We start from the raw sequence: 210,259 nt of genomic DNA, 5'->3' as shown, positions 1-210,259 counted from the left end.
CTACGATGACTCTAAAAGTCAGGTCAGCATCTTCGTGCACATTGGTGATCGCCGAAAGCCCCAGCCTCGCATAAAGAACTGAATGTGAACTGGGCGGCAAGGGGTGCAAGTCCCACCCTGCTTCAGGCCAAGGGGTGTACGTGCAGGAGAGCAGCCACCCCGGCAGCATGGACGCTCCCCGTTTCAGGATGTCAGCGGGACCTGAAATCACACACAGGCTTTGCGTTGGCCTCTTACAGGGCGAACCTTTCACTTGCTTTCCATGATTTATTTCCACTTGTACCATAAGGCGCTCGGGTCACTTCGGGCAGCACAGTGACCATCTCCTGCCAAAGGGCCGCAGCGAGACGCTGTGTACCGCACACCCGCACGGACACCCCGGTGACAGCAGAAGCGGGCTCCCGAGCCACCGAGGGCCCGAAGGGGTACGCAGGGACGGCTCCGTGCCCGCCGGGCAGCAAGCTCCGTTCCCCCACGCACACCCCCGGGCCCGTCCCCGCCGGCGGGCGCCGGCCTCCCCTCAGCACGCCCGCAAGGACACCGGGCCCCGCCGCAAGCCCAGCCGGCCCGGTTGGACCCCACACGCCGTGAGAGCGGCGGATGCGCCGCCCGGCCCGCTTCCCGCCGGGCCCCGGCCTCCGCCTCGCCCCGCTCGGAGCCCGCCTCAGCCCGGCGGGGCGCGGGCAGCCGCCAGTGTGGGGCCGGCGGGCGGCCCCTCACGGAGCCGAGCCGGGGGCGGAGCGCGGCGCGGGAGGCGGAAGCGGGTGTGGTCCCGGAAGTGCGCGCGGGCCAGGCTGGGTGGGTGTGGCCGGAAGTGCGCAGCCCGGGCCGGGCCGGGGGGGCCGCCATTACGCGGAGCGGAGCAGGCCTCGCTTCCCGGCCTCTTGCGCCGCCACCGTCAGGCGGGCCCGGGCCTCGCGGGCCCCGAGCGCGGCGGGGCCCTGCCCTGCCCGGCCCCCAGCCCCGCCCCGCCGCCATGGAGGAGAAGGGTTTCGCCAAGGAGCTGGACCAGTGGATCGAGCAGCTGAACGAGTGCCGGCAGCTGAGCGAGAGCCAGGTCCGCAGCCTCTGCGAGAAGGTGAGTGCGGAGCCCGGCAGGGCCGGGCCCGGCCTCCCCTCGGCCCTGGGGCCGGGTGCCGGTAGCAGGGGCTCCCCGGCCGGCTGAGCTGGGCCTTGCGGGACCTCGGCGCCGCTGCGGGGCCGCTGCGGGGCAGCTGCGGGGAGAGCCCGGCCGCAGCGGCCGTGTGAGGGGCTCCCTGAGGGAGGCGGGCTTGCCTCTCCTCATCTGCCTTGCTGGGAGACCGCGGTGCTGCCCCTGGTGTGCTTGAGGTGGGGAGGCCTCTTGCATGCAGCGGCAGTGGCTTCCTGGCTTCAAACCCCCCACAACCGTGGGATATTTTTCCACGTGTGACTGCCGTCCTTAGTGGGTTTTACCTTTTGGCTTTGGGTTCATCCAGGTTTTGGGGCAGGCTCAAGGGTGGTGGTATGTGCAGGGAGAAATGTGTTCTTTTTCAGGGGCCTCACGTTGTGCTTCTCTCGTGACTCATAACGTGGAGTAGCCATGTGCTTTAGCAACCCTAAATCAAAAGTCAACCGTAAATCAGCGAGGCAGCTTTTTGACATCCCGTGCGTAATCTAGGAAAGCAGAGGGGTGTAAGAGATAAGCTGTAGTGCCGACCTAAACAGAGGCTTACAAGCTAAGGCTAAAATAGAATGAGAAACTGTTGAATAAAGGACACAGTCTGCTATCTCAGACTGTAGTTTGGACAGTCCTTTGGCAAATTCCTGTTTGGGCTTGTTTAGTTTAGGTTGTCAGAAGCCTTCCCACTGCGTCCCCCACCCCGCAAAACCCCATCAGGTGACTGTTCGTTAGGCTTGTGTTGGATTTCATCTGAGAAGCTAGATACCTCTGTGAACACTCCTTCAATACTGCAATCTAAGAATGTTAAGATTTTCTTTGGACTTGGCAAGATCTGACAGTTAAAGAATTCAAGTGGTAACAAATGTAGTAACAAAGATTATTTTTTCTATTTGCTTCTTATCTTAGTGACCAGCGGCCACCACTGCTGTGCATCAGGTGGTCCAGAGAAGCTCTCAGCTTCCTTTCCTGGAGGAACCAATAATGATTAGACACAGAGTAGAGTATAGAGTAGTTAGTTTGGTGTTCCGTTCAGTGTCGTGTTGCCGATGGTGAACTTGATATTGTCACGTTGTTACCTGTGTGTCTTGCTCAGTTCTCTCAGAAGTGAAACATTTTTTCTGATGCCTGTTCACGGTAACACATTTTAGCCAGTGACTAAACGTCTCAGTGCCAACTTCAGAAGATTGAGCTGTTTCCTTCTGTCGGATCTTCAGTACAGTACCGCAGTGATAAGATCTGAACAATAGAGAGGGTCTGTGCTGCAACCTCGTAACGTGCCAGGGGCACTCATTGGAAAGGTAGGAGCCATTCGAATGTCACAGACGGAGACTATGTGGGACTCCAGGCTCTGGCTTCCTGGCAGATGCTTTTACCAGTGGTCCTAATGTCTAGTTAGCCTGCGCCCAGCCTCTGTTTCTTTCCCCCTTTTCTTTTTTTATACCATGCTGGGACTGTCTGTTTGGTTTATGACTCTCCAGAGCTCCATCAGTTCCGAGGGAGCATGGTGAGAAGGGCTGGTGCCACAGCAGGGAGCGATAGCAGTAGCTTGAAGAGTAGATATATCTTGAAGAGTGGGTAAGAACTCCTTGTGGCTGTGCTGCATGAGGCCCAGCTAATAAGCCTGAAATAATTTATTGGTGTGATTTGCGCCCCGGTCTAAGCATTTATGGTTGGGAACTGCTGTTCTAACCAGCAAGCTGCTACAGAAAACCATTTCCCTTCTTCTCTGGCTGCGTTGTTAATTAAGGAGCTGTGGCTGCTGTGTTTTGAGAAGCTGGAGGACAATGCCAGCAGATTGTGGCTGTACATCAGGGCTCGCAGACTAAATGGGGAGAGTGGCAGCTCAGCACACCGCATTGTAGCCGGAGGTGGTGAGGGTGTTTGCCATCCAGATGACAGGTAGGAACTCTGAACCAGTAGTGCATGGTGTGAAACAAATGTCATCTATCTCCAAATTATATCATCTATCTTCAACACATTGTTCTTCAAGTGCTGGTAACTGATAAAAACGACTTGGGTGTGAAGTAAATACTCTGTGATGCTCTGACTTGGCTTATTTTAAGTTTTGGGAGAGGGGTTGTATTGTCCAGCCAGTAGTGGAAAGGAGCTTACGCAAAACTTTTGGGGGTGCAGACTTGCTTTTGGTGTCAAGCAGTGCTGCCAGAAAGCTGGTTTAGTTTCTATCCTTGAGATAGTATTTGGAAAAACCCTTACCAGCCTTGTCTCATTTCGTAGCCCTCCCTTTTGTGTGAATAATTTCTAAGAGTCCAAGTGCAACAGTACCTCTTGCCTCAGGTTTAAATTTGTGGAAGAATTCAGTAGCAAAAAAGAAAAAAAAGTTTTAAATCAAAACTAAGGGGATAAAAAAACCCAAAGAAACAAATCCCAGACTGGCCTGTGTGGGTCATTCTTGGTTTTAATTGCTGGCATAATGGACAGAAATGAGGGAAGAATTGGACATAACTAGGGTTGATGAGGGTGTGCCAAATTACTGTGCACTCCGAAAGTTCGTGAAATTTGCACCTGTAAAAGTCACACTCTGTCTTCACCTCTCCAGTTATGACATCATTTTGGCAGCTAATCAGTCTTGTGTTCTTCACCCAGTTAATCAAGATGTCATCTCAAGATGACATGAAAATGCTTGTTTCCTGTTCTGCTGATCTTTAAAATGAAATCTAGCTAAAATCATGCAGACATTTAAAGGATAAGAGAAGGACAAACAATTAAGATCACTGCCGGAGCTTGTAGACACGAGAAATGTTCCAGCATGTTGGGGAACTGTGCATTGGATGCCTTGCATCTTGTACTGCTTCTCTTAATGTCGTGGTCTTAGACTGTCTTTATGGCAGAAGGTTGTTAAAATCTTTTTCCCCTCTCATTAAATTGGCAATGAAAATCTATAGAGTTGTGCCTTGGATTATGTCTGTGCTTCATCGGAGGTGCCACAGCAGCTTTCTTGTGCTGGTGCTATCTTTCAAATGGGTAACTCGGGTACTGATAACAGGCTGCTGCTGGTGTATTGAACTGCCTTTGGACTTGCACAGATTGTGACCTGTATTTTGGACAGCTAAAGGCAGGCTAAAAGGCCAAGAAGTTGGATTCATTTAATAGGAAGCACTCCAGAGTTTGGACACGGTGATCTCTGAGTACTTGTGTTTTAAAGTTCAAGTCAGGTCAGCAGACAAATTCTGGTGCAGGTGAGGGAGTGGAGCCATCCTACTGATCCCAGAGGAAAGATTTTTTTTTTTCCCAGGGTAATAAAATAGGATGTGAGAAAAGGCAAGTACAAGGCTGTCTCAAAATAAACACAGGCAAGCAACCACCCATAACCATCTCCCTCTCCCTGTCTTTTTTCTATCTTGTTCTTTCTTCTGTGCTTGTTCTTTGGGTGTGTAAGAAGGGTTACAGTCTCGTTGCTGTGAGCAGCTTGAGAGCTTTTGTGTTGTGAAGGGGTGGGAGGAGAAGGATTCTAATAGCTATTGAAGACTTGCATTTCTTGTATGGTATTGAATGGTAATTGTAAACTGATTCTTCAGACCAAGCAGCAGGAGCCAGCTGCTGCTGTAGAGAGAATATTGCTGGCACGTACCTATGATGCTTCTGCCTTCCGAGATCATTTCACCTAAGAATAATTTTAGGAGAATGAGTTAGCAAGCTCTTCTGCACTAATTGGTGAAATTAGTGTGAGCGGTAGAGCCAAGTAGCATCCTGGACGTTGTTCAAACCATGAAATTGTGAGTGTCGTGTTGAGTCGTGGCCAGGAATATTTCATCTCTGCAGTGATGACACTCATCCTGGGGTAGGCTGGCCCAGGTACCTCTAGGAACACATGTGCACTTTGACAATCCCTGTAACTTTCTGAGACTCCGGTGTGTCCTCTGCTGCCTTGTTGCTGAAGGGCAGGACAGCTCTGTCCCTCTGGCTTCCATCTCATTTGGGGAGAATCTAGCTGGTTCTTGTCCAGGCCAAGCTTCTTGAGACTACAATATCCTCAGCATGCTTGTTGGCGTGGTAGTTTGGTCTGTTGCAGCTGATGGAATGATGGTTCGGTTGAATTTTGATCAGAAACTTGGTGGCTGGCTTCTCCAGTTCCCAAGGCAAGAGCCTCTCTGGGCCAGACTGAGCTTGTGGTGCAGTAAATGAACCTGCCAGAAGGAGCTGAGTTTCTGTGCTCTCAAAAGGATCTTGTATGTGAAGCAGGTGCTTGGGGTCTTTTGTTTTCTCTACAGAAATTATTACAGTGCTGAAAATCTGCCTCCCGGCTGGATCGTAATCCCCTTGCCCATGGAATCGACCTACATAATTGTCATAGACAAATCTGCACAGCGCAGTAGTAGATGTGGATTTGGTTGTAAAGGCTCTCACGGAGGGCTTAGTCTCCTGGTGATCCCAAGGTAGTCTCAAAGCTGGTGTAGCATCTCACGTTTCAGAGCAGCACATTAATGGGTTGCGTTCATGCCCTGAAACCACTTGGTTTCCTCTTGCAAGGACAACACAGTAAATTATTGGGACATGCATTCTTCAGCCTCCCTCCATATGGATTGAGGACCAGACAGCAGACAAGCTTGTGTTCCAGTCTGCAAAGGTGATCTACAGAACCTAAAGCTGAGAAAGAGTGGGGAGTTGAGATGATGGGCAAGCTCACAGCCAACAAACAGTCTACTCTTCAAAGTTACTTTGAACACAGACATGCTAACTATCAGGCTTAAGGGAGGTTTCCATAAATAAAAATACCTAAAAGCTGCTGCTTTTTATTCTGACCGGAGTGTGGTTTTCATCCAAAACAACTGGGATACATGCTTAGGAAGCTGGTGACATTGGTCACCATTTTCTAAAACAAAGGTAGCTGAGATATGACTTGAAGTCATAGTTATTTAACAGCCTTCTTAGGTAACTAAATGATGATAATGCAGGGCAACTTACTTCCATCAGAGGTTTTTTGTATCCTTGTTCTGTAATGGTGCTTTTATTATTTTAAGTCATTTGACTTTACAGTTAGATCTGCACGGTGAAATGCGCAAGCAGAGTGCGCTGGTTAGCTGCTGCTTTTCTGGGGTGTTTTTAATGGTGCTGAAGATTTTAAAGGTCTTGTTCTGCATTAGGAAGTCACATGAGGGCAGACTTCTGTGGCCAGCTGAGCTCAGCTCCTAATCCTGATTTGAGCCAGCTCTGCAGTGTTAAAACGACAGACTTAATCTATTGGTGTGCGTGTACGTTTGTCTACATAGTAAGCTAAAATAGGCTCCACAGTAACAGCTGGTAGGCAGCTTAAGAAACTGCTGCTCTTCAGCTGTTAGCTTCTCTGTTCTCATGAGGGGAAACTTCTAGATTCTCCTAGTACCAAAATTTCAGTATTTGGGCTGGCCTACCTTCCTAGGATGTGCTTAACGTGACTGTGTTTGCTATGTTACTGTGCAAAAGGAGCTCTTCTCTATTGCCTGTGCTGCTTTACTGTATGGGTATGTGGGTTTTCTGGGCAGATCGGAGAGGTGGAGAGGAATGGTGTGGTTGAGACAGTGGTAAGTGTGTATGGATCTCTACAGCATCCTGCATCTTCTCCCCGGAGGCTTGAAGTCAGCGCATTTCTTCTTACGCGTCTGGGAAGGGAGCAGTATGCATGATAGGAAAAGGCAGAAAATACCTTGCACCTTTTGTGTTAAAGTTGGCTCCAGTTTACAACGAAACCCTGTCTGTCACGTTGTGTGACAGTCAGAACGTGCCAAGCAGCTGTTTTGAGGCTGTGTTTTATGTTTATCCCTCACAGAGGGTAGAAGCTGTCAAAAGGTGTTATAGGTGCTGTAGCATTCCAAGACACAACGTGTTCAGCTATTTCCAGTCAGTTTAGAACTGCAAGGTGGACCTGGTGTCATCAAGTCCATGTGCAAGATGTGTCTTTGAGGATCAAGATCCCATCCCTCTGGTTACATACTGTGCAAGGGGCACGCTGGGTGCTGTCCAAGCCTCTTCACTGCTTGCATTTTAGTTATTCTTTCCAAATAATGCATCTGCCCTAAAAGAGGCGAGGCAACTAACGTTTGAATGTGAACACAACCATCCTCAGTGAGCCCACTGAGGCTGGCCTTGGTAAGAAGCTTCTTTCTGGCAGCAGCAGGTGGAAGCTACATCATCCTGAGTGGAGGGACTTGGCTGCTGGTGACTGTTCAGCACTGGTGATCTTTCATCCCTCTTGTTCAGATCGGACCGAGCTGATCTGTGGATGCTTTCTGTGCCTCAGATGTGCCTGGAGCACTGATCTGCGTCAGGTGATAAGCAGGAGGCAGCAAAACAAGATATTTGACAACCGTAATAAGGCAATGCAGATAGGCTACATTACGTGGCTGTAATTAGCAGAGGAACGGCTGGGTGTAGAGGAAGAGATGACTGACTTAAGTCCAAGGATGTCATCCCTCCATCTGTGGTCATTTTGTTGCCAGCTGGGTACTGTCAGGGAAGCTGGTTGTGGCTCCGTATGTTTAAATTGACTCTGACTTTGCTTTCCTAGTTGTTTGTGACCTGCCTTTAGAAGTTGTTAAACTGTTGTGCTTGGAAGAGGATTGGAAATCTGGCAGGCAAAAAGTGTCCTGGGTGAGAGAAGCGTCTCTTGCATATGCAGTGATGTTCTGTGCTGGGTTAGTAAAGTGAAGCTTTGGACTACTTGTTTTCCTTGGTGGCTTAAGCAAGAAGAAGAAATCTGCCCCTCCTCAAGGGAAATGGATTTGTTAGTTCCCCTGTGTTCTGGGAATGTGCAAAGACTGTTCCCTTTCCTGATACACGGCTGCAGTCGTTTTGTACTCACTGTGATGCAACCTGAAAGCCACAGTATCTCCAGAGAGCTGGGGCAGCCCTGTCAGCCCCCAGCACTGGCACTCACGTTGGTTGCTGTTTGGCAGAGTAACACAGCTCGGCTCATCCAGTGCCATGGTGGTTGCCCAGCTTTTCTGCCGGATGAGCAGTTTTGTCATGTGCGGGCTTTCTTAACATCGTCTCTGCTCAGCGATCGCGCTATGAGCTGGCTTTGTCTATACGGAACACACACAGGTTGTAGCGCTGTTTCCATGACACAGACCTGCGGTTGCAAAATCCTGGTCTTGGGAGAGCACTTGAGGTTTATGGGTGTGCAGTGAGGGGGGGAAGCCTGAGGATTCCCAGAGGAGGAAGGCAGCGAGGAGTAGCTGTCAGTGCTGGCAGAAGAGTTGTTCCAGCCTGCTGCTGTGTTGCCAGCAAATGTGGCAACAGGAATGGTTCCATGTGGGCGCGTAGGATTGAGAGCTATCTGTTGAGCAACCGAGATGGTAGTCAGGCTAAAATGTGGCAGGAGGAGGGAGACTGTGTGTCGGTGCGTGGTTGCAAGCAAGTCAGATGTTTTCTATCAGAAGCCTAGGAGGTCATAGCTTTCCTGCTAGTGTAAGTGTCAAATAAGACCTAGTTTTATGTGTGCTTTTGCAAATACAGTTGTTCAAAAAACCGCATTATTTACCCCAGTGGCTTGCGCTATCTCCACTGGTATTTCTACCCTTACAGCAGACGGCAGCAGTATTGACTAATCTCTGTTTGTACGAGTTCCATGTTGAGCTCTTGCTGACAGGACGTGGGGTGGCCTGCAATACTGAGAGGGGACAGCTGTGGTTCTTGAGGTGAAAGCTTCCAGGTATTGTGAAACTGAATAGCACTTGACTTTGGCACTCAGGTTAGTGCTGCCGTAGTTCACATAGCCGAGGTGAACAGACCCGAGCTGTGTTGAATATGTAGATGGAGAAATAGGTCAGAATCTTTACGTTAGAAAAAATCAGTTTTGCTTAAGAAGATAATGTCTGCCTGTGATACTTGTGAAGCTTACTGGAATAGTACTCTGTCTTGTCTGCACTTGAGGAATGTGTGCAAGAAGGGCAGGATTCATGGGTGAACCCCAACGGTGATTCGAGTCACAGACCCAGTGCAAGCGTTGGAAGTTCACACTGCTTCATTTCAGGGAAGGCTGGGAATCAACTTGTTAAGAACTTTTGAATTTGTCAGTGCTTGTGGTACAATAAGATCTTAAGGACCTGGCCTCACAGTAGACAACCGGCTTTGTCTTTGTGCATGGGGATTTGTGAAATGCACTTTGTCTTTGCTTACCCAGCAAACTTTTTTCCGGTGGTCAGCTTGAGGAGTGTAATCGCGTCTCCAATGTGAATGCAGTAGAATAACATCTGCACTTGCTTCTAAAGGAGCTTCCTACCTTTTTGTCTTAAATGTGTTTGTCTTTCTAGGCTAAAGAAATTCTTACGAAAGAATCAAATGTGCAAGAGGTACGTTGCCCTGTCACCGTCTGCGGGGATGTCCATGGTCAATTCCACGACCTTATGGAACTCTTTAGAATTGGTGGGAAATCGCCAGACACAAATTACCTGTTCATGGGAGACTACGTGGACAGAGGCTATTACTCGGTGGAAACAGTGACTCTTCTAGTAGCATTGAAGGTACGGTTTGACACTATGCTGCAGCAGCCTTGGGCAAAACCTCACTTTTTTTAAAGAATTGCTCCTCCCGTTGATGCTGCCGTTGGCTTGAGCTAGAGGGATGTGAATTGAAATGCATTAACGGACACATGCTACTCTATAGCAGGGCTGAATGCTTGACTGCTGTTTGAAATTTTCTGTTGCTGTTTCTTTCCATATCAGTGGTACAATTCTTGTGTTAAAGGAGAGTTTTCTTTATCAACAGGTGCGTTACCCAGAACGCATTACAATACTGAGGGGCAATCACGAAAGCCGGCAAATTACACAAGTGTACGGCTTTTATGATGAATGTCTGCGAAAGTACGGCAACGCCAACGTCTGGAAGTATTTCACAGATCTATTTGATTATCTTCCACTTACAGCTCTAGTAGACGGCCAGGTAAGCCTTGAACAAGGAAAACGCTCCGTTTCATAGAGTTATGCAGGTTGTATCATCTGACCTCTACATGAACAGTCTCAAACGAACTCCCTTATCTTGTGATCTGAAGTTTTTTAAAGCCCACATACTTATTTCATTAACACCTCGCTAAATTCCTCCCCAAACCCACAAGTTGATGGGGTGGGAAGGCTTTTGATTCTGCTGCCAAAGGAATGGCAGGGTATTGCATGTGTCGTTCATTTTAAACGACTGCTCAATCAATGAGGATCCCCGTGATACATAAGGTGACTTGTGGCCATGAGGCAAGATAGCCTTAATACAGAAGGCATGGTATCTTTGCTGTTGTTCTGATCTCTGTATGCAAGGTGCAGCCTTTTAGTTTCCTTCTGCAGGAATCAAATTTGGGTTCTCTGCTGCGAGGCTGAGACAGCTGTAACTGTTGAATGATAGCAGAGTTAAACCCAGCTATTTCTGAGATCAGTCTTCCCCTAACAATGTGTGCTGAACAGATTGCTTTTTTTTTCTGGAACAGATATTCTGTCTCCACGGTGGCCTCTCTCCATCCATAGATACACTGGATCATATCAGGGCTCTGGACCGCCTGCAGGAAGTACCACATGAGGTAACAGGAAAGGAAATGCATCATAAACTAAAGATATCTGTTGGTGGAAAATGCAAATGTAACCTCATATTGAAATCCATTTAAACAGTGAGACACAGTTACACGGCAGATTATTGCCTTTTTAAGGGCTAGAGCAGACGAACATACATTTGGGTGCAATGCACACCAATCAATATGCTTTGATTGCAGCAATCTACAGAAGTAGATCTATGGGGTTTTCACAGCTGTTTTTCACAGAATTGTGGGTTTTTTGACTGTCATGCTGACTCAAAGAACAGTATTTCACAGGGGAAGATGTTTACTACCTTCAACCTCATCGCAGACTTGCTTGTGAACAGACAGCCACCACATGAAGCCATGTTGTGTCACCCTCCTTCCTCCCCAGCCAATCCTTTCTTCTGTAGTGTTTCATCTTGTTCATCACTTTTTGGGGGCCTAAGAACAGGCCTGAAGAAACCACCTTCTGAGCTCCCAGGGCTCTTCTAATTGCTAATGGCTCTTCTGCCTTGGAGTGTTTGGGGCTTACAAATGTTCCTTAATTAAAATGAACTGCTTGTCCTGCGTGGTATAACAGCAAGAGCAATGCGGCAAAATCTGCCCAAGCTTTCCAAAAACCTGAAATAAGCTGGATAAATTACTCCCAGGATTGGGGCGTGTCTAGCTGGTGGGACATCTACCTGTAGTTAGGTGTAACGATTATACTGTTGCTCTGAGGTTTTCCCGGTCCTGCGCTGCATATCCGTGTGCTGAAATCTGGCTGCCCTGAGGACCTATACATGTAGTCAGTGTGATCCCTACCACAGAGCTCAGGTCGGTGGGTAGGGAACAGCAGCAGTCTTGGATAAATAGTAGGGTGTCTTTACTGCCCCGTAGTAGCTCAGCAAGAAAAGCCACTGAGCTTCATTCGTGACTTAGAAGATGCACACCAGGGTATTTTTGAATATGCCAAGTCCAACAATAGGCTCTTCAGGAGAGGAATATTAAATTAATAATACCCTGCCAGAAGGGCTGCTGAAGGCTTAACATCAATCTCTGGAACAGTTAGTTCATAGCCTCCTACGGGTCGTTTCCCTTTCTTTAATTTATTGCAACTTGGCTGGCACCAGTGAACCTGTTGCATACCCTTGGATGTGCATACCTTTTCACGTGGCCTTTTGTATTGTGCTGTGGAGAGTGAGGGGTAAGAATGTGGATCTGCTCTCGCTGGCTTTGTATGTGATGCGTTGAAGCGAAACGGTAAACAGTGTGCGTGGAAGAAGGGTGGGAGCAGTTTTCTGGTTACGTGGGCTCTTTTCTCAGTCAGCTGTGTACGTATTCTTTGGGAAGGATGCTGACTGATACAGTGAGTGACTAGCTGGTATTATGTGTGTTAAATAAACTAATGTGCCTTGTGTGGAGAAGGACATGCTGGCAGTCTTTTTTTACTGTTAATAAAACATTTTTAAAGTGGCTTTTTATAACGCACTTGCTAGTGATCTAATTAAGAACACTTAATTTCTTTCAAGGGTCCTATGTGTGATCTGTTATGGTCAGATCCGGATGATCGTGGTGGCTGGGGTATATCTCCACGTGGTGCTGGCTACACATTTGGACAAGACATTTCGGAAACATTTAATCATGCCAATGGTCTCACACTGGTCTCCCGTGCTCACCAACTTGTCATGGAGGTAGGGCAAGCACTCTGTTAGATGGGGCTAACAAAACGTGGATGCCAGTTCTTGTCTCCGCTGTGAGAACTTCCCTTGGTGGGTTTGCATAAGCTGACACCTGAACATTACGTGGGTAAATACCAAAGAGGGACTCGAATCGTGTGAAAACTACAAACGTAGAATGATGTGCTTTGACCTGCGATGTAAATAAGGGGATGTTCTGCCCTTTCTTCCCTGTCCCCCTGCTCCGAGTAAATTGCCAGAGGGACCTTGTCACGCCCCATTTGTGGAAGTAATAATCTCCTTACACGCTGACTACTCTACTTAGACTGCTGCTGCATTAAACTGTCTGTCCTGTAATACTCGGCGGTCAGATGTGACAGGGATTAAGCCATAGTTTTGGCTGTTGATAGGCTGCTCTTGTCTGTCTTGCTGGAAAAATGCCAAGTGGGTCAATGGAGCAGATGTATTTTTAAAATCTAGTTCAGGTAGATCCCTTCAGTTGTACTGCGTGTCGGAAGTCACTTTCATCCAGCAGGCAAATCCTTGGTGGTGGTAGATGCAAACTGAAGGCATACCTGAAAATCTCAAGTTTTCTTTGGGGTACAATCCGTGATTTCTATACAAAATGGATAAACGTACGAGTGATGAGTGGCCGATCTCTATAGAGTGGTTGAAGCTGGTTTTGCTAGGTAACTACCGCTTGTTCTTGCAGTAGAGGACTAATAAAATGAAACTAAGTTGGTTGGCAATAACTTACGAGAAATCTACGGTTTCACAAATGCCTGGGATTGCTTCAGGCCTTAAGAGGAACTTCCGATGGGGTGAGGTTTGAGGTTTAACAGAGACTTTTTCCCCTCCCCCCCCCCCTTTTTTTTTCTGCCAGGGTTATAATTGGTGCCATGACCGAAACGTGGTTACCATTTTCAGCGCGCCCAATTACTGTTACCGTTGTGGGAACCAGGCTGCTATCATGGAACTAGACGACACTTTAAAATATTCCTTGTGAGTAACCTGGCTGGGGCTGTGCTTTCTGTTCTGTAATGTGAGGAATGTCTGATCCTTTCCAGAGGGGTTCCTTTGTGAAAAGCCAGCTCAAACCACTCTGGAATTAATGTTGTGTGCTCTTACCTGCGAGAATATCTAAAACTAAGTAGTGAGTTAAGCTCTTCAAAGCTTCTCTTGGGTACCGCATTATCTCCTCTTCCTGCCTCTCTGGAGAGTAGGAGCTTCTGCATTTTCTCAATCCCTCTATTGCCCAAGCTTGATGGAGGGATTAAAGACTGATTGATTTATGTATTTGTTTTTATTTTTGGTAGCTCTGCTAGGCTTTGTAAAGATGGATGAGAGAGTCTGAATTTTGCACTCTGCTGAGCTCGCACGAAAATAGTGACAGGCCGCTGAAGCGCTGGCTGCTGGGTGGTGTTCGCTCCCTAAGCAGCATTTCAGCCAGCTGATGGGCTTGAACTCCCATGGGTGCTTGTTTTGGGGCCTGGAATGTTTTATGTGGAAGCAGCTGGGATGAGTAAAACACTAGCAGCAGGAGAGCGAGTCTAGCATTTATTGTGGCATTGGGAAATACCTTGTGGAGGAGGGAAAATGATCCCTTTTTTCTTTCCTGCAGCCTCCAGTTTGACCCAGCTCCTCGTCGTGGAGAGCCTCATGTTACCCGTCGTACCCCAGACTACTTCCTATAAACCTCTCCTAACCTTTGTAAGGAAGTACACCTGGCATTTTAAAGAGCAACAATATTTACACGTTTCTGTAAGAAATCAGGGTTCGTCTCAATTTAAAAATGCCCATCATGGACCAAAATGTGCCATACAGAGGACGAAGAGTGTTTAGCACAACTTGAGACTGAATTCCTTACAACACTATATATATATATATCCTATGCCCATCAGTCCGACAGTCGGTTTGCCTGCTGTATTTGTAGTCATTGTTTGTTTGGTTTTTTTTTTTCTTCTGGACTGTTCAGAGAGGAAAAGGTAACTAATAACACTTCATCTCCTTTGATGCTTCTTTGTAAATTTTTAGTTCTAGTGTTTAACTGGCATGAGTTAGAGTTTGTTTTTGAGGGAAATGCACACTAACTTCTTCCCCCACCACTCTTATTTTATTAAAAAGACCAATCGACTTAACTGGAGAAAGGAAGCAATTCCTGCTTGGGAGTACGTTGTCATAACACGATAAAAGCGTGCCCTTTTAAGCTCTGTTCCCGTCCTGTGTTTATCCTGCCTCTTCTGTTTTGTTTTGTTTTGTTTTGCTTTCGTTTTCTTTTGTTATTTCCGCTCTCCCCTCTGTATATTTGTCCCCGAAGTGCTTGCGATCCTCCTTGATGTACCCCGAACCAATAAACTTGCCGTTGCCAGCCCCAAGCCGTGGTGCGGTGCTGGGCCGGGGCGGGCCGGGGCGGGCCGGGGGGCGGTGCTGGGCGGGGGCGGGTATCGTGGCTACCGAGCCCGCCCGGCCCCGCCGAGCCATGGCGGCGGCTGCCTACGAGCTGCTGGTGCTGGGCGGCGGGTCGGGGGGGCTGGCCGGGGCGCGCCGGGCGGCGGAGCTGGGGGCCCGCGTCGCGCTGGTGGAGCCGCGCCGCTTCGGGGGCACCTGCGTGAGTCCGGGGCACCCATGGGGGGGGGCGGGGTCGCCAGCCCGGCCTTGGAGCTTCCGCAAGGATAGGCCTGGTCACCTGAGCTGCGTGGAAGCGGGTCCCAGTGCCCACGCGTGGCCGTGGGAGGGTGGCGGTTCTGTGGCCAATTCCCCACGCGTGGCCGTGGGAGGGTGGTGGGTCGGGGTCCGATTCCCCACGCGTGGCCGTGGGTGGGTGGCAGTTGCGGCTGTTCTCGGGGCGATAAGGGGGTGCCGGCCAGCCCCACGGTGGTGCGGCACGGCTGCGCGCTCTGGTACAGCTGCAAGGCAGTGAAGCAGAAAAAAATTTGCTCAGTACCCAAGCCAGGGGCAGGCTCTAGTTTTACATGTTGTGTTCCCCTGGGAGTTGCCGTGCCAGGACCAGAAGGGCAGGAAAGGGATGGTAACACCTTTCTCCTAGTAAATCTGTTTAAAATTATTGATGGAAAAAAGCAAACCCATGTCTTTGCAGACCGCGCGCCTTCCGTGTTCTCATTCAAGGAAATGAAGGAAAACAGACAAACCACAAGCCCTTGAGGCACTGCAGGCGCTTCCAGCCCTCTTTCGCTAGAAACCTGCAGTGCTGCTTGTATTTTCCCGGGCAGAGAGCAGGGATTCACTGGGATGCTCTCCAGTGTCACCTTTGGAAAACTTCAGCCTTAAGACTTGCTCTTATTCCCCCCTTAGGTCAACGTCGGGTGCGTGCCAAAGAAGGTGAGGGTGCTTTCACTGCTGGCTCCCGCGATGCCTTGGCTGTGGTGTGGGTGCTTGCCGAATTGTGGGGAGGTGCTGGCACAGGGCACAGGGGGGAAGCAAAGGCTCAGGGCGTATTGAGCCATCGGGATGTCGTGTGGTGCTCAGACCCCGTGTCCCGTGAGCTGTGCCAGGCAGGGGTGAGGCATCGGGGAGCGTGGTAGGGGTTTTCCCAAAATCAAAGCGATCTTCCTGAGCTGACTTGTGGTTTTGTGCGGGCAGGTGATGTGGAACGCAGCGGTCCACGCGGAATTTGTCCACGATCACACCGATTATGGCTTCGAAACGCCTGGTGTCAAGTTCAACTGGAGGTAAGCACAGAAAGAGCCGGTTGGAAACGAGTGTCTCCCGGCGTGTGTCCTGTGGGGAGCAGCCGCAGGTCAGTGCTGTGGCTCTGTGGCTCACTGTCCACCCAAAGGGGTCCCTGTGTGCTTTGAGGCTTCCCGTGGGTGGATGCTGAGCTGGTTACGTGGCCCAGATTCCTGCTGTATTTCGGGAAAGGAGGGGTGGCAAATGGCTGTGGGAAGAGACTCTGGAAAAGGCGGATGCAGGGAAGGCAGGCGCAAACCGTCATGTCAGCGGGGAAGGCTGCTGCCCGCTGCGTGACTCGGGGCCGCTCTGTTTTGTGGTGTGGGTGCCTTGTACAGAAGGGATGGAGCTGTTTTTCGCTGACCGCTCTGGGTTATTCACTCACGGTGACAGTAAGCCCCATTCTGTTCCAGAACAATGAAAGAGAAACGTGATGCTTATGTGAGGCGCCTGAATGAGATCTATGAGAATAACGTAAAGAAGGTGAGGATGTGTTTATCCTGCGAGCTGAGCGGAGAAGCGGGGTCTGCTGGATTTTTGGCTGCTTTTCCAGCCTTAATAGGTGTCCTCTTAACTGTGGAAGTCCCGGCTCCGTTAGCCAGCTCTCACACCTCCTCCTGCTGTTAATCATGGAACTGTTACTCCCCCCAAGGCTCACATCGACATCATTCGGGGCTATGGCAAGTTCACGGCTGACCCTGAGCCTACCATCGAGGTGGATGGGAAGAAGTACACAGCTCCTCACATCCTTATAGCCACGGGTGGGCACCCGGCTGTTCCTCCCGACAGCAAGATTCCTGGTGAGCCTGATGAATTCCTGGCTGCCTGGAGAGGTCTGCCAAAGCAAAGTGGGATTTGGGAGCTGGAGGCAGGAAGGGAGGCTGGTGCTGGGTGTGAAAGGGGCTCTGCTTTGCAGGCGCCAGCCTGGGAATCACCAGTGACGGCTTCTTCGACCTGGAGGAACTGCCCAGGTAAAGCAGGGCTCAACCCCTGGCCATTGCCGCTGGCTCCACACCCGCACCCAGCATCGCTGCTTCTCTGCAGGCGCAGCGTCATTGTCGGTGCCGGCTACATCGCGGTGGAAATTGCGGGGATCCTTTCCACGCTAGGCTCCAAGTCATCCCTGCTGATCCGCCAGGACAAGGTAGTGCCACCGGCTGTCCCCAGCCACACTTCCCGCCTGGCAGCTGCATTCGAGCCCACTGGGGTTTTTCCAGTCATCAGCTCCCATGAGCTTGGAAAGGAGGGGGAAATGGTGGTGCCGAGGATGGTGGCGTGGTGTCAGGCTGATGGGTGGGGGAGGAGCTGGGGCGGAGGGCAGACGGGGCGAGCAGAATTGTGTAGGTGTGCTGCCATGTGTGTTTTGGCAGCACCAGCCTGCGTGCCCGGCATTTCTGCAGCCATGCATGCCACCGCACCCGTTTCCTTGAGCTTGAGTTCAAGTCGTGACTTGAAAAAAGAAAAAAAATAATATTAAAGGAAAAACAAACAGGAGAATTTATCATTAACCAAAAGTGTCCCAAACCTCTCGGGGGGCCCAGATGGGGCCCAGGTGCTGGGCAGTGCCAGCGGAGGGGGCTGCCAGGTGGTGGCTTCACCTGTGCATCTTCATGTGACGGGGCTGGTGGGTCCCTGTCCAGGTCCTGAGGACCTTCGACTCCATGATCAGCTCAAACTGCACCCAGGAGCTGGAGAACACCGGGGTGGATGTCTGGAAGCACACGCAGGTATGGGCATGCAGAGCAGCCCCGCGGCTTGTCCCATCGCTCCTGGAGCAGCAGGGCTGGGGAAGAGCCGCGGTTTGGGCACCGCTTGCTGGGCCACAGCTTTGGCAGCATCCCTGGTTCTGTGTGGTGCGGGTGCCATCACACCTTGCAAGGCAAAAGCTGTCAGCACCTTCTCCTGCGGGTCCTGTTGTTCCCTGCAGGTCAAGACAGTCACCAAGTCCCCTTGCGGGCTGCTGGATGTGACAGTGACCTCCTCGGTGCCTGGCCACAAGCCAACAGAGGGAGTGATCCAGGACGTGGACTGCCTGCTGTGGGCCGTGGGGCGGGAGCCCAACACCAAGGAGCTGTGCCTGGACCAAGTGGTGAGATGGCAGCACATCCCTTCCACACTGGTGTGAGGATGCCCATGGGTCTCCGGGAATCCCAGGGGCCTCCAGTGTTCCCATGGGTCTCCAGGGATCCCACAGATCTGCAGGGGTTTCACAGGTCTCTGGGGTTCCCATGGATCTCCAGGGTTCCCATGCATCTCCAGGGCTCCCACAGGTCTCTGGGTTTCCCGTTGGTCTCCAGGGTTCCCGCAGGTCTCTGGGGTTCCCATGGGTTTCCAGGGGTCCCATGGGTCTCTGGAGCCTGCCATAGGATGATGTTCCCACCATGCCCCGCCCCAGGCTGGGAACACGGTGGCCACCAGCACAGGTCCTGCATGGGCATTGCTTGTCCCATCCCTCCCTCCTGGGGCACATGCCGAGGTGGCTGCCATTTCCCATGGCAGGGTGTGCAGGTGGACGCCAAGGGCCATGTGGTGGTGGACGAGTACCAGAACACCACCAGGAGAGGGATCTACGCCGTCGGGGACGTCTGTGGGAGAGCCCTCCTCACCCCAGGTATCACAGGGTGCCCCGCTGCCCTCCACAGCCCCTTGGTGCCATGCCGTTCCACAGCTCAGGCTCCCTGTCTCTCCTCGCAGTGGCCATTGCAGCTGGCAGAAAGCTGGCCCACAGGCTCTTTGAGGGCAAGCAGGACTCCCGCTTGGACTACCATGACATCCCCACCGTTGTCTTCAGCCACCCACCCATCGGCACCGTTGGTCTCACCGAAGGTGGGGACAGACAGGGCATGGGGAGGCGGAGAGGCTGGGGACATGGCGGCTCAGAGCTGCTGGTTTGACGCTGGAGGAAATGATCCAGCCGGTGGTCCGAGCCTTGTACGACGTGCTGACTCCCTCTGTAAATGTATATGGTGCATCCCCTTGATGTATGTGCTCTGTCTTATGCTGCAGACGAAGCTGTGGCCACGCACGGGAGGGAGAACGTGAAGATCTACAGCACGTCCTTCACCCCCTTGTACCACGCCATCACCCAGAGGAAGGTTAAGTGCGTCATGAAGCTGGTGTGTGCTGGCAAGGAGGAGAAGGTGAGTGGGGGGGGACAGCTGGGGGCTGCAGGGGGGGGGCGGGGACCACGGCTGGCTGGCCTCTTACCCTGCATGGTGAGCTCTGACCTGCACAGGCCGGGTCTTGCTCTGGGATCCATCTCCCCCAGCACCAAGCCTGGCGTTCAGCCTGGATTTTGCCAGCTCTGGGTCCCATCCAGCCCTTCACTTCTCCCCCAAAGGTGGTGGGATTGCACATGCAGGGGCTGGGCTGTGACGAAATGCTGCAGGGCTTTGCCGTGGCCATCAAAATGGGGGCCACCAAGGCCGACCTGGACAACACTGTCGCCATTCACCCTACTTCTGCCGAAGAGCTGGTGACGATGCGCTGAGGTGGTGGCACAGGCAGCCCCAGGGACAGCGGCTTGCGGTTGGGGAAAATGTTTTATATGCCTTAAAAAAACGCCTTAACAGAAGGTGGTTGCCCAGAGAGCATGTCTGTAAAAGTGGCGTGGCTTGCTTTGGAGTGGAAATAAATGCAGTGATGCTGGCAAGTCTGTGCCATTCGCTTTATGGTGCCTGTCCCCCGCCGTGGCCAGCCGGTCCCTTGGTGCTGTCTGGGGGCAGGCTGCCCTCAGCTGGGCTCTTCCCTGTCACCAGGGCTGTGCGAGTGGCAGTGGGTGCTTGGGGTACCCGTGGGTGCTGGAGCATCCTGGGTGGGCTCTGTCCTCTGCCCCAGGCTCATGAAGGATGTGCTTGTGTGGCTGTTGGACGTGGGTGCGTCGGAGCACTGTTGGACGTGGGTGCATCCACGTTGCTGTGGGATGTGGGATGACAGGGGAGCTGCTGGCCTGATCCTGCTGCATCCCAGGGGCTTCCTGATCCCCTCCGCAGCCCCGTCGCTATCTGCCCGCTATCTGCCCTTCGTGGCTGCGGCTCTGGAGCTCTCAGACCTTGAGGCAGCTGGAAGCGGCTGGGGGCAAAGCCGGCCAGCAGCGGTGGGACACAGTGCTGGGGCTGGTTGAGGAACTGCTTTGCTTTTACTAGAAATGAATAGTTTGCATGAAATCGAAGTGTCTCCAAGATGGAAAACTCCCTGCAAGCTGAGGGAAGGGGACACAGGTGCTGAGCCCGGGCGTGCAGCTCCAGGCCTGGCTGGGGGGTCTCCATCCCAGCTGGCAGCACCGCTGTGGGCAGGAAAATCCTGCCCAGCCTTCCAGACCCCACCAGCCCGTTACGGGAGGAGTCTGTATGGCTCCTAGGGTGCAAGGGCACCCAAAAGCCCCAACGTTATTGGTGTCCTCGATTATCTGGGTGAGTCTTTGGAAGAGTAACGCTTGGCAAGGCTGGGGTGCACAGCGTCTCCTCCGGGCTTGCCACAGGCAGTCCTCAGGCACGTGAGTCAATTCACAGTTGCTCCTTTGGAATGACGGAGGCGTTACCCTCTCAATACGCCGTGATGGCATGTTGCCAGGATTTTTTTTTTTTCCTCCTTTTAAATGACAAGTCCGGTCGCTCGATGTTTAAGGCGTATTTTAGAGCATGTGTGAGGTCTGCCCTGTGCTTTATAGCCGGAGAAATTATCAGAGCGCCCACAAACAGGGAAAGGGCGGGCGGCAGGGGCACGGGCGGGGCAGAGTGCCTCCTTTTTGCAGGAATTCGGGAAAAGAGCGGAGGGATGCTGGGCCCAGTGTCCCGGTGAGAGCGCGTGCCCCCGCCCGGGGGGACCGGGGGGCAGCGGGATGGGGACCAGGGTGAGCCGGGCTTAGCGGAGGGCGGCCGGGGGCCGAGCCCTGGGCGTCCCCCGCCCCCAGGTGGGTCTGGATGCCGGACACGGTGACCCCCCCGGGTGGCCCCCTCCGGGCTCTGCACCCAGCGCCCGGGGCCGCCCGCATGGGGCGGAGCGATCGGCCGGGTAGGTGTCCCACCTCCCTCCACCGGGCGGTGTCCCCGGGGCTGGCGGCGGGCGGGCGCTAGGACCCCACGGCCGATGGGCCACCCCGCTCCTGGCCCCGCCCCCGAGGCCGCCATCTTAACCCCCGGCCCCGTTGCCTCCCCCCAGCGGGACCAGGCCGGGTTGGGCCACGCCCCCCCCCTCCGCTATGAGGCGGCGGCGCTGCAGCCGGGAGCCCCCGGCGCTCGGAGCCGCCACCCGGCCCAGGTGAGGAGGGCAGCGGCCGGGCCGGGGCTCGCAGCCGGGGCCGGGGAGGCCTCTGAGGCGCGGGGGCTCGGGGCGGCGGGGCCGGGCCGGGCCGGGCCCTGCGGGGCGCTGGGGGCTCGGGCCCGTCCGGCCGCCGCTCTGGCTGCGGAGCAGGGCCCGGGCCCGGCGGCTTTGGAGCCGGGCTGCGGCCGGCCGGTCCCGGGGCTCGGGGTGGGGACTCGACCCGCGGGGTGTGCGGGGGGCTGCGGCCGGGCGGTGGGGCCGGGTCAGCCCGGGGCCCGCGGAGCGCAGGGCCCGGCCCGTGCGGGCAGCCCGAGCCCCCGGCCCCGTGTGTGTGTGGGGTGTCTGGGCCCCGGCCCCGTGGGGTGCAGCCCGGCGAGGGCGACTCGTTCGGTCGCTGCTGGGGCCCGGGAGCGATCCCGCGGCCCCGCCGCTGCCCCCGGTGCAGCCCGGACGCCCGTTCCCCGCTCTGGTGGAGGCCGGGCCCGGGGCTGCGGGGGCTCGGGAGCGGCCGGGCGGGTTTCGAGGGTCCCTGGGGGGGTCTCAGCAGCGCGGGCCGGGCCGTGGTTTCTCGAGGCTGAGAACTCAGCCTCTGCGGTGGGCGAGAGGCACTTTTCAGCCCCCCCAGCACCATCTTCCAGCCCTTCCCTGTTGCGTGTCTGGACAATGCCCAGATCAGGTATTATCCAATTAGCAACATTTATTAACTAGTGAGTTAGTAATTATTCAGTATTTGAGCATTATATTAATGTTCAGGTTATGACAGTGAATGATGTACAACCTGCAAGATGCCCAGAGCGTGCTAAGGAGCAGAAGGTGCAATCAAGCTCATGCTGGACCTGCATTGAGCTTCGACACCTTCAATGTCCAACCTTTCTTCAGTGTTTCTACAACACTCGCAGCATTCGCAAGCTGAATAATCAACATTAAATTCTGATACTTGTATTCAAGGAGTGGGAATGATGTACAACCTCACGCAAGGCTCTCTGCAGTGCTGAAACACAAGGCAGTCTGTGATGTCCGATACTCATGCAGTGGTTATACAGTGCTTTGAATATTTAACTCATCAGTTGATGTCTATAAATACATTATTTACTTTTTATACAGTATTAAGGTATGATGTTACTATTCAGGTGAAGGCAGTGACATGACCTGTCAGAAGCCAAGTCTGCTGTAACGCACGGAGGCTGTAACGTGCTGGAGGAAGAGGTACTGTCTAGAGCTGAACCTCGAGCACCTGCTGTCGTAGAGAACTACTGCCTGTTCGCTATTAATACAGTATTTTCTACATTTAATAATTAGTAAATAGAAATTACTAAGTATTCAGTCTTCCACCGTTAAATGACAATATTCACACTCAAATGCTGGCTGGGAGCAGCGCAGGCACCTCCAACTCCAGCTGCCCCAGGCTGGGGTCAAGTGGCAGCTGGGGGGTGGATCTGGCCCAGCTGTGGTGCCACCAGGGTCCACAGCACTTTGCAGCCTCCCCCCAGTGCTCTCCCTGGGAAAGAGACGCACGCACTGGGCCCACGTCCAGCAGGGCAGGTACACAGCCCTGTTAGGATCCAGGGGGTGCAGCCATGGTGCTGGGGGGCTGGCACAGCCCCTCTGGGCACACAGGGGGGAACTGTCCCTTGGCCCTGGGGGAAGGGGAAAGAGACCCTGGGGGTGACCTATTGCAGCATCATCCCAGAGCTGCTTGGGAAACCTCCATCACCAGCCCAGAAGGCTCCCAGGCTGTGCTCTGGCCATGGCCTGGGGCTGCCCCGGGGGCAAAAGCCACAGGGCATCTCCTGCCCTTCCCACCCCAGTGGAGCCTCCCTGCCCCCAGCTGTTTGGTGCCCAGCTTCCTCCCTCAGTCACCCCCCCCCCCCCCAGGCCATCAGCCAGCCCCCACCGTGAGAACACCAAACACCTCCCTGCTCCCTATCGCTGCAGCCCTGAGGGGCTCCTGCCCCACCAGGGAACAGCAGCAGGCTGAAGGAGGGGAGGCACGGGGAAAGGACACCGCAGTCACGCTGTGTATCAGGTTTGTATTCCAACTTTACTCTCCAGTGTGCAGTGAGATGGGACAGTTAGCCCCCGCCATGACAATTCGTGTCCTTGCTGCCCCCTCCCCACAGTCAGCACTGCCCCAAAATGAACCTCCCAACCCCCAAATACCAAGCACCAGGGTTCCAGTTTGCTTTTCTGTAAGGTTTTGCCTCATTTTAAGAAGCAAACAAAGGCTGCTTGCCTTGGGTATTAAACAAGGAGATGTTGCTTCTCTTACATTACTTCCCCAGTGAGGTGGGGAACTGACCCCGAGCCCTGCAGAGGGTCCCTGTGGCTCTTCCCCAGCTGATGTGGAGCCACCTCTCCATGCTGGGGGGTAACAGTGTCCCTGCGATGCCCCACCACAGGCCTGGGCCTCCTCTTTGTGCTACCGAGGGAGGTGCTGGGCTCCCCAGGGAAGTGGCGGCAGTGGAGCCACGGATGGAGAATTCCGTGCTGCCTGGCCTGGCTCCAGTGGTGCAGTGAGGCAGCTCAGCTGGGAACAGAGGTAAGCTAGAGCCGCTCCTTACAAGAGTATAAAAATACCAGCGTAAGTTCTCAGCTTTTTTTTCTTTTTTTTTTCTTTTTTTTTTTTTTTTCTTCAATTTGTAAAAAGCTTTTACCAAACCAAAGTGTATGCTCCATTAAACTTCTGTTCCGTCGTGCAAATTGCTGTGGACTTTGACTTCCAAGTTCACCTGCTTCACCTTCCTGCCTTTCCCCTCACAGATGCCACCAGTTTCCCTCAATATATTAACGTTCCTCACGGTGCAGTACTGGCTGTCTGCAGCTGCCTTGGCGCCCCTGGGCAGCTCCACCTTGGTGTTCAGGGGATGCTGCTCTGGGGCGGCCCGGGCAGCCTTTCGCTTCCTCCACAGCTTTCGGCACTTCCTGGTGAGCAGGCAAAATCCCGAAAGCACCAGAAGCAGCAGGGTAACCGCAGCGAAGGCGCTCCCCAGGGAAGCACCCGTTTGAGATAAGGACGCTGAGACGGCACCTTCTTCCCTCTCCAAGATCAGTGACTTCATGTTGGTGCCGTTCTTGATCTGGTCACCTTCGTTGTCATAGATCAAGGAGTCATCCAGCATCAGCCTCCCGTTGCTATCTATCAGGTCCCTGCGGCTGCGTTTCCAGCGGTGAGTGAGGGATCGCTGAACGCGAGGCCCTGCCATGCTCTCCGGGCCAATTATGTAGATGACTTGAAGGTACCACTGGTGTCCAGCTTCCACCTTTAGGAAAGGGAAGACACACAGAAAATTTTAACTATGGCTTTTAGATCAAGTGATTTTGTAAAATAAAGGTAGAGATGGTTGCATTTTGCATCCCATTTCTTGACTCGTGCAAATATCAAACAAAAAAGTCTGTGTGTTTTTATAAGCACCTACAATAATATTTATCACCAAGTGAGATTTCAGTCTTCTCGTCTGTCTTTGGCAACTGCAATAATTAATGTAGGAACATTAATAATATGTTGTTAAAGAGCTGCTTTCCTGAGTGCCTTGGAAAAAAACAATCACCAGACTGAATTCCTCACCTCCGTTTTCTATTCTGGAGTTTGCTTCTTAACTGGCTCCACAGTTAATTTATGATGTGACCCTTAAGAAGCCCCTTAAGCAAACAGAGGTCACAGAGTTACAAAGAGGGTCTCTCTGGGGAGGGACAAAAAAAGCCCCAGGAATGAGGATATAAAATTCTGCCATCGATCAGGAGCTGCCTCTGTGTCCCTCCTGTTTCTGCCACAATCTGCTTGGCTCCTCCAAGTCTCATACTCTGCGCATGGAGAGGAACCGCAACCCGAGGTCACCTGCCCCTGTGACGGGGAAGGGGTGCAGAGAGCTCTGAGCTGCGGTGACCTTTAGAGGAAGGGCCAGCACCAGCACCGTGTATGTGCTCCATGGCTGAACACGGAGTCTGATCTTGCACCTCTTATTTACCCCCAGGCAAATCAAGGAGAGGCGTGCCACAGTGTCGTCTGCAAATGCAGATGACCACGTGCACGTGAGGCCACCTCTCTTTACAGAGACCATGTTGCGGGTGGGTGTGGAGACCACGCGTCCCACCGCACCATCAGAAAAGTTGGGTGAGAGTTGCCCTTACACCGCAGAAAGCTGCAAGAGCTATCCCTGCACCGGTTTGGCTTCTCTAGGCAGCATCAGGCCCAGAGCTTACCGTTCACAAAGTATTTGGGACACCCTGGCCAGGGAAGTTAGTTTTGGGCTACGGATACCGCTCAGTATGTACCTTGTAGAGAGCATCCACCTTGAGAGTAAATCCATCGACTCCGGGCATGCTGCTTACTGAATGGAACTCGGACAGTTCGGAAGCAAAGTGGGCGTCAAAAGGCACATCGTGGAAATACTTATCTGTCACTTCTGGTTGGTTTCGGTCCTGGAAATGAGAGAGGAGTTACGAAGAGGAGTGCATGCTGTTGTCTTTCCAAAGGGAAGCCAGAAGCCAGGTCACTAAATAACACCCACGTACTGCCACAGGAATCGAATCCAAATGCCTGGTCTCCACAGCTACATATGGCCGTGGACACTTCTTTAAACGCATAGCTTACCACACAGAAAATATTTGTGACCTATATGGTTTGTAGACATTGATACTGTTTTAGTACTGATTGTCTTAATATTAGGTTTGTAGATCTGAAGATCAGGAGAAAAGTTGAGCCAGCCTGCTCAAACATGCATGCCAAATTAACACGATTAACGTTACCCTTATCCCGTGAGCGGTAACGGGGCTGCCAGCAAGGACATTGGCAAATGTTAACTACAAAGCACGTAGTGAGAGGTGAATGCATCTTGGGAACTAATCGGAGATTTATACAAGAAGAATTTCTGAGTAACTGGTAAATAGATCTCTCTTTATATGATGCCAGTCTAGTCAATTCCGAGCCACAGCAGAAGCAAGAGATCAAGGAAAATTTTAAGAGTTTGGTACTTAACTTCTTTTTCTTCCAAATTTCTGGTTTGTTTTTTTTTTTTTCTTTTTTAAGACTAAGAAGCACTCATGGATAAAGAATAAGGAAAAACTGATCTCGTCTTTGTGGTTTGCATCTATCTGCTCAGTACTGCAAAAAATCCACTGCATTTCACTTCCCATCCCTTTGTAGCCAGAATGCATTCCTAGCCAGGGAAAAAAACACCACCAAACAGAAAGCAGAAGCAGAGGACAGTTCTGTGAGCATTTCAGACCCCTCACAGGTGAGGGAGGTGCTTTGCACAGGCACCACGCTTTGTTCTGTGGCTGCACAAAGGCGCAGGGGGCTGAGGGGGTGGCAGGGTCTGCCTGGGGACTCCGCAGGGTGCTGCGGGGTCTGGGGGTGCCTGGGGAAGTGGAACAGAAAAGCAACAATGCTACATCATTTGGGGCAGTCAGGCTAGGGAGAACAGGCAAACTGAAACAGCTGACACGTGCTGAACAGTGTGTGAATAAAAGCGTGATCCCGCCGCACAAGTCAGACGGTCATTTAGTTCCCAGGTCTGTTAGGTCAGCAAGAGGCCGAGTGACCAGATGGTCTGGACATGATCACAAATATTACTCAACATTGCAGTTTTGTCCATAGCAGAAAACTTACCAAGAGGAGAAATCGGTGTTTGAGGTGCTTGTTGGGTTGAATACAGCCATACTGGGGCCCCTCGTTATAGACGGTGCCCGTGGGGTCGAAGAAGGGCACGTAGCCATCCTTGCCTGTACACAGATAGACCTTCTCCAGCTGCAGTTTGTAAGCGGCATTTAGGTTTTGTTCGGGGTTCCAGAGCACGCGGCCATACAGGATTTGCCCTGAGGAGGTCGGGAGGTCAGGTTAAATTCTCCAGTTTGACAAGAGACCCACTGTTGGAGCCAAACGTGCCGGCTCACCTGCCTGTGGGTGTTTTGATTTGCATGTGCAGGTGATAAAATACTGCGCCACAGCACATTCTTGTCATGCTGTTACAGGGCTGTAACGCTTAAAATGCCATTTGTTGCCATAAAAAAGGCAAAGCCAACTCTGAATTTTAGCCTTCTCTTTCAGAAGAACCGAAGTCATGATGACAGAAACATTAGGTATAAGCAGAACAAGCAGGAAAAAGAAAATAAATCCTACCCTTTGAAAAAGCCCCTTTGTAATCCATTTCTGCCAGAGACATTTCAGATTTGGTGGGGTCCATCAGAAACACCTTCTCGTTGTTACAGAGCTGAAACTCTGTATTTAGGGAGTAGACGACGGGAACTGGGCGGTTTGTCTGCTGGAAGGCGATCGGGATCAAAAATCTAAAATGGGGACAGAAAAGGAAAAGGAAAGGTTTAGTTTGGACACACCTGAAGTTACACACTGGGGACCTGCACAGTCCGCGTCACCTTTCTTCCCTCCAGCTTTACTATTTATATATAGCCCAGCAGCCCACACTTCAGCAGTATTCACCCCAAGGCAACTCGCTGCCCCCCACCCTGCCCCAGTTTCCCAGTAAAGATGCAGAGCTCTGTGTAAGCGGCTGCAGCCTCCTCTCGACAGCTTCGATTTTCCTTCTCTCTGGGGACAAGCGAAGGCCATGCGGGCTGGGCTTCTGAAAACCACTGGCTGAGACATACCACAGCTCAGGACAGCCCCTGTCCTGGGAGTCCACGGTCTGGCTAGATGTGATAGAGGAAAGGCAGGCACGCAGATGAAGGCAACTTTTTTTCATAAAGTTTTTTGGGTTTTTTTTGGTTTTGTTTTTGTTTTTGTTTTTTTTTTAAAGAAAGAAAAGCCACCTGCCTTGCGCTCAGGAGTAACAGACCCCACCATACTACAGACTGCCTGGAGCACCCCAACAACCAGCCCAGCTCCTTCTCTCCCCTTTTCCCTTCCCGCTGCCACTGTAGGTGCCACATGCCTGCTGGGACCACACAAACAACCCAAACGTTCTGCTGCTGCCCCGCCGAGGACTCCTCACCGCTCAGGAGCGTGCGCCGTGCAGGGCAGGGGTTTGTCTCCAGGCTCTACCCATGGCTGCGTGGGCTGCACAGTACAGGGGATTAAGAAGATGGTGTACTCTCCAGAGTAGTCCTTCCTGGGAACAGAGAGGAGATGCTGTGGTCACCAAACCAGACTCGAAGCTGTTAACCCAGCTGATGCGTTTGCCTGACATCCACTGTTTTGTAATTAGCGTAAGGAGGCAAGACTAAGTTCATAGCAGGACCTCTCCCTCGCCCCAGAAACATCCATCTCCTCCAGCAGTCAGAGGGGGGGCAAATTTGACCTGCGGTGTTAATCTGACCCTCTGTGCAAGGAGCACAGACTGTAAGAATAAACAGTCACAAATGGAACTAATAACGAAAAGGAATTTTTTATAAAAGTGAACCAACTATTTCTAGATCTTAATATACCTACCTCCACCAAGCAGAGCACTACTGATTAAGTCAGTTGTGGACATGAAATCCTGCTTTTAACTTGCAGACTGCAAAACAACCTTGAATACATCATCACCTCTGCTATCTACCTACCTGCTGGCTTAACTGCTAGAAAAATGCATTTACAAGGACGTGAAATGATTTTTCCCTCTACTTGGACAACCGCTAGAGGAGTGTTTTCAGCCCTGCCAGCAGCTCCTTGCGAGCTCTGCCTCCTGACCGCTCCATGCTGTTGCTGTGGCTGCAGAAAGGACAACAGGGATTCCTCTTTCAGGCCTGGATTTGTTGCACTGCTGCTGCTAACTGCATGCACATTCATTGCCGAAGAAACACATCGTGCTGTGGGAAGCTGCTGAAGGTGGCCGAACCCCCAGTCCTCACCTGTTATAGGAGCTGGTGGCTCTCCAGAGCTGGTAGGGAGAGTCAAAAGTCTGAGCGCTCCACAGCAGCTGCAGGTCAAATTCGATCCCTCCCAGGTGGTCTGGAGTCATTAAAAAAGACTTGATATCTGGCAGGCTGTGGTGCTCCATCACAAAAAGCCCTGGGGTGAGGATGAGGAGGTGACAGGTAAGGCAGAGTACGGGGAGACCCCGTGCCGCACACCTCAACACAGAGGGACTTCTCAAGGGAAGAGGGACTTGTTCAGCTACCTGTGTTTTCAGAACAAATCTGTATTTGTACATTGATTTCTTCCTCTATCAGGACTAACGCTCTCACCTCTGAACTTGGCCTGTGTCTTGAACTCGATAACCAGCCTGCCATCCTCACGGATATAGATCCTGATGATCTGCAGCCGGGCTGAGAGAACGCTGTCCGTCTGAATCCCTGCACAGTGCAGCGAGAAAAAAGCCACACAACACAGTCAGCCCTCAGGTGGGCTCTCTCAGCCCCACGTAGCTCCAGCAGCATTTCAGAGAGCTCCAAAAAGGCATGGTTTAATGTGGATCATTCTCCAGTGAGTCTGCTATACACTTCCTCCGTTATCCACATGTGCCGCCTACGTCTCACTCAAGCATCAAGGAAATAAATATACTGAGCTCTCCCTATGAGTAGCCTGTGAATGTAACTTACTTATTATGTAAAGTTGCAGACAATTGTTTGTAGGTACTCCTGGCCTTAATTCCTGAGGGGCCCTCCATGACCAAAGCTCTGCCAGTCCCCCCTCCACAATACTTAGTGTCACTGCTAGCAGAATAAAACCCAGGGTGAGGCACTGCCTGTTCCTCGTAGCCCTCCGAGCAGCAATATTGCTCAGGGTTGCAGGCACGGGCAGGTTCAGAGCACACACAAAGACTGTGGAAAAGGAAAATTAACAGGCTGGAAATAGAAGACTTGCAGGCACAGGATAATCCACATATAGATGCACGGATGTTAGGTCTATAACCACCAGCAGAGGATAGGAAGGAGTTAGGGCTTGCAGGTGGGAGCACTGCTGATAATATGGGAAAAAGTCCATCCGTGAGAGCCAGGAGGCTGAGGAACATGACTGAGCTCTCACACGAGAATCACTGAAAAGTGTCAGAGAAATCACTCCAAATATCCCACTGAGAGCAACCTGTGCCTGCCTGCGGAGACTGATGAAGCGATAGCTCTTTTCCTGCCGCACTTTCTAAGGCTCAGTGAGAACGGCTCCCATGAACAGAGAGAGGCTGGGGGGAAATGACAGCCCCTTACCAAGCTGACACAGATGCAGGCACAGCTGGACTCAGCCTCCATGCCCTCCACTTCAGTGAGTGCTACCCATCCTCAGGACTGCAGCAGCAGTGCAGAAACCAAGAAAAAGGAAAAAAACCCAAGAACAAACCAATTCTCCCCTACCCCTCCAAATGCCTTGGACCTACCTGTCCTCCAGAGAACAGTATCATAGAAAAAGGAGAACTCCATCTCTGTGTGATGCTCAAGAGAAGCCCAACCTCTTGGCGCTGTCACGTAGATATAGGACACGTAGAGTGGGACGTGGACTGTTAAGAAGGACTGAGCAGAGTCCCGTACCTGTTGATAAAACCCCAAAAAGGTGGTTTGATAAAACCCCCAAAAAGTGGTTATGCACCTTCCAAAGGAGTGACACTGGCCCAGCCTCGCAGCACCCACTGCATCTGTGTTCTGCTCTGCAAATGAAGAAAAAAAAGCCAGAGTACCTGCAAAAGAAGGCTCCTTTTTAGTTCTGGACCATGGATGTCCTAGACACAGGGAGGGTAATGTGGGGACAAAGTATTTCTAAAGCAATATAATGTCATCACTGCAATGAAGACTGAGCATTATTGGCAAACAATTAGCTGATTTGCAAAAAAGTTCTTGGTGGACTGCCATTTGAAAAATAATAATGAATTTCTGGGAAGAAGTATGCAAGCACAGAGGACTCCTCACACACTACAAAACTACGATTAAGTCAGAGGTGACTGCCTGAACTTTCTTTACTTTTACATGTAGGTACTTAAGCAAAACTGCATTTTAATTAAGGGTAAGTGCTAAAGCACACGGGTGTCCTGGTACAAAAGGAGCTGTGGTCACAACTTCAACTCAAACACCCCCCCCCCCCGCCCCCCCCGAGTTTTCAATTCCATGAATTAAAAATAAGCAATTCTGCTTGCTGAGGACTGGCCCTACGAGTATCTGAAATACCACAGCTCTCCGGCTGTACGTACACCAGCTATTATCTGTGGATATTAATATCTATCTGATATATATATATATATCTGTAGATATATTATCTATTATCTGTGGAGCACAGCTGTACTCTGCAAGCCCCTGGAAGAGCTCAGAGAGACATTCCAGACTGCTTGGTGCCAGTCTCTGCATACTAAATTATACAGTTGTTCAGCTCAAGTAGCTCCTCTGGATTTCCACAAGTAATTGGAACTATAAAAGGGAAGTTAACAAAGTATTCCAGACTGGCAGGAATTAAAAGAGATGAGGTTGGCCATAACATTCCGACTGGGAATTTAATACAAGAACCTAAGGAAGATGAGATACTCATTTGAGTGGGATGTACATGTATAATCCATCCATGAGAGGGCAGTGAGACACGTCTAGTAGCGAAAGCCACTATTTTATAGAACATTTTTGGCTTCTGGTCTGCCAGTCAGTTATAAGACATTACTTAAAAATTCCCACGACCTTGCTCCACTGCAGAGTACAAACTGATGTGCCTCTACTCTGTTCTTTGCTCATTTATATTGGCTAACAATACAGTCAAAATTGTAAAAGAACGGAGCACAGCTAAGAATGTTTTGTATTTCCAGCACATCCTTACATTTAAAAAAAATATTTTATGGGTGCTCTGAAGACTGAGAGAATAAAACCTATCTTATTTTTTTATTGTTATTTTATTGTTACCCCAACAAAAATAAATGAATAAAGTGCATTCTGCAAAACACCGCTCTTTTTTAGGTAAAAGTGGGAAAAAGCCATATCCAGTTGTATAAATCAGAACAGCAAATACACACGGACACAAAGTGGAGCTTTGCTTAAGAATTGAGAAGGATCTGTATTACGTGGAAGAGTTTTGGAACTGGCACCTCACCTGGAAGTCAGCGGTGACAGACCCTCCACAAACATCAATTAGTTCAGTCATGTCGTAATAAGCATCAAAAGTCCAGATACAGCTCTTCAGGTTGAGGTGCTTATAGAGCTGGATTGTTTTCGGCTCTCTCACTGTGGGGTCGAACTGGTAAGGGCGGTCATAGCCAGGACCAAGAACGATGCTGTCATAGGTCACTTCATCCAGAAACCCTGCCTCTGGGATTAAGAGACATCAGGACATGGATCACCCCAGATTTTAAAGAGCTTGAGGCCAAGAGGTCCCATTTTCACTCTCAAGTCATGTCACTGTTGTTATACCAGGAACTCAATGGGCTCCTCTCCCTTCATTATCCTAGAGGTCAAACCGAGTACACATGGGGAATGTGTAGGGGAAAACGGGAAATTGTTATAGGAATGGGCTAAGGATCCTAAAACCCACACTTAGCAAGCTATTAATTAAAGGTTGAACTTAAAATTTAAGAAATGCAGAGCAGCGTGAGTATGAAATGAACAGAATGAAGCACAACGATCCCCTGTTCACCACGGAGCCATCACGGGCTGCATTACCCCGAGTGTCACAGACACAAACTGCGTTTTTCCTCTGGCTCTCACATTTACTTCAGCAGTGAATTTGCTTTCACCGCTTCTTGTTGCCATGCAGGAGACTCTGGTGACACGGACCCAATGATCTCCTTCCTGTGGATCCCTCTCTAACCACACGGATACCACAAGACAGATTTGAAAAGCAGAAAATCACCAGCACTCCAGCCTCCTCACACAGAGCAATGCTGCTTAACCCCAGTAAACATCCCCAGGCATCTTATCTCCTCTTCAACTGGGCAACTCTGTTCACTGCTATTAGTAGAGGAAGAGTAATTATTATAAACGTAATATTAAGACAGCCCAGAGGAAGGCAAAGCTGCCTTCTCTCCATTTCTTTACTGGCTTCTCCCTACCATCAAGTTTGGAAAGCAAAGGCCGGCTTTAAAGGTTACCTGAGATGCCCCTGAGGTCTCTGACGGTGACCAGGTTTGAGCAGACATGCTGGTGCCTGTAGATAGACTCCGAGAGAAGGAAATGCAGATTGTGCAGTGGCAGGGTGGAGATGAGGGGCAGCATACCATCCTGATGGGGGATCTGCACTGAGATGTGGATTCTGGAACAAAGAGTGGATGAGACAGTGGAAAAAAAAACCCGCCCCAGCAGCCCCAGCACAGACAGGGTGAGCCTGCTAGTGGCAGCCTTGTATTTAGTCTCAACTACATTCCCCCTTCTACACATTGCTCCTTAAGCTGTCCCACCAACTCCAGTTTCCTGAGGGGAAGGCCAGGGAAGGGTGCAAGGAAGGGTACAGGAGCAGTGCCCTGAGCACCCTGTGCTGTTCAAAAGGTCACGCTGCACGGAGGGATGCGGTTTCAGACCCATCTGAGGTTCTCCTCTCGACCCAAGCCAGCTCCGCAAGTGCCAGGGGCCTGGTGAAGGCCTGCGCTCTCCCCGCTCCAGGCTCCTACCTATTGGGATGCTCCTTGTGCTTAACATCCAAGTACTTCAGTGTGGCGATGAATGACTGTGCCTGGAACCCTCGGGCTGTCCCTGCCACCACAGGGGTGTGACAAATGGCACTGTCCGTGCCTATGGTAACTGCATTGCTTCTCAGGGGGGTCCCCACATGGCCAGCTTTGTCCACAGCCTTGGCCACACAGCGCACGTGGAACCGCCGGCTGAAGTAAATGCTGTCCAGCACCTGCACGGAACGAGGAGGGAGAAACAAGCCTGTGGGTCAAAGACACCAGTGTTGCAACGTCTGGCTGCGTAGCAAAATCATTTTGTCCTGGGGTTTTGAGGCAGCACAGAGGCGAGGCACATGCAAACACTAACCAGGAGCATGCGTGTGCCAACACCTGCTTGGCCACTTGGGCATGTGAGCGCGACTGGCCTCACTACCTACGCCGCAGTAGATGCTCGAGTATGTCGGGTGCTTTACAGCTTCCAAACTCTGCCCACATACTGGGGGGGTGGGGAGGAAGAGGGAGCCTGAGCTGTTATGATCTGCCAGACTCCATCTGTCTCCTGCCACCAGGGATTTACTGAAGTGTCTGAGTGCTTGCAGCTACTTCCCACATCAACAGAAGCTGTGCTTTTAGTAGGCTCAGTGAAGAACAGTGCTAAATTTTCTGAAGCCAAAAGAAAAAAATCCCTAAAGAAGCACCCATGTCTCATGCCAATTCCCAAACCTGAGATTTTAGATATTAATCTCTGTGTAACTGAAAGGCACGCTACCCACTAAAAATATCTCATGCATGAGTAGGCATGGTCTAGAAACACACCTGGATGCCTCAAAAGAGCTGAGACATCACAGCTGGGAGCGCCTGGGAAAAGTCCCCAGAGGAAAACAGTAATTCTGTGGGGCAGGACATGAACAGTCCGGGTAGAGCGAGGTGTCAGGCCACACACAGAGCAGTGCAGCAAAACGAGTGCCTGAAGGAACAGCAGTTCATCCCACGAGCTATGCCCTGCCTGCAGCTTGAGCAGGATGCAGGGCAAGCACATGGTCCCACAGCCAAACCCTGGTAACACAGGTCATGTCAGCGTGCAGAGCTCTTATCCAGGCACAGCCACTTTTCCAGGTGCATGACTATCCAATGGCAGGGATGCAACCAAATTTCACACATGAGTGAGTGATCGATCACACAGACGGACAGAGCTGCTGCAAGCCCTCCCTGCCTTACACCACACGCTCCTGCACCTTCGCCATGCCGGTACCTTGCCACACACCTTATGGTTGACGCTAGTGAATGGTGTGTTGTCACTGATGGTTTCAAAAGGTGACCTGGCTCCGTTCCCATCTGTGGGGGTCGCGACTTCCCAGCTGAACTGTATTGAAGACTGGTTGATCCCAGCTTCGCTGCAGCGTTCCTTCATGGCTGTGTATTTGGGGAAGTGAGGGTCACAGGGAGTGACACAGATGAGCGGATAGCCTGGGGAAGGGGATTTCTTCGCGCCGTCCTTGGTCACTTCTTCCACCCGGTCGTAATCAGCCAGAGTGACAACCTGTATGGATGCAAGATGGCAGCATTTACCTGGGGTAGAGGGAAGGGGCAGAAAAGGCAATCCTTCCCACATGCTCCAAGCCGCTACATTACTGTAGCTCTTAATTTGATTTCAGAAATCCCACTGGGGTTTTCAGTCTGTACTTGAAGGGTACTAAATCACAGCCATTGCAATGGGCAACTCACCACGGGAGGTGCTGGTAGAATCAAGCTCCCTGCTGCCTCCTGATCCAAAATAGTCACTATTGCAGTGCTGGTATCTCCAAGAACAGCTTCCACCGGATCATCAGGACCCAGCACCAGAGAAAAGGACTCGTGCCACTCCCGGTCTTCATTCGACATGATCTCCACCTTAAATATGATGTGGTTCACACCTGTGAGAGGAAAGGCAAGAGAAATAGAGAGAATTCGATTCATCATCAAATATTGCTCTAAAGTTCTCATAAAAAACCTGCACAGCTGGTCTAGGCTAGGACTGCTGAAACTTTATGATAAAATATGCATTATAAATTTTATTTCCGCTCATTGCTACTAATAATTTAGCCCTGTCCACACAGCAGTCTACTCTATACATAAAACTTCAGCTATGACAACTGATCCAATTGATCAGGTGACAGATTTACTAGCAGATGCCACCTGAGGATTAATAATGCCTGTCTAGTAAAAATCTATGATTCAAAGAACATCCCCACCTCTGCTGCGAGCATCTGTGCTCTCCCCTTCACACCAGTATGCAGAACTTTGCTGAGGGTTTCTTGGTCCAGCAACATGGTCTGAGCTGCTGCACTGGATCCTGAAAGATCTCTGCTGAGCCTTACATCCCCTGAAGACCACTTTATGCTCACCTGCCAGATGTCAGTGCTTCTTTCTCAGTTCTGACCACCGTTTAACAGTTCAGCCTTTTTGTGTAACAAAATTACAGCTATAGCAGAGTGCAAGGCTGCAGCCCAGAAGAACCACACTTTAAAAGACCACACAGTGATATGTAGTATATTTAAAAAGTGTTACCAAAAAACCCAGAAAAAAACCCCAAACCAACCAAACTCCAGATCCTTCTTACCCAGCAGGGCATTATGAAGGGATAAAATGTAGTACACAAGAGAAAACATGGGAAGATTTGGGATAGCCTTCCAATTTTTTCAAGTGATGTTAATTCCAGCGAGCAGAAAGTCTCAACCATCTCTGTCTCCTCAGGCACTGACAGTCTGCTCAGCAAAGAGCTCACCACCGCTTTCGTTCCCTCGTTTTTTTTCATGGCCCCCCTGCTCGGGCAGCAGCTTGGCACTTTGCTTGTTGAGCACTGGGCTGGTGCTCAGAACACCGGTGTGCTTGACCTGAGAACGATCAGGCAACCAGAAGGGCAGAGAGGGGAAAGGAAATGTCTAACGCGAGGGAAGGGGGAAAGACTTGCACCCCACTTGTAACACGCTTAAAAGCCGGGTAGGTGTTTCTTCCCACAAAGACTGCGATGAACCCAAGATCAAACCCCACATCAAATCTAAACTCCAAAATCTAAGGGTATATTATGCGTTCTTACAACGAATGCAGTTCACTTCACCAGGAGCAGACAGACCTGTGTGTTGTGTTGTAAACCTTATGCAAACAGTCGCTTTTTCCAAATCCCCTGAAGACTGCCCTTCAATCCTCCTTTCTGACATACCCCAAATGTCCCTGGACATGCCACCACCTCTAACCTTCCCTCCAAGGACCCTTTACCTGGACTGAATTTGAGCATTCGACTCTTGGGATAGTAATCCACTCCCGCCTGAGCTGAGCCATCGCGGGTGCTACAGCGGACTTTTGAGGTCCTGTTCTGATCCCCTCTCCGGACCACCTTGATGTTTAAAACGGCAACACCCTCTGGGCCAGGCGGCTCCCGCACTTGGTACGCAGCTTCTTCAAACTCAATGGTGGGTGCTACAGAAACAGCAGTGAAGAAAAAGCCTCAGGTTTGCACACTGGCTGACTGTTTATAGCTGAAGAGCATTCAGCAACTGAGGTGAGCTAAGCTCAGCTCCTTTTAGATTTTCAGAGCAAGGGCCTCCTCAAAGCCAGGGCCAGCTGCAGCTGGAAGGGTTGGATGTGAACTAGGGCAAGGGTGGGGCAAACCCCAACACATATGGCAAATGATTCTCCCATCCCCTGCCTCCCACTGAACCACATGCCCCCAAACCCATGGCACGTGATGGTGCTACAGCCCCATCAGCAGTGACACCAGAGGGACCTGGCATCCTCCTTCTTCCACATGGATCTCTCCAGGCTGTGACACTGTGGAGGGAAGGCAACATCTCCCAGGGGAAGCACGGCAACTCCCTGTGCAGCTGCAGGGGAATGGGAAATGGGACAAATGGGGGGGTTCGAGCCATTGTTATTCAATCTCTCCCTTAAGACCAGCCCCTTGCACAAAGCCATTGCATCCGAGATCTGCACACAGAGCTGTGACCACACGACTGAAAGCATTCATGTGTACTAAATTAAACTGCTAAGTGTTGATGCAACTGTGCTGACTACCTGGGAACGTGCATCCTACACTACAACCACATCCTCATTGAGCATCCTTGCTTACCATCTTCGTCATTGGTGACAGTTATGGTTGCCACGTCCATCTTCCCAACCCTAGCTCCACTCCAATGGTTTCCAAGTGGACTACCAAGACAGACCAGGAACTGCTCTTCTGGTTCAAAGGCAGAGTCATCACTGATATAAACACTGCAGTTCTTCACCTGAAGCCAAGTAAGCAGGAGAAAACAGGAAACATTTGTAAATCTGATGAAGCCACCTTAAAGGCCACACGGTACTTCACTGTCTAGGGTTTAGTGTCCGAGTACTGTCAATCCTGGAAGAAACTCTTATTTTCAAGGCTGTTGCTTCAGTGTGGACAAACCACACAGTTCTGGGATAAGACACAGCGGTGAAGACACCTGCTTCCACAAACCAGCAGCTACAACAGTCCTGAGTCCTACCGGCGCAGACAATTTGCATATCACATTTTAATCAATTTTATCATGAAATAAACAACCCTTTCAGAGTCGTGTCATATTTCCAGGAGCAGAATTTGTGACTTTAAGCACCTATGAGACGAGTTTGGATAACCTCTGCCAGCTCCCTCTGACAATGCAGAGCTGAGGAAGAGATGTGAACCTCTTCCGTCAATGGTTCTTCATTGTTCCTCTAAGCCAGGTTCAGCTCACCTTCTCCCCTTTCAAGAAAGTGATGCGAGACTCCTCTGCATTTCTTCTCTCTGCAAAGTCCTCCATGACCTCTGCTGTCTGGCTCTGGGTGTAGCACCTGACCGAGGACTCATAGCTCAGGTCCCCAGTGCGGAAGATGGGGATGTGCAGAGTACCCTCCTTCTCCTTCACCGTGTACGTATCCTTGGTGAACTGCATGCTTGGTACTGTAGGAGGTAATAAAAAGGGTCAAGCAGTGCTGAAGATCCAGAAAGACAGGAGCTAATGGAGGCAGATATACCCTGGGAGAACTGCTGCATGGAGCCTGGCAGCCAGGGGATAAAACAGCAGCTTCACTGTGCCTCAGTACAGGATTTGGTTTCAAACAAACAATGACTGAGCCACCTGACTCCAACAGCTGACGATGCTTGTTCCTTCCCTACCATTTTGGCGCGGCTGCAATGTGCTGGAGAACCAGGCAGGGCCGGCGGTACAGGGATGGTATGTTTGCGAGGTGTGTCAGGAGGGGACCGTATCAGGGCTCAGTACTGAAATGGATGCTCAAAGCATTATTCTACTGTCTGCGGGCAGACACGGAACAAACAGCTGGCAGCAAGGAGGGCAGACATCAACAAACGATGCAAAGGCAGAAATTATTATAACTACTACAGAGTTAGATTATACAGTGTGTGCTTTCCTTAGGCAAGCAAACACAAGAGATGTTAAAAGACAAGAGAAAATAAACACGTGGTGAGATTTTCTCTCATAGTGAGGGGGGCTTTAGCTCACAGAAAGCATGGAATGTGGCCAGCTCTGAGCGGAGGAGGCAATGCGTGGCTGAACGTGCGGGGACACTACAGGAAAATTAATTCTGCACTTCCATAGACTCCAAGCTCTTGTGGACAGTGAAGCACAGAAAGAAACAGGGCTGCCAAGTGGAATGGGATGATCAAGGGGCTGGAGCATCTCCCGTATGAGGAAAGGCTGAGAGAGCTGGGCCTGTTTAGCCTGGAGAAGAGACAACTGAGAGGGGACCTTACCAATGTCTGCAAATATCTTAAGGGGGAGTCTCAGGAGGATGGGGCCAGGCTCTTTTCAGTGGTGCCCAGTGACAGGACAAGGGGCAATGGGCACTAACTGCAGCACAGGGAGCTCCAGCTGAATGTGAGGAAAAACTTCTTTACTGTGAGCATGACAGAGCACTGGGACAGGCTGCCCAGAGAGGCTGCGGAGTCTCCTCTGGAGACATTCAAAACCCACTTGGACACAATGCTGTGCAGCCCGCTCTGGAGGAGAACCTGCTTTAACAGGGCGTTGGACTAGATGATCTCCAGAGGTCCCTTCCAACCCTGACCATTCTGCGATTCTGTGATCCCAGGAAAACAGGCTAAATCCAGCCTAGAAATAACCTAACTCGGACTAGCCTCCTGCTGCATGGAGTGTTAAGGAAGAGGCTAGGATGGGCCAGAGAGAGCTGCCATGGATAACTTACCATCTTGGGTGACGTCATTAATAGCCACGATCGCTTGGAACGGCTTTGTCAGCTCAGCTCCATGGGGTGAGCTGAGATAAACAACAAATGTCTCCAGCCCTTCTATCACTGGGTACTGCGCATCATCCAGGATTGTCAGAGTGCAGAACTAGAAGGAAAGCAGAAGTCCTGCTTTTAGAGATGCAAAGCTTTCATCCCTCCTGGCACCTGCATCTGGGTGTCTAATGTAAAGTCATTATGTCAGGCCTCTTCTGAATTCATTAACCAAGGGAAACAATGTTCTAGATAAATCTGGCATATCATTTCAGAGAACAGGCAGCCACCTTTATCCTGGGAGAGGTGGTCTGACCAAGCCTCCTCTGGCTGGAGGGCTGATCAGTTGTGAGCCTGTGCCTAGCAGATTCATTAATAACTCTCAAGAGGCCCTAAGAGGATTTTCAAAACAGGCAAATATAGAGTAGGCAGATAAACAAGAGGGAAGCGTCACCAGACTGAGCAGGCTCATCAGAAGTCAAAGTGGCTCCTCACCTCTTCTGTCTTGCCTGGCCTGAAGTCTATTTTTCTGGAGCTGGGGACATAATCGATTCCTGGGCTGGCAGATGGAGGGTCTGATGTCCGAGTGGCACACCACACTGAGACGGGGGTTGAGAGATCAGGTCCCTGTCGGAGGACTGGAATCTCAATGTTTCCTGCATCACCAGTTGCACATGAGAGAACCAAGATGAGAAAGCAGCCACATACCACAACACCACCCCTTTCCCTTCAGCATGCCCTTTGCCCTTCACAGGCTACTGCAGAGAAACCCCCCCAGCCTTCCCCACAGGGGCAGAGGGAAGAACAGAAACCCTCTGCAGATCTTTCACAGTTCTCCTGCTGTGCCCTGAACTGCTCCTTCTGATACCTCTTGCTGCTGAAAGCACCCCAACGTGCTGCGGAGCAGCCTCGGGGCAGCTCCCTGCCACTCTTCACCTGCAGCCTCGCTGACAGTAAAGGTAGCGTTCCCCAGGAACACTGTGGAGGCATCGTTGGGACCACCAATGAAGACGTTGGCTGAAGCCCGGCTGCCAATGCGTGCGTTATCTGAGGCATTGGCCAATGCGATCTCAAACTCCTCTTCCTCTTCGTATTCACTGTCATCGATCAGCATGACATCACATGTCATCGTGGTGACACCCGGACCAAAGACGATGCGGCTGTCATCCACCATCCCACGGGACTTGAAGTCAGAGCCAGATTCCAGCATATAAAGGCTGCTTCCCTTGGCTGATTTGGGGACAGTGTAGCAGATGGCAGACACAGTGCTGCTGGTATCCCCTAAGATGTAACAGAAAAGTCATAACTTTATGGCAATACTGTTACTCTGTTTGGTGGAGACACTGTTCACTTAAATAATAAAGCAGCATTCAGAAAAGAGGGTGAGGAGTAAAAAAGAACACCGCCCCTTCTCCTAAACTTGCATAGAAGCTGGCTTAGGTCTACCTCCAAATCTGTACTCTTGGTTACTATGATCAGGAAGCGGGTGGCACGTGCCTATTAAAGAATATATAGCCCAATGACAGGGTCCACATCAAACACGGCACCTAGGTCACAGAGAAGCAACAAATAAATCCATGAGTTTACTCCTGATGCTGGAAAGAGAAATTAATCCCAAAGTAAGGAGCTTTAACTACGTTCGTGAATCTTACAGCAGAGCTGGGAAAAATGAAAAGAAAACCCCCATCTGCCCCGTGTTGTTGCATTTCAGTTGTGCCGCAAAGCTCCTTCTAAAAAACCAAAGTATCACCCCAAAATCATAAACAAGCAAACCCCAAAGAACACCACTTGTTTTGGGGGTCACTGTTAATAGCCTGCCAACAGGGAACAGTTGTTTGCCTGTGCCTGGCAAAGTTATATGCCGCAAAGACTCCTCGGCAGCTTTGCAGTAAGCCTAGTCATGTGCTAAAAGACTGCAGGATAACAGGCACTAAACTGCTTCGGTTATCTATAAAAAAAACCAGAATTAAAATCCAAGCTCTAGGCAGCCTTCGCAACCTTTGCTTCACCTCTCTGCCCAGAGGCTAGGCTGACCACTGCCTCCAGGGCTCCCCACCCACCCGCTCTGCCGTGGGGATTCAGGCTCTGCACACCCACCCACAGCAGCGCCCGCAGAGCCGCTTTCCCTCCTGTGCGGCACGGAAAGTCACTCTGTCCGGCTCGACCCACCTTTTCTTTCCACAGGAGCGGAGAGGAATCCAGCGCTCTCGCTGATGTGGTACGTCTTCCTGTCGAACTGCAGGGTGGGCTCGTCCTCCGGGTCCGTGATGGTGACCGTGGCCCGGGTGACATTCCCCAGCAGAGCATAGGCCGGCATGCTGAGCTCCACGGCAAAGCTCTCCGTGTTCTCAAACACCTTGTCATCGTTAACGATAATGGTGCAGGCCTTGATGTCCTCCCGCTCCTCAAACTGCACCTGGAAGGCAGCAAGGGGGCTGCTCTTTTTGGACTGGGGTCTGAAACTTTCCGTCCTCCCTGCCTCACCCTTGCCTGTGTCACAGACCCCGTGCGTGGGCAGCATCAGACACTGACTTCAACCAAGGCCAAATGGCTCGGGAAGGTCAAAGGCAGCAGCAAATGGAGGCTGTGGGCCCCCACCCCTTCTGGTCACGGTTTTAGCCTTTTGCACGATCAGGAGTGACACTCCTGCCGCTCAGGCAAACCTGGAACGTTTGTGGTCTGCCAGAACACTGCTGCAAAGCCTATCTGTCAACATAAAAAAACTGATGAAAGAAAGGGGACCCTCTTCTGAAAGCAAATAACCCACACATTTTTAGAAAGGAAATAGTCTCCCTTGTGTTTTTATCAGTTCTTCCATCTAGGCTTGATGGCATGCGTGGTCAGACCTTCCCCTTCCTGGTGTCCCCCACCCACCTGCCCTGCGTACTCCACGTAGTCTTGCTCTCCCGGCTGCGAAGTGGAGCCAGAGGTGGCCGTTCCCTGCTCTGTGCGGCACAGGACGATCGCGTACTGGTTGAGGTTACCGATCCGCTTCACGGTGACGCTCACGGAGCCTGCGCTCTCTCGGACGGTGTAGCTGGAAATGCATCAAGCAGACACAAATAACAGGTTGGGGAGCAAAACTTGTGTGTTTACGCTGGTACCAAGCACCGCAGATTCAGGCTGACTGTTGTCTACACAGAAAATCCGAGGGACACTAATCACCAGGGACTTGGGCAGATGGCAGCTACTCAGCAACCTGCTCCATGGTTTAACCCTGCAGGTATTTCTCCTCACTGACAAACACATGCCCGGCCCACCTAGAAATTGCCAGCGTTAATTAATCCAACAGGCATGCCACCCGTGAGGCTACAGCACACAGCAGCGAGACCTCGCTCCTGACGGGGTGCCAGTGGAACACAGGCAGAAACATGACAGAAAGTGCCCCAGAATTTAATTTCTGTGCCGTAGGTCCAATAACATATTACAGAGCTCAACCTCCAGGTAAGAGCCCATCTGTCAGAAGAGTGCTGTAAACCCCGTGCCATTTACCTTGTGTATGTAAAGCTGAGGAGAGACCACTGGATATGGAAGATGTTGCCACTGACCACATTGGGTTTGCTGTCCTTCACTAGGAACTGAAAGCTGTCCATGGTCTCCTGAGCCTTCTCCTCATGCATCACGTACCGAATGAGGCCCTGGTTCACATCCTCTGCCGGGGGAGAAGACATCCCATGAGCCAACCCAGACATTCCATGGCAGTTTTATAGACGAGCAGTGTGGAGACGGGCATCCACACGGCTTCAGGGACCAGGATCTCCACGCGCCCCTTATGCTGCAGCAGCTTTTCCAGCTTCCTTGGTCTTACCTGTGGTAGAAGCCAGCCTACAACCCGTGACAAGACATTCCCTTGTCTAGTCTCTATCCGTAACAGCTCACACTTAAAAATCAGGTAAATTGAAAGTAGCTTTGATGAAACGCAAGAAATACCCGTTCACTGTGGCAGCATGTATTTCAGGTCTGTTCTACAAGCTGGCATGTCCTAACGGGGGTCCTTCTCACTGCTGAGATGGTTCAGGCTCTCTGACTTTCTGCAGTATAATACGTTTGCCAAGCTTCAGCCCGAAAATAACACAGGTCTCTTGCTTCTTTTTTCCCCCAATTTTTTTTTACTTCTTTTCCCCCCAGTGCACATGGGGTGCCAGGTGTGGCTGGCAGGGCCTGATGAGAAGGGTCAGGCAGAGCTGCTGCCTGCACCTGCACAGGCCCCAAGGCAGCATGGTGCCAGGCTCTGCAAACCGCAGCAGCAGGAGTGCTGAGAAAGGCTGTGCAGCGAGTTCGCCCTCAGCCTGCCTGGGGGAGTCGGGGGGGGAGCAGCCATCAGAACAAGCACAGCGGTGTGAGAAGTAGTTACTCCCCATCCTCATGGAGAATCCCTCAGTCTTGCATGAGCGAACCTTCCATGTGTGGTTGACTCTGCACTGGTGGCTAAACATAGAATCACAGAATGGTTTGGGTTGGAAGGGACCTTGAAGACCCTCTGGTTCCCAACCCCCTGCCTTGGTCTAGTGGAACACCTTCCACCAGCCCAGGCTGCTCTTGTCCAGCCTTGAGCACTGCCAGGGACGGGGCACCCACAGCTGCCCTGGGCAGCCTGTCCCAGTGCCTCGCCACCCTCACGGTAAACATCTACCAGGCCTTGTGACGACGAGGTGCACATGCAATACCTACAGCTCCTCTTCACTGTCCCAAGTCAAATCTCCAGCTCTAACAAGTCTGGAAAACCTGGATGTGCTACAGGACACAGGTTGGCATCTATAGGAATTTACAGGATTTCTGCAAATGACAGCAAAGTTCAATTCTTATTTTTGACACACCTTTGAGACATTTGTGTCTTCTCCCCTCCCACCTTTTCCTGTCCCTGTCCCCTGCTTCCCCAAGCTGTCTTGACAAACTGAAGCAGCTGAAAGAAAAAAGCAAGAGTATACAGCCCAGCTTCATACCCTGCGTAAAGGTGGTCACAGGCGTCCCTGGTTTCAGCTTGTTCTCCACATAACCATTTCTGGGACCAGTTGTTATCTCATAGATCAGCTGTTTGTCATCTGTGTCAGGATCTGTCGTCAGTAATTCCTTCTTAGTGATTAGATTGGTTGCCTGGATTAAAGCCAAACCAAGGGAGTCAAACTCTGGAGATCCAGCAGTGCAAGTCCGATTGACTGTTCACCCAAAAAGCCCAACCATCCCTCTGTCACACAGTGCTCTGTGAGGGGAAAGCTAGGGGATGTAAAAGCACAGAGGACAAGGCATGGCCTTGAACAGACAGATACCCGATAAGGTGTCTGACAGCACAGGAAGGCTCCAAATCCTGCCTCACGTCTTGCTTGTTTAATAGGAAAACATCATGGCTCAAAGAAAAGCAAATTCAGAGCAAGCTGCCCAGTCCTACCTAGCTGGGGCTAAAAGCTACGACAAATCTTTCCGTTTCACCTGGAAGCCACTGCTCCATCAACTGTGCCAGTGCTCAGGCAAGGCCAGGCTTTGCAAAAAACATTTGCCAACAGCCTCAAGTGGAAGGATTCACTCAGGACAGTTCATGCGGCTTTAGTGAGCTTGCACTAGGTCCTCCTCCAAATGACCTCACATGGATGTGCCTCAGTTCCACCATATTTTGCTTTCTCTTTAAAAAGAAAACACCTTTATCAGCAGGAGAAAAAGAGAACTGAACTGCCTGAGGCTGCAGGAGTGTTTTTTCTGAAAGGCATTTGAGCTGAGACAGCACTTCTTAACACCATTTCTTACTACAGTGACTTCCAACCTTTCTTCCTGGGAAGAATCAAAGTTTTTTTTTTTTGCAGTTAATCCTAGGTCCTCAAACACAAGCACAAGAGGGAGCTTCCTGGGGTTTTGCTTGGACTTCAGCAAAACAAAGGTATGTCACAGCCAGAAATCCCTACGCCACACTCCTCTGAAAGCCATGTCTCTGCTATGGCTGCTGCGGCACACAACACCTTCTCTGCCATTAGCAAAGCTGAAAATGTACCCTGGGGGGGAGGGACAAGGGGCAGGACATGTCTGCCCAGGAAGGTGGGCAGAGCTGTACTGCACTGCACAGCTCGCGCAAGAGCCAGCAAGAGCCAGGCGTGATGGTCCAGGAAGTGATTTAGTGCCCTGGAGCCATGTTGCTTCGCTTAGCAGGCAATCCTGCACACCTCTGCCTTTCCCAAGACACTTCACGGGCACAGAGAGACACCCATTCTCCATCACAAAAATCAAAATGCTGAAGGAACAGGATGTTCTCCTGTGAAGCTCCTCCTTCTGGAACAGCTTGAGAAACAATGTAAGCCGGTGGCAGTTACCTTGCCATCCATGTACTCCAGCCACTGCAAACCCAGGTTGGTGATGATCCTGGGTGTCCCGTCATCCACAGAGAGAATGTCCACTTTGAAGCGCTGTGGTGCTGCTGTCACAACCTGACAAAAGTTCAGAGAGACGGCTGTTACTCTGGGAGTCAGAGCCTCGCCCACCATACTGCCAGCTTTGCTCCCTTCAGCTCTGTTAGGATCAAGGTCCTGGGGTGAGTTTGCGCACACGAAGGCTGGTACACCACGTAAGAAGCAAATGGCATTGTGGAAACAGGCATATTCAGCACTTATCTTCAGTGGAGTGACAGCAGCTAAGTCTCCCCTTCACTGAGTATCACCTATAGAGGGTGTCCCTGACATCCCTTCTCCTCCCTTACCTTCTTCCCTCCGTCCTCCATGATGAAGAAGGGATTGGTCCCATCAGACACAGTGAAAGTGAAGCGATCCTTCAGTGAGTTGCTACCATCGTGACTGTAGCTGATGCGGTTCTGGTAGATGTCGTCCATTGTGAAGGTGCTGGCTTGGTGGTAATGCTGCCCATTGCTGGTGCGTTCGATCAGGCCATGCCGGGGCAGCTGCGTGACTGTGAACGTAATTGACTCAGCCTGCAGCAAGGAGACAGAGCGGCAAAGCTGAAGGCATGAGCCCAGGACCAGGACAGGCATGTCCTTCCAGCTCCAGCTGCCTGGAGAGGGACTCTATGCCCAGACAGCTTTCCTAGCACCAGAGGTGCCAACACAGCACCACACACTGAATTAATTCACCCTGAGCCCTGCCCTCTCTTTATCCCTCTCCCAAGGTGGCTATGTACAAAACAACCCCAGTCAGGGAGCGCTAGGCTACACACATCACACCAAACTATTCGTTTGCCTGGTCTGACACGACTCCTGCCCGTGTGACAACTCCACGAACACAAGAGCAGTCCCCCAGTTCTGCAGCCATTCTAAGCAACGTGCTCCATGTCATCTCTGTCAGGGTGGAAGCAGCGAGAACCTTTGGTGCAGGATCTTTGGCTCTGGGCAGTAACAGGCAGCCAGGAGCTCTCTTGCTGCAGGGAAACTGCAGCGCAGGGAGGCAGAACCAACATGAGGCTAGTGGCTTAGCCTCCAGCCAGCCCCAGGAAGAGGAAGAAATGTCATTTTCATCTGTGCTAGGCACAAACTCAGTGTCAAGGTTAGATATAAACTCTGTTCAAATCCACAGTGTTCAGAGATAAGGTGGGACAGGGCAAGGATTAGCTCTGATCACAACTTCTACGTGTTTTCCACGCAGGTTTGTTGCCGTGTCTGAGGGACATGCCAGATGAAGCCATTTCTCAAGCCAGGGCTTTGCTTTGCTCAAACACTCATTCATCTATTTATATACAAACTGGGCCTTCCACAAGCTGTTTGTTTGATGCTGCGATCAGACGGGGTATGATCACAGGGAGAGATGACACTCGCTATAATCTCTCTCTCTGAACACAAGCCCATTTTTCAGCTGGCGCAGATGAGAGGAGGGAGGCGGCGAGCGGGAGCCCTGCCTTACCTCTGTGTCAGCATCTGTTGCTTTAAGCTCAAACTCTGTGATGGTTTTCCTCACCCCTTCCTGAACCGTCATCCCGAGGCTTTGCACTACGGGTAAGGAGTCATCCACAGGATTTATGGTGATGTCAAATGTCTGCCTCACCTGGAACAGGAGGAAAAGCCTCTCTTGATGAATTCAGTCTACCAGGAGTGCAGCTCCATTGAAACAGTAACGCTTTAAAGAGACCACGGTTATCTAGAATGTGGGTTACTTCATTTTGGCCTTGTGTAGTGAGTCAATGTGACCTTCTGAGCTCAAATCATGTGAAGGTGACCTCTTCTATTCCTCCCCATTAATTTATTCTCCCTCTTTCTGTGATAATTATGGACATCCACTTTTCCTTCCCTCCCTCATTCTACTTTGTCCCTCTGCTGTGATTTTTCTCTTTCAGAAAGTAGGAAGAAGACATTTCTCAAGGGTCTAACTGTGCTTCTGGGTATGTTGTCAGTGCACTGGATCAAAGCTGAGCTCCAGGAGCAATTGGTAAGCAGATGAGAAACAGACACTGAAATCTCGGTAAACCAGTCTCACAAGGCTACATCACAGGTGGCTCCCCCTTACCTACACAGGGATCGCTCCCTTCCTTGTGCTACGTCAGGTCTCTCACAGCAAGGGAAGTAAAAGCGCCCACCATTGCCAAATGACAAGCCCACATGTGGCTTGTTTCATTGCGAGAGATGTGTAACTGTCTCTTGCAAGCACGCAAGAGGAAAATACTCCTGTCACATCCTACAGAATCGATAGCCTGCTCTGACTTGGGCAAAAAACCATGCTGGCACTCACCTCATTTGTTCCGTCAGACACCGAAAAGGTGAATGCATCCGTATGCTTTTCAGCATCACTGGTGTGGACATACCGAATGCTGCGAGACGCCAAATCTGCCTGGCTGAAGGAACTAATCCTTGTCCCTAGAAAAAGAACAATAGAGGAAAATGTTCAATAGAAAGAGTGAGGCAGTGAAAAATATAGTGAGCTGAACATATCTAGCCATAAGCACTCAGCCTTGGCTTGTTCTGCTCCAATTCAGGCTGTATTGTGAACCTCAGCTGAGCCAGGGATTTAGCTCACATGGAGGCTCCTAAAAACTCAGCTGGATAACTTTTACATTAGTGCAATGGCACCCCTTCTGCAAAAAGAAGTACAGACTTCTTCCCAGACATACAATTTCATGATGGCACCTCAAACTGTCAGGACACCCTGTTGGGGATGGGCCAAGACAGAAGCTGTGAGAAAAGTGGCAGATGTAACACTTTTGATTTTCACCACAGTGCAGGACTGATCTGACCAAGGCATTGTTGAGTACGAGCAAAAGGTTTCCTGGCCTCAGCTCTTTTCAAAAATGCCTTAAAAATCTCTGCTCCCTTTCCCTCTCCTTGTGCCCCTGCATTTAGAACAGATTGAGTCCCATTTTCAGCTCTGACTTCCAGTGACATCTTTACAGGTCATTAGGTGTGACGCAGGCACAGAAAGGCACCAACAAGCATTTTAAAAAGCACTTGAGCCTTTAAGTCTCACTGCTGCGCTTGATGGTTTTACTGCTCTTAGCCACAACAAAAACCCTGACAAAAAGTTTTTCACTGATTTATCATGCTAAATGGCTACTGACAAGTATTGGCCACACTACAAACGATACCAGGATCTGATATAAATAAATGAGCCAAAACTGGATGATTATCCAAGGTTTCCTCAGAGCTCATTAGCTTTAAAGGTCTGTGCCCTCTTTTGAACACTCTGGTATTCTCGCCTTAGGTTTCGGTCATTTAAATCATGAGAACAGTTCTTTCACAGTGTTGTGACACTATGTCTTTCTTAGTCCATCACAGACACAAAAAAGCACAGAAATCAGAATCATCACGTTTTAAATAACAGGACGAATAAAATCCTTAATCCAGCTCTTTCAGGTCTCCAAAGTACAGGATTCTCTGTTTAGTTTGCAATTTAGACAAAAATATTGCAAGTTTTCAATTTTCTCTCAGCAGGGGGTTTGCTTATTATAACTTCCATTCATTATTCCTAGCTTTCCAACGTGTTTGCCAGAGGACATCTTAAACTGTGAGAAGATGAGGCAAACCACACACTCAAACTGAGCTGTACAGGGACTGTCTGCATCTTGAAAACACAGAGCAGATATTTCCACTTTAATCCCATGTTAATGAGAAATCTAATTCTGAGAAGAAATATAATCTTAGATGAGTATAATGTAAGTCAGAAGAACATATTATATGACAGCATAGATCTAGATTAATTCATCAGAGAAGGGCAGAATATTCGTACTGTCAGTGGCAACTCTAAAATTCAGATCATGTTTGGAGGTAATTATTTTTGAGTTTCACAGGATTGACCAACTCGCTTCCCCAAACTACCAGAATTTGTTATCCAGCATAATCCATCACACCACAGTGCAGCTTCCTTTGTAAACTAACTCAGCAGTTAGTTCTCTTCCTCTCCAAAGCACAGGTGGGAGAAGAGGCTGGTGTTTTGGGATCAAGGGACACACTGGCCAAGAGGGGGACTGAAAGCAAGTTGTCTGTCCACTGAGGTGGGCTCTATTACCATGGACATTAGGGGATGGATTCTTTTGGGTGTTGTACTGCATGTGGTCACAAAAAAGGCTGAAGGTTTGCAATGGGTCTTCAAAGAAGAGATTCACACAGCGGCAAGCTGGACTGACCTGTGAAGGCCACCAGCCAACATTACCACGGGGCATCAACTCACCCAGAGGCTGAATAAATCCTCACCCAGGATTATTGGGCTGCCTTGCCTCCACTCACCCTATTGTCCAACTCTCTGGGCTAACGACCGTTTGATTTCTAACAGGAAACCTAATTCTGTGCTGCTGCCTCCAAGCACATTTTTCCTGCAGTCAATCTCTAGGGCTCAAAAGCTCTCCCCCAGTGCTTTGCTCCTAGGAGTACCCAACCAAGTAAAATCCCACCCTGCTAACCTGGAGAGGCGGCGTGCTCCAGGTGCCCCAGCTGTGGCTGTCTGGTGATCTCATACCGGAGCTGGCTTGGCTCGCTGTCCTGGTCAGTGGCAGAGAGCTGGAGGGTTGTGATTGTCTTGGCTGAGTTCTCATCCAAGACCAGTCCTTTGTTAGTGATGATGGAGGGGGGTACTCTGTCTTCTGAAAGGGTTAAATATAAAGCTGAGTTAAGATACCTGTCCTCCTTTCCCTGGCGTTATCCAAAGCAGGTACTTGTGCTCAAGCAAAAGACAACAGGCACACAAACACCTCCCAGGCTGGTAATGCCAAAACAGGGTATTAATCGAGGGGACGGTAACATTATAACATCTTAAAGACGATCTAGACAGTATGAAGATATTAAGGGGAATTTTTCTACCTTTTTCAGTGAGTTTGTCAGAAGCCAAAGAACTAATTCTCACATCCGTGAACTCTCCCCATGCCCCAAACTTCAAAAGCCTTTGAATTAACAGCGAATAAAAACTGCATCTGAAGAATTACATCTTAACTTGCAGTTGCATATGGGATGGGAAACTACAAAGGCCTGAGCTCTGCAGCAAAGAAAACATAACTTCAGCACTGTCTTTTACCTAATACGTTAATATAAAAAACCTGGTCCTTCAGTTTGTTGCCGTCTGCGCTCATCACATCAAAGGCGAAGGCGAAATTTCCACCAGGATCCCCTTTCCTGTGACTGTACACCACTTGCCCTGGAGAGAGGGACAGGAGAAAAGAAGTGGTTTTATTACAGGCTTCATCATTTAATTCTTGGTTTGGAACCAGGCTGGCACCATAAGTCTGGGGCTTGACAGAGCTCCTGAATTTGGGTTTAATTACTTTTTCTCTTTATTCTTTTTCTCCTGCTGAGAGCAACTTTTTAACACTTGCTTAACAATACGTGTTTCTGCTCTAACATAACAACCTTATCTTACTTCTTTCCCTCTCCCTTCCCTGCTTCAAGTCATCCCTCCCTCTCATAAAGATTACAGAATCACAGAACATCTCAAGCTGGCAGGGACCCACAAGGATCATCGAGTCCAACTCCCTGCTCCTCGCAGGACTACCTAAACCGGCCACATATTACTTGCTGTGACTACCTAAAACCAACCACTCTCACCTTTATTTATATCAGCCTGGGTGAAACTTTTGACAGGTCCTTTGACAGAGATCTGAACTGGATTATCGATTTTGGTCAACTGCAGACGACCCACACTGGGATCCCTCTTCATGACAAATCTAATTGTTGTGTCATCTGGATAAACAGCTGCTGCTTTCAAGTGCTGATCTGTGAGCTGTGCTGTAGAGCCTGGATCAAAGGGAGAAAATCCACAGTTTCAACCAACCCAGCTAAGTGACAGCTTTAGCCTGGACCACAGAGCAATACCAAGTGATACCATTCTCCTCCCTCTTCCCGTACCAGCTGGGAGCTGCAGGTCCCTGTTGACAGCTAATGTGGGTGGTGGCTTCTTTGGCAGCTCCACGGAGAACTCTAGCCTCCCTGTCTGCGTGTAGAGACCATCCGTGATGGAGAAGCCAAACTCATCTGTTTGTGCTGCTGCACCGCTCTGAGTATAAACGATCAGCTCATCCAAAATGTCCTGGTAGGTGAAGGATGAGCCCATGGACAGCACACGTCCCTGCTCCGGGGACTCCGCAGCAGTCTGCCTCCTGCGGAGATGACCTGGCAAACAACAGATGGATGAAAATGATGTGGAGAAGACAGCCTGCTGGGGACTCTTGCTGTGCCAGCTCTCAGTGGGATGCACAGAGGTGGACCTCGCCTTACCAGCACAACTGAAAGAAGTTATCCGCTTATTGCTAAAACTGGTAAGAATTTGGCTACGTACATGGGATCTGCAAAAGGGTGCACAGCCCTCACTAATATGACACTTAGCCTTCACCTGGCCCCCTGCCTTGCTTTATCACTGCAGATAGATGCTAGTTACACAGCTCTTTGGAACTGAACCCACAATTGGAAATGGGGTAACACAAAAGGGAACTTCCCAGGGGAATGCATGCAGCCCCCCCTTCTCCTCTCCCACAAACAGTGAGGGACAACTCTCAAAGAACAGGTCTGCTCTGAAGCATAGCCCTTCTGTGGCTGCTGGTCCGAACACAGACTAAATGTGCTTTGTACAAGTACACCAGGCTCCTCCCTCACATCGCTGGCTGTTATGTGCATTGATATAAAGACACAGACAGTGACACACGAAGACATATCCCGTCTCTGTCACCCCCTAGCTTGTCAAGACTTACCATGTTCTGGACTTTTGCTGACCACGATGACGAGCTCACTGTTCTGGGTGTCCAAGTCCTGCAGGTTGAGGGAGGCGTTGGTAACGACCACACCTGAGCCCTCGTGCACTCTGACAGGCTCCAGGACCATCTTCGGGGGCTCGTCGTTCTGCCGCTGCACAGGTCCCAAAGGTACAGAGTCAAAAAAAGGGAAATGGCCAAAGGGAAAAGACCGCTGCCCACCTGAATGAAACACAAGCTCCCAAAGGGCAGTACTGGTGCTGATATCCATTAATGGGCTACACCACTTTCTCCAAATCTATCTAGCATCACGGCTGCTTCTAAGAGGGAGAAGACACCAGAGAAATAAGGCCTGGGGAAGAGGTGGCAATGCACAGCTGTTCTCTGGCATCACAGGCGAATTATGTGCCTGTACTAGGGGAAGGCAGCAGACGGGTGGAAGGAAACTCCCTTTAATCCCCTTCCCACACATTACAAAGGAGTGAGCAAAGCTTGTACTTTAAAAGTCATGTATGTGTGTCAAAGGAGAGGGCTCACCTGAATTGTGATGTTAATGCTCTGCACCTCAGACTGGCTGAAGCCATCACTCGTGTAAAAGCTGAAAACGTCACTTGTTGGTTCGATGCTTTCATGGACGCTCTGGAAGTAGTAAATGCTGTTCTCTAGAACATCTTGAAGGGAAAAGGATGCGTCTGTGGTCATAGCAGACTCACTCTGTGGGCCAAAACTCTCACCTGCAAACCAGAAAATCACTAGTGAAAGGGTGTTCAATTCACTGATAAACTAAACCCAAAAGGAGCCAGATTAGAAGAAGATTGTGAAGGGTGCAGAAAGATGTTCATTCCTACAACGTGACTTTCACACACATCTTGTGACCTTTGTAGAAAGCAGCATCTGCTGCATTAGAGTAGGCATTGAGGAAGCTGCAGTTTTATGTGTAGTACAAGCAATCCCACGTCCCAGAATTACTTTGGCTTTCTTCAGAGATGAGATAATGGCTCATGTGCCATCTGGCCTCAACACAACCTCTACATCAAGCTTCACCTTGCAAAACTGTTTAGGACACAATTAGGAGGGATGATGTGTAATGGTTAGCAACCACTGCTCTCCAGAAGAAAGGCAATCACTGCTGCAACAAGTCACTACACTGGCCAACCCACAGCGATATTTTATGAAGTTATGATTTAAGTAAAATGATACATGCCACTCCTGTTACGACCACACAGTATTAAGCAGACAAGTCTCCTGGATGAGCATCTTTGGACAATATGGTGTAAGTCCTACCTTTTCTTGATAATACAGTGAGATAAGAGAACCTTACCAGCCATGCTTTGCCACAGCTCTCACAGCCTTAAAGCTTACTGGGACATTTAGAGGGATTTAGCAAAGTTTGTTCTGTGTAACAAGGGCAGCCGAAATAAAGCATGATGAAAATACAACACATGGGCTTGAAAAGGCTCTTAATGCCCCAGTCTCACAACGTAGACCAGTCTTCAACAAACCAGAATTAGGAGGAAATGCTCCCCAGAGACAGTTTATCTCGTAACGCTGACCTTACAAGCTCTTTATGATCAACTGATGCCAACCAACACTGCACTGAGACAGATTAGAATGTGCTTCAGCATGGCAATTCCCATGTTCCCTTTCATTAGCCAGGAGGAAGAGGAGATAGCCAAGCAGTTTACCTGTCTTAGTGTTTTCAATGTAGCCATACATAGGTAGAGTGATAACTGTGACCCTCAGGTCTTCCCTGGCAGCAGCATCATAATCAGCAGTTAGGTGGTGATGAGCCAGCAGTGGGACCCTGCCCCCCTCATCCACCTGGAAAGCAAAAGCATATGACAAAACTACCACCCAATGCACACAACGCACAGCAACACAGCAATTGTTCCTGAACAAGCCTGCCTTGATGGAAGAGGCTTGCCCGGTCTCCAAAGTCCTGTCCCATCCTCCCCTAGATTTGTTAAGCATGAAATCAGGGCAAGAAGCAAACTGGCAGAGTCATGCTGACCTCTTGGAAGGCGAGAACTGCATTTCTTGTCGAGGAGAGCCTTTTGAAGGCAAGGGAGGGGGAATGCAAAGCTGGAAAGGAGGGAGATGACTTCAAAACGTTTTGATAAGGAGTCTGAAGTGCTGTGTTATCAGTCCACAGCACCAGATGTTTTCAGACTTCTGCTCATCTTTTACACACAAGCTGGTGAAATAAGGGACGAAATATTAAACAGGGGCAAGTCAGTCTTGTTCCACTGATGCCAACAGGACACCCTAGGGAGAACCCAGCTCCTGACTAGAACACATGTAAGCAGATGAGGTTCAGAGCTGTACTGTCAGCCTCCCCTGGCCTCCAAGTAATTTGTTAACCCTTTGCACTCATAAGATTGCATGTGCAACTACATGTTTCTTCAGTGACTTCCTCTCAGTCCAGGAAAACTGTTCAGTTCCTCACATCTAAGACATTCCTCCTGCTGTTCCTAGTATCCTGGGTAGCCACTTACAGTGATATGGTCAGCAAAAGCAATGAGTGACGGCATCGTCTGGGCAGGTGTGATAGTGATGGTGAACATCTGTCTATCAAGCCGGTTGTTATCAGCATCAAAAACAACAAAATGGAAGATGTCCGTAACTGGCTGATTGCTGGTCTCAAACGTGGTGGAGTAGCTGTGGAAGCCAGAACACAATCTGGGTCAGGGAGTCTCACTGATGGTCAGGCAAATACATCTCAACCTGCATTCAGAGGTGAACACACACCTCTTGAAAGAGAGGTGGTATTTCAGCTCCCAGCTCTCCTTCATGTTCATTCCCTGAGTTCTTTTAAACCACTGTTTTAGGTGTTGCCTACCTAAAGCATCACAATGACACCGTGGACACAGAAAAAATTCCCATACTTTGAAGCTACACCAACTACTGGCATTTCAGACATGCATAAACACCTAATTCTGCACAGAGCAAATGCCCTCATTCATAATCTCACAGGACCAAGAAAGGAAAAAATATCTTTTGATACATCGTATTAACATAACATAGCCCAGAGATCCCTGTGGAAAGCCCGTCTAGCTTTTAACTGGCATGGCTTGAAGGAGAATAGCTCTTTGATACCTGATCCTCTGGCTGTTGATGTCTTCCATAGTGAAATTATAAACCCTGGAAAGCTCTTCATCATGAGGGCCTGAAGTCCGTAAGAGGGTGCCATATGCAGGCAGAGAGATTAACTGAATTTGTATCTCCGAGTCAGGAGAATTGTTGTCCTAAACATGAAGCAACAAACCAAATCAGAACAAGACAAGATTAGCTTTTATTTCCCTCCACTAAAAATGGAAGGAGGAATAAAATGTTTTATAGGGAAATGTATCAAGCTAGCCAGGTCAGACCCACAGCTGATGAATATTAAATGAAACTCTACTGATGAGAACAGAGTCAATTGGGGTTGACATTTTCAGAATCTACCACAAAATTTATTTTCATTTTCTCTCCACTCAAGAGAGGTTTTCTTTGTGTCCTTGTATTGCATCAACACAATCTTCCAGATGTAAACTTAGTATTTTTGGTTTCAAATTACTTTATACTCGTAGTGGACTGGAGCACTTATGTTATGCTTTTCCTGACTCCAGATAAAGTGAGCCAAAATTTAGCAGATAGCGGGCACAGGGAGGAACGGCTGCCCACTAGTGCTTCAGACAGAGACACAGAGCTAAGTTCAGTTCACAGTAAAATACAGGCTAATGTACAGCAATGCTGCAAAAGCCAGATTCACATGAAACTAAAAGCCGATTTTGGCTTGTTTTACATACATTACATACAACCATCTCTACGCCATCACAACTCAGATGTCAGTTTTTTTCTAAAAGTTTCTGTTGGCTGCTTGAAAGGTAAGACTTAAAGCAGAAATCATCATAACCTCAGCATATGGGTCAGGAACGAAATCCTCTTTTCCCTAACTGTTCTCTTCCTCGGATTAAACCCGCACAGCTCCCTTGTCAGCCTTCCTCCTTACAAGGAGGCCAGGCCAGGCCCCAGACTTGCATCCAGACTGATCCCTTTGAAAAAACATTCATCTGCCTTCTTATCCTACCTCACCCGCTGCAGTTCCCTGATCATCTCCCTGACAGCCACTACCTCAGGTCTCTCCAGCCTCACACGTGCACTGCAATCTCTCCTCCCTAAGGGGAGCGTACCTGCATGCCTGAAATCCACTACTGGTGCATTTGCTGCTAAACCATCTACAAGGAGTAAAACACCCTCCTTCTGGACTTCACCAGCAGGGTAACTCCTGTACCACATGCAACCCCAGGGACCACCTCCAAGCTACCAAAGAGTGTGATGTCTTGGGTTGCTTAAACCTCCCCCCTTCAAATACGTCCGAAAAAAAAAACCAACCAGGCAATTTTGGACAGGGGGTGAGGTGAAATTTTCAAGGGATTATCTCTTAGCAAATCCATATGCTTTATTAGCAAGTCTGTTTGATACAAAAATCTGGGATTAGCTCAGTTCTCATGTTTAGCATGGCAGTTCACCTCTGTTACAGTCAAACACAGGATAGCCTTAAAACCCCGATGGATGAAAGAGTCGATTATCCCTTTTTTTGGCAGCAGCTTACAGGACACAGTCAAACCCCAAGCTCCCGACCACGGATCCACACCGATGGCAGAGAGGTGTGTGTGGTGAAGGGTCTGGGGGGGGATAAGGAAAGGGAGGCTGGCTGCATTCACTGGGTTTAGAAAAAGAGGAAAGCTTACGATGTAAGCGAGGTGCAACCGAGAGAGGGTCACGGAGCTTTTACTAGCCACGGTGATTGCCAGCAAGCAGCCTGGGGCCAGCTGTGGACCGTTGTTATCCGGCAGGGACACTTCCACCCTCAGCACTGTGGTCACCGTGGTGACACCGTCGGTGACAGAGATTTCCATGCTATCCTCTGCTGCTACTGAACCATCATGCACGTACTGCAGAGCATTTCGAGTGACGTCCTCATAGGTGAAGGTGTCACCTTCCCAAAAAGAAAATGCACACTTCAGAAATACTGCGCTCAGAGCACCGATCCAATTCCAGTGACCTAAGGCCCCAATTTAAGAAAAGACTTAATCATGTACTAAACTGGCATTTAATACCAACCTTACAGGGATGTGAGTTAAGAAGACATTTATTAAGGAGATAGTATATATGCAGGGCAGAGGAAAAGTGGTAACCTTCACGGTTTCAGACACAGTGACTCTTCACGATTTTCAGGGACTGCACAGATCCTCCTTTTTCCCCAGCTGCTTTGCAAGCTTATGCCTGTCACAGCCAGATAAGGCTTCCCTGTCCACAACTTCTGCTTGCACTGCTCTCCTACAGATAATATTTGTTCATCTGATCACACGCTGGAAACCGCTGCCACCAAAATCAACAGTAAAACTCCCCAGGAGCTTTTGACTGCTGGATCACAACAGGTTTACACAGAGTTCAGTAGAAATTGCATGACGTTACTTCAGTAAATTACTTCAGATAATTTTTACTTTAGCACATAAAACATAACATCCCTTTTGATTAGCAGCTGGTTACAGTTATCACAAGAGTGACTGCCAACTAGCTCACATGCAGCTGGTATAGGAAATGTGCTGACTCAGCCAGGAAGTGAACAAATGAACAATGGGAAAAACGTCTTTCATGCACTTTCTCCTGCAATCACACGCTTCCAGACAGCAAATTCACACACTTGGTGGATGCAGCTACATCTGCCAGAGGCACTTCTCTCCTCCTGGTCAACCAAGCCAGCTATGTGGACAGGAATATGTACTGAGGAGGGCTCCTGCGCAACTCACCTGCTCTCATGCGCTCCTGCATGCCTGCGCTGTACTTGAGCACAATGCCATGATGGGGAGGTTTCACCAGCTCAAAGAAAAGACCCTCGGGAGCTGTATCCGTGTCGCTCACGGCTAACTGGATCCCTGTGCCGGGGAAAGACAGCATGGTTTCAGCATCCTCAGGCACTACAGTGGGAATATCCCTTAGGTTTTGTTATGTGCTTTTGTGAACGGAGTCAAAAACCCTGTAATTCAGTCAGTACATGAAAAGTAAAATAATTCCGGAGCTGCCCTAGCCCAAGAGCTTGCTGATTTTGTGAAAATAATTAGTCCCCTGATGATGCTCAGATCAGAGGTTGCATCAGAGAAGTTATTGCTAGTGCGGCTCACAAATGACAGCTATGCAAACCCTCAGCTTATGAGAGATGTGCACATGCTCATATAGCAGGGGCTTATCAACGAAAACCCCAGAGAACCTCCTGGCACAAGCAGAAAGTGGGTTAAACAACCCAGTGTACCTGATCACACCACTAACCGGTAGTTCAGCCACTGCAGAGCAGCTTAAGAGGGGAAAAAGTAAAGGTCCCTGATCCCGCTCTCCCCTGCCTCAGCCAAGCTGCCACACGCTGGAGGAGTGCTGCCATATCCCCAGGCACTCTTCTGACCCACCACTGCGCAGCTTTCTCAGTGGTTGCTGCTACACCTGCACAAGCACAGCTCCTTAGCTAAACGGACAGAGCGAGCGAGTCCAAAACTCTCCTCTGCTCCATCCACGTGGCCTCCTGCCAATAAACACTGTGTCTCAGGCTGAGCTCTGCACCCCATCCCTTGCACCCTACTCACCAATGGTGGCTTTGCCCCCCTGGCTGACTTCCAGGAACGGAGCTGTGATCTGGAAGACTGGAGGCTGCTGCTCCGCAGAGAGCAAATGAATGACAAACATCATCTCTGGGGTTGTGTGTTCTCCATCAGACACTAGAGACAGACAAAATCCACACCTGAGCACAGGGATGTGTTTTCAGGGACTCACCTGGGAAATTAACCTGTCTGTACAAAATCACCACTCCACATCGCTGATGTCTCTCCCAGCTTGTCAATCTACACCTCTGTCTATAGACATACACACACAAATCACCCCTGCTGACAGTATTTTTCTGTGTTCCTAACTCAACTCCCAGCAAGACAAATGTAACATGCAAAAGTCTGTGTGTGTGCATGTGTATCTAGAATCTTCCATGTGTCCATCAGGTGTGCTCATAAGTCAGAACGTGGACTTCTCCTCGCTGGTGGATCACTTTGCATACCTGTGCTAGAAAGCACATGGAAAGGGAAAGATGTGTTAAACAAGCAAGCAGCTTATCAGTAGTAATTTAGTTGTTGAAAAGTTTCCATATTGTATTATAACCCCTACTCCCCAAACCAGTGTTAAACTCTGATGTCCTTGTTCACACTGGGGGAAAACAGCAATGAATGAGGCTTTTAGGACAGACTCCATGCAACTACTGGAAAAAGATGCCTCTACCAAGCTGCAGCTTAGCTTCTATAAAACTCTGTTGGGACACAGATGAATGAATATCCCCCAGGCATGTGCATTTCCAGAAATTCTCACTGAGCACCCACAGGTGTGCTTGCAGCAGAAGAAAGGCCAAGGAGTAACAGGCAACATGAAGGGCACAAGGATAGAAACTGCTTTTGCCAGGAAAGAGCAAATGGTTCACATACCTGTGAACTGGAAGTTCACTGACTCTGGGAGACCTGACGGGACAAAAACAAGCACAGAGTAATTGTGGTCAGGACAGGAAAGCACATACTGATGTGGACTTGAACAACTTTTGGAGAAAGCAAGTACTGTCACTTCATCACACAATCCTGTGCATCAACTGATCAAACATGCTTGAAGTTTTTCCTATTTTTGCACCTCTACCTCCTGCTCCAGATTGTTACTCCGCTGATAGTAGAAATCTTCTAATATCCTGGCTAAACTGCTTCAGTTCATATTCATCAATTCTAGGCTCAATCTCAAGGACTAAACCCTCCATGCAACAAAGATCTCAAGCAAGTGAGGAGCAACAGCCCCTAACCATGCAGCAGATCAGCAGTTTGTCCAGCCCATCCAGCAACAGCGTTGGCAATGCTCAACGCTGCAGTGATCACTGCTGTATCCCCATAATCCACTCAATGCTGCTATAACCCACGGGGCAATATCTTACTGAGGTCACAAAAAACGGGTCAACTCTTGGTACACTCCTCCAAGTCAGAGCCCTACTTTGTATCCCTCAAGCCTCATGCCCTCAGGAGTACGGACACAGCCATGAAGCCATTCCAGGATCAGAGGAAGACCAGCTGTCCAGCTACCTCTACCAGTTGGACAAGGCACTATAAAGCGCATCCAGTTCCTTACCCGCAAAGGAGAACGCAATGATCTCTCTCAAGTGAGGAGCTGCCATCGGCGGACGATAAGCAATCTTGCCATGGTTTATATCTGCTTGGGTGAAATACCTGACTGGGGAGAGAGGCCTGTCTCTATGTTCCACAATACCTACGGAGGCAGAGAGCTCAGTATTAACAGGAGGAAGACATTTTATTTTTAAAACAAGATATGAAAGGCCACAGCTTCTTTTTCTCTCCCCAGGCACTGCTTTTTACATCTTCAGTGGTTCCTGAAAGAGTCACACGGCTGTAACTGCACGGAGGATGGGCTCCTGGGACAGGAGAAATTAAACAGCAATTCCTCCCTCAGCCGTTTCTTTGAAAAACTCTCACTGGGGAGGTGGAAAGCAGAAAGCCACGGGGTACAACAGTCAATATGTTCCAGACAACAGTAAGAAAACTGTCTGAGCTCTGCAGCTGCCTCCTAAACAAGCCAAAGAAATAGAGTTAAGAAACAAGGTGTCTGAAAGCTAATGGAGGCCAAACAGATTAACAGATGCCTCCACAGAATGATACCCTGAGGGAAAAATTAGCTGCACTCCGAAAGCACAGCAATTAATTCAGTGAGCTGCCACGTTCTGAATAGGTACACTTGCCTTGGCCAGGAGGGAGAGGGACGGTCACGTTGAACAGGATTTTCTCGCTGGGAATCTCCGGGTCTACAAAGGAGAGGTGATGGGGCTCAATCACTGTCACACGGTCCTCCAGCACCTCAATAAACACATCAGACCATAAGCATCAAGGCCAGAGACATGGGAAGATTCACTCCAAAATGCAGTGAAAGAGAATTTACTTTGCTGTAGTTAAATATAAGAATTTTGAATTTAAAGACCTAGTTCTTAGGTCTAAAACTGACAAGGGATGGATGGGCTGAACCTTCAGCAAGTCTCTCAAACTTGTACAGAACAGGGACTATTTGGGAGGAGATTACAGAGGACAGGAAAGCTTGATAATAAGTAAAATCTGCCAGAGTCTTACGGGCCACCTAAACTCACTTCCAGCTCATTTGTAAACCAAATCAAACATGGAATGCAGAAACTGGGTACCATCACGCTCAACAGAAGAGAGCTCTATACAGTCTGACCTCTGTTAAGTCCTTTCTGGAGAATCAGAAGGGGCTTATAAACATACGAACATGAGACAAACACCTCCTCCTTCACAAAACTATGAGCTTATCCCCACTTCCAGGCTGTCCAGGAAAGTGGCATTTTTTTAGTGCACTCTGTCCTCTGCAGATGTACAACCTCCACACTCACAGGTGGAGGAGTTTCTTTTTTGACCTACAGCAACTAAGAGGAGATAAAGGAAAATCTGATTTGATCAAAACCTCCCTGAATGAACATATAATTCATTGCCTACATAGTTTTCTGGTAGAGTCTGACGTGGCTGGACTGGATTTGCTTTTAAAGGAAATCTTGCAAGTGACTCAGCCATTTCCACTGGAATACAGACGAACCAAAGATTTTCGTTTTCTTTTAAATCTGTCTAAAAATGTTCTGATCTTTCCATCACAAGATTATCATTAGCCAAACGGGCAGTGCATTACAGGAATTATAGTGCTGCCCAAACAGACTTAAGCACACAAAAGTAGTTAACTAGCATGTGTTCATGAACCTTAATCCTGTGGAATTAACAGCTATGGGAAGTCACTGAATTAAATAATTCAGCTGGGTATATGAAGAGCACCCAGTTCATTTCATAATCACAAACAAAATATGGAGAGAACAAGCTAAATTAAGGATACAGGTAATTAATTCACAATCAAATCTGTGTCCCATTCTGCTGGCCCTGGGTGACAGACTGGACATTGGCTTGGAGACTGGCAAGGTGAGGATTCCTGACAACAGCTTGTGTCACCCCATGCCACCAAAATCCCAGTTCATTCCTCTCCAGTGTTTTTCACCCAAACACATCACAGGAGAAACCACAGCCTATGAATGAATGCTGTGAAGCAGTAAGTAAAAGCTTGCCAGCCCTTCTTAGATGTGACAGTGTCACGTATCTAACTGGAACCAAAAGTGACAAAAGTTTATTTGTGTTATCAGCACTGCTGTACATAGCTCTGTACAAAAATTAACTACATAATCAACTATTAGGCTTAAAATAAACAGTGGTGTATCTATCATATAGCCACTTTGGGAAGGGAAGGGACAAGACTTCTACATGCTTTACAAAATTCTCTCCTACACAAACCCAGTCTCAGTCTGCATCCTGCTAGAGCAAAGCTCAGGCTCCTTTTATCAATATGGGGGAAACGGGTAACCTGAGTGAAGAAGAATCAGTATTGATGTTACGTCCAGTTTAACTGCCAAAGAATCACCAGACTTTCTCTGACCTTTCTCAGCAGGACACTCAGAAGACAAGACCAGAGGTATGGGAAGACTTAACATTTTGTGCTTGCTCTTCAGCCGAGAAGCCAGTCTAATTCTGAAGGAGTTTGAAGACAAATGAACAGAACTCAATCACGTTGATGCAAGGGAGCGCAATTTTATGATGAAAAGATTTAAGGTTATGGTTGCCTCAGAGTTACCTCCAAGGCCTATTTGTCTCTCCCAAAGGTAGGACTTGCAGGTTGCAAGGCACCCCTGAGTAAAACGTATTTTATGGCACTATTGAATTTTGTGGTGTGTAATTAGCTATAAAATCCAGTGCTGCATGGCTCAGCCAGACATCTCTCCCATCAATTTTGTCAATAATGACAACAACAAAAAGTCAAGAGCAGAAAGATACATCACTGACTATTGCTCCAAGTAGCAGTCTGAGCATGTTTTATTATTGCCCATGAAAGGTCACCACTATTTTAGACCCTGACAAGGCCGTTGTGTCATAGACTTTTCACTAATCCCTCTCCCACCACTTTCTTTGGCCTTTCCTGGTCCCACACCTGGCAGGCTGTGCTGGCTTAGACATCCTTTGCCTCCCCTTAGGAGGGTCCTCCTGGGGACCCACTGCCTCTGGGAGGTTTGCCACATCTGCTCTCCTGCACTGCATGAGCCTTTCAGTGTGCTTTTGTCTGTCAGGGAGTGCCCAAGGGCGCAGGATTTCTGGTTGATAATGCTGAGCATACCGCTGGCACCTCACACACTCTAAATAAATCATCAGGAATGAATAATGCCAAAGATGACTAAGTGCCGCGTTCCAAGTTTGTAGACCCAGCTCTCCCTCTCCCTGCAGGTAGCTGCTGCCTCAGTGCTGTTCACGTTTCTTGCAAGTCCTCATCTCTGGTTTCTCATCACCACCTGCCCTGTTTCACTCAGCTCAGGACTGCTGCTCAGCGGATTATGATCCTGCTCCCCCTCTGAAAGCCCCACAGACCACAACAAAGCTATGAAACCAAGGGGATGTCTAAATCAAACACCTTTCCTCTGGGGTCCTGGCTCTCTGTGCGTCCCAACGGATGACCAGGGTGCAGAGCCCTGATGCTGCCCTTTAGCTCATGCACTCGGGATCTCTCCCTACAGAATCAAAGAACAGGAGACAGGAGAAGAAGCAGAGAGGAAAGCTGGACTTGCCCCACGTAGTGATGGGGACACGTGGAGAAGGCATGCACCGAAGTCTGAGAGCTCACAAAGCCAACTTTAAACGTCGAGGTTATTTTTTCAATTAACACAGTCATGAAAAGAACTACATCAGAGACACCACTCTTATCAGTCCCAGAGTCGATACTGCACAAAAAGGTAATTCGGTTCCACAGATGCAGATATAATGGGCTTAGGGCTTATCCGAATGTTTTCCACGTACATTATAGTCTGTGTTCCTGATGTCAGAATGATGGATGAAAACTTTCTAATGTGGGTGGGCTACAGTTCTGATAAAATTTGCAGTGGAAATGACTGGCAACTTCTATTCATTACAGGCTCTCGAATCTGTAGTTTTTCTCTCTAATCCAGTTTTTTGCTCTTGCCTTTCCTAATGGCTTCTTGGGAAAGGGTAAGAATTCCATAAAAAGATGTTAAATGTATTTCTTCTTCTCTCTCCCTCTACTTTCCAGTCTATACATGCATCGTTTTTAATACTGAGTTTTTCAACGTTTTATGGGTATTTCCCCCCCTCCCCATCACTTACTCTTCTGACCTTTTTTCCCTATTTCTACTCCAGCTAGCTATCTGCTGCACATATCCTGTTCCGTAGCTTTAGTTCCATCTTTGACTCGAGCACAAGAGCGTGGACAATAGCAAGTACAGGAATCAGCATGGAGCGGTTAGTGCTCTGGGGGAGGCTCTGGTCGCTGTGCCCTGCTGCAAGGGGAGTGGGAATACAGAACCAGCAGCATCAGTTCACACTTACAGCCATGTGCAGCGAGGAGCCAAGGGAAAGCTGAGGTCCTCTGGGCGTCTGTGGGAGAATTGCAACGTTGAACACGTGGCTTTTCAAGCTGGTTTGTGGACTGGCAGAGCCGGACACCTGGGGAGGAAAGGTCCCATGAGTGGATACTTGACAAAGGACGCTCTCGCATTTCTGGATCAGTTTCATGCCTTTCTCCACTCCTTCTGGTCCGGGAAGGCAAAGACACACCTTTCCAGCAGGTACCAACCCAAAGCACATATGAAAGGCAGCTGATGGGAACTATGGCCTAAATAAGAACCAGTTTCTCCATTATTGCCTGTACAATCTAGAAATAGTTCACTTTATAAATAGTTCACTTTCTAGTTATTTATTTATATATATTTATGATATAGTTTATAAATGGTTCACTTTCACAAAATAGTTTCTTTATTAGGAAGATGTCCGTTTGTCAGTTCCCTACCTGCTATTCGTTTCTGCTTCCCCTCACCACTGTCATAGTTTTGCTATGGAATTTTACTCCAACTGTCCGCACAGCTTACATTACAGGAACAGAAAAAAAACCCGGGTTTTTTAAACCTTCCTCCTACCCTCAAAATGATCACCAGTTGGGCTGACAAGGTGGCAATAACTGGTCTTTCAATAATGGCACTGCCTTGGCAGTGATCCTTGTGATCCCAACATCTGTCAAGACAGGCTGCACTTCTGTGTCAGAGACCCATAAAAATTTTCCATAAGCCACTATAAAAGCAGAATTAAGTCACTGGTATCTAACTCATAATAGCAAACCTGCAGTAATGACATATAAAGCAAATTGTATTAAGTTTGTAAAAATTCACAGGACCAAACCCATCCCCTAGAGATCAGCCTGCAAATGTTCCCAGCAATTCTGAGATAAGACAAACACAGCCCACTTCTCTGTTAGACTCGGTTATGGCTTTATCTTTCAGTAGGGATGGAAGTCCGCACTTGGGTTCAATAGAGCACTTTGTGTGCAAGAACAGCCATCAGCACAAGCTTAATTTCAAGAAAATGCATAAAAATGCAGGCTCTGCTGAAATGAGTGAAATAACTCTAGCCATTTGCTGGACCTGTTCTGCATTGCTGTCACCTGAATGGAAATTGCTAAAATACTGAGGAAAACAACACGTTGGCCCTTTCTGAGACGCTCCAATCCAAGGTTCAGGACCCAGACAGATGTGTTACGGTCTCCTGATGTGACCCAGGCAAGTGCAGCTTCCTCTCTCAGTCGGGCTTTCCATACAATTATTGCTACCGCTCCAAGATACTAAAACCAAACATTTAACTCATGCAAAATGCATACTCTATAAGAGGAATGTAGCAATTAAGCTAAAGATTAGCTTGTTCAACATTGACACTCACAAATTCCTCATTATCACTTATGTTAATTACTTTAGAAATTACCTTAATTGCCTCTCCGGTGCTACAGTAATAGCTTCTGACTTGTAAACCAGATGTAACAAATACTGCATGTAAGTGTTCACGTAGGCTTAGCATTATGGGAGGCTGTTAAACCTTGCAAGCAAACAGCAAGGACCTGTCTGAGGAATTTTATGAATGTTAAACCTGTGGGGATGTAGGATTTATTTTAGTATTACATCTGCTGGGGAGTATTTGTACCTTTTTGTCTGTTTGCATGAAGACATAATCTATAGCAAAAATTAAATTATTAGCTTAGGGACTGCAGAAAGTAGGAGGGTTGCTTGGTTTTGGGGCTCACAAAACAAAACAATTTAAAAAAAGACACTCAGAACACTTTGCACCTGGAGTCAATATCACAGGTTTTATGAGAGGGTGATGGATTTGCCATGCAGTATCATGGAGTCAAACCTCTCTGAACTGCAAATGGGGCACCAAAATAGCCAGGATATGAGCTGCAGTAGCACACCTTGCACTGGGGAGTCCCTTCCCAGAGGTCTGGATCTCAGGGATGCCTTAGGAGGACCTCTTTAAGGGTCTCCTCATGCAGATTCGGCACCCAGCTGGAGGATCTCCAGGACACCCAAACACACGGCTATGTGGACCCACCGCCCTGCTCTTCCCTTGTTCCCTGGGACCAGCCTCATCTCAAAGCGTGGTGGAAGGGAAGCAGCAGGTTACAAGATGGGTGGGAGTTACCCTCTGTTACCTCTTCAAAGGACCACCAGGCAAAAAACATTCCCTGTTCCTATTTCTTCCCCAAAAGCAAGCCCAAGCATATCAGTGGGGTGCCCCTAAGGGACAATCTTAGCCCACAGGAAAAGGCCAGTGGAGACACGATCACTGTCACAGCAAGAATTGAGTCTCGGGACACACTGTGTCACGCTGATGGTATGTTATAAGCCTGCTAGTTTCATCCTGTGGAAGTTGTTAAGTGCAGCCCTGTTTGCCCATTCACCCTGGGGACTCTTGATCTCTGAGAGCTCTCCTGCTTAAATAAGCTAGCAGGCACAAGGGCAACATCACTGCTTTTCTACAAAACCCTCTCCTTCCTGAGATGGGATTGTTCTCCAGAAAATCAGGCCAGCTATTAGTTTAATAGCTTAAATGTTAGATGCTACTCGAAAGACAATTATCTCCAGATCTGTAATACGGCCTCTGATTTGACATCCAGAAGGTTAATGCCATCGCATGCAGCTCAACATTGTGGGTAGCTGGCTGGCTCCACTGCCACAGATTAAAACCTGGGGATCCACAAGCTCCCTTGTGCATGAATAAGTCTCCCACGGATACAATGATGGGTTGCATCCACCCCGATACACAAGCACAGGCACATTCATCTACAGTCAAGCAACACACATGTATACACACATAAGTCTGTATGTAAATGCACATATAAATTTACACACATATTTGTGGGTGCATGCATGTATTTGTGTATCTATAAACCTCTGGGTCACAAGAATGGCAGACTGAGTAATCCGAGAGAAAAATGCCAGCAGAACTGCTGTGTGACCCCCCTGTGAATACCATGAGGAGTACCTGGAATTGGAAGGAGTCACTCTCTACTTCAGATCCAGAGTGCCTGTACCACACAATGCCTTCGTTGATGTCCTGCTGGGTAAAAGAGGTTGTAGGTGAGGCTGCTCTTCCATCAGGCAAAAGCTGCCATGAGTCTGCTGGGCTATCTGCTGGCATCGGGACCAGAAGCACCACTTCACCTGGAAAAAGCAAAGATGAACAGCCACGGCACAACTTGTGAGAAAACAAGGAGGAACAGATGCCTTTTCACCAGCTCATGAGCATCCAAGACACAGGTCCACGCAGTCTTTTTTTTTTTCCATCTCATGTGACTAACACAAATAAGCAGTATTGCCCCCCCAAACCACTAAGGGATCCTGCAACATCCCACTGACAGAGAGAAATTTTATCTCCTGTTTTGGCAAAGGGCAGATCAAGTAACTCATGCAAGTGCACTGAAGAAATACACGGTCAAGCAAAGAACAGCATCTGCAACTTCAAACTCCCAAAATGTCATTCTGCCCACTGACCAGCCCATTTCAACCTTGAAATGTGCCTGTTTGATAAAATGAGCAGAAAAACAGATGCACAGAACATGCCCCACTTTCCAAAGCTCCTGTGAAGGGACAGAAGTGAGACACAAGCAGGGTTAAAAAGCATTGCAGCAGACTACCCATCTTCCCCTCAAGGGTAAAACTGAAGTATCAGAATATAGCATACTAATTTTTTCAAGGTCAGCTCTTTTGGGAACTTATTATGCCAAAAAAGTATACTCAACCGCCTTCTCTGAACAGAAATCTTCAACTGAAAAAGAGCTCTTGAACAGATACAGTAAAGGACCTCGATATCACAGGCTGCATAGGAAGGCTGTACGCCCTGGTTTGTAGCTCTTACTCCAAAGAGTACATAGCTTTTATAACTCTAACATCCAGCTTCTTTCTGATTTTTGTAATAGGAACAGATTGTCAGCTGGACTCAGTGGCTTCACTGCAGCTATGACAGAGAACAGCAGGATGAGGGCATGTCCCACTGGTTATCAGCCTTCCTCACACATGCCTGCAAGGCTTCAATTTTGATATCACTACTAATGCTCAACAGACCTTAATAAAATTACTCAAAGAAAGAGCCAAGTGCTGCCCACCAAGAGAAGGGTATCAAAACCTTGGTCATCACTTTCATTGATGTGAACATTTTTCCTAACCACACACATAAATGAAATTAAAACCTGACAACGAGCTACAGTATCAAAATAAATGGCATATTTTTCTATTTTACGATGTAATTTACTGGTTTGGAGTTAACATATAATCTGTGAAAAAATGGTATGTTTCCCCTATCCTTATTATTCTTGACTATATATAATTCAGCTGCTCTTTAAATAACCTGCTAGTTGTTTATTGTGCTTTTTTACTAGTCTTTGAACGCATCCCTCATGGCTACTAATTCAGAAGCCACATATATTATAAATTACTTCAGCTCCCCTTACAGCATTAATCATTCTGTTATGCAAAATATCCATCATAAGCTCTCCCATTTCATTTCCCAAACCACCCTCATACAGTTAGAGCAATAAAAAAAAAAATAAAATCATTCACCAGGCTGAAACATCACACTTCCATTTTATCATCAAACTCTATGCTAATATTCCCTTATCAGTGCCCTAATTACATTCCCAATCTTACGCTTTTGCTCGTGGTAGTTCACCACCTTAATCTTTCAAGTGATTTCTAAAGATGCTAATCACATACCGAAAGGAGTTAGGGCCTGCAAGTTGTTTATCCCACCCAAAGTAAGAGAAGAAACAATGAGAACATACAGCTGCTTTAAGCAAGATGGGCGTCTACGTGTCTCATAAATTAATATTTAACGCGATCAGAAAGCACAACACTGTGATTACTTATTTTACTTACTTATTTATACATATTTACTTATTTATATATGTGTTTACTTATTCGTTTACAATTACCATTTCATGTGAAACATTTTTTTTAAAGTAGAACAGCACCTGTTGATCGATTATACACATGAACGTACAACTTATGCACACTCGGGCAATTTATTGAAATATATGGGGACTATACAGCTGTAATTTCCAGAGCTGTCCAGAGGATTCAGGCGCTGTGGTCTCATTCATTTTAAAAAGAGTGGACACTTGCATCCCTTTCCACTGGCTTTAGAAATGTCATCCTTTAAGAATGTATGTCATGTGGAGCAGCTTAAAGTACAATACCCGCTCCTATAGAAGTATTTATTTTTCCCACGTAGCATCCTGTGTGCTGGGAGGAGAGCCAGGGAAGACTCTGGTTCTGTTTCTAGGGACAAAACAGGATGCCCAGCATACAGAGATCTTTAGGAAGACCAACCGCTCTCCGGTTCCCAAATCAAAGAATCAAATCCAGCTCTGCAGGAGGAGGGGATCTGGGCAGAGATCTTCCTTCCCTAATTATATCCTTCGTTTGGTTTCAGAATCTTGAAATAAAGGGCAAGAAGCCGCCTTTGTCCACACGCTTGTGCTATAGAAACGTAGTAGCTAATTCTAAATTGTTTTTTTTTCCTATCTAAAAATCAAACTATATATTTTCTATGGGTATGAATATCTTCTCCATTAGTCAAATTAAAATCGGCAGATAAACCCTCCTTGATTCAGGACCCATTTTCTACATTTCTTTCTCTTATTTTTTTTCCTCCCTTTCTGTACAATAGTATTTTAGCTTAAATTTTGAAGATCATTGATTTCTACTGCTTATTCCTCACCTGCAGCTACAAACCCATTTGTGTTATTGCAATTAATTACAGTAGAGATAATTACGGTGCTACAAATACAGGATTATAAATTTTGGTTAGGGTTAGGCAGCAGGAGACAAGCCCCTCAGGGAAAAATTCTTGTTTTCATGTAAATGCTTATTAAAAATGAGAAGACAGTCCTTCATTTGCAGAAAACTGAAGAGGGAATACAAATTAATTACTTCTCTTCTAAATTGCAAAAATAACGTTATCTATGTTTCCATCAGGTACTGGCAGCTGCTACGGAAACCAGCCTGTCCTTACAGCAAAAAGCAAAAAACCAGCACTGATGTTGCTAAAGGGATTCTGTAATTTTATCTGGCTCAGCAAATTAAAAGCAATGACACCATTTTATAGAAGTGCAAAATATACTATTTAAAGACATGGTTCTAGTTTAGAAAATGGTGATGCTGAATGGGAAAACATTTTTATTTTCTGTTCCTATTTCCTTTCCCTCCACATAGGACATCTTAGTTTTTCCATCCAGTTTCTCTCAGTTTGTAGCTCAGCCACAAATACTGGTACTTTCCATGCTCCTCTCCTTGGCGGTCCAGAAGTTAATCTACAAGCTGCAGCCCTACCCGTGGGGTTGCTTTGTGAAAGCCGTTACTCTAAGAGATGGGATCAGAGCCTCTCAAAAGAAATGTGGAGACAAGAATTACACAGGGATGCCAATATCACCAATTTCTGCTTGAGTTAATAACTCCTTCCATCAGTAGAAATGAAATCCAATGTCATGGAATTTAGGGAGGTCTCCAGTTCTTCAAGGTAAAGTTTTGCTCAGCAGTTTCTAGAGGCAGATACTACTCTATGCTCCTCTTAAACCAGACATTCATCTAGAATTTTATCTTTTGGCAGCGAGGTAATATTCTGCTCTCATAAGGCTGTAAATCCACCAGAACTTCACTACTACTAGAGGAACACAGCTGCAGAAGTTCAGACTACCAGGCAGGACAACGGTGCTTCGTTAGCCTGCCTGCCCATCTGGACTGGAAAAAGAAGAGGTTAGCAGCACTTATTGCTGAGTATTATATGGAAATACTCCCTCAAATGCTATTTGTTGTGGGCAAAATACCATGGAAGAATTAAAATCCCACAGGTCTGTGAAGAACATCCTTTTCCCCCAAAGGAACCAGAATCCTACACTTACTTAGCGAATGGACACCTTGGGACATGTGGTGTGAAAAGCAACACGCTACAGCAGCTTTTGGACAACAAAACTCCAAAGATACTTGCCATGTCTTGGCTGGTCCTTGATGATGGTGTAAGTTATCTCGGAGTCGCGGGCACCGGGTAGCCTGGCGTGCAGAATCGTCCTGGAGATCTGCAGCATGCCTCCCTGGGGCACCCACACCAGGGAATTAGTCACCAGCTGAGGGCTGCCGTTGTTCTGCAGGCAGGGGGACAGCAGGAAAAGGCTGAACTGAATGTTGGCAATGCTGCACACACGGAAACAGATTTTCAAGTGCATGGTTGTGCATCCTTCATGTACAGCCCTCAGACCCAGTTCTCTAGAACTGACATTGTCCTCCACTGCTCCTAATCTCCTGCCACTGACCTTAAACCTTCACAACCTCAGACTCCCTCCACAACTGTGTCTTCTACCACCACCCTCATTCTCTGTCCGCTTGACTTGTGACACGTCTTGACAGAATTTATCCCCACAGCACAGTGGAAAATTCACTACTATCAACACCTGACAAAAAAAGTATCCAGCCTACCGCACCAGTTTGATTGGATCCAGATTTTCTCTCTCATGTCTTCATCGTATTGCTAAAAACCCACACCTTTCAAGGGTACTTAGAGAATAACAGCTTCTTACCCATTCAGAAGTATCTCTCTGTGGCACCTCCACTATCTCTACCCACATCTATAACTCTTATCACCTCTCCGTGAGCATGGAGAGGTGGTATCTCCAAGGTTCATGACCAGTCTCGTGCTTTTCTATAAGATGAGGGGAAATTGAACGTAAAGGTATGCAAACGCTCATGGTGAATTTTGGCAGAAACATGAATTATGATAGTTTTCTGTCCTTTGCTTGAATAGAAGCAGTTTAACATTCAGAAAATTAGATACATAAATTTCACTCAGTATCTACTGCAACAAATCTGCATAAATTTTTTGCTAAGTTAGTTTTTTTGGTTTTTTTGTTGTTTGGTTTTGTGGTTTTTTTTGCTAAGAACACACTTGTAGGAAGACTTCTAGATCAAATACCTTCTCTCTGTGTGTGGACTTACGCCCACGGTCAAGTCATTCTTAACTACTTTTGTAAAACTGAAGTCTGCCTGAGCATCCATCAAAGTCTTTTGCTTTGCTGAAAACCACTTGGTGGGTTTTCTAACCTTCAGATTATTTTTGTGGCTTTTTTTCCAAATATCTATCCAATATTAATTCAAGCTTCTTGAAATGTGGATGTTAGGAATGGATGCAGTAATGGGTTCACTACCATTTTCATATACTTCAGTAACACTCCTCTGGCCTTCAAGGATTATATTTGCCCTTTTTGGTTCTAAATTACTTTGTTAGCTCACGCTTTGTCAGACAAGCCACCAAAATCCCCATGACCTCTTCTGTGACATGGTTCTTTCTTGTAAGCCCAATTGCTGTGAATGTGACTTCTTATTTCTGCAGATTTGCCTTGAAACTGGTTGTGGGGAACAGCATAATCAGTCAAAATCCTGACTGCTCCATATAAGTGACCATCTTCCTCCTCATTTACTACTCCACATAATTATGTGTCACCCCAAAACTGATAAATGACTCATTACTATATTCTTCTGAATCTGCAGCAGGGACAGCTGGGAGAGCTAAACAGATATTTGTGAAAAGGAACCACATGAAAGGACGATCTCATATCTCCATTTTTACATGCCTGCTGCTCAACGTTCACCTGCTTAATTTGTACTACATGTATTTTGCACAGTGTTAATTTTTAAAATGCTGCACAATCTTCAGCTATGTTAGATCAAGAGTTTTCCAGTTGGATGCCTTATTTTTTTAAAGAACAGTGAAGAAGAAAACGAGATCCTGTGCCAGCTAAGAGCACCCTGCCAATATATATGAACACTTTCCTCTGACCTTATCAATTCAATCACATCATGATGCATACAGGCCCAGGAAAACAAAACTCTGGAAGAGCAAACAAACGGAAAAGGTCAGAAAGGTCCCTGTATTTATTGTGTAAGGAGAAATAGAGACTAGCCACACTTCAAAGAATGACAGGCAAAAGGCAGTGTTTGAAAATAAAATATTTCTAAGTGAATGTTAATTAAACACAAGGTTGTGGTTTTGCTATAAACATGGGACCCTTTGGCTTTTCAGTAACTAAATGACTGAATGTTCCTTCAATGGCCACATTCAATCAGTCTGACATTTTGTCATACCATTTCCACATGGCTTTGATGCTGCGATCCTGCTTGTTAATAAGAACACATCCATGGGACAGCTCTTTTTGCTTGGTAATATTTTTAAAGGTGTATTTAGTAACAAGCTATTGCCTGGTCTGAGTGCTGACACCGTGTTCAGCAAAACAGCTAGAATCACATTCAATTATTTTTTTTTTTAACTGATACCTGAGCTGTGTGAATGAATTCACAGCACAGGAGAAGTGTTTCCAGAGAGCCCAGGGAAGCTAACATGCTCCCTGGTCCGTGCTTCAGTTACCTGCTCCCAGGTAGGGCAAGATGCAGTGGCTTGCAAATATTTTGGAGATCTCCCTTACTTAGCTGGATCTTCTCTTGGGGTCCAACACCCCCTGAAAATAAACATATGTTTTCTTTTTCCTGCATTCCCCCTAGCTCTCAGAAAAGAAAGGCTTCTGTGTCCCACTGGCAACGGGCAGATCACATGTGGGTAGTTGCGACCTCCTCTGACTTACAGTACATAGCTGGCGATCGTATTTTCTAGGGCATGGGCTCCTTACTTCCCATTGGAGTGCCACTGGTGCCAAAAATGAAGCACCCACAGGTCTCAAATTAACTTCACAGAAGCCGTAATTGTTAGAGAATGTCAATAAAAATATACAGCAGTGCAAATCATTATTAAGAGCTCTCAAAATAGAGGCCAGTTGCTCAGACTGCAGCAGGTCAGAATGAAGCGTGTGGACAGGGACAAATAGGGAAAAGCAGGCTGTTAGCAACCAAAGGGACTAAAAAACAGCACCTTGCAGAGAACAAGGCACACCTGTTGTGAAGAAACAAAACCCTCTAATTCGTAATATTTGGAAGGTTATGTTGTCCTTCTCTTACATTTTCACCCCTTCCCTGCAGTGCTCCTATGGATGAATGTCTGAGAATTATGCTGACTGAGCCCATGGAATAGGGATCCTAGAAATGTCCTTTCATACCAGTATTTACCATATAAACCCATCAGGCGGCACATTATATCAAGCTTTGTGTACTCAGGAAAGTAACACGGTTAAAAATCCACACCCTGAACTCCCACACCTCTGGTCAGGGCCCTACTGGACTCTTCAAGCAATCTGCAGATGTAAACCAAGGAAAAAACGACCAAGGGTCTTTGCCTGTGTCTCAGCGGCACCTTTTCAGAAACAAACCCTGCACGCACTTCAGCACCCAAGGCTACTCCACAAAGATGATAATTAGGATGAGACAGGAGCTGGGTATCTGCCAGCTCTCCCCTCATACTAAAAGCTGCTCCACTCTCACCTCTGTCACCACCTGCATTCTTCTCTGCAACCAAATGCCGCACAAAGAGATTTGGGAAGATAATGAGAGACAAGGGAACGCAAGATCGGCCAATAAAGGGAACTACGCTCAGCAATTCAACCCTCACTAGGCATTTGCAAGAACCTGCTTAATCAATAGCAAAAAAACCCCACTGTTAAAGAGGCTCCAAGCATTTTTACATGCCTTATGGCCACCAAAGTGATCTGGGTAAAGAAACCAGAGGCAGGGGTGCTCTTATCCCAGAGTCTAAGTAACTCAGCACCAGCCCTGAAAGCCACGCCTTTTTCATTCCCAGACTTATACGTGAGTCATGTCACCAATTATCATTAATTACTACCACAGCTTTAGGAGAACCTGCAGGGTCCAAATGGGATGAGTTAACCTAATGCTAATCACACAGGCACATGTACTGCTTGTAAACCTTACTTAAAATTTCCACGCCCAAGTTGCTCTGAAAGTTATCTAATGCAGCAGAGAAGAGGACAAAAGAGGGGTAATTTTACCCCCTAACTCCTTTTTCATGGAGTGGAAGCCCTCAAAGAGTGTGTAATTCTTAGATCCATACACAAAAAGACAGCCAACAGTGGACTTCTCCAGCAGCATTATTTTTCATTACTCTTTCACATTAACTAAGGGATAAGGAAATCGTTGGCTTTTTTTCCTTCTATTACAATACCACGATACCAGAACTGAAATGCTTGCAAGCACTTCAGCAACTTTTGATTTTTTCAAAGCTCCACCACACATGGTGTATCTATTTTGTGCCTTGTTTGGCTGGGGTTTACTTCATAAACAAATGGAAAAGCACCACTGTTTCTAATTTGACTGCTGTAATCTCCATAAAATTTAATACAAAGTGCCACTTCATGTCCAAATATGGAACAGACAAATTATGAACTGCAATAAAAGCAAGAAATAAAAATTAAAATACTTCTTAATAATTTCTGAATTTAGGTATCTGTGCCCTGTCCTGGGGGAAGTTATCATACAGAAAGATGCAGCAGGTGCAAGATTTTAGCAGAGCAATGCCGAGTGAGCATCAGAGTTCCTGACCTTGAGAGACACCACCACCACCGAAGTACCAGTGATACACCTTATTAGCCAAGTTGTTCAATTCACGGTCTTTTGTGTCTCAGTAACTGCTTTGCCTATCTCATCAGCCCGCTCTCCCCACCATAATTTTTTAATTCACTGCCCTCACCAGTGCAAAATTCTCACCTGCATCTCCAGAAAGTTTTTTTATCAAGTAACTATGGATTTGAATTGTCAAAGCTGCACAGCTTGAACTGAACCATTCCTGTTGCAAACCAAGAATTCAGGCGACCTCCAAAACTCAATCAATCCACTACTTTCTCCTGCCTCTGACCACAGCCTGTCGGTAATGTAGGATTAGTGACACCCCAAGGACACAGTGATACTTCTCCAGACTTCAATTTGCCTGTGAGTGTTCATGTCACAGCACATACCTTGGGAGCAATCTTAATGTGGAACAGGATGTTCTGGAAGTGGTGCCCATCATTCACTTGCAAAAGAACTGCATCATCCTGGGTGTCGGAGCCATCATGAGCGTAACGCAGCAGTCCACCAGCAAGGTCATCCAGGTGGAACATGTGGACGGCAGAAGCTGAGTCCCCAGGAGGTCTAATCAGCTGCCCATGACGTGGAGGCTCTAAAACCATCAGCACAACGTCCTGAGGATTGTCACTGTCTCTCACACCAAGCAACCGTTCTGTTATAGTTCCAATTTCCCCTCTGCCGACAAGGAGAGCCTCATTTCTGAACACATATGGGGCCTGAAACATAAAAGCAGCTCTTGGGTGTTTGCTAAACCTTAGCAACTTGATCACGATCAAAGTATGGAATGAAGATCATGGGGTTAAGGAAATTAGCTCACTTCATCCCTGGAAACCTATTTCTAAGCAGCAGAGAATCACTCTCCACACTTTCCCTCCCAGTGGGCAGATCTAAGACTATCTAGCAATTTAGACTGATTTAGTTTATTAAAAGAAGATTCTTACACCACAGCAAGCCTTAGGAAAGGAAAAAAACTTAGGACACGTATATAGAAAGCAATTTAGTTATCAGCTAGAGCCTGTATTCCCTTTGCTGCCTGCACGGCTGAGACAAGGGACACAGCTTTGCCTTATTACCATCCATGGAAATTCAAATGGAAACGCGGACCCCAACTATTTTGGAAGGTTTACACATTGCACACACATCTGCAGGGCCAACGGGAATGTAGGCACCTCAGATGCCTGTGAACAATCAGTTCAGGGTGGGTCGGGATGGAGACGCCCCACGTTGTCCCTGTGTATAACCCACAGCTTCGGTGACACATCTTGCAGAGCACTGATGCTTGAGAGGAAGACCCCACACAGCGCCCAGGCGACCTGTTAAAACGAGTTGCAGAGAGGGGAAAAAAGGAAGCAAGGAAAAATGCCAGGAGATGGAGAATAACCTACACAGGAGACTCATAGCAGTAAGCCACGCTGAGAGGCAGAAGCTTGAATTAATGCTTCTAAGTAGAAATAAGTCAATCAACTAACAGTGAAGGATGTTCTGCTCATCTCAAACTGATAAAGTCCATCTCAAAGACAGCAAAACTGGGTGTCGTCAGCATCATTATTTCTTTATTTTCAAAGACTCCACACAGCTTTACTCAGCTCAGAATGAAGATCAGCTAGAGTCCACATTTCTGTTGGTTTACATTAGTTCTCTAGTTCTTCATCCTCAAGAAAGTTTAAATCTGCAGTCTCTACTGATCCCAGTAAACATCATTTGCCATTGCTAATACCTTGCCTCAGGAGGGAGGTGATCCTGCAGGGACAAAGTCAAAGCCCTGGGAACATTCATCAGGGAGCTAACTGCTGCCATCTCACCCGTGTACAACTTATCAGGGTTATTAAGGATCAGCAGGCAAAATTCCTGTTATTAAACCTCACTCATGTATTCTGGGGCAGTGACTGCAGCTCTTATTTAGGTGAACATCCTACTGAGGTAAACAAGAGATTAGACTGAGCAAAGATTTCAGCACCAGCCAGAATCAATATACACACAACAGGATCACAATCCACAGTTTGTCTTACGCTGAAGGACAAACTAGAACACTTCTAATTTCCAGAAGTTACAGAATGACTAATATGGAATATAATGATTAAAAGCGACAAAAGTGCAATTAAAAAAAAAAAAAAAGTAATTCCTAACTCTGAAGCTACCACCTCTCTAGGATCCCAATCCAGAAAAAAAGCAAGCAGCGCAAAGTCTCAAGAGTGTCAGAGAACCACAGAAATTATGCACCTTAGTTGTTTCCTATAAGGAACACTACATACATTAAACTGGAGACCCCTCCCAGGCCCCCAGCAAGGTATGCAGTGAGCAAGTCAGTAGCTCACCATGTTTTTGAGCTGCTGGCTACATTCCTACTGCACTCAGAGTGCAGCACAGAACAGCACAAGCACCTTTTCAGACACAAACCCATCCACTACTGCAATGATTGAAAGAAATGCAATTCTTAAATGACTCGTTGTGAGGATGGACACTGAGTCAGGTTTGTAGGCAGGAAGGATTCAGCACTAAAAGAGTAAGGATTATCACCAGATTTCCAGTTACAGTTTTATCAAGCTATTTAATGCCCCTCTGAGAACGTATACAGGCATTAAGTGTAGCAGACTCTCATTTGCCGCTTCAAGTCTCTTTATTCTGCTAGCATATGCCAAGTAGCCACAACAAGCTCCGTTCAAGCAAAGCTATCTGACTGAGCTTTCAACTAGACAGTTTGACTATGGAAAAAGTTCAGTGCAAGCTGCAAAGCCTCCCTGGAAACATGGACCCTGTTAAAGTGAGTCCACGGTGAGGTGGCTACCAGCATGACCAGCAGCAACTGGGAAGCTGGGCTGGGCAGCTTCAGCACACCCACTGTGCTGGCAGCTCCATCAGAGGAACACCTGTAGCTGGAGGGGTAACCAAAGCCTGTCTGGAGGGATGTGATGATATGACCTGCTGACAGGCTGACATGACACATACAGCTAGGCTGAGCTTGGACAACTCGCCCTTTCTGTAAGGCTGTGCCCTCTCCCTTAATGCATATCTTGCACATCTCTTCACACCTTGCCTATGAGAGAGCCTACCCTTATGAAAACAGGTCACAAACGTACTGCCTGATACCATCTCTTGGGTGAGCCCCTCCCCAATATCATGCTACAGGCTTTAAACAACAATAATATGAGAGACATGGAGGCTTCACAGCACCATCAACCTGCCTAAAAGTGTTGAGCAGTTTAAGAGACACACTTTAAATAGCTCAAGCTGATTTAATTCCCAACTGTCCTAGAACAGAGCATCTAAGTAAACGCCCTTGACTGCCAAGGCATCCCTACCATAGGGATCAATCACCATTCAAGTGCCCCGCAGTAAGAGACTGAGCTAGACCATCCGCAGATCCAAAGGACAATTGGAACAGCAGGGACTCCTTAGCCCTCAGTGATAATTGTCCTCTGACTGCACAGCTACAGTTCCCCACACAAGCAAAACGACATGGGCCAGCTTCTCCAGTCACTTACCTCAAGTCCAGCTCTTCCAAATGACTTTTTACTAAGTGAGAGTTGAGTCTAATTCGCCTGACCTGAACTCCAGCTCTAGTTCTGCCCAGCTCCTTTGTTATCACTGCAAGAAACCAGGGCTCCAAATGGTACCAAATTTGTGGTTCTTTCCCAGCTTTCTTACATTACCTGTGTTGAAAATGCTTGAATGTTGACCACCTCAGGATGGGAGAAGAACTGTTGATCGCTGACCTTCAAGGAAAACTGTCCTTTCCTAAACAAGTCCCCAACAAGCCAGAATACAGGATAATATAAATTAATGAAGTGCTCTTGCAGGACTCAATAATGATAAAAATATATATTCAGTAAAAATGACTAGCTTAGTGACAGAAGCTTTAGCTCAAGATTTTTCAATTACGTTTTTATGGTATTTTTTTCTGAAGATTCACAACAGTCACAACATGTAATAAAATACCTATAACTGTGTAATAATATACCCTCATTTCCCTTTCACTAATGTTACCCACATAGGATGGAATCTCCAAGACAAAGTACCAATTCTAAATGTCAGCTCTTTGTGGCTGAAGAAAAATGTCACTTATTGGCTTCGGAACAGAAGCTCCCACTTTACAGTATTATTGCTTCCTATTTATTTTTCGATAATGCCACCCAATAACCTTGAACGTAACGTAGCTATGCTTCTCAAGACAAGATCCAGACATTTCATTGTGACTACCGGGCAGATAAAAAAAAATAAAAAATAAAGCATGCTACAGAAACACGTGCCTTAAGTCAAGTAAACATGAGCTAACCCTTGGCATCAGGACACCCTGAGAGTCTTCTTGAAAACAACGTATCAAAGAACACCCTAATATATACAGGCAGAAAGATGAACAATTCCACTGGTATCAGTCTAGTTCCCAAGGCTTTATGGTGATGTAAATCAAGTGTGAAATTTGGCAGGATTATGCCTGGCAGCAGAAAAAACCTGCTTCCTTGCAACACGCTTGCAGTGTGAATGTTGCCAGCTACTAATCACCGCTAATTATCCCAGGACACTAACAGAGCTCACATTGCAGGCAAAGCAGTAATGGCTGAATGCAGATTATGCTGCAGAGCAGAGTGGTGACATCATTTGAGCATCTTCCTGACAGTATCGAGAAACTGTTGTAAGAAACAGATAATACGCCAGTTTTAAACCCATGGCAGAGTATCCTAAAGATGAGACATGCTCCTGCACCCCCAAAGCACAACAGTTTTGCTAGCCGGATCACAGTGACCTCTTAGACCATAACAGAGAAGTTTTGCACCATCATTTATACTATGGTACTGTGTAAGTGCGTTAGTAATTTCTTTAACAGCAGTAAGAAATGTGCTTCACTGTAAGGAGGTTTCCAAGGAACAAGGAAATACCTGCTCTCAAGATAAGTTTTTTTTTTTTTAAGGCAAGAACTCTGAGAAAAGTGTCAACAGAGTCACCTGGATTTCTCTTTGCTGTGCACAAAGTGGACTCTCTTCTCCTTCAAATCCTTGCAGCTGAAGCGGTCACCTTCGCTCAGCTGCACCCCTTCCCCCTTCCCCAGCATCACCAGCCTGCCGTTGGAGGGAGGGCTGTCGATATGGAACAAGAGCCGTCCTGTGTCACCATCCAGATCACACACCCTCAGTAAGGAGAGGTCTAAGGGCTTCATGCCACCGATTCCTACTGTGAGGGTACTGTTCACATGGAAGCTTGGTGGATGCTTGCTGGCTAAAAAGAAAGAAGGGAAAAGTGAATGAATTACAGCCATGGGCTTTGTGAGCTTCCTGCCTGTCACTACCATGTTTTGGATAACAGACCAGATCCTCATAACGCCCTGTTCATTCCTGACCTAGGTGGGCAACCACTACCTCAAGAAGAACTGCAATCCATCTCAATCCCCGCTATGATTTTGAGAGGCTTCGGCAAGTCACTTCCCATCTTGAGTTCCCCATAATAGAACTCAAAGCCAACATACATTGGCCTGCCCTGCAGATGGACTAGTAAAGCTTCATTTAGAACAAAACATAATTACTACAGTTGATTTAGTGAGGGATTTCCCCCAAGATATTTTTAAATTTGGTTTACATTGATGATAAATGACACTGTGATTGGAAAAATGTGCCTCCACACCTAAGTAGGTAACATCACTTAGAAAACCACTTACATGCTTTTTAAAAAAATTTTATAATAAATAAATAAATAAAAAATATTTTTTATTTATTTAAAATTTAAATTTTAATTTACACATACATTTTTTTATGAAACAAAAAAGGTGGTGAAAAATAGCCACCAACTTTCAGCAGTCAACACGAAACTGCACCAAACTGAATTCCAAAAGTGCCACTGAATGAACACTACCTCTGGCCTTAAAATCTGCTGGAAGCCTGCCAGCTTGGGTGCTTTATTGTGAGAGACACTCACCTTCTTCACACTCTCTGGTCCACATATTGCCATAGAAACCTTGGCCACAGGCAGAAACGCAAATCTTATTCTTCAGAAACATGGTGCTGTCACAGAGGTGGCACAGGCTGTCACTGTCACACTCCAAGCATCCAGGAGGACAAGCTGAATTGGATGGAAAGTACAACCTCACTGAGACACTGCAAAACCAATGCAGCCACTGGTGCGCAGAGCTGTCCCCGGGGGTCAGAACAGCAACACCACTCCTCTTTGTGTCCTACCCACCTGACGACAATTATCAAAAAGTTGAGATAAAAGAGTTGTTAAGAAGTTCCTTCCTCATTTGACTGCTGTTTCCATTGGCTACAGAGAACCTGAGATGATCTTCCAAATGGAAGAAACATTTATTTAAGTACCTGTTACACCCATTTGAAAAAAATACACTCCAAATACACATTGAAGTTCTACATGTTAACCCACAAATACACAGACTCACAGAATGGTTGGGGTTGGAAGGGACCTCTGGAGATCATCTAGCCCAACGCCCTGCTAAAGCAGGTTCTCCTCTAGAGCAGGCTGCACAGAATCCACGTCCAGGTGGGTTTTGAATGTCTCCAGAGGAGACCCCGCAGCCTCTCTGGGCAGCCTGTCCCAGTGCTCTGTCACACTCACAGTAAAGAAGTTTTTCCTCACATTCAGCTGGAGCTCCCTGTGCTGCAGTTTGTGCCCCTTGTCCTGTTGCTGGGCATCACTGAAAAGAGCCTGGCCCCATCCTCCTGACACTCGCCCTTAAGATATTTGTAGACATTGATAAGATCCCTGCTCAGTCACCTCCAGGCTAAACAGGCTCAACTATCTCAGCCTTTTCTCATAAAGGAGATGTTCCATACAACGGAAACCTTTCCAAAAATGTGATTCTAATACCTGTTTTTTTTATATACAGTGTGTACACCCATACACACACACCAGCAGCCATCTACGCTGAATCTCGTTCCTTCTGAATTAGGCACATCTAAATGCAGATATAGCCTGTTATCTAATTCTCAGGTAACTGCATCACCTCAATAGCCAGTTTAACACAGCATCTAGGCAATACCTGTTCACCTCAGCAGAGAAAAAGCAGTGTATAGAGCACAGGCTACAACCCTGGTCCCTCTCCACCACACCATGCTCACTTTGCTTACCTGCGCACTTTCGCTGTGCATCGTCTGCATAATATCGCTTCCCACATTTATGAACACAATGAGTGTCCAGGAGGAAAAACGGGGTTTCACAAAGGCTGCACTCGTCTGGCTGGCGACACTGAAGGCAATGTTGCTCACACCCTGAAAGTCATATGTAAAGAGTTCAGCTCAGCACCGCATTCACCTGCTTCCTGCACTGTGTTGTAACACCCCACGAGAAGGAGGGCAGCGAGAGATCTGAAGCTAGAGCGTGCCTTCTAAATGCAAGAAGACGTACACAAATTGGAAACAACAGGGAAACGTGTTGGCAGCAGTGATTAGAAGTAACGCTCAAGAAGAACTCACTCTGGCATGTGTCTGAATCCTTGTAGAAAGCTGCAGGGCACTGTTCCACACAAGCTCCTTCATGGAGAACGTAGCCTTCCATACACTGCAGGCAGTCAGTCCTCTGGGGACCTTTACAAGCGTTACAGCTCCAGTCACACTCTGGAAGAAAAAAGTCAATGCAGGGCAGCCCTTTCTGGGCTTTTCTTGGGGTCTGCAAGCTATCAAGCTATGAAAATATAAGTCCTGGTAGAAAAGTGCACAGTAAAAACTGTTAAAAAGATACAAAGAAAAAAGAAAGCATGATTTGTATTAAGTGACTTACTACAACTCAAGATGGTTGGGTGGCTTTTTTTCCCCTTCTTGGACTTAACATGCTCTAATTATGTCAATTTGAGCAAGCTTGGCTCTCGTTCAGCATTCAGACCTGCTAACGCTAGCAGTTTTGCTGCCCATAAAGTCTTTTACCCGGTAAGTAGCAGCGCTCCTTTTTTGCCAACACCGAGTTTGTTGCTCATTAGCAGCAATTATCCACCCCACTTCATCCATCTCATGCCTTCAAATTGCTTTGACCAAAAGAAAATTAAATTGTTGTTCCTCACAGTCCAAATGCCCCTCTGGCAAGTTCACTGGCCAGAAACACGCCGGGATCAGATCTGCCTTCACTTGCCCTTATGCTATCTCCCCTCTAGAGTCCCAACCACGCACAGGTGCCCAAGGAATACTCAGGCTACTGACACTACTTTTTGTTTCTTGGTGGCACTTAGACAGTCTGGATCAGCAATTAATGACAGGCACACTTGGCTGATGAGACAGAAAACATGGGCAAGAGCGAGAGGGGAAACATGGACCCATTGAGGTGATCTGAACTACTCCAGTCCATGCAGCACGTCCAAGACAAAGCCAGGACAAGAGTCCTGCCTCATTCCAGCACCCTAAAAAGCAGAGTGTCACCTCTCCGAAGCAGCGCAACGTTAAGGAGACAGATGCTACTCAGGTAAGCTAGGTTCAAATGCTGAGGGAGCCAGCTGAACAAGCCATTTCTATTATATCCTGGTCTTAGTGGTGCTAGCCACAATAAAACCATGTTATTCTCACTTCTTTCCATTATGGAACACTGTCCTTGGGAATTCTGGAAATCTTTCAAGTCATGTGTCTTTTAAATCATTCCAAACTGTTGTTTCTGCCGTCACCCAGTGATGCAGTATTTAATAAGACAGAGAGAAGCTGGTAAGTACACAAGGCCCTCTCAGCACTCTAGCAAAGACTTAGCCTGGTAAGCCGACTCGTTATTCAGCTGACCCATGACTAAATGAATTGCTGGACCTGACCCTTGAAGTTTGCTGGCTCACTTACTAAATCATTTACAAGGGAAGGATTTGCCATAATCTTGTTTTACTGAAAGGCTGAAGTATGTGACAGCAGACTGCCAAAAAAAGGGAAAAAACTGTAAAAACCTTACAAGTAATCTGTCACTGAACAACTCCCCCTCCCCATACATGCTTTTTAAAGCAGGCCACCTGCACAGATCATTCTGCAATGTAACGGATTATTAGACAAGGCAATTGCAATTTTTTTTTTTTTTTTTCCTTTAAACCAGCAATGTATTTTTCACCTCTGCAAGTCTTGCTGGAAAAATCCAGATAATACTGCTGAGCACAGCTCTCATACTGGCATTCTCCAAACAACAGGACCTTAGCTGGATCTCTGCAAGACGTACAGCCGGCTGCTGATTCACAGCTCAGGCACTGGCTGTTGCAAGCTGTGGAAACACAAAGACAAAGAAAATAACTGTAATTACTGATGCACCAGCCAACTGTACAAATAAAAACGGTATTATCCCATAGCCTTGCTACTCCTCTTCGAGAGACACCTGTGGTGACTTCAGAGGTTTTGCGTCTTCTGTTTCTTTTCACAGGAAAGGCTGGAAAAAGGCTGGAAAAAGCCTCCTTCCATTTGGAATAGACTGTTATGTCTCCTCACGCTGCTTCTTACTTTCCTCTGGACAAGTTGGGGTAAAACACTGACCTTGAATTCAAATCCCTGCGTAAGAGCTTTCCCTGTCTGTTTTTCTTGTCTTTAAGCAACCTGTCTTTCATATTATTCCAGACTCAACTCATAAATGCACAGATTTGGAGACCATAGCAGACTGCTGCAATCCAGCAACCCTTGCTGGGACCAAAGGCCCCTTTAATTTCACTTAATGCTTCCACCTTTTTATTTGCACACAATGTAAAATCTTAGAGCTGTAGGGAGCAAATAAAGATGCCAGGAAAAAATAATTCAGGAATTTACTGAATCTAGGATCAAAGTCCAGAGGCTCAAAATATTTCAACTCACCTCTTTGATGTCCAGGCTCTGAACTTCTTAGGAGGCTGTACTAACAACCAAGTGTACTCCATGCTGATGTCAGAGCTCTTAGATAATTTACAGCAAAAGATTTAATACCAATGTGCTATGAAAGACCAAAAAATATTTCCTAGTCCTTTGCCTATGCACTGAAAAGCTCGCCCTGATCCTGGTGAGATGAATCGTTACAAAAATACTATGCAGAAAACTTGTGGAGGTTCACATGTCTGCTTTATACAAAGTGTAACTACCCTGCTAGCAGGTACAATGATGGTGTAAGCAAAAGGGACTGCTAAATTCCCGGCCAACTACCCGAGTGTCACTAAATCCATATAGAGTCAGAATCTTTACCTAAGATCAATTCTTATCAATACGTATGATAAATCAGAAAAAAAAAGCTCTGCAAACACAGCCCCAAATGTTTAAATGACATAATAAAGCATAGCTGGCCATTTTTTAATGGAAAAAAGCAAAGAAAACCTGTCATAGGATTTAGTGCAACCACAGTTCACATGCTAAATACCAACATGTTGCTGATATCCCAAATGTGAAATGCTAATTTAGTGATAGGCTAACTATGGAAATCCAGTTCAATTTGCTTTTAATTCAAGGCAGAGTTTTATAACCACAAGAACTCAAACCACTGAAGTAAATTCGAAAATACCCTCACTACTCTCATTGAAGCAACAGCCCCGTGCCCTTCAAAATGCTTACTTGTTTAAGCTCACCTAAAAATAGTCACAGAAATTCCATATTTTATTGAGGTACAAATGATTTCTAACAAAATGTTTATCTAAAGAATCTAGCAGCTGTTTTTAGGTGCTCTGGTGCCAGCCTGATTTCACTTCATCTAAGAACACTACATGGAAAAATTACTATTTGCAAGTGCTACAAAAAGCCAGCTATTAACAGTATGGTGAAACACTCCACATGAGGTCTAAATCTATAGAAACTAGGTTACCCACGGAGGCACACCAGAATAGTAAGCAAAAATGGTATTTGAAAGCAATCCTGTCTGCTTGTTTTATCAGCATGACTCCATATCTGCATTTTTAAACCCATGAAGAACTTGTTAAGCTTTGCATTGTTCCTCGGCCAGTATTTCACTGAGTTTAAAAATATCACTGAGAGTCCATACATGCACTCAGCATCTCTCAGAACTTCATTCCAAACCAGAGTTCCTCAAAAGTGCAACGTGACTAAAATAAATGTTGAAGAGAGCCCAAATTTTCTCAGCCTAACAGCCAACCTCCGTTTAAACAATATTCATTACCTGTAAGCGGTAGTTTTCCAGCAGCCGGGGACAGTTTAAATCTACACAGCTTATCAGCAGTACTTCACTTGAAAAGGCACAAGTGACACTTGGAATGACAAAAATCCAATGCACCAAACACACTTTGCCTTGAGCCTCCTGCCACAAGGATTACATACACTTCTTAAAAAGCCATTTGCAATAAGGAGATTAGAGTAGTTGAATTTGCTTGCAAAAATCTATTTGCGTTTGAGCCACTGAACCAAATTCCGAAAGGGTACAGATCTCAGGAACATTCCACTTCTACCATCATGTCCCGAGGGAAGAGCTATCAATAAGCAAGTTTTCATTAGAAAAGGGCATTTTAATTAGGAAGGTATGTGTAGTTAGCAGTAAGAGAATCCACATTGCAGGACAGAAGAGTGAATACCTTGTAGAGCTTTTAGGAAACTAGCCATGAATCCCATGATTCCTTTTTTTTAATTGATCATTTTTACTACTTTCCTTTATTCATTATTATTGAATAGCCTTTTTTTCTGTCAATGGAAGAATGGTACCTATTTCCTTGAACTTATGCAAGGTGTCTCCAGTTCTGCGACTAAGATGGAAATAATAGTTTCAGGAGAACCATACATTCAACAAAAGGCCGGTAAAGATGACAACCATATCAGTTTCCTCCTATAGGACCTCATCAGTAAAGAAATTGGGTCTAGATAGGATGATAATACCTAATCTCAGTGCAATGCAAGAGTGACTTTATCATAAATCAGGATAATTTAAATCAGGGTAATACAGGACTTAACAAATCTCAGCGTTCAGGTTCACAGCAACCAAATCACTTGAGCACTCATTAAGTTTTAGGTGAGTGTATTAGAGCAGATCAATTCAAGCAGCTTTTTTTCATACTTTTAATGTCTCTGGGCCATAGCATTTTGCATTTTGGAACATCAAGCCCAATAATTACGTGAGGAATAACCCAACTGATGTCACAGCCAGAGTGAACACAGAACAACAAAGGAAAAGAGATTCACAAGGTGTAGCAGGAGTAGGATAAAACATTACTGGACTTAACACCAGATCAACTGCATCAGATCATTAGAAGGTAAAAATACCACAGCCCAAGCCAGCTGGGGCTGTGCCTACCATGCTGTATCTTGTTTCTACCGAGGTTTCACATGTGGGAAAATGTAACGTAAACACTACAGCCTTAATACGGCTTCTATGGCAGGTACTGGCAGGCAGTGCAGTGGGGAGAGGGTTTGCCTTAGTAAGAATTGATTAAAGCTGGTCTAAACTTGTCAAGTTTTCACAAAGCCCAGAATCCACCAGTAGTTTCAGCCATTTCTCTGTGTACCACCTAGACAACTTAAGAAGGAAGACTACATTAACTCTCCTGCAGATTTTTACTATGGGGCCCAAAGCCTCTTGTCTTTGAAGTCGGCAACAAAAATGCAACTGTGTTCAGGCTTAAACCATGCTGTAGGCTCTGTCTCTAAGGTGGCTAATCACCTCTGTCAACTCACATTGATTTTTTAGGCACTTGAAATCTTTCTCTTCCTGGCAAGAGCAACAGTAAGCAAAGGAACAAGAAAAGACATGTCGGTGAATACATTGGGGAAAGCAGAGATGGCTTGGAGACAGACACTCACGTCTGCAGGTCTGCCTGTCATCCCTGTAGTATCCTGGAGAGCAGACGGGCACACACATGCTGGTGTGGGAGAGAACCAGGCTGGTGTTGCAGGAAGAGCAGGAAAAAGCATCCCCGCCGGTGCAGGTTTTACACGAGGGGTGGCACCCTGCAGGGACAGCAAGAACAAGTGTTTCTGTTCAAGCAAAAGCAGATCTTCAAGCAAGTTTCACAAGAGTCAGCAGAAGCACCCTCAGAGACTGAGCATGGTGATATCAAGTACCAAAAGTTCCTACTAAGCCTAAGTCCTTACTGGTGTGCAGCACTCAGGAGCAGAAACACAAGCAACCCACCCTTGACAGATAAATGGCTTTATTTATGCTCTGTGCACCACACACGCTAGCTCGCTCCTCTCCGCTCCTCTCTCTCTTTTTACCCATCCCTCTTCTCTTCAACCTTCCCTTCTCCTTAAGGATAATCCTACAGGATCCAGCCAAGACCTGTCTATTAGAAAAGAGTAAAAAAAGGGCAAGAATGTCTCAGTCCCTCTCATGCTCTTGCTCAACTAGTTTCAGGTCAGATCTTCCTGAGCCTGACATGCTTTGTCTATTTAGGAACCATCTAGTGCTTTTCTGACAGCTCCACATCTCCCTGAAGATTTACATCCATCCCTTTGGCAGGAGTTGCACAGCTGCTACCTATTCCAAGAAGCAACGCTGACAGAGAACAGTCAATCTCTACACACCCCCTCTCTGTTTCACTCATGACTTTGTCATATTTCCTCCCTCCTAAGGTCTCCTGTTTTTCAGGCTGAAGCACTGCAGTTTACTCAGTTGCTCACTGTACAAAAGCCCTTAATTCCCCACATTCTTCTGCCCTTCCCTTTTAGACGGCAGAATGACTCACAGCACGCAGCTCCTTTAGACAGCAGCAGAACAAATTCTTCTGTTCCTCTTTCCTTTTGTACTAGTGCCTAACATTTGATGGGCTTTTTCAGCATTGCTGAACACTGGGATGCCACTTTCACAGACTGACTGATCATTCCTTCAAGCGCACAGCAAGGATGCCATCGTTCTGTACGGGAGGTTGGAACCGTGTATCCCTGTATCTGCCTACACCAAACTTCCACCCCTTGCTTTACTGCCCAGACTCTCAGTCTTACAAGATCCTTCTGCAATTCTTCATAGCCAGCGATCCCACTGACTGCCTCGAGGAAGGAAGCACATCACTGTCTTTTTCTTCCCCTGCATTTTTTAAGAGATATTTTTATGCCACTGTGCTCCTTTTCTTTCCCTGCTGCCTTTCCAGCCCTTTGTCTCTCACTTCTTGGGCTTCTTAGTCTGACTGAAGAGATTTAAAACACCACAGTGGAGGAGGCCCATGCATCCTATTAATTTCTCCAAAGGGGGTACATACTTATAAAATTATTAGTCTGCTTTATTTCTTGATAGGCCTTTACCTAAAGACTGATGCCATCATTACACCTATCGGCCCACATTAATCATGACTGAAAATGAGCAAAGAAATCAGACAAGTGACTGCATTATGCTGTGCTGGAGATCTTGAAAGCTAGCATAAAATGCAATACGAGCTTTGACACATTTGAATAATGCAAAACTTCTTTTAAATGAAACCTTTATACCAAAGGGAAGAAATAGTATCCCTAGGCTTAAATTTCCAGGAAGGCAAAATATCTCTTCTGGGGGTCTTTCCAATTAAATGACACAGAGTATATTTCATATGTCTCTGAGATTTCATTTGTCAAAAACAGGTATATTAATACACAGATCCCTGAGTGCCTGAGAGAAGCTTTGAAGCATTAACCATCAGTTGTTAAGGCTGGATTAGGAAATGCCACTTCCTACAAAGGGAGCACGTACCTCTTAATGTGCAGACTTCCTTGTCTGGATTTCTTTCTCTTAAAATAAACTGCAGTACCCTCTGCTCAGCATAAGATGCATTGGGCTTTAACATGTCTCTGTCAGCCACGTAACAAGGAAAAGCAACCTACTTCCTTCTAAGAGTCCAAGAAATATAAAGCAGCGCAGACAATGACTGGAACATGAAACCACATCAGCAACAAAAACTGGAAGAGATCCAGGGATAGGTGAAGGCACAGAAGGCCGGAGAATAAAACATGCTATCAGTGCAGCTTCACCCCTGCAGCTGGAGGGCTGCATCCATCATGCCAGCCCAAAAGGCTGAATGAACTGGCTTTTTGTTTTAGAAGCTGCTACGAGTGATTGCCTTTTGGACCGTTACTGCAGCAAGACAATTCTCAATGAGAGACCTCAGCTAGGATGGTGTTCCAGCTCAGGTTGCAAAATGTCCTGAGAAGTTGCTACCAGCAGGTGTTCTGCCTTCTGTGAGCAGAAGTAGCACAGCCCTTCACAGCACATATCCAGAAAACATTTTCAAGTGTCAGCATCCCAGAAGTGTGCTGGTAGCACGCAAATTGAAGACTTGGCAATGGGCACACGGAAAGTCTCTGTTTGAAGTTGTCCTTTGCTGTGCTTAAGAAGCCTACCTCTTCCCAGGAGTGATCTCAGAATATCCACCCTACATATGACAGTGTACTGTCACGCTGTTCTCTGTGCCACCACCTTTGAGAGACGGGATTTACCAGAGAGAAAGACAAAAACTCACCTTCACCTCCCCCTCACAAGCAGACTGCTGTCTGTTACTCATTAGACTTACTAATCGTATTGTAACAGTGGGCTAGGTCCCAGTAGCCTCAGCATGTGCTCGGGACAGCACAGCACCGTCTGCCTCAAAGAACTCCCAGTCTGAAAGCAGACACAGACCGGGGGGAGCAAGGAGAGAGTGCTTCCAGCCAGCTGGCAGAGTTAATAGCCAGGAAGGACCTCTCCAGCTCCCAGGGCAGTGTCCTGCCAGCTAGACAAAGCCTCTCTACTAAATAGGAACCATTTCATGGAACATCTTGCAAGGATCCACGTGGTCCCTCGCAGTTACTTGAGGTACATGTAGGGACTACTCACTTTTGCAGGCACCATTCTCTGCATAGTATCCCACTGGACAGTCAGGGATGCAGTGATCCTGCAGGAGCAGGTGACGGGTGTTCTGGCACTTCAGACAGATGCTGCCGGTGTCCTGCAGGTTGGCCACACACTGATGGCACAGGGGGTGGCAGTCTAAAGGAAGCAAGGAATAACGGACACTGTGATCACAGAAGGATAAAACAGGATGGCTAAGGGCAAACACATTGCTGAGAACTCAAGGAAGACATTGGGGATGTAACTTTCAGAGCCCCTTCTTGCTCTCTGGTGCACAAGGGTTGGGATCACTGCACTTCCAGATGTCTGCACGAGACAGAACCAGAAACTGCCACATTCAATGAGCATTCCCTTCGTCTTGCCCTCATCCCCGTCTTGTGCTCTTGCTCAGCATCCCAACATTTTCACTTTTCCTCAGCAACCACATTCCCTGCATCTCTGCTGCCCCATTCAAGCATCCCCTTTCCCATCCCTCGGGGAGTTTGGGAAGGCTTTGTACAAAGCCAGTTCAAAGCTCTTTGCTTTCCCCAAACCCTTCTCTGATTTTAGGTGCTTCTACCTACAGGTTTACCTTTAGCAAACTGTGCTGGAAGCTGTAGGCGGTCACCTCCCTTTGCTCCCCCCACGGAAAAATGAAGAGCACACCCTGTACAGTTGTATGACCTTCTCCTGTGGTTGTTACCGTTCAGATTTTCCCACACAAACGAGACATCCATACCCTGGAGAGGCCACTGCAGACCTCAAAGCCCAGCCAAGAGCGGCATTTAGAGTTGCATGAGAGTGCCTCAGAACCTTCTCCTTGTTTCATTCCTCCCCAGCAGCACACAAGCTTGTGTCTCCTGACCTCTGCCTGAACTGGGGTGCTTTAAAAGGTTTTACAACAAGCCTTTTGTATGTACAACAGTGCAGTGTAAGGCAACCTGGAAGCCAAATTAATCCCCATTATGGTAATTCAGAAAATTATAAAGGAAATGACGACTGTCTTGAAAGAAATGTAATAATGAGGCTTGATTTGAGTACCTGGCCTCTTGTCAGATTTCTACTGAAGGTTCAACTTTCTGTCTTTTGTCTCTTGTGACAGCATTACTACAGATTGTCAGGCAATCTAATTTTACAAGCTGAAGACAGGCTCACATCGGAGTCCGGGGGAATTCTGTATCCATACCTGTAAGAATGTAGTAGTGACTGGAGTCTAACCCTAACCTTATTTTTCCTATATGTTACAAACAGACGATTCTCACTAAACACCGGTGGAAAAGCACAGATGCAGCTCAGAAATGAATGCCATTCTGACTGCATGCAGGCATTCAAGGTCCTTAAAGCAGCTGCCTCTGCCTCTTGACTTTACAGGATATATCATCTATGTAGTTTCTGCCCCCCACTCTCAACCTTGCAGATGGGAAATGAACAGCCAGAGGGGAGGTAAATGTGTGTGAGAAGAAACACTACGCCTAAGACAGTCACCCTGTAGGATCTCAATCCATCGCTGTCAGGACAGTGGCAAGAAGAGCAAAGCAGCACACAAGGTCATGCTCCCAAACTCAGTGACAAACCTCAAAACCTCCTTAGAGGGGTTATAGCTGACAGAAGTTACTGTGCTGCAGCTTCTGACTGCACAGGAGAAGAACTCAATACCAAAGGCATCCCAAGGGATCGTCCCATAAATCCTCACACCCAAAGATCCCAAACCTGCCCTGGCATCAGAGTGGGAAGACCTGCCATCTATCTGTAGCCTCACTGAAGCCAGAAAAGATCACACACAGCCCATCGAGGAGCAAGGAGTAAGATAGCATCCACAAGGCCCTGAGCACCATATGTAATTTGTATGCACAGGGCTGGAGGTGGGATGAAGAGTTTTACACACTTAATATTCAATAAAATGAACATAAATCAAATTAGTTTCTCATGCTTCCACGTCTACCTGGCAATACGTCAACTCCCATTATTGCTAAAATAATACTGCTCCAGTTTAATTTCTTGCTGGAGTCAGTGCTCTCTAATAAAGAGCTCTGGCTAGATAGAATAAGTAATCAAACTCCCTGTTTGATTAGGTTCCATAAACAGAGCACAAAAATGAGACAGAGAAAACTCAGGGTGTCCTAATAACCAGCATCCACTGTAAATAACTAGACTCTCCCAAACTAACATTTAAAAAGCCAAGTATCTACAAAACTAGGTGCTGTTGTAGTACAGTTTTCTCTTTATAGCCTCTATATGTTTTCTCCTGTGTATTGGAAGAGTTCTTTTTCTCAGCTACTGTTTCAGGATAAATCAGCCCCATCGCTCTTTTGTTCCTTTGCAAGCCTGGAGATCAAAGAGCACACACCACCAAATAAAAACCCAGAACTGAGGCTCATGGTGAATTTGAAGATCATTGGAGAACTAGTGAGAGAGTAACGGAAGAACTGAAGCGCTTTGTTTTGGAAAAGATTATTTAAATTTTTCACAGCTGGCTCCCTTTGAAGCGAGGACTAACAGCAGCAGAGTGCTTCCTTTGTGCTCCTCCATGACACCGCGCAGCTGTGTTTGTTTCCTGCTTCTGCCTTCTCCCTGTCCATCCTCACTCCAGCTCAGCTAGCAGGCAAGTCACTGCCTGCAGGCTTTGGGTTCCCAGAGGCTTCACATCTCATCTCTGTGGCAGGTTCAGTGCAGCACAGTTACTTAATTCTGTTAGATTCCTTCACGGATCCAAGCTGGATGCTTCAGGGCAGCATGTCACCACCTTGCTCATAGTCCCAATGCCTCCCTACTCATCTTTTTGAGACTACTGACTTGCCTCCCACTGTCCAAACAAAACTTTTTCCTGCTACTCTTTCAGCTGGCTTTAATTTCCTCCTTGTCAATTCACCTCGATGCAAAACCGCCCCAAACACCTTACCTGTCAGTGATCTTCCCATAAAGCAACTTGCATTGCAAAGTGTAATATAATTACAGATTTCCATTTCCAGAGTTCCCTTACTTCAACATCCTCTTTAGCTTTCACTTAGCAGGCAAAGAAAACAAAGGAAAGAATGCCCTTCCAATGTGGAAAGTATCTGCTATGTATTGTTCTCTTGCCTGTCAAGACAAAGGTGGCTGCTTGGGGAGACAAAATCATCTCTACAGTGTTTGTGAATGCTCATAAAGGAAACCAGAGGCATTTCTACCTCTCAGTTCCACCATGTGCTAAGTAATCAACCACTTGTATTGCTTAAATATACCTCCTCTCTTAAGGGCTCTTTAGAAAAACATTTCCTGATGCAAGTTTCGTACTATAAGGTAAGGTATGAGGTTTACAATAGAGTACTACTCTAAATCAGTACTTTAGACACCACACAATTTACAGGTGTGTCAGCATGCAAACATTCCCTGGTACCTTACAGTAAATCCAGAAAGAAAATCAGTAGGGTTGATTCAGAAGGACACCTAGCACTGACCAGGATTTTTGGTTTGATTTGGTGGTTGGAAGGGGTTTTTTGCCTCTCCTTTAAAAGATCTGAAAGGGAATTTGTCACACCAACAAGCGGGGTGAACTCTTAGCGAAGTGCAACCACGTTTGCAGGGATCCATCTGCATCTTCTGAAAAGGGTGGGAGCTTTTCTAGGCAGCATGAGGTGGGAAAAACAGCTGGACGGTGCCTGGCACAAATGAGCCCAGACCAAGGTAGGAAATGATCTTGCATCTTCCTCCTCTGGCAGCTCAGCTGTTAATTTCTGTAGGAGGTTGAATGTCAGTGACTAAGCGGAGCTAAGCCCCCAACATTCCTCTTGTTCTGCTCAGTGAAACTCCAGCTCTTTGTGATGATATCAACATCTCTTAAAGAGTATGGCAACAGCTCATTAATTTTACAAGGAGCTGAGTGTATTTCTTGTTGTCAGAGTGTCCCTTCTGGAATTTTAAAAGTAAGGCAGAAAGGCTTGTTACAGGCATTCTCCTGAGTGAGCCCTTCTGGTTTATCTTTGAACATTTTTGCAGCTGCACGCAGCCTAAGAAAGCGAGGGCCTGAGCAGCTGAACATGGGGACTGGGAGCTCCCTTCCAAGGAAGCTGCAGCTGGAAGTTAAGATAGGACCTTGGGGGATACTGTACCAGTGGGTGGTTTGAGTTTCATTCATTGCCAGCTGCCCTTGCTCCTAATTCTGATTGGTAGCCCTCTGCATCCTTTTTGGCCCTAGCCAAGCACCCAAGGACGGCTCAGCCTGCAAACTCCTTGCTTCAGCCACCGCACAGTCCCTCTGCTTTTTTCTAATTGCCCTTCCACTGAGTCAGGAAAAGATCAACGAGGAAGCCTCAAGATCAACAAGGAAACCTCAAGACGGGCATATGATTTATTCGAGTCAGAAAAATAAGGGCAGGGTTTTATGAGCAGGACACCAGTTTTAGCAATGGTGCTATTTTTCAGACTGGTCACTGTAAAGTTGTCTTGGGTAAGAGGGAGAGGGAAATCAGAGTGTTTTCAGACTGGGTAAACAAAACACACAGAAGCCCTGAGACTCAACAAGGGATGCTAAAGCCACAAACATATTCCTCTACACGCACTTTAGCTATAAACCAAAATGAATCAATTGAGCACTCTTAAAGAAGACTGGCACAAATTCAACATGCCCGAACCAGAGCTTGGAAACTCATTGATCTTTTGAAACTTGAGGCCATTTTGTCTTGCCTCTGCTTACATTTGAAATGCTTATTTGATAAACTGCTGTAAACAAGATCCTTTTTTCTATTAACAAGGCAAATGTTCCAATCCTCATTCAGGTAACATGTACAACAACAACATTAATTCACAGGCAATGGTTTCAAGTGACAGTTGGTTTTCTCCATCCTGTATGAAAGATTTTCCCCTGCAGGTCCATAAAGTTTGACAGGTGGCTATAATGCACAGCAGTCCCTATAAGTCGTAACACAGTTCTGCCTGGAGGGCCAGGAATTAGAGATAAATGGGAAGATAATTGTGAAAAAATACTGCTTTGGGAAGCAAAGGAAAAAGCTTTGTTAGGTCCTGATGCAAATCATATATTATGCAAGTGTCAGGGGTTTTAATGTTCTTTTTTATGGGACAGCTGCTCTTTAACTGATAATTAATAACTTGCAAGGGCAAATTTAGAATTTCAATCAGTGCTGAATGAGAAGAATGAGTGAAATTTTATAACCTGGATATAGAGCTCTTTATCTTCAGCAGAACTGTCAACACACATCCTTTGCTTAAACATCGAACATAAATTTGGTACAAGGAGCAACACACTTCAGGCTGCAGACTCAAGACCAAAGCACAACTTTTTCTTAAAGGCAACAAATAACTATGTTCCTCTATGAGGATCTTCAAAACTTCAGTTAGACAAAGAAACATCATTGCACCTATGTGCAAGACCACGTGAACGTTAAAGGTTCCTATTTTACAAGGAGTATCTGTACTGGCCTCTTGGAGGCAGGACTGACACAAGCTAATTGCACAGCAAGACTAAGGCCAGAGCTTGGAGGAGGAAACATGTCTCCTTACACTCTTGCTACGTTGCACCCAGAAATTAGTCTCTCCTGTTTTGGGGGCACAGATCCAAACACTCGATACTGACACTCAGTGATGCCAGGCACTGTGAACCAAGCCTTGAAAACATGTTTCTGCTCTGAGAAGACAAGTCTCCAAACAGTGGACCATGTTCATGACCTACAGGACTTCAAAATAAAGCTTGTTAGTTTGCAAGGAAAGGATGCATCACCAGATTGCAATTGCTTTGGAGCCCAGAAAGCCAGGCAAGGTTCTTCACAGATGATTCAACAATCTCTGTGTTTCTGCTCCTCATTACTGCCAGGCACTGTGACATCCACGTAATCACCTGGGATTTGGGGAGCAGGCTTATTGCTCCATGACGCCTTGCCAAAATTACATATAACAGCAGTCTAAAAGGGATGATTAAAGCACATAGCACACAGCAAGCAGTAGAGTAAACCCTCCTCTGAAAGAATCCTAGTTTATGATAAATGGTACTAAGTTTTTCCAATGAAATGTACATTTGGAAGACCACATTTCCACAGGGCTTTTTTTCATAGGAAGCATAATGCCAGTGGGAAAATAAGGTGGAAGAAATAAAGTGCTTACAGCTATGATGTGGACATGACATCAATAAGTATCGTTGTAGCCCCTAAAATTTTACAGGGTAGAGACTGCTCTTTACGCTGAGACCTCAATTATTTTCACATTGCAATTACCTGACTGTACGAAACATCTTGATTCCCCAGCCTGGGTATACCTAAGGAGCTGTAAAATACTTTTACAATTTTTTCCTATTTTCAGATACTTTGTTTCCTCCTCTCTTCGTCTCTGCAGACAAAATAATAACTGTTGTTTAAAAGGAAGAGGAAGCAATGGTTCATAAAACTAATCTGTGGGCAGCAAAGAAACAAGTTCTTCCATAAAAAAACCAACACACATATGTAAACAAACAGAAGTCTCTTTGAAGCAGAATCATCTATATTAAATTGAGAACAATAGCCTCTCAATGGATTTATTAGGTCTAATGCATTTTTCCCTTTTCTCAGGATTCCTTATTTCATTTGGAACTGTTCAGCCTAGATTAAGTCTCACATACTGTATCTTTTTTTGATAAAGAAAAAAAATGGCTTGATAAAGCACAGAAATTGCTGGAGCAGTTCCCAGGATATGTTTATACATGTCTGTGAGACGGATTAAAGGAGATTTTTCTTTTTAAACAGATAAATGCAGTCAGTGGCTTCTGATGATAGGCTTAAGTGCAGGCACCGAGCACCCACAAAGTATAACCCCTACACAGAAATCCCATTACCTCCCAAAAATGCACACAGCAATGCTAGCTGTGCCAATTTTTCTTTAGGCCCCATATGCTGCTTCTCTGAATCACAAATGTTTCCTTAACTCGCTTTACTGAAGCTCTGTGCAGGACCTAAGCAGCCTTCCTGGCTCTGAGTCCCCCAGGCTTGGCTCTACAGTGACAGGCAGTGTGCTGTAAAGCCCAGGCGGGAGTGAGATGCAGATAAGCACTTGGCCTGGCAAAGGCAAGCACAGCTCCACTCAGCAGAGCAGAGCTGCAGCCCATCCTATTGTTAAGCGCATGCTCATTGTGATATTAGTAAGTCTATGTATGCTCTGATGGTTCCCAGACACACTGGTCCATATATGTGATCTCAAGTCTTCACACCAAACCACGCAGCAGCAAGCAAGACAAAGGACAGCTTTGGCTCCCCCTCCCTACCTGCCCTATATCATTTGCAATCAACTTCCCACCACTCTAGAGAAGATACGTACGGCAGTAGCAGCAAGTGGCTTTGCTCTATACCATGCTCACTGGAGACCTTCCTCACGGTATTTTCATCTGTGTGACATTTTACACACCACAGGCGTTTTGATTTCTTCATGGTGTGTGCTCAGGTAGCTGGTTAATACCACGGAAAAATCATCATGCTGTATGACCCACACCATCTCCTCTTACTTACCCACACAATATCCCACCAGGTTGAGATACTGCTCTTCCTTGCAGCTAGTCCTGCACCTTCCCCCAGCTAGAGTCGCATGGGGATGGCAGGTCAAGCACTCCAAATCAGAAGGGCCACGGCATGTCTTGCAGGATGGATGACAGGCTGGATAAGAAAAGCAGCACTTGTTGTTAGGCTCTTGGTATAGTCCACCTTGCACTCTCCCCTCCCCCAAAAGCCAGCCCCTGTTATAAGAATCATTTATTCCTACAAAACATGGACATAAGATTATCTAACAGCATCAGTGACTGCAGAGCTGTGGTCTGGAAGGCTCTTATATCCTCGTTTTGAATAAACGAGATGAGAATTGAGTTGGCAATTCAAAAATGTGATTTGTTCTGTGCATTAATCAAGGTATAGATCTATATAAAATGTAAAGAGATTGTCCCTGTTATTCATCCCTCCAGCATATGCTTGTACACATAAGAAAGAGACTGGGATGCACGGGGAGATAAATTAAACATCTTAGGCTGTATGAACATCATAGTGGCGCTAGTTTGATATTCATCAGTGGAAAATCCAGGAACGATTTCTGCACAAAGCCCTCCCAGACTGAAACCTATAAAACCTGAATGCCGTGCCAGCTCATTAGATATTCTGTCTGCTAAAAGCTCAACAAAAACATTGCAGAGAAAGTGGTTAAGATTGCTCAAAAATATTTCACTCAGACTGCTTTTGTACCTTTCCACCTTTAAAGACAGATGCCGTATTTCCGTACTACAGATCTGAGGAAGACAGGAATACTACAGCTAATGATCTGTAAAAAATTCTTAAAAACTACTTTAACAGCTCTTCTATGAATAAAAGCACAAAACTTCCAAAGTCTCCCGCCTCAGGACTCCCCCAGGCTACGCGCAGTCGCTCACTCCCCATGTGGAAGCTGGGCATTTTGCAGCTGCCATAGCACAGGGCTCCAGTGTTTAAGACCTAACACGTCATGTCCCACCACTTTCTCAGCTCCTCAGAAATCATGCCCGTGAACCCAGTGTTCAAAAGGAAGAACCGATTTTCTAGACGCATCTGTATCAGCTGAGTTTCACAGTTCAAAAACTGCAGGAGATCTAAGCTGGCAGCATACAGCAAGATGCCACTTCCCTGGCACTGAAATTTGGTTTCTAAAACATTTACGTAAGTCTGAAACTGCATAACGCAGCATTCAGCAGCTATCTCAGCTCTAAGGTGGCACTGCACAACCTCAAAACTGATGAATCTTTACAATGGCCTTACTCTAGAATGTATTTATAGGGTTGTTCCTTGGATGAATAAATAGAACAATGGATTTTAGAAGAGGTTTCCCTCTCTGAGCTTCAGGCCTTGCAGGGAAGCGACCTGTAAATTTCTCCTACTGCCAGAACAGATACAGGGATGCCTGACCCAATGAATCGATTATAAAACAGCAGATGACTTTCAGATGACCTTGAGGGGACTAATCATATTTCAAATGCCCGCATTTCCTCACCCATTGTACTTAGCAGCTCATAATGAATGGCATACCCCAAAGGCCACCATTTTCTGCAAGTGGCAAACAGGATTTAATTGTTGCAGTCACTCGGAAGGTCAGCAGTCACAGTCGTCTCCTTAGAGGAGATCAAACAAGCTGAATGAAGGCTACTTGCTGACTGGTGGGCAAGGCTGAGGCACAGATAAGTAATTCTGTCCCCACTACTGACCAGGCATACTCACAGTTGTAATGGCTTTTCTCCTGTATCTCTAGAATTCCTTCCTTCTAAACCCAGCCAGGAGTGGATTAAAAATAAAGCTAATTGAAACTGACAATATGCTTATCTAGCCTAATAAAAGCAGACCACTTTTCAGCATTGTCCAGTAAAGATCTCTTCTGCCACAGCACGCTGGCTACTGAAATGAAACTCGAAATATCTTCAGGGAAACAGTCCAGAGGAGCAAAACTGATTATAATTTATGATTCAATGTGTACGCCTCTCTCCCATTAGGAGGAGATTCCATTTCCTGAAATTGGACTACCCTTTCTCCCCTGAAAATACTTAAATAGCCTCATATAAATCTGACAGCATCTCTAATTACTTTGAGGAATGCATTACAAAACGTGCATGCAATGAAATCCAGCAGTATAAGCTGCAGGTGCCTACACTACGGACTCACAGTGGCAGCGATCATCATGGTTGAACCACCCCTCTGGGCACTCCGAGAGGCATCTGCCTCCAAGCAGGACGTGGGCAGACAAACAAGCCGTACAGTCCTGGGAAGAGTTCCCCACACAGCCTGTGCAGGAGGAGTGGCACTCTGCAGGGAAGGGAAAAACAAGAGCACAGAGAGCATCAAATTAGTTGAAGCTTATCTTGGTTGTTTCTGTCCTAGAGTATGGCTAGATTGCTTTCTCCCCGGTGATGACAGCAAGGGATTTCCTTTACAGGATTCTCAGATTGTGAAAGGCAGAAAGGGCAGGAGTACAAAGGCTGTGTAACACACTTCTTGATAAGGAGCAACCACAGATAGCTGCAGATTTAATCTTTGTTTGCACCCACACATCTCATTACTGAAATGGAGACCTAGCGAAGCGAATGCTCATTACAAGGATGATTCAGCCAGAATGAAAAGAGCACAGTTAAAAAGTTAGACTTCTTCACTTTTACTGCTACTGACTCCAAAACAAGCCAACTTAAATTAAGTAATCTAATTAAATATATAAATTCATTAGTTAAAAACCTAGTATTTATTAGAGCAGTGACTCAAGGCCACAGGTTCCACTGTGTGAGTCTCCACCGGACACAAAGAGAGGCCTCATGCCCTCTACGGAGACAAGACAGACACAGGGCTTGAGAGATGAAATGAAAAGATTTATACAAGTACACTTAGCTGTCTGCCAGAGAGTCAGGAAGAGAAGTCAGGGATCCTCATCACAAATGCAATGTCTCCAGGAATATCTTTGGCTCAAGTGACTCAAATCGTATCAGAGAGAAACTCCTTAGTTTCATTCAGGGAAATCTCAAGCATTAGAAAAATATAGAGATATTTCTGTGGTTTGGTGAGAAATACCCAACCACACAAGGCAAAACCTCCAAACCCAGAATTTTAACCTACATATGCATGTGCTTCTATACTGCACAGATAATGTAGGCATGGTACACATCTTTTGTGGGTTTACCTTTTCAAAAAGGTGCATCTACAAACTGTATTTTACAGTATTTTACAGAGGTAGTTCAAAGTTTGAAATTTTGAATCTTCACATCCTTCTGCAATAGATCAAACTGCTGTTCTAAAGCCATTAGTAATACTGCACAGCTAATAACGTGTGGGGCTGTGCCGGCATTTTTGCCCAATGACATAATTCAAGCACTGTCACCGAACTCTGCTCAGGCCTGTCTGTACAGGTCTGTTCACCCAGCTGAGGCAGTGGTATATGGATTTCTTCACTCAGTTTCTATACCATAACCTGGACTCAGCCCAGAAAACCCATTACCTGCAAAGGAACGGCCACTGCATGGATTGGAGGCTCTACAGTAATGCCTTCAAGAACCAACCCAAAGCACTGGATACCTTACGGCACCGGATACCTTACGGTCTGTGTAGGTCACTGTTAAAGACAGAACCATTCCTCCAAGAAAAAGTGCCACTTCTTCCTTTAAGATCCACTAAGGCAAAAAAAAAAAGAGCTTGAACAGATTCTTTCCATCAAGTTGAGATGAAAAAGGTAAAAGCAAAATAAGTGGATTTAAAATTACATCCACTTTTAGAAAATATTTTTGCAACAGGAAGAAACAGCCATCAGTAGCACTATAGCTACTGTGGTTACTATTACTTTACTTAAGTGTTGTAGAGTCACTGTCTCTATGACTGATCCTTCCACACAGGGAAATCACTGCCATTTCTACAAGTATCATTCCTCCTTGGGCTTCGAGTGGGCTGCGCTGGCACGAGATGTTCAGTCTAACCTCTCACCCTGCCTCCGTCTGCATTATTTTCAAGATATTGCAATATGCTTGCTGTACAGATATCCATACTAGCTGCCACAAGCTCTGTACAGCCAGACTGACCTGCTGATCCACCCAGCAAACATTCTTCGCTGAAGTCCACAACAGTTTTCTCTCACAGTGGTGGGAAGCCTCATATATCCCCCATGTACACTACACTGGCCGCTTTCCAAACTCTGGCCTTCATGGGAATGCTTCCTACTTGGTATTTCAGGAGCAGTGATGGCACATGTGCTGCAGGGCATGTATCAGAAGAGCTTCCTCAAAAGAGAAGACTGCTGTGGGATGTCTTGACCTGCTCCAAGGGCTAAGGCTAATAAGGAGACAGCTCAGCCTTTTCTGAAAAGGATTTAGGGATTGATCCTCCTTCAAAATAAGTCAGTGGTAAAAATCACATACTCCAATGAAAAGAAAGCTAAGCTGTGCAGACTTGAACAGAGTCAGTTTTTAAAAAGTATACCTGAATCCTTTAGTCACAAATTATACGTAGGCATATTTTCCCTCAAAAGTACTAGTATATGCCATTCTGAAGGTTACTGAGTTCAAACATTCACAACTGTCACAAGGCGAACACAGGAGCTCAAAGCATGTAACAATCAAACACCGTACGTCATCACCCTGAAAACCCTAAATCCAGTGCAGCCCCGCACTGAAGGCTTTGAAGAGCTCTTCCCATCCTCGACTCACCTTGACAGACTCCGGTGCTATCCCGGTAGAACTGGGCTTGGCAGTGAGAGAGGCAAAGGCCATGCACCACTCCTTCCATGGGCTGCTGAGGCTGCAGTGCGTGCTCCGGTGCCCTACACCGCAGGCAACGAGAGGCCCCTGGGCCCAGGCAGGTGCGGCAGGACGGGTGGCAACCTGGGCACAGGGCAAGAGAGCAGTCAGAGCCACAGCTCTGAGGACAGCTTTCTCAGAGAGAAGGACAAGGCACAACAACCTGGGCATCTGGTCGTAAACGACAGACGGAAAGGGGAGAAAACACTGCTTTGGACCATCTCATTCACCCCTCTTCTGAGTTTTGTATTGCTATAGACTGTCTGATACTCAAATTGTGAGCAAAGAGCATACGCTCAGCAGCAACTCACCTGTTCCCTAAACCGACAAGGTGCTGTATTTTCTATAATGCAACAGGGATTTTAGAAAAATACTTCGACACCTTTCCCCTCACCCCCATGTAATAGCCCTTCTCTTGAATAAAGCTGATGAACAAATAATGTTGGGAAAAACCTGCAGTACTATGCCACAGGCAGTCAATTTTTCTTTAATTTCTGGAACCGCAATGGTGAAAACGATCTCACTAGGAGAGACAGCAAGAAATGACAGTCTGAAGGGCTCATAGGAAGCATAAATTCATCGTCCGAATTTTCAGGTTTTCCATCATTGCACAAATGACCTGAGTGTTAGCAAACCTACTAGGTGTCTGTAGAATTTCATCCACTTCTTAAATCATGTCAATAAAAACTTGGAAGCAATGTAGGCTTATTTCAACAGCATAGAGGAAAAAAAAAGTCCCCAAGATAACTAAATCCTAAGAGCGTGAACGCAGAAAGCGTTTGAGAAAATTTGTTTTCTGCTTTGAGAAAAAGCAATCAGCAGGCACACACAGGAACTACTCACTGACCTGTTCAGCATAGGATAAAAGATCAGCATCATAGCTGGTACTCCAAGCACAGCCTGACAAAAGCCAATATAGACGCACAGGTATACAGCAGCGGGGAACTTACTCCATGACTGCAGCTTACCCTTGCAGACATTGTGATCCTGGTAAAAACCGTCTCCACAGTCCTGCAGGCACTGGCCCCGGCGCAAGGCCACAGGAAAGGAACACGAGGTGCAGTGAGTGGCCAGAGGTCCCTCACATGTGGAGCATGAGTTGTGACAAGCTGATAAAGAAACAGAGCACAGAGAACTGAAAGGTCCAGGTTTTAATCCTTGGGAGTGGTGTTGCTGACTACAGCCTCCTCCGGCAACAATGAAAACTCCCAGCTGGCATGATATTCAGCTATGTGAACTAATGAGAGCAGAAGTGCATGTGTGAATAACTACTAATAGTAATAACGCTCACTCACACAGTGTTCTGAATATGTATCCCAGAGTGTCTTCATGTGCTTTGCAAGGCAAAGAGGTTATTTAAAACAATCCATCACAAGTGAACCAAAGGGAAAAAGAAAATAATCAAATTCCCTGTCCCCACTCGCACTTCTGTGCTCTTAACATTCCCTCCCCACAAAAAAACATCTGGGGAAAAGAAGACAACATGTGGAGAGTGCCTTGAGAGCCTTAGGAAAGGTCATGCAAAAATGCCTCTTACCTCTGCATCTTCCATTGCTACTTGGGAAATAACTGTCTGGGCACTCTGAAACACACTTTCCATCGTGTAACAACTTATCTGGAGCACAGGTCAAACACCTAGGCTGGTCTGAATAGCATGTTTCACAGAACTCGTCACAAGCTGCCAAAGAGGACAGTTCGTTAATGAAACGCACTCAATAAGCAAAGAACAGAGCCATCAACCTGTCCGTGCAGATAAAATAAAGTAAGCCAAGCCATGCCTTGTCCTTTCTTTGTTGGAAAGGCATCTTTAAACATTCCTCTCCCGTACAAGTAACCTTTCACACTTCCCTGGAATAAGCAGTGATATTCATGGAGGCAGACATGTGAGCGCAGACAGGTGCTCACTGGCCTGTATCCTGTTTAGGACTCTGAGTAAGTATAAATACCAGAAATGGGTCTACACCAGCACTCCCCCCGCTCCTAAGATAACCCCCTCCAGCTAACATAGTACATCTTCCCTGCTCACCAACAGTCTGTGAACAGAGAACACCATTTAAAACAGTTTCATGTATGAAAACCATTTCATGAATCTTCACGTGTCTTTGTACAACAAACATCAGTTATCAGACTGTGCAGGAAGTAAAAGATGGAGGAAAAGTTAAAAAGATTAAAAAACTGTAATTTTCCCCCCTCCCCCTTTTCTTCAAGTCAACATTTTAAGTATGAAAACACACCTAAAATCAAGCATGATAATGTTTCTTATCAGTTTCTGTGGTCTATATTCTCCCGGGCAATCAGCTCTGAAGTTAAATGACCTGTTGCCTAAGAGCACTATGAAACTGTGGTTTCCCTAAGTCAGCAGCACTACTGGCGCTGTATATTCAGAAGGGCCAAGCATTTTACTTAATTTTTATTTCTTCTCACCAGTCACACAGCCTCCCTTTAAAACAACTTACAGCTCTGCAGTTGGGTACTACCACACATGGCTTTGGTAGAAGATGAAAGGCCTGAATCCTGGAGGTTGTGAGCAACAGCTATGCAGTTTTGAGAAATGACTGCCAATAAAAATCGAAATTATGCCCAAGCTGCATCTAAGTTAAATTTCCTTTTGAGCTGAAATGATTTTCAGCTACAGATGTAAGATTTCAAGCCTGCACACTTCAAAACACAGGTGAGTAAAATTCACTGGTATAAACATCAAACAAACTGATGGGGAACCTGGTCAAAGTGAAATTCAGCCAGGAGTGGCCAGAAGAGCAACAATTTTGTCATCACGCTCCATGGTTGAAGCCCTCTCCAGCTAGCTGGGGCTCAGACTGACCTGCATGAAGACAGGTATTTCTACTGACTATGCTGTACAGTCCTTCAAAGCAGCTGGAAGCAGGTGCCAGCAGAAACCCACACTTGACCTGAATGGTTGTGGAAAATTTTAGATTCTTTATTTATCTCAGATTTTTTTCCCCCTTCATCATCTATTTCACTTAGGCCTTTTAATTCCCTCCAGACATCTCTTCCCCTTTTCTCAGCAAACCTTCCCAGCTCCCAGGTCTCATTTGTTGTGCAGGTATTAGTTAATGTGATGCTGCATTATAATCAAACTTAAAGAAACCTGCTGGCAAAGGCCATCTTTCTTTCTGCAGACAAATGGATTTGTCAAACCCTCAGAAACAATTCAGGCCGACTTTCAAACTGTTCAGTGAGGGAGAGAAACCTTAAAACTTTCAGCATCTGATTAGCTTAAATCAATTAATAATCTTACAAACAAACAGCAGCTTTCCTCATCCAATATTTATGCACAAGGTACATCTGGCTTCTTAGACATGAATAAAATCACAGCTTCTGCATGGCTAAATGAAATATTGATTCCTTTTTTGCAGAACATTTCTCAAACTTCTTGCAACTGGAGGAAGAAAGCAGGTTATTTACCACTGCAAGTTCCATCCTTTGTATAAAATCCCTGTCCACAGCTGGCCACGCAGAGCCCGGCTTTTAGCACGTGTGATGGGTCTTTGCAGGACAAACAATTGCTCTCAGCAGCACCCCAGCATGAGGAACAAGACTCATGACAAGCTGTAGGGAAAAAAAGGTGCAGGATTAACGAAAAATCAACTTCCAATCCTCTCTTGAAAATGAAGAGTTTGCAGTAATTCACTTTTTTGCAGTTTTATTCCTTAAATTTGCAGGCATTCACTGCTTCAGAAAAGGAAAAGAAAACCCCACTGATCTTCCCATGTCAGTAACTTTCACCCAAGCTGTCTCAGGGGTACAATTTACAGATTCATTTTGTACGTGCAATATGACATATGCAGTATACATCAGAACGGTTTCTGTAGCTGTAATCAGATTAGAGGCAGTGTTAGTAACACTCTTAAGTCTTGTTCATCCTGGTGCTAGGGGCTGTACAGGCACAAAGGGAAACGGGAAGAGATCCCATCATACCCTACTTGAAAAACAGACATGTAATCAGATCCTTGCAGTGACTACTGACATTAACCCAGCTCCATGTATGAACACAGAATTCGACTGCAGGGCTGCAATCAAGACGCTGCAAAATTAAAAACAAGACAGCCTACTTCTAGAAACAACTCCTCCTGCCCTTCCAGAACTCCGTGCCAGCACAGAAGGAACTGACTTCTGGCTGTTGGGTGATCTGGTTGGGCAGGGCAGAAATCCTCACGTGCTCAGTTTGAGTAATTCTTGGGGAAAAGTGGACAGTGGGTCCCAGGTCCAGTACAGCGGGCACTGCGTATCTTTCCCTTGACATTTCCAGAAGAGAAGGGGCATTCCCTCACCGAGTTGAGATACCAGCTACGTTTCTCTCTGGGCGAGACATATATCATAGTTGGGACACAGTAATGTTTCAGATATTCCTGAAGAGCATCACGTTCCTGCAATGCAAGCCGTATAAATGCCCTCTCTGTGGCACCTGGGTACAGGACCACACAGGCAGAACAGTGATACTCAAGCAAGATCACATCTTACAATTAAACTAATAACTGTACGGAGCTCCATTTTGCCTCCCAAAACAGCTGTTGAATGAGCTATCTTATTAGAAACTGTACAAGTTCAGCTGTGAGGGAAATTCAGCCCACTGTGGTTACTGTTTATGGAATCTGTGACACTGACTCACATTAAATCATGTGCTACCAGTGCTTGCAGGAACTGTGCAAATTATAGTTCTTTCAGCTATTAGAATTGTTTTTCTTGATTACACCCAGGTATGTTCCAAAGTTATTCTTAATTTTATTATTTCACAATAAGGCAGGTACGTGCTTGTGCTCCCAGACCACAGCAGGTGGGAGAAACCAGAACTTTGACATTTGCCCTGTATCTGCAAACCTGAAGTCTGAAGTTGCAACCACACAAGTAAAACGCATCTGTGAGTAGTCTCAGCGTAACACAGGAACCAGCGGACACAGCAGCAGCTCACCCACATAACTGCGAGCACATTTACATACAGAGCAGTGGCAAAAGCAAACACCTTCCCGCCAAAGTAACCCCCCTAAGTGAGAGGCAATTCATCCTCTCCCCAATAACAGGTGAGAGTGAAAGTGTTTGCAGTCCAGGTAGCGGTAAGTTCACAGCAAACCAGTGATCACCACTCCCATCTCACTCTTGTTTTGCATGGTTTCTGTGCTGCTTCTCTCTGCTTGAGGCCATAGTTTTTGTTTGTCTCATGTTCGTTAAATTAATGAGACGGAGCACCTCTTTATGTTTATACGTGAGTCACACTGCACAGCACAAGATAAACACCACATCTTAGTGGATCTCACTGCTCCTCAAGGCAGGGAAGGGTTATCATCTCCATCTCGTATGCAGGGAACTGAAACACAAGAGATGTGATGTGACATGCATGGGGTTAGAACAAGGAGTGTTTAGGAGGCCAAGACACAGGACATTTGAGTTCATGCCCAGCACATGGTCTTTGATATTCTGGATGCTCTTTCTCCACACTTTCACCTTTGTTTATTTTCCCTTTTCTCATCTTCTCCTATTGCCTTGCTCTTGCTTTCCCCTTTCTCACCTTCCTGTACCTTTTTTCCTGACCTCTCCCGAATGCTGTGGCTCTTCTAGTTCCTGAACTATGTGAGGAGAGTATCGTAAGAATGCTGGGCATCCTGTACCCAAAAGGATATTCCCCCTGACTTCTACAGCAAGTGTGGTCATTGCTATCAAGTGCATCTAATTATGGCTGAGTCACAGCACAATGAATACGAAACAGCCCATCCCAAGGTAAAGACTGTGCATGCTTTTTCTTTCCAGTTGATAATTTCCCTTGCTGATAAAAAGCTGCATCTCATTCCAGCTTGGATGACTCCTGGGGCACGTCTACACTTGAAAGTTAACTGCAGAGTATGAGTTCACGCTGTAAATGTCCTCACTTCACCTTCCAGACGTGAATGCTTTGCTCCTCTCTGAGCTCAGACTTTCAATTTCTTTTTGAAAGAGTGGGCACCAGGACTCGGATGCTCTAATTATAGACTTCCCACTGCACAGCTTGACCTGCCTCGCTGTTAACTTGCCTCAATATGTTGACACATCTGAACATACCCAGTTATTTGCAGAGTTCTCAAGTCCTCTCTGGAGATGCTGCTCCTTTCCAAGAGATACTTTTCTCTCCTAGCAGCCTGGCCTCCAGACTCTGTTGTTAAACAGGCAACCTTGCATCCAGCTGTATTAAAAATGCACTTTTGACGAAAGCCAGGTCAGTTGGGCAAATGTTCTTTGATTCCCACCGCGCACTGTTTGCTGCCGGCACTACACCAAGCTCTCCAGAGCACATCCACACCTCAATCTCTTCACTCCAGCAGCTGCCTCAAGCTGTCCCTCTGTGTATGTCAGAATAATGTCTTCACCTCGCTCCAGTGCCACACATTTTGCTGGATGTGAGTCTGCCATAAACAACACCCAGGCTCAAAAGGTCTTTGGAATGGCTGGACCCACATCTCAGGCTCTTCTTTGGAGATGGTGCCCAGCAGTATTGGCACCTCCACCTAAGTCTGCACACGGCCATTCTGCTGAGCTTTTGTCACCACCACTACTGTCCTTGGCTACAGCTAACTGCAGTTCGAATAACCTAACTCCCAGCTTGCCTTCCCTTCTGGCTCTCTGGCCTTTCTATGGACACATGCCCATAGGGCTAACAGAGCAGCGGATAGGCAGCCCAGCCCACTCCCCCATAGATAGGACAAGGAAGAATGGTTTTAAGATGAAAGAGGATAAATTTAGATCAGATATTAGGAAGAAGTTCTTTACCGTGAGGGCGGTGAGGCGCTGGCCCAGGCTGCCCAGAGCAGCTGTGGGTGCCCCATCCCTGGCAGTGCTCAAGGCCAGGCTGGACGGGGCTGGCAGCAGCCTGGGCTGGTGGGAGGTGTCCCTGCCTGTGGCAGGGGGTTGGAACTGGAGGGTCTTCAAGGTCTCTTCCAGCCCAAACCATTCTGTGGTTCTACGTTTCTCTGTTGCCAAAAGAAACTCAACACAAGTGCTACTCTACACACAGCTACCAAGAAAGGGAGTGAGACAAGAAGGAAGGGTGTTTTAGACAAAGTGGGCTAAGAGCACTCCCAGTGTCACACTTCTGCTGGGGAAATATGTAATGTCTTGACTCAAGCCAGGTAATGATACAAACCAGCTCAGTCTGCAGGCTGAAGGATTTTAAGATCTTACTTCCACTCCCTCTCTCCAGTTACCAGTTGGCTCTCACTAGCCCTTGGCAAAGATCCTGCAAATCCACTCTTGGGTATCACAGCAGCTTTCAAGTCTTCTAGTGAAGCAGCTGTTGTGTTAAAATTGCATGTCTTCCTAGATGACTCCAAGCTACCAGACCAGGCCCAAATGGCTTCTTTGAGACAGAAAGGGACAGAAACAGGAGGGATCTAAGTAGCAGAGTTTGGAAGAAAGGAAGGAAAGGAGAAAGAATGCAACCTGATTTTTAGCAAGACAGCCAGATTTAGCATTTGGAAGCAGTGCAAACAACTCAAAGTACAGGATTTAAACAATTTCCTAGGTGGGCCAACCAAAAAGAATTCTTGCAGCAAGAGACTCAGCTCTGATGCGCTGCTCCAGTCACTAGCTCTGCCATGTGAGCCCTCCCTGGGAAGCGGCTCCACTGACTCCTCTGATGCAGCCATTTCTGTATGAGGTGGCCTGTGCCTCCAGGAGTTACCAGCTGCCAGTCTCCAGATGACAAACACGCACAACCTGATTCATGCTCCTACAGATCCAATCCTTCACTTCTCGTGCTGGCAGCAACAGGCACCAGGCAATTTATTTTCACATGTCTTGAGGACTTTTTTTTTTGTCACAAGTCCAGCAGCTACTAAGTTTCAGCCAGTATCTCCACTCTGTTTGCCATCAGATGGTACAACTGCAGCTGGAGTTGTAAGCTATGGATCCCAAATGTGTAGGACCTGGGCTCATGCAGTTGGAACAGCAGTCCCAACCTATTCCTGCCCTGTGCTTATGCACACTCATGCACACCCTGCCTGCAGAAACTTTGGTTCTTTCAGCACTGGATCACTGCCAGACTCAACAGCTGCTCCTTGCCCAAACAGCCGGTCACCACCTCTGCTGAAAAAGCAGGGGAAAAAATGGAAGCATTCAATGGAGCCACTGTCAGCTAAAACATCTTTGCCTACAGCAACTAAGCGGCTATGTGAAAATAAATCAACAGAAGTGACTGCATCGCCAGGAAACTGTTTTCCCCCTTCCTGGCTATTTTCAGTTCACATTTGTAGGGGCCGTTTCGCATTGCCTCCTCCCTTCAGTGAGGATCCTGGACTTTACAGACAAGACCCTGCAGCTAAACCAGACACTGCTGCTGAAGGAAAGATGTTCAAGAGAAGATAGCTGACCTTCCAGTTGCAATAAGGTGTGCAATTACTCTGCCTCAGCTGACACAATGGTATTCGTTAAGCTGCAGTAACATGTCTTTCCCGAAAATCAATGTTAAACAGACAAAACTTCCTGGGTCTCGCTTTGTGGTTCACAAAAGAACATTCCAGTGGCTCCTGAGCCAACGGGTCTTTTTCTCTTCTCTGTTACTCAGGTGTTGTGGGGTCAGTTCTAGGAGTCACAGAGAAGTGACACAAGCCCAGGCTTTTAGAAGATGAGAGGTCCTGCAAAGCGATGTTTCTGTTCTTTCATGATTGACCACAAGTCAGAGGATCAATTAAAGATCCGCTCACCAAACTCTCTCTTATCTGCACCAGGGCAGGTATAACATTCCCAGGTTTGAAGACAGCAGGAGGGCTAACGCAAACGGTGTCCCAGCAAGAACACAACAAGATGTCACTGCTTGGCTTTGGGAAAGCACAGATGGGGTCCCACCACTCTATGCCACAGGGTACCGCTAATCACCTCTAATCTGCCCTCCTCACCATGAGCTGGGCAAGCTCAGCTTAGTCATGTTCAGCCATTTATCCTCAAGGTGAGCCTCTGCAGCCAGATAGGGCACAACAAAACAACAGGTCATGAATAAAAATTCAAGTGTTTTGCTACGGTAAGCTGGGTCTCTTAGCGTCAGCTTTCACATTTCTACATTCGCGCTTTGGGAGATGAAAGCAGAAATACTTGAGTTCTGCCTAGGCTTTTGAATAATCTGGAAAACATAAATAATTAAGTTAGAAAAATGCAGTGAGAGCACTGAACACTGCAAGTCCGTCGAGCCCTTCTATTCTACCAGGCAGGCATCTTTTATTTTCACTTCCCTTTGCTTTGCCTTCGGCAGGCGGGTTCTTAACCGTTTCCACAGCCTGTTCCCGAGAAGGAAGACTTCATCTACCACTCCACCCTAAGCCTGATACAAACTGATCCGTGATCTTTAAATACACTGCTACATAACTGAACCTATTACCTTTTATTCTCAACTTTACCTTCTCTTAATGGATTTAATACTTTACAGAAGCAGGTAGAGGGACAGGGGCAGAAAACAACCCTGGTGTAAGATTAAAATAGGGCAGAAATCAAACAACTGTATTCCAAAATTCAAACCAGATTCAATCATACCAGATATTATAAAACACAAACAAAAGGAACGGTTAATTCATTGTGTTTTGTTACAATGCAGACAACAGCATTTCAATGACAGGATGGAATAAGAAACCTGGTCTTACAGGTCTTTTTCATCTCCAGACTAAATTCCTCAAGAAGGATATTACTGGAACTACAGCAATTAACACAGTCTAGTTCATTCTTTTTGTGATTTTGAAACATGTTTATTGTAGATGTTAAAACCACTGTAAGAAAAGTATTTCTGAATAGTCTAATGCTTGCTGTATGATCAGATTACAGATTTGTAAAAATAAAGAGGATACAACGAAAGAGCAAATGGCAATGAATTATGGACCGTGTCTGAAATTTAAGACTTTCTCCACTGGTTTGACTTTATGCAGAAAATGCAGCCAGGCAGAACTAAAGCAAATTGGTTTAATTCCCTTAAGGAAACAGGAACAAATTTTCCCAGCAACTTTCAGCTACAAGCATGCGTGACTGCAAATTTGGATGGAAAGTGCAATCAGTATTCTACAAACCAGTAATAAAATGAAACATTAGCCCTTCCCTACCACTTCAGCAGTACATGGGCACTGCCAATTAAAACACTAGGAGCAGGTGGAAAGGAAATGGTAAAATAAAACCAAGTGAAGTACAAGATTATTTGATACTTAAGTCTATAAATTCTTTTGGACTGGGTCACTCTTTTCTCTTTATACATGCACAATGGGGCTCTAGTCTATAGTCACTGCTGGAGGACAGAGGCTTACCAGACTTTCAAAACCTGAAACAAATGGTCAGCTCTTTGAGGAAAACCACTTCAGAAAAGGAAACTGGACTTACAATATAAAGTGTCTTCCCCTGAAATCTGCCAAAAGCCCTAAGCCTGAATTTAATTTTAAGCAGGAGAGCTAGTTCCAAAGAAATTAAAGTGATGCCTCAAGAAGTTAAGCATGTGCTCCACCCCTTTGCTGAATTAGAGCTGCAGAAATAATTAGACGCCTTTTAAAAAGGCCAACATCAAGAGGAGAAAAGTGTTAACTTTGGAGAAAACAATTAAACTGTCATGATGAAAAAGCAGCTGCCTTACAGTTTGTGAAAAGTACAAGTATTTCAAAGAAGCAAGGGAAGCTCATAAATGCACTATTATAGTTCATCAAAGATAAAAAATTTAACTTTCCAGTCTTATTCTCAGTCTTTCCAATTGCTAAGATATAGGATTTAGACACATCTCAGTGTTTTATAGAATTACTAATTTACTTTGTAAATATGCTTCCTGAGAACAGTTAGTCCAATCAACTCTCAGGAAGAACACACCATGTGAAACAAATGAATGGCAAAACAAAGCAAAACCTTTTCCAGAAAGTATTTTCTGTGAGCTTTTCTGAGTCCTGTCAATCCCTCACCCCTTCAAGCAATTTTCTATACACCTCAAAGTACCATCTCCTGAAAGGTCTGGCATTAGCAGATGCAGTTAAGTCTGCACTGGACTTGAAGAAAAGCCCTGTGGATCAGATTGGCCGGCATGGCTCAGGGTGTTACATTCTTAGTAAAATCAGTGCATACATCCTGCTCTGTACCCTTAACACCACAAAAACCACAGTCACATTTCCAAAAGGGCATTCTGAATTGAAAAAGGACAGTGGTGACAAACCTCAGCATTCAAAAACAGAGTTTTAGGCCAACAGAACTGATCCACTGAGGAATTTGAATGACTATTTCTCCAACCAGTAATCAATTTTACACCATATGACTTAGTTCCTCTGTTCCCTCCTTCCTTTACTCTAGGGTAAACATTAACACCTATGTCAACAGCAGATCCCCCAACAGAAAGTATATCTAATAGCTCGGGTACAGCTTTTGTCTGTTGTTTTGCTATCAAAAGCACTTTTTTGCTCTGAATTACCTATGCAGAGGAGCTGATCCTGGAAGTATCCCTTCCCACACGAAGCCACACACTGCCCGTTCTTCAGTAGCAGGGATGTCTGGCACGAGGAGCACTCAAATCCATTGGTACAGGCTGAGCACGTTTCATTGCAGGCTTCCAACAGAAACAATAGAGGAGAAAGATGTATTAATCCCAAATGTCTTGATGCAGCAAGACTCCCCTGCTCTGATAAAATGAGACCATTTTGCCTCATTTTGGCAAAAGTTTGAGAATTTGCATTTTTCAGGGGCTTCCACCGGAAACCTTCTGAAGTCTCAAGTCCATGGTTACTACTCAGTATGTGCCCGAATGCTTTTCCAAACAAAGCCTGGCAATCTCTTTATAATAAGCCTGTGAGATCCTACTAACAAAAGCACAGCATGCAACAGAGGAGATAAGTCATCTGACAGATGCAGAAATTACCTAAGCAAGTCCCCCCATCCTGGTAGAAGCCCAGCTCACACATCTCCACACAGCGCCCATTCTGCAGCTGCCTCCTTGGGTCGCGGCAGGCGCTACAGTGATCAAAGGCCTCAGAGCAGGTCAGACAGTCTGGGTGGCATTCAACTGGCACAAAGAAAAGCCACAAAGGTAAAAACCGTCAGCAGTGTTTTCAACCAGGAAGGCACAAAACAATTCATACTTCAAAATCAAAGCCAAATTCATTACTTGGTTCTGTTGGTGGTTCAAGGTGTGTTAGTTTGAGAGTGGGTTTTTTTCCAAGATTGCATGAAAGGGGCTAAATATTATATTGCTGTATTCTGGTGTGTGAGAAGTTATTACACAGACTCAGATTTTCTAGACTATTGATAAAAAGGATATTCATCATTCACAGGGTTTCTCAGCACTAAAAATCATAAGTCATCAGGAACTAACAATCCAGAACAACCTGGATTTAAGTTTCCTTCAGTCAGACCCTGCAAGAAGACAAAACTGTGCTCATGCCAGGTTGGAGTACAGGCGGCACACAACTCCCCCTCCAGCCAAAAGCTTTATGCTGCAGCACCGCAGCAAGCATTTCCTGACCACAGATGTTTTCTCAAATGGCGTGGCTGCGCTCTCTGCAGAGCCAAGAGAAGGACTACTTTTGCTTTACTACTGAGCTGCTTTTGATTGCTGGAAGAAAAGGTGCCTGTTCCTTCCTGACAAGTCAGCAAAAAGGATCCCAGTGCTAAACCTCTCCTTCATTTACACTAAACAACCTGCAATTTTCCAGGCAGATGTATCTAAGGAAAGAATGTGGAATCAAAAGCTACAGAAGACACACAGTTGAAGATAACAATGAATAAACAGGAGGATAATGTGATAAACAGGGAGAATGACTAGAAAACTCTGTCTCTATCTATTTCTTTGCAATAACTTTCCACAGGTATATGCAGCCACAACCTTCCAGTCTGACAATGAACTGGAGACTTCTTGGAGAGGTGCAGAATGGGCAATTTTTCTCTAGGTACAAAAAAATTCCCTCCGCTCCAACCCAAATGTTCCTAGTGAGAGGGCATATTTGCTGGTTTTAACATAAACACAGCTATGCTTAGGGCTATATGCTTTACACTGGTTGAGAATGAATGGGTTCTCTCTGCCTGCTTCCCCCAGCACATCTGTGAGAAGCAGCAATAAATTTTTACTGGCTTTAACGAAGCAGATGCGTTAGGGGCCGATGCTCTGGGCTCACAGATTGAACTGCTGCAGGCTGGATTTTGCATTTGTTTCTCATCCCCTCCAATGCAAACCAGAAAAAGACAGAGACAAAACAGCAGGTTTCAGTAAAGGAAATTTCCGTTTACCATTTAGGACACAAATTGCAAGTTTGGCTCTATGTCCAATACTATGACTTTAAAGCCTGGGTCTTCCAAAATGCTACCATTACAGCAGCTACACTAAGAGGTCAGATTTTCATGGGTACCCAGTACACAGTGGGACCACTTGATAAGGAGCACAGAGGGCAACTGAGAGCACTTTATAAACTGCCCCCTCCTTAGAAGCTGTGCAGATGCTGTTCCCTTTGGAAAATCCAGGACAATTTTACCTGAACTGTCCAAAACCCATTTTTCTCACGTCTCAATTAATAGTGCTTTGCCTTTTTATTAGCATGCAGTAAATAACAAACTTTAAAACACTAATACGGCAAATATGCCAAGGCATTCCTGCAAATGACAGCATAATTAAACTGTGAAACTGTTTTCTTTTTACTGAGATAAAACATTAACTGGAGCACTCTGATAAAACCAAAGTTATATGAATGCAACAAGAGAGCTACCAACATGAAAAATTAGCAAACCACAGCTAAAGCCTACCAACTATGAAATGTAAATCAAGGAGAATGCCAATATCCTGGAGAAAAACAAATTTATATGCAAAATTAATATCTAAGCTATGGCTATCCTAATCTTTCCACACAATTATTAACCAACAGCCATTCAGCCCCAGGTGAGCTTGTGGTGTAACAGTGTAAGCAGGCTCTAACTTCTTTCCACTCCCAAGAAATAATCAAGAGCCCATAAACTCCAAAACCCATGTTAGGATTCAGAAAGGAACAGTCCTCTACTTTATGAAATTCATGTTGAAGAAAAAAGACAAAACATTGCCCAAAACCAACCCCAAGGAGAAACTCTTTTGCTAAAAGAAAGCTATAATTTAAACCAAGGGAAGTCAGTGGGAGCTTTTGGATGGAGCCCTCAACCTCTCTGAGAACCTTAATACAATGATATGGAAACCAGTTAATTAGCAACTGAAAACCAAAGACAAGTTAACATTCAACACAGGTGTCAGACCTGGGGAAGCGAGGGCGCAGGGATGCCGGAACAACCCCTTGTGCCAGAGGTGCACTGACGCACATGCTCCCAGCCAACACGAGGGACGTTAAGAAATGACGGACCCTGCGTCTGTACCTGGTGCGCAGTGCAGGCAGCAGTCACCCTTCACCTCAAAAGCCACGCTGCCCAGCGGGCAGGGTGGGCAGGAGCGCTGGAAGCACGTCACCACTGCGTCCCGGCACTCGCACTCTCCGCACGGCCCTTCCTCCCACGTCTCTCCGTTCTGCACAAGAAAAACCAAACGGCCAGCATCAGCAGCGAAGGAGAGCTTCTGCACAACGTAGTTTTGCTGTGCATGGAAACCGCAAGGCTACATCAGTACTACAGTAAATTAAACATTTCTGGGAGCGTTTCAGCACCGCCGCCTGCCAAGACGGGACTGCATGCCTCTCTACCATCACCCTCTTGCCCTCTTTGCCTTTCCGGAATCAGACAGCCTGCAAAGCGCCTACTGAGAAAAATCCTTGGCCTGGAACACCTGAACACGTTCCCTCTCAGCACTCCCTCCAAAGCAGCGTGTTTTTTCAGTTAGCAGTAAGGCTTTTCTACTTCTTCACCTCCCTTTGTCTTCTCTCACTCAAAGCATCTTCTGTCTCCAAATTTTGCTGCCTCACTTGTCTGCTTCTTTTTCACAACCTGGTACCAAGTGCTTGAATCTGCTCCGTATCTGAACAGATACCTGTCATCTGTCCACTGTCTGAATCTATGTCTTTGCATAATGACCTTTTTGTCACACTTTAAATCTCTTTCTAACCATCACCACGTTTTATGTCCTCTTCTCCTCTCTTCAATTGCTTGGCTTTCCACCACTGAGTACGGGCCGAAACGCCACATAGGTGAAGAGGTACTGCCGGCTCTCTCCAGAACCACCCATGGCACCTGACACCTGCCTACTTTTACTAGTCAGTGGAGGGAAGAGATGTTGCACCCATGGTTCCTCTCCCGCGATGTGCATCCTTAGGCCTGCCCTTGGTGGCCGAGGTTCTGCTGGCAACATGTGAGGAAGTCAAAAGACAGAAAAGAGACAGCGAGCATTTTAAACGCCCACGAAGCTTTTGTGACAGTGCCTCTCTTAAAAGGAATAAAGCACAAACTGGAATAAACCTGACACCTTAATATATTTTACCTCACTTGGGTCAGAAAAAGAGAGTTGAGGAAAGAAAAGTATTAGCATTAGAAAAAAAACCCCACAGAACAGTATTAAACTTCCCATTTCTCACATCTGTTGGCAAACAGCAGCTATTAGCTCCAGTCCTCATCTGTCAGAGCAATGAAAAGTCCATTACTGGTACATTAAAACCAAGATACTTCATGTTTCCTTTTTATTTAACTTCAGAAGGAAAGTTCCTTGAAAATATTCATGAAGTAATGGACTCCTGTTAGAGTAAAAATTATAATCGGTGGGATACATAGGCGGAAAGCTATACATTGCCCCAGCTCTGTAGCTTCTACTTTATAGGATTCAAGTCAGGAATCTTTAAGTCCATGAGATGTGCAGGAAACCTATGAGTATCTATATTAAATATTAAAGGGAAACGATTGATTATGCCGCAGAAAGGAAAGCAAGGCAAACTTAAACTCTGCAGCAGATACACGCAGTATAAACAAGTGCATTCTGTAAGTTGTAAAAGCAACCTGCAAACAATATTAAGGGATTATTTTTCTGCTACACTTGCAAATAAGATTCTTCTCAGAACTGGAGAGGAGAGCCAATTTCCCCAAATCTTTATGAGCAGAACTTACTACTATGTGCTCCGAAGTACCAGGATACTCACAGCTTTGGTATGTTCTTTGTAAACACAGTAATTATTACTCAAGATACACTCAGGACAGCACTTCCCATCTAAGTGAATTAATTCTTCACTCTGTGAAGAGAAAGGTTGCAGTAATTCAAATGGAACCAACATCACCAAAAATACTGTGGAATGCAGAGACAGAGCAGCTCCTGCCCTGGAATGCAATCTCCGATATCTAATTTCACCTTATCTTCTCTCTAGCCTACTCCATCTCTGTAGGTACAGTTTGAAAAATCTGCTTGGTGCAGTTGCAGAACAAATCTCAGAAAAGGCCAGGGAATTCAGTGATAAGGCCATTACCTCATTCCTAAATCCTGCAGAGAAAGACCCAGTATAATCCACTGCAAGTACAGAGAATATTTTTACTGTTCCACATATTTTTACCATGGATCACTAGGATCTTACTGGACCACTGTCACGATTTCAATGCATAGAAGCTTACCTTCATTTTGAACGTTCTACTTTTTTTTTTCCCCAAGAGAATTTCAAAGCACATGCTCTGTTTATCCAGGACGGAAGAAGACTGTTCTTTGTTACAATGGTACAATTCCATAGAATGCACTTAAATAACTTCAGTTTGAAGGTAAGAATTTAGCAGCAGGAGACAGGAATAAAGTGTCCTAATTCATCACAACTTTTTGTGCCCAAGTGGAAGCTGAGTACTTAGAAAAGAGGGAGACACTGTCCTAGGGAGCCAGGACACAACTCAAAAGAAACAGCTTCAATTTCCTGACCTTAGTAGCTTTTCTGGGCCAGATTCTCACACACTGTAAACATAGGTAAGGTAATCCATACTAGTCAGAAAACAGGCATATGTATACAAACCCACTACCATTAAGTAGTTACAAATAAATGACTAAATTAGACTTGGTGCCAACCTCCACTAAGCACTTGTTTAATCTACACCCATTAAATGTCAGTCTTAATACCCCTCCCCAAATCTTAGCAGGCATAATCCTCCTCCTTTTGCAACCAGGTTGCTTCCTTACCTACCACAACAGAGAAGTCACAACCGTTCATTAAATGCCTGCAAGGGGCTCACACACCCACTGAAACCCCACAGCTCACACTGGTTTCCATTTCAGCGTGTAGCTGTTTTCTTCTGATGGCTCACAAAATTCAGCTGAGCGCCAAGTTTACCAAATGGCTTTGCTGATTTACACCAACTGGGCATCTGCTCCATATTTTCCACTGTGCCACATTGGCACTCTCACCAATTTTTGTATGCAAATTACTTTAGACATAGATAGGGCAGTAACATCACTGGTCACTCTTAGTTTCAACAAAGTAGAACAACTAAGTCAGGCCACCCTCTCACAACCCTGGTGTGTTTCTGAGAATGGGTAAGACAGGAGGAACCATATGGCTCTTAGTCATCAAGGACCACACACAGCCTAAATCTCTCTCTGCTGGTTCTATACATTTTTGCTCTTAAATCATTACTTCAAAATGCCATTGGCAGTGGTTGGATCTCATGTCACTACTATATACCGTAAACTCTCCTATCCACACCTCTGCCTACATCCCCACCCACATACATAAACACACGCTACAGGTAAACTGAGAACAGCTAGCCAGGGAACATGGCTTGCCTAGCCAAAAAAAAATGCAACCACACTGCTCTGCCAAGACTCAGAAAAGGGAGAGGCTATGTCAGATAACTTGTGGCTTTGCTGAAGAGAGATTCATCGTATTCCAGCTTGAGAATATTGAAAGGCAGTGATGGGCTGGAGGCAGAAAAGATAAGAAATATTTTATGTAATCCCTCTCAAACACGTACACACCTACATCTACATGCACCATTCGTAACTCTCAACCCCCCAGCTCCATTTCTTCTAAGTATCAGAAAGACTTGTGCAGCTTGCTGGCTATACAGCACCCTGCAAGCTCCATGTTACTGATCCTGTAGTTTCTGGGGCTGCAGGACTGCTAGCAGAAATACTCCATCGCCAGCCTACTCAGGTAGGCTGCAGCATCCCTTGGTAGCACCCATAACTCATCCTCCTCTGAACATTGCCACGAGTGTGCTCACTTAGCTGGGATGCTGGCAAGTGCTCCAGCAGGATTACTTCATGCTCTGACAGCTTGAGCAGTTTTGGCTGAGTGTATCCACTTCAACATCCACAGCTAACCCTGCCTGCCACGTAACTTGTATTCCTAGCTCATCAGTAACCCGCTGAAAATGTTTTTTTGAAGATTAGGTCAGAATCACCACAGACACTTTCATCTGGCAGTTGCTGGACAGGTTTGCTTGAAAGGGTTTATAAACTAAACCTCTACCCTACCCTCAGGTAATGCTGCTATACTACGTCGAGCTGTCTAGGATTTGCAGTTCATATCTGTGGCCTCATTACACTTTAAACAGGATGATGTGACCAGGAAATTAATAGTGCCTTAATGAAGGGATGAATCCAAATGCTCCTAGCTTCACATCAGCTCCGATTTATTGATGCAGGTGCCTAAAAAACAGACCTGCAACTCAAAAAGGAAAAAGCAAAGGAAAAAGAAAATACTCCATCTGCTTTTTGAGTAAATACTTTATTGTAGTAACTTCACCTTGTACTATTAAGGTAAACTATGGCTGAACACGACTTGAGGAAGCTGGGTTATCTTAAGGGAAGTCATGCAGAATTATAAAACCTTGGGCAAATATCTTTTATCAAGTGGGACCATAACTCTTGTCTGCAACACTGATGCAGTCTTCCTCCTTCTGTCTCACTAGCAATCCCGTTTCATTCAATTCAAAATTGCAGCAGTTCATACTCTGACAAACACCACCACTTTTTTAGATGCTCGGGCTTTTAGAGGGGTGCTTACCTTTGAGTGCCCGAGTTTGAAAAATTGCTACGTGAGTGATAATGCTACACACTTTTGAAACCCCTAGTTTTGAACCCTACATGTTAACGTCTCCAGCTATTGTTCTGTAAAATATCCTTGGCTTTTCTGAATAATGGATTCTTTGTCAGTACCCAAGATATGAGCATGAATATTAAATAATTCTCCCTACTGAGCCATGACAGCATGCCATCATCATTAGTGTAAATGATCCAATTTACAGCCATAAGCACGCAGGAAGCTGACTGAAACAGATGCAAGTGCACAAGATTTTATGACAACCACGACTTTCCACCCAGCAAATTCTCTGCATGCAGTTTAAGGTCAGATGATCACCAGCAGTACTACGCCAGTGACAAGAGTTTGGGTCCCACACTCCATGTATTTTGCTGTTTAAAAGGCACAAAATCAGATGAACAAGCATACACTTTTATTCCTAGATGCATCCTCTCTGCATGATCATCATTTGTGATCCCATGGGCAGATTCACACTTTTTTGAACACTCATTAAAACAATAAAATCTAGTGAATCTATTATGCCCAGATTTTGGCTGGATTTCAGACACAACACAAAGCTGCTGCTACTCAAGATTTAGCATACAGGCAGAGTCACCAGAAAAGCATTGCTACTGAGAGAGAAAACTCAGAAAGCTACAATTCCTTCCCTTCTCTTCACTGACACCGTGGAGTAGTAGGTATAAAGTAGATCTGAGCCCACCAATTAAAACAGGTGTAGTGACAAACAACACAGAAGTCTTACTCCACTGCAAAAAGGCAATTCAAAACGTATTTGTGTATGTCTGTGTGTGAAGCATTCAACCCTATCTAATGCATTTTGCACATCCTCTAGAGAACAAACATAACTGGGGGACGAGGGGGGATTAGTTTTGGAATAAACAGCACTGGGAATAAAATACCTTACCAGCTTCACTTCCATGCCAAGAACGGCACGGAAAAAATGGAGAGAAGTGGAACATCAACTTCCATATCCAACTACTTTACTGAAGCCCACTGTAGCATACAGAATGAAGATAAAAGGAACATTTCTTAAGCTTTTAACTGTCTCTGACCTGTATGCCTCTCCCTATGTTCAGCTCTTGGTAAAGCCAGTGGTCACTGAAACATCTGAGTGTCTGACCCTCCATTGTAGCAGACAAGACAACAGCCTGGGAGGGAATCCAAGCTAAATTAGTCACCGATTCACACTGGCTTGCTTCACAATGCAAGCCCACTGAGCAGTCAAACTTGCAAGGAAAATCCAAAGTTTACTCTGCTTTCCTGTGAAGTGTTTTCAACGTAAATGCACAGAACAAGCCCTGAGAGAAGGTCTGTTTTTTTGAGTGTCTCAAGATGTCAGTCGAGAAAAAAAAGAGGAGGAAAAAATATCACAAGACTTGACTGATATATCCTGAAAGAAAAAAAACATTCTTACCTTGGCACACTCCACTTTGGCACACTCTGCTTCCTGGCAAGTGACGTGCCCTTCATCACACATGCAGAAGTCACACTGAGTGCTATTCCACATCTCACTGTGGTACCTGATAGTGCCATCATACAAGCAGTTTCTCTTGGAAGACACACACTCCTCACAGCACTTCCCAGGACGCTGCACTTTCTTCTCCCCCTACAAAACATCAGCAACCATTGAGCAGGACTGTCTGAACCTTATGGCATGGGCACGGCGATGTGTACAGCCAGGGTATCAGAGGTGAATGATTTTTAACTACCTTCTCACAGGTAATAGCATCACAGGTCTCTCTCAGACATCTGACTTCTCCTCTGTGACACACACATGCAGTGCAGGCATTTTTTTTCCACTGCTCACCATGCTGTTCAAAAAGAACACGTATACAATCGTTAAATACTCTTTGTAAATAACCAAATCCTTCCCAGAAATCTGTGCTGCTTATGGAATATGATGGCTCCTTCTGCATGTCTGTATCTAATAATAAACTTCTTAAAAACCGCTCACCTGTAGGTGATCAGCAAACAGGAAGAAAAGGTAGGAGGTCTAGACACTATAGTGTGTATTCCTCATTACTTGCAAGCTGTGACATTAGCGAGGCCTTAACAACTATTATTAGCAAAAAATAATCATTAACAGAAAAACCCGCAGACATACATTCATTAAATAATGCATTAAATTAATTTCAGGTGATACAATAAAAGCTATAAACACTTTGACCTTCACCAATGCTTTCTGCTTTCCTCCTTCCAAAAAGTGTGAAAAGAAAGTGCCTGATCTGCTTCACCGTGCAAACTTCCTTTCTGCTTGCCAGCAAATTCTTACCTAGTCCTAATTTCTTTCAACTCTTCTGGCTTTCCAGGAAGAAAAAAAGCAACAGTTGTACTAAACTAACAGTGCTGGCAGAAAGTCAGATGTCAGGGAGTAGGGAGAGCAATGTGTGCCAGAATTTGTGAACAACTGCCTTTTGGTGTGGCTTGTCAAAGGTTACCTGGTACACTCTTCCTGACACTGAGCAGGGCTTCGGGACACATTCCGGGCAGCATTTTCCAGGAGACATAACCATAACTTCATCCTAAAGAGAAACCGGGAGAGACAAGTAAAATAAGAGCATTAACAGTTAACACGGGGCTCAGCATCACTGCCTGGAATGCCAGGCATTTAGTATCTGTGTGATAACCTGGGGTCAATCAAGGCTTCATTTTGGCTCCAGTATCTGGGGGCAGTCTTCACAGCATGAGATTAGTGTAGAAAGCTAGCAAGAAAAGTATTTCCTTCATCTCACTTTCTGGACTTCTTTGGATGGCAACTGAGGTCCAAATATACAGATAGATACATACATGCAGATAAAGACACACACACACACACACACACGAGATAAAGTACATATATTCAGGTATACAGATATACAGAGGAAAACAGAGTATATCTCAAGCTATGTAGAAAAGCACACTAAAGCATGAGATGGAGGAGAGAAGAGGTTTTATTCCTGGTACTGCCACATTTTGAGTCTCTGAATGTGTGATTTACACTCGCCATCTCTCAGGCATTTGCACTATTTTAGTTAAATCCTTTCAGCACAACTGTCTGTACAGGTGTTAAATTATGCTTAAAACTGGATTATCCCATTTTAAACCTTTTCATGACTGATTTAAATCACATTGAAATAGGTTGGCACTTCACATCAATGTAACAGTTCCTGCATGCCTCAACTTCATCCATCCAAAATCATGTCTGCGATTCCCCTGCTATAATTTTGCATACATCCAGTGATTTGGGAAAGTGTTATTCACCTGCACCTCCCTCCGGCCACATCAGGATGACTGAAGACTGATTTGTGGACTGAAAGTAGTGTTGAAATGCCAAGCACTATTATTTCAGCTGCTTTGTTAGTCAAATCACTAGCTTTCAAAGAAAGAGTGGAAGACTTTACAAGTATAAAACTTATCAATGATAGGTTTCCCAGCAGAGTTAAAAGAACTTTCGTGGATTTTGGTGGGATATGTGGCAGAACATCCAGGTGCACTCCTTCATGCAACCAGCATTTGTGAAGTTCCTCTCCCTTAGCACCCAGGGAAGGGCATAGTTATCTGGAAGATGGAAAATGAGAATTTAATACTGGGAGAGTTTATGTATTTGCTTTTGACAGGAAGTGGAGAATGAAGAAAGTGACAGAGATAAAGGCACATGAAAGAAAAAGTCAGGTATGACTGACAGCAGAACAGGATCCTTGCACATCCTACCAACATCCCTTCTACTGGGCACCTTGGTAGGAAATACCTGAAACATCACCAGCATTAGCTTTCTGCTGTGTTAACTTGGATGCTCTCAGTTGATTATTCTCACATATGTCACAGCAACAACACAGTTGTTTCTGTTTCCATAAATTAAATCCAATTAAACATTAGAACAATCAGCCAGCAGGTAACCTCAGTCCATTTGGAGTGGGAAAGGAGGAATCTAAAGTAGGCATGAATTTATTTTAATGCACAATACTTAGTCAGTGAATACTAACTGATTATCTAAACACGAAGCAAAACACCATTAGCATGCACAGAAACAGGTGGGCTTTCCTTCTACCAAAAAAAAAAAAAAAGCGTTAATTGCACAAACATCTGATCCAGTAATAGAAAGCTGGGTAAGCATCAACAGGAAAAAAAAAAAAAGTTTATGACTACTGCTTTTGTTTTTCTCAGTGCTACAGGGAGGAGTGTTCAGCCGGAGCAGACATTTCAAGGGAGCTTCCGGATTCATCCTTGGAACATAGTAATAGATTAACAAATATTTGGCAAATGGCAGCCCCTAAAACATAAAGTCAAGGTCAGAAAGAGATTTCCAGAGAGCCAGTTCCTTCATTTCCTTAGCACGGCATGCTGCTGTAAAGGAGTGCCCAAGAAAACTTGTACAATGGGCCCAATGAAAAAAATCCAAAGAGCACAGTCACACCCTTAAGCACTTCCAATATAATAACAGGAATTCAAAAAATTAAGTCACTTGTATAGAATGTGGAGTACTGTGTATAGCCTCCTGCCTTTACTAACCCCTGTGTTAATACTGCATACTAACTTGTAGTGTTTTGCTTGGGTTGATCACTGCATAAGTGCTAAGAACTCATCATTTGTCCACATCATACACCTTGGAGACAGAAATGTCCCAGTTCCCTCAACTCGACTAAAACTGTAAGCCACTACTTGAGCTTGCCTGACTTACCTTATTGGTTTTGTTGATTTCTAAACACAAGCACACTTAAGGAATAGTGCTCTGAGACTTTACTTTCAGCTGAAGAGATCTTCTGTTTCTAAACTAAAGTCAAAAGGGGAATTTCATCTGCATTTGACTACTTTCAACTGTGTTTCTAGAGTTCTTGTAAAAAAAAAAATTAACAAGACCTGCAAACCAATCTTTTCAGCTGCAAATTAAACACTGAAATTTGTGAAGATAAAGCCCCATTAAAAATCTTGTGTTATTCCTTCCCTCACAGAAATAAAAATATTTCCTGATCAACCCTAAAATTTTTTTTTAGTACAAAACAAAAAGTAGGTTTTTTAGACAGTATTTGTGCTTAATTAGCTACCAAAGGCATGATAAGAGTAAAATGGTGGGGAAAGAAGGTATTAGGGAAGAGACAGGACAGCACATGTATACTGACAGACTTAACCATCACTCCACACCATTTTCACACATCAAAAATCCCTTTTCCAAATCACCCACTTGTCACGCAGAAGATTTGCCTGCCCGCTTTTACATCTAGTCAAGAAACGGCCCTTGCCAAGGAAAAGGTGACAGTGATGAGTAATGACCCCAGGAGGCCAATGGGTCCTGACCTGGCTGCACAGAAGAGGCTGGCAGGAAGCTGTGAAGCACTGAGTCACACCGTCCCTGCAGACACATTTGGAGCACCGACCAAGGCGCCAGTCCTCACCATCCTGGAACAAGTGTCCATCAAAGAGGCAAGGCTCTAAGAGATATGAAAACAACGGATAATTTTCTTTCCTAATGCCCTTTCATCCCTTTCCATCAGCCAGAATTAAAACACAGATTCTTTTTGTGCATCTCAGGTTTCAAAATCCTGGTTTGTGAAAGCAGGTAATGACAGTAACAATTCCACCAGTTTTCAAGGGATTTAGACTCGTGAATTAAGAGCTCTGGATGCACCTCTCCCACTAGACTTCTATGAGAAAAGGTACCCAATAGCTCAGGCATTTTTGGAGCTCACAGCCTGAGTCCGCAAAGTGCCAAAGGTCCCCTCAGTACATCAGAAATACCTGCATCTTTTTTTCCAGATTTTAATCTCCAAAATAAGAACATATTAGGCACATTTGCTCACTGCTTAAAGCTTATAGTTTCCTCCTGGCCTATGGGTCAAACCATTAATGATGTAAATATGGTAGCAGGACAGAAAGAGAATTAAGAGACACACTTGAGACCAGTGTCTTCCCAACAGAACTGAACAAGAGAAGAAAAGCTTTCCAGATTTGGGACTACAAGGAGATGTCCACTGACCGACTACTTGGACCAATGAAGCCAGTTCAGATGCAATACTCACTGCCATGGCCCACACATTTGGGACAGCAGGATCCCTGCGCGGTGTATTGCAGCTCCCCTCGTCCACAGGCAAGGGCTGGGCAGGCCCTGGGGGCACAGTTCACCTTCCCGTGGGCACAGGAGCACCAGCCACATCCAGAGCTGGCCCACTGCGTGCCGTGCTGCATGCAGAACACAACCAAAGGCACAGAAAACACATGCATGAATCCAGCTGCCAATGAGAGTGCTGTAAATATCTCTTCTCCCTTTTAAGCCCCCCCACATTAGCATCAGTTTTACTCTTTTGCAGGCCCAGGCAATCTTTGTACATTGTAGCCCTTACTTCTGGCTGCACTGTTGGGGCAAAAAGCTAATCCTGGTAAAGTAGCAAAGTTGGAGATCAGCCTGATTTTCCTTCCTGTTGCAGAGTGGCATTCAGCAGCAACCCACTGCAAAGACCCAGGCTACTGGATACACCCCCTCTCCACTACAGTTTCTGTAAGGCGAACTCTAAATTTAGAGACCGTTTTCTTTAGAGAAATATTTAACATGGGCCTCAACATGCACTTGGCCACAAGGTGGTCAGGTGAACATCATCTGCCCCATCACTATGAGTAAAATCTCATTAGGTTTGCGTATTTGTTAATGGCAGAAACAAGTATCTCTACCCTGAGGCATGGCAAGGAAAAATTGGCCCCAAGAAGAAACACGTTGGTATATTGCAATGCTCTCCAACAAACAGAGAATGTTAATTTTTACAAAACATGGAATTTTGACTTAGGCAGGGACTGAAAAAAGCTCTGGCCAGATAGAGGGTACAGATTTTCTTCAATGGAGCTATCACATAGGCCAGTGCTGCTAGGTAGATACTTGCCGAATGAAGGTCAAGTCGTAAAGCATTACAGTGGCTTAATGACAAAAGAGAAAACTTTTCCCTTCAGGGAATCTGTGCCAACCATCAGGATGAGACTTTGCACTGCCAAAAAAAAATTGTTTCATGACCGCCTTACAGTGGAATTGGGGTGTGACATATGACTATAGACAAATACGTCTGTAATCCCTGCGGGGATGCCTACTTATTCATCTGACTTGCATTCCAAAGAACAGGCTTACAGAGAGCCAAAAGACAGAAGCTGCAGCAAGAGTACAACACAGCAAAATGCAGCAACAGCAACAAGAAGAAATATAATGTAATATGATCTAATACAGTATCACCCAAATCACAGGCACAAAGAAATATGAGAAGAGGCTAGACGTGCTATCCCTTCTATCCCAGTCTTCGTCTAGCTCGTAACAGGATGCTTGCTGGTCATGCCCATGCTGAAACAGAGGGTTAGAACATCCATCTCAGGTATAGAATATAAGGTCCAAATATTCAAATGTATCTGGGCGTTTTACCATATTTCTTAAGATTTGGACCTGACTTGCCTCTTGTCAAACAGAAAAGTCTGTAAGAGACCAGACATAGGACTTGGGTTCACTGTTAAGCCATTTTTCTACGTTTGCCTATTGTTCAACATGATTCATTAACTACTAGCCATAAATCTTTTTTTTTTTTCTTATCTGTAGACACTTACTCTTATTGTTTTGGCCTTTCAGCCCTCCTAGGTGAAACCACATCCTGGAACCTGCTTCTTGAATAATTCAGGATTACAAAATACATAACCTGGGTCGCACAACAGCAATCAATCTCTACCAGCATAGATGGCTGCTGAGAGAAAAGCCTTCTTTCCAGATAGCTAATATGTCAAGTTTGCCGTGCTTTGCTCCCCTCCTAACATTACTATATTGTCTCAATCATCCACAGAAACAGCAAAGTGAATGAATGAGTGGGAAACTTTCTGCCCTTAAGCCAAGCAGGACACATGATTGCTCAGCAACACATTCCCTTTTTGCAAACCATGCTGACCAAAGTCAGGTTATATTAAATTATCTGACAGTGGCAGAATATAAGCCCAATGAACTATCCTTCTCCTGTACGTCAGCTAAGCATCCTTCACTGACGTGAAACAGAGAGCTAAAAAACAGAAAGGATTGTCCCTGCCAAGGAATATGACATAGCACTCACGCTGTGGATCTGCCCTTCATGCTGGCAAAATCCTTCAGCTCGGGAGGCACACTCAGGGCAGCACTTCTTGGAGACTATTTGGAGCACTTCTCCCTAAAAAGATACAAGAATCCAATAAGCAGTTCACGTGAAATAGAGACTTCAACATGATGGTAAAGACAAGGAGTCTTACTGGGCCAGGTGCTCTCAGTTTGGAGAGCAAATGTATTATGTTAAACATATAATGCTGCTACACCAGATCCCTTTGTTGAGAGGTGGTACATCAGTTTGCTGTATTTGACATTTTACCATCAAAACAACAGTAGGAGAATTCACCCCCCTAACAACACAATTAGGAAGTCTCCAGTTGCACTAGTTTTCAAACAAGAATGAAGAATAGAAAGCGATTATTCAAGACCAAAAAAACCCCCAAGATTACTCACTGAAGGCCCTCTGAGAAACATGGTCCAGATGTAATTTTTTCCGTAGTTTTCTACATGTACAGGATTGATCTCAGTCTAACATTTCACCACACCAGAAGTGCAACTGGCAGGCAGAATGAATGTGCATCCATTAACTGTACTTCTTTGGCTTAATAACCACCACTTTTTTTTAAATAACTCTACTTTCAAATTAACTGAAAACTACCGACCACTTCAAACCACAGCACAGTCAGACGATGCTGCTACCACTTTGCTTTGTGTGTCCCAAGGGCTTAGCAAGCCAACAACTTGCTATGTCCTCTTTGGCAGCAGAGAGAAAGATGATGCTGATGGAAACAACTCATCAGACGAAAGGCGAAACACATCAGTAAAGGCATCAGCCAACACTGGGAAGGATAATGGACTCCCGTGACCGAAAACGGCTCCACAGCCATGCTTTCACGCTCCTCCCAGCTGCACATTAAACACCCCAGGCCTGGCACAGCACCCCACAGACAGGACAGCGATAGCTGCGGGAGGACTTTATTTTGTAAGGGTGTCTGTCACTGGTGGCAAGTGCAGATGAGGGCCCCTGGCACCACCCGAGGCACCGCAGATCTCAGCATTTGCCTCCTACAGCCTATAACAAAAAAAGGCCAAAAAATTTTACTGATGTGAGCAGGTTATCTGGAGAGGGAGAAAACAGAAAACATGTCAGGTTTGGGAAATGAAATGTAGAAAAATTTTATCCATGAGTCACCTTCCTCAAACTATTGCAAAGGTGTTTCTCAGGAGGCATACTCTATCCTTTCCACTTTTAAAGGGTACGACCAACATCTAAGGGATTCCTGCTCAAAAGGGAGTTATTATTTGTTTTGCTATAATAAAAAATGAAGACACTGTGATGCCAAAAAATTCTCTTCCCTTTCACCTTCTATTTGTATGATAAAAGTGACTAGAATAATTTGAAATGTCACAAGTTTTCTTTCTGTTTTCTAAAAAGAAACATTTTGATTTTTCAGACCGAAAAAAAGTTTCTCACTTCCAAGGTTTCCTTCAATGTCCTGTTTTTTTAGAAGGTGGGAAACAAAATTAGTATTCCATTTACCTTAAACCATGAAACCCTATTCAACTGTGAACCTGCTGTGGAGAAACTGGTTTTGGTTGTTGGTTTGTTTTGGTTCACACACAGAAATAACATTTCCCGATTTTCTACCTACTCAAAACATTTGGGATGTACAGCAGTAGGTTTTACATACAAACGTTTAGAATACCACTGGGAATGTTTTTTGCAAAGACTGCCTGGCTTTGTTTATGCCTTGTTGTTGTAAACAAGATCAGCAATATTAGCATAAATCTCATAATATGCAAATAAGGAATAAACCATGGAGAGGGATGGCGATTTCTGACCTTGTTCATCAGTGGTTGGTTTATGCTTGAAGCATGACAGCATTTTTTACTTCTGAGATCCTTGATGATCCTTTGCAACATTTAAATGGCCAGACCTTTATGGAACACTTAAACTCTTTGTCTTGAAGATTACTCATGTCAAGGAGTCACACGTTCATTTCATGCTATAAATCTATTTACCTTTATGAGCTTTAAAGTTGTCACCTTTTCATTTATCCAATTTTTTAAAATTAACATCTTACCTAGCCCACTCATTATGGGGTGTGCCATGACAGCACTCCTTTTTCTTTTTTTTTTTTAATTTCTCTCCTCTTTTGCCAAAGAATCCTAACATTTGAGTCTTGCTTTCATCAATACACAGAAATAATGGGGAAAACCGGTAAGAAACAAAATTATTGCCTTGTTAATACTGTCATATTGGAAAACACTTTAACCTCCTTCATAAAGCCATATAATTATATTGGCAGTGCCTCTTTAAAAACACTAATTTACATTGCCATTCACACATACTACCCCAGTAATCCAGATGCTAATGCAAGAGCAATTCCATGGCCAATTAGCTGTAACCATTAATGAGGGCTCAGATAGAAAAAGATAAACAGGAGACAAGGAAAGCTCAACAACCCTCACAAGGCAAAAGAAACTGAAAGACAATCTTAGCTCTGTTATTGTTCGTCAGAGCGGAAAGCGTCTATCTGCATGTTCGGGGGAGACCCAGCCCCAGGTCCAAATGGAGTATGACTGGAAGCTGGGCTCATGCTGGGAGGTCTGAACCCAGTTCAGGCGCTTCCTTTGGGGACCAGACTGCCCCGGGAGCACAGACAGCCTGCAAGCTGTTCCAACACCAAGCCTCTGGCTGTAGTGTGGCGAAGGAGACAACAGTTTCACACACTGGGTTTTGCTTTCGTGTTTCTTGCACAGGCTTGCATCAATGAGAAGTGAAAGGGCGCAGAGGCTGTGCCTGACCCTGGGCAGTCACGCACACCCTGGGAAGAGAAATGGGATTTCACTGCTTCCCACAAATCCTGCTGTGGATCAGACCAGGAGGTTGACAGGGCAGCTGTCATCACAGTGTACAAAGATAACCAACCAGCGCACCTCTGCCAGTCCCTCCAGGGAAACACCTCATGCTGCATCCTCTGTTTGTGTCTCTCCTAATACAAGGGGAGCTTTGCTTCAACAGGGACTGTTACCTCAACTGCTCCCACCATACCTTTATGTGCAACACAGCGTGGCGGACCCCAATGAGCATTTTGACATGTAACTATTCCAGGGGTTTACAGCTGGGGAAGGGTAGGAACTCCAGAGTGACCTGGCATTTCTACCACCACACAGAATGGGTCAGCTGGCACCTGGAGAGCTGCAGCCCCTTACCTTCGGAAAGTCACACTGAGGGTGTTTGCAGACAGTATGTTCACAGGTGACAATATTGCTATGGCAACGGCAGTCTTGGCAAGAATCTGGCTTCCAAATTGTGTTATTCTGCAAAAAACCATAAGTTTTAAATTAGACCCATACAGCACAAAGCATGTGCTATTTTACCCAACAGCAAATGGCTCAAATAGATCAATAGAGACAAAATGGAAGAGTAAAGTCTGCAACAGACAACCCCTCCCTCCCACACACTTATCAGGCACAACTTCGGTACTGTTCACTCAGTAACTTCAAACACGCAGTTGAAAGACAAGGCCTTGCACAACAAATAATCAACTCCAACGGTACGATAGTCGATAGGACATAACCTCTGATAATCTCAATTGGTGTCAAAATTAAAATGTGATTACAGCATCTCTGGGAAACCCCTCCATAATCAAGTTCCGACTGTGCAAACTGCGGCTACTGCTACGGTCACAGCTTAGTAGCTAAGCCAGCTCTGAGGCTAACCTGCCCCTGGCCAGGCAGCTGTGGCCCCACTCAGCACCCATGAGCTGATGGAGAATGCAGGTGAACATGGACACGCTTGAATCCAAATGAGCTGTTGAACGTAACCTTCAAAAATTTGTGAGTCTGTAGGTTCACAGTAAGAAAACGTTCTCATGTCAAAACCATGATGTAAACTGTGCTCATCACATTAGGCTATAAGATGGAAGGAAAGGTCTGAAGAGCCTAAGATGCAATTAAACTGATTTAGTCAAAAATGCTAAATGCATGGCCAGGTATGAACAGGCTCCACCTGCTCACATTGATTCCAAAATGTCATGAAGGGGACTCTGATGGAGCAGACAGTCCAACAGAATTGGAAGTAGCTGTCGCCACCACTCGATCAGTGCACCCGACTGGAACACCCACAGCTAATTAGCAAGGGTTTTCACCACCCCTACTTGACCCCCTTCCATTCCCTCCACACCGAGGTCATGATCCCACGCCACCACCATGCTTTCATAAGGCAGCTCAGGCCCTCATCCAGTTGCTTGGACGCTTGCCAGACTTCTCCCTCCCTCCCACCAGCATCTCCAACGTCTGAGCCACCACTTGGGACTCATTACTTTCAGTAGGATGCTTGGGAAACAAAGCCGCCTTTCTCTTTACTCCTGAACACTAACTTCCAGCCATCCTGGTATCAAACAGCATCAGCAGCATCCCAGGGAAGCAGCCAAGCCTGCCTGTCACCACCCTCCCTATGAAAACATCTTGTCTGCACTCATCTCCTCTGCAGTGCCACTCCACCCGTGCCAAGCATCCTTTCTCCGGCCATTTAAAAAAAGCAACCAGTAACTACATACTGAGCTCATCCAAATTATACAATTGCTGCGTTCATATTTATCTGTTTTTCAAAGCCTTCAGTTAAAGTCACCAAAAGAAAATGGAAAGAGGAAGATCAATTTCTGACCTGAAAAACTCTTTTCCATTAGACAACCGCTGTGCGTACTACTAGGCTAAATTTATGCCACACAGGAAATTTTCCTATGTAGTACAGCCAGCCGCTATTCAAGTCATTAAACTTCATTTCTAATTGATTTGAAAGACAACCAGACTTTGCTACTCATTTACACAATATAGTGATTTACTCCAACAAGTCAATTTACTCACGGTGTAAAGTACGAGTTAGGGAAATGAAGACATGAAAAGATGATTAACAGTTTATTACTACGAACACATTTAGGGCTAACTACTCAAACTGGTAAGCATAACGATAAAACACTGCAATGTGCCTTAAAGGCCCATTAGACTGCTTAATGAGAGCAAAAAAAAATCTTGAAAAATCTGGCCACTTGCTCAGGAGCTGTCGGGTGCTGTGCTCTTTGAGAAGTCAATGTGATGTACTACAAGCCAGCTCGTGCAAGCCACGGGAAGAGGCGACTCAGAGGTTTCACCACAGCTGCGTGACTGCAAGAGGTGGTAGAGGCTCTCTCCTCTTTACCCATCCTGCATTCAGGGCCAACTGCCGAGCAGAAAAGGCCGGTTGTGTCCCCTCTGAAACAGTGCTCTTTGTCAAAACAAACCGGCTTACTCTACAATGCTGGATAAAGAACGCAAACCTGCAAACAGTGGGATAACCAGAAATACTGCGAACAAATCCTTGTGTCTCTTCGCTGATTTACAAAAGCGTTTCGTTCATATCAAACCGTGCTCTTCTCTGGCGGCAAAGCTTATGCAAGGGGAACAAACACCCCGGCAGCAGCAGAGATTTAGGGAGATTCTCTGTTAATGGAACGATGGTGGCAACACAAAGCTTAATAACAGCAAGAGGTGGCAGTAAGCGTGCAGCCCCTTGGGGTAAGGTATCAACAAGTCAAAGAAAGATGGTAATTTCTGCTTGGGTTGTAACAGTTGGTTCTCCTCTCACATCCACGTGGCTGTGGCCGTGGAACAGAAACCTTGACTCCATCTCTGCCAGCAGATTTACAGTACAGTTACAGAATAAATTCAGCTTAAGTTATGTTTCTGCCAAGCTTTAGCTAACACACATCCGAGTTAACTCATTCTGCTCTCTTTCACAAAGCTTTATCACACTTAGATCCACCCTAAGATTCCTAAACCCACAACAACACCAAGAACTCCAAACACCTTTTCCACTGGCAAAAAGTGCCGTTGAATCTGTTTACGACACCATTTGTTAGATATATCTATTGATTTATTCCTTCACTTGTTTGTTCCCAGCTGGAAGGAGAATCCCAAAGCAGTGGGTGGCAAAGGAGAAAATGTGCACGACAACGATGTCAGCAGTGAAAAGCAATCTGCATTTTAGAACAGGCAGCTCACTGCAGGGTGAGGCTGCTGCCTCAGAAGCAGCCACGGGGGAAGCACTGGGCACAGGGAGCAGGAAGGGAGACAGCAGATTACCTGCCTCACCACTTGGCTCTCCTAAACCTTTACCTGCAGCCCCTCTCCTTTATATATATATAAAAAATAATTAAATTTCCATGGTGGAATAACAGCCAAAGCACTCACATGGCAAGAGGTCAGCACAGAGCCACTCTCACTCACATTTTGAGACTTAAAAGCCCACGTTTCTGATAAGAAAACCTTCTCTTTGGCCTTCACCCTCCCCTATTTCTTATTATAGTCTAAGCAGGCTGGACTCAAATCAGCTTTTTCTAAATCCACACAGAAGACGCTTGGAAGCATCGGCATGCATCAGTGATTTACATTTGCCAGGTATCAGATCAAAACCGACACGTGTCTGCAGAGGTTTTAAGAATTCAGAACCTAGTTAATAGTCAAGAAACTACTACCTGATTTTTTGGATGCGAAAGTCTTCCATGCAGTTCAGAGCGTTCAGCTCTTTTGACAGTTGAACATTTAGCTTAAGATTCCTGGCTAGAGAGCAACAGACCTAAACTCAAATTTGAAAAGTCTGGTGACAATTATGTTTACTGATTTCTCCATACAAAGGTGGAGGTTTTATTCTCTGTAATGCTACCAAATGTCTAAATATTACAGTCACAGTAAACTGAGCACAGCACAATGCTCTAGCTATGAGTCATTTGAAGTGCAAGGCCATTTAATTCCTTTGAGATGGGAGAGAAAAGCTGCACGTGTACTTCATATACATGGTGGAAATACATAAAAGAACGGGGAAGTTACTGCAGAATTACTTTTGGTTGTATTCCTGGGTGCTGACTATTTCAGGATCACATTTCAAACTAATTTTAATGTGTTCCCTGTTTACATGGAAGTGTGTAGCTGACAGCTGCTAATACAGGAAAGCATAGAAAGATTTGTTGCTGTGTTATTTAGAGCTCTTATGACCTGGAGAATGCAGACTGCTAGTCATTTTAATTATTCTTAATTATTCTTTTTGTTTCTTTTCATTTCAAATGTGACTATTGCTAAGGCAACCAAACATGGGACAACAGCTTAAGACTGTTCTTCCCAGTTTTGCCCCTAGCTAACCGTGAGATCTTGGTCCACCCAAGCTAGGAGAACATGTTCACAAGTAACGCGGAAGCCCCGGTATTACAAGAAAGGCTCCCAAATCAGTCTGCAGATAGGAACTGAGATACTGACCACCCAGCTGCAAAACGAGGATCCCACCTACCTGTCCTGCATGCTGTAAGGATTAGTTAGTATTCATCCAACATTTGCAAGAACACTTTGAAGCTCCTAGGTGTTCCTGTTTTAACCACAAAGCTAGACTTTTCCATAGACACTTAAAGAACTGCTGTAAGTCCACCTTACATCTTCTCCAAGGCACTGTACCTCAGTGGACAAATTATCTCCTACAATTTAAGCACTGAATTCCTATCCTGTTAAGTACACTTTTATCAATGACAATTTAAGGAACTTTTTCCTTACAAGTACTAATATAATTAACAGTATAAATAAAGAAATAATGTGCACAGAGCACTTTGAAGAGGGAAAGCACTCCTTAAGCACCAAGTAGTGCCATTATAATTTATTTGTTCTTTGGATTTCCCTACATCAAAAGAAGAAATGATACCTAATCCAACTGAATTTTAAAATGCCACACTGCAAAAAGAGATATCTACATTACACCTTGGTATGAGGAACAGGGGCCAAAAAAGCAAGATACGCTCGCAAACCTTTAAAGCTTGCAGGCACCCAGACACATGACAAAATAAAATAAAACCCAAGACACAGAGGCACAGTGCAAGCACATACTGGGTTTGGAGAATACTGATGAGGACTTAGAAAAAGGCAGGACAGAGAGCAAAAGAGCTGCACATTAAGAAAAGGCTAAGAATAGGAGGTGGCAAGAAAGCAACCAGCAGTAAAAGCAAAGGAGGGTTGAAGCAAAGAATAAGCTAAAGAGACAAAGAGCAGACACAGTGCTCAAGTGGGAGCCCAGAGCAGCTGTGAGCACTCATGGTTTGATGTTGCCAGGCTGCCATATTAACCAGAGCACAGAAAGACTTAAATCTCTTTGACCATGGCTTTTTTGACTGGCTATTATAACTTCAGATGGCTGCACCTGTTCCTCCTCTACCTCAGCAAAAAAACACACACCAAACAAATCAAAAATAATCGGAGTCTACTATTAATACGTAAAAAGCCTCAGAAATTTAATCAGATGCTGCTTAACATGTGATATCATCACACTAGATAACAGTCTGCACTCTATTCTGGTGCAGTGACTGTGGAAACCAGAGGCGTACAGCAGCTGGTTTGTGTCCCCCCCTCAGCCTCCTTTCCATTTCTTATGGCTTCATGAAAATATTCAGTCCATCCATAAAATGTCACTGGCTGCTGGATCATCCTTCATAGCATGCCAGACTTGTAAAGCCGATCACCTGGTTGCTAGTATTGCTGCAATTACTAAGCAGGGTGAAACCAGCAGTCTACAGCTGAAGCCTTAATGTTAGCCAGGAAGCAAGCTTGAAATTTTTACTGTCGTGCGGAAAAGAAGGCGGTGCTTATTGCTTCTCATGTACCCTACTACAAGAAAAGCAGCTTTCTTGCTTTTACGAGAAAGCAGTAAAACTCATGCAATTAACTTTCAAAGGGGCTGCTCTGTCCCCTGGCCACCAGACACACGTGACGGTGGCACTGGCTTTGGGGAGCAGGAGGCCACCCCACGGGGTGATGCTACAAGAGAGCACCCAGGCCACGTGTTCCCCAACCTCAGCACCGGGTTGGATTTACTTCATAAGTTGTCTTCCGCCAGAGACATCCGAGGAAAGGCAAGTATCAGATGTCTCGGAGGAGGAATACCAGGCTGCTTTGTTGAAATGGGAGGCAGAGCCCAGAGCAATTACACTTTTGGTAACAATTACCAGCAGCACCCACCAGCTGCCAAGTGAGGAGACTTGGCAGCTCAGTAACACCACTTTCATTTATCATTTCCACTCCAATTATCTGACAATACCAGGCAATTGGCAGAACAAACCCAAACGTAAGGGAAGCTGAGAGAGCGCTACATGGTCTGTGGGGATATCAATTAATGGAGCGATGAAGAGATGAAAGTAATTCAGAGACACATAAAGGATTCCTAGTGTCCATTTGGGTTTAGACTTTATGTTTTATCTTTTGCAATAGGGAGCTGTTGCTGCTGCTATGTTTTCAAAGCTGGTATGTGCTTGCATATAAAAAAAACCTCTTGAAAACGGGCTTTTAACGGGCTTAGTCCAGCATGCCCACGGGCAGAACAACATGGGAATGGCGCAGTCCCTGAAACCAAACAAATTCAGCTCATCTCAGTGGAAACAGCTTTAGTCCTGCACTCCTAAGAGAAAACAGAGCAGTTAAGGTAGAGTGTACAGCTTGATTAACAACACGTAAACATGAACACGCTTTTTCAGGAATGGGGAACTATTCTTCCCCTTCTTCCAACTACGGAATTAAAAAGTTAACACAAATTAAAGCAAAGTACTGTTTTCATGGTTCATTAGTCTCCTGCTTTTCTACATTTTCTAACTGTTAAGTCTTTCACCAGTTGTACCAGCCTTGTTAAAACTAAGAGCCTACAAATGACATTTCCCAGTAGTCCTAAGCTATTTCAGGGATGGAAAGACCATGATATTCAGAGATATTCTTTAGTTAGGTGATGTTGTAAACTTTATCCTGTCTTTCATACAGACACAAAAGCAGTCACTAGGAAACGGCTCAAATGAATCGAATGCACAGAGCAAACAGGGTAGATGAATTAAAACAATGTTTTAAAAATCATTAGTCCTAATCATGATTCAAATCAGCATAGCGAAATCTTTATTTAGACCAACAGGTCAATTGTTTTCCTGCAGCAGTGTTCTTTTGCAAAGGTTAATAACTTTAGGTTGGTCACTGTTAAAGCAGATTTGTCTGTAGTCCAATATATCCTTTATATAAACACTGCACTCTGGTTTGGCCCTGACTGCCAGAAAACACTGTTACCAATAATTGCTACCTATAATTACTTTAAGGACTGTAGTTTACCACATTTTTATTCTGATTCTTATGCATTCCTCCCCCTTTCTAATCAATTCATATCAGCACTTCTATAATGAAAAATTAACAGCAATACTATCTCTGAAGTAACCTTTAATTAGTTAAATAACTTTCCCTGTGATGAGTATGTAAGAAAAGAACATTTTGCATTTAAAAGCAATAATTAAAGGTAACATAGTTGCATCACACTAAGATGTAGACCTAGTTGATCTCACCCAGTTCTTATTGAAAGAAGTTTTTTCCCCATGCTCATTAACCTGTAGCTTTAAATGAAGAAGAAACTGCTTGAATACACTTACATTTATAATTATTTCCTTGGTCCCTGCACAGAGGGCTGCCATTGCCAGAAATGGATTTAGCACTGTACTCATTCTATGTGTTTATTGAAAAAAATCCAGAAGCTCAACAGAGTGACTTTTAAAAATGGTTGTAAATACACCCTGCATGTTTTTCCTCATTAACATTCATGATTTTAAAAAATTACAATACCCTTAAGCCCTCCTGTTGGTTGTCAAAATCCATTTTTTCAAAACAAACTGGATTTGAATAGAGCTGTTCCAATGTTGTATCTTTGAAGCATCTTACGAGCTTTCTGCTTCTGTTCCGTTTTAAATTCCTTTTACACTTATATATGCAGATATGTGACATAAGCTTGAAAAATGTCAGACAGTATGTGTTCAATACTAGCACCAATAAATAACGGGTACCACAGTAAGACTTGCTCCCACTCACTCTCTTCCACACATTTCCTTCTCCTGCACTTATATTCAAAACCTAACCAACATCCAAGGATGTAACTTTTCCAGCTATCATATTTTGTATTTCATTTCTTCCATGGGAGAAGTAATTTTACATTATGTTTATGGTTATGTTGTAAAAATCAGGAACTTTTAACCCATTTATAAAATCAGCACCAGAAGTGGAGGAGAAAAGAGGAGGGAGGATAAAAACTTTTGAGTTTCTCTCTCAGCGCTGCGTTCATTTTTATTATCTGGGAACACAGGCAACTTGAAAACATTACCCCAAGCATGGAGAGACTAACGACTGTATTTCCTTCCACATAATCAAGCCCTCTTTCCCTCTTGAATGAAAGTATAACTTGTCTTCAACATCCCTCTGTAAACCAATAGAGAGTTTTAAAAGATTTTTTAAAAAAAAAATACCCCCCACAATTTTGACAACGTGCCCCAAGCTAGAAGATTGGCTCTCTCCTGAGACGTGGAGGGTACAAAGCTGGTTCCATTACCTACCACCAACACAAGCAGGAACTTGGTTTGCTTTTCTTTTTCTTTTTCTTTTCTTTTGAACTGAAATCAGAAATTATTTCCTCTTTCCAGGACAGTAGTAAGGCGGCACCTCTTATCTGATCCAACACAGGAGACCTCCCAGAAAACAGTGGTATCTTGGCAATACACCACTGTCTCACACTGTGGTATCATGAAGCCTCAGGTAAGAATACCCACACCCAAACCATACAGCACTGCTGGAGGAAAACACCCAGTGGCTCTGGCCACCTCACTGTGGACAACACATCCTGCTCTTAATTATGGGCGTTAAGAATGAAAGGTGTGAATGCTTATGGCCAGTCACTTCTGTACAGCACCATTTGTTATCAACTTGACGTGTTTTAAAAACATTTTCTTAAGCCCCAACAATGTCGCAGGAGCAAGAAAACCTCACCCAAAACAGCCTGCAGCTTTGCAAATTTTCTTCACACTTTTAAGTCCATCTATAAAAGGACGCAGTGAACACCTAATAGTAAAACCAATTACTAGAAGGGAAGGGGTTGCAATTTTAACATCACTGCATGCAGCGAGAGCAAAGATCCATCTCGCTCAGGAGCTTGCTTCAACAGCTTCAGACACCTGAGAATACAAATACAGAAAATGATACTTCTTCCAACAACACCCTCCATGCAGTTCATAGTTCAGTGACTTCCCAAGTCAGAAGCTGTGTTTCTGCATTTAATAATTCTCATGGCTCTTCTCTGTGAATTTGTCCAGTGTCCCCTTGGAGTCATGTAAACTTTGAGCATCAACATCTTAGAGCAAAGTTTTAGCACTCAATCACACAGAGAGAAAAAAAAAAAAAAAAAAAAAGTAACTCCCTTGTGAAGAACTAAGGCTTGCATCGTACTGTACGAGAAAGGGACAAAACCAAGGGCCAGGGAAATAAATGGTATGATACCACACTGGATCCTTGTAGAGAGCTGGAATTTTCCTTGGTTGGCAACTTAAGGCAGGAGGGGAGCAAAAAAATGAGAAGAAAGAGACAAACCTAGAAGACCTACATGCAATTCCTGTTTGTGCAGACAACTACTGATATCACAGCCATGAAGCTTCTCTTCCCTGTGCTTGCACTGCCCTTCCTGTCCTGTGTCTGTCCAGACAGCAAATTTCCTGACATTGGGACCCACCTTTCTTACACCCTTCTTCAGCATTTGACGTGCTCTGTTAAGTCCTGAAAAGGAGTCGATGCTGTGGTGGCTCAGCTGAGCTAGCCAAGAAATGCCAACGCTGCTGATCCATGCCTGACCCCGCTGACGCCATCGGGCCATGAACTAACCCCTCACGCACGTGCCTTTGCTGCAGTAATCGTGGAAAGGGCACACAGGGGACATGAGTGTTACATGAGAAAGGGGGGGGGGTGTCCCCTTTTCTTTTTCCATTTTCTGGTACTGCAGATTTTTTCCATGCCAAATTGTGTGTTAAGGTCAATTTAACGCACACACTAGCAATTCTCCTTAGCATCCAGAAAAACATGTGGGGTCCTCCTGCTGCTTTTTTTCCCCTTTACTCCAATAGCTCCTAACCTGCCAACTGGCAAATTTCGAACATTCTCCCCCCAAAATGACTTCTGAATGGCTATCAAACCCAGACTGTTTGACTGAACAGGTGTTGAAAAGAAGGGAGGTAAGGGATTAATTAACCGAAACTTGATCACGGCTTTAATTATAACATTTATTACAATATAATGGCTATCTCTGGAGCAGCAGGAGTCACAATCTCCACTTCTCCACTCTGCAATGCTCCGGTGTACGTGCAAAGCATGCAGGTGTACCTAAGCTTTACACGTCCAAGAGCACCAAGGAGGTTATGTGCTACCCCCTAAAAACAATGCTGCTTGTTTGCAAATTTGACTTGTGAAAGCTGCCAGGACTTTAGCAGTCAACATGCAACACTGAAGGCTGCAGAACTGCAGGCAACCACTGTCAACTAGCGTGCACAGAACCACAGCCTAAAAAAAAATAATAAAAAAATTAAAACACAGATTTGAAATTGGTCACTAAACCAATTTAATCCAGTGCATATATTACAAGGGATTCCCTGCAGAGCACAGCCTGACTATACCCTCTAGGAAACACTGCTGGCCTTTTGAGGGTTTTTTTATGTTTTCAAAAGGAGGAGGGAACATCCTCTGTAGTCCCAACACAGATATGTCAAATGATGAAGTAATATTGCCAGCAGGATGCATAATTTCAAATTCATCCCGTTGTGCTGCTGAAATGCAGGCTGTGTTGGGCCAAATGCTTCAATGTTAACTGCATCTAGCTAGGGCAGAATGAAAAAACCAGGCTAAGCTTTTTATCCCATTTCTAACAAAAAAACCTCCAAACATCAGGCCGTGAAAATCACTGCGGCTAGCCAGCTGATTCAGCAGAGAAGGAAAATATCCTTCAGTAAAAGTCATTTGCAATAGGCCCTCAGAAGTACAGTATTGGGTGAAACATAACTTTTCTATTTCTTGAAGGCAACAATACACTCTAGAGCAATTTTGCAAGCCACTTTAGCAAATATATAGGTATCTCCAATTCCGAGCTGGATATTTAGGAGGTATCCCCTCAAAAGTGCAAAGCAAGGAATTACTCGCCTCAGATCCTACTATTGTTACTGTGGATCCAAGCCCAGTAATCTCTCATATAGCTCCCAGAAAATACTATCCTTTATGTCCTTATCTTCAATCTCAGCTCCCCATGCAGCAGATTAATAAACTGGTTTTCTCCTTCCTTCAAAGGGGGAAGGGGACCCCTGCAAAACTCCTGCAGAGTCATTAATCTTTGTGAACAAAGACTTCATTACAGAACAAAAATGATGAGGAAAAGCCTGTAGAAAAAGGAATTTTGTAGGCTCTCTTCATGTCCTCCAGTATTGTTTTCAAGAGTCACTGGCTCACTGGCAGCTGTCAAAATTAAACAAGGTGGTAACTTTACGACCAAACAAGTTGAAATTAGTGGCAGCAAAAGGTATGTAACAGCTCAGTATTTTACTCAAACACACAGGCTCCGTGTTGCCTTCTGTTACAAATGAATAAATTAGTTGACTTTGGCACATAGAAACTACAGTCTCAAAAACATAATTAGGCTTAAAATATCCTGTAAAGGTCAAAAATAATGTATTTGTGTGCTTCTTTTAAAGAAAAGAGGTATTTGTGCCCTTTTTTGATAGATAAGGTGTAATAAAAGACATTGGTTTTTAAATGCTCCATACTACCCATCTTTTGCCTTACTTCCTATTTCATAACAATCTGTCTGTAGAGCAGTGTTTAGCATTCCTCCTCCCCACGGATTAATCAGGTAACACAGGCAGGCTTTTCCCCCCTCTGCCTCACAGAGGGAAGGAGCCTCTTGAGGAACTCACCTTTGGTGAACCAAAATACGGTAACTGGATTCACAACAGCAACAGGACAGCCATGTAAAGAACACAGAGATCAATCAATTAAATACAACTGCCCAACTCCTAAAGGACAGGTGGAAAAAATCTGTTTGCAGAATAGCATAGACACTTGAACACTATCAGCATGTGTGGCAAGAAAGAGGGAATTTCAACCAGACAGTCTGTTCAACAACAATATTTGCATTGAAGGGCAGTATCAGTAGGTGGCTGCAGCAGCAGGTATAGCAGCAGAACAGATGTCAAGGCCCTGGCAACTGGAGAAACACAGTTTTCCCAAATTATCAGTTTAAGCATCCTACAATGAAAGAAGTTCGTCTATTAAGTGATCAGAAGGAAAGGGAACAGATGGTGAAGGAAATATCAGGGTGGCTGGGGCTACTACCTTGTGGCAGGTTGGTACCACACCTGAAAAACAGCAACTCCTCCAGCAATACATTTTTTTCTTATTACTGTTTCATTTAGGGATTACATCTGTCCAGTCATTATCTGCACTATCAGCATGTTTGACTGTCCGGACAGTGTGCAGAAAAACATTACACGCAACCATTTCACCTTGAGATATGCCAGAACTGGCTTTCTTTTCTGGTTGACTTAAAAAAACCCTAACCACAATGATCCAGGTAGTGACAAATACTTTCAAAAAAAAAACCCTCCCACTGTAATTTCAGATTGTAACACCCTGCAAGATTACTGCTGGACGAGAAGGGAAGTCACGAAGACAGACTGTCCTGTCCTCATCCCTCCATCTGCGTACACCACAATGAAAGCAATAATCTCTTGCAGCGCGCTCACTACCTAAAGAAGAAATTACATGTGCCTGTAATTGTAGTTCAATTGTAGTTCAGTTTCCAGGATGCACTGGGCCAGCGATCGATTATCAGGACAGATCAAGACTGACAGCACAGGAGGAAGAAGAGAAGAAGCAGCTGAAATTAAGCAACATGGTCCTTACTATTCACTGGGTCGCGCATGTTCTAAAGATGATGGTTTTATTTACAGCGACAACAAACTGTACCCCACACAAAACAAGTAGAGGAGAATTACAGCTAATTATCTCTTGCTCTATGAAAGAAGGAATTCCATGGGTATAAGGTTACCCTGTCTGTTTTGCTGTCTTCATTGCTTCCACGTGCATCTCCGTTAAGTTTCTGCTACTGAACTGTAATGAGACGAGACCGGGCCCCGCCTGGGGAACGGTTTAAAGCATTTCTTTATACTCTGTAGATGCTTTCCCTCCTCTTCATTAATTATTCAGTCTTTACAAAGTTTTCTTTCTTTATTGCACTATTAAATAACAAGAGCACAGCCTTGCACACACAGCTGGCTGGAGCTAGAAAGAACAGTGAACGCCACCTGGTACACTGCCTTGCTCAGTGACAACCCAACTAATAAGCAAGATGTCACTTGCCCTGAGAAAAAACACTGCACCAAGCATCCACAATGAAATCACAGAATCTTGGAACAGTTTGGGTTGGAAGGGAGCGTTAAAGCCCATCCAGCCCACCCCCCTGCAGTCAGCAGGGACATCTTCCAATAGATCAGGTTGCCCAGAGCCCCCTCCAACCTGGCCTTGAATGTCTCCAAGGATGGGGCATCTCCCACCTCTCTGGGCAGCCTCTGCCAGTGTTTCACACTCTCACTGTAAAAAAATTCTTCCTCATACCTCGTCTAATTCTACCCTCTTCTAATTTAAAACCATTACACCTTGTCATTATTTTGTCATCATTCTATTCCTCTAATCCTTTAAAGGCTAAACATCAACAGATTTTTAGAAGATTATGCAAGTAGTATCTAACCAAAAGCAAACTACCTTGTTTTGGAGGGCATATTCAGCAGCAGAGTGTGCAACTGCATCACAACAGTGTATGACAGGCTCAGAAGTCAGCAAGAACAGAGCTGAAATGGGAGATGGTAAGGCAATAAAGGGAGATGGGGAATGACAAACACATCCTTGAAGAAACAAGAAACAGAACTAACACTACTGGTAATTTTTACATGCTTTTAAGACTACTAAGGAGGACAAGATTAGGCCCAATTCTCCTTATGGTCTCTGAGTCGTGTGAGATGGACAAAAAGTCTAGCTGACCCCAAGCATTAACGCTACCATTTCCAATTACCCACAGGGCAATTGCTCCTGTGAGCAACCAGTCACTAACAGTGACAGGGGTTCTTAGCAAGAAACATGCAAACTTTGCTGTGATGCAAGGAAATAGGTCCACTCTGCTGCAGCTACACCCCGAAATGATGATTTCTCAACAGGACAAGAACAACCTTTCCATGCCTCAGCTGGGCACTCAGCACTGCTGTACTCTAGTCCAACAGGCTCCTGATGGCAAGCCCAGTATTGTCCTTTATTAAGGTTATGAACCCATCCACATCTGATGCCAGGTACTTGTTTTTTACAACAAACCTGTAAGCAATGCAATGCCAAAATCACCATCCATGAGGATTTTCCTTAAAATAAATCAAGGGAGACTGACTCATGATACTGAAAACACTGACAAGATCAGCCAGATCTGGTCTACACCCCCAACAGCAGGCTGGCACCGAGTAGTTAGCATCAGAAAACACAACGGAGGTTCAAGAGCAGCAAGCAGGTTAAGGGAGCAGAGGCAAAACCAGCTGAAGAACGCCCATGGAGGAGCTGCCTTTGCCAGCAGGTGCAGTGCAGGCAAAAAACAACTACAGGGCTGGAAAGGTTGGTCAGATGAATCATGAAGCATTGCTTTTCAGGGAGGCGGGGATAATACACAGTTGTGTAAGGCATTTACACGCCCTCTCATGAGACAGGTAAGAAAACAAAAAAAACAGGGTACGGTTGCTCTCAGCAGGAGAAGTGCCATTGTATTAATTAGTGTGATTGGCCATCAGTCAGAAAGAAATCATATTACCCATGGATAAGTGGCAGTATTCAACAGGAAATAAATTGCAGACATCTTCGGGCTCATGCTGGAACAGTTAATTTTGCTTTCGTTATTCAGAAGCACTGCATAAAAGGTCACAGCAAAAAAAATCCCAACATTTAAAATGAAAGCCCTATAATTCTATTAAAGTATATTTATTTTTTCAGTGCATAAGAATGTGTAGTGCCATGACTCTAGGAACTGCTTTTCCAATATAATGCCAGAAAGATGTTGGGAGTTGCTCTGAAAATAAATACACTGTGTACTTTGCACATCTCCCCAATTCACTCCTGTTACTACAGTTTTTCTTCTATAGAAAAACCAATTTTACAAAATGCACCTGTCCAGAACAGAAGCAAGCTAAGGGACAAAGACTACCATAACCTCTACAGCTCATACACATGAATTTTTTTCTCTCTCATCCCCTTCCCAGTACTTAACATCTTGCCCAGAATAAATCTGTGGTAAAAGCCTGGGAACAGTTTATATGGCAAGCCTGTAACGGTGACTGGAGCAGTAAGGGTAAGAAAGAGAACATGCATAAGCACTTATTTAGACTCTTGAAAACAGACTGGGTGGTCCTTAAATCTCTCCAATGCTCACCGTTTAAAAAAGGGACAGTTTTATATCAAAGCACTTTATTCCTTCACTGTAGTGCTGTCTTAATCTACAGAAGCTACTCTATGAAATATTTAGCAGAGGCAAAACATATGCATCCTTTAAGTTCAGGTTGAACAAGAAAATGCATCTTCCCTTCATCCTCAGGCATGCAAGAATGGGCTAAATATTATTGAAAATAACACCTAAGAATTTGCTTTTGTTAGCTGTTTTAATTCTGTTTCTTAATAAGCTTAAATGAAGGCTTGCTAATGTCTTTTTCAAAGCACACCTCTTGGGTATATAAAGCCTCAGGCATCAATGTCCACACGCATTCAGAGACAAGAGACCAAGAGAGAGCTTTCACCACATCGCTCTCACTGCTGCCATGGATATTTGCCAGTCTGAAGATTGCTCACTTGACATGGTGTGAGCTAATTCTCGTCGTGCTACTTCACCACGCTTGGCTAGAAATAACTGCTACCTCATTACAAATTTAATAATGACACTGTGATATGGTATAACTCTTCTTTGCAATTTTCTCCACTTCCTTTTTTTTTTTTTTTTTCTCCGTCCCCCCCCCCCCCCCCCCCCCCCCCCCCCCCCCCCCCCCCCTTCTTAAAGCAGAATATGAAACAGATAACTATTACAGAGGCCAGGTGTTTTTTTTAATTCATTTTTTCCCTCAAAGAAGAGGAAATCCCATTTTCCAAGACTTTGCCTCAGGAAGTTTTTAACAGGGCTTAAGAAAAAACACCTCCACAATGCTCTTAAGTCCGGGTTCCTACAGGATCCTAAAAAGGCTTTAGTAAGACTTTTAAGGCTTTTTACTAAGGCATCCTACTTTGATAAAGTCCAGGAACAATCCCACGCTTGACGGCAGCCTATACCCGATGATTCACAGCTTCCCTGAAGAATGAAGAGATTTAGGACAAGTGACCAAGAAACCCTCTTTGGGGAACTGTCTTCTCTACCAGATGGTTAGGAAATGAAGAGCCCAGCATGGAGAGCGCATCTCCCATTCCTCTCGCACCCATCCACCTGCTCTCCCAGTAGGAGTACAGCTCAGAGTCACAATGAAGACAGCTGTAGGGAGAGCAGGGTATTAAATCTACCTTGCCCCTCCACCACAGCCAGACCTGGGCTGTGAGAGGGTCACAAGCAGAACAGGTACCACGTGTAGCCTCTGCTCAGTGTGGGGAAGATACAATCCTGCAGGTGAACGCACATGTTGCCAAAGGCAACAACCGTCTGGAAAAAGGTATGGTGGGTGGATGCTTCATGGCTGTCTTTCCAAATGCTTGAACGGGTAATGCCATTTCAAGGGTCACGACAAAACTGGGCTTACCCGCCTGCTGCACAGATGACTGCCCCGCATTTTGTTCACCTTGCCATTACTCAGATACTCAGAATAAGAAATTGGGAAGTATCACCCCAATACACATTAAAAAAAAAAAAACCACAACACTTTTTTTTTCTCTCTCTCAAGCGTAAGCCTGTTTCTTCCTGATGCAGTTTCTGCTAACTGATAACCGCAGAGCAGCCAAGCAAGTAACACTATAACAGGGCACACATAATCTATTCCTAGGCATGCTGTCAGGCATCTTCAGGAGGCAAAAACTACTGTCCTTACTAAACAGGTGAAATGGCTTGGCTGGCTGACGGGTGCACAATGTCGTCTGGAAAACAGTAAGATTTTAGGGAGGCTTAGTCATCCGACATCATCAGCTGCAGATGACATAGAGAGAACCAAACCAAACCAGAGATTAGCCCACTCAGTGATGCTGAACAGCACAAATGGTCCAAAGGTAAGTACCAGCAGCCCTGCACAAAGCCCCACTTGGGTGTCCAGTAGCCCAAGGTGGCATCAAGTACGAGATTTCACAGCCCTGATGAAGTCTGATCAGCACTAGCTGCAGTAGCTCATGAGCCACAGAAAATGCCTGACCCTCTTCTGGAATCCCAGCACATGGTCAGCTTCAGAGACTTCCTATGGCAACGACTTCTGTACAGCGGGGTGAATGCGGCACTGTTCCTTTGTAATCTCTAAAGGTAATCTGTGAATAAGTGTACCTTGGAAAAACATTCTAGGTTTAATCGTTGTCCTGGCCAGTCTGAGCTACCGTGGGATGGAGGAGAGGTTCCCCAGTCACACAGCTGTAAGTTTTGAGAGATTATTTCACACTTTCATTTCCCCACCTTCATCTTGCTCGATTCACACTGTGCTATAAACACAGCTGATGTAACTGGCAGCCTGGAGACTTCCAAGAGTTATAGGAATCCCACAAAAGGTATAAATGTGACCTATCTGATTGCTTGGATGAACTCAGTTATAAAACAGAAGACCTCCAAAGGAAAAGTAGGTTAAATCTATTGCTGCACAAGACCTTTTTCTAAGAACACCGCACCAAAGCACAAAGGAACACTCCAGAACTACAAGACCTGACAAGTATTTTCAGCAATGCGAATCACAAGCCTTGTTTCAGTGCAGCTGTCTCTCCTGAAGACCTTGGTGATGGCAGTTCCCACCGCTAAAGGCCTCGGTGCTTCTCATACTTTGATGTGTGTGTCTACATGTTACTTCCCATGCTTTTCAAATCAGCATGTAAATAAAGCACAACCTGACAACAGAAAAAATTTAGAAAAAAAAAGATTTAGAAAAATATTCCATTATACTTTCCTTCCTCTTCCCCCTTTTTTTCCCCTCAACAAAGAAATAAAACTGAACTGGGAGATGCAAGACTACTGAATTCACTTTCTTTTCTGCAGGATATTTACCTGTAGCCACTTAATAATCTGGAAGGGGAGAAATAAAACCTCAACACAAAAATACTGATTCAAACTCAAAGACACTGCATATTCACAAGCCTGTTAGTCTGAATGATGTTAAAATACAACATGCTCCAGGTTTCACTAAGGTGTACTATAAAGACAGCACAACAAATTACTTGTTGAGAATGCAAGGAATTTTGAGATAGAAAGAAACTTATAATCAACCAGCCCCACTACGATGAGACACCTGGAAGTATCTGCCATGGACTGTAATTAAGACAGGTGACAGGCTGCGGAGACGATGCAGGGCATGTGCAAATGCAACGTTGTTCAAGTATGCAGTACTGTGAAAGGAATAGATGATACAACTCCAGGGAGGAATCTACGCTATATTAACGATGATAGGGTTAGCTCAAGAGAAATAACTCTATTTTACTGCCAACACCGGAGACAAGCAAGAAGGCAAAATATCCTCTCCAGCACTGCTCTTTCACTCCTCTGCAGTGCAATACTGCAAGAGGGTCTACACCACAACAGCATGACAGTTTTTCCAAACATCTGTTCATCATTTGATTTGACCTCCATAGGCCAAGTTTTTCCCTGCAACTTTAGTTAAGTTTTATCTTAAAAAGAAAAAACAAAAGTAATGTGGGTCATCAGAGTGAAGCTCGCAGCCAGGCTTACTCCTTCCCTGCGTGCAGGGAAACAGCCGTGACTCTCTGGTTCAGCAGTGCCTGGATGTGCCACAGCTCTCGCACTGCGCTAGCACACATCAGGTGCTCCCCATCTTACCTCAGCGCCAGAGCCAGCCCACCCCACTGTCCAGCTGCAGGAGGAGACAGCTATGGTGGCATTAGCTGTCCTCATAAACAGTGGGCCACTCTTGTCTCCAAGTCACATTCTCCAGATGGCCGGTTTTCATCTGAACACAGGAAACTTCGCTTCCTGTGAGATGCCCAGTATAAATGAAGTAACAGTGGAAAGCACTGCCCAAATCACAGCCTTGAGCTTGTGCCTAATGCTTCCTACTCAGCACCACGAGAAATGTTGTTTAAGGCTCTGGAATCAAACTGCCATAATGTACAGCCATGGTGAGACAGCCTGTTTTTCAGTGCCTTGGGAACATTAAGTATTTCAGTGCTCTTTTCTATACTGCAGTAAATATTGCACTTTAAATCCACCCAACAGGTGTTTAAATCCTGCTATTAATCTTACTTTCAAGTTCTGGGACCTGAAGTACAGGCTTATGGGTTTATTCTGCAAGCTGAGAAAGCCTGAAAGAAGCCATCGTAAATGTAGCCCTTACCAATTCCCGGGCCACAGCCTAAACAAGAACATTTTTGTTCAGGGCAGTGTCCCTACCATCATTCCTTTGCCAAAGAGTTCAAGCAATCTTCTCTGTCTAGTCAAAAAACCTAAGATCACCATGTAATACCCTAGAGCTGGATTTACATTAAGTTTCTGTGCCTCCATCTAAGTTTAGAATCAGCTGTGATGACACAGCACAGTTTGGCCTTAGCAGTACAAAAGGTTGTAACATACACATCTGGCAGGGTTGACTCACCAGTTTCATTTTATGATTGTCCCATGGGATATACATAGGAATATATGACCATTCTTGCACAAGCACTGAAGTGTTTAAACAGAGGTACTGCAGTGACAGATGAGTGGGAAGCAGTCGCATTATCACCTTCCAGCACAAACGTGTTAAAATAGCAGCTAGACCAAGCGGGAATTGCACCTTTAAAGCTCAACCGCAGCCATCTAGCATCTTCCGCTCAAAAACACACTCTGGGCAGCTCCAGATTGAGGAGAAACTCCTAAAAACACAGACAGTTACCGAAAGCAAACCTGCAACTCTTCTCAACACAGCACACTAAAAATTCTTCAGCCTCCTCCCACCTTCAAAGGGGCGTCAGTCTTTTTGAAGCCTACAAAGCGTGGGAGGATGCCTGCATGCAATACCACTTCTTTCAGCCGATGAAAGATGCTTGATGAAAGCCTCGAGAAAGCTGGGGCTCTCCCTGCAAAAGCACATTGCTCAAGGGAAATCCCCAGTTCCCTATCCCATACCAGCCCCCACAGGGCTGAGACATTAAGACAGCCAAGACACACTGTGCTTGGAAATGGGGATCTACCGAGGGATAAAAAATTGCTTCCTATCCCATTAGTAATCTGCAGAGCTTTCCCATCCCCTGAAGAGGAACAGAGAGATACAGAATTTCAGAGTTTAGCTCGGAGCATACTTGGCTTGAAAGCAAGCCAACACACAGATTTTTTTACTACTCTTACCTGTATGATTAATCTGGGTACCACTCCCATGTCTGCAGACACAGTATACCAAAATTAAAGCGGCCATGAGCTACATGCACAAGTTGTATCGCATCCACCCCACCCCACCCCACCCCACAACTTGCACTGTGAAAATACAGTTTTGTGAAATAAGAGTCTCCCCTCTAGGAAGATGGTTAGCTACCCCACTCTAACTTTTGTAGCAGTCATCCGTACGCTATTATACAGCTGCATTTACACATTGGGTCTGCAAACATAATGAAAATGTGTCATCCAGGATGGCAGGAACAGATGGGGTTTTACACATGTTGCCATGCTAAAGTGAACTTACCTGCCTCAAAGAGCAAAAAAAAGAAAAACCAGGGGCAGAAGGACAACAGACAGGCCCCCAGGCTCCTTGCTGGCTCTCCAAGCCATGGCCAGGGTAAAGCAAAGGGACTGGCACTTCCGATAATCTCCTGCAGCTACATCACCTGGGAGGAATCATCAGCACATGGCTCCCACCACACAGGAGGGGATAAGGAAAGATCGTACAGACTATCAAAAAATGAAAGCCTGCTAAAAACATTAATCCAGCCTTACACTATGATCATAATAAGCCCTGCTACATGCACTCAAGGAACCAAACTGAAATTCAGATGCCTGGCAAGATGCTGGTTTGGAAAAAGGCAAAGTATCTTCAGAAAATCAATACTGTCAGAAGTTAACTTCAACTGCTTTGAATACAGTGGGAGAAAAGCGTTTTCCACATCTTCCTATAACATCCTTTTTCTTATCATTTCTCTTTTCTTCACCCTGCTATTTTTCCACTTCTTATTGTCACCATGCATTAAATTCTTAATATTCAGGCCATTTTACTTCATCTACCCTTTCCCACTTGCCCCTGCACTCATTCTGTTTTGTTGGTCGGCTCTGCTACTTTCTGTAACTTTTCAAAACTTTTCTGGCTGTGGAAAGCCACATTGTGACAAAAGGAGAATCCAAATTTTGCCATCTCTGTGCCATCTCATTATTCAAATGTCTTCAAATTTTTCAGATTACAAAGTCTCTGAGTCTTTACATTTTTAAGTTTTTAAACTTTCCCCGAATGTAAAAACACTGTGAGAGGAGATGATATTTTAGTGCTGATTTGAAGAGGAAAAAGCACAGCAAAGCACTGCAGAGAACCATCTTGTCTCATGAAAACATTTGTTTCCAAAACCTAGCTGTTCAAAGGAAAATCATTTTGGGCAGCGTCGTATGCAACTTAGTTAACACCTAACAACAACACAGTGGTAAAACCCTCAGTTCCTAGACTGAAATCATGCCACAATTTTGTTGCAGCCAATTAGTCATTCAAACAACACAAGAAAAAAATGCAAGCAGCCTGAAGGCAACCACTACTACCACACTACCTGTCAAACTGCCAGCCAGGGACACTTTCCTAATGGACCAGAAGGTAAGGCAGACCCAAGCCTGTCAGCTTTGCCAACCCAAAACCCAAGGACTGCAAGCAGTCACTGCTCTCAGCAAAGAGTCACAGCAGCCAGCGTAACACCAGAAGAAAATCTAAAGCTCAAACACGCTTAGGGTGAAAAACAGTATTACCTTTTCTCTCCAGAATGTCTCCTGCGAATGCTGTGCCCTAATTTTTAGCTGGTCACACGTCCCATCCCAAGAGCTGAGATTTTGATTTAAGCAATGACAATGTAATGTAAAACAACTTTAATATTTCAGATGGATGGGTCTGGCAAGTCCCTTTCTTCCAGATGTCATTTAAATTTTATAGAGAGGCATGAGAAAAGTGATTTATGCAAGATGGAAGTCCTAGGAGGAGCAGCCTGTCACACACAATACTCGTACTTTGTCCATTGCTCCAACGTAATGGCAAATTGCACAAATTCAAAGGAAGGAGGCAGCAGGGAACCATACCTCTTAGGAAACTGTCAGAAAAGCAGAGCTTTCCACTTTTGTTTCAGCAAGCTGGTAATGAATGATGGTCACTCCTGTTCGGTGGCCTTCGTAAGTGGTAGTAGTAGTAGTAAAGCTGGTAGCGTCAGCTTTACTCCCACACACGTGGTCATGTCTAAATAACATCTGGAAATAAATGTCCCCTTAAAAGACAATTTCAACAAAATAGACAAAACCAAATGAAATCTGAAGATGATGAACTGATGTTTGATCCCCACAAACCACTTGCATCAGAACAGACAGGAGCAGCCACAACTAAGCTATCTATGGAAGGTTTGGCTGCAATATGCACCTGGATATAATTTTTAAAAACAAAAACATTAGGCATCGATGGTTTACTAGCATACTGTTACACAACTTGCTTCATCTCTCCAAAATGTCCAAACTATGTCTCTAGGAGCAAATATACCATATTTGCTGGTAACTCAGGGGGAACACTGGCTGTTCAGTACACTTAAGTACAAACAGGGTGCCACTCTGAAATACATCAAAGTGCTAATATATAGGAGGTAATTTGTAACAGTGAGCAAAAACATCTTCCTTATAAGGGGTTCTCCATTATGCCAGTTCAGAAAAAAATTTTTGAGCAAGACTGTAAAAAGGAACAAGAGAAGGCATTCCCCAAGAAATTCTTTAAAAGGGACCAGGTAATGGCAGACAGCTGCCCTTCTCGAGGCCATTTTAGCATCTGTCAATGACCAATCCAGAAATAAAGCCATCATTCTTCACTTCCTAAATACCAGAATCCAACAAAGTCAGCAGAAACACACCCTTTACTGTTAGATCTTCTTCTCACAACACAGAATTATTCCTGCTGGTGTTCATCTGGGTAAGCTCTCCTCCTTCTACTTCCAACTAATGAATCAAAATCAAAAGCTGCACTTAACAAAACCCATGTTTGACCCTGAATCAAAGCTGTACCGTGCCCTGCTTTGATTCTCCCACAGATAAACAAAATAAAACAAGTGTCTGCTCTACAGTCATCTCATTTCATCCTGCCCTCCAGGCAAACTGAACTTCAGTCCTACTAAGGATGGGGGCACTAGAAATGCCCTTGTATAAACATTTGGCTTGTCTCAATTACTTGATCTTTGTCTGTTCAGCATTTTACAAACACACAAGCAAGTACAGGCTTCCTCTCTCTCTCATTCCCTCTTCATATCTGGTTAAATTCAGGACAACTAATCCTTCAGTTACAAGCAGAGGTAAAGCACAGTTCCAGGGAAAATGGTGTGTGAAGTGCCTGCTTATATCTCCAGCGACTCAGGGAACCATTATCATCCATCCAGTTGTCACAGGTCTTTGTATCATATGGTCAGGCCATTAGGATTTAATTCTTTTACATGATATTTAAAAGTCATTTACCTGCAGGAACTTGCAATTGAATGCATCACATCAACCACAGCTGTATGAGTTGTAGCATTCATTATCATACTTGTTTGTCAGTGCTGAAACCGGTACCCATAATTTCATTTGAGTAAGTGCTCAGCAATTTATTCTAAAGGCAGGCACAGGTCAAGTTGATGTGCGGCTGGTCAAACAAACAGTGCAGATGTGATCAATAAGACTTTGCAATACCATCTCCTACTGATTGCAGACTACTGAACACTTACACCCACCCTCTCCACAAAACACCTTTCTATGCTGCCTGCAAAATCCCTAAATAATCTGGCTCCCCTTCTCCCAATAAAGCCCATGGTTATGGGTGAGGAGTTATCTAAAGCGAGACTCCAGTGAAGTGGCTTTCTCTGCAGCCGGTGCTTTATTCTAAGCCAAGCAGCAATTCTCAGGACTCAGAGGCTGCTTTCCTCTCCATTCGTGTGCAGCAGATATGGCTTGTTACCTCCCACCATGCAGAGCCATGAAAAAATAAGATAGAGCAAACAGTAATTTCACTGTTGCCCAAAGCAGCACAACGTGTTCCAGCGGCTAACCAGATCCATCAAACACTTCCAGTTCTCCAGCTCCGCAAAGCACACATACAGTACCCTCCTCCTTGAAGTTCACACTCCCAGCACAAGCGGTAGTGTCAAAACCTCATGAGAAACAACCCTTTTTAAATTGCTTTTCATTTAAATGTTTCCCCTAATTAGAGACATTTTGAAGCTTTCCATAGTCAAAGGCAAGTAAAAGGGATGCTAATTAAGGCAAGGTTTACCCCAAAAGCCAGAAACCCTAGTTTAGTCTTCTTAAAGCAAGAAAAAGAGAACTGACTCCAAAGTACCAAATGTTCCTGACAAAGATGTTTTGGAAACCCTCCCAAAAAAAGAATCCCTGTTTTACAGTTTTCCAGGGGCAATGAAATGGGGAGCATTTTGTCCTGGCTGGGATCTCAATTTCAGGTGGGAATTTGCCCAGCACCTGCCTCCCCACCAATATATTAACATCTGCTCAGTTGCGCTCTACCTTTCTCTGTATCTAAGAAATTATAATCTACATTCACTGCAGTCCTCTTTCAAACTTCAGCATATTTTTCAGACAGATAGGAAAACAAAGACAAGTGCTCACAAATAACACATGCAACACCACGTTGCATTCCCTTTATATTCTCCACAATCAAAATACAGGGCACAGCCTTAAGCCTGACAGTAGGCTTCCCTCTGGCAAGGACTCACAGGATGTTTTTAACAGACAAAACCACTGAAAATTGCTGAAGTCAGAGGTATGGTCTTTACAGACCTGCTTCTGGCAGGATTATAGATTTGAAGGTTCTTTGGCATTCATCCAGTTGAAAAGCATCATGCAAGAATATGACGCTTCTACATCTAGGAGATTTCAGTACTATGCAGTATCTGCCTGTGCATGGTACCAACAGCTATTCCGTGGGATAAACTGTCCCAGAACAAGAACATCTGCAGGAAAATATGAAGTGGAAACACCAGATATAGATGCAGAGACATCAAAGTCACAGCTGGTTGTCAAGCATAACCTCTGTTAACATCTATCTCTTGCTACAGAACCCTCTCCTCTCACACAGATTCTTTTTCCAGACAAAGAGGAGCCAAAAGTAAGTGATGGGGGAACTTCTGCTGCTGAAACCTAACCCTGCACATTCCAGCCTGCATCAACTCCCATCCCACTCGTGACAGCCTATTCTCATTTTACAGCACCACTTCAGCAGCAAAGCTTCTAAAATAGAGGCTGAATTGGGTATTTGGGTTCGGAGCCTGCATGCACACGGTCTCACTTCTCCAAAGAGAATCCAAAGGAACTCCAGGGAAAAATACAGTCCCCAGCAGTGCACCACAACAGAACCATCTGCTCTAAAAAGACTCGAAAAATAAAACAAACACAAACCCAAAATAAGACATTTCACAGACACCGCAAGAAAAAACACATTAGAAACATATTTTTTAAAATCCCAATGAAAAAGGTACCTCCCAAGAAGCACGTGTAGGGTCTACTAACAAAACAACAAGCTGAGGAACGAAGGCGAATGACAACAAAAGTAGAGTTTATTACTACCAGCTGCTAATGCCTAGATGATCTTTCAGCACAAGCTTTGCCAAAGAACAAGTTCTACACCGAAGGACCCACATAAACAAAAACGGATGTCCAACAGGCAAAATGAACCAAAGCTTCCTAGAGCTTACGCAGCTTACCCCTAGAGATGATGGCCATGAAATACAGAAGCTCTCTCAGATGCTTTCTTGCTTTATGTCCAGTCACAGCTATGAGGAGGCAAAGGTTTCTGAATCTTACCCATAGCCAGGAGTAGTCTCAAAATGCAGAGTAGGACAATTTGACTCAATGCAAAAGGATTATCCCGATTCCAATAAGTCTGACCTATTCTGCAGTCACCAAAAATTTCCTTTATGATAAAAAGAAGACTACTAGATTTCACATTTCACATTCAGGAAAATCCATGCTTTCAGCTAGGTTTTCTTTTCATGCTAATGGGGTTATTTTTCACAGGGAAATGTGATGTCATGATTGAAAAAGATAAGGCAAGCTATCCCTAATGCCTCCCTGAAATCAGCTGCCCATTTTGGTATGTTTGCCCAGATGGAGAGCTTTACCTGTGATCACATTCACAGCACTCAGTAAGAGCACGCTGCAGTCTGACCCAGATGGTGATTTATATCTCAGCTTTCCATTGAAAAGACACCAATATTTGTAAACTGACCCTACACGCCTCATTTTATTCTGTCATCTCTTAATTGCCTGAGATGTTTTACACACGAAGTACCCTCACAAAGTGCAAGCAATGAGCAGAATTTATTAGACATGATGGCTCTGCATAAAGAGAAGTCTCCAAAAATGACTTAGTGTTGTTCCTGTTTCCTAATCAGAGAATTAGTTCTCAACATACAACAAATGGTCCACTCATATTTCACAAGACACAGCTATTTCCCACTTGGAGGGAAAAGACCAAATTTAGCAATGAGCAAAAAACTAAGTGAGGTCTCTGCCAGATTTTTTATTACCACAAACACCCCTGGGATGAGGTGTTGGGATGAGGGATGCCTGGGATGAGGCAGTTGGTAGGAGAACAAAAAGCCAGAATAAACTCTGCAATTGTTGTGAATAATTACCTTCAGTACAAGACAATGCTCTTTTTGGAAAATACCTTTTCTAAGCAAGCACAATGCGCAATGATACAGATAACTCCTAGAATAAGAAGGAAAAGGTGTTAAATAGATGACCATAAACTTAAGATTTCTCCAGGAGCATTCCTTTTCAGGACATCTGTAGAAAGATATTTTCTGGGCTGGACACAGACCTCACATGTGAAATAAATACCCTGGCAAATGGGAACGTACCAGTATTATGACACAATGCACTCGTCGTGAGATGGCCAGCCCTAAGCAAGATCAGCTCTGGTCAGAACAAGTCCTTGACCTTGCAGACTTATACGTTCCTTACCCTAGTGAATGAGGTATGATGAGTAAGAATAAAGATACAAGTTAAATCTTTGCAGCATTTAGCACAAGTTAATGTAGTTCTACACAATAACACTGTAGGTACAATTCTTCCTTCGCGTATCATTAAAAAGTCTGCATTATGCAACTATAGTTAATGTAAAAATCTCCTCTTGGCCTATGTTCATAATTCCTAACAGCAGGAAGTTTAAAAACAGGAAAAAAGGCCAAATGCATAGCTAGCTGCTGGATCAGGTAGGAGACAAGGTGCTATGAAGTTCTGAATATCAAATAAGACCAACAACATTGTACTTTTTTTTGCCAGTTGTTACAGCTACTAAATGCTCAAACACTTTCAGCCACCAAAGCGAAGCACCTTTTCCTCCAGCAGCCACAGGTCCAGAGAGAAATTCTGCAACTCACAAAATAAATAATGTAATGGGGCTGAGATGCAAACATGATTTCAGAAAATGCATGCTGGATGCAGAATTCGTGGAGCTGACACCAGACGGGGGGCAAACTGAACATTTCCAGGCTTGCTGAACACCATTTATCAGCTATACAACAACTACGAATAGGGCTGGTACTTTTAGCGATGGTGTTTAGTGAGCAGGTCAGTCACAAAGCCCCATGTACCATGCCTGAATGCTCCCTGCAATAAAACAACTTCATCTGACTGGGGTTATCCAGCCATGCAACAGACCAAGAAAGAAGCAGGATTTCCATCTAGGTAGGTCTCCTGGCCACTAACATTCGCCAAAAAGATCCTGGTATTCGCCATTCATTCCCACCAGACTTCCTACCAGTGTCTAACTAGCTTTTCATTCCTATTTCCCCCTAATTGTTACAGTCCCTTTCTCATTCTAGGTATAAAGCACACAAAAAAGAAATGCAGGAGGGTAAATGCTTGCACATACTAATCTATCAGGCTTTCCCTTCTGTCCTTGTGGACTTCTGAACTGTCAGGATCAGATTCTTCCTTCCTGATGTTTTATTACTCCACCTTTTATCAGCTCAGGTTTTTTTTACATGCCAGTTCCCTAAAACTCTTGAAACAAAACTTAAAACTACATGTAACTCGATCAAGTCTGGAGAGCAGTTTAGTCGCCCACATGCACATAAAATGCGATGTTTTTTTCCTCACAATAGCCCTAAATGTGTTTTAAGGGACTAGCTTTGCAATTACATCTCTGGTATCTGCCAGTACACTCAAGAAAAAAGCAGCGGAGAACAGATGCATTTTATAATCCCCAAATTTATAACTACTGTGTGGAAAGTCAGAGTTCTCATCTTTTTCCTGTTGACCCACATCCATAGTTTGCACAGGAATCTCTCCCTGTTCCAGAACCATTCTGAGCTTTACAGACCTACAGAGGATGCCCATGTAGCACTGGTCCATCCCCCTGCCCACTCCAGGTCAACGCAGGCCTCCGTCCAACAGTTTAGATGCGCATTAGACCCACAGCAGAAGGTAGCAGTGACGAGATGCAACATGAACTGCAAACTGTAACAGAAAAAAACCCAGCAAAGCCATTTTTAACATTCCCTGTGCCAACTGAGCCCTGCTCGGGGAACCATCTTTCCTGGGTAATAGTATTTCACGCTGCTCCAACACAAAGGGTGATTTCTTTGCTGAAACTTCATCAAACAGCATACTGTCCCTGTAGTGAACAGAAAGCCGTATTTCTTTAAAAAATAAATGGAACAAAGACCTTTCCATCATTATAGTCTCTGTAGAAACAGCTTAGAATTTGTTGGTTAAACCACCCAACTCTCAGATAATGCAGAAACAACAGCCACGGTTTACAAAGTATTTACTGCAGCAGGAGTCTTGCTCTGAAAACTTGCAATCTCCTGTAATTTATGATTTTAGGACCACTTAAAATTATTTTTCTCACATCAATAAGCATCAAGGGGAGAGGCTGGTTTAAGTCAAGTACTAGCTAGTGGTTATAGCGAGGAGACAATAGTTCAAACCATTATTATCTCCGGCACTTTGCAAACAAGGATTTTATTGTTTGTTAACCTCAGAAACGTATTGTTTTATGTCAGCTTTAGAAGAAGTAATGATTACAAAGGGACAATCCCCACCAGACAAGAGCCTTGTTTAACAGCAATCTGTCTTACGGTTGTGCCTAGAGAACATGCACTAATACTGCAGAACACCACAGTGCCATGCACTATAAAAACAAATACGCAGCTTTGTAAACCTACAAAACAGCAAGAGAGCCAGGAGAAAGGTAAAATCCCTCATCCCTTTGGGAAAAGAGCCACAAAACAGTTTATCATTTCATGCACGCATGCACAGCCATAAAAAGTGTGAGTGGAAAAATTCAAGGAAATAGGCGTAAAGGCTGCAGAACAGCCCTGAAGTTAGAAGAGACAGGTTTTCAGCTCTGTCACGGACTGCAAAGTGGCTTTGGGCAAATGGTTTAGCATCTCAGTGCATCATCTGTAAAACAGGATGAATGCCCTTTCTACCATGATGGCAAACTGAGTACAGACCACTGGGGTACATGATTTTATAGGGAGGGCAAACGTGTACTGCCTTTCCGTCTGCAAAAATGCATTATCTGTCTGCCTGTCTAATCTGAAAGAAAATTCTTACTGTAAAGTTTGAATACACAAAATCTGTCCCAAAACAGGGTCTGAAGACAATAATAATGTGTCACAGCAGTAGGCCATGGGGAAAAAAGTGATAAAAACCTGAAAAAAAAAAAATCCATCTTCACTTTGGCTAAAGCTCAGGACCATTCGAAGCTGTTTGCAATTCAGCTGGGTTTGAACTTGCATGATTTTTATTCTTTTTGGTACTTGAGTTGATTGGCCACTTGCCTAACTCATGGTCTTAGGAAATCCATGTCCCTCCCTCCCTGTGCTGAAAAACAGGCTAACAGAGATCCCATTGATACTCCACTCATCAGCTCTGTAAAACTACTTAAGTTTAATCATACACAGGGTACAAAACACACGCGGACTTCCTCGTCTGTACCAAAGGAGGACAGAGCAAGGGAGGGAAGCAACAGGCACCATTTGGTTGTTGTGTTTCCTACTGACAGAAGCATGCATAACCAGCTACAAAGCATTTACAGAGCAGGACTGAGGATTCCCTTTAGTGGAACTGCTTAGAGAGGAAAAGAAAAAGGAATTTTGCAGCATTTTATGACAAATTATAAAAATTCCACACTTTCCCTAAAAACATGTGTTTGACCTGCCAAACCTGGAGACCATATTGTGTTACCTGATGAGGCCCAAAGGCCAAAATCACTCTTCAGCTGTATCTAAACTACGGGGAACCAGAAGCAATTCCTATGAGCACTTACCGACAGGCTAGTGCAGGGCCAACCTTCTAGTCCTGGGTTCCTTAAAGAAAACTTCAAAGACAAAAATGCATTTAAAAATAATAATAAATGACTTAATGCCAGTGTGAAAGCTGAAATAATTTCATTGCCCAAAATTTACCTGCATTGAAACTTGTTGCCTACATAGAAAAGAAACACTGGGCAAGATTGGTTTCTCTTTTAAGCCCTCCCAAATTACAAGCGAAAGATCCCAATTTCAAAAGTCAACATTTTCCAAAACAGGTGAGTAAAGTCAAGCTCCCAAGCTTAAATTCATCAAAACGTTCAGTGTTTTTCTTCAAAAATGCTGTATTCAGCTGACTCCTTGCAAGTCAAGGGGAGCCACAGTACAGCTATAACAGCAGAGAAAAGGATCAAAACACAGTTAGGATCCCTAAATCCACAGCCTAGCTTTAGCCTCCTGATCTTGAAAGAGCTACACAAGTCACCATTACAGCAACTGTCCATAGACGAGAATTTGAGAAAGGCTGGAGAGATGGCAGGGTTATTTTGAGGGAAATCTTAAAAAAATACTCCCTTGGGTATTAGATATACTGTAGTTTCTTTAAGGGCCAAGCTCCTATCTGCTTTGTTCTTCAACCAGGCAAAGGGACACTGCTGTGAATGTATAGAGCCAGAAGCATCTAATACAGCATCAACTTTTCAATTCCAAACAAATAACTGAATTAAACAAGCACACAAGTTTTTGCACCAGCCACCAAGACGTGGCATATTAAAAGAAGAAGTGCTTCAAAGCAGAAGCTTGGCTTTTCCTCCTCCCTGTCTGGAAAGTAGAAGCTCAGTTAATTTAACTGGCCTTTCAGTTCCTCACCACTGCAATAACTAAGTTGCTACAGGTGAAATTACAAGTTACAGATGCTCTTTGAGCCCTGCTTCCCAGCAGTTCACGGGACCCTCTGCTGAGCAGACTCAACTTGCTGAATCAGCAGAGAATTAACCTCCCTCTGAGGAAGGCAGGGGAAAACATTAACACCCCTTTCTGCAGCAGCACACGCTTACCTATGAGACAGTGCAATATTCAATGACACCCTCACGTTACCGGTAACAGCTGGCAAAGATGGTGAACTTGCATTTATTGGACTTTTCTTTAAATCTGAAAATACCACTTCTGATATTAATACACAGACATGGTTAACCTTTAGATTAAAACATGAACATGCAGCCAAAGTTAGAATCAAAGCCTCCTACAAACTCCGTACCATAATCAACCATAGCAGCAACAATGAAGTTTACCTTCTGTGCTTTTTCCTCTCAGATTTCCACAAGCAAGAAAGAATTCATCAAATACAAGTGGTTGCAGAATATCAGGAAGGATTTAGCATATCAGATAAAACAGGACTTGATGACTAAGAGGAATTTGGCAAACATTAGCAGAAAGTAGTTATTAATTCAGGCTACCAAGGCTTTACCAGATAAGAAGTTTAAAAGCTTGTGGTTTAAAACTCTACCATTAAAGCATGAGAGGTAGAAGAAATTGCTTCAGCGGATTTAAACACTGAAGATTTTTTTAAACTTCTGACAGAGTATTTTTTCCACCCTCGTCATCCTATCCCACTTCTCATAGATTACAGCACTACTACCGAGTTTGTTTAATGAAGTTTACACAACATTATAGGTACTTGATTTAGCTGTCACAGCTACCATCTGTAATTAATCCTCCCAGGAGCTAGAATGCTGCACAGCTTGTTACTGCAAGCTGTGTTTCTGATGTGGTACAGGCTTATAACCTCCATAATTCTGATCCCACATCAGTTTTTATGCCATCATAACTTCCCTGCGTTCATTTGGCCAGTCACGCCAGCCGGTGGAGAACACAACCCACAGGAACAGGTTGTAAACAAGCTCTATGTTCCCAGTAATAGCAGGCATGAAGGAGTCCTTTCCCTTTCTAATTTCCTTTTTCTTTCCCTTCCCTTTTCCCAGAGCAAGAAATAAAGAAGCAAACAAATGGTTTGACCATGTCTGCAGACCATTTCCGAATATTCTGCACATTCACATGTCAGCTTCTTCAGGAAAAGTTATGTGCCTTTAATGCTGGAACAGGAATGGGGTTTACCTTCTACTAACTTATGCACAGGAGTATTAGTGACGTAAGGAGGGAAATTAGGGCACTTCAGCCTCCCCTTCAGTATGACATTAAAAAGCAGGTGAGATGAATACTACCCTTCTTCATGACACTGTCTGTGTGCTACTGTACTTTCTCAGATTTCATATCAAATTGGAACTTGCCTGTTTTGCAATGCAAGGAAGCCTGCACTAGTTGACTTTGCTGAAAAAACAAACTCCCGATTGTGGTCCAGAAGCTGCAATTTAAGGATAGCATAACTTAAGCGAAAAAGCCAACCCTGATTTAAAGATTTCCAGTGATACAGTATAATTCATAGCACGCCTCAGGAAATTGTTCCAGTGATTCCCCATCTTCACAGTAAAAGCCTACCTAATTCTTAAGCTGAATTTATATTTTTCTGGCTATCCGTCTTCTTATGGATAGAACAATTTTATTTATAAGAATTTCTGTTCCCTCCATAGCCTTCTACAAATCACCCCTTAACCCTCTCTTTGAGAAATGATTCAGAAGGAGCTCAAGTCTTTTGCTATAAGGAATCGTGCATCTCCTCCAGATCCCCTCCATCCTTGTGCATCCCCCCACATCCCCCCCGCCAAAACAGTGTCATTGAATAGTGAAAAATCAGACTAGCATTCCTACAGCTGCCACAGCAATGCCAAAGACTCAATTAATCTAACACCATTCCTCCTGAACTGTAAACCCCTAATATCCGCAGAAGAATTACACCACTCCTTACCACTCAGGTGTTAATACACCAGGAGCGCTCCCATGTTTTCCAGAGGTACTCCAGCCCTGCTCAGACACTCACCGCAACAGCAGGGTCCCCGCTGACCACTCCTAAATGCATCACCTTGCCTCCAGCCATGCTGAAGCACACCTTTGTGCCTGAGCGTAGCCATCCCACCGTGCCCCCTAAAGTACCTATCAGACAGGCCTCCTCCAAGTTCCCAACAAAACGTTCAAAGCTCGCAAGTGAAGCAACTCGGCTCTGTGGGGCTCACTAGGCAGAGGAACTGAATGGATCAGGCAAGGGAACAGTTCTTTTAGACCTTCCCACTAGATTTCAACCTGTCCATCAGAACCCACGCTAATTTTATGTCAGCCTGTTTCTCAAGCAGGTCATCCAAAGACACCGTAAACAAGAAAGCACACACAACCTGGATTTCTTAAATCTGCCCTTTCCTATACCTTACGGCCAAATTTATCAAGGCTGTGTTCGTAGACACTTTTCTTCAGCAGCACGCTTGAACTCCTTAAACAATAAAAGAAATGAAAATGTCCCTGAGGTGTGCTACCTTCTTTCACTAGGGAACAAATTAAGGAAAAAAGCTGGCATTTGTTCTTGGAGAAAAAAGAAGTGTGACCAGGTAGGCAATGGGTCAAACACTGAATGCCTGAAGACCGCGAACATTTCTCCTCTAATTCATCTCTGCCTGCAGCCAATTCTTTGGCAACAGAAACAAAAATGTGCAATTGGCCCTGGCATCTGGTGCAAGATAAGAAGAAATGAATCCTTTTGTGGTAAACTTCATGCATGCCCAAAGGAGTCATGTGCAAACATGTTTATTGACTCTACACAATAAATCACTGCTTTCCAAAGCAAAGCCAGCTTCGCATTTCTAGTTCACAACTTTGGTTGAGACAAACAACGAAGAGCAACCCCTAAGCTTTTGAACCTCTCCAGTTGGTTCACTTGAACAAATTAGATTTCCTCTCCTTGTGGCTGGCAAATGAACCCACGCTGGATAAATGCTTAATGTGAATGCACGTGAAGGCTGAGAGCCAAGCTGCTTTCACTCAGGGTCATTTCTGAACAGAGGAGCAGGCCTCCCTCTACACTCATTTGAAAGGGACAGTTACTGCCCTCTGAAACCACTGCAAGATGCTGAAACACTGAAAAACATCCGAGTAAAGGAGCTTTGCCAGATCAGTACCTTGGTCTTTCCTGTCACAGAGGGACAGGAGCAAAAAGGAGATTCAAAGGAGAAAAAGAAACATGTTTCCCAGTTTGAAGAAATGAAGAGGTAAAAAGAAATGTGCAAGAGAGCTCAGCTCTGATAAAACTTTCAAAGTAAGAATAACAAAATTAAGCACCTCTGTTCACAACAACGCCCTCAGCAACTTTTACTAGTAACTCTTACACGTGTTACAGAGATCGGAAGGCCCAAACGAACTCAGGGTTCCTAAGTGCTCTACACAAACAGCGGGCACCAGGTCACATAACTGCCACAGAGATACCTCCAGCCGAGAGGAAGGTGGCCAGCTCAGCTGGGAGAGGAGCAGGGACTTTGCTGGGCTTCTAGGGGGTGTCAGTGACAGAACCAAGGTGACAGCAGAAGTGTTTGCTTCTCTCCGGAGTACCTTCATCTACAGCCCCAGCAAAGGTGACATTTACCAGAGCTGGTCTAAGTACTGAACCAAAAACTTTCAAATAAAACACCTTCTGAAAACAAACTGAAACCTTTATGCACAGCCTCATTTGTTCGGACTGATAAATTCTGTAGAGCTTGTTTGGGACTTTTTTTGTTATTCCACGGAACTACCCAAAATACTGTGTTTACCAACAATCACATTTCAGATTTTGAATGTACAAAATAAGCTCAGCAAAACATCTGGCAGAAAACAAATCTCCATTAAACCCAAGGGCACAAAAATGTGATCAACCACGTTTCTGATCAGCTTCCAGGTTGTTTTTTTAAAGGGTACACACACCTTTTTTCTCAAAAACCTGGCACATGATGCCCATACCTACTGTCAACACTTCAAAGGTTCAGGGCACGTGCTTACCCCTACGCAGGTCAGCTGTTGTTGATATCCCTGAGACTTGGCTTTTGTTCACAGCAGACCCACCCAGCTGGGAGCCCGGAGACTGGAGGATAAGAAACCTTTGAGTCCCCTTCACATCTGCAGAATGGGGCTCAGAACCTAAAGTGACACAGGGGCCTCAGGTTCACCTTTGGCACAGAGGGCAATTTCATCAATGAGGTGCCACAGAACAGTTTTATGCAGTCAAAATACTTCCCAGAACCACCAAACAAAAGCTGGGTTAGATACAGCACCTACACATTTGGTCCTCAAGATGTTCAGGGTCCCCCTGCTAACCATTTGATGGATTCCAGACATGGCAGTAGCTTTTGCAAAAGACACCCTTTCAAAAAACTTACCCGAAGCTGCGTATCCTTCCCTCTGAGAGGGCTTATCTCAGAATTAATTCTGCACTGCAGTGAAGAGTTTCCGTTCTGGGAATAAAGATCAGCTTTGGTGCTTTTGAATTCCCAGATGTGCTAGCACCTTCCGACAACACCACCACTGCATGGTTTGGGTTGGCAGGCAATTCAACTTAATGGTGGGTTTTTTCAATCTTGTAATGTCTATTTGAAAGACAATTGCAAATCAGCTTACTGAGATGGCATTTCAGCATCAACATACAGAAAATACCCGTGACTCTGCAAATGAACTCCTCCTAAACATGGGTACCCTTCTTAGAGGAATTCAGAACAAGTACTACTACAATGCCCTTTTGTTTATCTATCTTCCACTACAGGTCTTAAACTCTGGCCTCCACCGAGTGTTTAAAGTCCACCGGTAACAGTGGAGAGGCTTTTTCCTTCCCTAAGTCTACAACAAAATCTGATAAAATTGCAAAGAGACTCCCATAAGTGTAGCTCTTTGAAAGCACTGTGCAAAAAAGTACAATGCCTGCAGGAACTTTTATTTATTCATATACATGCTCATATTAAAATGCTAGGGAAAACACCAGGAGAAAGAGAATGGGAGAAGGGAAAGAATCCAGGAGCTTCTCTACAAAAAAACCTTGTCACTGATAAATTTTTTACTTTCTCTTCTGTGTTAAGGACAGCAAAAGACTCCAGCACACCAGTTACACTGCACTGCTTTCATTTCAAGGTCACCATATGGACAACGTAGTCAATAAACTAGCAATTGGAACACAAGGAGGCCGAAAGCTCATCAGAAAATCCTCTGGAAGTCTATATAAAATGATGATTAAAAGAAAGGGGAATGAAAGGGATGGAAGACAGAAGCGCAGTTTTCTTTGGACTCCTAAAACACCATCTTCCAATTCCTTCAGATACACAGGGATCGTCACCTTACTAGCAACCAAACTGACTGTGTCACAAAAAAAAAAAACAACCCACAATAAAAGACCTCATTTGACTTCTCAGTAGTCACAGCAACTGCCTTGCCAGGAAACAGCGACACAAACACAAAGCAGAGCCAGGAGCTGTTCCCAGGGAAGCCCGAGGCAAAGCACGGATGGTTTTCCAACACTCAAAGTTCCTGGAAGGCAAGGATAATCACATTTGATTAGAGTAAGAGTAAGCCCACTGAAACTACTGCAAAAACATGCTCTGAGCACAAAATAGAGCACTTGCTGTCAAATTCACGCAGTAGTCACAAGAATCCCAACAGGACATAGACTGTACCCATGCCGAGGGCACTGGAGGGGGCAAAGGGAGGGTCTACCAAGTCATCCAACACCTTTGCTTAAGGGCTCCCCTGCTCCAGCCTGGGCTACAGCCTCTGGATGCCAGAACATGCTGCCCAGCACACACCATCAGCGCCAGCGTTAACGCAGAGTATGGAATAACTCAGGTCTCAACACGCAGCAGTCGCTCACAGATGATACTTAAAAAAGCAGAGGGATAACACCAAAAGCATCTCTCAAGAGCCCACAACTCTCCATCTACGCACAATCTCCAACACCCCTAATCTAACACAAGTGTCGATGTTGCCGCACCTGGCTTAACCTTAACCTTTCAGTCACCCTGAGTACTGTGCAACGCTGACAGAAGCCCAGAGGACATTGAGCTTTACGCTTTGCTCATTAGTCTGTTAAAACCCACATAACAATCGCTTTTGTGTTCAGAAGCTGGCACAACAAAGCACTACCACAGGAGAGGGACTTATGCCACACAGAAGAAACACAGCACTGACTGGTTTAAGACAATAATGATTTGGCCCAAACCTACCAGTTCAAGCTTTAGAGTTGAGAACTTCATAGGCACAGGGACAGCAAACAGCACAGAGAGGGAAGGGACAAATTAATTAATACCTTCTCTCATCCCTCCCACCAGCTACACAGTAGGGCAGATCCAGACTGCTCAGTCTGGTAACCTCCAAGTACGATTCTATCCTGCCAGCATACTTGTAATTGATCTGGGGAAAAGCCCCTCCCAAAAGCCCTTAAGAATCCCAAATAGTTATCACCGCCCCTCACTTCAAACCAGCCCACAAAAATGGTTAATAAGCCCATGAAGAACACAAGGAATTGCCATTCCAAACAGGGGTAGCACAGGGTTAGGGTGTCTGAAGAAGGCCAGTTGAGGGGAATCTCAATTCCACGCTCAGCACAGCTCCTTCAACACATTCCCCAAAGCCAGCTTCCTCTATAACCACTTACTCATATCCAAAGCCAAATCATTTCTTTATATGCACATGTGTGAGTTTGGCTCCAAGGAAAAGAGCCAAAAGTTCACATGTAGGGCCAAGGTGAGCTAAAAACAAGAGACAGAGTAGCAGTTGGGCTTCCTGCAAATCTCTTGCAAGTAAAGTTAAAAGGTAGACCTGTGCTCTCTTTGGAAAACACCAACTGGTAAACCAGTTGCCATTTTGCAGCCTGGCTTCACGTATTAAATAAGCTCAGTGGCTTGAAGGCTGACTGCCAGTGTTAGGGTCAAATGCTCAGCTGGTAAAATGCCCAGCTCCACTGACATCAAAGCAGCTAAAGCCATTTACAGTAGCTGAGGACCCGGCCCTCTACAGCAGAAGAGTGCAGGAATGTGAGCTCCCCAAATAGAAATATGCTGCTCACATTTCCATAAGTGAGTCTGGCCTCACCTCCAGGTTCTCTGCAACACTGCAAACTGGCAAGTCTACAATCACCATCTAAATCGCTCCAGCATCGCTTTCCAGATACTGAAGGATTAAGAAAGAGATCAGCTCTCCATGCCAGCACAGGGTGGAGAGTTCTCGTTTTTCTGACCTGCCCAACAATCCTCGCACAACCCCACTCTGTCACTCTGGACAGATGTCGCTGTCAACACCATCTCAGGGAGGTTTCCAAATATGAATGCAAACAAATCATATCTTTCTTGCTTCCACATCATCTTACAGGTAAGCCTGTAACAAAAATAGTCCACTTCCACACTAGTGGGAGAGTGAATACTAGAAAGCATCCCCTGTATGCAACACTGCAAAGTTTTTTGACACCCAAACCTGCACCAGTGGAGTTATATCCCTACAGGGCTTACACAAATTAGATCCTTACAAATTATACCTTTAAAAGGTAGCGTCACCCCACCACAGGCTTCGGGCTGCAGGTGTAGCAGCATCAGGAAAGGACTGTTCTGCCTCAGTGTCCTCCTCTCTCTGGTCTGTGATGCAGTCCCAGCATCAGTCACTCCACTGGCCGTGAAAAACAGCTGACCTACAACATGGCTATCTGGGAACTCCCGATCACGGATAAAGGGAAAGGCCACATTCATAGTGAACCTGCCACCACTCAGCTCAGGGATGTCCCTGGGAGGGAGCAAGTTCTGCAGTGCGAAGCCAGCATCTGCATCGATCCCTTCTTAGCTGCGGCAGGAGCGGGAAGGGACAGAAGGTAGCCAGGAGGGAACTAAATCCGTACTCAACTCTCAGCTTACTATAGGGCCTTTAAGCTAAACCCAGGTAAGTCATGGTCTTCCGAATCAAACCTCGTATCCCTTCCTATAATCCTGACACACGTTTGGACTAGGTGCTGAATTCAGTCCACTTGTGGATTTGCTTGCACAGACTGGTCTGAAACACCACAGAAACTAGACAACTCCAGAAAAATTTAGAAAAATTAAAGCTCCCAGATGCATTCTTTATTGTGTTACAGTAAAACAAGAGGTTATGAGCAGAGCTCCCTGGAACTAAGTGTAAGCTGAAACGTGTTTCTGGTTTTATAGCTCTCATAGCTAACTTATATGGCTTCCAGCGCAGAAAAGCACAACAGTGACACTTATGGCACTCTAATTACATTAAATATCTAAAGCCTTCAAAATATTGGTGTAACTGTCTAAAGGGGGAAAGGCTCAATTACCAAGGTTATTTTTTCCTATTTCATCTAACAGAGAATAACCGTTAAGAGGTTGTTCTACAAGATGTGATGGATTTAACCAGATGCTCTCATCATTTCTACTGCAGTGCATGAAAAATAGCTTCTATAAATACACTAAAAAGCCAATGAATTACAGAAGCATGAAATTACTTCAGTAAGGTTAAAAACATGCTGGCATCATACAGAATGCACTAAAAATATTAAGTATAGAGACCTCACTGCAGCTTTTACATAGACAGCCCTACTGCTGACTTTAACAAGGAGGTTACTTATTGAAGCTGCCATATGAGAAATTATCATCTCCTCAGTCTGAATGTGGATTTATCAGCTGTTTGTAGAGACCAAAGAAGGCATCTGTGTAAACAGGATGCTGAGGAAAAGATATGACCTTGAAGATCAGAGCAGCCCCCTTGCTGGTACCTGCAAAAAAAAATACATATTCACGTGCAAGACTAAAAGGAGGGAAATTATCATATATTAACAAACCGCTGTGGTCCACTGTGCTAGACTTTAATATTAGAGAAGGGTCTAATAAGCCACCCTTCACCTACTAAAGAATTGTTAAGCTTCTAAATTGAAACAAGCCTAGCAACAGATAGGCTGAGCCCACTTTCTAAATCAGAGCTACCTGCATCTTGCATATTTTTAACAAAGCCACACACTCAAAAGCATCAAGCATCAAGCACTGATTGCTGATACCTTGCTGCTAAGCACTGGAAGCCCAGCACAAGTATTCTGCTTAGAGAGCATCATTCCCGATTTTGATACTAATACTTTCTATTTTTGTTACAGATATCAGTACCACGATAATAATTAAAAAATGCTGACGAGAGGGATTCGTATTACAAATCAATGCTTCTGACAGCCTGGAGAGGTACATACAGCATGATATACCAGATACCCACATCCAGCTATTACTAGACAAAAATGCCACGCCAAATGGATAACTGGACAACACACAACACAGGATGCTAATCATAGCAGAAAAAACAGCCTAACTGCACAGCCCACTCCTAGCACGCAAGTATCACGGATGATGCCTCTTCCTAGGGATTTCAAGAGGCTTGCCTCTGATCTCACAGATATTTCTCTGCCTAAAGCAAGAAGGAGAACTGACACTCTTACATCTTGTAAGCTTAGATCCTCCCCCACAAAAATTATATTCGTGCATTGCAATCAGGGCAGGTCAGAGATGGAAGTATCTCTGTATATCTGGAAGTATCTGTAACTCCAGCACACTCCTCTCCAAAGTGTGAGGAAATCCACAGGTCTCACCACTCTTGGATAGCAAACGCTTCTGAAACTCAGTGGAAAGGATCCTGTGACCTTATGGGGCCAGGCTGTTGCTAAAATATCTGAGAGAAACCCTGTGTTGCACCACACCAAAGCAGGACAGACACAGGGTTGTTAAGCCATATCATCTTCCAAAAGAAACAGCAGGATCAGTGTTGCCTTAATTAAGTCTGCTCGGAAGAACCAAAAGTATTAACAGCCCAGACAGAAAAAACCCACAAACATTACAGAGATAAATGATTTTAAACTCAGTTCTATTTTTTACCATGCCAACGTCTCTCAGCTATCCTGTGTCACCATGGATATGACCTCATTTCACCTTGTCAATCATATCACATACATAGGATCACTCACTGAATTACACTCAAACATCCAAAAACTTCATGGGAAGTAAAATCACAAGATTTAAAAAAAAAAAAAAAACAAAAACAATATGGCAAAACACTGCATTGCAGTCATGCCCAAACTTAAGCAGTTGCAAGATGTCCTACTGGTAGATAACAGGGCTTGTGGCCACGTTCATGTACGGCTACAAACACAGGGTCTCCACAGGAACCTCTGCATTACATTACGGACCACAGTGTCACCTTCACCTTGCCCGATATTAACAGGATTACTATGACAGCATTCTGCTTATTCCAGTAAAGGTACAGACCTGTGCGAGGACACGGCATTCAAGCATGGAACATGCTGTTGATGAAATATAGTGTAAACACAGAAGAGACAAATGTCTGCAGCTCTCTGACGTACTGCAATTGTGTTTTCCCTTTTAGAAGAAGTGGGATTGCCTTCCCATTTCCAAACCTGTCAAGGCAAAACACAGCTCCTTGTACTATGCAGTTCAATTTAACCGTGCTTCCCGCACTCCTATCAATGCTTTGTCCGTAATTTCTAGCAGAAAAGCCAAGATGCTCCTGACAATGTTTACATTCTCAAAAGAAAGTCTCTAATGTAAGATTCCTCACTAAATCAGTCTGACAGCGTTGAGTTTCCCTAATGCAAACATAGTCCAGTTGTGATGACAGACAAGCCACAGGCACTGGACACACATACAAAGCACTCATGGGCATTTGCCCTGTAACACTGCAGCTCAGTTTTTCTCACCTGTTATCAAGCCTTGTCCCTAATAAGCACCTAAAGAGATTTCACTTTATTTGCCAAGACAATGCAAAATTAAATTTGGGGACAAATTCTGCTCAATTTATATTTGACTGTATCTCAATTAGTTCCATTTTACCTAATAAGGTGTCTCCTGATGTCTTCGAAATTAACATATTAAGACACTATTTTGTCCTAAGGATTTCATTAAATTTTAAAAAGATTTTCATTAAGTTTATTGTTTCATTCTGGGATTCTTTGTTTTAAATAAAACACAGAAGAGAGACTTAAGAATTACTCCTTAGGTCACTCAATGGAAGCACATAATTTACTTAAGTTTTAGAAGGTTTCCCCACAACAGTAGACCCAGGGTCTTTTAGGTTGCCTTTCCATAAACATGACAATCCCAGTTTCACCGAGAGACTGAGATAGGAATAGATGCAATTTTTAAGTGTCTCCAATTAAACCAAACCTAGGTTTTCAAAATCGAACACTTCTAAAATTCTGATTCTTAACAAAATAAAAACCAACACCGGAATAAAAAGCAAGTTACCTTTACTCTGTAATACTGAGAATTTAGCTGTAAATTAAATACTACTTAAATACTCCAGAAAATCAGGCTTTTTACACATATAGAAGAAACTATAAAAACGCCATGAAATGCAGGAAAGAAATTGTTAACAAGTTTGCTCATGTTTTCACCTGAAACTGTTCTACCAGGCTCAATGCATAGATGGATTTACTGCACCACTAACTCAGAACTGGCTATTACCGTGTCAGTAATGACAACTCTGTCTAAATCAGCATAAGTTTTGAAGTTCATAACTAAACAACCAACCCTGTATTTCCTCTGGAAATGTGAATATCCATGAACCACAGAACACCACCTGACTTACAAGTCTTGTGTTGGCTCAGCACCCAAAAGTAATTATTCCCACATGACTATGATCAAATCTATTAATGTCGAGCAACAGATGAACTCCCAGGAAATGAAAAGGTTAAAATTTTCAAGGAGATTACATTCCCATTAGAAATAAGATTTCTAGTTTGGTAACTGAGATAAATAAAAGAATATGTGTAGCTGCAAGGTCCAAAATTTCTCATCTTTGTCATCTTGCTGCAAGACCCTAACTTTCAGCTCCCATTGACGTCACTGAAAATTCATGCTCAGTATCAAAGTTAAATTAAAATTTCCTGATTTCGAGCCTGCAAAACGTTTAATTTTTATCTCCATAAAACACACACAAAGCAGTTTACAAAACTTCTTGATTTTTTTGAGCAATGAAACATCCGACTTCAAATTCTTCAAATTAATACAGGAAGAAATTGCCTACAGGATTTATCATTTGGGGGAGGAAGAGCTTTTTTCCCCTCACTGATCCTCAGAAGCACTGTTAAGGGTGTCTGAAAATGCCTAAGACACTCCCTTAGCTGTAGGATTCCAGCTGGTAATATAAAGATACTCCTGATGCTGAGCTCATGGGGTTAGTTAGAGGATTCATTACTGAATGATTCTGAAGTAGCTCTAATGATTACAAAATCGAGTAAGTACCAAGTATTTTATCCTAATGGGTCTCCTTAATCTACGGCTCAACAATAAATTACAGCACTAGGAGAATTACAGTGGTCTTCCAATGGAAGTCTGTTGTATGTATTCCCACTAGAAGCTATTTAATATGCATGGCAGAAATACAGACATCCTAGCATCATAAACTTCAGAGCATCACAGCATCACGTGGCTCTCTTTACAGCCACTTTCAAGGCTGACGGATCTGAACAGTGAGATAAAATCAATGCACCCATCTGGAAGAGCTTCATATTTGGCATTTTTTCCATCTATTATATGTATTCTTGAAAGCACTAAGGAATACCTTAGGCTCCCTGTGAAACTCAGCAGTTATAATTGCAACAACTGGAGAGCAAATGTTTACTGAAACGGCTTAGAGAATTATTTATCCTGGAGTAACTGAATCAATTAATTTAACAAGCCTGTGCAACAGCTATAATGGAGAGGGGCTTTCATACTGGTGTTTCTGATGGGGACATAAGTTATTAAAGGGGGGGGGTGGGGTGGAGAAACACATGAAACCAACCTGGAAGATAAGGAATTCCACGTGGGACCGCTATCCAGACACAGTAATCCATTTCAGCCTAAAGTTTGTGATTGATTAAAATGCTAGTAATCTGTTTCAAAAGACTGAGCTGACATTCACCAGTTCCTTGTTACTTCTTCGCCCAAGATGTTCTGAAGATGAAGGACTCAAACACATCCTGGGCTGGCAAGTGTGTAAGTGCAGCCTGGTAGCAGTCTAGAGCAAAGCTGCCTCTCCAATGAGCTCCCTGGCACGTAGGAGCAGACAAATTCCTCTTATCAGCAGCCTTTCTCTATTAGCTTTTGCTGTTTCTCCCAGCTGCCTCCCTGAAAGCACACCTAAAAGAACAGGACATAAGACACACATTTCTAGGCTTTGCCAGTCCAAGTAGTTCTGCTTTGACCCCTGAACTGGAGAGCATCAAGTCCTGCTTTTCAACACCAAAGGCCCTTTTTTGCTGCCTACGTGACTATTCAGCTACGCAGATACAAAGCTCAGCCTTAACAGACTTGCCTGGTATTTTGAGAGTCAGTTGAAAGGATCACACCTAAACTATCTGTTATATATTTGGTGTCATTCTGTGTTATACAGATCCATCTAAACCAAGCTGTTTCATTTGTCCCGACTCATTTTTGTGTCAACTGATACTATACCACAATGAGACAGAAAGCTGCTTATATGGGAAGGACAGAAGAAATTCAATCTGTACTAACAGTTTCTTTTCCACTTCTAAACAAAACCAGCTTGGGTTTAGTTGATTTTTCTCTATAGAGTGCAAAAGTTTCTTGCTGATACATCCTAGTAGCTTCAACGTTTCTATCTAACAATTAAGACTAGGATTTTCCTGTACTCTTACTAAAGTGCCCAGCTTCCAGTCACTGCCAACAAGAGCTGAGGATTCACTTTCCTCTGTTACCTTACAAATTCAATCCAAAAGTTCTGTACAAGAATGTACAGCAAAGTTCTATTCATTCTTGGCAGTTATATCCAGGGGCAATTATTTTTCAACCTACCAAGAATATCCTAGCACAAAATTCCTCGGTAAGATGCCCAGTATCATCCCAAAGAAAACTTTCATGGCTGTGATATAAACCTCTGATAACTGGTATTACAATAGAAATTAAAACCACTGACAGAATCCAGAACTGCTGGGAAAAGATGCACTCTTACGATGCAAAGAAATCTGATGTTTATCTTCCAAGGTGCATTGCAGCAAGCAACTGTTAGGGTGGCATTTCAATTGCCCACAGAAGTTAAGTAACTCGCTCAGCTCCACCAAGCACTCGGATGACAGCAGATGGAGATGCGACACTGCTGTTACCGCATTAGAAGTCAACCTCGTCTCCCACAAAAAGGGTGTTAGGGTTATTTTCCTCTTCTCATCATTTCTGGTTTTACCTATTAGACCAAATGAAATGGGCAAAACCAAGTTTGATTTTGCACTAGGAGATACCAGCTGGCAAAAAAAAAACCCAAACCACATTGGTGTTTACAGTATCTTCTTCAGATTTGGTATCTGCCTACCACCTTCCAGGAGAAAACCAACATTAGAAGAAAACAGCCCAAGTTCCCAGCTCACAACAGCCTTCAATGGGACTTGCCCGCACCAATACAGAATGATATTATGGTGGGTTGACCCTGGCTGGAACCAGGTGCTCACCAAAGCTGCTCTATCACTCCCCTCAACTCGAAAGGGGAGAGAAAACATAACCCAAGGCTCGTGGGTTGAGATAAGGTCAGGGAGAGATCACTCACCAATCACCATCACAGGTAAACCAGACTTAACTTGGGGAAATGTAAATTTGTTACTAATCAAATCACAGCAGGATCATGAGAAATAAAATCAAAACTTACAAACACCTTCCCCCCACCCCTCCCTTCTTCCCAGGCTCAACTTCACTTACGATTTCTCTCCCTCCTCCCTGCCAGCAGCACAGAGGGACAGGGAATAGGAGTTGCAGTCTGTTCATCACACATTGCCTCTGCTGCTCCTTCCTCCACAAGACTGAAGACTCCTCACACTCCTCCCCTGCTCCACCATGGGGACCCTTCCTAAGAGCAATCCTCCGTGAACTTCTCCAGCATGGGTTCTTCCCATGAGCTGCAGTTCTTCATGAGCCGCTCCAGCATGGGTCCCTCCCACAGGCTGCAGTCCTTCAGGAACAGCCTGCTCCAGCCTGGGTCCCTCAGGGGGTCACCAGCCTTGGCAACAACCCTGCTCCTGCCTGGGCTCCTCTCCATGGGGCCACAGGTCCCCCAGGAGGCCAAGACCCTGTGAGAAGCCCAAAGGGTCACAGCCTCCTTTAGGCACATCCCCCCACTTCAGCATGGGGTCCTCCACAGCTGCAGGTGGATATCTGCTCCACTGTTAATCTCCATGGGCTAGGGGGTGCAGCCTGCCTCACCATGGTCTTCACCACTGGCTGCCAGGGAATCTCCACTCTGCTGCCTGGAGCACCTCCTGCCCGGAGCACCTTCTGCCCTCCTTCGTCACTGAACATGGTGTCTACAGGGCTGTTTCTCTCACATACTCTCACTCCCCTCTATGGCTGCAATTTTGTTGCACAGTTGGTTTTTTCCCCCCTTCTTAAATACCTTATCCCAGATGTGCTACCACTGTTGCTGATGGTCTCAGCCTTTGCCAGTGGAAGGTCTGTCTTGAGGCTGGCTGGCATTCGCTCCATCAGACACGGCGGAAGCTTTAGCAGCTTCTCACATAACCCACCCCTGTAGCCGCCTGCCCCCCCCCCCCCCCCCAATCCTTGCCACACAAACCCCATACAGATACATAAAGAGAATCTACATGTATTTAGGAAGTTCAAAGAACATCTTAGACACACACATTAGGGCAATTGCTTGCTCCAGTAAGCCACAGCAAATAAAGAAAGCAAACATCTCAAGTTCTTTTGCTAAAGTGATCTGTTCTCAAAGCGCAGAAACTGCCAGACAAAACTCCTTTCTCCCTTCGGGGAGCAGTAAACCTCTCCCTACCCTCTGTGGGGTGCAGGATGTATCTAGGTGTCATCGCAGCAGATGCTGCAGTCACAGTAATGCACCAATCCTATAGCCCATATGCCAATGATAAAGATATATGCAAAGAAACCGCTGCCTTACAGGGCCTGGCAAATGTGTGGGGGTGCTTGCAGGAAAGTGAGACTGAAAACAGACTTACTTCTATACCTCTAGCTGGAGGTTACATCCCTCTCCTTTTTTCAGCTACAAGCAAGAGAGCTTAAACCACCTTCAGTGGGCCCGTTTCATGACAGCGCACTCTCAGTTCTTTCCAACACAGAGTATTTTTGTTTCCTTTCTAACAGAAAATAGGAACCACAAATTCTCCTGACTTTGTTGCTCTAGCCTTCTGTCTTCATTTTCTCTCTCTTAAAGGTACTGATGCACCTGTATATTCAGAGTGTGCATATATATAACAACACACATATATATAAAAGTATATAGTTATGTATGTCTGTGTGTATAAATATATATATAACACCATTTCTGTAAAATGTTGTCAGGGGATAATTAAAATGATACTGACTTCCTTGATCACTTCAAAGACCTTTAAAAGTCATCTGATAAACACTGACATTACGTTCCTGGAATATGATTACAGATTTTTGAGTAGCCCATACAAACAGCAAGATGACCATCTCTAGAACTGTGCCCCACCGTGTGATTTCTGCAGCTTTGAATTATTGTGTTGAAGAGAGGGAAAATCAGCTTTCAAGTGAGCTGTCATTTCCAATTCACACAAGCAAGAAGAAAAGCAAAGCAAGAGCTGATCGTTCAAAACTAGTGTCACATTTGTCACAGAACGATACAACGAAATCTCTTCTGGAAAAGCAGGTTGCGACTTCCAACCCAAATGTCCTCTTGCCTCTTCTGCTTGTGGCGTGCAGATCTGCCGCTGCCCGGCACAACTGAAAGCCCCTCAGATAAAAGGGCCAAACCTCATACACATGTATGTGCACATAAACCTACTGAACAAAGCTGCTTCTCATGTAAACTGCAGTCATATTTCACTGCTCCACAAAGAACTGTGCTGGCTTATGCCTTTGTAAACACCAGCAGAATATAAATAAATCTAAGGATTTGATAAGCACCATTTTCCATTTCTGCTGTTATCATATAACCCACTACAGAGACAGCTATTTTATTTTCTCCCAATTTTCATCAGCTGTGGGACACTGCTTCCAACTCCCAAACTGGCGCTTTTACTTCCAAACCGAGAAGAGGAAAATTTTCCATGCAGGGCCCAGTTTAGGCACACACACCAGTATGACAACAGTTTGTGGCCCATTTCAGCCCAGTGAGAAACTGTATTTGAGGCAAATCCCCAGTTGACATAAGCTGTCACCTTTCTATAGCTACATCACTCTGCGCTGCCCACAGGTCTCAACTTTTAATGCATTATAGGATTTTTCCACTGGCAAAACCTGATTTCTGCCATTTCCCTTACCACTTAACTAGACATCGCAACACTTACTCTAAAGAGAAAATAAAATGGGAAACCTGATAAAAATTTTGATAGGGTTAAGGAGCGGGAAGGAAGGAGGAAGTGACCTAGCAAAGGAAAAGGGAAATTTTCACACTAGGAATTTAAAAAGGAAAAGTAAATGACAAATTAAGAGACATTATTTCCTAAACAAGGTTCTTCAAATGCATCTGGAAAGATGGAAGGCACAATGACTTGTGGAATTTATAAATGCTGGGTAATTGTTGTCCTCATGAATGAATCCATGAGAAATCCGACATTGCCTGCCAAGGCTCTGGCATATAGCTCCTATAACTGTGTTATTAAATGTTAATCATCTACTTAAGTCAGCATTTGTGGATGAACAGCTACCAGCCAGGAAGATCACTGAAATGGAAAATGTGGAACAGGGCAGCTCTTGTAAAGACCCTGATCTCCAAACAAGGCTGATGCCAGATCACCTCCCACAACACAGCGAAGATTAAAGTGTGAGTCTTTCACCAGCCAGGACAGGGGACGAAGAGGAAAGACCCCTGAAGCAGAATACTACAGCCAGAAGGCATTCACACCTTCATGGAAAAAAACCCACAGGCCGCAGAAATTCATTGTGGACAGCCTAGAATCTGATTAAAGCTCCAAAGCCCCAAAACCCGCAGAATTGCCTCTTAGTTTATGAATTTGTCCATGTTTCTTTTGCGCTCTCTAAAGTAACGAGTTACTTTTTGCCAAAAATCTTTTTGCCACAAGCACCGCATGTGCCTGAATGTTTAGAAAAAGCAGCCCACAGCTTCAAACCAGAGGCCAAAGGCTGTTCTTAAACACACACAGACAACAGAGGTGGACCATGACTTCACTGCTGGGCTCTGGACTGCCAGCACATGAGATCCCATTCACACAGTTTGCAGCCCATTGTGGAGCGAGCAGTTAAATACCTATCTTGGGCAAGTATGGCAGAACAATCATCTCAGGGTAAGCAAAGCCACCAGCTTCGTGCTTCAGTTGGATCAGGTTAAACATTAAGGCACAGTGCTCGATGGAGAAAAGCCTGCCTCAGCACTGCTTAGATATCCCATGAAGAGGGACAAGGCTACTCTCAGAGAACAGTGCCTGGAAAAAACAAAAGGGTGCCCTACAGATGCAGCTTGCTGCTCCCAGACACAGGGGCTGCGGGAACCAAAAGACGCTGCTTCTGCAAGACCAACAAGAGGTCCAAGCCATGGGAGAAAAGTGCCTGGCCCCACAGTCAGGGGAGCCTAGCCACGCTCTGCCCCTTCCCTGTATTTATCTACTTCTGCATCCATCGCAGGGCAACATACAGGCAGCTGTTGAACAAAGTTGGGGTTGTATGAATTTGTCTTTCGTATTATGAACAGCCCTTCAGTTGCAACTTGTGTCCATTGCTGCTTTCTTCATGGAAACACAGACACAGCAAGTAAGAGCAGCAGCTTTTACCCTTCCACAGGCAAAGGCACAGTTCAGCTCTGATGTGCTAATACCCTCACAGCACTCCTGAAACATGAAAACCCACGAAAGGCAACAGCTTACAGAGCTGCTGGAGAGCTCTGGGTCAGGGCCATAGTTTTCCAACTAAACTGGAATTCGCCTCTGTTTACAGTAGGGTAGGGGTATAGTTTAAGTAGATCCTTCTGGGTTTTTAAGAGATTTTAACACCCGACTCTCAACATTTCCTCATTACAGAAGTGTTTAATAGAGCTGATAGTTGTGTAAGGTTGTTAGATCTCCACAGGAATTCTTTTAAGAGATGAAAGTGAAAAAGGAACTAAAAAACCCACTGATATGCAAACTGTACTGATTGTATGTGCTACATCGAACCCCTTATACTGAGATATACAACTAACATGAGTAGGTTCCAGTTTTCATTTATGTGTTATTTAGTATTCAGAACAAGTTTCAAGTTGCTACAAAACAAAATAAATGTAATTCTAGAACATACCAATTCTCTGCTACACTAACCAGTGTTGTGTTTCCTTATAAAATGAGAGTTCATTTTCTCAGACAAAAAAATAATAATCACATTTAGAAGTCTTCTGTATGAGAATACTAACATATAAAACAGTAATAATTACATATTAAAATGTGTGCCTTGGTCCACAAAAACACCTCTTTACTGATTAAGAGACAAAAATTCACTATATCCTCAGGGGAATAACCATCTTACAGCTAAGCTTGTTTTACCTGGTACTGCGAAATGAAAAGCCTACCCCCATTCCTCTATATTATACTGTTATTTTCAAGGAACACAAAGAAGGAACACACATGCAGCACATGCTTTATTCAAAAAACACTTTTGTCTTTATTTTTGATGTTCAGTTGATCTCAGCTTTCCAAAACCCACAAGCAGAAGGGATTTCTACATGAGAAGCAGCTCATTATTATATTAATAAACATTAACTGCATACCGGTCACGTAAATTGAGATGTCTACTTTCCATCACCTTGCACTTCTATTCATAGCCACACAAAGCAAGGATAAGTTGGATATCAAGCCCTACACACCGCATAAAACAATTATTCAGCGTTATGTGGTTGCTCTAAACAGGTTAAAAGACTGCACAACACTACAGCACAATCAGGCTCCTGCTGCACCAAACACCCCCAGTCCTTCCATCACTACTTTTTGAAGTCCTGGGAGAGTCATGGCATCGGATTTTATCTGTTCACTAAATAAAAATTATCACATATAGGATATTAGTCAACTCATGTCTACAAGAATAGATCCACCCTGCAACAGCAGGAAAAAGCGACCTCGACATTGCAAGCCTCCAACACAAATAACTCATTACCTCCCTACTAATCATATCAATGTGGGAGACCGCAAAAGAGCAAATCAAGAGTGCAGAGTGCATGCTGCTCGAAGAGGAACCCCTGCAGCAAACTGGGTAATATAACAGTGTTCTGTAAAATGTTCATTTGAACATTACAGAAAGGAGATTCATGCTGCTGTAAACTAGAGTTTATAGCTACCAAGTGTTATACGCATATTATAAACAGAAATTTATAGGTTTGTTCCCTGGTGGAGCTGAGGATGTACCCCCAGGCTAAATAGTGGCATTTAAATTACATTATTTAAAAAAAAAAAAAAAACACACAAAAAAACAACCACCACCCATGCCCAAAACCAAACTACAAAGCCATTTTGACCATTACAAAAATTAGCAAGCAAAACCTTCAACTGAACTATTCGATTCTGATCTCATTTTTCAGTAGTAACTTGTTATCCTTCTAAACATATTAAAGTGAAGCTCATTTTCTATTGCTAATTTGGAACATCTCCCAACCAGTAGGGGCTCTGCACCTGCTAACATTTATTATAAATAATAACTAAATTTATTCAGAATACAAGCTATCTAGAGTGTGAGATTTAAGATTTGGAAAAAAACCAAACCCACAACCAAAAGCATTTTGTATTTATTATATTTCCCCTCCTATTTCTGACTCAGCACAAACTACAGATGAAAACAGAAATCTGATTTAAAAAGCATAAAATCAGCTTTCTTTTTGCCTGACAACAAAATGCACACATGTAACTGAAAGGTGTTATCAAGTTTATCAGAAGATTTAAAGGGATACTTTTTATTGAACAAGAACATGTTAATGCAGTCAGTCATGTCAGATATTTCAAACTGTTTTGTTGTCACAATAGCATCAATATTTCCATGCACTTTTCTCCTTCAGACACAGAACTTGAAACTAGCACTTTGTTTCTCCACTGTGATTACACTTGTCACTGAAATGAACTAAATAAGCCAAAGGCAAATACGTAAAAAACATCTCAAGCTGAGCAAGCAGGTATCTGTAGCATAACACAGCTCCATGCCTCCACCATTTTATCTCCTTATCTTTTGCTGGTGTTCTCCCCTGTCAGTCCAGCTCCTTGCAAGTATTTATAAAAAATTACAGCTAATGCATACATTAAGTTGATGATCTAATAGAGCGCATGGAAGTTGTATTGATACAATAGTTCTGTCAGCATGTGATTATTTTTTTCTTTTTATTATTTTCTGACCTCTACCATGACTGACTGCAGAGCAGAATTAAAGAATATGAAAAACTGAACTATCTCAAGACCTATAAATTTTTTCTCCTTTTCTGGAGAAGGCATGTTACTCTTTTGACTGACTGCTAAACCCAAAGTTTCTTCTTTTAGGATGTTCAAGTCAACTAAGCATTTTAATTAACTTGAATGCTTTTTCAGGCAGTTTCAAAACAAAAAAAGGAAGCAAAACATTTGGAAGAAGCACAAGTACAGTAGCATTTACTGTGGATTAAGTTAGGGCTTATTATTCTGTTCATAATTTTCACTTAAACTCCAAGATTAAAAAAAAATCTTTTCAAGAAAAGCTGCTTGGTTTGTTTGGTGCTATGTAGTGTTAAAAAAGCCCCATATGTGTTTCATGAAACTTCCAAAGAAATTTGCCAGTCCAGAAATTCCTCCTCACATGCATTACCAGCAACTGTTGCAACAGACAACATCCATGTTTTAACACAGACAAATTAAAAATTCACTGGAGATTGCTCAGCTGGAAATGTTCTTCCTTATTGCAGCACCTACCAAACACAAAGTGTCATTTATCAAGTCACACTTTCCATTTAAAACAGCTCCCACCTTAATTCACAGCCCCATGCTTCCCCTCTTCTCCCAGGACTGTATGTAAACACTTCTTGGCACAAGCCAGCTGGCATAAAGATGCCCACATGGGTTTGATCAATACCTCTCACACAAACCTACTTTCACTGCAGCACAAAGGTCTGCTCATTCCCACCTATGCTACCCTCCACCTAAGAAAAAAATATAATAATAACGTGTGTTTTCTTCTTTGCTAAGAAAGCGGCTGTGCCTGTTGTATGGATCCGAAGACTCCCTCAAAGCTGAATACAGAGGGAGGAACACGAACCTCCTCAGCACAGTTGGAAACCAAACAGAGATGTGTTTTTCCTCTGAGGAAACACATGAGCACAAGCTGACCCTTGGCATACAAGCAGCTAAGTCAAGCAAGCAAGATGCAGAACTTTTGCAGCGTTAACAACTCAACCAACTTTGCAGTGCTTGCATTCGCTACACTTAAAATGTTTGACTTACGCACCAAAGATTTTTCAAGTGACTTCAGAGACTTCTGCACCAAATGGCATTCCTACAATAACCCAGTAACAGCTCACCTACTTGGACAGGGAACACCAAGAAAAACCCTGAGTAACAGGAGACACTGAAAAGAAACAGTGTTTCTGACCATAGTTTAACACCAAAAAAGAGCTTGTAGGGATTTCTCTTGGAGGTTGTCAACAGCTCTGTTGGTGCCACAGGCATACTGGGATGCTGCCACTCCAGGCAGGAGCCATCAGGTGAGGCTGCAGTGTTTGGCCCAATGCCTTCTTGTCATTTGGAAAAGCTCTTTTCAGCAAGCAAAGAGTTTGTAAGCAAACACACCCAGAAGGCACAATCCTCCTCTGGAACAGATTGTATAGAGATGACATCCTTCGCTCACACATTTGTCCTGTCACTGGCATTTCTTCATCAAACACGTTCTTTTACGAGTAACTTTCCAAAGTCATATACAAATGCTAAAACCATAAAGTTGTCCCCCAGCCTGCTTCTCTGCTCCCCTCTGGGCACATGGCTAGAGAGAAATCCCACAGCCAAATCCTGCTGTCACACCCATCTGTGACATAAATCAGGGACCCAGACCTGTAAAACGCAGCGTAAGCCACCACGCAGCCGACAGCAGAGAAGACCAGCACGGCGAGCTGAGCCAGAGCTCCCACCCGCAGCGCACAGCCCAGGCTGGGACACAGCCTCTCCCCACACACCAGCTTCTCAGATCACAGCCCACCTCACACGACCAGCATAGGGAGCACCTCAGGTATGGGCAAAGTCACTCAGGTCTACTCCTGTCACCCCATCCAACTCGGCCACACGAGGCAGATCAGTCACATACTGCTCTGGCACAATGCTAAGGGAAAGACTGCTAAAAAAAAAAAAAATAGCTGAATGAAATCCCTTCCCCACACCATCTCACAGTTCAATTTTGTCAAGCCACAGCTTGAAGCTGTGCTTTACATGTTCCTTTTGGTTTAGCTGATAATACCAATACTCCTCACACTCACTTATAAAACCTGGGACTGTTCCATGTTACCACCAGCTTCCTCCTCTTGGTACTATAATCAAGGTACAAAGGCTCATTCTGCAGCTGCTGCATGCACAAGGGGCTTTGATATCTACTGAAGAAATAATTATCCATCTGTCCCTCTCTGTTTCCCCTGCCCAGCTTCTTGCCTCTCTCCTGGTCTACAAAATTTAAAAGTCAATAAAAAAACAAAAAAAACAAACACCCAGCAGCAATATGAAAAGCTCAAGTCCAAGACCAACGACATTTGGAGGCTGGGCAACAGTTTGGGGAACCAACAGATCAAAGCTCTTCTCTGCTGTAGTAAAGACTGTTTCATTCACGCTACCAAGCAGGTACACTAATCCAACGGAACAGGACTGAACTTGTCACGGGAGTGCCATTTTTGTCCCATTCCATAGATTATTCTGTCTGTGTTAATGCAAGCATATCTGCTTCAGAAAGACAGACAGCGAGAGATACACGCAGCAGATTACACACCGACCAGCTCAAAACGTACCCACTGAGACATTTCCACTAAGTGACCCACTTGGAGCTCCCAGCAAGTCCAGCTGCAAGAACTGGCAGAACTGCCTTGTACCGCCATCCTGAGCACAACACTGACTCCACAAAATTCTCACCAGCCCCAGCAAAAAGGCCTGTGAACATAGCTCCCACCAGTCTTAGGAGAGATTAAACAGCAACAGACAGACATAGATTACAGGCAAAACAGGCTTTTACTTTTCTCGTGACCTGGGATAACAGGGCAGGGGGGGAGTGTTCATTAAGGTAACAGTGTAACAGATACGACATTTCAGCTTGCACCGCCAGAATCCCAAACCAGTGATTCAGAAAGACCTTTCCTCTCAGTTCCAATAAACACAATTATACCAGCAAAGCCACGAGGCAATAGCTCCCAATCTCCATTTCAGACAGCTGCAGCGATGCTTTACAAGCACTAAGTTTAATAAACAGAGCAACTGTCTCACATACAGGTCTTCAGATTTCCTATTTTTTGAATACAACATTCACTCTGAAGCCAGGGAAACTGCTGGAACTGAAATGATGGCAGTGGCAGGATTGCTCTTCTTGTCATCTTCTACTTCAAAACTGACCTTTCCGAGACAGCAGCTTTTTGGGAAGGCAAGACAAGCTCTGCAGCTCTATCACAGCTACATGCCAGAAATCTGCAAGTACTAACTGCCTTAAAATCACTCATACGCTATCCTTAGCGTTTGATTTCTACCACACTTAACAAAGTCAACTCCAATACTGCTGTTGGGAGCGACACAAACCAGGGAATGAGGCAAGTCCTATTAAAGGTTCTTTTCCATCTGTAATTCCCATGGTTGCTTGAGCAGTTCCTGCTTTCTCAGGGAAAACAGTCACCCAAAGAAGCCTGTGAAGCAGCACTAGAGGAAGACAAACCTAGCCTGCGGGCTTGGTGCACTGCATGTGATATTTTCCCCATCCGAGTCAAAAACAATGTGGATTTAGTACCTGTTCCGAGATTGCTAGCTGAAGCCACAAAGCCTCTCCTTTGATCTATATTCAGTCCCAAACAGTAATCAACAGTTGTTACATTAGTGCACATGAAATGGAAGAAATATCAAAATACTCATGGAAAAGCAAGCAAAGGCCTGTTCCTGCAGCAAACATCACTCAGACAGGAAGGCAGGCACATCTTCAGACATGACAGCGACAAGGAGACAGTATAGGTCCTTGGTCCAAGAATGACAAGCTTGAATTGTTCAAGTTTTACTTGATTATAAATGCCAACTGTATACTCACACCAGTTTTATGTCTGCTCTGCATTTTACTGCTGGGCAATCCTCTTGTTCGACAGCTAATGAAAACCACTACAGTTACAGAAGTTGTTTATTAATAAACATATAATAATCCTACTAAATACAGAGATAAAGACAAAGTCAAGGACACTGTGAGCCAGTTCTTTAAACAGGAAGCATCTAACCTAGAATATCCCAGAGTCTTTATGTACAAATCCTACAGCAAGATATTACGGAGACATGCACTAGCACTTCAAACACATCAACAGTGAAAGAAAGAGCAGACCAAAAAAACACAACATCAGAACATCAAGGAAACACAAAAGGCAAAATGAAAAAGAAAAAAAAAAAAAAAAATCTGTGACTGGCATGCCAGTTGTAATCAGTGACAGATGAAACCCCTCGCCTGCTAACCCTTCAGCTCTGATGCTGCCCTTACTGAGCTGCGATGCTCAGCAGAAAGCGACCTGCCATACAGTTTACTGAAGTTGGAATCCAGACAAACTTTCCAACTGCTGTTAAGACACTGATGCTCCGCAGTGCATTATTAAGAGGAGCAAAACACATTTATCCTGCTTCCACTTCCTCCCAAGCCACCCACCAAAAACATTCACCTCCAGCAATCACCCTGACATTCCCTTCTTGGAGCAGAAAAACTTCCAAGGCCTTGAGTCTGTGTTGGAAGGCCAAAGGAACCACCTGCCATCAGTTATTTCGAAGATACCCAGTGGTCATGTGTCACACACACACAGCGCAGATCCAGCTTTGCTGGAGAGCTCTAAGGGAAATAAAAACTCAGGCTTTCCCCAACAGCTGCTGCATGCTGCCTCCCAGCCTATGGTAACAAATCCCTGAGCAAGTCTGCTGTGGGAGCAGAGGCAGGTACAGAAGCACTCCAAAAATGTAAAGTTTCTCAGCTGTTTCCTTTCAGCACAGAGTACCAAAGCAAGGCAGACAAATGTTACAGAGCAAAATGCTGTTTATGAATTGTTAAAAACTGTGATTCTTGTACAAAGTTATTCATGGATTATGTACACGCAAAGGGGAGGACCGTAAAAGAAAATACTTTGGGTCTATAAAGAAGAGTCAGTACTCACACAGTACTCACCATAATCAGCTGAGAGGAAAAGATGTTAAATGGTTGTCATTAATATTAATACCCACAGAACATACCCTGGCATTACAGTGACATTTTACAAAACAATCTCGATCCTGCCTAGGATCGCATGTTTATGATTCGTATGGCTACTAAGAACCTTGAAATCTCTCACATCCTTTCACATGCTGGACGAAGGAGGCCCAATTAGAAGCAGGCAGAGCTGTGCTGGGAAGGTGAGTGGTTGGGTTTAAAGGGCTGGAGAATTGCTAACCTCTCTGAGAGCAGTATCTTTCTTTTGCTGCTGTTTTCCAGCAGGCTGAAGGCTCACAGCTCTGCAACCTGCTGCAAGATCAGCCATTCCAGTTGCAGGAGTGACAAAAACCAGGAATAAGAGTCAAGTTCAACAGCACCTTCTCAAACGCTTCCCCAGCGTAACACATTCAAGCTTACCTACCTCATACAACAAGCCTTGGTAGACACAGGTACCTGTGGGACAAAAAAATAAAATAGATTAGAAGCGAGTAACACCAGCACACTCCCCAGTGAACCTGCTACACAACAATATGAGCAGCTCTGAGCAGCCACGTCTCACCATGCACTTGCCAGCCACAAAAAAAAAAATGCAGTTTTGATGCAGCAGGACAACCTCTGGGTAACCTTCAGACTGCAGCATCAGGGACTCTGGCAAAGATGGACTCAAAAACTTGAAGAGTGGCACAAACAAAGCAGAGACGAAAGGGTAGATCTGCCAAAATAATGCAGCTGATCTTCAAGAAGGGGTTAGCACATGCCTCTGCAGCACCTCACCAAACCACTGATGAAGCACCACAGCGTTATAATTGCAAGAAGTTGCCCAATCTCTCTCATATGGAAGTCAAAGGCACAGACAATAGTCAAAGAGAATGGGAGAATGCAAAGTAGTAAAACAGGGGCAGACGCTAACCTGTGACTGCACCATCACAAATAACCACCCACTTTTGGACAGGTTAGTATCACAACCCATTCCCACTCACACTCTCGCAGATGGATGAGAAATTAAGACATTTGGTGCCACTCATGCAAGGGGCATATGTTCCCTCCCTCCACTGTCACAAAGGCTGCGCCCAAAAAGATGGGAATTCTCACAACGTACACACAAGACGAAGCTCAGAACTGTAACTGAATAACTGCCTGAGCACTCACTCAAAGGGAAGCCACAGCTATTCAATGGCAACATATGGGCCTTAAAAATGCACGCCATTTAAATTGCATGCTAAAGAGCAGTCTCTTCTCTGTGCTCCTATAAATCCTTTTACCATTTATAGGAGAAACAAATAAGCACATGATTATACGCAATGCAATCATGGCAAGAAGAGCCAGTGTGAATTCCTGCTCCTAAATCACTTCTCCATGGGCAACGGGTCACACTTCATCTAATGACAGGCACAAGGGACTCTCTTGCTTCAGTCTTCCTAGTCCTCACCACCAACACTGCCGGCTGGGAGAAGGGTTCTCCAAGCAAGTGAGAGAGATAGACACCCATTCAAGAATATTTTCTATATTCTATTTTAATAAATCAAATAAGAGGTTAGAAAACAAAACCATGAAGTTGAATGACAGTTCTTTCATTGATTTTCTGGGAAACAGCCATTCTCAAACTACTACACACATCTGTCTACCAAAAATGTGACAAGAATGTGAAATCCAAAGCAACCCAAGAAACTCAAAGATTAAAAGAGAAAAGAATGTGGGAAAAGGTGCCTCAAGAGACCACTAAGAGAACTAAGAATTTCCTTGTCAAAGAGTGGTGTTTCCCATAAAATGCAGATTAGACAAATTTGTAGAGAAAACCTTGGAGCTACACTGCTTCGAATCTAAAGCTCCTCCTTTGAGCCCATCCTCAGCTCAGCTACAAGAGGCTGCAGAGGTACCATCAGGAATTATTTTCCCTAGCCAAGAAGATGAGCCACAAGAGCCCAGTGATGTTTCTCTTACATTTAGCAGATAGCTCTCCACTGGTATTGACAGTAAACAAATGGAGCCCTACCCATCACATGCACAGACCAAGCACCAAAGAGGACTAACATGTTGAAATATCGGGTTTCACACTCACACCCGCATAGTACCCACCCACCCACCCCCACCGCCCCACGGCTAACCACTGAACGTTTGAGAAGTGAGCTCTGCACATTCATGGTGCTGCCAAGTTACTTCAGCCCAGCTCAGACTCCCAGCAATTACCTGTTCATTTATTCACTTGACCTGCGTAGCAAAACTGTGTTTACAGAAACAAAAAAGACCCAAATACTTAACCATGCCTTGACTTCATCATAAACCACTGATTTTCAAATACCATTTAGCTTCCCGCCCCTCACATCTCTCCTCCCCCACACTCTTCTTTAGGCAAGAGAGGATAATTTCAAGGTTCGCCATCCAGCCACACCTCAAAATTCAGCACCAAACACAAGGTCACATACTGTTGGAAGGCATAAGAAAAAAAAACCCCCACACCCAACTTCATACCAGTTACTTAAAACCAGCACAACTCAACTGTTCTACTCCTAAAAAAGGGCTGGCTGCCCTTTCTTTTTTGCACACTAACAGCTATAGCTCCTTAGAAGTACCAACATAACAAAGTAACAATGCTTGACACCCTAAAATGTGAAATATGGACTCAGAGCCCCCAGTGAGGATTTGAAAACCTGAAGGAGACTGGGGAAAACTATTAACAACAAAAAATCACCAGCGTTTCCTACTTTGGCTTCAAGAGGCTGTAATTACATCTAGGGCCCTTTGTGCCAGGCACTATGAACACATCATGAAAGAGCAGCCACGTGCCACAGAGCTCATCAGCTATCAGGCTAGAGCACAGAATAAGGACCAAGGCCACAGGGAGAGAGCAGCTGCCTCAAATAGCCCAGGCAGGCAACAGCAGGAGTGAGAGACCTTCGAAAACTTCTCTCTCAGCTCCACAGACCCTGCTGCACTCTGTGGAGAGGCTCACACCAGGCCATGTGGGACTAGAAAGCAAACACCGAGCATCTGATTCTTTCTCTCCTTTAAAGCAAAGACATATTTCACTCCCTCACAAGTCACCAAGGGGGATACTAGCATATCACCCATCTTTACACAACATTGAAAATCCTTAGTGACAAATACCTTCTAGCTACTTTTTATCCCCAACTGTGAGCCAGCAGAGACATCACACACATTAAGTGACATCGCTCTTTGTTATAGTGTCCTGCCTCGCTTGTAACTCCATGTCACCAGCGTGATTAACACCTGTTTGCAAAACTCACCTGAAAGGTTCTTCTCAAATGATCTTAATTGCCTTTCACATACTGAAGAAGCTTGGGAAAAAAATGCCCAAACTTTCTGCCTCAGTGTTTCTGAGTCTGGCATTGTGGAAGCAGGTGCTTGGCAGTTTTCTGGTGTGGAGGCTTTCTGGAGGTGTTGGTGGTTTTTTTTTTTTTAAAGTTAAGGCTCTCGGATTACTACCCAACAAGTTAATATCCCAAATTTGTATCTCGCAGCTCCTCAGCTCACATACACTCAGCTATTTTTAATTACTGTTATTCACTAAGACAACAAATGCAAGTGGGACTTGTGTTCCGGCGGGAGCGGCATTTGGGGAGCCTGCCACTTTGGAAATCCACAGCCTACAGTCACGTAGTCAAAGGAAAAGCTGGAAAACAACCTCCGAGCACCAACACAGCCACACTACACTCCCAAACCTGAAACATCAGTAACTTTACTGCCTGACAGCACCATTAAGATAATAACCTTGCACTTTTTTAGAAGTCTGTCCCAGATACTTTTTTTAATGACAGAAGAAACCAGTGCTCGATGCCCACCAAGGCACCCTCAGAGCTCTCAGACCCACATCCACACACACCACAGAGGCCCCCAAAGATGATCTTGGCTCCCTTCTCCAAAAACCAGGAGCAGGGGGTGACTGCCACCCGCTCTAAAACCAGGAGCAGGGGGTGACTGGTGACTGCCACCCGCTCTAAAAACCAGGAGCGGGGGGCGACTGCCACCCACTAAACCAATGAGAGGTGGGTGACAACCACCCGCTCTAAAACCGAGGGCGGGGGGGTGCCGGCCACCCGCTAAGGCCGGGAGCGGGGGGGTGACTGTCACCCGCTCCCCGCAGTTCCTGCCACCGCCGCCCCGCCGGCAGGCGACAAGGGCACAGCACGGCGTGTCCGCGCCCCACGGCCGAGCCCGCCGGCCCTGCTCCCCGCCCCGCCGCTGCCTGACCCAGCTCTGCCCGCCCCACACACGGGCACCGGCTGCTGCGGTGGCTCTGGGCACGCACGAAGAGCCCTTACGGATAAGCCCACCCTCGGCTCATCAAAGGGGTCGCTGCCGTCCCGGGCCGCCGCCTCACCCCCCCGCGCTCAGGAGAAGGTGCCGAGCGTGAGGGGCACCGCCGGGCCGCCCTGCCCGAGGCGGGACACGCTGCCCCACCGCCGGCACGGAGCGCCCGCCAGCCCGCGGCCGCCTGCGGGCACCCGCCGCCAGCGGGAAGGGCCGGGGCAGAGGCGGGAGGCGCCGGGCACGGGCTGGGCTTCGCCCGGGCCCCCCTCGCCCCGCCTGTGAAAAGGCCGCCAAAATGGCGGGGGGCGGGAGGCGGACCCCCGCCCGGGCTGGGGAGAAGAAGGGAGGAAAGACCCCCCCAAATCCGCCGGGAGCGGGGGACGCTCAGCCTCTCCTCGGGCACCGACCGCCCGCGGGACGGGGGCAGGGGCCCAGCGCAGCGACTCACCTGAGGCGGCGGCCAGTGCCGCGCTGAGGAGCCACAGCGTCGCCCAGGCGGCTGCCGGGGCGCCCATGGCCCCGCCGCGCTGCCCCCCCGCCTCCGGCGGCTGCAGGGGGAGCGGAGGGAGACAGAGACGCCGCGCCGGGCGGCCGCGGGCAGACGCGGGGTGGCCCCGCCGCCCCCTCGGCAGGTGCCGGGACAGCGCCTGGGCCCCCGCCCCGCCGCCAAACTTTCCCCGCAGACAAAGCGGCAGCGGCCCCTCACGAACTGCGCCGTAGCCCGCCCGCCCCCCGCCCCGCCCGGCCCCGCCTCGGGCAGCGCCTTCCCCCTCCTCCCCGGCACCTTGCGGGGGGGCACGGCCGAGCGGCGGGGCCGGCGGCACCCAGCCGGGCCCTCGGGGGGCTGCGGGGCGGCCCAGCCGCTCCTCCGCCCCCCCACCCCACCCCCCCGGCGAGGCGCAGCCCGCAGCCGGTGCCGGTGGCGGCCGGGCCGGGCACAGCGCAGGGCTGGCCCCGGGAGCGCCGGCAGCGGCCGGCGGCTTCCCCCCGGTGGTGGCAAACCGATGGGCTGGAGAGGAGACCACTGTCTCAAAGGGGGCTGAAGCTTCGCTTCAGTTACGTGTGGGTCTCGCTTTTTTCCGGCAGGGTTTAAGAAATCCGAGGGGCACGGTCTGTTCACTGGAAGGGCTGTCTTCTTGGCACGCTGAGAGCATCTTTCGATTTTTTCCTTCAGTTTCAGCTCCTTTGCTCTTCACCCATTATATAGATTTCCTCTATAAAAGGAAGACTCACACATTAGCAATCATAAAATCAACCACTCCAAGAAAAACTACCGAAGCACTCCACAAAACCCAAGCCCGGTTCTTTGAATCACAACATTTTCTTTCTTTTGGGTCTTCCCTCTGGACACACACAGCACCCAGAGCACTTCCCAGCTCCTGGCCAGTCATTAAAACCATATTACTTCCCACCTCCAGCACTGCATGCTCCACAGGAGATCCAGGATCCACCTTTGCCACACGCTTCTGCAACATGGAAGTTGGGATAAAGAAAACCAGCCACAAGTTTTGAAGTTGCAGCCATTAAACTGCTACATGCAAAAGCTCCAAACTGAGGTGAACTAGAAAAAGTGATCCCAGTTTTACCAGTCTATGCACAAGATCTGGGGTTTTCCCAGTGAATTTCCATGTACCTGCTTCACACCTGTATCCCAGTTTTCACGTTGTGGTCAATCATACAGAGCTGGACTGCTGCAGCCTTCTCCCGCTCGCATTAAACAAAGCGTGTCTTATTAAATGCAACTATGCCAGCTAAATTTAATAGTAATTCCTCACGGTAATTCAATCTGTTCATTTTTGATTCATTTTCTAATGAACACTACCATCCTGAACTCCAAGTTGGAGGTCAATTTTTTTCATGATTGTATGCCGTTAATTACCACACCGTAATTCCAGCAACAAATGTGAGAAGTGAAATGTACAGCATGGCACCGATCCAAGATTCAAATGGCAATTTGCATGAGGAGTTTCTCATTGCTTTACCGAGCTAATACTCATTAGCTATTAGCAGGAGGTACTTGCTATAAAAATAGGAGCAGAGAGACATAGTAACTACCACTGCACACACAAACACTAACCAAACAAATATTTGATGTTCATTTCAAATACAGTAGAAGTGATGAAAGGACTTAATACACAGGCCCTAATTTCCTTCTAATTACTCAAATGAAAATCAGGACAACTTGACTAAATTCAAAGGACCACTAGGCAAGGCAAAACAGGTGGAAAGGGTAAAAAGAGCCAAGCACATACACAGTTCATTAACATAATAGATGTGTAATGTCCAAGAGATGCCTGCCACATAGGAACACTCTTCACCAGGTGCACATCCACAAAGCAGCAACCCAGAGGAACGTTGCTGGTTGCTTCCCATCCTGGCTTTCTGTTCACAACTGGTAAAACAAAGACAGCCGACGACAATGCTGCCAATATTTTCTTGCCATATAACCACCTTGCCAGAATGCATGGCTCCTTTCAAACCACCACTGCAGAGCTCTTAGCTGTGGATCATCTGAAGATGCACAGAAACACAGCCTCTGGCATCAGAGTGTTTCAGGCGGAGCAGGAGGAAAGCTCCAAGAGAGAGCATAATCTGGTATGACACAGTATTTCTGATTGACGCCACTCCACGTAATTTTTTGTTTCAACTCTTATCACCTGCTCATGCTCTCAGGGAGACTGTGATTCTTAACAATGCATTAACAGCAGCAAGATAGGTTCTTCCCTACTACATAAGACAGAACAAGACAGAAATAAGTAATTATTAAGCAACAGCAACTGTACTTGGGAGGTCAGTTTTGTTCATCTTTTCCTTTCATTGCTGTGCTCAGTTCCATGCTATCTATTCCAACCTCCCTCCACCCTTTTCTTCAGGGGGAGGATGCACACACAGAGGGAAGCCACAAAGCAAACTGCTTACCTGCACATTTTTTGAGTAATTTATGTTGCTGTCCATCTTTCTGCTACTACTCTCTACACTTTTAAGTGTTTCCCTTCTTCAGCTGCAGCCTCCCCCTCCCTATTTCCCCACCTTCCTTTCTTCTGTTCTGAGCTTAATTCTCTTTCCCTCTTCCTTTTCTCCCCATCTCCAGAGTACCGACCTGCTCACCATTCCCATGCCATCATCCTGCTTTTGTCATTTCCCCAGCTTTTTTCTCCATCAGGTCCTGCTGCGCAGTTCACAATTGCTGACACCCCACACAGCCGTAAAGCAACAACGTTTTGCTTTCTGGGAGCAGAGAGCAAACACACCGCCAGCATCCAACTCCCTTGCTAAGAACATTTTACATGCTCAAACTGTCTTAACAAATGAAATCAGGTTTAGGCAAGTCAGACCTGCTATGCTTTCTCACACTCCATGTGGTTTTCTACCAGCCATATCTACTGTCATACCCATTTCAGCAGGGGGTCTCTGCTACCGTTCACCCCCTCAGGAACACCCTATATTCCAGCTCTTGCCAATGTCCACCAGCTCCAGCTTTCCTGCTGTGTTGCATTTTCCTCTGTGCCATGTCCTGCTGGGCCCTATACTACGTGCTACTACCCCTAAAGCCCTTTAAGAAACCAAGGGATGTAAGAAGGAAATTCAGGAGACCTCAAAGTCAACCAAGGCAGCTCCTTAAGGCATATTTTAATAGCCAGCAGGCAAGAAAAGAAAGATCCAAGCTGAGCAACATAAGCCCTGTGATACCTGAGGGAATCCTTTCCTAGACAAAGCTATTTCAGACTGCAAGAAAAGTCCTGGTGCAACACAGGAGAATAGTAAAGGCTAAAGTTGATTCCTCCCTGCCTCACCAATGTAGTACCCACACAGGGAAGCAAAACACCTCTTTGTCAGAATTCACGCCATTCTGGTCTCACCAGACCTGAAAAAGCAGATTTTCTGTCACATGGAGAGTGGGTATTTTGCCACTATCTGTCAGGTCAGATGGTGTTACAGGTTTTAAATCATTTGACATGACCGTAAAATTAACTCACATTAATATTAAACACTGTCCCAAAAAAGCTGTTAAAGTCAGAAGAACCCAAGATCCATAATTTACATAGTTTGGGAAATTTACTTGTTCCACAGTATGAATGAGGAGCTTTTCCCTCTGGAAAAGAAAACATGCATTTAAAAGAAAACATTTCTCAAGTTTTGCACCAAGGCCTCCCACACAGTTTCAGAAATTCAAAGTTTTGAAAAGTCTTGTCCTTCACATCCTTTTGTTCTTTGAAAAAACCCCACAACACTCCTAATTGAATACAAAAGCAGCATTTATGTTTTGCATCTATTTACAAGTTAACAGCAAATGAAATTACAAAATAAGCTTCAGACTGTCTGGAGAAATATGAGATTGTGCTAAGACTGAAAGCTTGAAGGGTGCACCTTGCAAAGCAATGAGCCAACTGCTGCCATGTATCTTTGAACTAGTGGCACAAAAAGTCACTGAGGTTGTAGGAATAAACCGTTTTCAACCCTCCTTTTATCAGCTCTCTAGGCAGAGGTCAATTTTATGCACATTGGTGTTAAGGATCTGTTTTTCAGCTTGGCATGCAAATCACTGGTTTGAGTGATTCGAGCCAGGCATAACTTACGTTCATTGAGAGCTGGGCATGTGCTGGCACAGACTTACTCAGAATAGCTGAAGAAACATGTTTCTGAAAAGCATCCATCTCATTCCAGCTCTGCTGGCTCAGGATCTTTTGAATTTCTTAGAATTTAGCCCACGTGGTCCATACTCTGAAATCTATGGGTTAAGCCTTCCAAAGAAGATTGCAACCTTCAGATAGGAACCTGCCAGACAGAAGTAGACTCTGATGGAGCCCTGTACTCATATCAAGCCAGCTGCTTTCTGGGATAATTCAAAAACCTGAGAAGTAGACAATTATGAAATGTATTTTTCTGACTTCCCCACTTCCAGAATTCCTGACGCTTCAGTTCTTACAGTTAAAAAATTCTTCCAGATTTTGCCTGATGTAAATATGCACTCCCTTCTTTGAGACTGCTCAATTACAGAAATTACAGAAATGAGTTATCTATGTTTTTTAAGACTTATTACATTTAACTACTTTGAACTTCTAAATTCTGATCAAACTGGTCATTGCTCCTCTGTGAAACAAATTTAAACAGGAGGCCAGAATCTACCCTCTGCACAGCTCTCCTATTGTTAACATTGCCAGCCTGTCCTGTGAGCAGAATTTTGCCGTAACTGAATTTTTTTTTGGCATCTTATTCTTAAAGAAGACAGAGCAGGAATAGACCAAGCTGATCTGTTTAAGTCCAGAGAATGGTAAAACAAACTTTCTTCAATGAGTAACAGTTCCAGTGCTGACCAGAGCTTTTTAGCATCTCTGGGAGGAAAAAACCCTGCAAGATGGCTTTCTCCATAGAGAAAACTGAGGGTAAAGGAAGCAATAGCTACAGGTACGAACAACCCACCACCACCACCGTTACACTGTACCTTCTTTCCTTCCCTGCAGTTAGAGGGCATACCAGATGCAAGTCTCCTAATCAATATTAAATAGCAAAACCAATTCATCTTTGATAAGAGTGTTTTGTGCTGAAGCAAGCCCTGTCAAAGTTGAATGAAAATCTCTGCTGGTGGATGTTTTACTTGGCACAGACCAACAACGTGCCAGAGGCTGCAACTGTGCCATAAGCAATTCACAGTTCTCATCTGAAAAGTAAATAAACGTCGTATAAAGTGGCACAAGCTTTTTGGGGAGAGGACTTAACACTCATTCCCTAACATGTCGAGACACTGTCATCGAGTAGAAGTTTGGCTTGACTTTACTGCGTTCACGGTTGTTCACAGATGGTATCATATGACCCAGAAGGATGAAGGATTTATTTAATTTACAAAATAATCCTTTTTTTTTCTCTAATCTAGGTGTAAGATCAAGCACTGAATGGGTTTTATGTGACCAAAGAGAAAACAACTTCCTTTCGCAATATTGCAGTAAAGCTGGGAGATTAAATTCTCTCTCACGCCACACGAAGCCCGACAGACCTCAGCCATTTTGACTACTATACATTCTGTTTCAGTCAGCCTTTTGTCAGAGGTAAACATAACTGATTTAGCAATACATGTATCTGAGAAGGACAGACGTGTCTTTAACAGGATGCCTTTAAGTCACTCTTCTGAGATTATTAATTTGACCTTCTCCCCACTTGGTCAATCTCCCTCGGAAACATTAAAATATACTTTTAAAATACCTAAGCGTCTGTAGCCCAGATCTCTCTCACACACACGCTGTTACAATGCCTGTCCTTGATTTTAGTTTTAAGTTCTCCAGCTTGCTAGGTAGCCTTTACAACAGCTTTTTTTACAAAGGCTTTGGAAAGGAAATGACAATTTGAAGGCCACTGACACTCCTTAAGAAGAGTCTGGAAGCTCTACATCTAGTAGATATTTCACCCCTTCACATAACACGCAAGACCACAAATCACTCCTGAAATAAAAGAAACTCAATCTTTTCCTAATGTCTCTGCACACAGGCAAGGAACAAGACACCACCTTTGCACTACATGTAGTACTACAGATTTTGTTAACAAGCATTTTTAAAACACAATGAGATTAGGCCATTAAAAATGCATCTCTTTCAAGGCACCATGCATTGATAATGGATGGTCATAAGGATTTTATATAAGAAAACCCAAACATTACTAGTTCTCTTAAAATATGAACCACTCGGGCTTTCGCTGCCATATCACCTGTTCATAATCCTGTCAGAAAGCCCCTGAGAAGCAGAAAAGCAACGCTTCTGCAAACTGGTGCCCAGCACAGAATTACTGCGTGGCTCTCTACACAGGGTGCCTGTGTTTCAGCTTCATACAGCCAACCCAGATGTGCACCTACGCATGCTACGCGCCACACATGGATCCGGTCTTTAGTTTTGGGGACCAACCACACTCATGCAGTGCAGCTTTCCAGCAGAACCGCAGAGTACAAAGGCCATCAGGCATTGCAGAAACAGTAAATGCCTTTCTACTACATGTCACACGTGTATACTGAGCTTCAACTAGGATAATGCTCTATCTCATTGTCCCAGTCCCCCAAATCCACCCCCCATCCCCGACAAACCCTGGGAGCTGAGAGCAGGCAGGCTCAGGAAAGCCCTGTTGCAGGAGCCATGCTTTCAATGAATGGGTCAGAGTCCCTGAAATAAAGCTTTATTTTTCACAGGGCACCCCTAGCATAAGGTCACTGCCTACCTTGTTAGCGTGCCATCTGTTCTCAAAGCTTTGAGTAGTAGCTAGCCTGCATACAGGTCAGTTCCAAAAAAAATTTTTTTTCCTCATAACCAATTTTACTAATACCGGGAAATTAAATTTACCTGACTTTGCAGAAGGGGCATCTTGAAGGAAAAAAAAAAAAAAAAAAAAAAGTTTTGTCTTGCTTCTCTCTTGTTTCCACCCCAGTCGCTTTTCCTCCTAGTGACTCAGTTCGCGCTGCTAGCAATGTAATCGCAGGACGACTCCTGCTGGCAAGATGAAACTTTCAGGAAAAAGTAAAGTACTTTTAATCACCACCATTTTTACTGAAACTTTAAGTTGTGGTCGTTTGGTTGGGTTTTTTGGGGTTTTTTTAAGCTTTCTTTAGGCTGAGAGAACAGTCCTCCAAGCGCTTCTCCATTTTAACTAATACCAAGTCCTTCACAACTCCAGCTGCAAATACCATCTGCACAGGTTTCTAACATAAAGACGCTCACAAGAACACCATACAGGCTCAAAAGGACACCTGCTACCCCACTGAGGATCACACCAAAAGCTCCCAAACACCACAGCCCTGACATACACCCGCCTAGTTCTACCAGCGACCAAAACTGTATGGCATTGCACAGTCACCAGGTACAGTAACAGCTTATCTTCCCTCACCCAGCATTTCCCAGTGCCTGGCAATTTGGGAAGCCTGGCTTTTCCCCCTTGTTTTCCAAGTACTCTTGGAGCTAAAGAGCTTCACATCTAACTTAACAGGGTTAACTCTAAGAAATTCAATACTCTCCCAATTACTTGCATATTTTTCACAGGCATTTTTAGCAGAAAGCCCAATCCCTGCTCCCCAAACCTTCACAACCGAGCAGTTGCCTTCGCTAAATAGCAGAACACTTCCCACCAGGGGTAGGGGTAACTGTAAAGACAAGCAGCTTATAATGAAGGCCACTGATGAAAGCCAGCACTAAGCCATAGAAGCCCTTGAGCGTACAGAGATCAAGTCTCCCATGAAGCCTCCTCCTCTCAGTAGGACAGATAAAAATCCCTGATGGACCGATTCCCACATGCCTTGTACCCTCATGGCATAAAACTCCTCTTTTCTAAAAACAGTGATAAGAAGTAAGGACACTGCTCTCCTCCCCAATCAGCTTTCCATGTGAATGGCATAGCACCACCACTCCCCGGCCCCAGCAACATTAAGACTCCTTGCACACGCACCAAACACTACTAGCCCTGCGTGGTACCACGTCAGGAATTCACTACCACAACTCCCCCTTTGTGTAGTTGTGGGCTGTAGCCTCCAGACACCTGCAAGCTGAGGTACCGACAGAAACAACTACTTGGAAAATAATCACGTTTATCCCTAACAGTATTTTTAGCCAGTCTTAACAGCTTTTTTCGCCCCCCATCCTATTATAGTCAATGCAAGTTTTTCCATACAGGCAGAATTTAGGCTATGGTATTAGCTTCACGCAAGGTTTGGAGGGTGACAATCCCAACAGTACTGCAGAATCTGAAGGCAGTTATTCATAATGCCCTTCTCAGCGCTTATAAACATCTTACCCCTTGCAGGCCCTATTAGATTTTCAAACAAACTTCATTAGTGACATAGTCTTGATGGGCTCTGCGCTTAACCCGGACCTTTCCAAGCAGTTTTGCATGCTACAAACCAAGTGCTGAGGCCAAGGTTTCAGCCTAGCCTAGCTTTCAGAGCAGAGGCAGGCACGCTGCAGAACTCAGCAGCGCTATCCCTGGGAAAATTAATGAGAGAGTGTCTGTACCTAACAGATTAAATTCAGGACGTATACAAGGCTGATTTTGCTTGCAGTGTCCAAGACTACGCTCAGCTCCATCACAGCAGGACAGCAACTGTGGGACTAGTGCTAACTCTAACCGCCAGCACCCTGGACACCCCCGTGGGTGCGGAGAAGCTAGCCTTTCCCCCTTCAGTTTTGAACGTAGCATTTATAACGTTCCCGTCCTGCTCTTCTAACAACCTTACCTCCATGCCAGCACTTACAGCTAAGAGCCCCATGAACTCAGTTTGACCTATACAGATGTAAAGGTTTTTTTGGAGTGCAGCTAATTCCCGTACAAGTCCAGGTTTAGGCTGTGTCAGCCTCAAGGCTTCATTCCCCCCCAGCAGCACGTGTGCCTCCGTGACAATTTCTTCCTTGTTTGGGCAAACATGTTCTGTATGTAGATTCACCAACTGTGAATTCAAGTTCATTGCCTGCTTCTCCTTTGTTACATTAACAGCAGTTTCATATGAGACAATTTTAAAAGCAATCATACATCACCTGCACTACTAAATTATTGCAGCGCTCTTTTTCCACAAGGAGCGTTATCGGCGAGCCGGTGAGCTTTTCCAATACTCATAAACAGCGGGGATTCCAAGCCCTGTACACATCAACTCCTTTCTTACTACCAGTAAGAGCACAGTTTTAGAGGCAAAGATGCTGCAGCCTCAAATGTCATAAGCCAATGCTTCCCCAAGAAGTATTTTTGGTTGAAATGAAGCTGCCAACCAAAATCAGCGTAGCTTGGATTGTGCTGCTAAAAATTAGCAGAGAATGAAGGGTAAATGCACTGAAAAACGCAAAGTTCTTTGAGAGAGAACTAGGGCACACCGATTGGCCTTCTTCATTGATGTGGTGTATGGGAGCATCTCTCATCCGTACAGGCATCTGCCCCTCAGCAATCATCCCCTTCTTGCCGAGGGCCAACTGGGCAGTTTGTTAACAGGGGACAACATTTAGTCCCCCGTCAGCTGCTCTGCAGGAACCAAGAGTATGTGCTCTCACACCCAAGTATACGCAAAGAGTTTACTCCATAGTGAAGGGTACACGAGGCAATTAGAAGTGTTTCCACTTACCACAGGTAACATCACACAGAACAGCTAGCATGACTGGTCAACACCTCGTAACAAACACAGCCTCTCTTACTTCACCACGGATTTGGGTAACCACGTCCTGAGTTACTGCCACTTTGCTATTGATAGGTCTGTGCTCTATTTACCTACCCAAAGGAGTATTAAGCACTCACTAACAGAAACTCTGCTAAAAAGAGTGCCTCTTATTATACAGGACTTACCACTCAGGACAGACAATCTATTCATACACTGCTCTAACTACTCAGTAACCATTACATTAAGTAAGCATTACAACCCCATGCTTTGCAACTAGTATTGATTTCCAGAAGTCAGCAACTCCATCTGAGCCGTGCCTTCTGTAATAATTCAATGGGTTTCTAAGTCATGTCGGCACAAGAACCACATGTACAACAATTCCCACTCTGCATGTTTTGGGACTAAGCTTATTAAAAGGGGAATAATCTCACATTGTCTTCCTCCCTTTCATCCCTCCTATGTGTCAGTCTTGCATTTCGGGATAAAAATCACAACATACTCAACAGCTTGTATAACACTATCGCAGTATTACACAGACCAGGGGCATTATTACTTTATCAAGTAGTAGCATAGTAACATGGATTCAGACCTCTAGGATTACACCTGAACAAATGCAGCTGAAAACTTGAGAAATTCATGAGCTACTTTTTTTCCCCCCCTCACCTGACTTGTAGAAGTCCGGATTTACAGTACTCCCATAGCATCAGATTCCCACAGGAATGTTTACTATTCCACACTTCTATTCTTTGAAAGTACAATTAGCAGCCTGAGAGCTTATGATTTAAGTTTACCTGTATATTATATTTCTGCTTAAGCATCACCTTTCTTTTTTTAAAAGCCACCCATCTTCAGAAAGGCAGGACTACCCTTTTCTGTAATGGATAATAAAGTCTTTGAAATAAGGCAAGAAAACAGAGAGGAGACCAAAAAAAACAATGCAAGTGGTATCACAAGCCTTGCTTTTCTACACTGACAGGTAACTTACCTTCACATGGTTCCTTTCAGGTTGCAAACCACACAACTATTATAAGACCTCATAACATTCCTTGTATACATAAATCATTAGTAATAAAACCTCTTTGCTTACACACAGACACAAAACGTTAGTTGCAGGGCAAAACAACATTCCTGTAAACCAGTATCTTACTTTTTGCTAAAATGCAGCGTGTTAATCACTGCTCGTGATCCACCTGAGATGCACGTATGTTAAAAGCCAGGTCCACAAGACAAAGCACCCCTCCGTGGCTTTATCTTTTCCATTCATGCAAGCACACATCCTCAGCACAAACTCTAAGCAGAAAAACATTACAGCCCAAGTGATGGACTTGCGGAGGATGCTGTACTTGAGCTAATGAAGCTAGACATACTGCGCAAGAAGCTTATGCAACACAAATAATTCTTTTTCATTAGAAAAAACCTATCTAGGTGAAACTTGTCGTAAGTAACCAAGCCTTCTGCCGCAGACTAAGTTGCTACCCCATTAGACACTGGTGGCATAGACTAGACTTGCCAGTATACAACCATCAGTAATGAGTACAATCAATTATTTAAAGCACAGGGTGGAAGGGAAAAACCCTACACATTTGAAACAGTTTTAAAAACCCCTGCTTCTCAATTACCTACCTTCATCCATCTTCTGAAACTCTCCTGGTGCTCCAGACCAGAAATTAATAGACAATCAGCATTACGGAGCTAAAAAAGCTTTACAACTTTATCTTCTGCAGAACAGAGGAAGGAGGAGAAAAAAAGGGGAGGGGAGAAAAAAAAAAAAAAAAAGACATTATCCATTCTCAAGATTCTTAGAAACAACCACCCTTACCAGCCTCCTCATCACCAGTTCCTGCTAGGGCAGTTAACATCACTGAACACATCAGACAAAATTTTTGCCCAGTCACGTCAACTCTTCACTTGGAAAAGCCACAGATTTAACGTTCTTCATTCTACTAGGCATTTGAGCACAGCCCATAGTAAAAAATGTGTTATGATGGCTATTCAAGTGCACAGTATTGCTTTTACCACATACTACCTAGTAAGTCTACTGAAGTCAGTATTTCCTTTACCCCCAAGAGAACTTTCTGGTCAAACTCTGGAGCAAAGCCCCCCACATAATCAAAAAAATAGCACTGTGGCTTAACTAACTTGTCAGGCACCCTGACTGACAGCAGCCAACCGCTTCAGAAGGGAGGCACAAGAATTTCTATGCAGACAGATATGGGTAACCTCTTTGAAATGTGTGCCCCACCTCCAAAAACAGGAATGATTTGAAGTCACAAACCCTTTTGTAAATAGCCAGTCCTTTTTGGAGCCATCTTACATTTTAGGGTACTGTTCTACTCACATATGTTTAGCAGCAAAGATCAAAAAAACTCCACTGAGACACTCCCTTCCTAACACCTCTACAGAAGGGAACAAGAATGCCACCTGGAAACAGCGTGTTAAAAACTGGGAAAGAAATTCTGCAAGGAAGCAAAAAACATGTATTTTTAAACAGTCAGTTCAAAGATGCCTGGATATTTATGCTAGTCTCCAGTTTACATTTAAGAAACTATGTTGGAGGAAAACAAGGTAAGCAAAATAAGAAGTCACAGACTGAATTCAATCAGGAGAACAATATGGTTACTTTACAAAACACTCAAGACAGGCTGTTGCATAAAAGGGTTGGTGTTTTGGTTTTAATCTGTTTGACCCACACCAACCAGCCCCAAAGAAGAAAAAGCTAACTGTGCAAAAAACCAGAACCATTGCCAAGTAGAACCTTCCAATATGTTTAAGAGCTCAAACCACAACAAGAGTTCAACTCATTTACTGGGAATCTATCAGTTACATCAAACTGAGCTATTGATAAGACAGACCCCCATTTCAGAGTGCCTTTACTTTCAAGATTTTCCTCCAATTCTGAGTGGTAGGCGTAGCTACTAAGAGGAATAAAGTTAAGCAGGTAGATAACAAAAGGCGACCCCCACAGCCATTTTCCCCCCACACGCTGGTAGAGGGGATGGGGAGCCTCCGTCCAGCAACTAGAAAAATCACTGTCTTCTAGCCAGCTCTACAGAGCCTCGTGCACCTCCAAGACCACTAACCCAGCACAGGACCACAGCCCTACACCTCCTAGCTACTCACCGCTCCCATTACATACATGCTCTTTGTCTCCAGACATGAAACCCATGTAAAGCATTAGTCAGCATTTTTAGGCAAAAAAAAAAATATCATCTCATCAGAAAGTGTACCATGGGAGTCTTCCTTTAAGTCACCTGTATGGAAAAGAGATCTACTGCTGCTTGTTGTGAAGCTGCCCCTTCTCCCCAAAACTTATCCCAAGTGGTTGTTCAGAAGCCCATCAAGAAGAACCTCCATGACAGATAACAAGACAAGAAAGTGACAGTAACTTCAAAGATTCA

At 45.3% G+C, this 210,259-nt stretch overlaps 3 protein-coding genes and 2 long non-coding RNA genes across 12 annotated transcripts; 4 read left to right on the top strand and 1 right to left on the bottom strand.

The window, feature by feature from the left end:
- The first annotated feature begins 814 nt into the window (after positions 1-814).
- PPP2CB (protein phosphatase 2 catalytic subunit beta) lies at positions 815-14,667 on the top strand. The gene is made up of 7 exons (XM_037392916.1): positions 815-1,078; positions 9,391-9,600; positions 9,845-10,018; positions 10,551-10,640; positions 12,146-12,307; positions 13,176-13,294; positions 13,914-14,667. The coding sequence occupies exons 1-7, from the start codon at positions 977-979 to the stop codon at positions 13,984-13,986; spliced, it is 930 nt and encodes a 309-aa protein (XP_037248813.1). The 5' UTR covers positions 815-976; the 3' UTR covers positions 13,987-14,667.
- An 88-nt stretch (positions 14,668-14,755) lies between these two features.
- Positions 14,756-24,244, top strand: GSR (glutathione-disulfide reductase). 8 transcript variants are annotated; one of them, XR_005105047.1, is made up of 14 exons: positions 14,756-14,900; positions 15,605-15,631; positions 15,893-15,981; positions 16,393-16,462; positions 16,632-16,779; positions 16,896-16,950; positions 17,024-17,123; positions 17,620-17,706; positions 17,907-18,068; positions 18,479-18,590; positions 18,674-18,805; positions 18,986-19,119; positions 22,372-22,447; positions 24,151-24,244. XR_005105047.1 is itself a non-coding variant. In XM_037392888.1 (13 exons), the coding sequence occupies exons 1-13, from the start codon at positions 14,772-14,774 to the stop codon at positions 22,387-22,389; spliced, it is 1,263 nt and encodes a 420-aa protein (XP_037248785.1). In that variant the 5' UTR covers positions 14,756-14,771; the 3' UTR covers positions 22,390-22,560. The 8 variants fall into 8 exon arrangements, 4 of the variants coding, with proteins under 4 accessions (XP_037248785.1, XP_037248770.1, XP_037248761.1 ...); XR_005105045.1 differs by lacking the exon at positions 24,151-24,244 and adding an exon at positions 24,002-24,090; XR_005105040.1 differs by lacking the exon at positions 24,151-24,244 and adding an exon at positions 23,117-23,880.
- LOC119150403 lies at positions 21,101-22,340 on the top strand. The gene is made up of 2 exons (XR_005105050.1): positions 21,101-21,238; positions 21,995-22,340. It is a non-coding gene; the product is annotated as an uncharacterized LOC119150403 (long non-coding RNA).
- FRAS1 (Fraser extracellular matrix complex subunit 1) lies at positions 23,264-197,426 on the bottom strand. Its single transcript, XM_037392849.1, has 73 exons — positions 197,205-197,426; positions 192,909-192,940; positions 134,949-135,056; positions 131,764-131,856; positions 129,718-129,877; positions 128,996-129,129; positions 126,163-126,246; positions 125,434-125,535; positions 125,139-125,330; positions 120,851-120,940; positions 119,151-119,298; positions 116,683-116,826; positions 116,239-116,373; positions 108,267-108,410; positions 106,378-106,518; positions 105,809-105,949; positions 104,751-104,924; positions 102,235-102,375; positions 100,075-100,218; positions 92,618-92,770; positions 89,641-89,787; positions 86,006-86,152; positions 84,412-84,552; positions 84,067-84,207; positions 82,904-83,047; positions 81,940-82,210; positions 80,650-80,734; positions 77,389-77,715; positions 72,471-72,624; positions 68,472-68,650; positions 65,493-65,609; positions 61,802-61,916; positions 61,177-61,314; positions 60,498-60,530; positions 59,619-59,750; positions 58,794-58,919; positions 57,732-57,979; positions 56,095-56,243; positions 55,494-55,656; positions 54,684-54,819; positions 53,536-53,732; positions 52,999-53,152; positions 52,160-52,423; positions 51,860-52,048; positions 51,333-51,452; positions 50,725-50,904; positions 48,564-48,688; positions 47,742-47,882; positions 46,592-46,819; positions 46,209-46,322; positions 44,856-45,006; positions 43,405-43,564; positions 42,787-42,949; positions 42,082-42,328; positions 40,849-41,193; positions 40,408-40,568; positions 39,880-40,027; positions 38,409-38,614; positions 37,784-37,940; positions 36,934-37,134; positions 35,404-35,591; positions 34,943-35,218; positions 33,679-33,911; positions 33,163-33,323; positions 32,169-32,383; positions 30,487-30,637; positions 29,363-29,470; positions 29,027-29,186; positions 28,189-28,305; positions 27,360-27,526; positions 26,850-27,055; positions 25,514-25,660; positions 23,264-24,501 (listed from the first exon to the last, which is right to left on the bottom strand). The coding sequence occupies exons 1-73, from the start codon at positions 197,269-197,271 to the stop codon at positions 23,917-23,919; spliced, it is 11,985 nt and encodes a 3,994-aa protein (XP_037248746.1). The 5' UTR covers positions 197,272-197,426; the 3' UTR covers positions 23,264-23,916.
- LOC119150409 lies at positions 72,701-74,507 on the top strand. Its single transcript, XR_005105053.1, has 2 exons — positions 72,701-73,208; positions 73,866-74,507. It is a non-coding gene; the product is annotated as an uncharacterized LOC119150409 (long non-coding RNA).
- Positions 197,427-210,259: the final 12,833 nt, after the last annotated feature.

This window comes from Falco rusticolus, chromosome 1 (assembly GCF_015220075.1).
Source record: "Falco rusticolus isolate bFalRus1 chromosome 1, bFalRus1.pri, whole genome shotgun sequence".
NCBI classification, from domain to species: Eukaryota; Metazoa; Chordata; class Aves; order Falconiformes; family Falconidae; genus Falco; species Falco rusticolus.
The sequence above is the reverse complement of the archived record's forward strand: the minus strand, read 5'-3'. Positions and strand labels throughout refer to the sequence as shown.

Excerpts from the sequence above, each read along its gene's own strand:
- PPP2CB (XM_037392916.1), top strand. The coding sequence starts at position 977 with ATGGAGGAGAAGGGTTTCGCCAAGGAGCTGGACCAGTGGATCGAGCAG. Across the intron at positions 10,019-10,550 it reads CAGCTCTAGTAGACGGCCAG|ATATTCTGTCTCCACGGTGG; the intron begins GTAAGCCTTGAA and ends TTTCTGGAACAG. Across the intron at positions 12,308-13,175 it reads CTCACCAACTTGTCATGGAG|GGTTATAATTGGTGCCATGA; the intron begins GTAGGGCAAGCA and ends TTTTTCTGCCAG.
- GSR (XM_037392864.1), top strand. The coding sequence starts at position 14,772 with ATGGCGGCGGCTGCCTACGAGCTGCTGGTGCTGGGCGGCGGGTCGGGG. Across the intron at positions 15,982-16,392 it reads GGTGTCAAGTTCAACTGGAG|AACAATGAAAGAGAAACGTG; the intron begins GTAAGCACAGAA and ends ATTCTGTTCCAG. Across the intron at positions 17,124-17,619 it reads TGCTGATCCGCCAGGACAAG|GTCCTGAGGACCTTCGACTC; the intron begins GTAGTGCCACCG and ends GTCCCTGTCCAG.
- FRAS1 (XM_037392849.1), bottom strand. The coding sequence starts at position 197,271 with ATGGGCGCCCCGGCAGCCGCCTGGGCGACGCTGTGGCTCCTCAGCGCG. Across the intron at positions 120,941-125,138 it reads CCAAAGTGGAGTGTGCCAAG|AGTGAAGAATTAATTCACTT; the intron begins GTAAGAATGTTT and ends TTCTCTTCACAG. Across the intron at positions 72,625-77,388 it reads ACATTAAGATTGCTCCCAAG|AACAACGGCAGCCCTCAGCT; the intron begins GTATGTGCTGTG and ends CCCTGCCTGCAG.